General features: G+C 37.9%; 3 protein-coding genes and 2 long non-coding RNA genes across 16 annotated transcripts; 4 read left to right on the forward strand and 1 right to left on the reverse strand.

Moving 5' to 3' along the window:
* The first annotated feature begins 5,034 nt into the window (after window positions 1-5,034).
* On the forward strand, window positions 5,035-88,160 carry TSPAN5 (tetraspanin 5). Of its 2 annotated transcripts, XM_023927020.2 has the most exons (8): window positions 5,035-5,698; window positions 63,836-63,886; window positions 74,868-75,014; window positions 76,840-77,010; window positions 78,873-78,998; window positions 82,073-82,120; window positions 82,263-82,379; window positions 82,923-88,160. In XM_023927020.2, exons 1-8 carry the CDS (start codon window positions 5,618-5,620, stop codon window positions 82,986-82,988), a joined length of 807 nt encoding a protein of 268 aa, XP_023782788.1. In that variant the 5' UTR covers window positions 5,035-5,617; the 3' UTR covers window positions 82,989-88,160. The 2 variants fall into 2 exon arrangements, with proteins under 2 accessions (XP_023782788.1, XP_086744549.1); XM_086888423.1 differs by lacking the exon at window positions 63,836-63,886 and having other exon boundaries at window positions 5,099-5,698.
* Window positions 88,161-91,339: 3,179 nt separating this feature from the next.
* RAP1GDS1 (Rap1 GTPase-GDP dissociation stimulator 1) lies at window positions 91,340-181,570 on the reverse strand. 10 transcript variants are annotated; one of them, XM_086888414.1, is made up of 15 exons: window positions 181,218-181,570; window positions 149,448-149,555; window positions 134,770-134,892; window positions 129,686-129,811; window positions 117,086-117,232; window positions 109,170-109,298; window positions 106,747-106,872; window positions 104,058-104,201; window positions 103,675-103,806; window positions 103,136-103,270; window positions 101,580-101,705; window positions 100,468-100,607; window positions 97,463-97,589; window positions 96,072-96,200; window positions 91,340-92,007 (listed from the first exon to the last, which is right to left on the reverse strand). In XM_086888414.1, the coding sequence occupies exons 1-15, from the start codon at window positions 181,219-181,221 to the stop codon at window positions 91,880-91,882; spliced, it is 1,824 nt and encodes a 607-aa protein (XP_086744540.1). In that variant the 5' UTR covers window positions 181,222-181,570; the 3' UTR covers window positions 91,340-91,879. The 10 variants fall into 10 exon arrangements, with proteins under 10 accessions (XP_086744540.1, XP_086744543.1, XP_086744547.1 ...); XM_086888417.1 differs by having other exon boundaries at window positions 134,709-134,892; window positions 181,218-181,541; XM_086888421.1 differs by having other exon boundaries at window positions 134,713-134,892; window positions 149,448-149,558; window positions 181,218-181,530.
* On the forward strand, window positions 94,479-98,357 carry LOC147653100 (uncharacterized). Its single transcript, XR_015286708.1, has 3 exons — window positions 94,479-94,589; window positions 94,740-94,925; window positions 98,002-98,357. It is a non-coding gene; the product is annotated as an uncharacterized LOC147653100 (long non-coding RNA).
* Window positions 122,538-141,156, forward strand: LOC147653101 (uncharacterized). Its single transcript, XM_086888425.1, has 11 exons — window positions 122,538-122,584; window positions 122,730-123,018; window positions 128,128-128,243; window positions 130,994-131,165; window positions 131,992-132,758; window positions 133,982-134,102; window positions 137,806-137,908; window positions 138,256-138,335; window positions 138,411-138,535; window positions 140,008-140,070; window positions 140,421-141,156. Exons 5-9 carry the CDS (start codon window positions 132,742-132,744, stop codon window positions 138,459-138,461), a joined length of 372 nt encoding a protein of 123 aa, XP_086744551.1. The 5' UTR covers window positions 122,538-122,584; window positions 122,730-123,018; window positions 128,128-128,243; window positions 130,994-131,165; window positions 131,992-132,741; the 3' UTR covers window positions 138,462-138,535; window positions 140,008-140,070; window positions 140,421-141,156.
* Window positions 181,571-186,097: 4,527 nt separating the features above from the next.
* Window positions 186,098-274,297, forward strand: LOC147653102 (uncharacterized). Of its 2 annotated transcripts, XR_015286710.1 has the most exons (5): window positions 186,098-186,373; window positions 212,622-212,738; window positions 212,825-212,919; window positions 265,055-265,282; window positions 271,923-274,297. It is a non-coding gene; the product is annotated as an uncharacterized LOC147653102 (long non-coding RNA). The 2 variants fall into 2 exon arrangements; XR_015286709.1 differs by lacking the exons at window positions 212,622-212,738; window positions 212,825-212,919; window positions 265,055-265,282; window positions 271,923-274,297 and adding exons at window positions 187,249-187,505; window positions 188,003-193,828.
* Window positions 274,298-288,358: the final 14,061 nt, after the last annotated feature.

Raw genomic sequence — 288,358 nt, forward strand, 5'->3', positions numbered from 1 at the left:
TTTGGATCAAAAAGCAATGAAAAAAATGTTGCTTGGATTTGAAATGAGAACTTTTTGCACAGTCGGCTTTTTCCACTCTGTTCTCAGCAAGACAATTTAAGTTCCTACCTGCACAGAGGTCTGGGGGCTGAACTCCTGACCGAGCTGGCCAAACAGGTGTTCCAATGCCTTTTAGCTCAATTGTTGGCTAGGCCTTGGTGGAAAACTCCTCTAGAAGCTGGGCTCTGAGATGAATTTCTCTGCTAGCCTCCCTTCCTACCACTCTGGCAGCAACTTAAAGCCTACAACAGCCAGATTTGCAGTTGTGCACTTTCTCATCCCACCACCTTCCACTCCCTGACCTTCTGACAAGTTTACAAGATGTTCCTGGAAGGAGGTGCCAGAATGATTCCTGAGGGATTGTTCTTGCACTAAATTCTGACCCAGGCTCCCAGGAGAAACAAAAATCTTCACAGGGGAGGATGGAAGCAGCTCAGGTGGTTTAGGCCTGAATAAAGGAAACCCTTGAAAGGAAACACTCTCATAGAAATTACTTAGAATGGTTGATTTGCAGAAAATCTTACCACCATTAAAAAGAGACTCAGAGGAAATAGTCACTCTCCTGAGTGGTATTACAGAGCAAACACTGTAAGTTAAACCTCTGAGTTGAGTTTGTCTTATATAACAAAGAATGACTAAAAGCAACTCAGAGGGCCTTGAAAAACCTAATGGACCTTAAGAAGATCATATGGTGTTCTGTTATAGAATAAATACCGATTGTCCTCCTGGACAAGCATTATTATCTATGATGATGATGATGATGATGATGATGATTATTATTATTATCTCGGACAATAATTTGTCAAGAATTATACCTGAACTTTCGGGTACACACCTGAAGCAATAATCCATTTTTGGGAAGTGAGAAGCTTCCAAATTTGCAGAGTTTGTCCAGTGCTTTTAGCAGTAGAAAGTGAAAAAGATAAATTTGGCACTTACTGGAGTCTAAGTTTATATCCATTTTAATGACCATGGTCCAGTAGCAACACTAGTGGAAGGGGAGGTGACTACCCACACTAACTGCAGTTATCCCTAATTTAGGACTGCAAATCTGTGTGTCTTTTTGTGGAATAATGCATATGTTTCATCTCATTAAACCCTGTCACTGTCGTGTCCATAAAATGGTTGTAAGAACCACCTGATAATTAATATCCTTTAGAGTTTGGTTGTATGAGTGCTTGGAACCACACCTGCAGCCACTGCGTGACAGTGAGCTATGGACCAGGTATGTTACACTTTTCCTGCTTCAGTGTTGTACCGACTTGTCCGGGGATAATCCCTGATAAGAGCTCTATAAAAAACTCCAGTACAGGGGCTTGCTGAGGCACAGCACCCACTACAGAAACAGAGCTGTGTTGTTTGTGATGTTCGCCCCAAGCAGCACCGTGGTACAGCCCCAGCCCCGGCCGCTCCTTTGCCCCTGCCCGCAGAGCTGTGGGCAGGAAGCGTGCCACCACTCCCACCCCTTCCTCTCAAGGAAGGAGCAGAGGCAGCAGCTTGAGGTGCCTGACACAAAGGAAAATAAAGGTTCAGATACACATTGTCTTGAGAAAATAAAATCAGACATGATGCAAACTGGTTGTTGGTTGTTATTTGGTATGCCTTAGCTTCAGTTTCTGGCCTCTAACCCTGTAGATGTATAGACACGCTTCATGCCTTGTGAGTCATACTAACAACATTGTTGTTATCACATTATAATGATGTTGGGTTGGTCCTGTGAGATGATATTATTAGCCAGTATTGAGAGCTAAGTTCCATATGAAAAAGCAGCTCAATAATCACCAGTGTTACCCATAACAGTAATTAGTCAGTACTTGCACTTGTTATTCTTGAGGGAAGCTGAAGTTATGTTCGTATCTGGGGCAGAGCATGTACTTCCACCAAGGCAAATACAACTTGTATCACTGCTTGAGTGATGAAGTTGAGTGATGAAATTCTTATCTCAGAATTCCTTCTAAACCTAAACAATGTCCCCTGATCAGCACTAACACTTTTGCTAAGCAGAAAACAAAGTGGTTTTATGGTTGCAAAACTAGAAAATGAACACAAATGACATTATGAGCTAGTATATTATTTCGATTTTAAAATATTCTGAGGTAGATAATACATCTGACTCTATAAATCTTTTCTGTCAGAAAGCTCTAGTTTTCCCATGCAAAAAGATTGCTATCCTATGAATTCCCACTGAAATGGAGTGTCTAGGAAATAACTAGACATAGACTGAACTTTTCTTAGACCACAGCTCTTTATCTCAGTGCACGTGGCATGAGGTGAGATTGGCAATGGGATAACTCCCACAGCTATGGCCTTCACTGTGCTGCTCTGCCACTTCTCTTCTCGAAGCCACTCCTGCTTGCATTTCTTTTTCCCTGGAAAATGTCAAAGAATTCATAGATCAAAAAACAGGAGCTGACACAAAGACAGAGATACTGGATCTAAGGAATGACTGATTTGAGGAATTGGGTTGAGGACTCTTTACTTGGTGGGAAGTAAGAATTTCAGAGTCCGCAACTATACCTCTTTTAAGATATAAACTTCTCAAACTTGCCACACTTATTAATATTAGAGTTGGCCAATCTTTAGTCAGAAGAAGTCCATTTATATCTTCATCTTAGAGATGGGAAGTAGATTTAGTCATTCAGATGGGACTTTTTCTCAATGTCAGTAGCAGATCAAAGCATTCCTGGTGTTACAAAGAGCTGTGCTGCTAGAACCAGCTTTGTCATTGAAATGCCGCCCATTAGTACTCCTGTGCCTTGTCAGATGAATTATGAACTGATGGAATTTGAATAACTGTCTTGCCCTTCTGCAAGAAAAGGTAATATTGCTCTTGCTTAGTATTGCCTCAGGCTTTTGTGCCAAAACATCACAGTGGAATTCAGTGTTGACTGGTAACTAACAGTGAATTTAAAGTGCTGTCACAGTCATCTTGCTCAGCTTCCAGGCCTAGGTGGCCAAAGCATGTAAGGAGCAATCCACAAGAGACGGCACAAAGCCGAAGGATGGGGATTTTTTTTTTAAATTCCTGTTTGTTTAAGACAGGAGGCAAAACATGTTTGCAAAGCAGAGAGGCTGCTGCAGGTGCAGAAGGCTCTGCTACAGCTGGCATTCTGAAAGATCAATTACCTACACCAAAGCTGTTCTGCTGCCTTTGCTATCTGCTTGCTTATTAGACACAAAGTGAATTAAAAAGAGCAGGGTTCAATGCCCTCTTCAAGTGTGCAATCTAGCACTTAAAACCAGGCATCCTGAAGCTGATCAGATGATGGGACTATGTGAAACGCTTTTGGCTCTAAAAGGATGCTTGGCAATCATAATACTATGCTCAACTGAGAAAGCAAGTGAACTGATGTAATATGATGCTATAAATGATGTAGGTTGCATTTCTTTTTGAGTTGTTGGGAATTAATGGATTGATAGGTAAAACATCTGATATTGTTACTGAATTTGTCATAATAAATACTACTCTATAGTATTTTGCTCCTGCCTGTGAAGAATTAAAATGCTAAAGGGTACCAACACATGATGTTAGGAGAATATTATGACAGTAATATTATAAATGTTTGTACAGGTTGTCACCAATATTTGAAGCCATTTCTAAAAACAGCACCTTAATATAATACATTATTACCATACCCTACTGTAAGTGATGTGCCTTTATGCACCGCTACAGAACATTTACTTTACTAATTTTTCACCCTTTTCTACCCTCTTCTCATGGACAGTCTTGCAAAGACTGTTAATAATAGACACAGGGATGACATTCATGTGATAAACTCTACAGTCATGGTTAAAGTATATAGATGTGTTGCATTAACTTCTCATTTACCAAAAACATCACTTATGTTCATGGATCCATTTCAGCACATGCTTTTTCTTCTCATCATCTACCAAGATGCGACAGACAAATATTTCTCTTTGCTCTCAAAAAAGACTCACAACAAGGCCCCATAACTGATATGATGTGATCTTGCATCAAGACTGCCTTCTGTAGTTCTATCAGTGTCATGCTTCTGAAGTGTGTTACTTTGCAATCCTGTAGAGATGGGAAATGCATTTTATTATAAAGAAATCTTCCATCTATTGAATCATAAGTTATACTTGCAGAATCATATAAACACAGAATCAATTAGGTTGGAAAAAGACCTCCAAGAATGAGTCGAACTTTAATCAATCCCAACCTTGTCAACCAGATCATGGCACTAGGTGCCACATACAGTCTTTCCTTAAACACCTCTGGGGGCTTTGACTCCACCACCTCCTTGGGCAGCCCATTCCAATGTTTAACAACCCTTTTTGTGAAGGAATGTCCAACCTAAACCTCCCCTGGCACATTTTGAGGCCATTTCCCCTCATCCTGTCTCACCTGGCACAACATCCTTTCAGGGAGCTGTGGAGAGTGACAGTCACCCTTGTGCCTCCTTTTCTCCAGCCTCTCTCTTAGAGCTGGACCAGAAAGCCTTGATCCACTGAAATGACGACATCCTTCCACAAAGAAAACCTATTAACTATGCTGTTAATGCCAGACCATCTGAATGCCACTCTGAATCCCAAACAGCATACGAATACAGCTAAGCCACAAACTTTATAGCTGACAGGTTCAACATAAACTCGGGGTATGTTAAAATATTAACCCTAGCAATCATTGTAAAATGGTTCTTCATGTGTTCCTGCGCGTGTGGCGCATACGAGATCATGTGGGAGGCGATCTGACGGCGCCCATTGAGAACAACCTGCACGGTGCAATTACGGTCTTGCTCCTCCTCATTACCGCAGCCAGCCTAGAACCGGTGCTGCCCTCCTGGCAGCTCTCCCGCTGCGGAGCGGTGTTCTCCGTGCTGGGCAGGCCCGGTCCTCGCTGTCTCAGCGTTCTCCGGCCTGTGTCACCGCGGGCCGCCGGAGGAGAGGGACGGACAGACGGACGGAGAGACAGCAGGCTGGAGGGACGGCGCGCTGGAGCCCTCAGCCTGGCACGCCCGGCCCGGGCGGAGCCTCAGGGCCGCTCCCGCCCCGCCCCCTCGCCGGCGGCTCCCGCGCGGTCGGATTGGCGGGGAGCGGTGCCAATCACGCCGCGGGGCGGGGCGGGGCGAGCGCGGCGGCCCTTGGCGCTGAGGGGGCGCGCGGCTCCGGCCTCTGCCCGGGCCGATCCTGCCCTGGCGGCGCCTTACCCGGCGGCCGCTCCGCTCCTTGTCGTTCTCTCCTGCCTCCCGCTGCGAGCAGCCGGGGCCTCCTCCATGCGGGAGAAGAGGAGGAGGAGGAGGAGGTGGGAGCTGCTCGCCGGCCATCCCCGGCGCCCGGCAAGTCGGAGCCGACCCGCCGCCGCGCCGCTCCTGCCGCATCTCCCCGCGGCGCGGAGCCGGCCCTGAGCTCTGCCCGCCTCGCCGCCCCCGGACCCCTCCTCATAGTCTTGCCGCCACCGTCCTTCTATTCTTCCCAGACCCCTCCTCCTAGTCTTCCTTCTTTTTGTTTGTTTTTGTTTTTTTGGTTTTTTTTTTAAATTCTCCTCCTTACCCCCCCACCCCCCCCGCCTTTGGTTCTCACCCTGGCTGCGAGAAAAGCGTCTTCATGAGCGCAGAGGATGTCCGGAAAGCACTACAAGGGGCCTGAAGTCAGTTGTTGCATCAAATATTTTATCTTCGGCTTCAATGTCATTTTCTGGGTAAGTGGGGCCGGTTTCGTGTCTTCCTCTGCTTCCTCCTCCTCCTCCTCTTCTTCCCCCCTCTCCCCGGCCGCCGCTGCTCCCGGGCTGGGCACGGCCAGGAGCGACGGGGACGTGTGACAGCCCGGTGTGAGGCCGCGGGGGGATTTTAGACGAAGTGCGGGTGCGAGGCCAGAGGTGCCGCAGCCTCCGACCCGACCGCCCGGGTCAGCCCTTCCCCGGGCAAGTTGTGGTGCTGCATTCCTCCACCTCTCGAGGGTGCCGATTCTCTTCCCTTCCGGCCCTCCTAATTGCTTTTGTTGTTAGTATGAAGCAGATTTCGTGCCTTCTTCCCCGCTCCCCGTCTTTTCCTTTTTTCCTCTTCCCTCCTTCCTTCCCCCACCTCTGCTTTGTGGTGAGAGAGGAAGGGAGCAACCAGGCACCCAGGCCTGGAGAACGAATTGATCTGCATGTTTTCATGCTGTCATCCCTGTTAGATGCAAATAATAGAAAGAACCACAGCTCAGGTTCTCTGAACAGTGCTGTTTAATGATTTCACAGTGATGAAGTTATGTATGGCACAGGTTTATTATGATTAGCTGTTAATGCATAGTAGTAGTAGCAATAATAGGATGGAGGAGGGGGGAAACGGTATTTCCACCCGTCCCTAAAGTGCAAGCCCGTGGGAAGCCTGTTTGGGCATTTGTTGGGATTCCTGGCAGTGCTGCTTGATCTGCCTGTACAGTATCTTGTTGCACCATTCCCCACCGGCTGTGGAGTAGGCAGAACTGTACAGTGAAATGTAACCTCCCTGTAACAGTACTTCTAGCATCTTCTCAATGTGCTGGATTTGAAAGAGAAGCAACTGTTTTTGGATATTCATGCCAAATTTCATAACCACGGGGGGTGGTTAGGGGGGGCCGAGCATTCTCATACACGTGTGAGTGATGAGGTCTTCTCACTGCACAGAATGCTAAAGTCAGGTGAATTACAGTTCCCCTTTTTGTATGAGATATTCCACAGAGTAGTGAGAAACATGCACAAACCCAGTTTCACAGAATATTCTGAGTTGGAAGGACTCACCAGGATCATCGAGTCCAGCTCCAGATCAAACCCAGGTAGTGTGGATGTGTTTTTGAGGGCCTTTGGAAGCAAGTTAAAATACATACCTGGTATAGTGGCTTGTTTGGACTAGAAAGGAGAATTGGGGTAAAAAAACCCCAAACACCACCTTGAAGGTTATGGATGAAGGTAGGAAAGAACAGAGGAGAGAAACCTTTTGAGAAATGCTGAGTTTCTGATTGTTCCCTTGGGGAGAACAGAGGATTCACGGATAGAACTTTGGGATTCACGGATAGCAGGTATCCATAGCTAACCTCAGATCTGTGTTCCTGGAAAATAAACATGTCTGAAAAAGATGTTTTGAAAGGATGGGAGTTTTGGTTAAGTCCAGTTTTATACTGTATTACCTTTTCTTAAACAAGAAGATATGCTGTCAGAGTGAAGCTGACTGTGGCTTTATGTCAGTGTTTACTTGGCCCCAGATCGACCCCTGCAGATGAACGGTAGCAAGCTTTGTAGTATTCTGACCCTACAGAACTGTTGTGATTGAACTCTTGGCTCGGTTTTTGGTGGTTGAGTTTGCTACGGTTCTTTGCCCTTGTCTCTTTCTTTGTTTTGATTCTGCTGGACATGTGTTGCTGTGAACATGGATATTTTTCAGTAGGGAGCAAGTAGCATGAGGAACACTTGTGTGCTGTGTCCTTGGATTTAGGGGGGTATATTATGGTGGATATATATAACCATTTAACTCACTCTTTCAGACACTGTCAGTGTCTCAGAAGCTGTATATCCTGTAATTTCCTTCATTTTATTCACTGGAGGTGAATGTGTGGACGGTGCAAGCAGGGAAGTGGTTATGTTTTAGGTTTTCTGTAACTAGTCTTTTTCTTACTCCTGTGTTCCTGAGGCTGATGCAGTGTAACTTCTGCAGGATGGCAGGTGTGCCTGTGTTGTAACTAAATGGGCCAAAGCCTTTACACTGCTTGAATGCTGATCTGAAAGCCTGAAAAAATAGAATTGTGTATTGCCCACTCTGCCACTTACTTGATGTGAGGCCCTTGCAGATTTCCTCTTTTGCAAAGCACTAATTGTCTCATTTGTGGTCCTGGCTAAACTTCTTGAAATTCATGAAGACCAAGCACTTTGAGAGTTTAGTCATTTCTTTAGAATATTGTAATCTCTTCAAGAGAAAGCCTGCATTTATTACCATGTCTCTCATGATTGGGAGTGAAAACAAAGGCAGATGCTCTTGTTGAATACATGTTAATGTTGTTTTTACTGATGTAATAGCGAACTCTTCAATAACTGGGCCAGAAAAGCTGTAAATGAAAATTGCAAATTCAGTTGCTTGTTTACAGAAAGCGATAATCAAAAATAGCCACTAATGTAGTCATTGTAAATAGATTGAAATGATGAAGAGCTTGTCATATTAACCCCATGACACTTTACAGGATCTTGCAAACAGGGAACATACCTTGTTAGGCCTTCTATCTGAGCATTATTATATAGTGGTTTTAACACAATCTTTTAAAACATTAATGTAAACAAAAAAAATACCTCTATTCTGCATCATAAAACAATGGACTAAAAATAAAGAGAACTGAGTTGGAAGAGTAATGATTTTGACAAGAAAATTGTCAGTGCTTTGAATAGAGGAATATTATAGATCTGCTGAAATTATGCAGGGAATGATTATACTTGGTACTTAAACTGGAGTTATTACAAAAAAATTGAGGCTTTAAATACAGAATAGGGGCAAAAAAGCCCAGCCAAACCTTTTTGTCTTTTTTGTTTTGTGCTGGTCAGGTATTTAACGCCTTAATAACCACAGCAGAATTATTAGGATAATGAATATGGGAAAGTTGCACTCCAATGTTGTGTATGTAGTTGTGACTAAAGGTGAGTGACAGTAAGCTTTTTAGGAGGTAGTTCTTAGGCTCGCACCACCCCAGGTAATGTATTCTTGCCTAAATATGTGTTTCATTCTGTTGCAGAAGACAACATTATCTGCTGAGTCTCTGCATTATTAATGTTCTAGATATATTTGCAGGCTTAATTTCTTTTGGCAATTCAGTGTTAAAGTTGGTAAATACTCTGGAAATGTTTGTTCAGAAAAGGTTATTTTATGAGACTGCTATGCTGTTGTGGATGAAAAAAGCTCCTTTCTGATTTGACTGATTGGGCAGTCACTGAAGTAATATTTAGGAGCAGGGAACTAATAGGCACAAATGCATCTAAGTCTAAAGCTGAGGTCAGTGTAGTGTTTCCCTTTGCTGTGCTGCCGGTTGTGCATCGGGGCACACACACCTGTGCTTTAGCTCCGCTTCCGTTCTGCCAGTGCTAAAGCACCACATGCTGTGTGTGCCACCTTTCCTGGCTGGCAGCTGCTGCAGTAGACACTGCTTTTTCATGAGCCTTCCTGCTCTTGTCTCAGTAAAGCATAAAGCTGTAATCTGAGGTAACAGAGAACACTTTTCTGTACTCCAAGCAAGCAAACAAACAACGCCTCCTTCCCCTTTCAGCTTCCATGTAGAATGATGTCAAAGGTATGGTGCAAAAGGTCAAAGTATGCTGCTGTGCTTCACAAAAGACAAGAACTATTTCCCCCTCTTTCCCCCTTACTTTGGGAAGACAGTTTTAGGCTGACTTTTAGTTCCAAGATATGTTTTTAATTGTTCTCTGTGCTTTTTTATATTTGATGGAAACGGTGGATGTATGCTATTATTAAGATCTAAATTCCAATCCACACTTGATTCCACTGACCCTGATCTAACTGGAAAGATGTATAAAAAGCACTGACACCTCAGAAACTTTTGCTTTAGCTGGTGATTCACTCTAAGTTATGAGCTATGCTGCAGTTATGATGCATCAGCATATTACGAGTCGTAACTTGTGTTTTAATTTGCTTGGCATCTGCTGTATTTGATGGCAACCATATGGGAATCTAGATAGTCTTCTGAATTACAGAAAGATAGCAGAAAGAAAATAAGGTTATGTAAGTGTGTTACAGGAAAAGTATTGGACAAGTGCACTGACCTTTAAAGGACAACCAATAGATTGCTTATTAAATTTTGTATGTTGTTGATAGCTTGTTTTTCAAAGGGGGTGAGGGTAATTCTCTGATGTCAGCTGGTTTTCAGATATCCACAAGGAAGTTTTGATTTTATAGTTTTTCCCTTGCCACAGTGTTTTAAAAAAAACCCAAACAAATCAATGTGAAGCTTGTTCCATGCAATTTTGAAATGCATTCTGTGGCATTTGATCTTTAAAATTTGCATTGGGAGGATGTCCTTGCAGCGGAAGTATTCTGTGAATTTCCCACCCCTCCCCCTTTTATGATCAAATTACTTTTTTATTTCACATTTCTTCATAGCACAGATGAAGCATAGCTAAGCATTCTACCAGTGATCCTGCCAGAAACAGAACAATGCTTGTTTAGGGCAAGTACTCCACTGGTTTGTGATGGTGAAAGGCAGGGTATATGTATTGATGAAATAGATGCATTATTGTGAGATCGGCATTCTTGAATTCCTCAGTGTCCCTTTCAGCAGATGTAGGCTCAGTCTTTCAAAGGCATATAAAAATTTAGTAACTGCTGACTCTGGGGGACTTGTTTCAGATCTGTAGAGGTCATTCTCAGAATAAAAATTTTTCTTGGCTTGTGTTCTCTCACAACTTTGTGGTAGGCTATATCATTGGTAATATAAAAAGAAATAGCTGAGGAATATGGGAAAAATTATTTCCTTTCTCATAAATATTTCTTTTGCCAAAATTGAGTGTTTATAAATGTGATACTGTTTTAAGTTATTTGATGTTTCTAGTTTATTAAAGATTGAAGAAGCATAAGGGAACTAGAACTATAGAAAACCCATTGTGATTGTGTGACTTCTCTTGTTTGATGTCACCGTGCTTCAAGAGAATACTATTGGAACTATCATGTGCAGCTTACATACTTAAAGTGTTAAAGATGAATTTGGTAAATATATTTACCAGTTTTCTACCTTGATTGAATTGTCACAGTACATTTTTTCTGGTGGCATATCTATCTCAAAGTATGAAGAGTCAAATTTCAGTGTCCCAGTCAGAGAAAAGCTGGTCCATGTGAATGGCATCCAGAGCACAGGCAGCTCCAACTGAACACTTCTACAAGTGAAATGTGGATATTTGCGTATGTGAAGTTAGCACTGGTCCTAATCCCATTGCCCTTGTTGCATGTTGATAATATTTCCATATTAAAGGCAACAGATTCATGTTTTGCAACACTGAATTTGAAGGCAGATGTGCTACCTTAATTCTAGTAAGGCAGCCTTTGCACTGTGAACTTTTTGGTGTATGTATGTATTCAACTGCAGTGTATGATGTAATAGGCATGTAGGGAAGGCATGAGCTGTTCCAGGGAAGAAAGCTTTTCTTTTTCCAGATGGGAACACAGAAGACATGCTCTTGTAAACAAACAAAAAAATTACATACAAGGTACAGTTGATATAGGATAATTTTCAGATGGAAAATGTGGGAAAGTAAGTTTTTTCTGGAGAAGGGTGGTGGGGCTCAGAGTGGTGGTTTTCTTTTTTTTTTTTTTTTTTTTTCTTTTTGTGGAGAGTAGTAAGAAAAATCCTCTGAAGTGGACAGGAGTTTGAAAGTATGTATGTAATCTGTTATTTAAGAATGCTTTCTAAAACCTAATTCTATAGATTACAATAATCCTGATGTACTTCTTAGCTAACTTTAATTTATTCTTTATTCCTCAGACTCTGTAAGATGCAAGTAAATGATTAGTAGAGGATGAGAAACTTGAGCTTTCAGTTAGTGAAATATCACTTCCTTTTCTTTTGAGTCCCGTTCTTACAAATAGACATTTTGAAGTCTGTGTTGAGAAATAAATATAAACTGGTTTTGCACAAGGTCTGCTACAAGTTATAAATTTGGAACAAGAAACATGTGTTGTTAAGTGCTGGGGCTAATTGCATTAGCAGTTCATACTCCAGTAACCAAAAGCAGTAACCTGTGAAGATTCACTGTGGGCATGTAGAATGTAATGTTTTGCTTTCAGTAAAAACTGGAGGTAAGAGAAAATATTTTTGACCCCAAAAAATCACTTGACCTAATTCTAACAGTTAGGAAATTCTGGTCTTAAACTATAGTTCTGTAGTGGAGCCTTGTTTTGCCCAAAATATGCAGTATGCTTCTCAAATGCATGGCTGGTAGCCTGTCAACAGGACTGTAATTGTTTTATTGATGTAGACAGGAGAGCAGGGAGCTGAACAGCTTGTGAAGTAACCCAGCTCTGTTAGAGATGACCCAGAAGTCACTGTCAGCATTAGCCATAAAAATTTCTTCCAGTATGGTAGTATTTTAAAATTTTTCATATCTGACTTTTTAATTAGCTTGAATTTTATAGCGACTTTGTACTTGTGTACAGTTTGTCTGTTTCTCATTAAAAATTAGCTAATATTGTTAAAATGCAATAAAGAATTAAAACCAAGAAGCAGCTTATCCAATTTTTAATGAATGTACTGAATTGCACTTCATGACAGTTTTACGGTACAAAATCAATACATTGCTTTCTTATTTACATTACTTACATTCCTTTACTTATCTTTAAGTAAAGATATTTCTTTACTTAAATCAGTAAAGAATAATCTGTTTCATTGTGCTGTCATATTAAATTTGGAAAACATCCCAATTTTTTAGATTGTGCTACTGCTTCTGCCACAAAACATCCTACGTTGTGAGGTAAGGCCCCAAAAAACACTTGCTGGATGAGACTTCTGAAAAGGTTTATGGTTTTTCATGTACTCTGAGTTAGATGTACAGGAGAGGTATTGTTGTCAAGAGGTCAAAACAACAAAAAACTTTATTGGTAACTTCAGAAAATTGGAGAATATTGGTAAAAGTTTAAAGCAGCATTCATTCAACATAAAACAGTTCACAAAGCCCATTTAACTCAGCTACTCCAGGCCTGTCTGATTTTAAGTTACTCAAAACTGAGAAGAGAGTTAGAAGAAGAAGAAAGAAGAAGAAAGACAGAAAAGATTGAAAAGACCAAGAATAACTACCCCTCCTGGTTCCACCAGTGTTCAGCTGAGAGGAATTCCAAGAGGAGTTAGGGTCAATACCTGTGCTTGCCTCATGCTTCAGTTTAGTACCCTTTGGCTTTCCTGGGCCCTTCCCTCAGTTTGGACTTAAAGGTCATCTAGCCCCTCTGGGGCTTGACTGGGGCTCCAGGGCTGGAGTGTGGAGCACTTCCTGTGGTGTGGCGGGGGCTGGTGAGCATCTTGTGGCTGGGATACAGGCCCAGAGGGGGATGTGTGTGTGTGCAGAGTGGGGCATCGCCTCTCCAGAGCAAGACCTACCTGTTCTCCCACACATGCACCCAAAATACTTTGAGCCAGCAGTCCTTCCAGTCTTTCACATGTAGTTCTCTGTGGATACAGATTTTCCCTGATTTCAGCAGTATTTTTTACAGGTGTAAGGGTCGGTGTGGGTGGAAGTCACTGTTGGCACAGTGCTCACTGTAGCTGCTTCTGTAACATACACAGAGACCTAGAGCAGTTCAGGCTTCTCTGCTGGCATTTAAAAATGTCACTAGCACACTGAGGCTTGCAGTCAGGGGTGCTTGATTTGGTATCAAACTCTGACTCAGTGTGATCTCATATAACCTCCAGATGGCCTGACTTGCAGAGATGCAAAAAACAGTCAGATCCTACTCCTTTAGCTTCATAAATTAAATGAGCCTGTAGCAGTATTTATTTTAATACACATCAGTCTCTACATCAGATTCTTCAACTAATGTTTCAGCTTTCAAGTCACTTTCCTCTGGACAGCATTTAGAATAAGTATTTCATCACACACAGAGGATCTTATGAATGAACTGTCAATTTTCCACAGAACTGGGAAAAATCAATATGCCTCTTCCAGGCCTTGAAAATCCCTCTGCTGCTAGTGAAGACTCTGTTACATCAAATCATATTGAAAACCATTTCAAGCAATGTTCCTGATGTGTGGTGACAAAAGAGCTTTTTTCCTTTTGTGGCAAAGGGAAGAAATATTATGAAAACACTTTGTGTACCTATTCTGTACCTGTTGCCTCCTGGTTTTCCCAACAGCAAAACTTCTTACAGGGAAAAATACCCAAAGAACTATAGGAATTTTTGCTTAAACAGGTTTTCTTTAATAAGCAAATAATGTTATTTCTAAAAGTATTTGGTCCTTCTTTGTGGTATTGAATTAAAAAAAAGCATTTAAAGAAGACTAGATGTCGTTAGACATGTGCAATATTTTGGATTCATAGAGACTTCTGTTCTGCTCACTTCGTAAATGTGATATTGATGAGTTATATATAACCTGAGTGTGTCTGCTGTCATTGCCCTAGCTGATTACTGTTAGAGGGTACTGAGTATGGAATAAGTGATACTGCAAGGATGCTTGCAGTACCTTGGCCTGTGGGGTGTTTCCTAGTGTTAGTGGATTACATTTGATGAGAGTCCAGCTTAATTTTTGTTGATTTAGGGGCTAATCTTACATGATGTGGAACATCATTTTTTGTCAGGATTTTCTCTGTGTCAAGAGGGCAGGTTCTTTCAGTTGAGCTCTGGTGCCCCAAGCGAAGGTGCAGCAGTGCTGTGTGTGGGATGTCACCCCAAGCAGACCCACCTGGTGCCTGTCGTTTTGTCTGAGCCTGCAGCACAGGTTCTCCCTGTTGGATACCTTTGCTTTGCTTACCCATGTAGGGCATATACTTACCCGTGTGAGGCTGGGTTCTCTGTGCTTCCTTCTCACTGAACTGCGTATCTTCTGCTACATTCTGTTTTCCAGTGGGCTGTCATTTAAAGATTTTGTGATTTAAAAAGCTTGAAGGGAGTTCCCTGTATGTGCTGTAAATGGTTTTTATGTAGGAGCAGAGACCCTGAGGAAAAAAAGTTCCCAGATAATGTACGTCAAGGGTTTTGTTGCTTTGTGTTGTGCTTCAATTAACTATGTCACCTTGTGGAAGATGTCTCTGCAGTGCCATGTGATTGGAGTGTTTCAGACTGGAGCACAGAATTTGGAAATGGTGGCATTTCAAAGCAGTGGGTCCTCCCAGGTAATGAGAAGGGTTGCCAAGTATCCCGGGCACCTCTCAGTTCGAAGTATACTGGGCTGTTGTACTGTGCACAGAGCAAGGGTTTCAGATTTTTTGATTTTAATTTTTCCCATTTAAATTTAAAACCAGAAAGATTACCTGTTCCATGTGGGTAAAAGATAGCATTTTGTAGAAATTGTCTTCCTGACTGTCAATGCCTGGAGGCTGGTTCATGTGGGTATATGTCTAAATGAATGTGTGTGAATTCAGTCAGTCCAACAATAATTAAATATATAATTAAAAAAGAAGAGGTAAGACTTGTAAAATTAAAATTCCTCTTTTTCAAGAAGTTATCCAATTAATTTCTAGATGAAAATTCATCCATCTGGCTTGTGAAGACTATAAAAAATATATATATATAACTATAAAATATGAATGATTGCAGTTAAAAAGTAACTAACATACAGTGTTTAATGAATATTGCTTGATATCACAACCATGCTCTTGTTTCTTTTTCATTCTATGGCCATTAAGGGTGCCTAACTCAATTTTTTTAACTCAATTTTTTCTTTCATCTCTGAATGTCTAGGAGGACTTGTTTCTATTGCAGGGCCACTTTCCTCTTTGATTGTGGGAACCTTTCAGGATTGGTTTTCATGTGTTGTGGTGGAAGCCCAGCCCTCCGACAGGCTCCCTCCTTGGAGATCTGTCCCCTAAGATAAGACAAAACTACTTAGTCATGGTGACTAAGCTGTGGACCCCTTCCAGGACCCCATGTTATCTCCTGTGGACCTGATTTGCTCTGAACCTGAGGGAATTGCAGGCTGTCAGTGGCAGATCTGTTCCCAAGGGAAAGTTTCTTGAGAGATCTTGCACTCAAGGACAAAATTTGTAAATCATCTTGCTTTCTCAAAACAGTTCAGCATAACTGTAGATAGCATGTTTTTCTCTCGTCCCAGCAATGGGACAAGAGGTGGTGTTCCCTTACCCAATCATGTTAACCCTGTAGCATAAGACCCTATAAAAGCTGAGAAGTTTGGAGAATAAAAGCCCTTTTTCCTAGCAACTGATGGTGTGTTTGCTGTGAACCCACACTGATACATCGTGTCCAACAGCGACAATCTCCCTGTTAACTTCTGGTGATTTTATCCCAGTCTCAGACCATTGGTCCCTTTCCCAATTCTTCCTTTCCCTATAAAAACCCCAGCTTTTGCCCAGTTCTGTGGAAGATCATCACTGGCTCCCTTCATTGAAGCCTCCCAATAAAGGTCCCCGTGGAATGCTACACGGTCTCCCGTCTACGCGTTGGCTGGTGTAACCCATGAGCAGAGCTGGGCTGATCTGAGCTGATCACTAGAGCTGAAATCACTTCTAAAAGAGCTGATCACGTGAAGCCTCAGACTGCTCCTAAGGGTTACCCCTTGCTGGAAACTGCCTGAGACTTCCTGGATCACTATTCCTTCTCAGGACCTCTATCCATGATAGTTTGTGGCAGAGCTGGGGGTTGGACAGGCCCCCAAGTCCCAGCCTCAACAATGTGTGGCCTAGCAAATTCTGGTGTCAAAATGAGAGCAGGAGGCTGCAAACAGCTGAGGCTGGCACAAGGCTGCAGAGCCAAATCTGCTAATGCAGCTTCAGTGGACTGACAGCAGTCAGTTACCAGATATGACTGAGAACTTTCCCATCTGGGTCAATTTCTATCGATTTGCTGTTTGGCTCCAAGAATGAAGTGTGGGAAGATGGTGGGACTGGCTCCTTCTTTCCCTGCATAGATCAACTTAAAATGATTGTACAAGCATGGCCTGTTTCAGCTCTAAGTAAAGTGGTTTTGTAGTATGGAGTACACAGAGGTGTAGGACATAGTGCTGGGTCAATAGTTAGCTCACTCCAGTGAGCACTGTTACATAAGTGCTACCTCTCTGGTGCACTTTGATCTTCACTGTTTTGGAAGAGTTATAGTGATTATCTGTTTACTCCTGCTTGCTCAGTGATGTTAGAGAAACAAAAAGCAGTGATTCTCTTCCAAGGTTATTGTAATGGGAACTTAACTTGAACTTAAGTGGACAGCTCCATCATTTACCTCCCTGGTTTCTTTTTCTTCCCATAAATGTTATTCCACTTTGCCTCTCCCTCTAGTAGCACTAAACCTTTGTTGGAGTGGCCTCCTAGATGGGGTGGCAAATGACCTCTCTGCGATGTTTGTCATGATTATCCATTCCCAAGTAGTGTAGTTTCTGCTGCCTTGTTACATACAAAGGGTTTTATGCATTTAGTGCTGGAGATACATTTGTTTATGTATAACACTATGCATGCATATACATATATATACACACACATACCTTTAAATCCATAATACGTACACAAAATAACACAGTACTTAAAAATTAATTCTAATTTGCTAGAGCAGAAGTTTATTAACTTAGGTACCTAAAAGCAGGACTCAAGGGGACTGGAGTCATCTAACTGCTGTTGTATGCAGAGTATAACTATTGCTTCCTCTGACTGTTCTACTGCTCTGCTCCTGCTGGGAGCTCTGGCATGGTCACAAGTAGTGTTCCCTCTTCAGCTGTGTGGGGCTGGGTGTGGTTTGAAAACATTACTTTCTTTTTGTATTCTTTGTTTTGAAGATAGGCAAAACCACTGCCTCAGTAGTCTAAAGGTTTGCGGTGATATTTGAATCAATATTTTATTCTGCAGAAACTTTTTCATGCAAATAAGTGTGTGTTTGACTCAGGAACATAAGTCAATTATATTTTTACATAGTTTATATCCTCGTTGGCTTCTGCTTTCCTACGTTTTTTCCTAAACCACTTCCATACCTGTGGAAGAGGAAGCAGCTCCTGAGCGGATGCAGCTAATAACTTTGCCTATTAAAGAAAACCAGTCCAAATCCTGATGAGATTGACACTCAAAGGTTTGCAGCACTGTAGCAGGTGAATGAATTTTGACTCCTATCTGGCCATTTTAGTTGTTTTTGAGTACTTTTCTCTGCCCCATAGATTCATGATTCTATCAGCTGCCTGCAGTGGGGCTGACATCTGACAGAGGGAAAAGGACAGCTGTAGGCTACAGTAGCTTTTGTCTTCAACTTCCCCATCCCAGAAATAGGGATGTGTGTAAGATTTCTAGTGAGCTCTCTATCATCTGGTATTTCATATATTGTTTTAGATGTCATGCCTAATAAATGACAGTGATGAAGTAGTCCACTTACTTGTGGTTTTCTTGTCAATAGCAGCTCACCACTATCTAGAGAAATTACCATGCCTTTTGTAAATATCCTATTCTTGTTGGTTTTGCCCTCCTTTCAGTTTGTGCTCTACTCCAGCTTGAAGAGGCAGTTCTCTCTGCTCCATTCTCTGAGGAAGCCCTTTCTGTGACTCTCCATGTGTCTGTGTCTGTTCTTACACCTGGAATAAAAAGGTCACAGGAGCCTCTGCATGTTGCGAGAGGCAGTTTGTAGACTCTGTTACTGGAGTCCAGCCACATGACCACTGGAAAGTGGGAAGGAGAAGTAAAACCCCACCTCTGGTGGGTTTTTGTACCATTTTCTAAGGTACTTGCTCCTATATGACAAACATCTTTGTTCCATAAACATGTGTACACCTTTCAGGGTAATCTGTGAGCATCTCCCTGTGAAACAGCAAACCTCATGTTGGTGCAGGACTTCCCAAATAACATCTTTGGGAGATAATCCTTCTCTAGTTATTGTGTCAAATTGTAAATCTGGTGAATATCAAAGCTATTCACACAGCTCTGGCTCTGATGTGAAGAATTTCACATTTCATAACAATTCATAAAAAATTGCTGCAAGACTGAGCCATGTAGAATCAAGTGAGGTAGAATGGATGAGGCTATTTTAGATTGGCATGATCATAGAGATTTGAGGGATGTGCAATGTCTCCTGTTTGCACCGCATGGAAGGCCTGTTGCTGTTGAAGCACAGGATCTCAGTGATGTTTTGAGGCTGGAGAACAGGACTGATATTTAAATAGGCTGGTGGTTGTTGCTGCTGTATGAGTTAGAAACATACAGTAAAGTCCTAAGTATTTTATGATGAGACTTTGTGGGGCTCCTTTTTTGTATCTTTGGTGGTGTATCAGAACTCCAGTGAGTATTGCTATTTAAATGTTCTTAGTGTACTAGGGTCAGATTTTCATTTATGCTAAAAGGCTACCTGTTCCTACCTGCCACTGTAACATGTCCTTAAAATGACTGCAGGTCATATTTATGGAGCAGGGTAGAACACTTCTGATGTAGTGGTGTTATTGAAATCGTTTAAGTGAGCAGTATTAGACTCCTAGCTTGAGGAGTTGGAAGGACTTTATAAGATGGAAGGATGGACTTTGCATTGTGGGATGTGATTGTATTTCTGTATAAATGATGGCTAGAAGAGAAACCTGTAATTTTTCACAGAACAAGGAGGAAAGGAATACACACATTTGTTCATAAAGCAGAAAGTGTTTAAGAATGTAAGCTTATAAAAGTGAGAGGGTAGCCATATTTTGTCTGAAAAAAGACCTGCCTTGTTTCTTCTCTTTCTTTCTGGGAAGATACTTTTCTGCTTGTTGTTATCAAAGGGCCACTCTTGCCATTATTTCACTCGGTTTTGTTAGTAGAACTTCAGTTCAAAAACTTTCTGCTGTGGAAAATACAAACACAAAGGCAAACCAAAACAAACATCCATAAAATTGTTTCAGAATTCACAGAAAACAAACCATGGATCAATTATTCAGTGCCTTCCCTCTCCTCATCCACTTCCTGATGTGTTATTAATTTTGCATGAGCCCCCTGCTTAGCCCTTCATGCACTTAGAGTATAGAGCGCAAAGGCTTTCAGCTCAGTAAATGACTGGGCACTTACTACGACCCTCTGCACAAGAGCAGATCCTGTTGACTTCAGTAGGAATCACTTGTTGGCAGCTGCATAATTGTTTTTCAAACAATGTAGGTTTAAAAAAAACAAACAAAAAAAGGGAGGATGTGTGAGAAAGCCCAAAGAGGTTCCCCAAATGAAACACTGAAAAGTCATTCAAAGGAGCTGGAGCAATTACTTCAGTTGCCTAAGAAGTTAAGACCTGGCAAAAAGGGTGATAGAGTGCTCTAACCAAAAGCTCTGGCAGAGAACAGTCAAGTGTACCAGACATCCATTACATGATAACTTCCCTGCAGTAACAGGAGCTCTATGAGACTCTAATCCTTGGAGTGCTGAGAGAACTTTTAGCTGATGAAGGACACAGAGGTCATTCTCAGCAAGCAATTGTGACTGTTCTCTCTAACTGCAGAGTAGTGGTGTGCTTGTAGGAAATAGCTTTACATGTGCTGAAATATGTGCAGAAAACAGTGGTTTCTGCAGTCTATCTGCCTTGCTACCAGTCTGGGCAGCAAGCTGGTCACTGCTGTCATTTTTTTATAAGTAGTGATTCCTAGCCCTTGTTGCCCTGCTTTCACCAGGCATGTACATAATAACAGCAACTTCATGATACATCTGTGTCCCAGGGAGCTGCTAATGCCCAGCTCTAAAGCACCACTACTGATGTGCTCTACCAACAACGGCATAAGAAAGCTCCACATTTTATTAGAGGTATCTGAACTTTAACGACAGCTTAGGCTAAAGATAATGGCTTCCATATGAAATATATTCTGTTACTGCTAATGCTGTCTTATCAAGTAAGTTAGTGTGTCAGACAGTAGAATTTCTGTAAACAAAGCATAAAAGAAGGTGTGTGTATATAAATCATGCCTGAAAATCAATTTACAGATGAATGGGGACTGAACATCTAGGTCTAGTTTTGTTTATACTTTGGTGATTGATAGAGAAAAAATAAAAAGTCTAAGTGCAGAACTTGATGAATATTACATTTATTTCTTACTATTGGATTGTTTCAGCACTTTGTGATAAAGCAATATGAGCAGGTAGTTTTAGCTGGTGCTAGTACCAGTGGTTTCAATACTGTTAAAAGTAAACAACAAGAGCCACCTTTCTTTTTGCCCTTAAGGAACACTTTAAAGAAATATGAAACTGATTCTTATTGATGGTTTAGGAAAAAAAAAAAAGTTAACAATTCCTGATTTTAGATCCGTCAGACCACCAAGTGAGATGAAGAACTTTGATCTATTGCACTGAATCCTTAGTCTGCTACATTGTCACATACCTTTACATGAACCATTAACCTCCAGAGCCAAAAACTGTTCCAAGATTTTGGAGGAGAGTGCTGAGCTTTGCCTTTTGACCAGATTCAATGCAAGGGAGTTCTCTAGGGGAAAGAATCTTGTTCTTATTTTTCCCTTTAGTGTGTGAAGAAACAATATACCAATGGATCTACAGTTCTTATTAAACAAGTTGAAGTGTTAATGATAAAGAAGTGAAAAAAAATGTTTCTTTAAAAATCCTGTAATCTGGATTTCTGTTACTTTTGTGTGGATTAACAATTTAATTACCAAGAACAGGTTTGTTTGTTTGTTTGTTTGTTTTAAAATGTGTTTGGCTGTGTTTTGTGTGGTGTGAAAGATGTGATAAAAGGGCATTTCTCAATAATCTTTAATTTCTGCCTGGGGTACCGTGCAGTCCAAAGGTAGTTTGGAGTTTTGATGGTTTTATCCCAGGGGGGGTATTTGAAGATGGTGTCATTGCCAGCTAAACCAGCTTAAAGCCTGTGTAAGATATGGCTTCATGGATCAACCGGGAGGCTGGTGAAGAGTGACATGGAAGGAGAACAACTTCCCTTGGGGAGGATGTGACTAGGAGAACCATTTTGCTGCTGAAACACCAGACTGGTTTACCTGCTTTGACTTAAAGCTCTATGGGGTTGTTTTTTTGGTGAGTAGTGCCCATGTCAAACACGAACCCTGCAATTAGTATTTGGCATAATTATTAACTTCTGTGGACAGATCCAGTCTGAAAAAAAAGTCTACTGTACTCTGAGCAATGCCCCCTTGGAATATTTCAGCTTAATTAGCTCAAGTCTGTGGACACAGTCTGTGTCACATTGTCTGTTGTCCTTTCCATATTGTTTTCAAAGCCTGATACCTTTGATCAACCCCAGGCTGAGTTAGGAAAGCCTAAGGCATGAAAGGAATGCTGAAATCTGCAGAGCTAGAGTTACTACAGAAGTTATGGGAACTAAACCATTAATACTGGTCTGATATGACCCAGTAGGAGTTTGTCTGGAGTGGTATTTCTTACTGTACTTTGCTGAAAGGTAATAAAGGTGAGGTTTTTTCTTTCTCCCTTGAACTTTTGGGATGAATATGTCTAGTGAAAATTTTTCTTTGCCTTAACCTGAGATAATGCCAGCAGTTTGTACTTCACGGTCTGTAAACTGTTACAAAATTGCAAAATGGATTCTCAATGTTCACAATGAGAGTAGGGTGAGGCTCATGTATTTGTTGTTTGTGCAATGTTCCTAACAAATTATAATAATCAGTAAAGTAACTGGAAGCAAAAGGAGTAAATCCTCCTAAGTTTCAAAGGTTTTTTTGAAGTAATTTTGTGAGTTTATTAAAGGTAGCTCTGAAATTTTCAAGAAATTGTGTTACTTTAATAAAATAAAGAGCATTAAAACATTGTTTTAAGTTCAGACACATTCACTGTTAATCAGTTCCCTTAATATGGGTGTTTGGCATTTAAAATAAAAGTGAATGTTCTTGGATTTGGATAGGGCGCAAGAATGAAAACTTACACAGAAAGTTGTTTTGAAGCTCTAATGGGTGATGTACTGTGAGATCTTCTAGTCTTTTCTCTCTGACATGTAATATTATGCTTGGCTGGAGCATTTTCTCATATAGAAAATAACTAAAATAAGGTGTCACTGCCAAGGAGGACCTCAACCTTTTTAGATATGCAACTAAGAGGCCATACCTGTGATCATGTTGGATCAGGCAATAGGTCTGTTTAAGGTAAGTATCATCAGAAAGTGGCCAGTGGTAGAGAGCTGTTGAGAAGTGTAAGAAGCAAGGTAGGTACACACTGATACATCTTAGGGAATGTGCTCTCAATCCCCAGCCTTTCAGACCCAGAACTAATATCTTTGTACTTGGTATCCCTATATGATATTTTCTTTGTGAATTTATCTGGTTGACTGTTGAATCTCTAATTTTCTGAAGTGAGTGACATCCAGTTGTTAGCTGTACCTTTTTTCCATTAGTATTAGCTTGCTTTGGGAGAGGTGGAGTTCCAACAGGCATCTAATAAAGCATTCTGTAGCTTGGAGTCGATTAACTTTCATGTTCATCTGCTTAGCTTCTGTGAAACCACAATGAAAATCCTGCATCTGAAGAATGTAGCTTGAAACACCTTTTATCTGTTTCCTGCTGTACCCTGCCCCTGGCTTTTGCACATAATACCATCAAGAAACAAATTTTGGACACCTTCCTTTTCAGTGGTTCACATGGTTGAATTACAAATGTAGGAGGCGTGTAAAGTCAAGTGAGTGTACCAGTCCAAGGCAACTACAGCTGGATGTCACAGATGAAAAAGCTTTCTGCTGCGAAGAGGAGCTTTAACTTTCCAGATGGTGACCTAGTTGGATCTCCTCAGAGCTCCTCCAGTTACAATGAAATAACCATTTTCAGCCCAGGCCATGTTTAACAGTAAGACATACAGTTGGCAGTTTTTTATGTAGGATTGCAATTCCTTGAAGTTCTGTCCTTTTTCATCCTCTCTTTCCCATGCTTCACAAAAGGAAGAAACATGTAAGCCTAAACTCCCAGAATCCTTATCTAATTTTGCCATTGATTGCAGTGCATTTTTATCAAGTAACAAAATAGTGTACAAAATATGAGAGTTTTGTGATGGGTGGGTGAATCTGAAGGGTGTTCTCAGGCAGACACCAGGCTATGCCTTCCTTTGGTTACTATTTTGGAAGATTCCAGTAATTGGCTGCAACATAAAAGATCAAATGTAGCACTCACCTGTTATTTTGGAAGAAAAGATGTAAAGTTCCTTTCTTGTCTGGGCCCAAAGAAAGCTCCTAAGCAAATGTGTGGCTTATTGGCAGTGGTGCCTAGGCTGTCTGTGAAGCAGAGATCAGTATTGTGCTGAGAGTAGAACCCTGAGGGGTTGCAAAAAGTAAATGACTGGCCTGGCAGAAGAGTGGAGTTGTTGGTGCTGTATAAGTGTGACATCTGGAAGGTTGTGTTGTAGTCCAAGAAAATTTTTCTTTTGTTAATCAAGGTGAGTTTATAAAAGTCATCTATCTTTATACCACAGCATGGGACATCTGGTAAATGAAATGTGAGACTTTTCTTGTTCATTTGCATAGTAGTCCTGGGAAGGAAAGAAGAATGTGTTGTGGATGATGACTAGTATTGACTGGCTGACAAAGAGAGAGGCAAGAGTGCAACATAAACTTGATGGCATGATCAGATCCTTTAAAGCTAAGTGGCCATAGAGAGACTGACTTCAGATTTGAGCTAGTTTACTAGGCTTGAGAATGAGAAAAAAACAGCTTACAGAGTTCTAAGACTTTTTTGTTTTACTAAAAAATAATGAGTGCTTCTGAATTCCTTTGTAAATTCTTATTCCCAGGGCTCAGGTCTATGATCCGATCCCCTTGGGAACTGGATTTCCAGGTAAAGAACTTAGTCTTGTTGCTGTAGGAAAGCTTAAACAAAACAAAAAAAGAAAATAGCCCTGAGAAAAGTTTGGTAGCTGTTCATCTTGAAATCTATTTTATTTGCTGCATGGGGATCTATTTTGGAAGTACTTCAATGAAAAGTTGGATAATGGAACAAAGCACTTCAAGGCTTAGCATTTAAATGTGTATTACTTAGGTTGATTGTTTTGGTTTTCTTAAGCTTTTCGGTGTGTATTCTTTTGGGGGGGGAGGTGGGTGGTTTTGGAGTTTTGTTTGGTTATATATATATATGTGAAGTACTTGTATTAATTCCTGTTTTCTTGGCAACAAAGAATTGTTCCCTCTCTGCTCCATCCTTGTTGCTCACTATAACTGTGTTCTGCATTGTGCCTTGATCTTGCATATGGTAGATTCTACTGAATGAGAAAAACCCATCTTGCAAATTCAATTTAATGCTGTAGGCTAGCTCTACTTCCAAAAGTTTAATTGGTAGAAAAGTGTGGATTTTCCTAGCATTAATAAAATTGAGTGTGGGCAGTGTATGTTAGCATGTTTTTATTTATATATATATATATATATATGTGTGTGTGTGTATGTGTGTATATATACACACACATACATATATACAGGTATGCTTGTGTGCATGTATATGTATATATTTTAACTCCTTTTCCTGTTTCTGTTTTTTTGCTTCTGCTCCATACCAATACTGCTGAAGCTTGTGTAAGAGGACAGCTTTTGCTCTTGCCAGCCAGAATCTGTTTTTGCAGTGAGGGGTCCCTGCTGGGGAAGCCTTTCTTTTCCTGCTCTTTCTTCTCTCCACAGGGCAGCAGGCATAAGGACTGCCCTCCCGTCTGCTCTGCTGACAGCCGTGCCTTCTCTGCTCCAACTGCAGCAGCTGCTGCTCCTCAGCCTGACTGAGAGAGCATAAATTAAAATACAAAGGTCTCCTGTGGCCACTCTTGGCTGGCAGTGCAATGGCAGATCAGACCTTCCTACATCATCTTCACTTGACTTTCTTCTTTTTCTCAAGAATTTCCTCTGCATTTGTCTCAGTCACAGTCTTTTGCCACTGAGCTGAATAGAAGTAGTAATCCAGTAACTCTAAATGTTTTATGTGCTTGTGTCACTGGAGCAGTTTGCAGAGAAAAGAATCAGAGATGTGGGTTTCACCAAAAGCTCAAGTCTTTCTGCTTTTCATGCTGTCTGGAGGAGATGGACTGTTTGTGTGCTTTTCATGGCTGCTGAAGATCCCAGGCTAATTCCTGTTCTCATCTCCCCATGAAGTCAGTGGGAGTGTTAGAAACAGCAGAACCATTGTGCTGCCATTGTGTCTGTGTGACTGAGGGCACAGCAGTGAGCACGAGTGTTTTCTCCAATGGGCTTTTACTGTTTTGCAACCTGCTGTCTTACAATGCTCATATTGGGGGTCTCAGCCCCAGAGGGTGGAGAGGGAGCTACTTAGTGGTGGGATGGAATGCCATGCCACAAAACTGGCTATGTGAAATTCCTGACCCAGCTGTGTTTCATTTATTTTATTTTGTGAGGGAGTTGTTTTGGGTTGGCTTTTTTTTGCCCTGTGCTTGTCTGACATAAATGTTTTTTGGCTCAATGTGCTTAAATATGAGGACTGTTCCTTGTAGGTGGTAAGTGGTGAGGATGATGGCTATTTTAAATCGTTTCATTAAAGTAACTTTATCTGCTTCCCCTGCTTTTTCCTGCCTTAGACCCTGCAGGCTGGTTTGGCTTCTTGGGCATTTGGCTTATGCCAATGGCTTTGAATATTGTTTTTATAGAGTGCTCACATTTTTGCTAGTCCTCTTATCTGTCTTATCTGTTTCAGTCAAAATCTGAATTCCAACACCTTTATGGGAAAAAAAAAATAAACAAACTAATATTTTAAGTGTTTTTTTATTTTTTTAAACCTTTCTTGAATTTTTTTTTTCTATTTTTTTTTCCCGACCATGGAATGCAATGTTAAACTTGCATCCTCTTGTGTTGTAGCTTCTATTATGTTGGATTTGTCTTCAGGGCATTGTCAGGATTGGAAGGCAGCCCTAAAGAAAGGCATTTCAATGGTTCATTTTCAGTCCCTGGAAATCATATAAGAAATTAGAAGCTGTGCTTTTTTATTTCCATTTGTATAATTGTCAGCTAGTCCTCAATGCAAGTTTATTTGGGTCCTCTGGTCATTTTATCCACTGTTCTCTGGATTATGGATGTACAGGTTCTCCATGATTTGTGCAATGACTCAATTGTTTTTGTTTAATGTAAATATATTTTGGCTTTAAATGTAAGTCTCTACAACAGTGAATGTTACAGGCTAAATGCTATTTTGTCATACTTAATAATATTCTGCATTGTGAAAGCCTAAAAGCAAAATATGCCTAAGCCTAGAAACTTTCTATCCACAGTCATATTACATTTAAAATGTCTTGATTTCTATAATTGACTTCATGCATTTGGAGGGAAGGAAGTATCAGGACTTGCTCATGCTGTTCCTTTTATCATGCTGGTTAGGCAAATGAAAGCTACTGTGGTGGTGGGGCAAGAGGACAACATTGTGCAAGTGGACCGTTAAATGAAAGCAAAATGCTCAGGTGATGAAAAATGTGTGTGTCCTCTTTCTTCAGTAAGTTCCATGCTAGTAGCAGGTGCAGTTGAAGAGCTGGCATCCTGTATCTCCTTGTCACATACAGCAGCATGAGTGGGGGACAGCAAGTGGCTGTGCAGCACCCACACTGAGGTGCAGTGGCAGAGCACTTCTGTAGCTGGTAACTCTCTCCTGTAATTCCATCCCAGCTGGCACAAACAATATCTGGTCTGGGATGTGAACTTAGCAGCCAGGGCTTGCATTGGGTAAACTGGGCTCTGTTCACTGAGCTTCTGGAGAGCTGTTGTAACAGCAGGTTGGTTCTTCCATTCTTTTTTTTCCCCTTTTTTACAGTGAGCTTTCTATGGGGGGAGAATGAGAAGTATTCTGTGCATTGATTTGCTGTTTGTGTGCTTAATTCTGATCAGTTCAAGAATATTTTGGTACAAAGAGTTCAGGGTGTGGTGAGATTACCCAAGAAATTTGCTAAGGACATATGAAGTTAATTGCAGGGATTTTACTGTTCCTGTCAGATGATGGTGCTCACTTTCTTTTTATTGGTTCTGAAATGGTATCATCCTTGAATACGTTTTTGTGAGTCACTGTCACTTGACTTGCTTGTGGGTTCAGAAGATTGATTTTTGTGTCAAGCTCCTCCTTGTCCTTTCCTGGCTGACTAAATGAATAACATTTTTCTGAACTTTTGGCATATCTTTGTATTTGTGTTATCCTTTAAGGGGGAGGAAGAGAACCGAAAAGCATATCTATATCCTCTTTTTATTTAATCCCATTACTAAAAAATGAAGACATGAAGAGCTTACAGGGGCTCTTTTGGTGTTTGTGCTGTTCTCTTCTGCAGGCAGGAAAATAAGCAAATGGGAGCAGTAGCTGAAGTACTTGGTAGACTGTAATTGTCTGCAATTGCACTGTGATTTGCAAAGATTGTAGAAGCAATATAAGTAGCATTGGTGGTGATTTCCTTTTTTCAGGCAATGTTCTTTCCACCCCCAGTTATAACCAGTGCCCTTTAATTACAGCTCCCTGTCTAATGTGAGCTGAAGAGGCTCAGTGTCAGAGAGGGAGGGTGGAGCTACAGTGTAGAATTCATTGGCCTGGCACTGGTGTGATTCAGCTGACAGCTTTTATGCTTGCTGGCATGGCCCTTTCACAACATAAGATACTTTGTTCGTTTGTTAGTATTGTGCTGGGTGATTGCAATGCTTTCAAACAGGCTGATCATGAGATTTTGAGTTTTTTGACACTTGGTTGGGGTTGACTGCCCTGGCCTATGTACAGGCCATACAGTACCCACTCTTGTGGGTACTGTAATGGTATAAATAACTGTGCTCGTTCTGACCAAGTATATTCTTGAAATGTCATTTCAAGTGTAACAGTGAAGAACACATTAGTAAGAAAGAATGAGGCATGCAGCTGTTGGGTTGTTTTCTTTTTTTGACACTGACCTGCTTAATCTTCCCAGGACCTTCCATTTTTTCATGGGAGCTTGGGAAACAACTGCTGATGGATTACCTTGAGGACATTGAAAAGTATTGTTCAAAAGGGTAGTTTGTTCTGTTCTGTTTCCTCTGCTTCCTACAGCAGTGAGGCTTGGCCTGGTTTCTGTGTTAAGAAGCCAATTACTCTGGCTGGGTCTCTTACAGGCTATAGACAAACACAGTGAAAACTTGCCCAGGATTTGGTAAGGTTTTGGACTGAAATAGTAGGCTTTGTTTTGGTGTGGCTTGCTGTTGTCAGTGCTTTGGTCAAAATTGGGTAGGCTATGCAAATAGCTGGCTGGTTACAATACGCTTGCATTAAGAATATTTATTTTGGCATTAAAACTACATGTATGTTCATGCTATAAGTAAAGTCCTTTCATGCTGATCTTGCATTTGTTCCTAAAAGGCACTGTACCTCAGAGGTGCCTGTGGAAAAACAGAAATCATTTAGTTTTCGAGCAGTTACTGAAAAACTAATCCTGTACTCCAGAATATAATGAGTTGTGAATTCTTTGCTCCATTGAGTGAAATATGACTGGTGTGACCTACTTAATTTGCATATTTAACATAGTGGATACTTTTTTGTTAGTGGGGTTGGCTTTCTTTTTTTTTTGGCCTGTTTCCTAGGAACCAAATGCCCTGGTATATTAGAGAACAGCTATTGTATGAAGACTGCTGCTTGTCTGAGCATTGTTCTTTTGTAGGTGGAAGGCTTTAAAGAGGAAGGAGCTGGAATTTTGAAAACATCTTTATTAACCAAAATAGCACAAGGATGTGTTTCAGACTGCTGTGCTACTCCTCCATATATTTGTGTTTTTCTCAGTAGGAGTGTCGGTGTTGGTTTATCTAGTGAAGTGATTGTATATGTTCCCATTGAGGGCATACCAAAAGAAAGTGAATGAGTAACTAATAAATGGATGTTCCTGTCATCCTTACTGTAGATGTATATTTCTGAATGTGTTTTATATTGAATTATCTAGAATGGAAACAGTAATGCAGAATTTGGCATTAGAATAGACTTCAGGAAGTAGTATTTTTGTTAATGGAGTAGGTAAAGAGAAGGGTGGGAACACCTTTTAAATGTAAAAATTGTCTCAGATTTGTTTTGTTGCTGACTTTATTTTTTAGCCCAATGTTTATTGTTGCAACATTAAAAAAATAGGTGTGGTTATTACCGTGTTAAATTTGGAGCTGTGATGGTGGAATGGTATTAGGATTGGTAATGCTGAATGTTACTAAGTGGTGAACAAAAACTCTCTCTGCTTGAATTGTTTGGTGAACTAACAAGTGGTTAGGAGAGTGTTTTGGTAGTGTGTGACAAATAAAGCTGAGTTCTTAGCTTAGAAAGTGCTGCACCGTTCCCCTTTGGTCTTTCTATGTTGACTTCAAAAACTCAGGTAAGGGCCAGTGCTCAGTGGTGCAGGTAACTTACAGCTGCATCTCTGGGAATCTGTAACTTTGCTGCTTCCAGACTACTTGAACTGAGTGTGTAGCATGCGGTGCCAGTCTCCATACACACAGCACTGGTGCCTGAGTTGTGTGCTGCAAGGGCTTGGTGCTTGTTATTCTGATAATTTTCTCTCCTCTTAATCCACAGCATGTTGAGAAGGGAATAGTGGCAGGATGAGAGAAGTCCATGAAGCTCGGTAATTCCTTGCCAGGGTTGTATTTTGTGCTGCTTTTATTCAGCCCCTTGCTGAGGGAAGGACAGGTAGCTGACAGCAACAGCATGTCATCATGAGCTGCCTAGAAAGGGAAGCAAAATAAGGAGATGTGCTGGTGAATGGAGCTTGTTTGTTTGCAAGTGCTTGAGGGTTTGAGATTCATCAGGTAATTTTGTCCATATTTGCCAGTAGTAGGGATATAATGTATATTTTTTGCATTCTCTAAGGGTTAGAACTGTCAGAAAGCTAAATATCCTTTAATAATAATCTGCAGTTAAGGCCCCTGCTTAAGTGTGTTATTTTTTCTTTTCGTAATTAAAAAATTGAAGTTTTCAAAGTAAGACTTCAATGCAAGAATGGGGGGTGAAAGGAGAGTGAAGCAGAGTTGAAACCATGTCCCAAAGTGCCACATCTACCCTATATTTTGTGGTCAATTCCTACAATAGAGCATGTTTTTGTGAAGGGAAAGTAATGAGGAGTTTTCTTATGAGAGGTCTTTTTGGGGCTAGGGGGAGGTTCATATTCTGCAAATGGATCAGATGATCTTCTCCCCAGGTGGTCATCATGTAGCTTATTCAGTAGTTTTGCCCAGTGGTAAGAAGGTAGGTGACTGACGTTGCTCTGGATGTTCAATACCAGCATCAACTGCTGTTCATGAGTACCCGTTCCTGCTTGTGCTTGGTCAAAAAGATGACTGACAGCAGTCAGTAATAGAAGCAATAGAAGATTTTACTGAGTTTTTTCAGATTTTTTTCATTACATTTTAATGAAAGTTCTAGTCTTCAAACTCTACACATGCCAGCTTTTTTGACTTGAGAGTACGTTATGGCACTGTACCTCTTCACTAGTTACCAGTAAATTTGATCAAAGTAAACCTAAATCTGAAGACACAAACATTGTTTAACAAACTCTTCAAGTAACTGATTCAAGTTCTTGTGAAAGCAGCTGTAAGTGATGTTATTTGGACCTCCTGCAAGAGCTGTGTACCAGTGGAACTGCTGATTTTCTTATCTGACTTCATGTGTGTAAAGTAAGACTTTCTCAACAGATAGACTTAATAATATGCAAGCAATTTCAGGTTTCAAAACATAAAAGAGCCCTAGTTCTCACACAGTTAAGGCATCTAAAGTAGATTTTCACCTCTTAGGTGTAGAGAGAGGGAGAGAAAAACAAAGCATATCTAGGTGTCATAGATCTCTTGAAGTAGTAACTGAGCTGTCCCTTTGTGTGATACATACTCAGCATGTGAATGAATAAACGATTTAATGAGAGGTTACTGGTTAGCTTACTCTGTTCCCTCAGTGATGGTGGGACAGTTCTTAGGGAAAACTCTGTGCCTGACTATTCAGTTAGTAACACTCATGGATGCAGCAACTAAAACTGCACAAAATGGAGAGGCCAAGCATCTAGGAGGGAAGATCTTGTAATTTCAGCTGGAATTAAAGCATGTGAGCAGTCACCATGCAAATTTTGCAACATGCCATGTTAATGCCATGAGAATCTTTGTTCTATGAGTACATTAGTGAAGACTGTTATAAGCTGTTTTCTTGAAAAATTCTAAACGCCCTTCCTAAACCCAGTGCTTACTTTTGTTGCCTTTCTTGTGCTCACTTTTTGAGAGAAGGGGGAAGGAGGTTCTGGTGAGCCAAATGGCAATTGCAAATAGGGCTGTAACTTCTCTCTCTGCATTAAGTGTTCCCATCTATTTTATCTTTAATACTTCTCTTGTTTCACTTAGTGTAGTTTTTCTGGATAGTACATGTCATGTGCATTTATTGCTGCTCTTAGAGCACTTACATGTAAATATAAAAACTCTGAACTGTGGTCTATTTGAGGTATTTGTGTGAAGCAGTATTTGAGTATACACAAATGCAAAGTGAAGGCACACTCTGCTGTGGAACAACTAAATGTGCCACTTAGGCCAAGATCTCAAGTGTTGTAGAAAATACATGTGGAAATGTTTTAAGAGTTCATTACATAACTAGGGCATCTGATTATTGTTATTCAAATCTCTCTCACAATAAAAGCCAAAAACTTGTAGAGGAGTTGTCCTTGTATGTTCGCATCATCCCACTGTTCCTTAGTGCTGTGTAAATCTCAAAGCAGCACTGATGCAGTGTTAGGGTGCTTCACTCTCATCAGAAAGTTATTTCATTTCATTTCACTATTTTTCGTTATATTTAATGATATGAGCATAGGAAATTTTCCATCTTTTTTCATTTTAGTAAGGAAATTCAGATTTGCAAATCTGGGGTGGATGTGTACATAAGGAAGCAGTCACTCCAAATATCATTCTGCCTCATTGGTTATATTGCAGGATGATTTCCCTGGGCTTTCCCTTCTGTTTGTTACCTACTGTAGATTGATAAGGAGAACCAAAATGGACTTCTGTGGGCTCCTTCCCTGAGCTCTATTTGTAGCCTGCAACCACAAGGACCATGAAGAAGCCAGCTGGACACTTAGAAAGGTAGGAATGGATATTGGAACATAATCACACTGAGTTTCTTAAATCTGCGAAGATTACTCACCACTGCTAAAATTAGCTTTTGCCCAAGGTTTTGGAAACCAGGTGACCAGCTAAAAGAGCAATGTCAAGCACTGGCTACATCTGTCCCAGGTTGATGTCAGCTGGCACTGGTGATGTGGGAATGTATTCTCACAACAGCTGTAGTGTTACTGGGGTCCCTTGGTGTGAATTCCATGTGGCTGTGCCTGCTGGGAAAGATCACTTTCCTTACTGGGGTTCATTCTATGGTGTTGAAGGACATAGTGGTGAGAGGAGAAGCAGAAGGTAAGGACTCTGCTCTAGTGTGCTTGTTCTTACTGTTTTCTTCAGCAATGGTGACTCACACGTATATCAAAACTTCAGTTCTGCTAAGTGCTGTGAATGCAAAATTCATGCTTAAGTTTTACATCTTGGTCATTGTCAAGTATGTTCTAGTGGCTACAGAAGAGATCAGCAAGAGAATAGCAAGGTGCAAATGACACATCTGCTGGTTTAATTCAACGTATTTGATTATTAGGATTCTTAGGTTCCAAATCTTTGTATAGTAATAATACTGCTTTTTCCTGATGCTTCCAGTTACATTCAGTAACTTCTTGCAGAACAAAATAGAAAATCCTATCTGCTTTAATCATGCTTAGTTTGTTTTGAGGAGCATCCTTTCAGAAAAATTCTGGTGAGTTTTAGCTCTGTGTTATATGAAGTGACTGTGTTGGTGGCAGATTCTCCATCTGCTGGCAGGCAACACTGTTAATTGTACTGGTGTCACTGTTGGTTTGACAACTCTCTCAGCTGAAATGGTGAAATTATATAGGTTGCAAACGTATTGTTCTTATGTCTTACTTTGTTTCCTTTGAAAATGACATAATTCGTAGTTCCAGTTTAGAGAACAGCTAAAGAAAATTGAGGAGGAAGGAAGCAACCTCTGTGCCAGGGTGGAGGAGGAATGAGTATTGGAGGGAAGATCTGAGGCTTAAGAACTGTTGCTGATAAAAGGTTACTTGCATAGGCACAGACCAAACCCTGCCAGAAAGCACATGAATATGTGCCCACATATTCCTGGAAAAGAAATCGGGATCAACTATAAGAGAATATCATGGAGGTTCTCTGTGGTGTTGTCAGTTTTTTGCTTGCAGGCTAAATGCAGTGCTTGCAGTGAATTTGAAATAGTGGGAACTTAGAGATTTCTTTTGCCTGCAGGTGTCAAACATCAAGAAGTTATCACAGGTTTATTGATGATTGTTTTTAATGGGAATATTAATCTGTTATGCTTTGGTTGCTTTATAGCAACCTGTTGTTCAGGCTTGTCCTCACTTTTCTTTTTCCTCCTCTCCATTTAATGCAAGTTGCTCGCTGTAGGACTACATAATCATTTTCACTCTCAAGTAAATTGCTGTATATTAGTAGTTATGCAGCAAGCTTTATTTTATTCCTTGCTTCATTCCAGTGTATCATCAGTTCTTATACCATGTAAACCCCCGCATTTCAGCATTGTTTTGCAACCTGCTTTGACCTTTTTTAAATGCAACTGGCATATTTACCTTACACCTTTGAAATAGAGTTGAGTAATTAACCTGCAGAATAGCAAGTGTGATTTGGGTTATTTAGACCTGAAATTTTTAGGGTATCTTTTTTTAGGATTACTCTAGTGTATGATTTTTCTTTTTCTTTTGCTTGCACAGTGACTAGTGCATGCATACTGTATGGGATAGACAGGAAGGTTCTCTTACTTTTAGACCAGATTCTCCTCAAAATAATTGCAGGGAAGAGGGAATTGGTGTTTTGAATTTGCTGAAGTGTAGATGACTTTATTGACACATAGCCTTGATTGTGAATTAAGTGCATGAACATTTGAACATTGCCAAGAGTGAGGTTGTGTGGCTGCTGTGCTGCCCTTTCACTTTTATTGGCTCTTGGTGGCACCCCAGCCTACTGGTGGGGGCAGACAATCTTTGTGTTCTGCCTGCACTGTGAACCTGTAGTGGTTGGTGTTCATCTGTGTTCACTCATTCTCTTCTAGTGCTTCCTTAATTAGCTGAGAATGCTGCATTCCTGCCTTTTTCCTATGGAGATACTTTTCCTGCAAGGAAATTAAATGAAATGCAGCCCTATGCTCCTGAAGTAGCAGATGGAAACCTTTTTGTTGCAGAGGTACTTTTGTTGTTAGTTGATCCATGAACTTGAGTTTCTCTTCAGATATGATTAGGTGTACTCCTGTTGCTGTCAGTAGACACTCTTAGCTGCTCATGCTTTCAGCAGAGCTCAAGGAAAGAAGCAGCACTGCTGGGAAGAGTGATGTGAAGCAACTTGTTTTTCATATTCAAGAGCATCAGAGCTACCTGCATATGAAAAGGCTTTTACAGTGAATGGGTTTTTCTCATCAGCTGGAGTGAGACTTTATCTTAACATTTTCTCCAAGAAAATGTTCTGAGTTTGCTAGAAGTTGCTTTATTGTGTGATATGTATTGGCACTGGTATTATTGAAAGCCCAGTTTACATGACAGTATAATAGTAAATTTAGGTGCTTTTAAAACACTTCACAAGAGCTGATTCAACACTATAATTCAGCACTATAATTTTTTTCTTGGGTTGTGTTTCAAATAAATTATTTTCTACCTCCTTTATATAATCTGTAGGGAAACAAAGCAGTTTAAAGATCAGCAAATAGGAGCTCATCAAAATACATCTATAGTAGCTAGTGATAAATAATCTTTTTAACAATGGATTTCTTGCTGAATCTAAGTATTGTTCCCTGGTATTCAATTACTTGAGCTGAGTATATATACCTTGTTCATATACTAGAAATATTGTGTGCTTCAGTCCTGTGCTTATTGATCAAGTTGGAGTGTCTGTATCAGCCAACAGATGATTACTCCCAAAAAACAGCCAACAAAGCTCCAAACGACGGAGCTTTTAATACAGGAGTCACGCAGCAACCATTTCCTATTGTCTTGAGTGGAGCTGCCCCAAGCTGGCAATCCTCAGACTTGCAGCTGGTTTGTTGTATTGTGCCAACGTTGGCTGGACAGAGGCAGCAGGCAGGGAAATAGGCTTTCCCAAGGGGAGGTAAATTTAAAATACTTCAGAAATTATGCATTTCCAGAAAGGGGTTAATATGGGGAAACTTAGTAAAGGTGTTTGAAAAAAGTGTGCCAGTTTGCAGATGATCTTGTCTCTGGGTTTTTGTGTGTGGAGGATTTTGCCTTGAAACTGGGCAGATCATGGCAGGTGGAATTATTTTAGCCCTTAGGTTACAGAACTGTAAAATATTTGAAATATCTGCTTAGTACAGTTCTTATGATGTTACACTGTGGAGCAGTGCTGGGTGTGTAGTTATTCCCGCTGTCCACCCCTCTAGCTTCAATACTATTGAAGGAGTCATAAACACTTAATATATAATCACTTTGGATGATAAAACCCTGCCTGGTTAATTCGCCTTTAGGTATTTTGAAGAGCTCTAACCAGAGAATACTGAAGGTTGAGGAGGATTTAAAAAACTTTTTCCACAACTTTTGCCTTTCACTTTTCTCACTATTTGTGTGGTGAAGCCAAACACAAGCTTATTTGGATTTGGAAGGACAGAAAGAATTTATGGAGATTTGTCAGAAGCATCTTTTAACAGAGTAGATTTTCTGATAAGAAGCATACATATTTGTATGTTTTATATATTATTTTTATATTCTGATTTATTTATATGACATTTTGTGGGTGAAGTTTATATATTTTATTTTTTGAGGATTTTTATTTTGTTTTACATACTCTGATAAGGAGTTTCTCTCATTTTTTTCTGGTGTTCTGGTTTGTGTTACTGTTATTACTTAGAGAGGTTGGTTAGTAGCTGTGGGGGAAACAAGCATAATTGTTTTACATAATTCTTTTAGTTATTTAGGAGCGTTTTAACATTCTGTGTTTTGTTAAGGTTTATGATATAATACATTTATTACACTACTATTTCTACAAGCTATATGGTGCAAAACTAATAGATTGTTACACTAATAAGCAGTTAAAAGGAGTTACTAATTGTATTATATCTAAATATTTATGCTAATACAGAAATGTGAAAGCCAATATTATACGGTCATTTTTAACAGAACCCACAAGCTTATCAGCACCACCTGTGTGGCCACACAAAGTGCTGTGTAGCTCTCAGACCTGAAGCTGGTGACTTGTGACAGTAATTCTCCCCAGTACTGGCTAGCATGTGTGCATCTGTACAAAATACCTTTTGTAAATCTTACTTAGAGGCTGCAGTCTTTGACTGTTGTTTCTTCTCATTTAGATAGTTCTGGTGCATTGTACATCTTTTGTTTAATGCCTTGTAGCCAATTTTCTGAGGCTTAAATTTGCAGGACTTGTTATCAGTTCTAACATGTTAGTGGTTCAAGTATAGTGCCAAATAAACAGTTTGTTCAATTTTTAATTAGGATTATTTTATATCTGACAGTTTTTTGTAATTGCCAGTCATTCTACAGTTTTAAAAAAAATGAAATCAGATTACTTTGGTTGTCCAATTCCTGTTACTGCTCCTTCTGTGAGCACTTAGAAAGAGAAGCAGCCCACTTCAGCTAATTGTACTGTAACTGTCCTAGTGTCTATGACAAATTGTATTAACTCTTCTGTACTTAATGGAAAAAATGAAGTGGAAATAGACTTGATGCAAAAGGCTGGCTTTATTTGGGAGAATTTTAAACTTTCTCTTGTTTTCAGCAGCACTGTTAAGTTGAAGTTCAAATGCTTAGTTGTTTTGGAGGTCCCTTGAGTTGAGAGCCTTGACAGGTATTGGTTAAGGATTCTGTTTCATGTTTTATAGTGTATTGCTTCTGGAGAGCTCAGCTGGGTCTTCCATGCAATTCCTCAACTCAGCAGCTAATTTAGTTTTGTCTTATTTTGAGTTTGTTGTGTTTTATTTGTTTGGGTTTTTTGTTATTTTTTGTTATACTGATATCTCAGAACAGCAAGTCTTATTTGTGACTAAGCAGCATAATTTATGACTACTTGGAACCAATTTTTGAGGGGGAGGAGGAATGTATTGAGTTTTGCGAAGTCCTGGTCCTATACCATGGTCTGACTGAAAGATGGCAGTGCTGTGGGACAATTCTTGGATCACCAGTCTTCAAACTTTTGCTAACCTCTTCTCAAGAGCACAGGGAGGAGTAAGGTGCTAAATGTGTTATCCCTTCCACCTTCCTCTGTAATAATTCTGAAGCCCTTTGGCCCACATCTACAATATTTATTGGAAGGAAAAGGAACCTTTGATCCTATGCAAAAAACTTATCTGAAGAGATGGAGTAGGAACCTGCTGCAGAGGACCCTGTTTTATTGACAGGAACTCTTTGAGCAGTTGAAGTTCTGAGCTGTCCTCTTCCTGAACTTGAAAGAGGAGGGAAAAATAAAAAAGCTAAGAATAACTGAAATATCCCTTAATATTCATATCCTAGCTCTGTTGCCAAAGGAAAGCTGCAGCAAAGCAAGAGGCTAAGCTGTGTATGATGAGGTAGTGCAACCCCTGAGTTACCCTAGAGTTGTTAGCTGAGCATGGGGGGAGGCTTGGCTTTCCAAAGGAACTACCAGCAGAGCACAACTTGATATTTGGCTCTGACATATTCCCAGAGATATGAATAGGCTTCTTATGTTGCAGCACGTAAGCAGGATTAGAATGTGAGTCTACTACAGCAGTTGGTGAAAACAGCATATGTTTAATTTTATGAAGACTTAAAGACAGATGGTGTCCCATAGAATAATTATATAACAGCCAAAATTCCCTTAACAAATCTTTTTATAATAGTTGTGATAATCACTCATGAATAGCCAGTCATTTCAGTATTTTTCTGTTACATAAATAGTACAGGGATCTAGTTTAGCCTCTCTTAAACTCCTGGGTGAATTTGTTCTTTAGTCTGGGTTATTTTTTTCACTTGTCATTTCTAGTCTTCCCTTGTTTTTGACAAAAGGCCCAAGCGATGTGCACTTCTGTCCAATCAAGTGAAATAAATCTGAAAATGTCACCTCTCTACAGCTGTCTCTCTTAGGCTTTTTCCTTTGCCTTCATGGACTCCCTGTTTTTTACTCCTCCCAGTCTCTGTCCAAAGAGATTAAAGTTCCCATAAGAAATTGGTTACTGCATGTTCCCCTGTAGTCAGCCTTGGAGCAATGGAATATAGAATTAAGATCTGTTTTCTGGGAACTGCTGGCTTTCATCCAAGATTTTATACCCATTTCTTCAGCTGTTATCTTGGATGTTTCTTGCATGACTCTTGGGTGGACTGGAAAGTTGTGCAGACTGCTGGAAAAGAGTTGTTGAAAATGGGTATGAGCTGGGCAACTACTTCTGAAGCATCAGTGTCATAACAGCCTTTGAAGCACCAGTGGCCCTGATTGATCTGACACCAATATGAACTGCCTGCTAGCAAAGGACAGTTGCCTTTTGATGAGGATTTTAAGGAATGGATTTAACCATGTCCTTTCTTAACTCTTTAAGTCTAAGCCTTTTCAGTATTCAGTAGCTCATAACCCATCTGCTTTCTGTATCCAAAGGGCAGTTTGCCAACTCCTTGTAAGCCACAGGTCACTCCTTGACTGTCATCATCTTGGGGGAAGGGATAGAGAAAAGCTTTTTTCCAGCTCACTGACTGTATCATGTTTGTACCAATTTCTACTTTTTCTGGCAAAGGTAGCATGCAGGGCAGGGATTCAGATACAGGTCATGTTAAATAGGCTGGCCAAGGTTAAGGAGATGTTAAACTTGTGATGGACAGAATTCTGCTAACACACCATTTTAGTTGATGCCAACGAAAAGTAGAAGCATATATTGAGCACTGGCCAGTTTGTCTGCACAATGTGCTTCTTATTTATAGGCCTCTTTGTATGAAGCTATATTCCTGCTTTCCCCAAAGAAAGCCTTGGTAGCTTCCTTGCTGGCCGTGGACCTTTAGCAATCCTAACAGATGAGGATTTGAAGAAGTAATTATAGGAAATACAGCAGTAGAAGTACTTCAGTAAATGCCACGGCTGTTTCTCAGATGGAGAAGTACTAATAGTGATTTCCTTTGGGACACCATGCTTTTTTCTCAGTGGTAGATGCAAGTCTGGACCTTGACAATTGATCAGATTCAGCCCATGGCTCAGACAAATTGAGAAATTAAACAGGACAATGTCTTTAGCATCCTAAACAAGTTTCCAAGCAGCTAGACTCCCAATTACTCCGTGGTGATGACTTTCATGATTATCCATCCAAGAAATCCAGTGATTCCTTGGTCTGGATGTTGTTAGAACCGTTGCAGGATAGTTAAATGTCTTATCTTCCAGGTCTAATGTGGTTTTTGCTTTAAGACTTTTAAAATGTTCTTTCACATTATGTGTTTGCATTATACCGAACATGTTATTTGGTGTGGGATATCCCTTGGGTCAGTTGGGGTCAGCTGTCCCAGCTATTTCCTCTCAACTCCATGGCACTCCAGCCTCCTTGCTGGTGGGGTGGGATGAGGAATAGGAAAGACCTTGACTGTTCAAATGCTGCTCAGCAGGAATGGAAACATCACTGTGTTATCAACACTGTTTCCAGCCCAAATCCAAAATATAGTCCATAGCAACTACTGTGAAGACAATGAACTCCATCCCAGCCAAAACCAGCATGCTGATGGAAATGGGGACTGCGTGTGAAAGAAGGGAGTTAGGGGATAAAGCAGTGAAATGTTGCAAATAAGGGTTATTGCTAATATTGGTGTTTCTTATGTGGTCCTTAAAAATGACTATATTCGTTTTTTTATTTTGGGGGGAATGGCTAATGGGAGTTATAATTTAATGTTGATATGCTGGTGAATGTGGCAGTTGCCAGCATTTTGCCATAGAATATTCTCTCTGATTTCTCCAGTTGGTGCAGCTTCTTTGCCTCTTTTTAGCAATAGGAGTCAGATCTTAAAGGAAAAAAGGTCTGTGCTACTACAACGCAAACTGCACTAATATTTTATCTGTTCGAGACCACAGTATTATGTGGAAGGTACAAGCTTCATGAGAAAAAGCTTGTAAGCAGCAGTTAGTTGGTATGTGATTTACACAGCATGAAAATCCATTGAACTATTTTAGGCCTTTTGTGCCCATGATTCTAAAGTGGATCTGTTGTCTGTCACAGTCGGAGGACAGAGGCACTTACATCCTCAGCAAGATGCTAGTTTGGAGGAGTAAAGTTTAGCTCCTTTTCCAACCTGGGGATAAAGAAAGGTAGGATTGTCAGATTTCTCCAAGTGATTTGCAGCATGTATGAAGTCTTTTATGCGACTTTAAACAATAACACTGAGAGTGTTGAGGTGTAGAGGATTATTATCCTTGGTGTCTACTGCCAGATCTGGAGTCTACATTAGTCTCTTCAGTTTGCTGTTTTTGTTTCACTAACAAAATCTTTTAATACATTCAACTTGTTCTTGTCCTAGAAGAAAAAGCTTTCAGCTCAAAAGCAAAGAATGTACTCATTGAAGACATGGGACATGGGGTGAGACATGGCAACATAATTACAATGACAGCTTGTCAGTTAGTCTGTAGTAGCTTTGGTTACATCTTATTTTTACAAGTTTTTCTTGTTGTCCCAGTATTTGCCTTTCTGGAAATTTTAACACCACCTTGTGCCCTGTTTCTTGAATCTCGGATAAAAAGAAAGATTGGAAGTCAGATCAGCTTCTCATATTGATACTTGAAAACAGAAAACTGCTAATAGTTTGTTTTGATTGAGGTCTTTAAGGAAAGCTTATTGAGAGGTTGAGAACAAATCATCCCAGTGTGCAGAGTACCAAGAATAGACAAAAAAAGACAGTCAGAGGCAAAGAGTGTGCAGATATCCTTGGGCACTAGAGCTGCCATCCAGCAGGCCAAAGCCTGGTTGCAGTTCAGACTGTCTTGGGACATGAAAAATCGCTAAAAAGGGCCTCTACAAATATACCAGTAGCAAAAGAAATTTATTTGAAAAGACAAGTGTGTTGTTGAATAGGGAGACAGCTTAATAATGGATCATACAGGGAAGGCTTAAGTACTCATTGTTTTTGGCTCAAAAAAATGATAGATCGGGGACTTAGCAGAGAAGCTGATGTGTTCTACTGTCCTCCTATTAGAGCTTTACTTGATATCTCATCTGACTCATCTTTGATTAAATATCAGCCTATTGCTGTTTCTGTTGTGGACAGAGAGTACAGGTTATTCCTTTTTCCTTATGCAGTGGTTAGAGTCTATTACCAGTTTGCTGTCCTTTGTGTTGTAAATAAGGATTCTAAGCCTGTTGGAGGTTTTTAGGCCAACAGTTACTTCTTTGCTTTGTTAGGTACTCAAAGCAATCCATGTTTTTGTAAAAGTTGAGTGCCTAAAACTAGATGTAACATCCAGCTAAGCTTTACAGGGAGTAAATAGAACATAAGGATTACTGTCTGTATTTTGCAGGATATATGGCTTCAATTTTAAGCTCTTGTATGGACTAGGGTTTTTTGTAGTTGCTCGCTCTTGTTGACTCAACTTAGAATAGACCGTAGCTCTTTAAAACACTTGCTATTATAAACTTCAATTTTTTAAATGGTGCATACTCAATAAGGGAGTAGCGTGTGACTGGATTTGCCAGAGAAGCACATAGTTATTGTGACTGAAATTACAACAGTGCTTCGGTGTTGCTGTTGGAGGAAGGAAAAGGATGGGAAGCGGGGGATCATCCTGAGAAGTCTGCAAGCTCTGTGTGTGTATGTATATATAGTTGGGATCTTGAAGTCTAGGCAGAATTTACTTGCACTGAGAGTCTTAACAAGCATCAGCCATTTGAATAATCCTGTATTAGATGCTTTCTGGGAGGAGCTGCCACACACTGCTCTCTGCGCTGCACTTCTGCACTTGGCTGTGTCAGCTTCTGGGTAGGTCCTTGTATGTTGCCTCTGCTGAATGGATGGTTTCATTCTGTCTAGATCTCTGGACTCAGTTAAAATAAAGGTGAGGTCTCATTCTGCCTGCTCTAGGAAGACAGATTAAATGTGCTGTTTCCTTTTATCCTGCTGGTAAGAAAAATATTGAATGATACAAGACAAGCACCTGGAAATTAGTTGTCATGTCCTTCCATTTTGGTGGGGTTGGTAATTATTTGCTTACTTAGCCTGTCCTCCCCATTCTCACTGTCATGTCCTGGTAGATTCACTAACACTACTTACCCAAACTTGATAATAAGAGTCTCTTAATTCAAATTCCTTCAAAATGCTGAAGACTAGTCAGTTTTGTTGCAGGTAGTGGGACCCAGAGCAGGCACCAGAGAACTTGTGGATGGATAATGCTGTTAAAATAAGGGTTTTACTTTGTACATTGACATTAATCAAAATAATTTCTACAGTACAATGCACAGCTGCAGTGTCAGTGTCCTCTGGGAAACATTTTTGATCTAAATGCAGTGGGTGTCATTAAGAGCATTTGAAGTGCACAGGGGGAAGTGCAGTCTTGTGGCATGAAATAATAATAGTCTTCCCAACACAGAATCACAGAATGGTTTGTGTTGGAAGGAACCTTAAAGAGCATTTAGTTCCACCCCCCCCACTCCGCCATGGGTAGGGACACCATTTGTCAGGTTTTACTTTCTAAAGAACACAGAGACAATTAACAGACTATTTTTAATTGTAATAATAATAATAATAATAATAATAATAATAATAATAATTTTTTTTTTTTGGTAGTTGTTTGACCTTCTCTGAATGGAGGAGGGGAAGAAACTTCTATTCATTTTTTATTTGCTTCAGAGTCATTATTAATTTTGGAACTTAGTAAATATCTGAGTTAATGGTTACTCAGTTGCTTTTCCAAGTGGAGCTGGGCTTGGCAGAATTTTGCCTTGGTACATGGCAAATATGGCAAAGCTGGTCATCAGGGCCCTGTGTTTTCATTCTGTACACTGTAAAGCAGCAACAGCAGCTTGAAATACTTTTCCCACTGATTTTTTAAAATATTTTAAAGGATGCTGTTATGAGACCTCACCTGGAGTATTGCACCCAGCTCTGAGGTCCTCAGTACAGGAAGGACACAGAGCTGTTGGAGTGAGTCCAAGAGGAGGCCATGAATGTGGATCAGAGGAATGGAGCTCCAGAGCTCTGTCTGGGGAAGGGGCAAATTCTGGGGAGAACTTCCAGTACCTAAAGAGAACCCACAGGAAAGCTGGGGGCAAATGTTTTAGGAGGTCCTGTTGTGATAAAACAAAGGGTAATATTTTCAAACTGAAGAGGGTCAATTTGAATTAGATGTAAGGAAGAAGTATTTTTCGAGAGTATGGTAAAACACTGAAACTGGTTCTACGATTTAAGGAGATGCTACCTTGTGAAGCTTTCAAGCTTTTAAGAATTCCGTGTTATTTCTCTGATATGCTGTTGTGGTTTAACCTCAGCCACCAACTGAGTGCCTCACAGTCGCTCACTCGCTTTGACTACTCTGCCAGTTTTGATGTAGAGTTTACTTTGTCTTGTCATTGCTGACAGTCTGTGGGAAGAAATAAAAGTATTTGAATGAGCAGAGTCAACATTTTGGATGAAAACATGAATCTCCTAGAAGTCCTTCTATTTGTAAGTGTAACTTACTTTTTTCTTATTGAATGAAACAAAAACCCGTATCCCAACAAAAATTAAAAAATATGCAAAAGCAACCCAGCCTTCAACACAGAGAGTCCAAGAACATTCTAATTTGAAATACCTTTGGGACTGCACAGCAAGTATTTAGTTGAAAGGCCATTAAATTAGTAGTAGTCACTTAAAGTTGGTGATTCATGTGAAAAACTCTAGATAGATCTGTTTTGCAGTCTTCGTTGCTAATAACACTGTCAGGAAACGTTAAAGAATGAACATTTTGTCACTGAGCAGTAAACTTATGTCATGTTTCAGCGCATGGGATGGTTATTACATGGGGTTTGGATTTTTTTGTTTCTCTGGAGAAGTTGATTAAAGCTGGTTGTTGCCTAAAGGCATGTTGGAACAAGTTTCTGTTCTTGTTTCTTAGGGTTTCTGTTTGTTTTTAAAATAATCTAATGCAATGAATGCAATCTGTAGTGCAAATGAAATGGAAGAAATCTGCTGTCCCAAAACAGAGGTTTTGTTCCAAGCCTCATTTCATAGGGGAATTTCTCTTCTTCTGGGAATTGGGTGGGTGTGCAAAACAGTTGAGGAATTTTGGAACAGACAAAATTAGCAGGTAGCTGGTACTGCCCACAGAGAGAAATGTTATCACAATTTTGGTTTAATTTTCTTTTGTTTTCACATTGTTGTTAGTATCTTTTCATTGACTTGCCTGGGGTCCATCTGTGATTTTGACCCCTACCAGCCTGGTGTTTCCTGAATTATATTTGTGATGTCCAAGAGAGGCAAAAAATATCACAAGGGGCAGGTTTCATTCTGGTCAGCACTTCGTCATTCTGGCAAGGGCAAGGCCATGCAGCTTGTAGCAAACAAGCTTAGTGCCCTTGCTCTCTTAGGATCCTCTGTGGCATTATTAGACTTAATTATGTTGATCCCAAATGCACTTTAATTAGGACAGGCAAGGAGAAAATGAACTAGACAGCACAAGTTGCAGGAACCTCCTCTATCCTGCTTTTTATATTCTTTGCTTTATTTTTCTTTTCTTCCTTCTTTGACTCTTGGGCTTTTAATGGAATAAAAAAAGTGTTTGGCTTTGTCACACAAGGTAATTGCATCTTTTAAAGTATAGCTGCCTGCTGTGACTAAAAGGTACCAAAACAGCCTTTAATACCCTGGTGCAGATGAAAGTTTGTCAGGTGGGAATGGCTGATAAACCTGCTCTTAGATTTCTTTTCGACTGGAGTTCAGGACAGGCCACTAGAAAAGATGGGTTTCTGCATTTTGCTTGTCTCCTCTGGGACTTTACTAGATATTTTTATCAAATGTCTATACGGCCAGCCCTTTACACCTACATTTATCTCCCTTTTCCCTCCCTTCCCTTTCTTTAGACTTTAAATCTATCAAATAGTGGATTTGTAACCCACTGTAATAATGTATGGCCAAAACCAGTGACTGTTGGCAGTAGTGCTTAAATGAAACCTTTGCTAAATGTATTTTCACATGCTGTGTTCTTTCTTGTGTGTTCAGTACATTAAAGTGGAAGTGAACCAGCAACAATCTGTCATGATCCCCCAAATTCAGTCTCATTTAATTGAACAATAAGAAACCTTTTTTTTTTCATCAGTTTCATCAACACTTTACCCTTCCTGAGCCTGAGAAACTACTGGGGTTTTTTGCTTATATAACAGAGATAGCATTGTACTCAACCATCAGCTTTGAGACAGGCCTTGTCCTGAAGATTTCAGTCTATCTGGAGGACACAAATCATGATAGGAAAAACTGAGGCATGGAAGGGACGTGACCTGTGTTGGGTCTTGCTGCAGGTCAGTGGCAAAACCATGGTGAGAACTTGTGTGCTGTGGCTGCTGTCTCATTGCTGGGTCAGCCCCTGGTCACTGTGGGCAGCCACTTCCCAGGCACCCCTGATAATCAACTTGTAATGTGTGTACTGCAGGTCAAGCTGCTCCTGAACTCTGGTGGTGGTGCTGTCATCTGTTCTTTCAGTTCATTGTCTGATTTATTGCTTCAGGTCTCTCGCACTCCTGTTTCTAAAATTCTTCATTAATTCCAAGACTAGTTTGGAATGAGAAAATGTTAATTTCTAGAAGTATCTTATGCCAGATTATAATAAGCAGGTCATTAAGCTGTCACGGTCTATCGTGTCTGTGGGACTTGAGACCTTTAATCAGCAGATTATTGACACTACATGGCAAACAGTCTGGTATGTAAATAAAAGTTCATGACCTTTGGAATTGCTAATAGAAGGTCCCCATTCAGGTTACTACTGCTAAAAAAGAAGAAAGGTCTATATATGTTTTTGATGTTGTTTTTATTGTAAGGCTAGTGAAAGGTAAAGAGCGTAGTGCCTTGTAGTTCAGGCCCAAGGCTTTTTTATCAGCAACTGTAACATTGCACTGCTGCTAATGTTTGATTTTGCTAAGCATCCAAGAGTTTCCATATGTTGTGTTGTAATCCTCTTTTTGGTGATTTTGTCTTCTGAAGTTATTTCAAGTTCCTTTGTCATAATATGGATTTAAGCAATATGAGTGTAATTTTAGGCATTTGTTTTAGGCATTTGTTTTATGGTAGTAAACGCTGATGCCTTTTTTTATGTACAGTATAAGCACTGTCCAGAAGTTGCCATTTAACTCCATGTGTCTTTGTATGTGTAAGACTGATTAGCTCTCAGTTTGTAATGTGTTAGATGGTCTTAAACAGAGAAAAAACAGAAAACAGAATCTTCCTCTATACATCAAGACAAAATGCATTTTGGTTACCAGCCCTCTCCCAATTAAAGGTGTGAGAGCATCTAAACTAAAGACATTTCAGAGCCCTTCTCTAAAAACAGCTATGTGGTCGCCCCTGTCCCAAGCTCAGTGCTCTGAGCCCAAGGTGGATTGTGATAAGCACACCAGAGCTGGAAGGAGTTCCTGGGTTCTGTGTGAAGTGCAACAGCATTTGCTGCAGAATGCAAGTACAGATGGCCACAGTTACTTTAGCTCCCCTGGAATTTCCACTGCAATCTCTTGTCCTTATACAGTTGCCCTTTTCATACATATGTGTTTCATACTACAATACAAATTAAAACTAATGTTTGAAAATAATAGTTCTCAAAAAGAACCTGCAGCCTTAGTCCTGGGTGTCTGTAACTGACTATGGAAAATGAATAAACTCCACAGAACTGAGCATGCTCCTTTGTGCTAAATAAATTCTCTTACTGAGGAAAAAAAATCACAAGAAATTGATAATAGCTGAAAGTTCATTCTTCTCATATTCTTTAAACTTGCTGCAATTTTACTGCCTGTGTTACTCTTATTTTGGAGGGAAATATGTTTATAGTTAATTGGCCTAATCTCCAGTTAGCTGAATTTGGTATACAGATCAAATTTTAATAATGAAAAGCATTACTGATTAAAAAAAATAGATACAACTTGTGGATATTGCATAAAGCATTCTAAATGTTAAATTGAACATGGGACTACAAAAAAAGGCTTGCTTTTAGTTCTTCATTCAGCCAAACATACCAATTAGTTGCTGAACTCTTTGTCTCAGAGGTTTTGTCTTTCATATAAGTTTTACAGGAATCTTAATTGAAAATTTGTAAAAAGGCTTGTCAAAGTAACCAATTTCAGTGATAGAATAAAAACAATGATATAGAATGAAATATATTAAATATTGTGTTAGATTTCTCAGGAGAAATACTAAACTTGTTAGGTAGTTACTTTTTTTTCTATGACTTCTAAAATACAGTAAAAGAGCTCATTGCCCTTACTCGAGGCTGGTTTCTTTTTTCTTTGTCTCTGCTACAATGGTATCAGTCTCTATCTATTGCTCCCAATCACTCTTCGATTTTTAAAAAACATACTATACAATTTCACTGAAGCATGCTCTATTTTTTGTAATTTGATGTAAGAATATACAGTATTCACTCAGTAATAATTCAGTGGAGAATTCCCCTTGCTGACTGAATAAACACTTCTTGATCTTTATTATTGTGCAAGTTGCAGCTTTGCTTTTGTGGAATGGAATTGAACAATTGAGAGGAAAAGTCAATGGAAATGCATTTATCTGTGCTGCAGGACACATGGCTTGTTCAAAGAGGACTCACTGAAAAGTAGATCAGATGTGTAAAAAACTGCTGACTTTGAGTTCATACACATGCTTCTAGCAAAGCTCTTGTTCTTGCATAAATGGAGAGGTGACGGGGACATGAGGTTGTTTCTGTAGAAACATTTTTTTGGCAGCTCTTTTGCAGTAGAAAAATACAGGTGATGACAACTCTTGGGATGAAAGAAATTTTACTTCCATAGGGCGTTTTTTTTCCTTTGCAAAATCAGTCGCAATGGCTTCATGCAAAAGTATTAAAGAATAGGTGTCTGTCTAGAATTTGACTGATAAAAATGATATGTTTTAGTTAATAGGTGTTCCTCAATGCCTTTTCTTGAAGACAAAACAGGGATAGATGGAGTACAGTTTAGAATATATCACCTTTGATAAGAAGTCAGTGTTACTGGATTGTTATCTTTTTACAGTGACTCAAAAGAGTTTCTAAGGTGCACTTTCAGGTTAAAAAATCTAAAGTGAAAATTTTCATGCAAGGATGCATTTAAAAAGAAAAAATCTAAATCATGAGGTGGACTGTGCTGCACTGATTACTTAGACTACTGAAGTGCACCATCTCTGAAAATGCAGCACAGCCAAGATACTGCTTTGGGACTGGCAGATGTCCTGCAGGACTTGGGGCAGATCACTGAGCGCAGCTCACCTCCTCAGCTTTTACAAACAGATCCTGTATTTTTCAGGGTTCCTTTATTAAGTTTTCAGTTTTGTTGTGCAAGTTATGGCAGGGTGGTATGTTAATTTTCATTATGAAGTTAGGTTTTTGTAAATGAAGACTTACCTGGATGCTTACCATGCAGCTCACCATACTGTGCATTGTATGTGCTGAGAATAGCAGGAGTTTTTGTGTAATTCCAAGGGGATTTCTTCACATGGGCAATTTTCAGCATCATTGAACACAGGAATAAAAATCTCAATTTGTAAGATTGCAGAACAATTATTAGGAAGGACTCAGAGCTACACACTAAAGAAAAGAAAGGAAAAACAGGAAGGGTAGAAGAGTCTGAGATCCAGGTAGTATATTTGTTAGTGTCTGATTATGTTTTGTCTTTTAAAGCCAGAAGAATATTCTGATCAATCTGAAAAATATTATTATTATTATAAAAATGTATCAAAATTGTGATTTTGCATTTACTAGTATCTCTCATTACCCTAGAAGACTGGCAGAGATCTTTTGTCCAAAGTTCTGAATGCCTTCTTGTGGCCAGTATACACGTGCATGTATTTGGGGTGGTTTTATCAGCTGTCTTACTGCCTTCCTTGTGTGCACCTGCAGTAGTGGGGTGGCTGGATTACTCAGAAAGCCCTCGGTGACAGGATTTGGAAGAGTGAATTAAGTAGAAAGTATAAGTCAGAGCTTAAGCTAAGCTCTTAATTGCACTGCTTCTGTCAGTGGAGATTGGCCCACAGAGTAGTCGTCTCCTTACTTTGTGCAAACCTCCAGTCCTATCACTCCTGGTTTATGAGAAGGCTGCATAGAAATATAGGAAAGTACCCAAAAAAGATTCCTGTGCATAGGATAGAGTATCAGGCAGCTTAGGGTCTTTGGTTTTGCTGCCAGTTATTGCTGATTCATGTGGCAGAAATAGGAAGGATATGTTTGTGTTACACTGCTTAGTGAGATTTGTTGATAAAGTAATTGATATATTTTATAAGCATGTCTGAATACCTTAGGACTCGAACTGGATGAAGTTATTTCATATTTACAGGGAGCCAAGAATTGAGGGAATCCTTAAATTGATGAAAAGAATGGAATCTATATTTGTGGAACTTTTTTTTTCTTCTCCAGGAAATCTGTGATCTATAAGATGCCTTAATTTTGCAAGGGGATAACCATTTAAAAAAATAAACTGTGGGAGAATACAAAAATACAAGCAGCTATTCTCAAATGAAGAGGTAAAACAATTTCATTTGTGAAACTGATTGCATGCAATTTTAAGGAACAGAAAATCTGGTAAAGCTGGTGGACACTCATTAATTTTTTTCTTTCTAAAATAAAAATACGTTTTGAGAGGACATGGAGCAGGTGGCTTCAAAGACAGTGGTACTATTTTTAGCCTTCTAATTCTGTGATGAGAATTACTGACAGTAGAATTAAGAAGAGTTTACCGGTTTCCCATTATGCTTTTTTGGTACACTTCTCAGTTTTTACTACAAATTTGGTAATAAATTGCTCTCTTAAGTCAGGCACTGTGGACATCAATAGTTATTATGGAGAGAATTTTCAAAAGCTTCTAGTAATTCTTGTACACTGTTAAAGTCAAAAGGGAAACTAGAGGGAATTGTGCCACAGTTTGGTGTATTTGTATATACTGATTGCTGTGCATCTTTTGCCTGGAGAACTAAAACAGTGTAATTTCTGCAAACATTAAAAAAAAAAAAATTAGTTGTATTTCATGCCTTTAGATGGATAATAGATGCAGTGTCTTACGGGGACAGACAGCTCAGCCAGCAGCCAAATCTAATCTCTCTTAGTCACTGGAAGGCTGTGGAGTGTGGGCTTTCTCCTGCTGCTGCTTCTTTCTCAGCTCCAGCCTCCACACGGCCTCATGGCTGATCAGAAGCTCTTTGTTTGTGCAGAAATGTCCTTGTTGGTTGAGAGTGCAGGGGCTTGTACATGTTACAGATTGGGGCTGGTAAGTTCTTGTAGCACAGCTTCAAAAATCCGTATCTTGCAGGAATTGTGTAGGAGAGGCAGGAGTAGGAGCTCCAAGCAAGTTGGTGATAGACCACACTGACAGTGTAGAAAACTATGGATGGATTGTTGTCCTGCATTGTTACATAAAAATCATATATATTGACTGCAATGACAGGCAGAGCAGCAACCCCATTGCTTAATTTGGGCCATATCATTCCAACTCATAAAGGGTTTTTCCTTCTGCCCTGCCTGAGGCAAGAGCTGGTAGTGCTAATTACCGGATTAAGTGAAGGAGAGACAAAAAGTAATCGGTGGTGTCTCTCCGTCTTCACACACTCTTTTCCTCTTGCTCTCTCTTTTTAATGCCCTAAGGGTGCCTGCTGTAGAGTCTAATTGCTTGATTTGGTGCATCCAGAGAGAGGATGTGACACGCCACCCTGCACTTGTTTGTGCTCTGCCCATTTGGCAGTGACAGAAACCAAGCAGAGGTCATGTGAGGGCAGCCAGAAGAGCGCGGCCGTGCCGGGAACGCAGTTCCACTACACTGGGCTCCTTTCATGCCTTCTGTGGGAATAGGGGTCAGCGCTGTACCAAATGTCATGGAATTAAGTGGTGATTTTATGCAGACGCATCTAAATGGGGGCTGACTGAGGAGTCCCACCCCATGCTGGAAACAGTGTGCTGTGCTTCCAGGGTAGGTGGCTAGGGCTAACCATGGGTGGTTGAATAAATGAGTGACTTTGGAGCAAAGCAATTACGAGCCTGATGCTAGAAAACCTTCTTCCTTACTGTTTGTGTGACACAAGCCTGATGATTTACTAGGGAGACCAGGAGTTTTGCAGTCACAGAAGGAGCTGTTGAAGACATGTTCCTTGATAAAAAATACCCTGTCATTCTAAGGAGTTAGGGAGCTGTAATCTTTTATGCTTCTGTTTGTGTGTTTGCATTTAAGTCTACTCTGGCCTGCCTTGTCTCCCTAGCATTGTTTAGGTTGACATGTAGTTAATGAAGGTGCAGTTTTATGCTGACATGCCCAGCTACTTATGAAGGGTTACAGGTCCATTTACAATAATCCTGAGAACCCAGTTTCATTGGTGTTGATGGGGTGCAGTAGTAGGATATAGATGGGGTCCTATGGGAGTTATAATCCATATGCTGTAACTCCTACAGTTGGGCACTGCCAGTGGCAATGTGACACTTGGAAGACGTGTCCACAAACATTAAGTGGGCTACAGCTGTACTGGTGGTGCTGGCCATGTTACATCTTTGCAGAGATAATGGATGTGAAGGAAATTTACAGAAAGCAGTTGTAATCTTTCTGAGAATGTTGTATTAAATGTCAAGTGTTTTCTCTTTCTGTATTCCATCAACTTGCTAGCTCACATATTGATGCATGCAATTTCAAGGCCGTCTTCTGTGTTTCCAGTGAAAAAAAAGTCAGCTTATAGCACATATTTTCTTAGTCTTTAAGTATATGATACTGTGTTTGGATTGTTAGATTTCATGCCATCTGTATGTCCCATATGTTCAGCCCTCCTACTGTTCCAATTTGTTTGCGGTCAGAAAGGATTCTTGCTGACAGCTCCACAGTCGTGGTCACAGCTGGTACAGCTGTGCGTTGTTGAAGACCTCTTCTCTTTCCCTGTCTCTGGGTAGCCCAATGCAGGGTTATTTGCAGCAGGACCAGATTTAAAGGTCTTTGTTTCCTGATGTTTCAGCTCAAATAAATATCTAAAAGTATGCAAATACAGTTAAAGGAAAACAATTCATGCTTTGAAAGGTTTCTAATGTCCTTGTAGTGGATGAACAACAGAACAGGTTAATGGGGAAATTTTCTAGGCTGAATTGTTTTGAAATGGAAGAGAAGGCAGGCAGAACATTCTCGACTTTCCTGGACATGTTTGTCAATGTACAAATAGTTTCAGTTGCTTCAAAGAGGATCAGTGAATGGGATTACTGAAAAACAGGAAAAATGTTTGATACTGCTTTTCCTTGCTCAGTTAAACTTTATTTAGTTCTGTTTGCATTTACTTCTCAAATTTAGAATCAGCTTCCAGATATACTTGCTCTTAAACAAAAGCAAGGCTGAAAAGCAGGAGAAGCTCTCTTAAGAGCGGTTTCCTTTCCGAACACTTCTCTGGGAAAAGAAGCCTTTCAAGCTGAATCTTTTCCTGTTGCTTTTTTTTGTCAGTTAGTGGCTGAAAAGTAAAACTTCTGATATTCTTAACTTCGGGTAAAACTTAGGCATTATTTTTCAGATAAGGGGAAAAAAAACCCAAATAAGTTGTTCTTCTGTGTAGTGTTGTGCTTGCACTTTTGTGTTGCAAAATGTTTATTTTCTCTTCTAGCATGGATTGAAGTTGCAGTGTAGGCAGAGAGGTGTCAAGATTGATTTAGCAATTTGGTGCTGTGCATGTTCTCCTTTATGCTCAAGTTTTTACCCTTCCTCTACCAGGGTGCCCTCTTGACACTGGTGTTTTTAGCAGGAATTAGTTGTCTCCAGTTAGCAGCTGAGATTCATCTTCTCTGCTGTATAAATGCATCACTGGAATTATCTGTTAGCTAATATATGGGATTATCTGTAGTGTGGAGTTGTCCTTTTTTGGAACTTGAAGACTTTTAAGCGAAGTTGAGGAAATGTCCTGGCTGGTGCTTTTGCCCTTGTTTTTATCACAGGTTTGCTAGAACACACGTTTCTTGATCTCTTTCTATCCTTGACTGTATTATTGGTGCTGAGAAACCTTCTATCAGGGTGGTCAGGAGGCTTTCTGAGCCCTTCTGTCTGACAGAGGTCTGCTTGCCGTAGCACATTGCTGTTGTGTAATGTGCCCAAAGCATCACTATTCCAACAAGATTCTGTGGGATTTTACAGACAGTGTTCTAGAAAATCTTGTTATCTTCCAATTGATCAAGCCAAGTGTAGTGGATTTTGCTTGGAGGACAGGAGTTGAGAGTCTGTGGATTGTGGATGTCTCTTTTGAGATTCTGTGCAGAGTGACTTTTCCGTGGGAAACAGCTGAAGTTTGGAAATGAGTTTTACTGCTGGCACTCAGTAGTAAAAAATAAATAATTTCTTTTATTCACTTTTCTAACAATGTCCAGCTGGGCATGGAAACTTACCCAGTATTCATATTTTTATAATTAAATGGTTGCTTTGTGCTGCTCACCTGGTGCCTTGAAACTCTTCTGGGGCTGAGCAGAAAGAAAGAAACTTTTCCTATGAGGAGTAGCAGTTGCTGGACTCAGTTGAAGTGATGGGAGAGTGCATGAAATCAAACCAAATCCAGTCCTCTGTGCACAGTTGTTGGGGATTTTATTTGTTGGAATGTTGTTTTGAAAAAGTGGTAGGCAAAGACTGACTGACTGCAAGAGCACAGCTTTGCAGCACAAGGGTCTTAGTCACTTGCTTTTTATAGCTTTTCTCTTAGGGAGCCATCTGCATGTACTACAATTACATTTCCAGATCCCTCAAAGATGTTTTCTTGTTTTACTGCTAGGTGTCGGAATCAGCTATTAGTGTTTGTGCAAAGTAGAGGTTTGTGCAAACAGGAAGCTGGTGGATTCATTGGGAACTACATAGTTTATGGAAATAATGTAATTCAAAGTGGCAGTAAAACTGGGAATAAAAGTTTGCACTTGCAAGCAGATGAGTATTTTATATGATGTAGGTGATACTGTTCATACTGTTGGCTAAGTTGTAATTATATAAGAAGAGGCTCTGTCATAGTGAACTGGAAATCTTCCAGTGTAGTTCTGTTTTTTCAATGCATTTATTCTTAAAGCAAGTTTAATCCTCAAATTAAATTGCAGTGGTAGTGTTGCATTTGTATCTTCAGCACAAGTCCAGCAAAGGTGTCAGCAGCAAAGCCATCCCAGGCTGCCATGTCGCATAAAACAGACGTGATCTGAAGGGGCATCTTAACAAAAGTGAAGATGATTTTGTCTGCATGTTTAGTCAAGCCCCCAACACCTTGTTTGAGAATGACAAATAATAGAGGTGCTTTTGCTGCTACCAAAAGGTGGAACTTTTGCCTAGGAACAAAACCCTCAGGAAAACAGCACTGTGACCATTTGTTGCTGCCTGTTTGTTCCTTGTTGCTTGTGTTTGAAAAGAAATTACTTTGCCCCTGCGAAGTGTGCTATTGCAGAAAGGACATTATTATGTCAATTATTATTTATTATTTATTAATAGAACATATTATTATGTCAATCCCTGCATATTTTACTTTTATTGGAAATTAGAAAGATATAAGTATAGATACTAAGCATGGGTTAATACTGACATAATTAAAAATATAGCTTGATTTGGTAAACAGTCTTGTTTAATGTACATGCAGTAACCTCTAGAATTAGTAAGAAGCAACACACTGCAAAGCAAAATGCAGAGCTGAATTACCTTCTGGAAAAGAATTTTTCAAAGCTTTGTTCAGCAGACCTCCAGTGTCTCCAGAAGCTGCACTCAGTGGTCTGAGAAATAGAACTATTTCTAATACATAATCTGGATTTTTTAGTTCTGGGCAGTTAGTGTAACACACAGGAAATGTTGATATTGGGTAAAAGTACTCCATTTGAGACATTTCCCTGTCTAGCAATGACTGCAAAGTACAAAGCGATGAGGAATTTTTGTCAGTATTCACGCAACATGTGTCTTGTAATTTAGCTTTGTGCATCTGGATTGCTGATAGCAATTGGGCATGGGTATTAGAAAATAATTTTGATACCTGCCTATTTAGCATTTGGCGTTTTTTCCTCCTACATCTCTCTGAAAAACCAAGTTTTGCATAGGTGTGACTTTTGAGGTTCTGTTCTTGTTTATGTTGACAAAGTACTGCTGGCCTCTGTACATCTTGCTGCACCTTTGTTAAATGAAGTGTTTGTAGGCTGTCAACTCTTGATAAACCTACCACAGCCCTTCTGCCGTCTGCTTCTCTCCTGCATTGTCCCACACTCAGTGTTATAGTTGTTGGAAGTTGATTTATTTCATGTATTAACATATGCCATACATTTGGGCATTTGCTGCTAGAGAATTTATAACTCTGAATTAGATATGATCAGGGGAGAAGTGTGATAAGCTGTACAAGCACATCGTATCAGGGTCAGGATTTTGGATATGTGAACTTGGCTTCTGGCATGTTACTAAATTGCACTGACTCACTTCCTACCTTTTCAACATATGTTTTCATCATATATGTGGTAGCAGTTTCTTTATAAAAGGTTTTGAACATCTTATTGTGGGAGACTCTAGAAGGAGAACCAGGAATGAGCATTTGGTGCAGGGAAGAGGCAATAAAGGTGTTGAAAAAGTTGCTAGGAAAAGTTCTCTGTGCATTTGCATTTTGGGGGTGTGTTCACCATTTGCTTGATGCCCAGTCTTTTCTGTGCTGCTTGTTTTGTTTTTTTTTTTTTTTTAAGTAGAAGGAGAGCAAGGTTAGATTGTTTGGCTCAAGTTTTTCTGTAATGCTGGTGGTGTTCACAATCCTGCCTCTCTGTCCAGACTACTTCAGTCTTCTCACTCCTCCCTCATCCTCCACTTGCATTTGCTTCTCTGCAATGTGAAGAGAACAAATCTTTGAATCTTCTATGAAATCTCTGAGAACAAATCTCCTATGAAACAACCTGGGATGTGTCAGCTTGTGTAGCTGGGGTAGAAGATTTTGGGATTCCCTCTCTATAACCTAAAAGCAGAGCTAGGAGCTGAGACTGCTTTCCCAAAAGGAAATGCTGAGCATTCAGAGTATCCTGCTGCGTTGACAAGCAAACCTGTTTGTGTTTCCTGGCTCTGCACTCTTGATGTTCTCAGCTGTTCAATCAATTGTGTAGGCAATGTAATTGCCCATTTGTTACCAGGGAAAAAGACTAGCTCAGATTGTTTCTGTTTGCAGTATCGAGTGCCTGAATCAGATGTTACAGCTTTACTGCTTGCAACTGAAATAAGTGAGCACTTGTGTATCACTTTCCTAATGACACTTAATGTATTCTGGTTTTTTGTGGGTGTGGTGTTATTTTTCAAAATTTTAGTAGAGCAGTGGCTTCAGAAAAAGAACATGACGACTCATGGTGGAGATGCACCTAAACAGTCTGAAGCTCAGGTAGAGGGGTTTGGGATGAGTAAGGTTGGCACAGCAGCAGGAAGAAGACAGAACAGTTCTAGCTGCCCTCAGGGGCTGGAAGCTGCTAACCCTGGGCAACAGAGCAGACCTGGAAAATGACCCATTTGTGGTTTTGCTTCCAGACCTTTTTCCCTCACCCTGCCTTGAAGCAAAACATGCTTCCTTTGCCCCTATACCTCTTCTTACACCTGATTTATATGCCAGAATGAGAAGACTTTTATGTCTTTGCATTGTCAAACTGCCTAAGAGAAATGATGAGTGTAATGATAGAGGATGTCAAACTAAGGTTTAGGGCTTTTCCCCAGTTATTTTATTTTACACTTTTCTACTGTGCATGTTTGCATTTTAAGCCCATAATGTTTATATATGCTGCTACAGCACAAGTTACATAATTTTTAGAAGGTTTTGCAAATAGAAACTGATTTCAGTCAAGGGTGCTGCAGTGGAGAGGACTGAGCTAGAGATGGGGTGGTATTGATGAGAACAAGGCTGGATAGGAAAAGCAAAAGGCCATGTAGCACTTACTGTAGCTCAGAAGCAAAGGCAGGGCAGAGATCCTTGGAAAGGTGTGTACAGCAGAATTTCTCAGTCTTTCTACAAAGTCTTTTGGGATCAAGGAGAGCAGAGAAAAAGTGTGGTGCAAAAAATTCCACTAGAGAGTAGAAAGATGAGAAAGGATGGGATCTATGTGAGATGAATGTACCAAAGTGTCTGTGAATGGAGATGTCTTGTTACTTCAACTCTAGGCTTTTTGAATGTGTGTTTGGTAGTGGTGGTATTTACCTTAGTGGTCTTTGTATGGGGAAAAAAAGGTACTAGGAAATGAGCTAGATCTCACAGAAATACAAATATTACACTCCCAAAAACTTTTTTTGAAGAATTTTACAAAGTGACTGGTATGTTAAAGTTTTGTATCCTTTAAAATAAATCTGCTCCAAGGGGAGTATTTTCTTTAGGCATCAGGACCTGAGTTTGAAGAGTCTCAGTGTGCATTTGAAAAGAGTTAAATTTATTTTGTCTAGGCTTGAGGGGAGTTGTTCAAAAGTTGGAGCAGGGGAAATAGGGCATAATTCATCCTTCTTTGTGTATTTTCCAGAATATCAATTTCTATGGACAAGAGGAGAGGGACTTCAGTCTTAAGGGACGCTTGCTCCAAGCTGATTGGCAGTGCATACAATTGCACTGCCAGAAAGCAATAAAATAAATACCTAGAGCAACAGTAACAGAAACCAGATGTCTTGCTTTAACAATTAAAGAACTGGAAAAGACAGTAAGAAACTCATGGCAATTGACTCTGCATTGTGAGGAGTGTATAGATCTTGCTTTCTTGTCAGACAAAATGGAAACCCCCATACTGGTTAAAACAAAATATACATTAACAGCCATAGTGTCTTGGTCTGAAAACTGGGGTCTGAAAACTGTGTGCTTAATTTTTCATTAGAAAACATCATGCAAAGGATCCTGCAAGATGTGGCAGGCAGTTTTTCTCATTGTGTTCTCAGGTCTGTTTTTCCCCTTTGGATAAGTCAAATCAGTCAAGTCCCTGATTTAACTAAGAAAAATGTGTGGAAACTGGGAATTTTTTTTTTTTTTTAATTCCACATGTGTGGGTTTTGTGTCGGGAGAGAAAAGATTTTACCAAGACAGTTATCTGTGAAATATAGTTTGATGTTTTTTAGAGACTGAACATAAAATGGAAATAGGTTTGACATCTTGTATTCTATGTCTGAATGTCGCCATGAACTAAAATGGTAATTAGTCACCTACGCAGCATCTTCATCAGCACCTTCATTCACTGACTGTAGTACGTGGAGTTTTCTTGCTGCTGATCTCAAGGCAAACAAGAAATGGGCTTTAGAGGAAAGCATTTTTTGTAAGCATTAGCATAGATGTGTATATATAGGTGTGCTTTGAGCAGTTTGCCTCTCCTTTCATCAGCACATGTTTTTAGCCACTTGAAAATGAAATGCTTTAACAATTTATGTTGAGAATGGAAAAGTCATTGAAACTGGGGCATATGGAAAAAAGAAATAAGAGCAGACTTCTGGTACTTCTCTTCCATGTGATAGTGGTCCAGGTGAAAGCTGTAGAGTTGAGAGGATGTCCTGTCTGTTCTGCTTGAGAGAATGCTAAGTGACATTTTAAGGAGAGTGCACATCACTGGCTTGGAGGAGAGAAGAAAACTGTGTGAAACTTCGTTTTGATTGCTACTTTGGTGCTCTTTCTCTGCCACAGCTACTTAAAAACAAACATGTGACAAAACCAACAAATAAATCCCTTTTTGACACTGACAAAAGCGGACACACGCATGACACTCATTTTTTGCTCTGGCTTCAAAAAGCAAAAGGACTTATTTGACATAAAATACTTTAAATAAGCAGTGAGTATTGCAGCTAAAATAACTTTGAGTCTGAGCACAGACTACTGCAGAGGAAGTTCTTTGGGAAAAATTGTCCATTTGGGGTTTTGGAGTTCATTTAGGAGCTTGTCAGCACTGCTTTATACATATACAAAGCTCAGGAGCCATGTGTTTTCCTGACTGTATTTCAGGGTGTGAAATGCTGTACTTCATGTTGTCCTGATCACCGCTGTGCTGTTGGTAAAATACTGTACCTCGTGTTCTATGCTGTGCTGCTTGAGTCACAGCAGGAAGTCTTGCTCAGTGAATAACCTACAGCATACTGGTGTGGAGGAAACACAGAAGTGCCCATGGGAATCCTGGTAGTCTCCATGCTAACACCGTGCACAAAATTTTCTTCTGGCACCTCAGAGGAAGGGCAGGTGGGAGTTTTTCACACTTCCAAAATACAGGACTTAAACACGCAGCCCCCTGCTTCCCTGACCCAACAAACCAGAAAAGCTCTAGCCAGAAAGCTCTGCTTCTGAACTTCAGCAGTTTTGGCAGGGTTTGGCTGGTGTTTGTGTTGTCACAAGGAAGGTGAAATTAGGTGCCTGCACAAGACTTCCACCTCTCACAAGTGTTTAATGTAACCACACTTGAAGGCACATTGGTTTATGCGCATGGCGCATTAACCAACCTCTTACTGCTTGGCCTGCTGCTGTTGTCCTTTCAGTTGAAAACTGGTGCCAAGTTATTTAAGAATGTCAGCTGAGATGAAAAAATTCCCTATGTTTAGTAATTGCTGGTCACTCTATGTAAGTGCCTCTCAAAGATTTTCTGAGCTTTTTGTTAGTGCTTTTTGTTAGTGTTTTCCCCAATAGCCTTTAAATGCAATACTGTGCTGTGTGATGCTGCATCCCTACCAAAAAAGAATAATTTTCCTCCATGCAGGCAAGACTGAGAATAAAATACAGCTCAAAATGCTCAATTCACTTTGGAAAACAGCATGTGAATTTCACAAGCAGAGTAACAGCACAAATACTGCTACACCTTCTATTTTTAAATACATTTAGTTGTTATAGAAGAGAAACATGAAAATATTTGGGTTTTGTTTGTGAGTAGAAAACTTATGGCTGGGAAAATACTGCTATGCAAGTTGGTTGTGGGTTTTTTTGTTTTATTTTTGGTTTGGTTTTTTTTTTTTTTCAGGCTAATGCTCCAGAGAAATGTTTTAATATTCTCCTGAAAATTTTTTTATAAAAAAGGAAATCAAGATTTTACATGCTCTGCAGCAGCAACCATTTATAGTTTGGCCAGATGGTCTTATTAGATGTCTATGGAGAATTGAGGCTTTTTCTCTGTAAAGCGTTTTGTTGATAATGAGGTAAACTTCCACCTTTTTATTGCTCATTGGAATTGCTTCCAAATAATTTTAGGCTGTGCAGGAGTTTCTTTCATAATTGTCAAGAAAATCCAAAGTTAATCCTGGTGAGAGGTGTAAGCCTTCTCATGAACATCTGTTTTCTGCCGGTGGGGGGTACGGAGAGCAGTCTGTGTGCTTTATCCCCGTAGCAGGCTGTGTTTGTGCAATGGTGGGCCTTTCCTAGGGCATCGCTGTAGGGGCTTTGGTCAGTGGTCTGTCTACCTCTGTATTGTGTCTCAAGCAGTGCAAGTAAAGTTCCTCCAAGTCAAGAGGCAATTAACCAACAAAACATGCATGCAGCAATCGTCTCCTGATTTCAGTCTCCCAATGAGTGTCAGTGTAAAAACTTTCTGAGCCAGAAGCTGCATCAGAATCACATTTCAATAGCTATGGGCCAAATGTTAATTATCTATTTTTTTTTTTCTGAATGCCATTAAGCTTTTGATTTCCACAGCATCCTGTGATAGAGTTCGTGATTCCATTCTGAATCTTTTTTCTCCTAATGGATCTTGCTCGTTGTTCCTCATCTGCTCTTCTTCATCTTCTCAAAAAAATCATTTCTAGTTTAGGGTATGGAGAGGACTGAGCGGATATGAGAGGGCATGTAATTCTTGTATCCTTTTGAAAAGTCTGAAACCTGAGTTTTCTGGGTTTTTTCTTGACAGAAGCTAGACAACCTTGTTTTTTAGGTGCTTTAGTTTAGCACAGTATGGTCTGATCATGCAGTCTGTAAATGGGGATGAGCTCGGCCTGGCTGGAGACCTGTGTAGTTTACTCTAAGTCACCTTTTGCAACTCATGAGGTAATCTTATCCTTAAGTCTCAAGTTCTGGTGAAGGATCAGGATGCTTGACTGGATTAAATTTATGTAAAGTCAGTGAAGCCAGGCCAGACCTGCAGCTGATACATATGAATGTGAAGTTGCATTCATATGCACTGGTCAAATACTTCCATTCTAGTTTTCCATGCTTGTGCTGTTCGAAACCATATTAACCTGTTCACAGAACAATGTTTTGTGACCCTTTACAGATAACAATTTGCCACTTCCAAATGTAATTTATGGATTTTTATAATATGTAGCTTCCCTCCTCCTCATTCCTCTTTCTTCAACTGTGACGCCTTTGACTGTGTAAGAAAGAAGGAAAGGTGTCTGTTACTGCAAAAGAGAGCTGCATTTGTCTGAGAGAGATTTGGAAACTTGAACAGCATTATCTCAAGTTTCAAATAATGACTGCAGTCAGAAAGATTACACACAATTTTTGGCAAGCTTTATAAACATAAAAAAGGCAGTCTTGATACAGGTAAGATGACCTTTTTTGGCTTTTTTTGTGGTGTATCACAAGAAGCTGTACTGACTTTCTCAAATCCACATACTTTGTAAGTATTTGTACTTTATAAATAATGAAGTCTGAAATAAGACTTTCTTGACCAGCAGTCCTTCTTTCCATCTAAGAAAAATTTCCATTTATCTTTTTTAAATTGCAGCCAAGCCTGCAAGTTTCATTTGAAGAATGCTGACCGTTGTTTAAATTTACAGTCATGACTCAAGTCAAAAAGGAAAAGTTTAATTCCCAGTATGCATGGTCCTTTGGGTAGCTGGCACAGAACAATTGGAGAAGAAAGTTACAGAAATGCAGGGGGTGTTTGGGAACTTCAGGGCATGTAGCAAGTATATTCTGCTTGATAATGGGTTGTGCTTTACAGATATCCTTTGTAATACAAAGCTGAAATTGCCCCTTCAAAAAAAGTGCATCTAAGGAAGGAGTCTTTGTTTGAAACTGTTGAAATCATTTCTGGGAAGGGTTTTAAAGTTTGTATTCCTGCCTCCACCCACTTTTCAACAGAAAAACACTTTTGTTCTGTTTGCAAAAGACAAATTATTAGGTTTCTTCACTGTTTATGCAGATCTTAAAAGAAAGGGTATTTATGTGCCAAAATAAATCTGTATGCTGCAGTGTGGAGAAGTGAAAAAGAAAACCAGTTTTATGTTTGAGCAACATTTTATTATATGCCCTGAAACTACAGTGAAAATAGTTTTCTTTGTAGTTGGCACTTTCAAAATCAAATATGCAAGTTGGACAGATGGACATTTAGACGTGTGCTCAGATGTCTACTAAATGTTTTTTAAACATTTTATGTGATTGATATGGTTTCATGCCAAATACACAGTAATCATGTTGGGAGATGGAGTGCTTATTCTGCCTGTTTTGCTTGTTTTACTGATGATTAGTGTAGCTTTTGTATGGAATCCCTGTAGATTTGGAGGGAAATGATGCATTTGAAATTATTCAGTGGGATGGAGGACACAGGGATATAACAAAATCAAAGATTGCGTTCTCTTTTTCACCATGGGGGAAAGACTATCTCTTGAATTTGGTGCTTTTGAGCCCCTTGGAGGAGAAAGGGAATGAAACTTCCCTTATGAAACATTATCAGAAAAGTTATGTTAAGTCAAATGTTAGCTGCAGGGCTTTTAAAAATTCTTAGTCTTTCAGACCGGTATTATTTTTATTATTTTTTCCCCCTCAGAAATTATGGGTTAGTTTATGTGAACAGCATTGCTAAAACTGATAATAATGTGTAATTAAGATTTAAAAAAAATTTCTTTCTTATTGGGAGAATGCTGCCAGGGCAATTGCTTTGTGCAGGCAGTGGTGATGCAATAGTCAAATAGCAAACAAAAGTGTTGTTTAAGTGTGGAGTTTGCTTTGAGTCCTACAAACTCAAAAAGAACCTTTCTTGTTTGGTACTGATAAAGTAACACCTATTGCATCTACTGTTCCTTTGTGGGACATCCCTGAGTTGTGCAAGTTTTAAATTCTTAAAGTAGTCAAACTGTAAAATAAACCAGATACATATTGTAAAACTCTCACTGAGCTCCTCTCAGTCCTGATAAAATTATTATCCAGCAGAGGAGTCAATATGTATCTTTAAAAAAAAACAACAGACAAAAACCACCACAAATTTCTAATTCCTGCTCTTTTTTTTTTTTTTCATTTTCCTTTAGTTCCTTGGCATAGCATTTCTTGGGATTGGATTGTGGGCATGGAATGAAAAGGTAAGTTGAACATAGCACCAAACTTTGTTTTTCCTCTTTATCTCTCTTCTTCTGATGAAATACTGAAACAGTAATATGTTGCATATTTTGTGTTCACACACAGTTTCTACTGAAGTAAAATCAAGCCTCTCTGTCAAATAAAACCTTAGCTTGGGTCACTTAGAGGAACATCGTTGGAATCTTCCCAAGAATACCTTGGCAAGAAATGGTGGCTGACACTTGCCCATAAAATAACCATTTCAATCCTTGCACACTCAGACTGCAGCTCAGATACCAGAACACCCTGCTGGGGCAGTATGGGCAGGGTGTCCCCAGGAATGAAGGGGGAGCCTACATGTCTTAGAAGGCAGCTTCCTGAAAATACCCAACCAGGCTTTTCTTTAACATAGCATGTTAATTGCTGTTCCTCTTAAGAAAACAAAGCCAAAAAACTGAAAATCAAGATGAGCCCTGAAAACCAAGGGAAACCTGAGGCAGAATAACTGTTGCTTTTTCTTGTGCAAATTAAACTGGCCACTAGGACATCCTTTGTTGCAAGACTCTAAAATCAGCTTTGAAATGGGAAGTGTGTGTGGGGTGAGCAGGCAGGGAAAGAGAAAACATTTCTGAACCAGAGCCTAATTTTTATTTTGCTTGCTGTAGAAATTGGGAAGAAGTTAAATTGTCATGGCATAATTTACAAAACAAGTCAGTATGTCTTGGGTTACTGGATGAAGAGTCTGGCTTTCTAAAAACACAACAGCTGAAATTAAAGCCAGTGTTTCCTTTTCTTCTTTGTTGAAAAGATTGAAAATAATAAAATCTGTCTGTTAACAATGATGCTGTGTTATTCAGTTACATAATTGGTTTTTCTTCTTTTGATGGAAAACACTGAGTAAGTTAGAAATTGATCTTCACTTAAGGCATAATAACTGGTGCTTGCAGCAGAACAAATAACACATTTGGAAGCTCTGGAGTTCTGGCTCTAAAAAAATTCAGGACAAATTTTGAGTTGTTGACTTATATTCTAATTGCTCTGTGTGCCTTGGATATGGATCATTACAAACAGTAATGAGGTATTAACTAATGCACACTGTATACACCTATATATGTATGTGCATATTGACATACCATATGATTCTGATATTGGATAGCTCAGATAGGCTTAGAAAGAGGTGCTGTGACTTTTTTATTCAGCAAAGATGTAAAAACATATTTTATTTAATACTCTGAACATACTCTCAGAACTTGTAGCTATGTCTAAGCCTTAGAGAACTGCATTGTTTAGGAGTGGCTTTACACAAGACATTTGAACATTGTTGTTGTATCATTACAGTAGGTAACACAAATGATTCCTCTTTAGTGTGAATGAGCAGATAAAGGGAAAACAGCTATAGTTTTTATAGTGTTTTAGTCTTTGATGTCTAAAGTATGCCAGTCTTAACAGCTAGAAGGTGTTCTGGTGGAATCCTGGTTTGTTAGGATTTACATATTTTCTGTATGGGAAAGCTTGTACCCTTTCCTAGGGAAAATGCATTCAATTCATAATTGTTAATAGCCAGAAGCCAAAGCTCTTGTTTTTACTTGCGATTTGGACGTCTGTTATCAAATCATCTTAAACCACTTTTAATCAGATTCTCAAAGTAGGAGAAAATGCCATGTTGTTTTAAGATGAGCAAATAAGACCACCACAGCTTAATATGCATTGACTCAGGCTCCATATGTAGTAGGTTTTTAGATTTTTTTAAAAAAATTAACAAGTAAAATAAAATACTGTTTATTGGTTTAAATGATGGGTTTTTCCTTGAGAAATTATCATATTTCCCCAACTTCTTTAGCTGTTTTATTTTGCAGTGCGTAGTATGGAGTGTTTTAATTCATGGTTGTGACAATCAAAATGGTGTATTAGGTATAGGTGAACTTGTGTCAAACCAGTTTGAGTCCTTTATTTCACTCAGCTCTTTAGAGGACAGGCAGTGGCCAAAAGCTGCTGTCAGCAGGATCAAGTTCCATGTACTCATAGGCTCTGTGTTATTTAGCTCAGAGCAGACCAGTTAGATCCCAGACAGAGTTATTCTTACTGCTCATGAGGAATTGAAGATGGAAGCCAGGGGCTTGAGAGATCTGTAAAATAACTGAAAAGCACTTCTCTAGCTAGGCTGCTGCTTGCCTAAGGCTGGGATGGATACCCCTTAAGCATTATGGGCTGTTGTAATGGTACACTGTATGACAATGAAGCAGTTTGTTAGAGAAGGACCTGGGATTCCTGGTGTACACAAAGTCTAACAGTGAGCCAGCACCATGACCTTGTGACAAACAGGGCAAATGAGTCCTGGGCTGTACTAGGAGTGTTGCCAGCAAGTTGAAGGAGGGAATTCTTTCCCTCTGTTTCAGCACTGGTGAGGGCGCACCTAGGCCAGTTCTGGACTCCCCAGTCCAAGAGGGATGCTGACATACTGGAGAATTCAGCAAAGGGCTGAATAGGTGATTAAGGTGCTTGAGCTTCTCTCCTGCGAGGAAAGGCTGAGAGAGCTAAGATTGTTTAGTCTAGAGAAGAGCAGGCTCAGGGAATCTTCATGTATGGAAATACCTGAGGGAAGAACTCAGAGAATGGAGCCGGGCTGTTTTCAGTAGTGCCCAGTGACAAAGGCAGTAGACACAAAATGAAACACAGGCGGTGTTTTCCCCTGAACATCAGTGAACACATTATTTTTATAATGTGAAGGTGACCAAGTACTGGCATAGTTTGCTCAGAGATGATTTGAATGAAGTCTCTGTCTGGAGATTTTTCCAAAGCAATCATGATATGGTTCTACATGGCCAGATGACGTCAGCTGTTCTGTGAAGATTTGGTGCTGCCCCAATGAACTTGAGTTTATCAAACTTGAACTTGACACTGCTTGTGTAATGTGTAAATTTGTAAGGGTTTTTTGCAGGAGTAGGTCTTCAGGATTCCTACTGTAAACTTCATTTGGTGGTGGGGAGGATTTTGATTAACTTCTGTTTTGCATTGTGCAGCTTTCTATTCAGCTGTGTGGTTTTATAGCTTGGCCATCAACTTGTATATACTTTTGTTGCTTCACAGAATCTTTTAAAGGTAAAAAGATAGTGTTCCAGGCCACATTAAAATTGTAGGATGTAAAAAAATATTTCAGACTTCACAGGAGTCCTATTCACTGCTAGTTAAAACCAGTTTGGGACAGATTTGTGGACTTGGTGCCTAGTTTCTCTTTTTTTTGCTAAGTTGGCTTGAATTCTCCCCTTTAAACTTTCTTGTGAGAAAGAAAAGCACAATATCCAGTCTTGTGGCCTTCCTTACTGCCTTTGCAGGGAGGCAAAAGAGCTCATTTGTCAAGTAGGCAATAGAATTGGCTTGACAGCCAGTCAGCCAGCCCTAAACAAAAGCTGGGCAATTAGCATTCTGAGCCATGAACCTGAAAGAGAGCTGGGGGTGGGGTGGGGGGCAGTAAACTCTGGGGATGAATAAAGCTATCTATACATGGTGGGACTGTATAGCTCACAGTCTCCCAGTGTTTTGAGGCATGCCAGGCTTGAGCTTGTACCAATAAATAGTTCATCCATGGCAGCCGATTTCCACCCTCCTCCCTGCAACAGTGACATGAACATTGTTAACATACAGAGTCTGTGCAAAACCTCAGCAGCTTACTTACAGCACTTTTGCTCAGCAGCAGGGGATAATGATTGTATTTCACTGTTTTTCTTAACCACTTCAAGTCATGTCTTCTGTTGACTCTTTAAAAATAAACCAGAATTGTACAAAATGTCTGTTTCCCTCCTTGGTTGTATATATTAGATATTGTGGTCTTAAGGCCATTTGTTCTGTGATACCAATGGGTGCTTGGGAAAATAAGCTTCCTGGCCACTTGAAGGAGATTTATGTTCAAGAGTAGTGAGCCTAAGTGATGAATTGCTGTTAATGTCTTCTTATAAGATCTTATAAGATTGTTGATGGAGAGGGACTTTTTAGGAGGAATGCACTGTGGTTCTGAGGTAAACTCTTAAGTAAGAGGTAGCAAAAGTCAGAGGTAGTAAAGTAGGGAAGAAATCTTTCAAATTTTGTTGATTAGATTTAGTTTGTGTATAAAGTTGACTGAAGTGAAGAGGGAGAAGTAGAAGAAGCTGACAATGTGCATGAGTTTGGCTCCTCAGCTTTTCCAGTCAAATCAGCATAATGAGTTGCTTCAGCTCAGAAGTCAAGTTGTGTGTAGTTTGGAGTGCCAGTATGGTACCTCTGGGTGCCAGCATTGTATTCTTAGTGAGCAGGAGCTCTAAATCTGAATCTCAAGTTTTAAGATAGACTTTCACTTGTCTAAGGTGATTTAGGTCTGCTTTGGTGTTCTCAGACAAGCTAAACTCTGTACATGGAAACAGTCATAATTTGTCAGATCAAATCTGTCTCTTCTTGCCCTGAAGTGAAGTCTAAAGTTTTTTTCAAGAAAAAATTCTCACTTCTCTTATTGTCCCAGTGAGTGGTGGACACCAGGAAGGAGTGATAGACTAGTCACTCCATAATTGTAGTGCATACATGTCTATCACACAGTTCTTCTAAAAATTCTTGTCAACAAGGAAACTGCACATATCTTATGTTCCTTACAGGCTGAAGGATACCCAAAGCCTATATCTTGCCTCTAAGACAGGGCTGTGTGTGGCTTTTATAGGACTGGAGAAGAGAGGAGGGGATCCACTGTTACACTTCATTTGAATCTCAGTGCATAAAGATGCATAGTCTAAACAGGCAGGCTCTTAAATGATGTGCTAGTTCCAATATTTGATAGTCATTAATCCTGAAAAGTCTAAAAATCCATATCTTGTATGTATTTATGCCAGTTATTCACCTATTGAACTCTACTTTGTTCGGACAAGAAAGCTAGACTAGTTTTCCTCCTCCGTCAGACACTTGAAAAATCAAGTTCTGCTGCTATTACTGCTTGCTGTAGGAAATGCAAAACCAACAAAAATCAAGGAAATAAGATTTGTAAACATCCCCCACCTAGTTTCTTGCTTGCAGAGACAAAATTCTGGAGTCAAATTGATTTGGCATGTTTCAATGAGTATTGTTCTGTTCCCTATGTTCATTCCGATGCACAGCATGCAAGAACTCCATGGTGTTATGACTAACGAAGCAGAGAGACATTTTTCTGTTTTAAAATCATGCATTTGAAAATACTTTTATTTACCATCACCCCCCAGATGTTACTGTTTGCCAGTGATACTAAGTCCTGCAGACAAGCCTGTGAAAAGGCTAAATCTCTGTTTGCAAAAATGGATGTTTCAGAAGGTCTTGTATTGATGTATCTTTTTCTGGTCTTCTGTATTTCTTGGGTGTATGGTGTGGGGCGGGGTTTGGTTTGTTTGGTTTTTGGTTTTTCCTCCCAGTAATGAGTTATTGCAGCAGAGAAGTTTCTTTTTTTCACCATCTTGGAGGAAATGGAAGGTAAAAAATAGCGGCCTTCTCCCATTCTCCTGTAGAGTCCCCTTCTTTTACATATGCATCCTGTGGGCCAAATTTCATATATACTTATTGTATCACCTCTTTGTTTCTTAGGCTAATGATTCTCCTAAGTTATCTCTGACTCTTTATGCCTTGATTTTTCATTACTGCGTCAGCTTTTCAAAATTGCTGCTGCCTGGAGTGTTTTCAGTTGGAGCCATACTCTCTTGTCCTGCAGTTTGCTACTGTGCCTGTTACAGCAGCAGCTGTTTAGCAACAGATCATCTGGAAATGTCACTACTTTGTTAGTGCACTTGTGACTCCCTTAGGAACCCAGGAAAGCATCAGAATTCTGTAGGTATGACAACACTGGGTCGCTGCTCCAGCTGAGATGTGTGTCTCGCTCTGGGATGAGCCTATGAGGGCTGTTACTACTAAATGCAGGCAGTGGGGACCAACAGGAGGGGAAGTGGTGCTGAAGATCCAGCTTGCACACTGCAAATATTGAAAGGTTTGAGTTACTTTCTGCCTAGTTCCAGAGTGATCTCATGGACCAAACGCCTGCTAGTGGATGGAGCAAGAGTTGTGTTCCAGGAGCACATCTTCATTTTTAAGTAATCCAGTCTGTGTCCTCTGAGAGTGTTCCTGGTGTGAACTGAAGCACAGCTTGTGTATGATCACTTCAAAAGGACTGCTGGATCTGACCTGAAATATTAATCTAGATGTGCATCCAAGGCAGAAGCTGGAGTCAGGGGTCTGTCTCTGGAAAGTAGTACAAGCTGTTTTGATGATGTTAAAGAGTACAAGATGGAGAATGGGTGAGGTGTGCACCCTTACTGCTTTTGTATGTAGCTGTTGCTTCCTTATTCTTTATTGATGGGAAAAAGGCAAACCATTGTGCAGCTATAAATGTATCATCAGGATGTAACATCAGATATAACATCAAGAGGGGCATTCACAAGCTCCTGTGTTCAAGACCACCATTTTTCCTTTACCTTGTTCTCCCTTGAGCTATACATGAGATCCTGCTTATAGTGTGGAGGGCTCTGGCTGTGAGGAAACCATGGCAGCAGAGGACCTGTCAGGCATCTCTCAGGCTTTTTTCCTACCTGTGCTCACATACCAGGAGGAGAAGACTCTGGTTCTGTAGGAGTTTTTGTTGGGCTTGGCTTGCTTGTCTCACATTTCTTGGTGGGTGGCATGCACCCTTGTGTTGAAGAAAAGAGCCAAGTCCTAACCATTTCATTTGACTTCCCCTGAATTTGGGGTGGGGTAGAAATGTGGGGTCAGTCTTTCCTCTTCCATCCATGCATCATTGTATCCTAATGACTGAAATACATGTCACAAATAAAGGAACTTTTTTCACAGCTTTACTGTTAGTTATTTTAGTTCACTTATGGATGATTTTGTTGTTTCACTACACCAAATAAATTTTGGCTTGTGTTGGATTAAAATATGAAATAGCGACTCATGGGCTGCTATATACAACAGGCTGTGGAGGGTGGAGGAACAGAGCAAACAGATGAGCTGGAGATCAGCCAGGGAGCATGTCCTGCTGGCTCTCCTTGTGGGACTACAGCAGAGCCCTGGGTTCACACCATAGTGAGAAGTAAATTACTTGAGTATGTAGCTTTGTACAAACAAAGCATTTCCTGCCTAATACAGATTACACAAATGCCTAAACTGCTGAGAAGGTGATGTGCATGTACCTCAAAACTAGCCATACTTCAAAATGAAAGTGCGTCTAGAGGAAAAAATTGCTCCTGCTTTTAAAGTATCAGAGTACTCACAACGATTTAACACTTGTGGTTGTAGAGGGCAACTGCAGTAGTGTTGCTGAGGAGAAATGCCTTGCATTTGTAGAAAGCCTTACTTTAAAGTATTTACAGGTGGTTTGTTTAGGTCTTGCACTGATGTATGAGAAAAGTGGACAGTTGCCATCTATTCCATGACTGACTGCTCAGCCTGAGGATTTAGAGCACATTGTGGAGGGTGCAGTGTTAGACTATGAGAGTACACATCCTCTGCTCAAGCACCTCTGGAATTATTTCCTTCTGCTTTTGGCTAAAGATGGGTTGAAGACAGAATTGGTCACTACCAGATGTTTGTACCTCTGTGTCAAACTTTTCCCAGGAGTAGCTGTTGCAGCCAAAAAAATATTTGATATTGTGGTAGTAGTTGTAGCAGGCATTATAGAAACTTGTAGTGAATAGGAAGTTTCCTAGAGGACTGTACATTTAGATCGTCTTAACAACATAAAGTGAGATATTATTCCCCAGTTGTTGCCCTGCTGCTTGAAGCAAAATATGCTTTTCTTCAAGGTATTGCACTGCTGCATCTTCAGAGAGCTTATTTGTGTCCAGAGTACAAGACTGGAAAATTGTATTCTAAGCAGTAAGTGGTAATTTTCTATCAGACTACCTCTGTGTATCTCGAGCTGTGATCACAGAGCATTGTCTGTGTTTCTCATTCCCACTGCTAGCTATTGTTTTATTGACAAAGCCTCTCTGAAGACTGTGTATCCTCAGATGTCTCTCCAGAACGCTGATAACTTGCAGTTCATATGCAGAGAGCATACAGAGTACAAATGAGAATTAAGCAGTATGTGCTTTGCATTGTTAAGATGTGTTATTTGGGTTTTATCCAAGCTAGGCTTATGATTGCCATATGTGGACTAGCAACAGATGCACATAAAGGTGCTTTCCAAGGACAGCAAACAATGGCAGATAAAGCCTGTGTTGATCTATGCAGTTTGTGTTGGATCATAGCTACCCTGAGGAGTGGCCAGCCAACATGTGGCATTACAGGCTGCCTGGCAGTTCTAGAAAATCAAGTAAAGGGTAAAAGGGCAGGATTGGAAAAACAGTATAAAACTGGTCAATAAATTTTGTTGCCGTCAGATTTAATGTGACTGTGACAAAAGCAAAGCAGTATGTTTGTTACTACCACTTTTGTATTATAACTGTCTTCTCTAACAGTATTATCCACAAATGTGAGCTGAATTTTACTTGGATTTCTTTTAATTTGGATTTTACTACTTTCATATGGAAAGAAGTTGATTTAGCGTAGCAATTTGCTTTGAGTTTTTTTTGTTGATTTATTTGGTTTTGTTTGCTTTGTTTTTAAAGAAATGCAAAGTGTCTTATGAAGAGAGACTTAAATCTTTTTTGGATTTTGGATTCTTAAATCTTTTTTGGATATTTTTTTTAAAGTAAATCCAAGTAATAACAAAGGCAACATCCTTTCTCCAGTGACTAAATTTTTTTCACTCCACTACACCACAGTCCATTAATTCCAAAATCAGCTAATATTAAAAGAAAAGAGTAGTAATGTTTGTTAGAGCAGAATCTGTTCTCATCTTATGGTAGCTATATAAGAACAGGGGAAAGGACTTTAAAACTTTGTGAAGAAATAATTTTAGTAGTTGTTTTTCCCCTTGAGGCAGAGCTCATGCCTCTTAACTTGTGTAGGGCCGAGGCCTTGATTTTTTCAAAGATTTTGTGTTGTTGGATTATCCTGTTTATATTGCTTGTTATTCTTAGCCAGAAAGTTAGCTTGGATTTATTTTCTGTGACAAATGTAATGAAAGAAAAGTAGCAGAAAGACTTTTGCACAAGTTGATAGAGTGTTAATGACAGGTAAATCTTCATTTCATCTTGGTGTGTATCATCTCTTCATTGAGTTGGTACCAGAAAAAGGGATGGGGCAACTGCTCCACTTTTATAGCAGTGCTGGCTTTGAGTTGTGTTACATTGTTCCTTACATCTTTTTGCTTTTTTAATGAATGACAGTAAGGCTAGTACTGTATGTGATGTAGGAGGAAAGTGATGAATGTGATTTTTTTTTTTTTCATTCCTCTCAGGCAATAGTCTTCTCTAGTAGGAGGAAAAAGAATATACTTAGATAATGTTATTCATGCTGTTGGATTATTGTTTGTGTTCTAGGATTAGATTGGAGTCAGATTTTTCTCTGGATTTCAGCCTTTCCTAAGGCTCCTTGATGTGTGTATTGGTGAAATTCACGTGTATATTTTATTTACTCTGTCCTTGTCTGCAGAATTAAGAACTTTGAGTACTGTCTTCATTTATTACTTGCTCAAGTTTTGCTTGGGAAACTATGAAAGTGGTTGCAGGCTACATGAAGTAATGTGTTAGAGATACTGGTTACATGGCAATTGGTATGTTTTGAGTGGTTCAGAATGAGTGTATGTGTGTCACAAGTCTAAAGCCACAGTTGTGAACAGTTATCATTAACAATGTTACTTAAAACTTCTGGAAATGAGGTTATGGTAGCTTCTCTCTAAATTATTGCTGTTTTGGGACTATTTCAAAGAAACAAAGGGGTATGAACAGGAAGAATAAAAAGGATGAAGCATAGAGGTTTGCAAATAAGGAGCTGTAGATGTAGAGATCTATGTTGCTGTTTCCCAAGCCATCCTCTATCATGCAGGAGTTAGAGGAAGCAGTAGTCCAAAGCACTCAGCCTGGGTTCAGGCTTCTGTGAGGAAACACAGCAGTGTGCTTTTCATTGACCTACAGCACTGGGGAGGGGAATGAAGAAATAGTGACACTTCAGCATTTTTTTTCTGCCAAAAAGCCTTAGGAAACTGTAATTGTTCCTGTGCAAACTCACTGGATATGGTAAACTTTGTACTTGCTTCTTGATGCAACCCATCTGTTCAACATCAGCCAAACTCTGCCTAAAATGTGTTCAAAAAATTAAAATAGTTCCTCAAGATTACTGGTGTTGCAACCCAAGCTTTGCTTCTAAGGCAAAAATGGCATTACAAGCAGACTGTGCTGACTGCCATATCTAAAACACAGCATATGTGGTTTAACATATGATAGGTCTACCCTAAGTTAGTATAAACTGTGCCCCAAGACAAGTTCTTAAATTGTCTTTCAGCCTACTAAGAGACTTTGATATTTTCAAATTTTTCTGGCTCACTAAGCAGTCAGTAGCCATACTTAATTTCTAGAATGAGGTTTTAGCACTGTAGGTGCCTGAAGTTGAATTGGCCAGATATGTAGTTTGTCAAAATTTGTTGAAAAGTTTTTTGTTGCAAGATGCTGCAACCTAAGAGCTCACTTCTAATTTCTGACAATTGCTATAAATAATGAGAGTAAATGCTAAATTCAAGGTGGTTTTATTGTTTTTAACAGTCTTTTTCTATATAACATTCAACTGTGTGTTTACATAGACAATGTATATGATACGTAAAATGCATCTCAGCATGGGTAATAGGAATGTGTTAAGTTTTGTTCAAATATCTGTTCTGAGTTTCTGGCAGACTACTTATTATATCTAAATAAGCAGAAAATGCCCTGTGGGTTTCTCACAGAGAATTCTTCAAGAACACTTTGTTGCTCATTCACATGTTGATTCAGAAATATTGCACATAATTGCACTTTTTATCTCTTTGGGGATACAAAGATTTTCTTGTGTTTTCTTGCTGTACTGCAGAACATTTATTTTGCTGTAGTCTTCTTCCTTTTTAAGAAGAAAAATGCAGGCAGAATTTATATAACAGAAACATTGCCTTTTTCTCAGGGAGTGCTGTCCAATATCTCCTCCATCACTGACCTCGGAGGCTTTGATCCTGTTTGGCTCTTCCTAGTGGTAGGAGGAGTTATGTTCATTTTGGGATTTGCAGGATGCATTGGAGCTTTACGAGAGAACACTTTTCTTCTCAAATTTGTAAGTAGCTTTTGCAACTGTGACATTCCTCATTTATGTAGCATGCCATGTTGTCTGTTCTGTTTGACTGTGTTAAGCTTTTAAAATGTATTTTAGAGAGGAAGGTGTTACCCAGTGTCAGAGTACCATGAAATCACTTAGCTTTTAACATATTACAGCTCTTCAGTCTCTGGTGCTTACTGGCTGTGCTTTTTTAAAGCTCAAAACTATTGGTGGCAAGAGCCATAACATGGAAGTACTGATTTTCATATGGACGTAGCCTAACATTTTGCTTCCCTGTCACAAAAAGAGAGAAATTTCTTGTGAGAATCTGCATGTTGAACTTGGAGTCCATAACAAACTGCCTGTGAAATGTGAGGGATGTAGATGCAGCAGTGAATGTGACCCATGTGACTTTTGCTGTGCCAGGACCCCTCAGGGTACAGAGGGGATAGGACTGTTACAATATCCTCAGTCTGGCTGATACCCTCAGTCCCTGCCATTCAGCTTAAATGGAAGAGGCTTCACTGCTTTCAGTGCTGGGGCCTGAGAAGGAGAAGGGGGGAGGAGAGTCCAGGATGTGGAAAGAAAATGGAAGTTTTCTTGAACTCTGGGCTGGATTGTTGGTTAGGGAAGGAGCATCTGGTATACAAATGCACCTCAGTATGCAGAACTTCTTTAGCTAAGTAGCCAGGTTCTGTATTTTGAAAGACTTCCTCCTGTGACTTTTGAAAATGAGGGTATAAGTATCATGTTCACTTTTAAATAAACAGAAGATTTATAATAAAGAGAATTCTTTCCTCCATTTCCAGAGATGGGCACAGCCTGTGCACACAGTTGTGTCTTCATAACCATTAACTGTTAATATATACATGAAAAAGCTTCCAGTGAAATAAGTGCCTCCAAGTGACACATTTGGCTCCCACAGTAATGTTGTATAAGGGGAGGAGGCAATTGAGAGTCACAGTTCTTGAGGCATTTATAAAGCAGCTTGTAACACTTTTTTTTTTTTTGCTTCTTCCTAGCTTCTCTTAGCTTGCCTAAAATGAACCCATCTGCTGTACCAGAAATAGCTTCCCATACAGCAGCTGCAGGAGAAATTAAAAATGTATCTGAACACACACAGAGAGCATATTAAAATGAAACTCAAAGGCACAGTTGCAAAGGGGATGGACTTCCAATATACCAGGACCCCTGTGTGGCTTAAAACAGTGTAGATTCAGTGGAAATACTTAGAGAAAGTGGCAGATCATTAGTAATGCCTTTGGCATCCATTGCATTTGCATTAATCATAGCAGCCTCATTTAATTTTAACGTGGATGTGAGTCATTTCATAGACATTCCGCTCCGACTTAGTCATTAATTAATTTCTGCTGTTACCAGTTTCTGCTTTGGCTGCTTAGGTGGGGCTTTGCCAGTGAGAGGATCTAAAGCAAAAGTCATGTAGACAGCATTTTACTAGCACTATTGGTTGTTTATGCCTGCTAAAATGTAAGTGCCTGTGTAGAAATTTAGGATTGGTTTTCAAGGGCCCTACACGTGGTGGTGACTAGCTGTGTATTGAAATTTACAGTGAATTCTCTTGAATCTCTTTGAAAATTTCAGTGAAATGTCCAAGGTTTCAATAATTGTTACCATTTTTGTTATTTGTTAGAATAGAATTAAGGTTTCTGTGCTACAGCTCAAATAAAAATGGTGTGTTTTTAATGTGAAATTTCCTATGTGCCAAAAGGGCTTGAACTTGCACTGAAACAGATAAAGCCTTATCACTGGATATAATTGTGAGCTTTGAAAAAGATTTGGTCATAAAGGAAAATAATTTTAGCCTTTTTTATTTTCTTTATAGTTCTCTGTATTTCTTGGAATTATTTTCTTCTTGGAGCTCACTGCTGGTGTTCTAGCATTTGTTTTCAAAGACTGGATAAAGGACCAGCTGTATTTCTTTATAAACAACAACATCAGAGCATACCGAGATGACATTGATTTACAAAACCTCATAGACTTCACACAGGAATATGTAAGTTGGACTAAGCTTATTTTTTTGTAAAGCTTACTTTTGAGAAATACCTCCTCTTATTTTTAACTTTCCATCTGTTCTATTTTTCAAGGAGCAACAGAAATATTCTAGCATGTAGTGCTTTTGAATATATTTATATTTGTTTTTACAGAACTTCTGCAAGCATACAGTACCTGTGTAAAGTGGCTTTATTGATGTATGACTGAGTAAAACAAGATGAAGAGTTGGGACTTCTTGAAGACTTAGAGATAGTGTGTCAAATGCACCAAGTTAAAATAATTTGTTGTAAAAGCAATCATGTCTGTTTAAGAAATTACTCCTTTTCTTAGCTTCATTTGGTCCTAAGATGAATGTTGGTGTAATTTTAGCAACATTAGAAGTGCTACACTACACTGCAGAGTGGCAGAGGTATTTAGTTGGTCCAAATGAAACTACAATGTTATTTCTTCTGAATTAGACTTAATAGAATTAGCCTAATGAAGTGGGCCACTTGTAGAGTTCTTATAGGACTTCTCTAAGTGATGCCACATCTGCACTTGGGAGGGAAGGGTGAAACCAGTGGTGCAATTGTTTGTGCAGTTTAAACTCTGTAATTTCTCAGTGTGTGTGAAGAAGTCTTGTACTGACTTTTGCACAAGGTGTGCCAGTACCTTCCCTCTCTAGTACTCAGTTCTGGCCTGTGTTGATGAAGTCCTCTATGAATCTGGCACTGTGTGGCTAACAAGGCTAAGTGTTGGTTGAATTCATGTTTACTAATTTTTGTACATTCTGCAATTAAATTAATTTCAATGCTTGATTTGCTTCTCTAAACCTGGAGGAAGAATGGTAAGTAACAGGATGTGGATCCTTGCACTGTTTTGAGTCTTTTGCAAGAAGGTCACAGGTCACTACAAACTGAAAGTACTGGTCCACTTGTATGCAGCCGAAGTCTACAGTCCAGTTTGCAGCTTCTTGAAGCTCTCTCCTAACTGGATTCGCACTCAGCAGATAAGTCAGGGGCAGCATGAGTTCTGAGAACGAATTACTTCTTCAACCATGGTAGAGATAGTGCATGAAGACAGCACATGAGGTATTTCAGAGAGAACTGCTACATCTAGAAAGAGAGAACGGCTATTCCAGTGCTTTTAAAAATGTGGTTGGTTTGTTGTGGTTTTTTTTTAAAGTTGACATAGATGGGTTCATTATTCTAGCTCCTTAAAGGCTGTAAACCAACAGTGCTTCACTGGTCTCCAGTCCATTCTTTGTATATTCAGCAAAACACATCAATTCTTCATGTGTTCAACATGTTTTGCCAGAGACTAAGCCTGACTTTGGCAGATTTACTCACTGAAAGATTCAATAAAGGTGTTAATTGTGCAATGTGTGATGCTCAGGGAGCAGTGTGTTCACACTGTCCGATGTACAGCCTGCAGCCAGGCAAAGTACCCCCAAACTGGCAAAAGGAGTAGCTATACTGGTGTATCCTTGGAGTTTGTTTATTTGAAAATCCAGGGCTTGTTAGACTGGACAGAATATTTATTGTACTCTTGGCTCTACTGTTCCTCAGGCCTGAGCTTGTAGGCCTGTGGTATTGTGTAGGCTTATCAGCTCACCCACAGGTTTCTCTCCAGAGAGCAGCATAGCAATGTGTGAACGTAACTTTAATCACATGATAACTTTGGAACAGCTTACACATTTGGAATGGTATTTTTAAAAAATTACAAAAATCCCCAACCTAACAAAAAAAAACCAGTTTCAATGAAAACAGTGGGAGTCTCAGATTTTGTTTTGAAAGCTAGAGGGAAACTGGCAGCAATGGTGCGTGTTACTAATGCTGAGATTTTCATTCTGAAATTTAAGAAGCTCTTCTTTTTTTGTTCTAGTGGCAGTGCTGTGGGGCTTTTGGAGCCGATGACTGGAACCTTAATATTTACTTCAATTGTACAGATTCCAATGCGAGTCGAGAGCGCTGTGGTGTGCCATTCTCTTGCTGTACTAAAGACCCTGCTGTAAGTGACAGTCTAGAGGGTAGGATGGGTCTGCTGTTCCAATTGTAAATAACTCTTCAAGATTTTCCTTTTTTATTTCTGGAAATTTAGCCTAATTATTAACTTCTCACTGACCTGTATTTTTTTTTGTTCTTGCAGCTTAGCTTAACCACTAACTTCTGCAGTCAGCAAAACTCAAAAGATAACTTAAGTCTTCACTGTTTGTGGCTTTTATTAGAAAGAGAGAACTATGGGCTTGGCTGAACATGCATATTAATTTTAGCAAGTATAAAATGAGAAGCACTTAATGAGTTGAAGGATGTGAGCTTTCACTTGAAATTCATCAGAACAGGAACCCTTAAGATCAGACACTTTAGAGGAGGTATTATTCATTATTTAATGCAGTGTCCTGAGGCTGCAGCCAGTTTGACCTAGTTTGTGCCAGGTACAGTAGTAATGAATGACAGTCTGTACCTTGAGGAACTGACATGTTTGCATTAGAATCTTGAGTTGGGTATGGGTATCTTTACATACTCATTTTTTTACCTTCAAAATTACTCCCTGTCCTACAGTCACCTGAAATCATACTTGAAAGGTCAGAAATTGTTTGTGGGAGCAGCTTTTTTGGTAAATTTTCATGCCTTTAAAAATATTTATAGTTCTGGATCATCAAGTGGAAAGTGTTGGAGCCATGCATTGCTAATATGGATATAATAAAGAAGAGTAAAGTGAAAATATGGATATAATAAAGAAGAGTAAAGTGGAAAGTGTAGGGACTCTACACTTTGCTTTTCACTTTACATTTTACTCATAGTGAAAGGCTTGGAACAGGGATGGGTATGTGCATGGAAACTGTTACGTGCCTAGCACTGTATACATTTGACTTCATATAGCTTGAAAGAAGCTGGCTTTGAGTGCTTGTGTTATCTAGCAATTTAGCTGTGCCTTTTTTTCCACCTGGAATGACTTATAGTTCCTTGAATGTATTAGTCTAGCACAGACTGAAGTTGCCAAAAGGCACCTCAGGTGCTTCCTGCCTGACTAATGCAATGCAGTCAGTGCTCCTGGCATCCAGTTGCTGCTGCTCTGCCCCTCTCCTGATAAGGCACGACCACTTGCACGGGCTGGTTCTGGTTCCTCAGTAGTGAACATGTCTTCACAGTAGTTTGAATTTGTCTCACAAACATAGCTGAAAATATTTCAATGGGATATTAAAACAAAATGTAGGTTAGTCTCATGCATTACCTTATGCTTAGGATTCCCTCTTCCCTCTGTTTGCCTATCTACCCACCCACCCACACAGAGGTCATCGCAACCCAGTTTTAAAAATATAGTTGTTATAAAACCAAACCAGTGACAGCAGTACAAGATAATCCTATAAATACATAATCCATCCTTAAGTTCTCTCTTTCTCTCTGTTGTGAAAATGGCTATGTAGTTAGGGTGTGATGCAGCAAGCAGAAATTTACAGGTAAGTCTCATTCACTGTAAGGAAGCAGCAACCTTAACGGCCTCTAAAAACTGAAAACATTAGAAGTCATGCATACATGTAAAATAATTGTGACCAAGCTGTGATTGGTTCAATTACAGTGATAAACACAGGTTTATTCTGTGGGAAAGCAAATTTGTCTTTTTTAGAATTAGGTTTCAGTGTTGGACTGATGCAAACAGTTATGTGGATGCCTTATTGTTTTTAGTTTAGCTTGAATCAGGAACTGGTAAGTTTAAGGCAGGCTAAAATAAGTTTCTTGAAACAAATTTTGATTACTGTAGTTCATTTTGATGTAGTCAAGGAGGTTGAAGTGTTCCAAATACCTGTACAGGCAAGTCTAGAAAACTTTTTTATATCCATTGCATTTTTTGTACCTTCCTTTGGTTAACAAATTCCAAGGCTAAAAAGGCAGATGACATTAATGATGAAGCAAGTAGGCATTTAATACAAGGAAGAAAACTTAAAATCCCTCTGTCAGAATCTTAGGTACTTTTACAACCTTTCCTTGTAGTCTGTGGCACTTAGATCCTGGAACAGAAGCATTCATCTCATTGGGAGATACAAGTTACATGAATTTTGAATGTCTGTTAGGGGAATCCACTTTGGGCAGCTGACGGAATGTGACTTGTTGGACTTCCTGCAAAGTGAGGAAACAGAGGAGCTTTCCATGCTGATAGGAGATACTGTTTTCCATATGACTGCTTTTTAAAATCCATTTCACTGCTTGCCTTTCGCACTTCCCACAGTTTGATTAAATTGTGGTGTTTGGTACACGTAGATAAGATTGGCTGATTTTCTCACTTTCTTGAGTAGTCCTTCTTCTGCTTATTGTCTTTATATGATAAGCCAGTAACTTAATATTTTGCTGCCATTGTGGCTGATGCCAAAAGTTTCATGCTTCTTTTTATTACCATGAAATAAAGTAAAAATAGAGCTTCAGCTGCCAATGACAAGGATTTGTTCACTAGAGAAAGTCTGCCAGAGCCTATCTTATTACCTGTGCTTTGGGAGTACTAAAGGAAAGGGAGTAGGAAAAAACCCTCCTTTCCCATTGGTATCAAGCTCCTATAAGAAAGAACAGGCAGTAAGAACAGATTACCCCATCTATTCTTTTTTCTTTCAGGTTTTTGGAAAGGAACTGTACATAGTTCTAGAGACATTCTCAGAAAGAGCTTGCAGCTTCTGCAACCGAACTGCCCCATGTCACCTCTTCATTCTGTACAGACTGAACCATGAAAATGGCAACAGTACTCTTGGCATACTTTTTAGTACAGACAAAAACCTTATCAGCAGAATGTTCTTTCATTTATCACAGATGTTTCCCAGTTCCTTTACTTTACTAAATGCTTGCATCTGGAACATGGAGGGCTGGTTTTCCCAGTTTGCTAACTTGAGAGATAAAAATTTTTTTGACCATGTACTCTTGTTTGCTGCAAATAATTAATAGCACAGAGAGAAGGAGGAAGGATTTTTTTATTAAAGCAATATGCTAACCAAAGTTTGGGTGATTGTTTTATTACATACAGGATCAACTCCAGGATGCTGGGAGAAGGTATTGGGGAGACATTTTACTGATTGCCTCTCTCCTCTCTCTCTCCTCTAGGAAGATGTTATTAATACCCAGTGTGGCTACGATGCAAGGCAAAAACCAGTAAGCTGCTTTTTTTTTTTTTTTTTCCCCCCTTCTTAATATAGTATGTTAAGGATCTGAATCCCTATTGGAAGAGGATATTATTTTACTGATGGTGTAGTTGAATGTAATTATCTGTTTTCTTCCCTCTTCTCCTTGGCAGGAAGTTGATCAGCAGATTGTTATCTATACTAAAGGCTGCGTCCCTCAGTTTGAGAAATGGTTGCAGGACAACCTTACCATAGTTGCTGGTATATTCATTGGGATAGCATTACTGCAGGTAAACATCATGTTCCCTGGAATGAGTTGCACAGAGGAATAATTGATAAAGTGAATATATGAGGGGGGGGAAATATGAGAGTAGTAAATGCAGTGCCAGTTGTGTCTGTTTGTGGGTTTTAGCAGTGAGAACTAAATGTATGAGACCTTGTTTTAAGGAATATTTAATTTTTATCTACAGGGATGCATTTTTTTCTTTTCAACTCTCAGCAGATTGAAACTAACACTGTTAGATAAAGCTTATATAGAGACTATCAAGCCTGTACAGACCTGCTGTTTCCAGTGGTGCTTAAATGAACAGTGGAGAGCCTTTATGGTTGCTTTGAAACAAGACTAGAACAGTTAATTAACTGGAACCCGGTGCCACCATAAAATTACTGGGGTTACAGGAGTTCTGCAATATTCTTACTTCCAAAACTTAGTGTTAATTTAATTTCTACCTCTGTTGTTTATTTAATATCTAAGCTCTTTATAATCAAAGGAGTTTGCCTGTGTGAAAAGAGTTGTCCAATGCTCCAAATGAATAAATTGTTGTCTCTTCCAGATATTTGGGATATGCTTAGCCCAGAATTTGGTTAGTGACATTGAGGCTGTCAGAGCCAGCTGGTAAAACTGCTGAAGTAACCACAACAAGACACTGGACAACTGAAACCCTCTGAAACCTCCAGTGTGTCACTCCGACACCAAGCTGTATGGACATGGGTGACAGGGAAGCCTTCTCTCCTGAGCAGTCTCAAGTCTAAGTTCCTGATATTGCAGTGAACTTGTGTTTCTTTGGGGTGGGGGAGAGAAGAGTGGGCTGTTGAAAATCTGCTGCTCACTGACAATTTTTTCTTTTAAACCACCACTTTGAAAGCTGTTGAGCCGTGAATCTCTACTGTATTCTTGATTTTGAGTAACAAGTGGACACTTTTTTAAATTGGTGTGTTCAGTGAGACAGAGTTGCGTTGTTGTAGTCTGTGGATATGCTGTTTATTCTTCATGTCATGAGCTCTTTGATAGCTGCCAAATATTCCTGAGATGGTCTATCTCCTCACCACTCTGTAAAGGAACAATCTTCTTGTTTTCACAGCTAAACATAGCTACAGGCCTAAACCCATGAAGCAGGAAGCAACTTTCTATGCATCTATTGTACAGTAAAAGAAATTGTTTTTAAAACAAGGGAATTTTTTTTTATGCAAGCTTCCAACTATCTCCCTATAGTACATTGAGGTTGGAATCAGCAGAAGGGAGAATTGCTTAATTTTGTCAAGATCTTTCTTCCTTCTCCACCCTTGTGTGAAGGGAAAGGAGTTTTGTATTTGACAAAAAGGGTTACTGCCATACCTTTGGATATCAGTCTCTTAAGGCAAGGATGGGATATGACTGTATAAATGTATGAAAGCAGTGTAGATGTTGGGTCCAAGTGAAGAATAATATTCAAAGAATGAATTATATATTAACTTAAAAAAAGTCAAAACTTATGTATCTGATATGGCAAAATCTTTTGTTTCTCTGAAATTTAGTGTAACCTAATGTATTTAGGGATCTCACTAATATTAATGCTTTGACATACTTGTGCGAAGCTTGTTTCTTTGGTCTGTTCCTAGTTGGGGCTTTGGTCTTTCTTTTTTTCCCTTTTTCTTTTCTTTAATTCTTTTTACCTGCATGAGCTGTGGAATAAGAATCTGTGACACTCCAGTGCTTTAAATATGTGCATATGTTTTAATTCAGTCTAATCCAAACTTATTTATTGATAAATGCATGTGATTATGGAAAGATCATATCCCATTCTCTTGGAAGTTGGAGAGAACAGTTTTTGCCAGAGTAAATGCTTACCTCCAGTGACCTAATCTCCATGCTATGGAGATGTGTCTCCCTTTCTTGCTCTAAAGGCAACAAGAGCTTTCTTGAAGCGACGGAGTAAAAGTCTTTAAATAGAAGCATTTATTAGATCAGTTAAGACAGACCCTTTTGAATTGGACACAAGAAAGCTGAATGTGGAAAAAAGCACAAACAGTAGAAGACGACTTCAATCAGGCTCCATCCAGCTTAGCACTTTTGATTTGTTCTTCTTCGCTAATAATAGAGAACCTAAAGACCTGACCATGGCTTGGTTAATTTATTGCACTTTGTATAAATTTACCATGTTTTATGACCCTTCTCAGTATCTCCATACCAGTCCTGAAAGCTGTGGTCCTGCTTTGGTCAGACAGTGGCAAAGGGTGTGTAGCACCTCAGTAAGGACGTAACATCTTTCTGAGCTGAGTTTCCTGAAACAGGAGGTATATGGAGTAGAGGAGAGGAACACATTGCTTTCAGAGCTCTCCTGTTTTGGGGGATGGATAGAAGGCTGATCTGATGACTTGTCAAGGCCCTTTCTGGTCCTGTGACTCTTAAACAAATGAACATATGTACCCTTGCACATTATGCCTTTCTGTGCTTTAGTTGGCTGTGGTTTTTCTCACCTCTGGAGGCTGGTGATGGGTACACCAGTGCTTCACAGATGCCTCAGACAGACCCGTTGTCCTCCCATCTTGGAGCATTACCTCATCCTCTTCTGGTTAACTCCCACTGACTGGCTCTGAATCAGGCAGCCTCCATATCCTTTGGTATCTGCTGTTAAAGGCTAGCCATGACTCAGAGTATTTTTAAAGCCTTTCAAAGTAATTATAACTCATTGTCCTTAATAAAGTTGGTTCCACCTCAGCACAGTGTTATGTTTTTCTTAGCCACTCCTTGACTTGAGGAGTTACTGGTTGTTTTCCCCTAGAGGGACATACCATTTTGCATGATAGTAGCAGGACAGACAGATCATCAGCACCGGTGTTGCTGCACTGAGACAAAATGGTGCAGGGAGGAATCAGGGGAGTGGGGTTGAGGAAATAACCCCTCCACCAAAGAGCCTTGATGGTGATCCTAGGCTTTGGTTTGGAGGGAAAACAAAAAGCCTAATTACAGAAACATTCCTTGTTGCCACTGATCTTGAATACTGCTGTTGCTGCTCTGAGCTTCTGAAGATAGCTTCTTTCTTCTACTTGAATCTCTGCAGTTGTACTGTATTGGCCTTCTGTCTTGTCATGCTGTTCTCTGAGTTCCAGTCTGCTGGCTGTGCTGTTGGCAGTGGCAGACTGATAGGAGGGTAAATGCTCCAGGCTGAGCAATTCTTGTTCTCACAACTTGCACGTCTACACACAAATGTGCAACACTTCTGAATCCCGGAATGACTGACTGTTCTTAAAAAAACCACTAAATAACTTACTTTTCTAGAGCTTGTCTTTTTTGCTGTGGATGTTGATCCTTCTCCCTCCCATGTTCCCAAGAGATACTTATTTACTCATTTTTGCATTGTTTTGATGGATGTGCACTGAATGTTTAGGATTAGCTGTCTGTTACACATTTAAGTCCCACTTTTTTGTCTACAGATCAGGTAAGATGTCCTAGAAATGTCCCATCAACAGCTACTCAGCAGCTTAGGTGTCCAGTTTGGAAAGCTTGTGGGAGGCCTTGGAAATCAATGTATTATTGTCAGAGCCTCCCAAATATAAGCAAACTTGCTCCCAGGAAACTTAGAAAAGTTCACATGAACTGCAACTAAAGCACAACTGCTGGCTACATGGGCTTAGTGTCTAAAGCAATAAGATGTGGTAGGCACTAGGATTCCATGGCAATTTCTAGCCTGCCTGATGTGGTGGTGGGGTAGGTGTGAGTTCAGAGATCAGTCTAATTATCTTTAATATTCAGTAGTTGTTCAGAAATTTGTTGTCAGGCTTGTGGAGTGGGAAACGGCTCTGTTTACTGAGTAGTGGCATTACTAACGAGGACTCTGGTAGTTCAGCAGCAGCAGCACTGGCTTTAAAGCTATTTCCATATATCCCATTGAGCCCTGCCAGAGGGCATCACAGTCCTTGCTCCTCTGCTTTCTAAATACCCTCTGTATTCACAGGCCTTTCTGTTGTTTGGGTTTGGTTTTTTTTTTATTTTTATTAATAGCCTAATGGACAAATGTTTGATTAATCTCTTTGTGTCTGTTTTGGTAGCAGTAGGATCTCTTTGCTTAAAATCCATAATTTTGATTGTGCCCCTTAGAATTTGAAGCTGTGGGGGTGCTTGCTCAAGTGTACTCTGTCCCAAAAGCCTTCTTCTCTCCCCTTTGAGAGGGATGCTCATTGTAGTTCTGGTGTGTAAATAGTGTTTGAAATGTAAATAGTAGCATGCAGATTAAATGATTCTTGCACATGACTGCTTTTCCCCCTGAAAGTGTTTATTATGGAGATGAAAGGTGTCTGCCAGGAGAGTTTGCTGGTGAGTTCTGAGTGGCTGTCTGGGCTGGGCAAGGGACAGCAAGATGGAGCAGCAGGAGCGTGTCAGCTGTCCATGCTCGCGTGTCTACCCAGTGAGTGGGTGACACCTGAGGAAGGTGAAGCCCTGGCCATCCCTTTGGGCCCTGGTTAGTGGCAGGGCCTCCCTTGCCTTTTCCCTTTGCTGCTTGACATTAGAACAGCATTAGACTATAAAGTGGAGAGTTAGGTGGCAGAATCTCCTACCAGTTATGGGAGGTGGCCATCACTTGTGGCAGGACTAAATATGGTGCTATAAGAACTGACCTGGACATCAATCTGTGTTTTCAGTACTTTAGAGATGCCCTTGTTAAAATTGGTCTTGATTAACATGGTTGGTTATGAGAGAAACTATTGGCTGAATTTTTGATTCTGTTTCCCTTCTTGTGTATGTATTTTGGGTGCATTGAAATAGCAGTTTTGCAAAGGACTGTCCTTGGAAGGACAGTAGACCTCAAAAGGTGTCATGCACTGCTGAATGTCCCAGTTCCTACCATTTTTGTTTTTTCTCTGCATCTTTTTCAGATACCTGTAACAGGTGATGAAACTGTGTAAAACAAATGAACTAATACTACCCCGATCCATTAGCTACCAAATTTGCCCCTTGAAAAAAAGAAATAAAAGAAATCTGTCACCCTTAACATGCAGTATACAAAGAAGTGTTGTACTACTAGTGTGCAAGAGGCAGCACTGCTAGCTGTCTTTTGTGTTTTGGCAATTTAAGTGTGTTAATAAAAAGCTCCATCTATATGTGTGTTCATGTTCACGCTCTGTACGTAATAGAGATGGACCTTGAGCTCTGGGGAGATTGGGATGTGGGTTTGTGACTCAGAGCCATTTCTGATACTTATATTCCAGATAAGTTCCAGCTGAGTCTTTCTCTCGTTCATCTGAAGGTGTACAGCGAGGTGTCAATATTTACCCTTTGTGTATCATTCCTTTTTATACGAATGTATTCTCTTGTGTTCCTTTTTTATCAGTTGTAAAATTGATTGTAAAAGCCAACTACACTTACCGATTGAAAGTATTGCTATAACAGAACTGCATGCCCAGTAGAGTTTGACTTGAGCTTTAGTTTTCTGATTTCAGACTGGTTCCCTTCAGTCTAGGAGAAAAGCATAGATGAGGTGCATAATGTATTACTTGTCATCTTTAGCATTAGACTGTGGTATTGTATCACATGCTGATCTCAATGGATGTAACTGGAGTCTACTTAGGAAGTTAATGCAACTTCCTGGTAATTCATTTTAAGCTATTGAAAATGGTCTTGGTCATGCTACTTGTGTTCTTGGGTTTTTGTTTTTTAATAGAGGCATTTTTTAGGAATGTTTTAATACACTTATGATGGACAATACAATAGTTTTAATAGTTGTGCAGTATTCTGTATTTACTTGAAGTAAATCATTTTATATGCAATTTGTTAGATAATTACAATTTTATAAATAAAATTGTGTGAAATATGATGTTGCGAATGTGTATGTACTCTTGATGTAGCACTTAATATTAACAAGAGAAAGATACATTCATGGAAAGCTCCTCCAGGAAAAGATCCCTACCTCCTTTTCTCCAAACCAACAGGAAAAGTAAATCCCCATCTCTCATATGTGTTGTAGGATACTGTGTTCTGATTAAATCACAAAGCATGCTTATGTCACCAGTGGCTGCCCTTAGGTTAATAATAAGCTAAGACATGAAGAGCATGCCCCCACATGAAAAGATCCTTTATTTGTTGTCAGCTGTTGTTGAAGTCTCTGCCTAATGAACATGCTCTGCTTCTTTCCAACAGGTTGCTGATGTTCCTCAGGCTGCAGTGGCTGTGCAGATTCTCCCCAGAATTATTCTGGTGACCCTCGTGTGTTGAGAAGTTGCTGCTTTACATGACTTAGGCAAATGAAATTCCCACCTTCCTTTTTAAAAGTTTAAATAAGTGCAGCATGTCCTTAAACAGAAGTAGTGAGAACTGGCTTACATTATTGTGCAGGTAAAAATGGGTAATGATGACTTGTGCTACTATGGATAGAGGAGGACACAAACTTTATTTTTAAAGTATTTCAAAGCCTCTAGGTTTTGTACACAAAATAGTACTGTGATCAGTTTAAAAGCATATCTATATCCAAACTGAATTCTAATGCCTTTTGCGTATTTCAGGCATATGACATTTATCTGTATATATGGAAATGATTTGACAAAATAAGAGTCTAAATTGGGGACACACAAACAGAGGTATGACCAAAAGTTGACAAAAGAGAAGAAAAGCCAAGGACATTGCCTAATAGATGTGACAGACTTGGATAGGCATTTTCATGATGGAGATTGAGACTAAGAGTGGCTACCTGCTATCTGTCAAACTCTTAACAGACTTGTACACTGATTCTTGAAGTTGAGGCTAGTTACCATTTTGAAACAAATGACATTTTTTAATGGGTGCTGTGGATGCAAGGCCAGTATTGTTGGGGTTTGTGCCTTACCCAGAGTGAAGGTTCTCCTTGTAATAAGGACACTGAAATGTAAAAACACTTGTGTTCACTTTCCTGACAGTGCTGTGCTGGGCCTTGCAAAGTCTGTAGATGATGAGTGTGACACTCGAGGGAGGTGCTGCCTGCCCTGTGGTGTGGCTGTAGGGATCGTTCTGGCTTGGCTTTGGTGGCACTAGGACAAAGACAAGGGCCTATGTCTGGCATTGCTGTCATAGAAACAGTCTGAGCAGCATATGTCAAGCTTTGCTTACATGTAATCTAGCTAGTAAACATCTAATTGGAATTACTGTCAGCGGTCCCACTTCACTTGACTTCAGTGCAGTGAGTAGTGAAATGCATGTGATAGTAATGTCCTTAGATCCCATTTGTTTTTAAAGGTGCTCAGAGGAGAAATGATTTACAGCTACACAGAAGTGACCTGCAGGCTGCAGCATGCCTCAGGACAGCACAGCATTTCTGTGGCTAGACAGTCTTTTCAATTACCTCCTTCTACTGTGACATACACCCGTCTTTGCCCTTACGTGTGCTTTCCTTCCTAGGCTCAGCACAGATTTTATCTAGGAATGTATGTCATTTGATATTCCATGCAGGGAAACCATTGGACTTGCTTGCTGGGACAGTAGTATGCCTGATAAACATTTAGTGGTGAGAATAGAGCTAATGCTTAACCACAGCTGTTTGGTTAGACAACCAAATGGGAATGCTGTCAATATCACAACCAGTTTGTGTGAGCACTTGCAGTTTATACCAACTGCATTGGTAAAATGCAGTCATGAGGACATGAGGATCAGTCAAAAAATACTAGTCCCTTTTAGAATCAGGTAGGTTGTTGTAACTGACATTTCTAACAATAACATAACTAACAATGTTATTTCAGGTTCTGTTTAAGTCAATAGAAAGAGTTTCTGTGCCTGAGAAAATTTGGGCTTGTGAGGGCCTGTGAGCTGTGATTGTAAACATGCTGGTTATGTTCAGCAGAAGTGCAGAGGTTCCGTGTTATTTGGAGCCTGATGTCACGAGTTCCTGGTCCATGCTGACACCTCTACACTCTCAGTGGCTTTATTGCACTAGTACTAGCAAATGTCTTTTTGTGTGTTTTGTTCTGTTGGTTTTGGGGTTTTTTTGCTGTTGTGCAGTTTGGTATTGGAGGCTTTTTCTGCATGTTTCTGACACTCGCTTAAATAGATGTGAAATCTCTTCAGAGTGAAAACTGTAGCATCTGCAGTGTTTTGGTATGATCTGAAGAGCTTAAGCTGACTATTGAAGTCAAGTTTCTTTTCATACTCAGCTTGTGTAAACAATCCCTTTACCCTCATGACTGGCATCTTCCCATCACAGTATCTGAGGGATAGGCAGTGGTCTCATGGAGCTGGGGAGTGAATTTATGAAGGTCAAAAGCAGTGGTCTGCAATTACCTGGCATGGGATCTCATAGGTGCTTGGACTTTGGGTTTGCTGCCTCTGCTGGTAAGAAAAGGAACTTCAAACTTCTGAGGCTGCCATTTCAGCACTAAGAATGCTGAATTCACTTTAAAATGTTACAGATCTTATGACTTTCATACATGGGGGGTTTTATCAAGCTAGACAATGGTATCACACAGTTCAAAATAGCATTTGCAGGCTTGCTGGAAACCATTATCCCAACTAGCTCCTTGTTTTGCCAAAGGGCTGTCTCCTGGTTTGCTAGCTGGCATGTTATAGATCTATGAAAGAGCAGTTGTGAGACAGGATGCTGAGACTGGCAGTTTTCCATCTCTCTTACCTAGGAAAGGAGAAAAAGGAAGTCTCTTGCATCTTGCATTTCTCACCTGATGGGCTTCTGTTGAACAGCTGCTGCAAGACAGACCTTTAAAAATCCATCTCCAAAAACCCTCTGATAAATAAACAAGCAATCCCAAGCAAGCCCAGGAGCACTCATACGCACATGGCTTTATAGGGTAAGGATTGTATCATGCACTGCTGCTAAAATGCATGATTGTTACGCCACACAGTGCCTCTGTGTGAGCACACACAGTGGAAGTGGTTGGAATAGCTTCCTTTGTATCTGCTCAGCCGAAAGGCAGCAATTGTGTTGGGCCAGAGCCAGGAGCAAAAAGAACTCACCAGTGCATGGTGGTGCAGTGGCGACTTCTGCGTGGGATTAGAAAAAAAGGACAAACCACAGGATAAAGTGAGAGCACTGAAATTTTTATTTGTTACCTCTAGGTACCACGAATTTGACATTAATAGGCAAGACCAGTGAATGAGCAGCAGTACATTGCATTCAAACCTGAATCTCCAAAGCACCAGAAATTGAGCTAGATTTACTTCTTAATCCTATAGTCAGCACACTAGTCTGGACTTGCTGCATCTTGTATTGTCCCTAATTTAGTAGTACATTTTTATGCAGTTAGGGGGCATGAGGAAAGAGTCAGTTGTGTAGTACCACTTCTACATCATCATAGGACTACAACATGCACATTCTACTATGTGGCCCAAGCAACAAGAATACAAGTAGAACAGTTACGGGTGGAGACAGTTTCATGTTAACACCACCTATGAATTTGTAGAAACCTTTTTGGATGGGTACCTACATCAGTTCATCAATTTGTGTGGGAACGTTACACGCATGCACAAGTGATACAGTGGAAAACATAGCAGGAGCGGCAGCAGGACGGAGGACAAAAGTGAAATCTGTGATGGGATGCACTGGAAACAAGACCTTCCTCAGCTTTCTACAGCAAGTCTCTGCTCTGTTAGCGAGGCCTGCTGGGCAACAGTTTTGTTCTCATGGCTGCGGAGTTTTGATATGACTTCTAGAAACGCCATGCTCTGCACTTCCTTTTGAAGAGGTTCTGAAAAAGGAAATATTAAAAGAAACAGTGCTTTGTATGAGACAGGCAGAAGAAAACTGTGAGAAACTTTTCTACTAAACCCTGTACACACAAGCACGCAGCTGTACATATGCATAATCTGGTTACTGTTTACTTTTTTGAACTGCTTTTGAGGATGGAGAGACAACTTTTCAGGGCCTCCAGCACACAGAAACTCCATGGATTTCAGATAATGATCAGTGATGAAGCTGGCTGCATAGCAGTTAAGAATATCCACCTGGATTACCTTCTGAAACATGCTTAGGAAGTATTTTTACTGAAAACAGTTTTTTGGTTTATCCTTTAAACTAGCCTGACCAAGTAAGTTGGCTGTGACAGGCTCACTGAATAATTTGTGTGTGTCAACTTTTACTGGTTGTGTGGGGGTGTGAGATGGGTCCTTAATGGATGTGTCACCAATTGGGCACTGTTTGCTGTCCCTCTACTGCTCAGCTCTGAAGTTAATGCAAACACAACACGCAGAGCATTGCCCAGTGCTGTGCATATGGATGCAGTGTTTAAGTTCTACTCAAAACTAGGAGACACTGTCTGATGAATCTGATCCTGGATTGCATGTTACTTACTTTTTGTATTGGGAGAGGTTGGAATCAACTCATAAAATTGAGCAATTTTGTAAGAGATTCAATGAGTTTTCTCAAAGCCCTGCACTCTGGACATTTCAGTTTTGATCCAAGATGACTGGTTTTGTTTCATGCCTCACTAGTGAAATCCCACAACAAATACATATAATTTTGCTTTCCACATGTTGCTGGGGGCCTAATCTCTGAATTTCCCAGGAGAAAACCCAACCATGTGTTTCAGACAGCTATGCTTTTTGCTGTATTTACTTTTTTTTTTTTTAAAAAAGAAAGTTTTAGCATTTGTTCCCATCCCTACCTACTTTCTTGAGATTCACGTATTTTTAGTTCTCATGCAGTTTAACCCCTACCATGTAAGAGCTCGAGCCTGTCATGCTGCTGTGCACCTGGGAATGTGTATGTACAGACTGATGTCAGTAAAGCTTTTGGGGTGTTTGTGCTATGTATGCACTTCCTGCTTTCTCCTGAGATATCAGCATGTTTAAGCAGACCTTTCACTGTGCTTTACCATGGCTGCTAACATCCAGTTTCATGGAGACTTGCTTACAGAAGACTGTGCTAGCTAAGAATGCTCTGTTTTGGATGATTCTTCCATTTTCCACTGTCCTCATTTTTCTTTCCCTATCCATTCACTCTGTCGCAAGAGGAACTTCCAGATGGAAAGATTCACATGAAAATAGATATCTGTTAACTGCTTAACAGAATATGAAGTTCAACAAGGGCAAATGCAGAGTTCTTCACCTGGAAGAGTAACTTCAGGCATCAGCACAGGCTGGGGACTGATCTGGGGAAAGCAGCTCTGTGAAGAAGGACCTGGGTGTCCTGGTAGATGAAAGCTGTCAGTGAGCCAACAGTGTGTCCTTGTAGCCAAGAAGGCCATTGGTATCCTGAGGTGGATAGGAAGAACATGGACAGCAGGTCAGGGGACCCTCTGCTCAGTCCTGATAAAGCAACATCTGGAGTGCTTTTGTCCAGTTCTGGGCTCCTCAGTACAAGACATGGAGCTCCTGGAGTGCATCCAGTGGAGGGCAGCAAAGATGATTAAGGGATTGAAACATCTCTCAGAAGGAAAGGCTGAGGGAGCTGGGCCTGTTCAGCCTTGAGAAGAGATGATGACAGAGAAGGAAACTCATCAGTGTGAGTGAAGGGAGGGTGTGAAGAGGACAGACCCAGTCTCTCCTCAGTGATGCCCAGCAATAGGGCAAGAGGCAACAGGCAGAAACTGATGCACAGAGAGTTCCACCTGAACATGAGGAAGAACTTCTTCACTGTGCAGGTGACTGAGCACTGGAACAGATTGCCCAGAGAGACTGTGGAGTCTCCCTCACTGGAACTTTTTGGATAGAATTGTGTGCCATGTGATCTAGGGATGGCTCTGCTTGAGCAGGGAGGTTGGACCACTGTGGTCCCTTCCACCTTGACCATTCTGTCAACAGAGATGCTGGCAGCATCAAGTTAAATGTGATGCCAGATACCCCATAACAAAGCATAGTACCAACAGGAGTCACTGGAGAATTAAACTAAACCAATAATTAAACCAGTGGAACTGCTTCTAGTCTTTATCCAACTATACTGGGGTCAGTTACTTTAAAAATAACTACACAGATCTATTATTTTATTCTGTAGAATAACACAAGCACGTGGCTCACAATGTAGGGATGGTAATGAAAAGAGTTTAGAGGCAGCAGAGCTCTAAGAGATGTACTTCAGTTTTTTCCCATGTAAAGAGCAATCAGCCTCTTGATCCTCCTCTCCTTGGCTAAAATAGTAACACCCCCCACCCCCACCCCACAACTTAAAAGTTTAATAACAGGGTTGCTCAGTTGTTACTCTTGTGTCCTTACTGATTTTACACAGGTCTGTCATCATGAAGCAGGGCAGAACACTGGGTCAGTCAAATGCTGGGTCCTAACTTCACAGCTGCATAATGCAGTGACATGCTGCTGTCTGTTCTCTGGGAGCAGGGTAAGGAGCCTTACACCTAGCCAAGGCTTACAGTGCAGTGGCAGACTGAACTCTGCTGCTTGGATAACGCTAAAATACCCCTCTAAGAGAAGACTGGTCTGTACTCTGGTGGACAAGAGAGACAGGTATTTGACTTTAAATAACTGTCAGTCTTGCAGGTGACAAGATTCAGGAAGGGAAAACCAACTGTCAGGCAAATTTTCTGAAGATTACTATTTTAATTGGAAGTGATGGAAATAAAGATCAAGACAACGAGGCTGACTCTGAACCTTTGGCAAAAGGCTTCTGCTCTGAAATGCATGGATAGTCCCAAGCATGAAATGGCTCAAGAAGGCTGTGAGTAACAATTAAGTTTACATCTCTTAACATTAAAGTGAGTGCTTACTGAGAGCTGAGGTTTGTTATCAAATTTTGAGCAAAATCTTTGCACACTGAGATGTGTATACTCTCTAAAATCAAGTATTTGTTCCTATAAGATGGCAGGAATACAATATTCTCTTGCATGGATGTACAGGTCTCCAAAAATACACTTGCAGTAGGCATGGTGAACTGTGTTTAAGTAAAAAAGCATCTTTGTTTACAGAGACAGCACACATTTAACTGTGGTAACTTTTAATCTATTAATTGAATTGCCATAAACTAATCTCTAGAGAACTTTTATGTTTCACACTTGGCAAGCTGTGCAGACTTTCCACTCTTCTGTTATTATTCAAGTTCTTTGTCATCTTAGTTGTCTGTAAATGCCTAAACCTTTATGGAATGAAGTTTTTTCTCCCTCCACAGATTCAATCTTTCTTAAAGAACTGAATGAAAGAAATGCAGCAACTTCTTGAAACCTTGAATGAAATTTCCCCATGACACCTTGCGCTTTTTTTTGTGGTTTTTGTTTGTTTGCCCACACACAGGTGGGAAGTTGCAATATCAAACCACAGCCTGCTCAAACAGCCTGACCTTTAGCAGAGGGGAAGCTCAGAGAGAGATAAGAGTTTACAGTGTCCAGCACTGATGTGTTAGTGCACATTGTGCCTGGTGGGCTGAGCATATGAGGGTTTTTAAGGGAAAGAGTCCTCCTACTGACATAAATGTAAAGATCTTTCCTAAAGCACCATCACACATCAATTACAGGGAACTTGCAGCTAGAAATGAAAATGAAGTTCTTGTGATCTGTGTATTTACAAAGGCAGCTTGATATTGTACAGCTTTAAATGCTTTTCATTTCTTTCCTGTCAAAGTTTGAGCTAGTTGCATTCAACAGAAGCCAGGTTCAAGTTTTGCAGTTAATATCCAAAACTGAGTTAGCAGCTTCATCCCTGACACTATAGATAGACACTAGAGAGTCACAGTAAACTGAACCTTTGTGTCTATACCCATTGTGGACAGAGAACCAGTCACAGTGTGTTTGCACATGCTCTGTGTTCAGCTGTAGGGGAGAACTATATTGCATACATAAATCTTGGGAAGCAGCCTCTCCTGAATACTCACCAGATCCTATAAGAGCACAGATCAGCACCATGGAGTTATATTTTATTTCTGGAGCACTCCTGTCGTCTGAGAGCAGTCTGTGTAGAATCTGAACAAGCTGAGCATTTTCAAGATCCTTTTCAGCAGTGACTGAAATACAAGTGAAAATTTTTAAGTCTGGAAGTGCCACTTGCTTTGACGCTTCCATGTGTTATCCCTTTCCTGAAACATGATCTCTCACCAGAGTGAAAGTGAGGCTGTGGTACATAACTCATTGGTATAAAACTCAAGCATGTATTTGATGGTATGATAACAAGAATCACAGCTCTTGCTATAAAAATGCGAGGTTGTCTAACTGGTTGAAAGGACAGTCACAGAGTTTAATGATGAAATCCAGTGCAGTAAGCTGATGGAAAAGCCATGAGGTTTTCTAGCTATTTAGGCCAACACCTGGAATATTTCAGCTTTCAAGACTTCCTTCCATTGCCTGAATTTGCTTTTGGAAATTCTGAGTAAATATAGATTGTGTAGTTCTTGATTCCATGGTAGAGGGAGCTGAGGGTCCATTATAAAGCCTGTGGAAAACTTTTCAAGATCTCTATTTGAGTTACTGTCTCTGTAGCTTTCTAAGATACATGTACTGAATTTGGGCTCAACCTTTAAATGCCTGAAGACAAGACAAAGAGATTCATGTGAACAGGAACATCTTTCCTTTTATTAAAAACAATTCCTTGATGTACTGGCAATACTTGAACAGAGCATTCCTGCAGTAAACAATGGATGAAATCGAGAACAAAAATATTTAAGGTTGCTTGTTTAGTTCCTTAGTTAGTAAGTAAGCAAATAGGATAAACAAAACCTCTGTTTAGCATTTATTTTCCTGTTTGAAAACCTGAGGTGTACTACAAATGCAGGTCAAGACATGTAATCATGTCTGCCTTCATATGGCAATTCTTGCACTTATTCTGGGTAATTTAATGAAGATATGTTGGGGGTGTTACCCACCTCCGTGTATTCTCTAATTCTTACTTATCAAAGGTGAAGTGTCCACTTGCCTATTAAGCTTTCTCAAAAGCAGATTAACATTCTAGTGTAGGAATGTGGTCAGATCATATAGTCTCTAGTTTAAGGTATGTTTGCTTTCTGGGTTTTACCCCAAATCTGAAAGTTAAGCTGGAGGGCTGTTCTAGATCACACCACCACCTACCAGAATGATGGAGTAGATCCCATGAAACCAGCGCTCTCGAACTTCCTGCATAACATGATGGCTTGCCTGTGTCCATGAACCACCACAGAAATGCTGAAAAGCAGGTGGAAGGAGGAGGCTATTCTACATTGCATTCTCCCTCTATGGCTTCTCTTGGGCACAGACTGGAAAGGAAACAGGTGGAGTGAACTGCTGGGATACTCACCTAACTCTAGAGCCGCTATCAATGCCAGTGCAACGAGAGCTTCATTTTGCATTATTACATGTTCGCTGGTTGCCATGGTTACTAGATGCTTGATGCCGCCGCTCTGTACAATGGTCCTAATTACATCCTAAAATAAATAACGCAGAAATGAAAAAATTCCATACAAACTGTATTAAATAAGGGAACTGTCAGGGATGCTGTGTTATCTTTGCGTAAGGGTACTCGGCTTTAAGCACATAGAATCACTTTACACATCAATGTACACACATGCAGGCCTCCATATTATCTGTTACTGCTCTGCAATTTTAAGGTACAGGGTGTTAAACCAAGGCAGGTAACCCCATAACTAAGTTAAGACACATATAATAAACTCTTTCCGGGTTATATGGTATAACTCAAATTCTCACACTGTGTCATCAATCATCAAATATTTAGGGGTTCAAAGTATCTAACAATATATATACTTAGGGTAAAGAAAACACACAAACATAGTTATAATAAAGCTATTAAATGCTTCATCTCTCTCTACAAATTTTCAGAGTTTATTCAAAATGTTCAGAGAGGTGAGATCACAAATATTACACCATACTAAGTAACAGAAATGGTGTACTTGAAAAGCTATTGACTGGAAAATGAGCAGTGGTGTCTTACTATGGAATTTTTCTTCAAATACAAAGCAGGTATGGAAAAGGTAGGTATGGGACACCAATGGGTTGGTTTCTGTTAAAATGAACTGTTGTACTGCTGCCCAATATTGAGAAACTTAAAATGTCATTCAACTGGGTTAAATGTATCTAAAGCAGATCAAAAATACACAGCTGGGATTCTGTTTTCAAGTCCAGAGTTTGATCCAATTTATGTGACAAGAGATAAATAAAGATTTCTGGTCTCTACAGGTATTTGTTAGTTAAAATTTCAAAAGTGATCGTGCACGTTTTCACCATCTTATATCCCAAATATACTTGCAAAATCTTTGCCTGAAAAATCAGGTAACTTGGCATGCTGAAAGGAAACTGCTTGAGGAAATGTGGATTGGGTTTTATTATTTTTCATTTGTCCTGTAAGTGCACAAAGGTTTGAAGAAGCATTTATTTCTTGAAACAAGACTACGATTAAAATTTTTCATCTAGATCTTAAATTTTCGTTTGAAACACATCCCTGCTTCTTACACCAGCTACAAGCCAAAACCAATAACCTGACATATGTGCTGAAAATTAATTATTTTTTCAGTCCTTGCATAGGCTTTGCAGTAGCGTTGTTTATGCAAGGAAACAGACACAATATAATCATAATCCTTAAAACGAAATATTTTTAGATAATCATACTGAATATATTAGCAGCCCAAATTACAGCCTAATGACCCAGGAATATCACATTTAAAACCCTTTTTTCTTCTTAAATGACATAATATATGCAAGCATTTAAGTATTTTTACTTAAAATTTTCACTTATCTTTACTTACTTATTTCTGTACGTGAAATGATATATTTTATTATTTGTGATTCTCTGCTGGAACTCCAAGGTAGTTTTCAGACTGACACAATCTGGGAACTAAGTTCTATTGGAATTGGTGTGGAATTTTGGCTATATAAGTCTTATATAAGATAAGAACCAATCAGCATCTTTGACATGAAAATTTTTTATATAGTAGGTGAGCATCACCCTTTAAAAGGCAGTACCGAATAGATGGATAGCCATCAGGTTTGGTGCTAGTGGGCTGAAATCACAGGTACCTACTCCAGTTTTTTAGAATGACTAAAACTGACTGTTGCCTTTGTAAATATTACTCCAAAGCATTTAAAATTACAAGCCAAATTCAAACCTGATGTTAAGAGCCATACAGCTGTACTCATATTCAAACCTAGAGGGCAGCAAAAGCTTAATAAACCCCACCCTCTCAGCTGTTACCCTCTTCACGTCAAATTTCCTCTGAGTACATGCACCCCACAAAAATTAATTCACCTGTAATAATGCTGTTAATTTCTGCCTTAATATCTATTTGATGTCATCAGTCATGTCTCCATATTTAGAACTGAATTCTGTGTCCTACGGGAATATTTATTAAGTCTCACATCTGTGGTGGTGTTTGCCATCCATGCATGCATACTGGGGACTGTGGGGAGGAGGGCAAAAAAAGTGAGAACCAGAAAAATGAACCCTGATCAGTTTTAGAGGCCGAACATAAAATGGAGAGTGGGCATTAGACAGAGATGATAATACTAGAAATCAGCAAAGATTTAAATCCCTGTAAGGGCTGTTGATTTTTTCTTGGAGATGCTCAGTACACATCAGGCCCCTACTGTATTTTTCCCTTCATAAATGCCATGGATGAATGAAGAAGTCACTGTTACAGTCTGAGCTCTCCAAATCACACTTGCTATTTAAGCTCAGTAATGCAGCCTGTGTTAATATCAGTGAACATGTTAAAGGAAGTCTGACCCTGAAATAGCCTGTCTCCAGAGGAGATGTGTTTGTCCTTTATAAGGCTGCTTTGTCTAATACTCAGCTGCACAAGAATGGTGGATTTGAGACTGCTTAGGTAAAGATATTCCATGGATATGAACGTGATGGGAGGAGCAGATGAATTTTTCCTAATGTTATACCTTTTGCCATATACAAGCAATTTTTGTTAGAATTTGGAATAAATTATCATTTCTAATGATCCATCTGAATCTTAAAACTCTGAAACATGCTGTGTGAAGAGTAGGGAGACAGACTATTTCTGGATCTCAGTTTTATATAAATATATAGCAAGATCCTAACAACTGAGTTCACTGATTCTTCTTATATAGCATCATTAAAACATAGAGAATACAGCAAGCTGAACTTCTGCAGAATACATTAAAAATAAAAGTGAGTCAAGCCTTGGGCAGAAGAGATGTAACACACGAATACCCAAGCTGGCTCACTAGAGAAGGATTGCAAGCCGGAGGGTTGGTTACCAGCAACAAGTGCACGGGTAAGTCTTGGTTCTAACAAGCCGATCTTTTCCTCCACTAACTTACTTTTGATTTGCTGTGTCGTATAAGTGCAGAAAGTAGTCTGTTGGACTCTCCCATCACACCTGCGTGATCCTTGGCTTCACACCACTCCACCAATCGTTCCACCAGTTTTACGTTTTTGCCCAGCTGTTCAGCTGCTTCTGCTACATGAGCCGGAGCCAACAACACAACAAAAAGGTTGTCACTTTTTTTAAGCAAGTGCTAGAAAAACAAGCTGAAAGTTATTAACTTGGAGGAGTTAGAAGAACTTCACTAGCCTGCACTACTAGTGGGAAAAGTCTAGGTTGCATTGAAGCAAGTAAAGCCAGCCAAATGAAATTAAAAGAAAAAATAAATCCAGAGAAACATTAATAATCCAGTCTTTGAAACAACTTATCAGCCCAGTTAATGAAGCTTGTGCACTGATTAAGAGCAGGGAAAATACAGGTGATATCATGCCCCCCTGCTGAGCTGTAAGCCAGCTCAAGAATTAAAAACCAGGAGGGACTGCTGCCAGAAGGGAGCACTGTGGTCAGTTAGATCAGGTTTGATAGACTGTAAGTCACTATGTTTCTTTAAAAAAATTCTATTTCACATCCAATTGCTTTACTAGAACTTAAATGGATCTTTTGAAAAAAATAAATACATAGCTAATTTACCTCATGAACTATTTCTGGTTTTTAGCAGATTTCTGATTTTATAAATCCTCTTTCTGGAATAAGTTGGTAACAAAAGGTGAGTTTTCTTTTTGGAATTGCAGTCTGTCAATTAATAGAGTATTATCCTGTTCCAAGGACTGAGGTACAGCCAGGGAATACAGCAATTGAACAGCAAAACAGGAGTGGTAGCTCAAAACACTCACGCCTCAATACACACTTCTAATGTGACAGTGTAAAGAAGTTCAAAAGTAAATAAGCATTTGACACCTATTTTGAGTCCCTGGTAGTCAGTTTAGGAGTTCTGAAAAAAAAAATCAACCCATATTCCTCTCCTTTTGCATATGTATTAGATTTATTCCATGATTTCAGGAATGAAATTTAGAAAAACTCTGCTTCTCTCTTTTAAGAATCTTGGCAGCATATCACAGACTGAACCAAAGAGAACCACTTTATACATAGAGAACAGTTTATTTTTACCTTGTGCATCTATTAACATTCTTAATGTTCCCAGCAGCTTGAACTGAACGGGGGGCATCTCCGATCTGAGAAATTTCAATACAGCTTCTGCAACGCCAGCTGATAGCATCTTAGCCTTATTTACAACTGCATGAATAAAGAACAGGGATTGATCTCAAAAACATTTCTGGAAGATGCAGTTTATTTCAGAGGTGGTCTTGAAGCAAATTTTCAGATGTGGTTTGAAAAAGAGGTTGTGAACACAGACTTCAGGTACATTGTGTGCTGGTGATACTGTGTTTTGGAAAAATGTCACGGTTCCTATGAAAATAAGTGTTTTTTCCTAGCACGCACATCTAACTTTATGTGTTCAGCTTGAGCACCACCTAAGGGGTAGACTCCTCCCTTTGGTCTAGGAAAGGCATCTTCCACAAAATGCATCAGGCAGAAGCCCAGGCTAGTACTTGCAACCCCAAAGGTTGTATGAGGACATTTCTCTGTGTCCCAACCACACTTCTGTTTCTCACAGGCAAAGGAACTAAATAATCTAATTAGCAGAATAACCTCTTACCCAGTTCCAATACTTCATACAAACAACACTGTGGCCTGACATGGCTGGAGTCTGTAGTCTTTTGTTGCCTTCTTCCCCTCTCCAGCCTCTCTCTTTCATCCCTTCCACTAGTCCATGTTCTCCACTTTCACAGAGCTTTTTGAAATGCATTTAAGGTGCAAACCTTGCCCAGTAGTGTACTTGGAAAAAAGAATTTATTAGGTATTTGATCATCAGAGCTCATCACTGAGGTCAGTTATTACTTGGAACACTGCTAAACCTCAGTGGGTTTAGTAATGTATGCATGATCATCTCTAAAATTTATGATTTGTCAAAACCAAAAATAGTCAAATAAAATTAAATGGATGAGAGACTTATTTTTGGCTTGGCATAGGAAACCATACACAAGTGTTACGGATTTGCTTTGTTGTTTCGTGCGCGTGCTCTACCTTTATGCTTGGGTAATCAAAACTCATACAAATTAAGTTACTAAGAATGACAAAATTAGCATTCAGCTTACTGCCAAAAAACAGTAACTAACTGCAATAGGCTGGCCATTCTGTCAGTCTACCTCCAGCTCTAATTTGGCAATTTTCAAAGTCTTAAGATGCAGTGTTTTAAAAAAGTAGGCACTGTTCTGTGGTGAGGACCCTCAGCTATGAGACAGATTGCAAATGAAGCAAGCAAAACCAAAAAATAAATATGCAGTGCTCTGGACAAAAAGGGTTGAGAAATCATATTCAAGGCCTCCTCAGCTCCTTGCCAATTACAAGGCTGCCCTTTCCTTGGTGGGGGCTACTGTGGGATCAGTGGCAAGGGACAGCCACTATGCCCATGATGTATTCAGAACTGCTTGTCTCAACTGCTGTGCAGCAGACACAAAAGCAGTGATGGGCCAGAATGAAAAGCAGCAGTCTGACCTGCCTCTAGGACTGCCAGTCAGTGCTCCCACCCCCATTCCCTGGGGGGTACAGTGGGAGAACAGAATTTCACCTTCATGTAGTTAGCAATGCAAAGAGAGGCTTACCAGGAATAGCCAGGTTTCTGAGAGCACTCAGTGCAGCGTGCTGCACAGTTACGTTTCCATCCTCCACATGTCTGTCTAGCAGATCCATCAGCTTTTGAACTATGCCATTATCCACCATATGGATGCAGTTTCCGTCTGCGAGATGTAACAAGTTACTTGTGAAGAGAAGATTATTACTAAGATTTTTACAATAGCTTCTTATGAAGAGATGGATTATTTCCTTGCTCCTTTTTAGATTTCATTGTTGAGAATTTGACCACCATCATCTGTGAGAACTGCAGTGCTCATGACAAGCTTACAAGAGTGACAGAAGAAATACTGAATAAGGCAGAAATCCCCTATACCTCTCTAGACATGCAAAATAATATTTTTAAAGTAGGCTTAATGGTTTTGAGGACTGTAAAGTTTAAAACTAGTGATGTTGCTGTTTAACTTAACAACAGCTTTACTACAACACAGTTCTTGGTTGTAGCTCTACAGACAGAGCATGATAGAGGGCCACACATAAATTTACATAAGCTATTATAGCATGTTCTTACCATTTCTGGCAAAATTTGCAATAGCCAGTGCTCCTGCAAGCTGTAGCTGATGACTATTGGAAGGAATCCATGAAAGTACTCTTTGGAACACACTGCCTTTTCCTCCTTCAAATAACTTCTGCATGGATTCATCTGGGTAAAAAGCACAGACAGCAAACCAGAGTGTTTGTTAGGGAAACTGTATTTGTGAAGCTCTACTGGTTGCACTACAATTAATCCAGACCTTCAACGACAGACAAAATCTGATCTGTTAAATGTTTACCTGGTAGGTAGCAGGTCATCCAGGTTATTTAGAAAATCAATAAATCGTGAAATTTGGCAGCTAAACAGCACTACAAGTATCTGCTGTTGCTTTGCAAAACATAGTGAGAGCCCATACTTACCTCCAAGCAGTAACAGAACCATAAGATCAGAAGCTGTTTTAAGCTCTGCAATATCATCCTCTTTGTCACTGTCCACAGTCTTCTGGACGATCTCAAGTAAGCACTCCACCAAACCTGCTTCAACCAGCTGCAGTTTAATGACATCTGGAAAACAGCATGGATAACAGGAGCCAGAATTAGGATTTTAAATGCATCTATCATACACACATATGTAAGATGGACTATAAGAAACAGTGACGTCAGTGTTTTCACTGACAACTTGTGTACGTAAAACCGCAAGTTCCTTATCTGAAATTCTTATGGCCAACTTCTATTACTATTTATCTAACAGGCTGTCCCTAGTTCTGGACTGCCTTTAAAGAACAGTCATAAGCTGAAGGTGTATGGAGCTCTTCACTTCTAAAAATAAGGATATTTCTCTACAGCAAATTTCTGGCACCTCAGTCATGGCACAGCAGATTCATAAGGACTGTGCAGTGTTCATGCTTTCCAAAGAGAGTCTATCTGCCCTTTGTTGAAAGAGCTGCAGAAGGAGTGCAGAAAGGGCAAATCCAAAAGGCTGGGTTGGTAGAGAGGTTTGTTCTGGAAACCGATGAAGTAAAACTCATTTCTTAGTTGTTATTAAAAACAAGGCTTGAGAAGGTAATTTTTTTTTCAGGTGACATAAAATCTGTGAACAATGTTTTTTGTCTTGTTTCTAAAATAAAAAAATATTTAACAGATATTTCCCTTGGAATCTCCTTTACATGCCTAAACTCCCATTCTGTTAAAAGGAAATGGCAGGTGATTCTGGTAGTTTTTTGCATGTTGATTTTGAAAAATAGCCACAAAGCTCTGCAGAAGTGTGCAGAAAAAAGTCGATTTCTGTCAGTTTTCTACATGAAACAGTATTTTAACAAAAAGGTGTTTAACCCAAGTTAAAATATTTTTAGGCCAGGGGTTTGTAAATACTTTTTCATACAGTTTACAAGCCACACTTGGGAGAGGCAAGTGTGTTCTACCTCTGGTGAAGGATGTGTCTGACTCTCAGTTTCCTGGTGTCACTAGGCTTTTTTCCTCAGTGAAATTCATTGTTCCTCTAAGAGCGGCTGACCTACTCATGAACTTTGTAAATGAAATGCAAAATCTGCAACTGAGATTTTTTTTTTTAAATAGGCACTTTTGCACTGAGGGGTTTTAAAAACAGAGAATTCCTGTAGATAGAGAATACTGGTCGCAGATGTTCTGTGATTTGAAATTGAAATAGCTACACCAGCATGCTTAATCAACGAGTAAATTGGAAAAAAAACCTTAAAACACCAGCATGCTTAATCAACAAGTATATTAGGAAAAAAACCTTAAAACACCCCAACCACCAAAATCTGCAAATACTTGAAGTGTTTTTCCCTTCTGACCTATTGCTAATTATCTACAATCAAAACACCAAAACAGTACCAGGGAAGTAAACTCATTTAATTATGCCTTGAATCAGCAGTGGAAATGTTTTTCTGACTACCTCTCAACATCTGAGCACCTGAGTTAGGGTCAGCAGCAGTGAATTTCTCTAATCTTATTGCAAATAAAAAACATACTCTTAGGAAAAAGTAAGCATTTTGAACTGACATATGTCAAATACACAAGAAGTTCAATGCTGTTTTGGGTTAATCTCTGAGGATGGAACTATCTTAGAGCAAATTGTAAATTATTACATATTAAACTATATCTTTTGGAAAAAATGTGTATTTTTAAAACTGAAAAATGGAATTGATTTTCCATGCCACTTAAAATAAAAGTCAAAATAACTTTTTTAATTGAAGTGAAAGTTTATCCTGAATTATACTTTGTAAAACAGACACACAGCGTGTGTATGCACAACAGAGTAGAACGAAACATAAATCTGAGTTTTCAGTTCTTTCTAACAATCTATTCAATTAAAAAAAGCTTTAATGCTGAGGTGGTTAAAACAAGGTTAGAGAGCAAACAAATACTGTGATGTCTTCCTTACACAGAACTGCTTCCCACATCAGTCCAGCTCCACCTGTTAACTCATTATTTCCATTAAAAGCAAATGATACACTGTACAAACTACCTCCGTCTCATCCTTTGTTTCTCTGGGAGGAACATCCCAGACCTGTGATCACAGGTGCACATCAATTCCTGCTCAGTCTTGAGCAGTGAGTCAAACTCCCAGGGACTGCTTGGGGCTATGTAAGATACACCACCAAACACTCTAATTAAATTTATATGATCTCTCAATGAACAGTAAGGGTAGACTGTCCAGCCCTTAGCTCTGCAATTGACTTGCCCCTAGCAAAAATAATGTTATAGGAAATGGAACTGCAGTGGCTCTGTGATTCCAGGAAATGTTCTGGTGCTCCAATGCTCTCTATGTTTGCAGACAAATGTTGTGAAGCTCTCTAAAAAGCAGCTTTTGATACTCCCACTGTGGGCACAGGGCAATAAAAAATAACACAATCATATACAGAGTGAATCAGCAATGGAATTAGCAATGTGCTGGCTCTTGTCATGTGCTCAACAATTAAGACCTATCCACTTTTTATGGAACTACAATCACAAGGATAAGCTGTGGTGGCTTCGGAAAGAGGCAGCCCATTACTCTGTGTGTAGTGCCTGAAAAGGACATTGGTATACTGAAATAAAAAATACACATAAGAGAATGAGTAAAAGAGTAAGAAAAAAAAATTCTCACCATTTTCTGCCAGGGGGGCCAAAACTTCAAAAATCATCTCTTTTTTATCATGCTCTATTTGCTTCTTGAACAGTTTCACAAGCTCTTCAGCAATGTTTGTGTAGGCAAACTGCTCCTTACTCGACTCTGTGAAGCAAAAAGAGAAATTCAGTATAAAGTAAACAAACCACATCAAAAGGTAGAATTACTTTTTCTCTTTGTTACTAGGTTTATTCAGTAAGATGACTAACTGCTCTTTATAGACAAGAGCAATAGACTCATGCTTGTCACAAAATGAAAAGATAAATGCCTAACGCTTTGAATGTGCTGACCTGAATTAGTTATGGTTAAGGCTGTTAAAAACATATATGATTCAAAGCTGCTGTGTCTGGCTTTGCCCAACAAAATGTAAGGTAGCTATAGAAACAGTAATAGTACAAAAATAATTAGTCCTTGATTTCCCTCAACAGAAAGAGGAGCAAGTTATATACTGCATTTTCTATGGGAGAGATGAAGATTTGCACAAATGCTTTAATATTTAAATGGTTTCACGATGGTGACATTTCTTTTGAAATCTGTGTGTGGCTGTTGCTGGGCCATCTCATACTGCACAGATACATCATAAAGCAGTTTTACAGATGGGCGAGATTCCTACCAGATTAGCCAGCAGATCTTCAAATGTAAATTCAACAAAAGCATCTCTTATTCCATTGCCCGTATCATATTCCTCCTCACTGGCAGTATTACAAGGGATGCAGGTGGTAGGGCTGGTGTTCTGCATTCTCCAGTTGCCACCTCCTGAGGGCCATCTGTAGTTAGAAAACCTTCCAGCACCTTTGCTATTGCTTTGACGGATGCTTAGGGATTTACTTTACTGTAGAATTGCCCCCAAGGACTTGGGAAAAGCATGAACTGCAGTCCTAGACACTTTTGTGCACATCTCATTATTATTTTCTCTCACTATGCATGGTTGCATAGTATATTCTATGTGGATTTTTGATCTTTCCAGTATTTTAGCAGATCCATCACTGGTTTGTGCCCTGCTTTGAAACAGAATTAGAGTCATATAATGCTTTTCAAGGGATCTGTGCAATGCTGTTGTCTCATAAGTGATGAAAAATAACAACCTCACAAAAAAAAAATCCCTGAAGTTACAAGGCAAAAATAAAATAATACAGTTACAATGTGATTGACTATTGCTTAAGGGAGAATAAAGTATCACAAAGTAAATTAATTTTGTGCCAGTGTGTATGAACTGGAAGGGAAGCAGCTGCTGTAAAGTTTCTTTCCCATGGTTCTCATTACTCAACAAGACAGAACTGGATCTTTCCAAAAAGGGAAATTAAATTCTCAACGAGTTCTCTCTTTATTATATCTAGTATCATTATGGTTTTGATTGTATTTAAGCACTAGAACTTTCAGTGTATGACTCTTATACTTTCTGCTGTGCAGACACAGTACATAGCACCCATCTTGAAGACCTCTGATTTGTTAATTTCTTTAGTGCTACCTTGAGGCTTTTCCTGTTGTTGACTTGTTAAGAATTGTCTGCTGGAAATAAATGTATTATGTGTATGATCGGACTAAACTAGGTAACATGGTATTTTCTCTGGCCTTGAAAGCTGTGAACTCAGGCCACCAAATACTACAAACTCAGAGATATATTTTTCATATTTTGAACTGCTGAATGTTTTTAGATGATATTGTAAGTGCTATGTATTATTTACTCCAGTGCTAAAAACACCCCAACTCATAAAACTAGAAGGTCACCAAATAGGTTAGCAAAAGAACAACAATACAAACCACAGATGTTAATAAAACACAGGCCTTAACAACCCATTGATTTACACATGGTTGAATTCCAGTGAAAACTGATCTGCTTGCAAAGACATTGGATCAAAGCAGGGCCACAGAGTTCAATTTAAATGAAGTTGTAACTAAAATTAAGATTTATTCATGATTTATACATGGAGGTATTTAGACTAGAATATGTTAAAATTCTGCACCTAAAATAATACTGTATATGCAGATTAGCAAACTGTGCCTGTCTCAGTTTCATTCAGAGATTTTCATGAGCCAAATTTAATTTTGCTAAAACTTTGTGGAGCTATACCAGGATACAATATTTATATTATCAATAAAAAATTCACATTAAGTAGCAGTGCTATGGAAATACTGTTAGGATGATTTAAAATGTGCTTAGTTGCACTGAAGCACAGTAACATAAAACATAAGGTTGAATTAAGTACCCAAATAAATTTCATTTACTGAAGGGGGGGGGCAGAGAAGAGACAACTATATATTCTAGAGAATATAAGCAAAAATTTCTTGTCTATTACTGTTGAATGTACCAAAAAGACTTGAATGAGCTTTTGTTAGTCTTTAACTAAGACTTAACATTATGAAAACTAGATGTAAATTTGAGATTAGTATCGTGGACTTACCGAGTTCTGCTAAATTGCCAAATGCAACAAGGCACATTTCTGTCAGAGCTGCATTTTGGCAATGAATACCCAACAATTTCACTAACGTAGGAATAACACCCATATTGATAAGCTGTGACTGCAAGGTATCTACATAAAAAGAGAGTACAACAGTGAGTTAGCATTTCTCTTCATAGTACTGTTCTTTTAACCAAAAAAGCATTTTTCATACTAAGCAACTACTAGGCAAAGCAGCATTAAAACGTCTGTCTCCTCTACTCTTCTAACTAGGATTTGGTCCTGATTTGAGATATGAACTCATAATTCTCCTTGTCTTTGGCAATAGAATATATTCCCAGAAATATTCCTACCTGATCTGGTCATAGGTTATAGTGAATTATGCAGCTACTGACAATTTTGTGGTTATCAGGTTCCTAATAAATGTCAAGTTTTATTCTGGACTCACTGAGACTAGCTGACTGAAATTGACCTGAACTAGGTCAGTGAAACAATGATTTATCTGAGAGCTTTTTCTATATACTCTTTTTTAAATTAAAGATCAAAACTGGAAAATTAAAATTAGAATGAATATAAACTGGCACTGAAATAAACATGAGAAGTTTATAAACACAGGAAGTCACAATGTAGATTATGAAGAGCTTGAGAAAAAAGAAAGTTTAATAAAGACAAAAAATGGAAGGTTTAAGAAAAGTCCTTAGAAGCCATTCTGATAATTTCTTGCATAGGATGAAAGTTTATAGTATTTACAAGTAAGAAAAGTATTGCTCCTAGGTGTCTGCAAATAGAAAGGTGCTTTGATGGTTAGGTAGAAACATGATTGGTTTAAAAGATTATTTATAACAGTATTTCCTCTTACACGTTTTACCTATAACACAGCAAAGAAGAAAAACATTGTTTCACAGTTGAATAGAATGAAGCAGACATAAACACAGCAGATGTTATTTAGTAATTTTCCTAAGCATCTTTTTTCCTTTGTTTCTAAAGCACTTCAACTATGTTTAAATGTTACAGACTCAAAAGACAAGGATCCAAAGCTCAGTGAAGTCAAGAGAACTGTATTACTTCATTTAGCTTTTGGTCAAGCCCTACTGGGGAATTATGGAGTGGGGTTTCTGTTTTGTTTTTTCATTTGCTTATTTGGTTTTTTTAGTGTGGTTTTCTTGTTAAGGAATTCATTCTAGGCAACTGAAATCAGTTGGAGTTCTTTTATCTGTGGCATCAGAGCCATAAAAAATTTCAGATTTTTACAGGGAGATAAAACCATAAGACATCTGAAGTGTAGCAAATTTAGAATCATCTCACGGTCTCAAAAAACTCTTTGCCCTCAAAATTCTGCCAAGTGTGTTTGAAATTTTCACATAATGAAAATTATGATATGATTCCAGAATGTTTAGCTCATTGGTACTTTGATACTAATTATGAATTTGTTATACCAAGTAAGTAAATGGCATAGTTACTACAGGTTATTGGGGATGAGCAGGAATCCTTATGGCTTGACATCTTTAATAAAACTGTATTACTTACCAGTAACTGAATTTCCTTTTTTGGGGGGAGGGATTAACTCTTCCACAGATTCATGGTCTTTAGTGAAATTTATGAGAACGCCATGTCAGACACCAAAGAGCTGTTGAAGTTGTCAAATTTCAGGTAAGTACAAATTGTACTAGCGCATGCATTGAATGCCATTTTACCTCTGGCAGATGTGTCAGTCACTATTACACTCTCCTACTTCATTCCAAACTGACTGGAAAAATCTGTCTTTCAATAGGAAAACTGGGGAGAGAGGGAGATGGAATGGTTCTACAGAAAAAAAATTCTGGGAATAGGAGAACTCAAGTTACTGGTAAATAATCTGGTTTTGTCCTCGGTTTGTGATTGTCCCATGCAAACATTTAAAAATTTGGAAGGAAAACTGGTCATCATGGAGAGTGGGAGAAAAAAGACACAAATGCCATAAAAAATCATTTGGAAAGAAATTGTTTTGTTATTAGACTATACCTTTAGCCATTCTAAAAATTACTTTATCCAACTGTAAGGGATAAAGAGACAATCTCTATGGACTTCATTCCAACATCAGAAGTGTAAACTCTCCATTTTGAGCAGGTTTTTTTTTTTCCTGCTGTCTCTCTTTTAATAAAAAACATATAAAAAGCATGGAGAGAAACCTCCATAATCTTTGAAAGGAAATAGGAATCTTAAGAGCCAGATAGAAAGATATATGGTTGAGAGCACAGAGTGCACTGACTAAAGGACCTCTAGAATTTCCAAACTAAAAAAAAAAAAAAAAGAAAAAAAAGCCATATACTAAGAAGAAGAATTGTATTGGGTCAAAAGTCAGGCATTATACCAGACTCCATACCAGTCTGATTTTCCCAGAGTAGAAGGATGGCACCTGAGTACAGGAAATATCTACAGTAGTAAGAATGGCATTGCAAGAATTGACAATAAGGTAAACATTGCTTTAACAGCAATAGGTGCTAATTTAAAATTTGTTTATTTTCTCTTTATAAATAAAAGGGCAACCCTGCGAGTCACAAAGCTGCACAGGAAGCAAGACCTTTGAAAATAAAAGCCTGCCAGCAGCTATTTGCCATGCTTATACTTAAGCCTGGGCTTACCATACAAATTCTGGACCTGACATTTACATCTGTCATCATCACCAACAGCAGGCTCTTTCTGTAGCGAAGTCTACTAAGCATTTTAAGAGAAAAGTATCGGGCATCTCACTGGTATGGAGACCTACAGCAATATTTAGTTCTGATATTTCTGAACCTAAGTGGTTCAGTCTTAGCTGGAGGGACTGCCAGCAATTAGTTCTCTCTCTGCCCTAGGAAAACCTCATATTGGGTAACTTAGACTAACTGCATGTCTTGGCCTTTCACTGCAGGAAGTGTTAATGCCCTACTAGAGCAGGAGACAGTTTTGGGGAAACATGCATCCATCCTACAATCAGTTGCCTGACACAGGACTAAAGCGAGCCGTGACACCCGGCAACGCTGTGTTTCAGGATGAAACAGCACTTCTATCACTTCCTAAGCAGAACTTTATGCACAGCGAGCAGGAAGCATGAAGAACTGAATGCCTCTTCTGAATCTGTGACTTAAAATCACAATTTACACTGCTATCACAAGTTGCACTATGCCTGTGTGTTCTTTTAGGGTGAAAAGCACTGACAGTGATGCTGTACAGATGCATATACAGGTAGATCAAAGGCAATCAATACATGCGCCAGCACAAAGAATTACCTACCTAAAACTTGAATTTCAATGGCTCCATGTCCTTCGGTGACACACATGGAAACTCCAAAGAGTAAGATCTGAGGAGAATATCCCAAATTGAGAACTTTATTGGGGGCATTTTAGTTAAAAATGCTGATTTAGGCTAATTCATGATTTTGAAAAGAATTTTAGAAAACAACTCATCATTTGTGTCCCATCAATTACTGTGATTATAATGCTGAAGTAGTTTTGTAAAAATTGATGGCATATTTTTATACCCTAGAGAAACCTGCTTGCAATCCCCACAGCTACGTTAAATCATGACAGAACATAAAAGTGATTGTATTGATTATCTCACTATAGTAAGGAACATACTTTTTATCATACTTTAGGTTACTTTGCAATTAAGTGTTTTGAGGTCTCAAAAGCATGCTAGGCATCTCTAGCTGTGATGTAAATGAAACAAAACCCATGACAAGCATGAAAATTAGAAAAGGTAAGTCTTAGGACGAAGCACTACTAAAATATTGCTGTTAGACCATAATAATGGTGCCATAAATCTCCCTTTCATTTCTTGTATATTTACATAGCTTCTGCAGATGGTCAACACTGCACATCAGACCCCAACATTCATTCCAGTTGCTAAGAGTTTTGTGAGAATAAGAAAGGCTCAGCAGTCGTATGAGATAGCATCAGGATGTCACATTTTACAAAAGTGCTGAAGGAAAGACAATCTTGACAGACTGAAGTTTGCTATGAAATGAAATGAGGCAGCAGTGTATAAACATAATTATTTTTATCAACATATATACGCTTATATATATAAATGTATGTATACTTTCACATGCATACTGTATCCAGTTAACTTCTGATCTCTGATTTGACTATCTAATAAGCCAATTGGCCTAGTTTTTCCATAATTTCTGCATTTCTTTAAAAAGCATTCATGGTCCGTTTTAGAGATCTCAAGAGACAATTCGTTACCTTATGGACTGATCCCATTAACTTGCAAATAGTATTGGCTCACACGATTATGGGATCTGCAGAATAACCACTCATATTTCTAACTCTTTTATGTGTTTGCATATGATTGTTAGGTTTATTAGATTAGTTATTAGTTTTCCCCTCTTTATCCAAGCCTGCTTTGCTTCTTGCTCTCAAGCAGATTAATGGCTGCACAGAAGCTAGTAACTGAAAGCAGGGATGAGTTATTTGTGTATTACCCAATTGAATTTGGGTAATAAAATACAGTTATGACAAGAGGGTTGAGCTAACCTGGGCTGAAGGCAAAGGGATGTTTTCCATCAGAAAAAAAAAAACCCTCTCATTTCTAGCAGTGCAATTAAATATCAACACTTTTTTTTTTTAAGCTTAAAAGAACTGCAAGAAATGCCGAGGTTTGAGTTTGTTGTATTAACAATTGTAGTTACTAATGAAATGATAAGATACCAAGGAAGCAAAGAAAGAGAAACAGTAAGCAAAAATAATTCCTGAACACAAGCAGATGACACAAGAACCTTGTAAAAGGAAGCCTATTTTTAAAGCTTAGACAATACTGTTATATGATTGGAGTTACAATTGCAAGATGAGTGTCCAGAATCAGGATGAGATACAAGAATGCTCCATTAATTTGCTCTGTTTAGGAAAAGGAAGTCTTACTTGTAGCTGCTCCTTAGTTGCCTTTTTTGTAAAATTCATGTATGATAAATCCCTTCAAATACTCAAGACCAAGTCTTTCATGTTAAAAAAAATATAAGGCAATCAATAGTTACTAATAATGAAGTAGTAGCTATTGGAAAAAGAGGGCAATTAGCTGACGGAGAATGACAAACTGGAATCAAATATAACATTTTATTACTCTTTTGCTCATAAAATGCTGATGATTAGAAAATATTAGGGTGTTCACAGATAATTAGATGCAACTAAGAACCAGCTGTGCTGTAATGGTCCTTATTTGGATAGCTGGTACAAATTAAGAGTGCAAGTGATTAAGAGCAGTTAAAGAAATCTTCCAAGCCCCCACCTGTAACTTTTTAACACAGCATGCCAAGCTGGAAAAGATTATAGAAACATGAAAAGAGAATGCAGAAGTGCTGTTTCAAAGACTGAAACACTTCCTTCTTGCCTAATATTTTTTATTTTTGTCCAATTGGTTTCCATAACTACGGATAAAGAAATCTGTGACTCTAGGCTGCAATTCCATACTGCTCATCCTTCAGCAAAACCAATGCAGTGTTTTATCTTCTTTGTAAGTAGCTGGGATCAAACCTTTGCAAGTAAATCCCAAAAATGGTATTCACTAAGCTTTAAGCACAATTAACTGTCAGGGTAATCTCAGTTTTGATGTTTAACAGGTCAGCAAAGAACTGCATTTAGTCGGAATATTATTCACTTGCTGCTGCAATGCATGGAAGTAAGTGGGTGTCTCAGGCTCCTAGTTGACATTGACTGCTGTCCTGAAAATTTACAATGGCCCACAGGTGATATTTTTAGATCAGCTCACAATTGTGGTCCAGTTGTACTCACAACTCTTAAAACTGGCAAGACAGGTGAACTACCTGTTTCTCCATTTACATGCTACCGTTATGGTCACTGAATTTTCTTCTAAAAATTTAGTCCTCTAAATCATTCCTTTTTAAAAATACTGATTTTGCATATTATTAGGGGTTTGATTCAATCATTGTCCTCGTCAGTGATCAAATTCACAATGGAACTAGAGGACACAAATCTTACACAGCCTACCCATGAATGCTGGGCCAAACATGAGCTCGGTTCCTACAAAAGGGACCCTTCCTCATGAAGACAACCAAGTCTGTGGGGTAAGGTGGAGGTTTGGTAAACCCCCAGCACTCCTCCCTGATGTGATGGTAAAACATGGGGCTGGTGAGCACCTTGATCCAAGAGCTTGGAATACTCCTGCATTTCTCACTTCTGACACTGCTTCAGTGGCTGCCGTGAATAGTGTGTGTGAGATGAAAGATGTCCTTTAGCAGAGGGGAGAGCAGCTAGTGAATCCTCCTGGCTGTCACTGAACCACACAACTGCTTTATTGATTGCATCAGAACAAGCTATCTTACTAGATGGAATGAGTCATTTATTCAATGTTCCTAACAGTTAAGCTGTTCAGAAGCTGCTTGTTTGGGAGATTTATCTCATAATTAGTTTTCCTAGAGAAGATCTGCTGAGAGCTTGGTCACTGAAGCAAAACTGATAAAAGTATCTCTACACATCACTTTCGGATTTGTCTGTCTTGAGCTACCAAGTATACTGTATGCTCATTAGTCTTAATTAATACAGAGCATTCTTGTAGCTTAGAGGTGCGAATATCTATTTGCTCCAAATATTGTAACAAAGAAAATACTGACTTAACACTATGAAATGTAATAAATGTGATACTCATGCAAAGTGGTCAAGCAAAACAGTTCCTGGAAACTATAAGAAATGAAGGAACTAGAAAGTTGATATTTGGAGAAGATGGAATAAATACTGTAAACAAGAATTTTTAGATAATAGAAAGAAAAGAGGACGAAAAAAAACCAGTGTAAGAACGAGCGAAAGAGATGAGACATGTACAACAGTTATATTTGGAGCTGGATGAGTAACACAAAGAGCTGAGATCTCCAGAGAGATAGCACAGAAAACACACATGGAAACAATGCTAGAAGAGATGATAAAGCAGATTAAAAATGTATACAATAAAACCTATGGACCATCCTGAGAAGTAGAAAAGTTTTGGGGAGATAGCATTGGGAAGTGAGTTACAGCAAGTGCTGTCTTTCAGGAAATGGTGAGTAACTAATAAAGAAGATATTTCTTCCTAAGATGAGACCTGCAGTTCAGGAAATGGGCATGACTGAAGACAATGTAGTTACTAACTGTATTTCTAATCTGTGCCATTGCAAATCAGGAGAAGAGCCTCTCTGTAGCCTTCCTAATGTATTCCAATTTTCTTCACATTTTGAAAACTTGGAAATGTGTGAATGCTGTAAATACATTTTGGCACATTAAAACACTTGTGTGCAGAAGCAAGCTAGGTACTATTTTGTACAACTAATGTAGAATGCTTACTCTCAGTGGTCAAGGGTTTCTTATTTAATATACTCTCATGGTTTTGTCCCAGTCTCTAAACATTTCCAATTAATGAGACAATGAACATAAACTTATAATTTGTAGACACGGAACAGCATTGAACATACCTATAAATGATTCCCCATTTATTTAAGAACAATGTAACATATGGTTTTATATACATTTCACAGGGAGAAAAATTATTTACTGTTTGGCATACATACCCTTAAATAATTAACAACACTGCATGTCTGCACCCAATTAGTCTTATGATGTTATTTGATACTAATGAGAAAGAGAGGACTTAATGTAACCTTCTTATTAACTTCTGTAAATCTTTACATCTTTATGCTTTGCTTTTAGACAAGTAAATTCCAGATATTGATCTTAAAACTTTACACAATCTATGTTATATGGAATTGTATCAGGAATATATTTAATATTTTTGGGAACATAATTTTACTGATCCAGAAAATTGTATATGTGAATTGAGGTCCCTGATCTCTTCAGAATAACTTAGTGTTAAGCATCCACAATGTAAACCTACAGATGATTTTAACTTTTTTATCTTTTTTTTTTGTTGGGGTTGTTCTCCTGGTAGACATAAAGCAAATTTTCGGTGTTCTTTACCATTCTCATTGCTATAGTTCATCAGCATGCCACAAAAGACAGTCAAGAGCTTCTCACTGGCTGGATCTGTTTTACTGCACAGTGACCTTAAATGGTCTACTACAATATGTGCACCACCTGCATGGTCAACTGCGTTCCTGCCCTCATCTGTAAAACAAAGAGTTACGTTAAAAAAAAATGAAACCAAACCCCACCTTCGAATCCCAAACGTAACAGTATCATACAAAATGAAGCTTTTAAACAGTGAAGTCATTTCACCAGTGTTGTCAAATTCATCTAGAGAGATGAAGGCCAACATTTTGTGCAACAGAGCTAGGAAAGTGAAAACACCTACAACAAAAATGATTAACCACCTGGCACTAATACCTTTGTAAAGAAGTTCAGTGATTGAGGCAGAGCTGCTGGAGCTGATAAATAACATTCTGAAGATGCACTGAGTTTTGCCAGAGGGAGGTTCTGAGCACTTGCCATAGCTTAGTCCATATACAGATAAATTACTCTTGCTGTTTTGCAGATCAAGAAATTGAAATACAGAAAAAAAATTGCTTGGATTATTTAAAAACAGAAAGGAGAATAAAATGGACAAAGCAGACGGAGGTGCTAGTTCCCAGTGGCAACTGTTCATGCACTCACTCTGCCACACAGCATGTTCTTTTTACTTCTATAGCTGAAAATTAGTACCACTATTAGATACTTTTTGTATGGCTAGAAGAAAAATTTACTCTTCATCTATAAAAGACTACAACATTCTGAAGGGTTGTAAATAACATACCATAATCTTTGTATGGAACTCTTCCTATGTAACAAATCAGATTTGATGCAACAGTGTAGGACTAAAGGAAAAATAGGCCTTCTATTACAGTAATCATCAATACTGCTTCCTTTCCCAGCAGTAAGCAATAAGCAATAGACAACATTCAATAAACTGAATTCCAGGGCTTCCAAAAGAAGAGATTTCCATGTGATCTACCACTGGAATCAGCTGGGAAATCTGGACTAAAACCTTCAGGGGAAGGAGGAGGGAATCACTAAAGTTTTGAATATAACAAAAAACCCCAACCATCTCCTCAATTTCTTCATGGCCCCAAAGCAGATCTCCTCTTTTCCTTGTTATTCACCACTCTACCCTCCCTCCTCTCTCTCCCCATCATATGTGCAGGTCAAGCTACCAAGTTTTCATCATTCTGCAGTGTATTCAGCACGAAAGCCAAGGCTGTACACATTTACAATATGATCTTCCACTGTAAAATGTTCCAGAGCTCAGCAAAAAGAAGCTTCTACATCTTCCAATTCTTATTAATACTATTAGCAAACTATATATACCACTTATACTGTATATAAAAACCAGGTTTCCAAGTATTGCATATAGGGACTTCAGAAAATCTGCCAAATGGAGCTGAAGGAAGGGTAATTCTTGGCAGTTCTTAAAAAAGTAGTAGGCGTTTTACAGAAAAAATTCACTGCCATGACTGTTTCCAGTTTGGATAGGATCAGGGTATCAGAAACCTGTGTTTTGCTGAAGACATGTCTATTTAATTTTGAAAAAGGAGGAATTGGAATCTATTAAAGTCAAGGTAGGACTCTGTGTCAAGGAACAACTATGAAAAAAAGGACAAACAGAAAATAAATTTCTCAGATCCTTGATGTCATAACGAACGTAGCTCTAATGCTGAAACAAAAGGAAGTCCTACATCAAAATACAGTGAAGCAATATAGTCAGGTGTTCAGACTCAGTGCTTACATCTACCAAATTAGAAGAGAATAAAATGTATTTTGAGTTGGAATATTCAAGCATTCTATTTTATGTATCATCTTCTGGTATTTTTTACTAGGAAATCTATGCAAATACATGATTTTGTATTTAACTCATCTGTTCTGTGAGTAGAAACAGGTGTGAAAAATGAATCACTGATTCTGGATCAGACGGACTGACTGTGGTCCTCAAATTACTATAATGCAACTTAAATAAACAAACAAAGATGATAATGTCAGATAAGAATCACATGTCAAGCTCAACCCTGTGTCCTGATGTTGATGAAATTAATGTAAAATATGTAAGAAAAGTATAATAGAAAGGTAGAGTTAGGTAAGTGTTTGGAAGCAAGTGTTAAAACACCAAGAAAAATAGTTACAAGCTAAGTTCCTTACCTGGACAGAATTTGGCAGAGCTCTACTGAAAATGACTGTGTGATAATATTATCTCTCATTTGTTAAAAACTGCTGTACAGTCTCTCACTTCAAATACATGACAAAACTCTTACCCACACAAGGTTTTTGTTAGGTAAACAAGGTAAACAGATAACCAGATTCTGCTGTACAGACAGAGAAAGTGAAGCAGGAAGATTCAGAAACAAATCTCAGTCCAAGAACTGTCCGTCTTTATGTTATACTCAAATGTTAGGTACAAATGAATCTCAGAAGGTGGCAGGCTGTAAGAGCCAGCCTTTGACAGGACTACATACGCTGGTAGACTTGTAAAGGAGATGCTGTAACTGAGTTCGGTGCGCTCCCTCTTTCCCATGCTTTCCCTCTTCCCTTTGTGGCTGCTTCTCTGCCCCAGGCAGCTGGGTGAGGAACAGACCTGGGTGAGTGCTATAATTAGGATCTCCTGGTGCTGCCTTCTTTGCCCAAGACGATTAACTCAGCTCATTAGGGCAGGGCCACAAAGAATCCTGTGCCAGATGTAGGAGGAAAACCCTGAAGGTCCTGCCTACCCACTGCCAGCACTGCTGTGACACTCCGCTGCATCCCCAAGCAGAAGGCGTACTCCCGACTGAGAATGCTTCGTGTGCGTTTCACCAACTCGGTTTTCTCTACTCCTCTGTCGCTAAGGAACAGATTTTGCACACAAGAATACTCATCAAACTCCAAATCATTTACAGTCAAAACAAGCCCACAGCATGTTGATGTGTCTTGTTCTCAGTCCAACTATTACCTTGCAGTTCAGCAGCTCTATGAACTCCCACACTTAACGTGCTTCCAAGCCTCCCAGAAGCTGTGCTGATTTTTTTTCCTGTGACCTTTTTAAATAAACATTTGCCATTCCTAAGAGAACAGTGGTTGAACAGTTTAATGAGAGCATTCACATTTCTGCTTAAAAATGCTTCACTGCAGCTCACAAAGGGCAATGCTGTTGTATAGCTTTTTTTGAAGTACATGTAATACTGTCTAAATATGCCAAATGAGAACCCAAGAAACCTGATGGATTTTTTCCCTGTAAAATGTACAATAAGATTACAGAATGAGTTATTACTTCACAATTTTCTTCAGTCCAATTCAACACATATGTCTCTAAGAATTAGTACAGTCCCTTTTCCTATCCTGAGTTGCTCAAATGAGTTTTATGCAAAAGAAGGGTTTTAAGTGGATTATCAAATTACTGTGACTGTTCACATTCCCTCTATGAACAGTCTTGTCAAATCCTAGTGTTGCTCAACTTTGCCAAAGTCAACAACAAAACTTTTTTAATGTGCAGGATTGTTAGATCTTTACAATGTAGCACTTAGAGTAGTTTCAATTTGCTTTTCCCAAGCCGTTTGCATCACTTTCCTGTAAGTTTTTGTACCTAATTCACCAAGCCCTAAAACAAATCCTGAAGTCACAAAATACACAAAAATACACAAAATACAAGAAAACAAAAAACAAGAAAACATCTAAGTCAGGAAATAAGGGCTGTGCCGTAATAGACAGAGATATCGGAAAATATTTAGGCGTAAAAAATATGCCCATTTATCAGATGATCAGCTAGAAAACAATTTGACAGTATTTCTTAAAAAAACAATTTTAGGCTTTAAGTACCAGATTTATACTTAGAAATGTTCTAGTTTTGTCTTGAAACTGGATACCTGAATTATCCTTTCCCCAGTTCATATTCTGCAAGAGTTTATTGGTGTAAATGGTTGTATTGGTATAAACGGTGCAAGTCAGGGAGAGAAAGGATCATCTGCATGTTCAAGGTCCAATTTGCATAAACCAAATTGCCAAGACAGCAAATTTGGGTGACATGGGAAAAATATAGTATTTATTTTAAAATTGTTTTTACTTGTGTAATGGTCAAGTCGTTTAAGTGACATACTGCCATTTTACTTTAATTTCTTCATCATTATTGCATTTGGCTACAATTCTGCATTTTTTTACCAAAATATTGCTTAGATTAGACGCTAGTACTTTACAGGTAACTCCTTCTTGTTTTTCTTAATTAAAATAGATGAACTAATCTACATAGCCCAAGCAACAGAGGGGGACTGTTCTTTCTACGTGTTCTATTTTAACCTGTTTTTTAAATTAGGTCCTCTTTGTGCCTTTTGTGGTGAGGCACTTACTTGCTCCTGCTGCTTATTCTTTCACCAGAAAAAAAATATTCAAAAAGCAATGGCAAACCCTGAGCTAGTGTAAATGACCTTATCTATGTAGACACCAGGAAAAATACTGCTGCTTACATGAACTGGGACTTTACCTTTTCTGTCTGAATACTGGAAGATTAAATCTTTCCATGCAATGCTGTCATTCAGTTTTAACACTTGACTCTTCTTTTTATCCTCAGTCTGATTTGTGTATGCTTTTTAGTCACTGCCCCTGTCAGGTCTCTGATGGCATGACTACAGACCATAACCCTGTTATGCATCATATAGTAGCATTTCATTAATTTTATTTTTCAAGGAAAGTAAGTTTCATGTGATTATACTGCACTACTATTGTTTGCTGTTTTTTCCATGTTTTCTGTGCACTTGACTAAAAGGGACATTACACAGCAAATACTGTAGTTTAAGATTCATGTTTTGATAATTGAAAGATAATTTTCGGGACTGTTCAGTCTTGTACTGAAACTTCCCTTTCCTTTATTAATTCCTTTAGGAATTATAAGGCTGATTAGCAGAATTACAGTTTTATTTGCTTACTGGTTAAAATCAATCAATATAATCTTAAAAGCTTTGCTTTATAAAGAAAAAACAATCTTGAATTAGTTATGCTTGCTTCAGAGATAAACAGAATTGTCCTGTAGTCAGTCCATCTTAAAATTCCAGCAGTTATCCTTAGCCATAAGGGTAAGCATTGAGGGTACTGTTTCGTAAGTTATTCCTTTAGAAAAATTGCTAAAATAATAAATATGTAAACAGTAAACTAGAAACAGTAAACTAGGAGAACACTATCTTTTAATATAGCCCCTTCGAGGACTGAAAATAGGTAGAGTTGATCTTTTTGGATAAAACTGTTGCCAGCAATTTTTTTTGGCTAATGACAACTGATACAGCAGTGTATTGGCCCTATTATGCAACTAGTTTATTCTAACAAGCAAATACAATTTTTAAATGTATCCAAATAGAGATCTAGGGATATTTTTGGTAGACTCTTCATAGTATGTTTAGACTCTTCATAGTATGTTTGGTGTGTGGACCACAGGATATCAATGTCAAAAAGCCCTAATCTCTTTTGTGATTTCTTTTGTCTACAGAGTCAGGAGCTTGGCAGAACATTTGATGGGAAAGGTTAAGTGTGCAGGTATTGCAATCTCCCTAACGCCGTGCTGAGGTAGCAAACAAATGCAAGCCGGATTCAAGGCCACAATTTAATTTCAATAACATTTGCTTATTAGTCCTATTTATCTTATATTAATACACGAAAAATAATGTGTTTCTGGTTTCAGACAAAAGAACAGCGATGAATTTACTGCTCATGACTTCAATACTTAGCTTCCAGTCAAATGCTACTAGTTGATTCGAGATTCTAATATAGGAGAAGAAATGTTTTTATCAGCAACAAGACATACAACACTACTAGACTCAGTACTGGCAAGTAATTTGTTCTGGATTCCAAGGATACTTCAGTGTGTAATTAAAATCTAGTAATTACTACTACAAACTGAATGCTGTTTGAAATTGAAGAAGCCAGCTTAGAGAAGAAGAGAATGTTCTACTTAGATACACTAAAGAAAGGTAAAGGTCCTCAAAGTTGAATGTTTTTCCTTTGCCTTCTGTTTCATATGCAATATGCTTACAGCAGACTCTTCAGTTGATTTTATAACTCTATGAAACTCCTTAGTAATTCCATTGCAGTCAAACAAATTACTCTAGGTTTATGAAAGTGTAAGGCAGAACTGAAGCCAGCTCAGTATTTCATACAGCATGAAATAAATCATGGAACCCAATTACAGAGTAAAACAGCAGGCAGTTTTTCTACACTGGTAAATAGCATTTATAGCATCTCATGCTAGTAACAGAATAGACCTGCACACCACAATTAATTTAGAATTCCTGCTCCCAGGCCTGCAGTGCAATGCTGTCTCTTGGCTTCACACTCTCCAAAAGGAAGGGTGTGAAGTGAGCATGGCATGGTCACAGTCTGGTGCAGAACAGAGGTGTGCTGCTGGCTGCTGCTGAAAGGAGCCCAAATGAGCTGTGGGTCTCCACCAAAGCAGCCAGAGGAGCAGTCCCATAAGATGTGAAACCCATGGGGATTTGGAGTATATTGGGAAAATCCCAAGAAGGAAAATGTGTAACAAAACCTGAAGAATTCACCATAAACCATATTTTCGGATTCCACCAGGGTACTTTTCTTTTCCTGCTAGAAAAAGAAAGACAATTATTCCAATAATTGAAAAAGTAATAAGGGGACCTGGGATCTATAAACAACTGAGGCAAGTCCTGTGTTTGGGGTCAGCGCTATTTGTTCCAATCATGAAGCCTAGGAGGAACCTAGCCTGAGAACTCATGGGTTTTGCATCACCTCTCAAATGTGTTTTCTGATGATCTAGAAAGATTTCCTCATCATTCTGATTCAATTCAGGCCAGCTGTAAAATAAAAAGTTAGACTAATATTGTTTAACAGCTTCCTAAGAACATTCATGATTAATTGCTAGTAAGAACTCAGTATTACTGAGGAAGTATATGTGTGTATATATACATACACTCTAGTTTCTAGCTGATGCAATACTTGTGTGCAGAGCCTTGGAGAAAAACCTGCACTGTCAAGGACTTCTAAAGTAAAAATGCTATAGTTTTCTAAGACTGTGGCATCCCTCAGAGAGGACAGATCTAAAGGTAAAGCACTATTACTGTACAATCAAAACCTTGAATCTGAATTCTCTTCAAGCAAAACAGTCAGTTTTCAAGCGACAATTTAAAGACTTGGTCTTGATTTCACGGTATTTCTCGGGAAACAGCTTAGTAGGCGGCATTTGCATTTGGTAGGATCCAGTACAATGATAAGTGAAAAATAGTGGTAAGATGCTGCCTAGCTGCATGAATCAGGGTGACCTTCATAAAAATGATTAGCCAGTAGTGTACCATTATCAAGATCAGTTGTGTTCTAGGATTCTGCTGGTTTTCCATATGGTAATGAAAAAGGTTATGCTGTTTTTTGAACAAAATTGAATTTGACTTCTTTCCAGTATGCTTTATTTTAAAGTATCTGATTTTCTCCTGTAGATCTGAAATGAATAGTTTCTCCTGAGAGAACACAACTGTACAATTGAGCTGTTTCTTATTTTTGTGCTTAGCCTTTCTTGGCAGATCCCTGCAACAGATCTGTACATTCTTATAAGATAGGCAGCTGAGTTTACAGAATTTATAGCATGTATAAGATCTTTTTAACAAAAAGTGATAAAATGTTCATGTTCTGGAGTTGAGGCTGAGATGAAGAGGGATCTGGTTTTATGTGAAAGGCCACATAGCTGAAAATTCAGCTAGGAGTCTTGCCATCAATTTGTATTGATGTAAGACTGCATAGATAACAAAGACATGTACAGATTGAGAAAAGAAAAAAGGACCCAATAAATCTCCTGCTGAGAAAGGTAGATAAGCAGCTGTCAGAGGAGAGCCTTTACAGAATAAGCTGGCATTTTAGCTTCTTCACAGCTCTGTAAGATCCTTATATACCAAATATGGTTGCTAAGAACATCTACCCAAGCTGGTGGTTCCATGAAGAAACAAGGCTGTGGTACAAAAAGAAGTAACTTGTGGATTACACAAGGAGGTCTCTAAGCACTACCATTAATTTGTATATTAGGGAAGGGAAGAATGGAAAATTTTTCACTTCTGCTACAAGCTATATGGAGAGCTTACTTCCCTTTGCTAGCTTTCAGAATATGTGAATACTCCAAACAGAAAGAAGGAATTATTTTCTAATGGGTAAAAGCCTAACTAATCTCAACTGAAGTCAATCAGAATGCCTCCCTCCACTTTGCATGGCTTCTGAATCAGGTTCTAAACATGTCAGCCTTTCACTTCCTCTTAGAATTACCACTTTCATAGCATAAGTATGGCAGCCTCTATCATGTGCACAATGCTATATAAAAACACAGGAAAGCAGTTTGTCCATCAGTTCAGAACTGAAGTATTTGACAAGTTACCTGTGGAAAGATTGCTGAGATTAAGATAGCACGTGCATCACAAACTTCATGATAAAAATATTGTGAGGCTGTTATTTGCTAAGAAAATAATACAAATTTAATATAGCATCATCATTCATTAAAATTCTTGATAAAATTTATTAGATTGGCCTGATCTTTCATCTAGACAAACTGCACTGGTGTGGGGAGTGTCAGAGTAGGAAAGAGAGCTGGCTACAGACAGGTTTTGTCTTTCTCCCACATTTTCTTGTTGGTCTTGCAAGAAAGCAAGGCCTAAGTTGAAAACTGTAGTCTCAATTTCTCTGTTGCCCATGCACTTGATCAGCCACATGAGACCAGTCACCAGACTCTTCCCAGTCTACTGTGAAAAAAGCCACCAGAGAGAGCCGAGGGTGTACTAATCAACAGAATCTTCATTACGTGATCACGAGGTGCAATTTGGATAATGCTTTTCTTTAACTTAATATCCCAAAGGCCAGAGCTGATTGGAGCAAATAATTCTTAGGCTTTTTCTACAGCAGAATTAGCCATTCTGCACTGACTTAAGACATTGTTTTTGCAGCAAGAACCATTATTAAACATAACCTTTTCCAAATAATGGAGATGAGATATTTACGTTATACGAGGAGCCAAGGTGCAGGGAGAACTTAGAAGAGTTTGGGAGGTATCCCTTCTTTGTAACATCTGTACCCCTGTCATGCCCCCTAAAGAACAAACTTACTAAAGAAAGAGCGCCAGGAAAAACAACAGGAGGGGATGGACAGACAGACAGTAGAACGGTACCTATAGCTTGACTCATGGATGAAGAGTGGTGAAGCAGCTAGGATAGTTGTTATGCTCTGATTGGACAATTCCTAAGAATGGATCTTTGATTATAAGCAAAACCACATAACTGGTGGTCAAAAATTAAGAATGGGCTAGGAGCTTTGTACCTAATAATACAGCTCTGATAAAATTCTGCCCATGAATGAGGCCAAAGACTCTGTTGTTTGGGGATCTGGAAGTACAAGAAGCTGTACTTGGTACAGGCTGTAGATACAGTGGCAGAGAAAGCAGGAGAGGGAAGAGGAGACATCATATCTCCACTTCTTTACATTGCATTTTCTGCTTTGATGAAAATTTGGGGGCTGAGGTGTATGTGGCATTTACTAGATAAAGTGTGTAGAACAATTACAGGCTGTACAGGAATGTGCAATAACGTACCTGTTTTTAACTGTACAGCTGCACTGAACAATCTGCATACACTTGCTTCTGACAGTCTGCAATTCATTACTTCTGACTTAAAATCTTTTTATCTGCCTCAATTGTTTCTTGCATCTCTGCATATAAGAGGGAGGCTGGGAGATCAGAAACCTCATTAGTACTAACAAAGCGTCCTTCTACCCTGCTTTGCAATTATATTTGCCTGTATTCTTCATGTTCAGCAATTCACATAACATAGATTTCTTCAAAACAAATACTTGAAAAGGATGCTCTCAAGGCTGCTTGGTATAAGTTTGACCTATTTTTTTCCCTTTAACTCCATGCAATGCATTTAATTCTCAGTATTTTCTTCCATGTTCAAATAGGAAATTAAGTAGTGTTTTTGAGGGCTAATACAGATGAGCACCCAGACAATAACATGTCTATCTCAAACCTAATGGACAAGAAAAGTTTATCAGTAAGTTAACAGGTTTTCATTTCATGTTTTCTGTGAGGAAATGAATCTGTTCAGTGAGGTCTTTGGCCAAGTGTAATTCCCCTTTAACCTGTGCAAGGTACTAAATCTCTTTCAGCACTGGGACTTAGTCATGAACTACCTTTCCATAGCAGCTGTGTTCCAGGAGTAGCCACTCCTGAATTTATGGGGAAATGGTCTTGCCTTCATGCAGCAGCTCTGGGATCTGTGAACACTGAGGAACCACTGCCATTTTCCTTTGGAAAAACAATTCAGGCAATCCTTCACCTCTTCATGGTCAGTTTTAAGGGGCTTGCCCTGCAGAAGCAGCTGTTTGTCCCACAGCTTTTATCCTGCACCATGCCAACTTCTCTCAGAAACAGAGACCTGATGAACTCATTTCGGCACAAGATATCACTAAACGAAGTGATGCATGCTTGCTGGGATGAAAAACAGGACAACTGGACTTTCAATATAAAGAAATATTGCTATGAGCCATCCAATATGGGCTTTATTGTATAGGCTTAGCCTAACAATGATTTAGGACTTAGAGACATTCCTCATTGATGCATGTTACAGTTACATGGGCAGTAGAAGTGCAAAAAAAGTTCATGTATTTGGAAAAATATAGTTACTGATGTATTTCAAGTTCTTATACAAATCACAATTACCAGAAGGGTAACAGATGCTTTTGTCTCAATTGGAAATATAAATACAATTGATATGTAGCATTTTTAATTAAGAGCTACCAGCTTCCACATCTTGTCTTTGTTAAACATTATATCTCCTTGTTAGGGAAAACCAATAGTAAAAAACTGAAATATTTTAAATTTTCTAGTAATAAGCATAGTGAAATTATTTGTCCTAAATAGGAATTTAGGCTAGAGTGCATAACTATTTAATAATTATACATTAAGTTAACAGAAAATGTCAGATAGGGTGGATGTGACAACTAAGCCAACTCAAATCCAATATGCTAACCTTGATTTTTGTCACATTTTATTACACTTTACTCATTAATTTTATTCAAATACACAGGGAAGGTAGTGACTGTCCTCCCACAGGAGCATGACAACACATGGCACACAGAACACATCACTGCCTACTGTAGATTTTCTCAGTGCCAGCTTTGCTCCACAGAAGGACAACACAAGGTGAGTAATACAGTTTTCTGTATAGCATAAATTCTGCACTGTAAAAGCCAGCAGTAGTTCACAAAACCTCACACTACAAAACCATTTCTGTGTGTCCTTATTGTATTTCATGAAAAAATGTGGGATGAAAAATAATGACATGAGCAGTTACACAGATTTTGCTTATATGAAATAAACCACTCTCAGTCCACCTGAGAGTGGCCTTGATCTCATACATAATCCTGAAACAGAATATAGTAAATAAATTATGTTATAGGAAGCTTAACAGCTTCTACATGAAGTTTCCATGGGGAAGCAGTTGTTCAGTTGATTGGTCACCTTAAAAAAAATCCTAAATGAAAGAATTATACATTAACATCCTCAAGCAGTAGTTGTCTGTAACTGGAAATGCCAATATATGATCAACTTCCCTGAGGTCAAAGGCAAGGTAATTTAAAACAACATAAAATGTAAATTTTTGAACTCAGATGAAAAAAAGTAGCAAGTAGAAAGGCTACAGTCATTATTCATACAGCAGAACTTTTGGTAAATGCAACACAGTATGCAGAAAATTTCTCACCATTTAAAATAAGTCATAAATTCTCAGGATAACAAAATGATTTTACAATTTCATCTCACATCCCATCTGCAGACATCCATAATTCCTTCATGTGCAACATGTTCCTGGTGTCTCTGCTTCTGCACCATATTTATTGGGACACTGGCTTTTTTCAAAATTTTGAAGTAAGGGATAATGAGGCTGCATTTTCAAAACACTGCAGCTGCTGGTTTGGTTTTGCAGATGACACACCCAGGCATGTAATCAGCACATGCAATCATAATTGCATTTCAAAATTCAATTGCATCTCATTGTAAAATTTATTGTGCACATAAAAAGCAAAAAAACCTCACCTATATCCCCACCCCCCCCCTCAACCCTTGACTACCAAAAATACTAATATGTAATCATGGAGCAACTGATTGGCCACATAGGAATTTTGAGAATCAGCAACATAACTCAGGCATCATTTCAGCCACATATGCAGCTCTGCACAGATTTGAGACTGGTTAGAATGTGAGTGTTCCCTTCTGACTCTGTTCCATTCCAACACATTCTGTTTGAGGAAAAATTAACTGTTCAGTGCCTCTGCATATGTAGCAACTTCTCCTTGAAAACCTAGTTCATTATGTTTGAAAATAAAACCAAAAATACTAAACCCAGAATCAGAAAACCTTTCTGTTCTTATATCCAGCTGTATCACAATATTGAAAATGTGTTTTCATCTGTCACAAAAGCATTATGAAAGTGTGATGTTCAATTTTTTCATCCAGTCACCAGAATCATGGGGCATATTAAAACCAAGAAAAGAGGAAAATGACCCTGGGGCACACAATATACAGAACACAGAAACACTCCCCTTCCACAAGAGCAAGTGCAAAATACAGCAGATTTCAACACTCACGGCTATCGTAGCATATATTGCCCAGGGCACGTCCTGTTTGAAGCAATACTTCCTGGTCTTTGCAGTTTAACAGCTGCACCAAGGGAGGGATCAACCCAGCATCCACACAGGGGTTCCGCATGAATTCTGCAAATAAAGCAAAACCTGTTAATGCCAGGCCAGCTATTCCCAGTTTCATCAATTCCAGTTACACTGGCCTGGCAACTGGGCCTTTTGTGTGCCCCAACCCATGCAGAGACAAACTGTAAATTCTCATGCACACTTCTAGAGAATAAACCCAAGTCAGGATTTGGGCTTAATTCTTTGCATTATTTGCTAATTTAGAAGGAATTAAGGATATTTAATTGACTTCCATGGAAACTAATTTAACATAGCTCAGACTAAGCATATTTTTAGCATCACAAAGAAGTGCTGAAAAGAACAGTGAATTCACAACAAATTCAACGTAAACTAGAATTATTAATAACACAAAAGATGACTCAAAACTAGTATTCTAGAGCAGCATTTTTTACTCTCTAGTGCCTTAATTAGAATTCCAGAAAAGTTTTTGCTTTAACAGAATAAAAAAACCCAACCAAAAACCCCCCCAGAATAATCTCAGTAACAGGCTTTTATTTGGAATGTGAAGAAAAGAACAGAAAAAGAGAATGAGAAATACAAGTGTTTATGTGAGCCCAAAGAGCTTTCCACAATCTAAAGGATGCCCACCGTGGGAGGAAAGGTAGAGGACCCATCCACTGCTAAGCTCTCTGCCCTTCCTTCCTGCAATACCACAGAGAACCAGAGAATTATTTTATATCTGTGCAAGTCATAGGGAACTATCCTGGTGTCAGAGACATAAAGGGCTGTCCTCCAGAAGGAGATACAACCAGCAGGCACTGTGCTGCATATTTTAAAAAGGTGATTTATAGGAGGAACCACCTGGTAACACCAGTGTTATTTCACAGTTTACTACAGAGCACCCTTTAGAGATGTAGTATTGTAAGGGAAATGGTCAGTATGTTTTTGATTTGTTCTGAACTGCAGTTTATCACAGAATCACAGAGTGGGTAAGATTGAAAGAGGCTGCAATGGCTCATCTGGTCCAACCTTCCTGCTTAAGCAGGGTCATCCTAGAGCACAGGGCATAGGATGGTTCTTGGATATCTGCAGTGAAAGAGACTCCACAACCTCTCTGGGTAATCTGTTGCACTGTTCTGTCACCCATACAATAAAGAAGTTTTTCCTCATACATTGGTAAGGTCCTCTCACTGTTGTCTCTTCTCAAGGCTGAACAGGCCCAGCTCCCTCAGCCTTTCATTGTTACAGATACTGCAGCTCCCTCTCACCTTTGTGGCCTCTGCTGGACCTGCTCCAGGAGCTCCAGGTCTCTCTTGTGAGCCAGAATGGGATACAGTAATCAGGATGCTGCCTCCCCAGGGCTGAGTAGAGGGGCAAGTTTTGTCTCTTCCTGACCCTAAACAATACTGGATCTTTCAGAGTAAGTTTACCTTTGTGTTACTTGCTCATTTATGATGCAGAATGAACCAGAGTCTACAATCCCCCTAAGAACAGATAAGAAAATTTTTCTGATTCTGGATCAACAGAACTCCTCATGCCAATAACTCAAAGATTTCACACAATGCTTGAAGTATGAATACAGCTTCTCAAATACTCCTTTTGTTGCACCTATTACAATGTTCTTTGATGTTTTGGTAGCTACAAAATCTATTCTCTTTTGTATTTAATCCAGCAGTGTTATTTTAGCTAAAGAATTGTCAGAGGTAAGCAATTCTCATGTGATGATATAACCCTGATACATCAACACGCAGATTAAGAAGAATCAGCAATATTTATACACTTGCACAGTTCCAAGAGAAGATAGTTGTGAGCACAGTTAACCCACCTTCCTAAGGTACTGTAACATTTTAGAACTGTGGCTAGATGCTATAGTGTGATAGATGGTGAACAAAACAAATATCAGATACATCTGATCTTGAAAACCGGTCTTTCCATGTCCTTGTAACATTCAGTATATTTCTTTACCGCCCAATTTTGACTTCATTGCAGTGTTTCTTTATTAGATGTATTTAGTTTCTTTCTCTGTCTTCCCTGTCCTCTCAGCATCTTCCTCTCAATTGCCTGTAAAAACTCTTCCCTGTTCCTCAGCTATCCATTCAGCACTTTCCTTTACACCCATTAACTTACCATAGTCTTTACTTCATCAAACTCAGGTAGTTTTCTTTTCTCCTAGTCTGTATCAGGAAATGAAACTTATTCTCTCCTAACAGACTGAGAGGTCTTAGTCTGTTCTGCTGTTTGTTTAGGTTCTTCCTCGTGTGGTGAAAAGGAGTAAGAAACCCTTCCTTCCACCCTCCCTCCATTTGCAATGAGCATAAGCTTTTTCAGCAACAAAATCACTGGTCAATACACTGAGCAAACTTGTATTTATCCAGGTCATGTAAGAGCAAGAAGTAAAAGAAGTGGTGCCATATGTATCAAAACAGATCTATGAAACAGGAACTAAGATGTAACTGCAACAACTTTTGCAGCTGATACTACACAGAAGTAATAGAAGAATGAGAAAGTAATTGAGAACAGAGTCCTTAAAAGGTTTCCACCTGGGAAAAGGTTTCCGTCCTGGGAGAGGAATGAAGCAGATCCCTTGAAGGAAATAGCAAAGAATTGCTTAAGAAGTTAGGAAGAGAACCCCTGAGGACAGAGTAACATAAACCAAAAGAAGGACAAGATTTTGAAAATGAAATGTAATTGTGTTGTAGTATTATGGACTGTGAAGATGATGTTCCCTCACTCCTGCACTTGGCAAAGAAGACAAGACTAAAAATCTTGGAAAAGAGTTTAAAAGGTCCACAGTGGAGGGAGAAACTCCATGTAACAAGTCCATCTGAGCCTTCATGCTCACAGTTGAAAGGCAAATGGCTGTAGCTGGAGAAACATGAGTGACTGAAGGGAGTTTAAAATAGGAGAAACAAATATGAGCTCAAGCTGGGAGGAGGAAGAGTCATGTGAGCAGAAGAGGTGAAACAGCAGAGCATGAAGAGGTGAAAAGACGAAACATGGCCAAGCCACCAAGGCAAGTAGAGAGATTTGGTGTGATCAGATGTGTGTGTGCATATGATCAGATGAGGGGAATGTAAGAGGAAAATGAGAAGTGAGAAAGGAAAAGATGCTCTTGTATCAGTAGCATCTAAAATCACAATATCTGCTCCCAGTTCTGGCAGCACTGCATGGCATGTCCACTCAGGGAATGGGTTCAATGCTTACTATCCACTGAATGTTAATAACACAAATTTCTCAATGTACCCTGAAGTTTGTTGAAAAGATGTACAATGTAAGCATTAAACTCTTGTATTTTTATGCAATAAAACAAAGAAAACAACAGAATTCAAATGAGATATTCCCTGCTATCATGCTTAAACAACGATTTTAACAGGATTAGAATCTAATGAGAAACACCCAGCTGATCTCAGCTTTGAAAGCACTGGGACCTTAAATACCTTCTGAATACCTTCTCTTTAACCTTGGCTGACAGAGGTCCCAGATGCACTTGCTAATGACTCTGAGGAAAAGACAAAAGCTATTTTGTATGATGAACCAGGTAAAATGACAGCTTTTCTGAGAGTGAACATAAAGCATCATTTTAAAAACCGTCAGGAAAAAGGACACATTAAAAATTATTCAGACATTTCATATGTGATTTCAGATACTGGCTAAAATGCTTTGTAAGGAAATCTTTGAGGAAACAATACAGTAATCAGTTTAGCTATTGTGAACATTGATTTTATTCTTAACTTTTCCCTTCTTGGGTAGGAGCTAAAAGGACCAACTGTGAGGACACATGGTTCACAGTGTTGTTCTAAAAATACTTATTATTCATTCATTAAGTACAGAAAACAAAACATGATATATTTGCCTAAATCTCTATCATTCTGAAAAGTTTCTAAATTTAAATTTCTATGTACACATCTTTTATTGGCTGTTTATCTAAATAATTTTAACACTTAAAAATGAAACATATCTCTTTTCTTTTCTCATTAGTGTTATTTCTGAATAAACATAAATAGCTCAGTCTTAAAACCAGTAAATTATGTGGAGGTCACCAGGGGGGTATCAGTAAGAAGCTGTAGTTTGTGATTCCTCAGAAAAGGTGGAAATGGGATGTGAAAGAAGTCAGCAAGAATGTAGCCCTTTCCCTCAAGGGGCATCAGCATGAGAGTTTACAAAGGGAGAGGGATAAGGCTGCCAGGACAGCAGTTAAGAAACATTCTACTTTTCTCCTTCTGGCCTGTGGGCAAGGAATGTCCAAAATGGAATCTGTGCCTCTACAGCTGTGACAGCAGCAAGTCCAGGAGAGAAAAGTCAGCCACAAATGTTCTCTGCCCTCATCACAGGGTCTGCCCACAGCATCTGCTTGCAGGTATGAAGCCATTCTTCTGGGCTCAAGCTATACAGGTATTGGGTAAGCATTAAGATAATCCCATCTAAAGAAAAATTTAAATAGTTTTTTGATTACCTCTGATGTTATATACTGTAGGTATATAATACATACCAAAATGGACCTGATTCTTATTTGGGACTTTGGGCTCTTACTCTAACACATATACTGCTCTTTAGGTAGGACTAATAGGTTTTAGTGTGGTATCATAATGGTTACAATCTTAGGACAAATCTCAGACCAAAGAAATGATCCCTTAACCACCTGTATAGATGCTACTGCTGTAACCATGGGCCCTACGCATAACTGGCTGCATACATTGTGCACGTCTCTTTTTCTACATGCTTTTCATATAGAAATCTATTTCATCAGTGGTGGGCTATTTCTGCCCAGTAAATTACATTACTGTCTTAAAAACTAAACGGAATGAAAATAAGAGTAAAAGAAATTCCCAATTCCAGCAGCCAACTGCTGTTCTGACTGTATTAAAAAGTAGAGAAAAAAATCAGATGAAACAAAAAGAGTGAAGGGAGGGACATGAAAGGTGTCTAATCTATAAAATGAAAACATAAATGAAGTAAAACATACTGACAAGTGAGGTGAAAAACTGAAGATGTTCCAGCAGAAAAGTTCTTGTAGAAAACCTCACCATTTCTGGCTACTTCTGCTATGATGTTAGCTACTTTTGCTGTGCAGGACGATTGTGGCGTCAACAGACTTGCAAACACCTGAAGAACTCCACTTTTCTGGATTTTTTCACTTGTCTCCATATCTGAAAAACACAACACACAAAAATGACTTGTGCATCAAATTGCTTTGGGGAAGAACAGAAAGCAAAGCAGAAGGGAAGTCTCCTCAAAAGTAATTATGATAGTCATTATTTCCCATATAAGAAGCCAACTGTTAGTTCAGTAACCATACTTATTTTATCTGATGTACTCATAGAACTTAATGGTTTGCCATTTCTAATCAATTGACCTTTATAAGGTGACTGTTACATAAATATATACAGATACATACTCATGCCTACATGGGGAAAGTAGTGGAGAGACAGTAAGACTAAAGGTCATAAAGTGATATGCAGCAGATAAAGATATTATGCGAAAGTCAAGGAATGACACTTTGAAGAGATGAATTATTAGAAATGTTCAGAGAATGATGGGGAAAGTTCTTACGGTTTAGGGTACAGCTTAATGCAGTGTAGGAATCAGAAACTGGAGAAGAGGGAGAGCTAAGATGATCCTGGTTGTAAACTCCTTTTAAACTCAATTAAATATCTTCTATGTTACTCAGTTACTGAGTAGCTCCAGTACAGACTCAGTAGAATGGAAAGGAAAAAACAGTGAGTTTCCTGGAGTAGATATCAAAGATTTTTGACAAAAGCTTTCCCCTTTCTGTGTGTAGTAAGAGGAATTGTGCAGCTGCTCCCTAACAGGCCCCACCTAACATTGCTGGCCAACAGCAATGCTTTGTAGCAAACTGAAAACCAACATTGATTCAACTGCCATCAAAGACAAGGTACTACATGCTATGATGCATTTTGCTAACGCTTTCAAAAATGGAGTATTTGAGATGAATATTAGTGTGATACACAGTACAACTAGATGGCAGCTATCATTTCAGAAAGCAGCATGGCTTCTTAAGCCATTTATAAGGGAAGTTATTTGCATTCTTCAGAGTTTACTGTGAGATGCTCCAATTGATGACTTCTGCAAAGCAAAACAAATCCATCCGAATGCAGTTTGCAACCACTCTTTGGCTGTGTTTCACCCATAAATTGATAATAACATACCATCCTCTCTTCTCTCCCTCCTTCCCTTCCCCACCCTCAGGGCTGCAATTGAATTTCATTTGTGGCAGCCCCAGGACCACTCTGCTGCCTCTGAGAGTGAGAGAGATCCACTTAAGCTGCCCCTGAACAGAAGCCAGCACAAACCTGGCAGAGGTGACCCCATGGGTTTTGTGGCTCACAGAGTGTACGTACATGCTTCACTGTCTGGGAGCTGGTTATGTCTACATGACAGAACACAGGCTAAAAACAGAGAACTTCAAGTCTGGATTGGAGTTATTCCTCCCATTTCTGTATATAATTCCAATTTGGGATGTTGGTGTTTGGCCAGGACCGCTCAGCTAGAATATGTCAATGATGACATCTGACTGCCAACAGATTAGGCATCAGTAAAGAGTAATCTCAACATCTCATGCATAATATAAGTGCAAATTATTAATAACCTGCTATCTAGTTAGCTGCAGTTTTTGAAATACACTGACAAAACCTCTCAAAATATACAATGTAAAGGAGCTTATGGCTTTGAAAGATTTTATAAACTCTGACATATCACATACAGTTAGTAGTAATGTTTTCCAGTGGATATAGACACACCTGATGAAAGTCTGAATTTAGACAAAATCATGTCAGGACTAAAGACTAGTCCAGACATCCTAGATGTGTATTAAGGAAGATCTTCTCTCTCCCTTAAGTTCAAAACTCAAAGTACAGAATGCAAAATATGGATATATGTGAATCTGTATTAACAGGCAGGAGACATTAATGGATTTTCTCCTGTCATGCTGCTGAGATATACAGTATCCAGTTGTATTTTTTTGGTCTGCAGTTTGATGGACTCATTACTGTGCAAAGCATAAATTACATAAGTAGAACTAAATATATCCTGCAAGAAGTGGGAAAATAAAATTAAATGCTTCTCTAGGCAAGTTGTGTGCAGCAGATACACCCTGATTTATTAAGAAAAGCAAGTGAGCACCAATAAAAGCACAGCCCTGACAGACCTCTCAGAGACTGGGAAATCAGCTACCTGGGATCACACAGATGAGAACCAACCAGTGATTTGTTCTTACTCTGAAGAAGTAGAGGAAGCACACCAGCACATACCCATCCCTTCAAACCAAAATCCTAACGTTTCTTATTAGTCAGTTGGGTATCAATGTCAAACTTTTGCTTGTCATAAAAGATGACTAAAATTTGACCAGCAGTGAGTGCAGAACACCCCTACCTCTACTCTACCCTGGGTGACTGCTGAGACATCATTATTTTGGGGAAAAGCACATTACTCTGGCATCAGGCAGAAGAATTACTACTGTCGGCCCACAGTGCTCTCTGAGGCATTTTTGCCAGGAATTGCCTTAGGTGTAAAAAATGCCACAGGGTGCTTCAGCTTGTCTACTCCAAGTCTAAGTAAGCACTTCTATTCCTCTGCAGAACACATACAATTTAAACCTGGTGTAATACACAAATTAATTCAGTTTCAAAATAGAAAGAGGAGAGTATGACACAAAATCTTTGCAAGTAGTTTATAGTAGTTCCTCCATATAAGGCATCCTAAAAGAATGTGCCAGGAAAATTACTCTTCCATCCTCATGCACATTACTCTGTTTTTTATCTGAAAAAAAAAAAAAATCCATTTTTTCTAGGGATTCTCTGTTCATCATATTAAAGTTATAATGAAGAAGGAAAAAAAAAAGAATGTGCTGTAATATACAAATTAATTTTGTAAGTCACATGTAATTAGCAGACATTTTTGTTATAGGAAACCAATCTTTCTGGAGTTTTGAAATGCTTAAACAAGGAAGGGCAATTTAATTGGAACAAGATGTCTTATTTATAAACCTAAATGCCTTGTTAAATATGGCATTTTTGCTCAGTATTTTTTATATTCTTTTAAAGGAGGAAGACAACAGGCAAATGATGTACTGGGCTGCCCTGCAAAGTCCAAAGATCTTCAAGCACCCTTTACTTGTCTGCAGAGTCAACTGTACACTCAGTTCAGGTACTAAGTGTTAAAATGCATGTCTGTAGAAGAGAATACCAAGCTGTAAGTCTTGAAGATGATTTCAGCACAGCTGCAGGTATATAAGCATTTCTTACATTGCCCAAATGGGACAATTGCTTCACTTACAAAACATGAGTGAACAGCCTTGTGTGTGACTCTCCTTTTGCTCAGCTTCACATAACACACATCCTGTATAAATACATAAAACATACAGGGACATAGGAACAGAAATGAAGGGAAGTGTGTGTGGTGTTATTCTTTGGAGCTGACAATAGATTGTTACGTTTACATAGTAGTATTTTCACTATGATTGTAAAAACCATCAGCTGTTTTTGATTCTGCAGAACCTGAGACTGGAAGACCACACACCAGTAATGTCAAAGGGCTGGTACCCCCACCACTTCCTGGCTCTAGGAGAAATAAGGTAGGGTTTGCTGAGAATTAGAAACTGCTTTAGCATAGGCAACCCTCAACTCCTGCCTTTATTTATTCTCTTCAGAGGCTGGAGAAAGCCTGCCTGGCTTCCTGTCTCTCCGTCTGTATGCACTAAAGAGGTAGTCTTCATTATGGATATCAATATTCTGCATGCTAGTTTCATTCTGGGCTTCCTAGTAAATTATTAGGGTAAGTTATTTTGGAAACTTATTTCAGTTGTCATTTTTAAATTGCTATTTCAATTGTAGTTGGAGCATGTAAACTCAAAAAATTTCTCCAGGAGCAAGAAAGACCTAGGCAAATCTCTACCACATATTCTCCTCCTCTGCTTTCTATACTGGCCAAAAGGGAAACTACAGGCAACATTCCTTTTGCAGAACTGCATCCCTTTAAAATCCAGTACATTTGAGTCTGAAAGAAACCTAGCAATGTAGACAGCCTGACATTAGGGTACCATATCTCATAATCACTTTGCTCTCTGTGGTGATCTGTGTTTCAAATGCTTTCTTTCAAAGGCTGATTTTCAGTCTGCTTACATCAGCCCACCACTAGAGCTGTCCCATCTTAAAGCAAAGAAACTGTAGGACTGTAATAATGCTGCATTAAAAGCAGCACTTTTGTACAGTCTAATACAGTACAACTGGAGGGAAAAAACCCTCTAAGGTTAAGCCTGCTGCTTTAGATGCCTCCTTGTATCTCTTGATATCAAGACAAAGGGTATGTCAGATCACGTAGTGTCAAAATCTTATTAATGTCATAGCTGAGTGATTAAAATGTCAATATGCTTGCTTTTTGTGGTTTCTGCAGTGCCTGAAGTCAGAATAGTTAAGGGTGTGGGCAGGAAAATCTTTAATGCCACAGATCAGAGCTGAAGAGCTGAGCACCGTGGCTATCAGACTGGTTAATTAGTACCAGAAATCACAGGAAAAAATCTAATGTGTTTCAAATTAAAATTCTACACTCTCTTCACTGTCAGCTCTCTTTCCTCTGAATTTCACTTCCCTCTGTTCACTCTTTTCTCCTCTCTGTATTATTTTGTATACCTTGAAGTGAAACAAAAGGCAGAAAGAGGGAAGGGAAAGACAAGGCATATCTCTCAGCAGTGCCTTGCTAGCAGAAGAAAGCTGTAGACTCGCCATTCCTTATCTCCTCTGAACCATGAGTTGAAGTTACACTATTATTAGTAACCCTACAGTCATGGTGGCTAGCACTGCAATGATTCCCATGTTGTGGAGATTCACACCACAGAATTATAAATAAACAGCTTTGTGAGGGTCCTCTTTATTAAGCAAACTGTGTTTGCCACGTATTCTTCTGAAAAATGCATGTCTTTCTAGCTGCAAAGATTTTTTATAAACCTACTGGAACTACCGCAGAAACTTACCTTGGCTTGATAATGTTCCTCCTACATGTACTCTCATCAGAAAAAGAAAGATGAACACATGAATAAATAATGATGAACCACATATATCATGAAAGGAACCTTCCATCTGTTCTTTCAGAAGGCAGAAGGGAAGAGAAAGAAAGGGAACAAGGGGTATCTTTTGAACTGGCACATGCTCCTAACCACCACAGTAAGAAGGTTCATATGACCAAGTGTAATTACTGATGCTCTCTCCATATACAGCCTCCTTCAAGAAACATTGTCCCTCTCTCCACAGCCTCCCACTGTATTTTTCAAGCCACAAAGTGAAGATTTTAGTCTGGCTGCAAAAACACAAAAAGTGAGTTGTAAAGAACCTCAGAAGAACAAATTATATGCTCTCATGAAACAAAGAATGCACCACTGAAAAGGAGGTTTTGCTTAACAAACCTTAACCAAAGAGTCTGTTCCAATTATCAAGAGTTATTTTAACAGGGGAAAGTAAGTCCTTTAATAATAATAATTTATGTATAAAAATAACTGTAGACATTTGATTTCTTTTTGGCATGACCCTCCTGATGTGGGGAAATCCCTAAATCTGCCTGTACACTTATTCTTGAAATTAGACACCTATCAGGCAAGGAGGGAGGATTCTCCCTTAGCTGTACTAACGCTTCTATCATGGTGTTTGCTCTGTTTTGTCTCTGTCAGCAGCTACAGGGCAACTTCAACTCCTATTTTTAACGAAGAAAGAGACAGTACACAGATGTTTGTAATTAAAATCTCAGCTCTAACAAGGAAGGAAGGACAGATGGAGAGACAGATTTATCAATCAACTAGCTGCATGAGTCCCGATGATTAAATTCACCAAAAGCCACATACAAAGCAAAAAAGTGAATTTCAGGACGAGATTCTACCAATTGAAGAGCCTTTTGCAGTACTAATGAAGTAAAAAATACGTGATATCTTTGTCTTCAATGAAGAAAAATGCACTTCCCTGAATAGGTTACAGCACAAGGCAGAATATTAAAGTTAGGCAGCTTGGCACCCTGAGTTTCTGAACTGGATTCAGTATTGAGCCCTGGCACATAGCTGATGGATTTATCCGAGCTGTTCCCCCTTTCTGACTCACCCTCTCCAGGATGTAACCACTTCAGTAGCAAGGTTGCTGAAAGAGTTTGATGTCAGTGCCAAGTTTGTTGTCTGGCATCTTAGTAGGAATGTCATACACTCACATCTTCGTGTTTTGTATTCAGTGGACATTTCCCCCTGCCTCCTCTCTTACTTGTACTGACTGAACTTAGTAAAGGTCTCAGGGTAAAAGGGTATTCTCATGCTTTAGTTCATCAAAATATAAAACAAATGCTAGTCCTGTGGAGTAAAATCCCTTCCCCAAATTTGATTTATTTTATTAACATCAAATTAAATTTGAAAGCTGATCATTTTATATGCAGGAAATGCTTCATGTTCCTATTAAGCAACTTCTTAAGAGTGCTCTTAAGTGAGCTGAAATGCCTGCTGTGAAATTCCACCCTTTGCTTATTGAAAGAGTATGTCTACACACAAAGGAATTTTTCATCTGCTGGTATTTTTAGTGAGCTGTGCTATCAGAGTAGCTTAAAGAAAACCGAATCTAAATGAGATCACATTTTTAAGTTATAAGGGACTGGGGAAGAGCTAAGAATGAAACTGCAGACCTGAAATTGTGAATTACATGATCTCTAAATATAATTTTTTTGGTAAAGGGTAGGCGTTTTCCTCTGCATTTCTGAAATGCAATACAGAAGCAAAAAGAAAAGCCCTGCTTTTTGAAAATGCAATACAGAGGCAATCTAAAAAAAAATGATGTGTCAATTCCATTATCTGGAACTGCTATTCAATGATGCCTTCTGCAAAGGAAAAAAATATAATAGTTAATCTTTATTTGGCACATTGTGTATTCAATGAATAGCACTTGGAATTTAACACTTGGATAAACATTTAACTATCTGGCACTAACTAAATACATCACTATTAAGGGGAATTTATGTAAAGTATAATCCCACTAAGCAGCAGTGATTACCATGCAGTATCATTAGGGTAAGCCAGTTTACTGGGAGACAGTCCAATAAAAAGCAGTCACCTTGATTTAGTAAAGTGATACTGTAAAAATATATTATATATAGCTGTTAATGAGGAAACATTTCTGGATTATGTGTGTACAACATCATGACAAGGCAACAGCCCAAGAGCTAAAATGAAAAAAAAGAGCTAAGATGAAAATCCTTCTTCAGCAAAAAAGAAGAACACTTTATAACACATTATTTGAGCCAAAACTCCCTCTTAAAAAATACTCATCAGGATCCCAAACTTTTAGCAGGGCATTTGACTAGAAATCTTTGCAGGTAAGCTTAATGGCTTGATTGGCTGAGCTGGCCCAATTAAATTTGAACCCCTGCCTCTGTTACAATAGATTATCTGTGTCAGAAGCAGGCTAGAACTTCTTGCTGGTCTGAGATGTGGGATTTTGGTTTGACTGCTTCCTACCAACCACTCAGCACGTACATTTAGCTTGTTTTGTTTATTTGGTTTTTTTCAAAAAATTTTTCTTTATATCTGTTTCTCCCTTCTATCATTTCTCTTCTTCCTCTAAAATAAAAATTTTATGTTCCACTGTATTCCTTGTTACTCATCCATTTAGTTTCAATTCTTCATTTTTCATTTCTACTCCCTCTCCCTCCCTTGGCTTGAACAGACATTAAATGTATTATGCCCGCTCCACTGAATTCCAAAGAAGCTGAATCAAGGTTTAGTAGTAGCTAAACAGTTCATGTCTTCAATATGTAAAGAAAGCAAGTCCTACAAGGTACTATGATGCCTTAGTGCTGCTCTTAATATTTTTGTAGTTTCCAAGACAAACCAGGAATAAAGTCCTAAAATCTTTGTCATAGGCTAAGGACACCACCTACCTAAAGAATACTTTAATCTCAGCAAATAACTATAAATTTCAGTAGACAGTTAGCAATGATACTGCTTAGTTTTCATTTTATTAGAGGAGGACGTTCTAGCTTTCACCTGCATATTTCCTCTTCATGGATAACACCATAAATGTCTGCTGCTTGTTCGAATGTTCAGGCTGAGACATTTACATGTCAGGACTAACATGCAGGTCTGTGCCTGCTGGGTCTGAGTATATATCCATGGGTGGCCTCCTTCTCCTTCCAAGATCACAGGTGGGAGACATAGAGCAGGGATCACTGGAGGGCACACCCGAGGAGCATCAAAAATCCTCCTGGAAGGGAGACTGCTGCTAAGAAAGCGAGATGCTAAAGATCAAAGAGGAATGAGAAAGCAGGGGAATGCTATTTGTCAGTGAACTTAATTCTACTAGTTAGCAGTTGTTTTAATAGGCCACTAATCCAATTAGTACCACTGCCTACCCCCCTTGGTTGTGCTAAGCTCTCTTGATGCGCTTATGCACTGCCTTGTCACAGTTGCATGTTTGTAAAGTGTGCTAAATCTGCAGGGATGCTGAAAGCTCTTTTTAAATTTATACAAAACAACTGCTCAGAAGCTAGAGGATCAGAATAGGGCCTATAGACAGTTATTGTTTTAAGCTTTAAACTGTGTAAGCATTAACAATCAGGAAAGCATTGTTCGTTGGCCACAATCTGCATGAAACAACAGTTGCATCATTTCACTCTTATTCTGCTCATACAATTTCTTCAAAACAGAGAAAGGTTAGTGTGCTGATGTTTAAGAATATGTCTGCTTGAGCAAGCTCTGAAATGTGGGGGTTTTCTCCATGTTCCATTCATAGAAAGGGAATGGAGAAAGCTTAAGAGGTCCAGCCAACAGGAAAAATGAAAGTGATTTCAGTTGTTTGTGCCTTAGAATAACTGCTACGACAAAAGGTTCTACAACTTAATTTTTTCTATGTTTGGAGCAGGAGGATAGATAGTTTCATGCTAATGTGAGAGGACTGTGGAAACAAAAGATGAAATGACTGTTTCTTAATCCTCTGTGTGCTAAAGAGGGTTCACTGAAATCAGACAGGACTTAGTGTTACAAGTTAAGCAGACAGCTGCCTACCTGACTCTGCAATGAACACACAAAAGTACATACACAGAACTATCAAGAGTGTCCAAAAAAAAAGGTAAATAGATAAAAATAGGTAAATCTTCATTTTTTTTCTTTTACAAATTAAAGGTATTAATAGCAACAATAATACATTTTAAAATTTCAAGGGTTTGGTTTTTTTTTTTCAGTTAAGCCCTGAATTACAGAATTATATCATTCTTAATTCTTCATGATTTTTCTGCTCCAGTGGAGGAATGGTTCCGTCTTCTATGGCCAGTGAAGATCAGAAAAAGGAACATCAAATATAGGAAGCACAAGTACTAACTAAATTCAACAACAATTGGAAACCACGGCTATGAAGAACAGAATAAAATGAACTTCCAACTGAAATATGACCTCTTTGTAAACATATGGTTGTGAGAACTAGAAATCAACCAAAATAATTAAAGAGAGGAAACTAGATGCCTGTTAAAGCAGGTGCCTACCAAAGTTTTAGGGCATTCAATGAAAAGTTTCACCACTGACAAATGAATGTGAAGAATCTGCCTTTTCTCCAGATAGCCAAGATTTTCCTAAGCACTCCAGATGCTAACACATCCTCCTCTGGGGTGCCATCAAATAGGAACAAACACATTTCAGAAAACCCTCTGCTGACTCCCAAGAGAAAACCTGAACAGGAAGCTTTAGGTAGGAGGGATGAGCCCATGGTCCCTACACCAGAAGGCTGGAACAGCAGGAAGTGATGGCAAAAGCTCACTAGAAATTGCTCAGGTAGTTTGTAACTATGTTACTTTCCCTGATACAACACAGCCGGTATATTCTAAACAAAGCATGGCTCCAGCATACACATTTTGAGGCAATGCAAAATACTTTTACCAAACTGTGTGCGTTATGGGAAGAAAAATGGCACTTTAAAGTAGCCATTGATTAATGCTGAGATTTCAAGCATGAATTTAAAATTTTCATGTGTCATGTGATGATTCCTTGAGTTACCAAGGTATCAGCAAAGCTCAACAAGTAGAAAATAGAGCATCTTAGTCAGCCACATTCTTAAAGGTAAACTGCATTATTTCAAATACTTCCAATGTTTCTAAATCCTTTTCAAAACTGGGGCCTTGCCCTCTCACATAAGCTTATCTTTATTGTTGTGATTTTGCTTAACCATTTTTTCACACAAACATGTAAACTCATATTCTTAGTCTCCTAAAAAGTGTATGTAAAAAAATATTTGAAATGCATGTGCCAGTCCTTGCATTTCAGCTACATGTCAGGCATTTTCAGAGCCAGGTGCTGAAAGCTGGGATTAGTGGGCATTTTCAGCCTCTTACGCTGAGTACAGCAGAGCCAAAAATAACATTCTCAGCAGACTTTTCAGATTTCTCATTTATCAAAACTGGGTTATTTATGTCTGCTGTAACTTCTTGTACCTGAAACACAGCATGTCTGGACTAGCACTAACTTTTTTTTGTTGTTGCTGCAATAATTATGTCCCAGAGAGTCTGCTGTTTAAGAAACCTCTATTTCCTTCTTGCTTGCTTTCTCTCAGGCAGTCCCCTTTCTTGTGAACATTTATTTAGGGATCTTAGGATAAAAGCACTTTTTTGATAAGCATAGTATTTATGAAATGGCTCTTAACAAATATAAATGTGTATATGTTGAGTGAAAATAATGGCCGACATTATTTTCTCTTGTAATTCCTTATACAGGACAATTGTATAATTGTTCCCAATATCTGATAGTAGCATATACCCACCTTTTTCTTTGGGTGTGAGATACAAAATAAAGCAATTATACTTCACTCACTTCATTCCAGAAATGTAAGCATATGATCTTTCAAATTACTTTTCTTCTGTACATGTCTTATTCATACTTTTGAGGAGATTTGTGCCTTTTCTGATTGTTATGATCATTTTACACTCCATGTCACTGTAAAGAGTCTGCTTCCAGATCAGCAAAATTCTTTCTAGACAATAACACATCAATCTGTGTTTCAACAGAATGAATCCAGATTATATGGAGCAGACAATGGAGTAACTTGCTTTAATGTACAGTTGTTAAAAGAAAACACATGGAACACATGACTTTCACCTCTTGATTGAATGTAAGCCAGTAATTCATTTAGTGCATGGCTGGCTCTGTTTTTTTGCTGCTAATAATGCTTATGGATCATGTATCGCAGCCTTTCCTTAAAAATCTGAATTATTGGAAGTTTAGCAGATGGTGAGTGCTTGCAGGTGGTCAGAGATCAAATATTTGTGTTTTTCTTTCAGGAGCAAGACAGACAGAATCTCAGCTTATGTGAATGAGGTACATCTGCCGAGGTGAAAGGAGCTCTTACACTACCTGTGAATCTTGACTAATGTTACTGCAACTTTACGGCTGTCAAGCCCCCAGATATGCTAGTTCATTGGGAATGCTGAAGGAACTCCACACAAAATGAGATATGTCATTATTCTAAATAATGCATTTCTAATGCATGTTTATTTCCTACTCTTCCGTCATTGTTGCCTCTTTCATCTTAACCTCCTCAGTTTTCTCTAGTGCCACAAGCTAGACCATATATGACTGGCTTCAGACAAAAGTGCTGGTGACAGACAAGAACTCAAGTATCTGCATAAATAGGAATATATGTATTTCCAAACAAGGAAATACATGTATTTCCTTCTCCTAAGGAAGCCATCTGTGCAGGATTTTCAGACCCAGGTCTCAGATGTGAAGAGCTATGCAAGTTTCTCCTAGACAAACTGTAGTTAAAACAATTTGAATTTGGCTTGCCAAATATTTACCAGCAGTTAGCTCACTTCAGCTGAGTATTTGACTCACCCTTCTGTAGTATAGCATATGTGTGTGTGCATGAACCTTAATTTGACTGGTGTGACAAATGGCAGAATAGCTCCTTAAGTCAGGCAGGAGGTATCATGTTCCAGGGCATTACACCTGTCTAGGATTATCAACAGATAACTTTTGAGAAGGAGAGTGAAAAACAAAAGAAAACACAGCAGATTACATAGAAAGAAATTAAAAATTATGATATTCATCGTAACTTTGTAATCTCTTTCTCTACAGTAGAAAATATGAGAAGAAAGTAATGTTTTAACATAATGAAAACATAAATATTGTATGCAAAATAAATGGAACTATAAGTTTCACTGTACTCTTAGAGACGAGGGAATTTAACATTCTGCAGCAGCCACAAACCTATGCTGCATGCAGATACCAATTAAAAGCAGTGTAATGGTCACTAAAAGATTCATGTGTACATGCAGTATGCAAAGCTGAAGCTGTCCTTTACTGAAAATATCAATTTGTTATAGCATCACTGGGTTTAACTACTGATTTTGGCTGGCAGTAGATGGGAGTGGGTTGCATTAGCATATTAGTAATGTACTAAATTTTATCTAAGACAAAATAGTATTTTTATCTTCAAGTCTTAAAGCAGTGAATAAAACTAACTTCTGTGATTTATAATGCTACCATGAACTCCCAACAAAATCACAGTCCTATAAAATTTTCTTAAAACGAACTTTTCCTTGCATGGCTTTTTTTCTTTCACATTAATATGATGATTTACTTAACTATAATATAAATGTATACTTCATTAATTTAATCATACACATGGAAATATAATAAAAGAGAGCAGAATAACTATTTGCAAAATATTATTTGCAATATTTTGGCATTACAATTAATGTGTACTTTTATATAAACAATTTGATTTCTCATTATTATTGTGTAATAATTTATACACAGGCACAAAGGTACAGTGTGTCTCTCATAACTAGCTATCATATATATGATAATATGCACTATAATTAAAAATCAATCAGTCAAGTCTGTATTAAGATGTTAACTGAATGGATGAATGCTGAGAAAGCATTTAGAAAGCTGATTCAGTATCAATTTGTTGAATCAATCTACTAGATGCAATTTACCTTAATCTCTGAAGTCTTTTAAATATACTGGTGTTCTCATAAAATTATCTCAAGCCAGAAGTCTATTCCCCAAATCATCAGATGACCTTGAGAACTAAAGCCTATTGTCCAAAGAGATTTGGCAAAACTTAGATATGGAAGCGTCCAGCTCCCTTGAAACAGCATTGATACACAGATTCCTAAGTTACCAGCAGCCTGTTTAAAAAACCTGTCCTATCTGATCCATCTAATTTTCAGTGCATTATTTCAGCTGCCCTCAGTCTTGGGCAAATGTAAATATGTAGAGATATGTATCACAGGGCAGCTCAGCAGGGCCATATTCATGTCACTGACTTACACAGAAAGAGCATGGGAAATTGTGGAGAGAATAAATTTTCTACAACTAACCCAAATAGAGAAGTGAAAATCCTAATAGTCTGTTTATCTGATCTGACAGCTACAAATCTAGAAAAGAAAAGATTTTGGAAGGAAGAGCAAAGCCCTAGACTGAGACAGAAGAGAGTCATTTGGTTGCAAGGAAGGATCAGTAAGTTTGCTGTACGTTAGTAAAATTATTTCACAACTGCCAGACTTGTTCTCTGACACAGCTGTGTGACCTTCATAGGCAAAACAGCAAACTGTTATTTACGCAAATAAGTTGTCACTTTTCATATGATCTTCTTTGTAGTACTTATTGTTTAAGTAGTAGGCTAAAAAGCAGTGGAAATAAATCAAATTGGAAGTTGGATTAAAGTATTGGATAAACCCTATAATTAAATTCAGCACCTTCCCAAGAATGGTTGATCTAAACCATAAAGATTTCATTACTTTCTGGATGATAATCTCCTTCTCAAATAGTGAGAATTAAAACCAGACTACTATTAAATGCAGATGCTGTTGTAATCCAATTTTTACTTGAACTGGATGGTGCTTATATTCAGTTGTGGAAAACCTCATCAAATGTTTTACACAAGTAATCCAAAAGGCTTTAATTTGTAGAATACCATCACATGAAAAAAAACCAAGACTTGAGTGTATTGATATTTCCAAAGGACTCTTTTTTTAAATAAAAAAAAATAATCATTGCTTATACCTATCCTGAGAAGTTTTTCAACCTGAAATTGTACACATATTTTTCTTCTGCCACAATCTGAAGCACTAAGAAAATTAAACTGAGAAAAGTAAGTTTCAACTTATAAACTGTCATCTTCATTTACCTTACCCTTCTGTGTACTGGGAGTGGGATAAGCATTCTTAAGGTTTTGATGAAAATGACATCTTGTTCCATTCTTATGTCATTTTTGTTACATTCTACATATCCAACTTGGACCATCTTTGGATATCCAGCCTAGTTCTGCTAATTGAAACTCCTGGAATTAAGAAATCTGTGATCGGGAATGTGAGGAGAAAGACATTACAAATGGGAAACTATGCTCTTTCAACCAGAATTAGCAAGCAGCTCCCTTATCCTTTTCTTCATCTTATCAGGCTTACTTCTCCATCTCTTCTTTTTTTTCTTGAATGATCAATTTAAAAAGTAAGTGCTCTACTTCATCTCAGAAAAAGAAATGGACTACAGCTGTTCCAAGTATTCAGGTATTTACCTGTCACTGTCTCCATTGCTACTGGAATGTTGAAGACATACGGGTTAAAAACCCCCAAAACTCAACAGAGCTAATCTAGCTCTACTGCTTGAGTCAGTCTTTCTGCCCCATTTTAATTCACGGATCTCATATGATTTAAAATTTGAAAGGTCCATACAACTTACTGTTTTGTGCCAGAGCTTGAAGCAGACAATCCAAGCATCCCTCCAAGCTATCTGCTGTGCTATCAGTGGATGTTATCTTCAGCTTTTTCAGGGCTTCACTTAAATTATCTGCTTGATAAACACAAAAGAAAGAGATCAGTGTCCTCATCAATTTGGTAACAGCATTATAGTCTTGAATGTAAATAGTTAGTGTAAAGTAAACAGTTCCCATATCAATGAAGAAGACATGCATGGTCTGTGTTCCGAGGATACAAAAAGCCAGGAGTCAAAGGTTATAGATTAAAAGAAACTTTTCAAATTTATATATACTTATATATATATCATTTTGCATCTGAGAACAGGACACAGCAGGTGCTTTAGGAAATGCCACTGAACAGCAATTTATCCGTCAGTATTTTCTCAGCCTCACTGGTACAGAAAACCAGCAGCCGTTTCTTTGCTTCTCCTTTTGTGTGTGGGAATAAAATAGAATAGAAATAAGCATATCTTGATCTTTTTCATCAATAGAGGCAAAGTAATTGAAAATGCCAATTTCTGCATGCTGTGTAGGCTTCCATCTTGACTATTCACAGATGCGTAGTGCTAAGCTTAGAGCATTTTAAGAATTATGCTGCTTTCCACTGCAATGTTACAAGCATCATTGTTTATATGAATTGTGTTAACTCTTTAAGTTCAACTGATCCATAAAAACAGATGGCATCTTCTTGAAGCAAGAAAGTTCTGCTGTGGATTTCAGATAATTAACTCTTCCCTCTTTAAAAAAAATCAAACCACCACCACCCAAATGCAAATGAGATTACATCATTCTCAAAAGACATCTATTTGCCCGGTAAAGGTTGGGGTAGTATGACTGTTACGATTCTAAGTATTCTATACCTTCATGAGCAAGGTTTAAGTGCTGGCAGCTACAGCCTGAGCTTCTGGTAAGCCCACTGATGACTAACCTCACTCTGAATGGCCTATTCTTTTAAAAATGAGTGCTGATTCAGTTTCCATGCCAACTCTGACAGCAAGCAGAAAGTGTTACTCAAAACAAATAATGTTAAATAATGTCTCACTGTCTCTTGTTCCCAGTGGCTGATCAAGAGCCTTGACCCAAGCCCAACACAGCCATAGGTGCAGTTTCTTTTCAATGCATCACTGGTATCTTCTGAGCCAGTGCTGCATCAGAGCTTCCCACCAGCGTAGGAAGCCTCCTTGACAGGTGAGCTGACACCTGCTGTGCTTTGCCTCCTCTTCACTTGCCTACGTATGGGAAGGTGCAAAGGAAAAGAGTGAAGACCCAGCAGGCATCCCATGAAGAGGGTGGAATCTCACTCCTGGAGCTGCTTTGCTTCTCAGCCAAAGCTGTGGCTTTTGTTCCACATCCAATTTTTATTAGCATATGCTTTTGTAGTTCATTCTTACTTACAGATAAAGGTGAGATACTTTTTTAAGTGCTCAGTATTTATATATGAAATTGCTTATATGTTTCTATGATCAGGGAGTCATTTTGTCTATTCAGTAATGAACACATTCTTAGCACCATTATAGCCAGGAGTGTCAGTACTCCTAAATTCAGACAGCCAGCAGCACACTGGCAACTCTGCAAAAGCCTTTTGGGTAACCACACTTGGCTGTGGCTTCTCAAGATCTTAAAAACCTTCCTCCCTACTACCTCCTCACTATGCTGAACTGTCATCCCCTGAAACAAGCTATCAGGGGAAAAAAACCCTAAATTTTATTTCCCCTCATACTCACATTACTCTCTAGCAGGCTTACTGCAGCACTCTACTTGAATCACATTTAGCCAACAGTAAAGCTGAACACGCACTGCAAAGTCTCATTGCTTAAACACACTATTCAGAATATACTACTAGAATTTCTCAAAAAACACAGGTGTAGTGTACTCAATGACCAAGCCCAATACTACAATTAAACATTGTACACTTCACCTCCTCTTATACCTTCTTCACTGGCCTCCTTCTCATATTCTTCTCTTCAGTTTTCTGCTAACATAGCACTGATTCTCTTCCTTCCTTACAGACATCTCATCTCCTTGTACAGTCACACACTTAACTTTGAAGTTATAGCAACATTTACAATAAGAAGACTCTATATATATATATTCACTATATATATGAAAAGCAAGGGTTCCTACAGTCTGGGGCATAAGAAAATGCAAAGATAAGAAATTCACTGTCACACCAGATTTTTCAGATTATTGACAGAGAGCACACACAGATTTTATTTCTCTCTTACAGCCTCTTCTACTTCACTTGTGATCAATAAATCACCAGATCCCACTTATTATTTGATTTTTCTGTGTAGAGATGAGTGCTTTATATAAAATACTTATTATTTCTTTCACTCCATGCCACATTAGAACATTCAATAGTTGAAAGTCTCACAAATCTATTTTCCTACCACCCCTTTCTGCTTAGTGCCATGTAAAGTTTCTCTGGGGAAAGTCCACTATTTTAATACTACACAGTTACAGATGATATGCAAAATTAGGCACCTGGGAAAAACTGTTCAAGTGTGACTATCCAAATATTTCATTTTCTAGAAGAACTCAATTTTTCATGGTACTAAGCACATGCAAATCCCATTGACGTACATGGACGTTTAACTGAAGCTTTAGAGACACTTCAAGTACTTGTGACAATGGTACTTGGGGCCATACTACTATAAAATATCTTATGAAGCAATGTTGCACTGTGTGCCAAACTACCCTTCCACCAGGTATACTTGGATGCTGTATTTTTAAAGTAACATAACAGTAGAGATTAGTTTAGAAACCATATGCATAAAGCATGCTTCCAAAATAAATTACAATAATCCTTGATTTTCTAATAAGCCTACAACTCTAAACTTCTTGCAGCTTGACACTTAATGCCTCTGTACTAAAGAAAACATAATAGGAATACTGTAGAAACAACAGATCTCTTGACACAATGTCACAAGGCCAAGAGCACAGACAGAAGGAACCATCCTTCAAGAAAAAAATGTATTTGTTTACTTTGGTTCTTTCTGTCCTAGTCTGTCTCCATTCTGAACTCAGTTGATACCTTGAAAGAGACAGTTACTTTTGAAACCCAAGAATCTTGGACGTGTGTGAACAGATCTTCAATAGATTCAGAGGTTCTGTTATCTTTTTAATACGTTTTGTTCTTTCGCTGTCCTGAAAAAAGTAAATTGTTATAGTCTGAGATGACACTGACAGGGATATTCAGGAAGAAGTGCTGTAGTGTTCTAGAGAGCTCTCGCCATATAATCACACAAGGCTTACTGACTCCCGCTGTTCCACAGCTGCCCTAAACCCATTGTTCAGGGAAGAAGCTTCAAATGCTTCTTTACCAAGTACAAAACCCCTGTTGTTTTCTTGTGATCATCTTCTGCTCACTTTGGTGTCACCTCCTCTCCTCCTATAGAAGCTGTTTCCAATAGGCCTGTTGCTGCATAGGCTGATCAGATTCTCAGCAATAAAACCCCATCAAATGAAAGCAAGATAAGGGATCTTTCTGGCTGAGTATCAGAGATAGGTGAGCTGGTACATTGTCTCAACATGCAAGTCATGTGAAACTCACATTAGGAAGATCCAAGGGCACGAGATTAGGACGGTAGAGGTAGAAATTGGCTAGTAATGTTCCCTGTGGTACAGCTGGTCAGCAGTGTGGCATCACGTTGTGAATATGTGTGGCATGAAGCCTGACGTTCAACAGAAGTATCAATTATTTTGTTGACGACCCTAAGCACAGGGCATCTCTCATATTTGGCTTACTGTACTGCTTTCAGAAAAGTTAGTCATCTCATTTGGACAAAAAACTCTGAATCCCACACACCTTAATCCTAATGTTACAAACTGGTAAATTAGCAAGTGGAGTCTGCCAAGAGCTGTCAGACCTGTCTGGCCCATTCCACCTACGGTTACATTTTTTTCCCCCAGTAACTACTCCTGCACAAACAATCATAAAAAATGAGGTGGTTTAAATACTTTGATTGCCCACATTAGTTTTGGTAGCACAGTATTACTACTATCTCTTGCAGCCTTTTGCTATCTCTTGTGCAGGCATTTTTATGGAGAAAATTAGTCAGAAACTAACATTAGTGAATGTTTTAATATTCCATTTCACTTCACTGTAGTCTTTTTTCTAGGAGCTTTTCTGTGACTCATTCCTACTTGCAGTCACTGAATTGTTTTATACAAAAGAACTGTTCTTTCATCTCGTAAAAATCTGGTAGTTGATCAACTTTGTTTAGGGTCAGAGCCACAGAAATATTGGTTAGACTGCAAGAAGTTTGAAAAGGTAGCCAATAGTCTTTCTATTAATTCTAACTATTCTAGTAATGAAGCTTCTGAGTTAAGAAACAACTTGTCAATTTTGCTTTGGGTCCACTGCATCTTTACCCAAATCACAGGTAAAGCCCTATTCCAAGACTGATACTTAATAAAGTATTTAAAATGTCTTAGCTGAGTACTTAGATGGTCAGCTTTGGTCTAGACTGTTTGTTTTTCATATATCTTATAACATTTTATGCAGTATAGATATTTTCCTCTACAAAATTAGGATTTTGAACATATCATTAAGCTTAATTGTATCTTTTGATTGACACTTCACAGATGTAGATGTGTTGTTATTAGACTATTGCAATATACATGCAACTTAACAGATAAGAAATTAAAAATGAATAGATATTGAAATGGGACATACTGAAACATGCTGATCAGATTAAAAAAAGAAATTTGAGCAGTTCTACTATTACAGGAACTGTGGATGTATTAACATCAGAGCCTTTTGAGTCTGTTCCACTGCCTCTCAGGAAACACTGAGACATCAAAGTAAGAAGGAATGGTGCCTTTTATGGATCTCCTTGCGTTATAATAGCATAAATCTCTTAAAAATATAAGTGTGTACATGCACATAGGCTAGACTGCAGAAACTACTTCATTTTCTTGTACAGACTTGAACTTACTAGAATTTCAGTCCAAACTAACCCATCGGGGCAATCCACCCCAGGCTCACCACAGTCATTTTTGATGAGAAGTGTATTCTGATGTGATATTATTTGAGAACCAGACACAAAGATCAGACACATAATCCATTTGGGTGAGATTTATATATTTGGCCTGAATTACTTTTTGTAGCAGAAAGCCGAGCAGCTGGTGAGATCTGTAGCACAACTTTGGTCTTTAATAACCCCACATGCCACTTCCCCAAAGAAAACAGAAGACTGGTGCAAAATTATGAGAGCCCTTTAGCTCCCAGGACATTGAATAAGCTGGCATAATTGTACAGCATGGGTTCTTTTTGAACCTATATAAACTGAGACACATCCTCTGGGATAACTTTTCAGAAGATACCTAGTCCCAATACAAATATTCATATCGACATGCAAAATACTTTAAATACAGTTACTGAAGACAGGAGAATCTTGCTCTCACGTTCAGCCCATTGCCAAAAAACAGTGCATCCCCTCAATGCCTCAAGTGCTCCCAAGCCTACAGTATTTTCTGCCAAACCACCCAAACCCATCATTAGAGACAACCCTTTGCTCCTGGCCCATCCACTAAATTTTTAAACCTGGTATCTAATCAGGAAGTACCTATATGCTGTCAGAGGGCAACCAGTGAAGAATCAGATTAGTAATGCCAGAAGACCTGGTGCAGGTTCTGGAGAAGACCAACATCTTAATCAGGAAACAACTTTGTTTTAAAACCAGAAGCCCGGTTTTAAACACAGAAGTCCTACCATGTTCATTGAGGTGGGTTAATGCTTTTTTCCTAACAAATTTTCTAGTTCCAGGGATATAATGATGGATCATTAACAGCAGGGCTGCTTCTGCAATCTGTTTTTTACTTAGGTACATTTGCTCTACTTTTCTAGCATAGTAACTAATTTTAATGAGAGTGTCTATTTTTGACAGCAGTTCAGCTGCTTCATTCTTAAACACTTTCTGAATCTTAGATATATGCCATCTGGTCTTAGAGACTTGTTACTCTTTCATTTATCCACTTGCTTCTGCATCTGTTGTTCTGACATGGAGCTTCATTTTTATTACCTGAAAATACTGATGCACCAAGACTCACTGCCACCTGAGCACTAACCTACCTAATGAGTCTTTGTAATTATCAGCCTATACACACTAACATCTACTTAGTCAATCTGTATTCAAAATCCAGATAGAAACCTAAAAAAAGTGGCATCAACTAGCAGTCAGTACGCTTTGAATCTCTTGCCAATGTAAGTTTTCTGTTTGCTTTTTTCCCCCCTCTTGGAGGACATTTGATATCTGTAAAAATAATTTCATGTATTATTTTTACTATAGCTGCAGATAAACAATAGATTCTAATATAAAAAACATTTTCACTATGCCAAGCTATACAGATCTGTAGCTGCTGTAATTGGTTTCTGCACATTAATGATCCCCTATTACTTAAATCATGACTTGCAAAGGCTAGACTGTAAGAATAACATTTCCAAAGATTTTGCAGAACCTTAGGAGATTTTTTTTCTCTTTCCTAGGAAAACATGGTACAGATTTAGGCATCTTTATACTTCAAAATTAAACACTGCAACTCTGGAATTATCTTAAGGTCTAAAGAAACTGATCAAACTTCAGTGAAATCAAGATAACTCTATTGCTTTACAAAATGCCCTGAAAGATTTTGCTTGAAACCAGTCCTAGAAGAAGAATGAAACACATTTTTTTTTATTTAATAGAAAATTGCTTGATAAAAGGAGTCTGTAGTGGATAAAATTCATTTTAAAAAAGCTAATGATAGAAAAAGTAATTATTTCAAATAATTGTGTTCTCAGTTTATGGAAACATGTTTTCTGGAACTCTATTACTAGCAGTAGTTGAAAAAGAAATCAAGATGGCTACCATTTTGTAAAGAATTAAAATTTAATTTAATTAAAAAATTTATTGACAAGACTGCATTTGCAGTATTTTCATATATATTTGCATTGTATTTTCATATAGCTTTTTTTCTCCAGGTGCCTGATCTTCACTGAGTCATATTATCAAAATGGTTTTAAACACACCAAGTTCCAGAATTAAATCAACCCACAAATACTTCACCATGTAAAATATTTACCATACAATACAGTGCATGCCAAGATGTACACATGAAGAATACTATTTTATCCAAGGAACACCTCTCTCTTTCAGGACAAATGTTCTGTCAAAGAACAGCTCGATGTCTTTTAATATCCTACTTCTTGGCAAGTGTTTCTCCTTTTATTTACCAGGTACTACTAAAAGATGAAGGATCATTTCTCACTGGCAATTCTTAAGTTACTATCATTACATTATGTCATCATGCTTCAAAGATATGAACGTGCTTGCTTTCAGGAGGTATTTATAAAGTACTAGGGAAACAATGCATTGTGTAAGTGAATGGGAGAACTGCAAATATAGGGTGTGGGAAGTGGGGTTTTCAAAAGGAGATTTTTCAGGTTCCAGAATTATTGCACACTTTGGATTCTTCAGGAGTCTTCAAATGCAGGTACAGATTACACTCAGCACTTCTATAAAGCAGACCACAGCACATCATGGGGAGGTATCAAGAAAGCATCAGGTATCACATGGGACAGGAGGGCATCCAGTTCTTTGGAGGGAACATTCAACTGTAAATGCTTCTCTCTATGTGCCCACTCCTCAGTTTATGACATGACTTCAAAGTACTGCAACATAAAAGGTAAGGGAAGGTCTCCTCCACCAGACTATTCCAGATTACTGCCCACTCTATGCACAGAATGAAAAAACAATTAGTGGGGGAAAAACAACAGGACCAAAACAGTATCTTAAATGACTGCTGTTACTTCAGACAACGGTCCAAACCTGTTTCTTGTTCATGCTAAAGCAAAAACTCATCAAGCAAGCTTAAATGGACAATCTAAAGCAGACAGTTAGAATAGAATATAGTTCTTCCCGAAGAGTAAGAAAATGACTGAAAGAGGATCTTGGGAAAAAAGGAGTAGCCTTAATACTAATCCAATCTATCATTCCCTACAGTACTGTATTACATATAACCATATGGAACAGTACAGAAGAGACGAGCTACATGTGTGCATGTGTCTATGTACATGCACACACACATGCAGCTAGCAGGGCTTGCATCTCTCTACTGGCTCTTTTTCAATTTATTTTATGTAGCTTATTATGTTCTTTTGTCTTCCTTCTTTTCCTTTTCTGCTCCTCCAGATGATTTCTGCCTGGAGCACTTTTAATCTAGCAAGCAAGAGTCACTTTGTCAAGTCACGACAGCAAGCACAGAGAACAGGTGCTAGAAAACAAACAGAAGAAAATTAAACTACTGAAAGAGTACAGTCTAGAAACAGCACGTTTAAAACCAAATGTATCAAGCTTTTTCAGCTTTATCTTTTCTTTGAGATGATCTTTGCCTACACCACCGTGTCTAACCTTTTCTGACTGTACCTGCTCTAAAAGTCTTCATCCTAATGTGACTCAAGTTAGCGGACTACAAATGCCAACCTAGACATTACATAAACAAATAAGAGGAAAACACTTTCCTAAGGAGCTTTTTAATTTTTCATTAAATCATTTCCCTTACTATATTAAAACACCAATTTCTTTTGTGGCATAATTTAACGAGGCTGCCAATCCTCTGTACTTTTTCCCAAGTTCTATACAAAATATGGCTTATTAATCAACAAAATAACACACAGGTAATGCTACAAGTTAGTCTGAGAGGACTTTTGTAGGTTGTTATGTGGGACAACAATTTAGAGTTGAAGTATACATTCCTAATTAATTTAATCAGCTTACTCTACTGTTAAGCTTTTTTGACAAACAAGTTAAAATTACTTTTTTTTTTCCTTACTGAACCTAAAAATAAAACAAACAAACAGAAACCGGGTAACACAAACATGAGGATATAAAGTTCCAGAACTAAGAAAAAATCTTTGACTTCAACAAACTCCAGTTCTGGTCTTTGTCCTACCCTCTGCAATTAAGTATATATCAACTGTACAAGTACATGGTGTCATAACTATAGTTATACCCGTTTGAGTTACTGAACAACAAGGATCTGATTCTGTATAAAGCCCTCAGGCACATCTTTCACCAGCAAAAGTGAGAATTTTGTCTGGGTAAGATACCCAGGTTCAAAATTGGTACTGCCAGCTCTAATTGTATGTCACATCAGTGTTCTTCTGTCAGATGTTATGAAATACTCATCTCTGACTACACAGCTGTTTTCTACTATCATGAATTCCCTGAAAACCTTAAATATGGAAAGGAAGCACCTGATAGGAACAGGATAAACCATGAGTCCACAGAGTGATACAGATTTAATTTCTTTTTTTTTTTTTTAAAGCTGTCTGCTTTGAAGATCAAAGAATCATGGGCTCTTTAGTGCTGGAGAAGACCTCCAAGATCATTGACTCTACCCTTTGACTGAACACCACCATGTCCACTAAACCATATTGAAAATGCCATACCCACTCATGTTTTGAACGCTTCTGGGAATGGTGACTTTATCACTTCTTTGGAGAGCCTTTTCTGGTTTTCAGTGAAGAATTTTTTCCTAATAGCCAAGCTGAGCTTCCCCAGCACTGAGGTGATTTCCTCTTGTCCCAGTTACCTGGGAGAAGAGGCCAATGTCCCCCTTGCTACAACCTCCTATCAGGGAGCTGTAGAGAGTGATATGGTCTTCTCTTAATCATTCTTTTCTCCAGACTGAACAGCCTCAGGTTCCTCAGCTTCTCCCTGCAGGATTAATCGTTATCCTGTGATTACCAGAGACAATGGAGATTTCTCAGTTTTCAGGTATTTCTTACTGACATTAAACAAACCCATGGTGATGCCAGAAAAGGAGGAGTCACATACATTTGCATGGTCTTAATATGTTTACCAGAATCCTTACATGGAAATCTGACATCACTTATCAGCGGTTACATAAGAAATCAAGTCTCTTAAGTATTTTTTGTTCTTTTTATTAAATACATTATTTAAGTCTGTGTTAGAAAGCCTGTTTCTAAGTTCTTCTTTTAATACGACCACAAATTGTGTATATAAAAACACCTCATTGAAAAACAGTAAAAGGTAGTAATACCTAAATTACCACACATCTCATAACTCTCTTCTTATCTACCTCACAGAAATGACAACCTCCAAAGCAGTCTTCATCTTTGCATTAAGGGAAGGTATATGTGTAATTTTGCGTAGTATGAAAGTACATCAAGCTTTCTGACACATCCTCTACAAGCGTTTCAAAAATAGTAAGTTAAGATACAAAATCTCAGCCCTTGTCCTGTTGGCTGTTAATAAAATTCCATCTGGTCACTTAGGAGCTGTGCCAACATTACCACACAAAGAGCTTTTAAGCTGTTTGAATGTTCAAGAGTCATTTGACAGCTTTTTTATTTACCTTTTTTTTTGTCAAATATGCACCTAATAGCATACAGATGGCTAGGTTCTAACAAGTTTACTTGTATGCAATCTTGAAACTAACCTTGAAAGTAAACTGCTGAGGTTCTGCTTTGGGGTGTTGCTTGGGTTATACATTTTTTCCTAACATTTAGGATTGTTCAGTCTACTGCTACTTCAAGTTCCTTATTAGGCAAATAGAAAGCGAAAGTGAAAACTGGTTTTTCTGAAACTGCAAACATAGTAAGAATCTGCTCAACCTGCTCAGAGCCAACAGAATGGGAGTAGGGGACAGGGAGCTGAAGTCTCAGTAGACAGCAAGTTAAAGAAATGTTCACTGGCAAAAATCTTCAAAGGGAAAGGAATCCCAAGAACCAGTCTTGGCAATGAGAGAGACTTCAGCAGCAGATGGAGACTATTCTCAGTGTATATTATCCGTATATCTCTTAGTGCCAAAATCAGTTCTAGATTTATTCTCTTGACATTGTGATAAAATATGTGTATTTAATACATAAAAATAAATTTCACACTTTAATTCATATTCAAATTTGCATTGGAAAATCAAAATTGCCCCCCAAAAAAACCAAACCCACTCCCCATTTAAAAAAATAAAAAAAAAATCTTCTGAGTGACCTGATCCAGCTTCAAAGTTACCCATCTTGGCACAGGAGGCTGTATTAGGTGATGCCATCAATGACTTCATTTTCTGTGTGAAGCTATTAATCCGTGTGATGAGGCTGTGTAAACCATCAACACCTAACAGCGAGTTTGCTTGGCCTCCTCTATTGCCTTCCACAATCATTGCCATAGCCAAATTATCAGGGAGGTTTCAAAATGTTGCAAGTCTTGCAGGGGTGATGTTGGTCCTCCACTTTTGCATAACACTGAGCCAAAAGGGACAGGTGAAGCAAGACTGAATGGTCCACCAGACTCTCAGCTGGAGGATCAACTGTCTGGGATGCAAGAAATCCAGTCAGACAAGAATGCTATTTCAGTTACAACTAGTTGTTTTCTCCTCATTCATATCCCTCAACATCTTTTAACTGAATCAAGTCTAAAATCTTGAAGTTAAGGGAATCGGTTTTTATCTTAAATCTCTGTAGGACAGGCACTCACTATATACAGGTAAGGGTCTGATTCTGTCACTGTTTATTGATGGGTAACTGAGTAGTCTTATACATATGCATAAACTATAAGGTCCTGACATGCAGTGAGATAATAAAGGGAATAAACCTGAAAAAACACAGTATTTTTACTGTTGTTTTAACTAAATTGTGGGCAATTCAATCAAATGAAGTTTTGGAAAGGATCTGAGTAGAAAGATCTTGTCTTTGGCATTCTCTTTCAGTTCTTTACTTTGGACTTAATTAAAACCAGCTACTCCAATCTTCAAAGCTATAACATATGATTAGAACCCAAAGAGCAATCTACTACAGAAAATAAAATGGATCTGAGCAGTGGAAAATAGAGACTAATTTAGGAAAAGCTGTGAAGATTTAAGGAAAGACTATTATAGATCCAATAACAGAACATAATGATGTTTCCATACACATAGTCTGTGTGCTGTATTTTTGTTTAGTGCTACATTTTTAAAGGTAACTCGGCACCTTAAATGAAGATGTAATTGAAACAAAATTTATGGAATCTGCTTTTGTACTCCTGGTGTGAGATCTAATATTTTTATAAGTTAATAACTTGAATTTCCTAGTCCTTTTCTGGGCAAAGAAACGGTCTTGTTTGTTGGGTCTTCAAGCAGCTCATTTTAAATTCAAGGTTGATCAGAACACTCTAGCAACCTGCTTTCTCCTGGTCCAGCTATCAACTTGAGTTTCTCTGTGGCATCTGCTACCACAGTGTCTTGGTGCTGAAACAGCCCTCTTTGCTCTGATGTCCGACACGGAACAGATACCAGATATTGAAAAGCCTGGGGGCTCACACAACAGTCCAGTGAAATCTCAACAAGGAAAGTAGCATTTACCCTGATATAATTATAAAGGTCATTTTGTATTCTTTTACATTTAATGTAGAAAAACAAATATAAAACAAATTAAGAAAGGTAGCAATTAAATTAGCTTAGCAGCTCCTAATTAAAAAGACATAAGGCATTCTGTTATGCAACCACACTCATGCAAGTTCCATTTTCCTTCTTGACAAGATACATATCCTAAACCAGCTGATCTACTACACTCATCCCTGCAGCTATCTTTTTATGGAAACATACAGTTTTCCCCCAGTTCTCTATCCCAGCAGAAGGCTGAATTGCAGCCTCTGCATCTTGTCAGACTGGGGGATTTAACAATGATGTTCCAAAGGGTACATATTCCTTAGATACAGAGTCTTAATGGTGATTCATGCTGTTCTCAGAGGACTTAAAAATTTGCGTTTAAATTGGTTTTATTTATTTTTCCCCAAAACTACCCAAAAAGTCCCTACTTTTAATTACAAGCTGCATGATAATTACAAACCATGCATGAAAGTTTTTAACTCTGAAAATATACTGTTTGAATGTGATGAGTGTGTACAAGTAAGTTCCTAATGGAAGTGACCTGCCATTTGTGTTATTATTAGGTTTTCAGTGAAAGTTTCTTAGAAACAGCTTAGTTGCCTCTAAACCCTTTCATCTACAACTGTCTTACAATTAAATACTCTTATGGTTGTAAGTACTTGTTTAGCTGTATTATTCTACCTAATGTTACTTTCATCAAAGCGTTTTTGTCCCAAGAATATCTGAGCGGGAAAGACTATCAAATAAAAATGCACCTTGCCACCTAAACACAGTACTGTTAAGCCCTGTAATTTAAAAATTCCCTTTGACCACAGAGGGGCCAAATAGATATGTGACAGTCTTCTCATGCCTTGGAGAAAAAGGCTTTTAGTATTCTCTAATGTTAGTGAAGGACACAGAGGAAATTAAGTCAATTTTGGAAATCCTTGCTTCTTGGCTGGTGAAATGCCACCAATCCTTCAATTTAGCAGTTCAGCAAAAATTACTAAAATGGCCTGAAATCAACAATATGCACTTTGTAGGCAGATTGTGGTGCCCACATATCACCAATTGAAGGCTACATTGTCAGCATCATTCGTCTATAAGCCTTTAGGGCCAAAATGTACTCTGGAGTTTTTAGTTTGCTTTTATAGATATCATGTGTGGCTTTAAACCTGGTATTACTAAGATTAGCAGACATCTGTGGTTAATCCCTCTAGTGATAAATAGTTGCCTATTAGTGCAGCTATTTGTTTTCACCTCGGAATGCACAGGATGCAGAGCACTGATAAAAACACTGCAGTGATAGGATCGGTTCAGATCCTCTCTAAAGGAAAAGGATTCAACATGTGCCTTCACATAAGATTGACATAAAACTGCAGAATCAGATGGCAAAACTAAAGTGGTGCACAAACTGCTCAATATAACCCTATTTTAAATAAAGATTTCCAAAACCCCAATAGAATTCTGCACTGCTGTAGTTACAAGTGATCATTAGCCTCTGCACAGCCTTTAAGAGCTTTATTTAGTAAAATTCATACAAGAGGGACAATGCAGTAAACATGATCCTGATGTTCTGAGGCAGCACATTACGGTATATGGGCACAGCTGGGTAAATCACAATCTGAATGTTACAGTCCTCAAGTATTACTTCAAAAACCTGTGATGAATATTTGAATGAGTGAGATGATGCAATAGGTATGCACTGAAAATATGGTTTTGGAGAAAAAAAATCTGACAGTACAAATCAGGGGGAAAAATCTCCAAAAGAAAGGGCTTCTTTCTGTCTTAAATCTCAGGACTCTTAAGTAAACTATTAATCTCCCATTCAATCAACTGTGCTTGGGCAACATCCCAAACAACAAGTGAATTCTCCCAAGAGATATATATTTACACGAAGCTCAATAAAAAAGGCAAGCAAGACTTCTTTTCTTTTCAAAAAGAAGTATATCTTTTAAAGACAAAAAAAATTCTGCAAAATGCCACTCACTAGATTAAACTGCAAGTAATTTGCTTCCCCCACAAGCAGGATCTGACTGTGTGCAAAGTGGAGGAGTGCTTTGCTTTCACTGCTTAATAACCATCTCTCAGACTAGGTAAAGAGTCATATTGACAGAAACTGAAAGGGGTCAGGTTCTGCACACAATCTGCAGGTCTCAAGGATGAAGGGCAGATGGGAAGTACAAACAAGTCCTTGGGATACATTTCACAAGGGATGCAAGGATCTGTGTCAACTCGATACGGTCACACACGCTATGTCCCCAGCTCAAAATGTCCACTGTACTCTCAGAGATGTTTATCCCTCTGATGACCATGAAGATCTTGACTGATCCTTAAATCACAGGGGGGGAAAAAAATCAAGTTTATATGCAGAGAAGACTGTAGGAAGCCTGCCTCCCATGGATTCTTTACCAGACACTAGATTCTGGAGAAATGTTACCGTCTTTCAAGTTCCACAAGCATTTAGTTTAAGCCCAAATGCAGAACTCTCTTAGTTCTCTCGGGCAGCTTATTAACCAAATTCATATATTACTATTGGTATCTCTGAGGGTATGGCTCTTCTAGACCCTGCTTCCAACATGCCCTATATTAAAGAATCCAATACAAAGCACATGGCAAAAATGTGAAAATGCCTTTTACAAATTAGTGTGAACATAAAAATGAACCAAATGCTATCCTCTACCTGAAAGGATTTCAATAAAATTTCTCCAAAACATACTCATGTCAGATTTTTGTATTTTTCATGTGAGGACTGAAACACCTCTTACTTCTACTTTTGAGACGTATTTTATATTGGATGGGGCTTGAGCAACCTATTCTAGTGAAAAGTGTCCCTGCCCATGGCAGAGGGCTTGGAACTAGATAACCTTTGATGTCCCTTCCAAAGCAACCAATTCTATAATTCTAAATTAAACAGTCATTGCCTAAAACAAATGATTAGTCACGGGAAAAAAGTGTTGGAACTTCACCTTTAAAAAATATGCCTTATCTAACACTCTATGAATACATATCACTATTGGGTGTTACATCCTGGTCAGTTTGAGGGTACAGCTTCAATTTCAGGCAGAGGAAAAGCTTGGACTCCTGGAGCGCCCTCCTGCATAAACGTGTGCCTGTCCCAAGGAAGGCAAAGTTGGTAACCCACTTGTGCCTCCTCCTACATTTGCATTTGAAAAGAAAAAGGTTTCAAACTTCCTTAGAAAACATGCAGGCATCCAGCTCTAAGAAAAAATTTCAAGCCCTGGGCTTAAGGCAGAAATCATGCTGATCAGAAAATGGCATGCATATTAATTAAGGGTGATTTCCTGCTGAGCTTGGTAGTTCATCCTATTCTGGACTCTCCGAGCACTTTTTATTTACACAGCCAGAACTCTTGGCTCAGGTTTCTGAACGCCACATTGGAAACCAGCACCTAAAATTCAGAGCATATGCAAAATGCAGTCTGCCCCTAACCAGGCATCTATAGAGAATCCTGCAGTATTCCAGGATATTCATGGTATTTATTTTATACAGACTCTTAGGAGGACTGAGCTACTGATCAGCTGCCAGTCCTTTTTCCAATAGGAACGAAAGAAGCAGTGATACTTCAAAGAACAGAAGTCAAAACCCAGCACTGTTTTTGAGGCAATTCCTGACCAGCCCCTGCATGTAAATAAGGATGTTGCAGCCTTTGGCATAACTGAGTGCACTTATTTATGGACTGGTAAATAATCAAGAGGCACTAAATATCTGTGCAATGGTCTGTCAATGAAACTTCAACAGTGCCCTAGGCCATCCTCCACTTGCATCTTGCACCAGCATTAAGGAACAGCACAGTCCTTTCTGTATCCTTTTTTTATTTATAGTGTTTATACCAAGGAAATTCCTCTTGTTCAGCAGATACAACTCCCACAGATGCCAGCCACAAAAGGACCACAGTTGAGGAAACAATCTCTCCAAGTAAGTTTTGTGATTGTTTTCTTTCTCCTAAAACTTTTTGTTCACTCATGTAATTCCTTTGAAAGTGGAAGAAAGGGGAAAAAAAGAAAACAATAGCTCAGAAGTTGTCACACATTATGGGGTAAAGCTTAGAGACATTTCATGGAGTAAATGTGTGGATCATGCACAAGCCAAAAGGTGTCAATTTTAACTACTGTAGATATGCTGATATTTTAATGAAATGAATAAAAGAAAAGGATGTTTCTGTATCAGCAGGCACAGAGCAAAGCAGCTTTGTTGCTGGACATACCCTATTTACTCCCAGAAGCTGCATATAAGAATAAAAATTTGAAAGTACATTATCAGGTGAAATATTCTTCCTCTCCATTTTATTAACACATAAAAGCATCATATAGAATGTTATTGAATGTTATTAACTAATACAGTAAGCAATTGATCCTTAAAGCAGTATTTATCAGGAAAAATGTTAGTTCAGCTATAAGAACAAGATACAAAAAGTGTATTTCTCCTTCCTCAGGTCCCTTTGAACCAAACAGCTGGGCACAATGAATATTAGTTTGGTTACTGTTGATAATTTCAAATCTGCTATAAATCCAGCACAAGGACACACTTAGCTCCTTCTGTATCTCATCTAGGTATCAGACCTTCTCAGACTAAGCACTCTTCAACTCTGCATCAGCACTTCCATGTGTAACCAGAGCCAGAGTCCTCCACAGAAATGGGTACAGAAAGCTCAGAGAGAGGGAACTAAAAACTACTAGTGCTGAAAAATCTAAAATATCCCAGGACACACATCGACTCACCACCATCCTGGAGTTTGTTTTCTGTGATAATCTCCTGCAAAACAGTCCAGTTATGTCCCACTAGAGAAGTATTAAATGGCTCTGTCAAAAGGAACTATCTTCTGATCTGGTTGAGCAGAACTTTTGATTGTCCTACAGATCAACACCATAGGTGCTCTATAAGGATAAAAACTGGAAGATGTTACCAAGTAACTTTACAAGGATAGATTAATCTATCTTGGAAAAACTTCCTTTTCCTCCAGGTTGCCAAAAATTTATTACCGAAGCTGAAAAAATAAATTAGTACTCTTACACAAGTAAAACCACAACTTGTTGGGATAAATGAACCTAATTTGGGTAGTCTTTTACCTCTCTAATTAATACAGATACGGCCGATGACAGACAAACTGCAGGTATGACTAAAGCGTGGGACTCGGGAGAGCTTGTAAGTACTGCTCTGTTCATCATGTTTCACGTCAGAGAAGGCTCAAGGTATGCACTCTCCCCTGCTCAGCTGCAAAGGAATATGGTCACATCACAGGAAGAGCACTGAAAGCTGTACTAAAATCCAAAAAGATTACATCAACAACATGTAGACAGGGTGGGAGCTCACTAGGGCTTTCATAGAATGACTGGGAGATCTGGACCCTTTGGTTTCCCATTAAATGCTGCTGCAAGTCAATCTGAATGCATTTCTCATCAGCTAAATAAGTAATGTGGCACAGAAAGAGCTGAAATCCAATTTAGGCTACACTTGATAATCTGTCTTTCATCCCCAGTGTGATTCTGCAGAATTAAGTCTGTTGGGTGTGTACAGACAAAGGTTTGCCATCCTCTATCCACCTGCATTAACTTGCAGTAACTTGTGTTTACTCGTAACTGTGGTCAGTACAAGGCACAGTTACTTGTAGTAATCAGCCAACACTCCTAGGCAATTTTTCAAGTATACAGAGTTTAACTATCCTTAATAAAGAAATAGTTTTTGTATTTTGTAGATAATAAATAATTAAACTTTAATTTCCGGGAGTCACAATCATGGAGGGTTCATCATTGCTTTACTATTACCAAGAAGTCCAACATAAATCTGACAGCCCTATTCAGACTGGCTGAACAGCAGATTTGAGTATGCACTTTGTGCTTGACACTATTATAGCCTAGAGGCAGATACACATTTGTAATCTTTGCAAACAACACTGAATTTAGAGGAACAGCTGACATACCAAAGGGGAGTCCAGAGGCACTCTCCAGCAACCTGGGGACAGGATCAACAGAAGCCTCCTCAAGTTCAACAGGGTTAAGTGTCAAGTTCTGCAGCTATGGCAGAATAACCCCAAGCACCAGTGTAGGTTGGGAACACACTGTTGTAAAGATCCAGAGGTTACAGGGGATGCCAAATAAAACATGAGGCAGCAGCATGTTCCCAAAGTAAACAAAGCAAACTGTAGATTGGCTGCATTAGCAGCGTGACCAGCACATCGAGGCTCTGCTTGATGCTTGCAAGGATTTGTGTCTCCCACAATTCTATGTCTGGTTCCTTATGTCCCAGATGAAGGACACTGAAAAACAGGGCAGAACTATCAAAATGGTCATATTCCCACAACTCATGATGTGTAAGAGCTCGGGGGCCTCTTTAGTCTGGCAAAGAGGAGGCTAAGGGGAAAGCCTGGAACTGCCTGCAGGGATGTTACAGAAACTACAGAGGCTTCAAGCAGTAGCTGCACAAAGTCATAGCTGACCTGGTTCAACCACCTCAAAATCCTTCCAAATTATGGTTCCAAATTCTATTTCTTCTATGATACCATGAACCTGTTTCAAATTTCATCTCAAAATACCTTCACTCTTTCTACAACAGTGTCTCCAAGAAGGACACGCAGGTAGACCCAAGATTTGCTGTGTCACAAATGTAACTGCTTGGTTCTATAAAAATTAGCAGAGCACAGATTAGAAAATTCCTCATCTGACTATTCCTACTATCTAACTTACATTTAATAGAACTTTTTCTTTTCTTTCCAAACAGGTTTTGCTCTACAAAACAGGTAGCAGTTTGGGGCTCATGAAGAAAAGGGTCTCAAACACAAGTAAAAAGTACTCCTTTTACATCTAAAATTATTTCATTTCACTTGCTAACAGTATGTTAATTTTTAGTGTAACATTTTTATTATGATTCATTTATTATATTTACTCAACAGTGTATGCAGTTTTGGTACTGCTGGAACTCCCATATATATGAAGACAGACTGTGATTGTGAAATACCATGCAAGGTAAGTCTTACTACTAGGAAAAAGCAACTTGGTGACTATGATGTAAAATTAGCTTGACTTGGCAAATCCTTCATATTGCTCCAGAATGGTCTAACCACAGTTTTGAAGAACAGGGAAGACGGACTCCCTTTCACTGCAGTCTTCAGTTGTAAAGACAAAATAAAAGGAGTTTGAATGAAGCTTGATTTCTGTTACAATATTTTAATATTGAGAAGAGATTATTAACTATTTTTATCTTTGAAGAGAAAAAGAATGCATTAAAAATGTGAATCTGGGTTTCAAAAAAGAAACCCTCAGAATTTGTGAGATGACAGTATACACGACACAAATGGAACATAAGTACAGCAGAGGCTATAGAACAGTTTACTAGTACAGCTGCAGAAGTATATTAACTCTCCACATTCCTATTAAAGCCAGCAGTTAGGAACCTCACAGCTTATTAATTGTTAGAAGGTGATGCATATATAATGAAATAGCATCTAGAAACTTTGTATTTTGAAGTGAATAAGGAGTTTTGGTCTGAACACAGGCCTTTGAAAATGCCGAGTTAACCTCTAGCTGTCATTGTGACACATTTTGCACAATCTCTATTGAACTCTCTATTACTTATGCAATGTCACACCAGAAAAATCACATTTTAGGAACAAATGTTTTCACATGTATCAAACCAATATTTCTTTTGCATGGCCTTCCTTTCATTTGTTATGTTACTTGTTTACTTTCACCTTTCAGAGTTCAAGGTAAAAATCTGGTTTTCACTTAATTTCTGTTTCCCCACCTGGGTCAATCACAACCCTTTGCAATATATTAACTAAATCCTGCAAGAGAACAGGAGTAGAAAGGAGGACAACTTTTTTACAATCCAGTATCTTGGTCTTGTTGTTTCCCCTTTTTTTAAAGAAACAAATTTAAATTTAAGTTTGGTTTTACTTACCTGCTTCACTTTTTACACTATTAAACAATATTTTCACTCTTACAATTAAAAGGTTATTTAGATGAATTAATGTTTATAGATACCTCTTCAGAGGACATTTTTTTTTAAGACAGAGCTGAGTTCTCTTATATTATCAGCAACAGTTTGTCATCCTTTGCTGGTATGTCTACATTTTCTCTCTAAGACACGAGAATTCTGTCTCATCTTCATCTGAAAGCATGATACACTGAACTGGCTTGTCATTTGAGAATACAACTAATTTCCCCGTGCCACAAATTCTCCAGCGTACCAAACATCTGCAACTTTTTCTGGCTTCCACAGATGTGAGTCACTGCAAAAAAAGACCCTCTGTCTACCCCTGTAGATTATAAAGCTATTAATTCTATGAAACCATGAGGAATATTTAAACATGAAACTTAGACAAGCCATCTCAAATCTGAAGGCACTATGAGCATCATTTTATTATGCATCACCTAATTACCTATTATCTTATGGTCATATATGCTCAGGCAGAATAATATATCAAGCTAAAATTTGGGCCCAAATACCATCTTAAATCAAATCTGCAGCCTCCTTATGCACAATACAGGGCAATGGGGAACTGAGGCTATAATCTGACTTCACTGAGGTTTCAGCAGCAAAGCTGGTTTCAACAGATTACCTTTTCTAAATGCTCTGCAACCAGGTCATTTAAGGCATTGCAATACAGCCAGCGTCACTTAAGCCTACAGCACACACGTAAACCTGTCATTTGATAGTTTTCTGTATTCAGTTTAAAGAAGTCGTGTCTCAGCACTGAATATAAGTTTTACTTTCATTAAATTAATGCCTCAGTGCCTCTTTATAAGCTGTGTTGAGCATGCAGATCTTTCATGTCAAAGCAACCACACTTTTTTCTCTGATGGTTTTACATTATCCTTAGATTACATTAGATGAAGCAGCAGAAACATCTAGATTGAAAATATTCAGATGATATGCTGAATTCTGGGAACAAGTTAGTTCCTCAGATACAGAGCAGAACAGTATGCTCACCTAAACAAGCAGAACTGGGCTTCTGGACTTGAACAGAGCCTTGGAAAATTAGAATGCAACCAAAGTCCAACACACGCTACATGAGCAAAGCCTGAATGGTTCCAAATCTGTTACATAAACACAACACCACAGTGGACTTCAAAGTCTCATTCTGGTTGTTCTTTGAGAGGCTGACAAGTGAGTGTTAAAACAAATGTGCTTAAAACATAAATATTTTCATTCCAAATTGTGACCAAACTCAGAAGAGGCCTTTTTGTCATAAATCTGCTTTTGCAAGAAGTCAGGGAGCTAAAAGAAATTAAAAAAATCAGGGGCTTGCAAGAATTTATGAGTTTTCAAGTTTGATATCTTCTCCTTGATCTGATTTACATCTCTGCCCCAAAAAAGTCTAATCTTAATCTGGAAACAGGCTCCTCAGCATATTTTGGATCCTAAAAAATATAATTCTGGTGATGGGAAAAAAATAATAGGCTCATCTACATATTTTTTAAAAAATATAAAGGGTCAAGCAGAAAAGCCTTGTGTTTCAAAAAACCTGCCAAAACTAAGTCATTTTTTAAATATGCCTATTGACCAGCTTTCCAAAATCCAGCAAATTCTTTATGCACAGCCAAAGATGCTGTTTTGTTGATAATGACTTCTGATTTCAGAAATAAAGCAGTTGAAATAGTTGCTAGGTATGCTCACATCCAAGAGATACCTCACTGTTGTGATCACTGAAGTACAGAAAACTGTTCAGAAGTGGAGGAGCTAAAAGTAGGCTAAAAACAATCCAGTAGTCCACAACTGCTGCTTTTTATCAGAAAGCCTATTTTAATATCAATTTAAAGAAGAAAAAAGAAAATATAAACCAGGCCATCCTTTGCTTAACTGAAGTGCTGCATTATCTAGGGCATTTCTCTCTCCAGCCATCTGTTTTGAGCTGGGTGCATGCACTGAACTCAAATTTTATGTTTACAAGAGAACTCTACCAGTTTCTTCCATAGACTATGTGAGAAGTCTCAAATTCTACCTTATTCCCAACAGCAGAAAAAAGAACTGTGATACCTTGTAAAGAGAGAAGTTGTGACCTTCATAAAGATAAGCAAACATTTCAGATCTTATCTGGGATGAAGTTGCATTCCAAAGAAAACTATACTGAATTGCTTTTTGTTTGTTTCCACCATTCTTGCCTTCAGAGAAGTGTCCAAACTAATGCATGTGCGATTAGAAGCATAACATGTAAAAGTCTTGCAAAAAGAAATTCCCAACATTTTCTGGGAATATCAGAAAGTGTCTAAAGCTATCACCTAATGGCTACAAAGTGAATTTCATTCTGAAAATGCAGTAATTCCTTTTTCTCTATGCTGTTACAAGATAGAACAAAGGTCACTGTATGTAAATTAATAGCTTGTGGCACTGTGCTTACTGTTCCTTTTACAAGAGGATGTTCTAACATGATGATCTCCATGTAAAATTGGTTTCTTCTTTGATATAACAAATTATACAAACTACATACTTCCACCAATTTTAAAGAAAAAACAAGTTTACCAAATTGTTTTCTCTATCATCAAAAGAGCTCTTTCTTCATTTAGCAAGTTCCTTCAGGGGCTATGTATCAGTATAGCACCATATCTAGGAATAGAAGACATGTTAAAAGTGCTTCTGATTGTCAAAATCAGCCCAATGTCTGCCTTCCTCCCCTACCTGCACAAACTGGGGAGCCAATATTACTATGCCATGAAAGGGTGGAGTGACCCATGCCATTTTACATGCTTTCACCAAAACAGGACAGTTTAAGCTGTAGCACAGCCAAGCCAAAAAAGCAGGAGCCCAATGACTTCAGTGGTACTCCGTGTGGGCTTTGTGGGGGTATAGGAATGCTGGAGAAATAGCATTTACACAAATAGGGCTCAATTCCGTACAGTTCCTTTCCTACAAACACATTCTTTCATATATTGTCACCTATTGTAAGTTAGGCAGAACTGAAGCGTGGTTTTAAGCTGGTTGTAAATTACTTGATATTTAACCAAAGAGAAGAACATTAAAAAAACCCCAAAACACTTCAAAGCTCTTGAAATTACAAAACTGAGCACCCGTTTTTCAATTCTTTCCCTAACAAAGATGGTGAAAAGGGTATATATGGTAAAAGAAGCTGTCATGCATTTGTCTAATAAAGAAAGAACCTGATGTGAGATGGGAGAGAAGATGGAAAAGAATAGGTAGCTGGAAGAAGATGTAGAAAACTGGGCAAAAAAATTGCCCAGAAGTCTGAAGGAACAGGGAGCTGTGAAGAGTGTATGTAAAAAATGAGTATTAGGCAAACTAGAAAAAACTGAATAAATACATTGCATCAGACAGAGATATGTGGGCTTTGCCTGGAAAGTGTACACTGTGTTTTGGGCACTACTGCACACAAATGTATTGACTAATATCTTTGATTCAACTGAGGCACTGTCTTGCTGTAAATGGGTGATGGGATTTTCATTGCAAAAGCTTAGAAAAACAAAGAGCCAAACCCTCTTGCCCCCCAAAACCCGCTCAATTCCTGCCAGCAACTCCTTATGTACATGTTCCTCCTCTTTCTCTCAATCACCAATGCTTCCCTGCTTTTCCTGTAATTCCATATGGCAGGAGCCAGCGTGAATATATATTTTCCCTGAGCTTCACAGAGAAATGGGTAAGAAAGCCTGACAAGCTTTGCAGGATGAGAGCAAATTTGTATTTGTATAAAGTGTATTAGTGGATTTCTAATTTAATTTGACTGTACCAGACATTTTTACAACTAATGTGTTCACAGACTGGTTTTCTGTTCTGGTTGTCCTTTTTTTCCTCCCACAGAACAACACCCTGATACTAAATCAGTTCAACACAAGCCAGGAAGAGGAAGAAGGGAAAATTGTGGCTCTCAGCCACTTGAGGGAGAAGGAAGAAAAGAGAGAACAGTAAGTATGAAAATGCCACGTAACTGCTACACTGCTGCTGCCACTCCTCTCCATGGTCACATTCACTCACTGCATTTTCTCTTAACTTGCTCACTGGAGTTCACACAGCGTGTCTTGGGTATTTAAACAACAAAGTTCTACCATGACCAGTGATGTCCAAAGCACACACTGAATGACTGCTGAAGGAAGTGGTCAGATACAGAAGATGCTATCACCAGTACAGCAGACTCAGAAGACTGACTTCAGTCAGTCCTCCACCAAAGTCCCAGGAGGGGTAACTTAAACATCCTGTGGACAGGGAAGATTTAGATAAGAAAGATGTGTACAATTTGGTTTTAAAACCCTTTTCTCTTCCCATGCTTTGTTCCTGCTATCAAGATAAAACAGCATTTTGATTTAAGGAATCGTTCCAAGGCCTTCATGTAGCAAAAGTAGCTCTTTGGCAGTGTGGAACTCAAGCTCTGCCTGCAGGGTACTGGGTGCTGCTGACAGTGAACATGATGGGATTTCTCCACAGGAAAGGAATATGGGAACAAACTTAGTAAGGCTAAAGCAAGGAGACGGGATGCTACTGGTTCTGTAAATAGTGGCATGTACTCGTAAGGTTGCATTTAAGGCTAGGAAAGTTAAAACAGTCTAATTAAAGTCATTGGACTGTCATATCCAATGACTTGATATCCAACATCAAAGACAGAAAGCATTTATAAATCTGCTCCCAAGAGGAGTTCCCAACTGCTGGAGAGCAAGGCACCCTCAGCAACAGGCAGAGCTCCCCAGCCAAACACTTCACTCACCCTAGAGATTACAAAGGCTTGCAGATGTCCATGTTGCCTGATTTTGATATTTATGTAAAAGACCTAGGCTAGCAGCATTTTCAGTTTCCATTCATAGAATTAATCCATATGGTATAATTTTAGTTCCTATCCTGGGTATAATTAAGGGCAAAAGGGAACAGATTTTGTCACGTGCCGAGTGTAAGAGCTCTCCTCCGAGTTTAGACCTCCAATGTACAGAAGACAGGATGAGAGAAAGTTGAGTACTCTGCTGTACACGGTGTTCTTTCTGGACTGATGTGTTCTAGAGGTAAAGGCAATTACTGAAAGGTAAAGAAGGCAGAAAGGACAGGGTTTTCAACTGCAGGTTTTGTGCCTTGATGCTCCATGCTGACATAAATGTACAGGTAGCTGACAGTGGAAATAAGAACTCAAGACTACCAGGAGATGCTGAGCTGTCACCTCCTCAGGTCTCCCAAACACAGGTCTGTACCCCACAGGCTCACTGGCAGCCCTGACAAATTTCTAAAGGGTTTTATTCAATCCTCAACACATCCTCCATTCTATAATGCTTAGTTGCTTTCCTCCTTCAATCCCAGTCTTCTCATCTCCATCTCTCTGTCCAGTCTTATTCCCAAATACATTTGCAGAGCATAGACAGGACTCTGAAAAAAAAGCTGCTATTCACCATGTGAATTTAAGTATTTGATTAACTGGATTTAATCATATACTGAAAAGACCTGTCAACTGATAGCAAGGGTCAACAAAAAATTTGAATGATACATAAATTTTGTGTATGTCTTCAAAATCATTGTGTCCGTCAGGCTGGTAAGTACCAGTGGATGGAACCGACGGCTGAATTCAAGCACTGATTAACTTTCATAAACCTCCCTGAGTTATCACTAACACAATGAATAGTTCAGTGTTTTGATAAAAGCTCAGAACTGACAAATGCCTCAGATGTTCCTGTAGTACACAACTAGGAGGCAGTGAGTTTTTAAGAGTTGTTAGATGTGAAGGAAATGGGAGCTACTGTTGAAGTGGATCACTAAAAGAATTTCCTTTGCAAAAGTGTGAATTAAAAAAAAAACTTATTTCCCCTGATTTTTAAATGAGTAAATGCGATTTTTATAATACATTTGTCTGACCTAGAAATAATGAAAACATTCCATTTATTTTAAACTGCAAATTTTAACACAACTTTATACATGCATCCACACTGTCAATTTATCCATATTATAATTTCAGCTACTTCAGACATACACACGTTTTTTCCCTGACACTTATCATAATTTGTGTAGCTATATCTGAAAGTTCTTCAGGTCAGAGATATTTCTAAGACACATGCCTTGCCTGTGCACATTTACACTTGGACAGTTTAGGCATGCTGTAATTATTTGCAAGTCCCAAAGCATCATGCACTAAATTCTGTCCTCCACTCTCGTGGTCTCCACCTGGAGATAAAATGAACAGCAGTTATCTGGTTTATAGATTTGACAAATTCTTCTGGGCACCTGCCAACTCTGTAATCTACTTGAGCTATATCTTAAGAACCACATGAGATCACCAGGGTTTCTGCACAACTTCAAAGCTCCCTAAGCCAGAGCCATGCAGCTCTCAGGCTGAACAAACGTCGCCAGGCTCTGTGCACAGCTTTGAGGCTCCCTGAACCACAGCCACTTGTTCCAGAGGGTTTTACAAATTCTATTAGGCATATCTGGAGCACACACAAATTCTAATACACATCAGCTATGTTTTTGCACTAAAAGGAACTTCAACATTCAGAAATACATGGCTTTTAACTACCATTTTACTCTGCCAAAACAAATTTCCTTTGGTTGCCATTATAATAAAATCTGTAGATAGAAACAGAAATTTTCTATACCATATTTAACAAAAAGAGGTCCTGAGAGACTGTCCTTGCAGCGAAAGCCGCTACTTATAAAATCCCTTAGTAGGAAAAGCTCCTTGTCTAATTAAAATTCAAACCACCATTAGAAAAACTTCTCCATTAGCTGCAGAACACATATTAACATTTCAAGTCACCTAATTTCCAGAAGCTTAGATGTAGTTCCTAATCTATTTTAATCTGGAAACAAGTTAGCATTGAAATTTAATGCCTTCAACACTATCAAGACAGCAGGAATGCTCATTTTCTCCAGCACAGCAGTGAACAGACCCAGGTGGACCAGTCAGCAGTGAAAAGTGGGTTTTCTCTTACATAAGTAACTAGGTCACTGTCTAATGTCACTTTATCCTAAAACATGAACTTCATCCTGTGACAGAGTTAAGAAGGGATAGCAATCAACCTCCTTGACAGATGCCTTGACAGAGGAATCTCCATAGCCTTCTTTCCTGTCAAACAGCAATGACATTATTTTCCCTTTTTTTTGAATAAATACTTGTTTATGCTAATCTTCTTTTTATTTTACATATTTATATATAATTAAATATTGAGAACTTCCAGAAATAATTCAACTTTACTTGAGAAAGATGGAAAACTATAATGAGTCTTCTCAAGGACTGTCAGGAGCATACAGTTCATACTATATTAAAAAAAAAAGTAATAATTATCTGATTTTATTTACATTATCCTAGCTATTTCCCTTATATTTTGGGGAGGGATATAGAGTAGAACTCGTTCTTCCCCCTGTTTCTGTCCTCTGTTGTTCCATTCATCCATCTTTAGTTCTAGTATTTCTCTCCCTTCGTGCATTTCCCTTAAGGGATTTTTGTTCCCTTCTATTCTTGTCTTGGTAGCTTTCTCATTTCCATTATCACTGCTTTTGTTTCCTTCAGGTTTCAGCTGTTCTTCTGCCCTTTCCTCTTTCAGTTTGATGCTACGAAAGCCAGACGTTCCTCACAGGCTTCTGAAACTAACTCATCTTCTGTTCTCAGGAAATATACTTGTGAATGAAGCCTTTAACCTCAAGCTAAAGACAAAAATGGTTGGTTTCAGACTCACATAGTAACAGAAGATCACAAATACTGGCCTGAGCATGGGAACAGTTATTCATTGAGGAAGGTCACTCAGAAGTAACCTAACCTTTCTGCCTGCTTTAAAAGCACACTTCAAGATATATTATTGAAGCAAGAGATGCAGCCTAAAAGCAGTTTCTTCTCTCTTTATGTTTTAAAGAGAAGACTTTTATCAAAAGCAGCCTCATTTTTTCAAAAATGCTAACAACCCTTTATACTGGCTTAAACTGGTGTAGTCTGGCTGGCTAGAACTAATATGCTGGTGGTGTTAAAAGTCTGATTGTTTTAGCAAAAACTTTAAGAGAATGACAAATTATCTGTTTGTGCAATTGACGTAACTCTTGTCAGATTTGCATTTCATGTAAGAAAACTAGCAAAAGAGCTCAAGATGGAAGATTTTTCCCCATTAATTTTCATTTGTCTCATCTGAAGCTACTGATTATATTTTTTTGATCACAAGCAGGTTGGTTTACTCTATCTTCCCAAAAGTAATACTGGACACAGCCACGCCTGAAGCTTTACATCCTCCTGTCTCCTCTATTTCATGAACCACCATCGTGAAGACAGGCAATGGTTTGTTGCACCCTGCTCTGTGGTTCAGTTTGAATTCGGTGTTTCACAACCACCAGGCTGGTTGCATGTGCCAATGCTTCAGGGAAAATGGAAGAGAAAATTGAGTATATCTGGGAGGAGAGCAGTAATACAAATCTTTGTTCTGACAACTAAATGGACAGTACTAAAACAAATCCATCTACATTACAGACTGGGAATCTTACATATTTTGTCACTGAGCCTTTAACACTAGGTATTGTAAAGAGAGCCTAGCAGGCTGCTTACGCAGTTTGTTGTCCAACTAAACACGCAAGTCTGAGCAGAGGCTGCCTTCCATTTCCTGCTAACAAGACCAGGACTCTCAAAATGGAAGAACATTTTTATGAACTTTCACTATTACATACTGTAACTAACACTTCAAACAGAGTGATAAGTGCCGTGAAAACAACTGTATCCTGTATTTGTATTCTGCATACAAACTCTCATGTGGTGTTTTTCAATCTTTTGGGCTCAATGGATTACTGCTGAGTGGTTAAATTGTAACAAAGTTCCTAAGTTAAATTTTTTTATTTAATATTTTATTTAATTAATTTACACCTGAGGAATAATTGCAGCCTGCATACAATAACCACCATCAGTCACTCTAAAATGGAAAGATTTTCTTGGATACAGTGTGATTGCAGGATTTTACCAGTTGTGTTTTTCGAGGTTAAAAACAAGAACTGACTGAGGAAAGGGACCGTTCATAGTGAAACTAAAGCATTACATTAGTAACTGAAAAGTAAAAGCCTTGCAAGTTTTTTTAATAACAAAAGAAATAAAGTAGTGGTGGTGCACACATCACCTAAAAGTATTTGAAGTTCTCTGCCAGCTCTACTTAAGGCCACCTATCACTCAAAGCCAGAAGCTGAATAGTGTTCGCACTCTAACTCAGACACAGCTTTACAAACCTTAAATGCAAACATCAGAAGTTACAATTTTGGAAAGAACCAGCGTTAGTGAGAGGGAAGAGCAACCCCTCAGGAGGAAACAACTGCCGTGGTAATATCTTCAGAGGAACACACACATGGAAACAGTGTAGAAGAAGACAAATTTCTATACAGTAGAGATAGGGAAGATCCACATATCCGTAACAAGTATTTTTAACTACAGAAATATTTTGATTTGACTTAGAATATATCTTCTTGGGCTTCCATGTTATATCTTTAGTATACAAACCAGTTAGTACTATGCCAACCTTCATAAATACCGAAAAGACCGTATATTTAAATGCAAGATATCACTTAGCATTCTCTGCCACAAACACTTGTTTGTTGAGCACAATCTCTGGAAAGATATAAAAGCCATCGGAAGAACAAGTTCATCCTTGGTTTAATTCTAAGGATTTTCAGCTTTTATGCTATGTGTTACCGAAAAGAAAGCTATAACCTGAATGAGGGAACCTACTGCATTGACTGTATAAGCTTAAACATAGATCTTAAGACAGGAAAAGTCATTACAGTTGTCAGCCAAGGTGAAACTGATTTCAATCTTTGCCACTCACAAGAACTGCTGCAGAGGCCACTTACAGTTTGCTTTGATTTTAGACACACTGGAATCAGACCCCGATATGTGAAGAACAGAAAAAGCCCCCCAAAAAAACACCCTTCCTCAGCATTTTCACAAGAAATCTCTCTAGGCAATTATGGACAGGTGCTGACAGAGTCTACAGGCAAGTTATTTCAGTCTTCCTGAAAATAATTATAACTAGTCTTACTTTGGCAGCAAGATTTTGTAGCAGATTCTCAAGCTGTTTACAAACTTGCCTGCAACTGAAGTGTAGTTTCCTCTAAAAAGGAGTTATGTGCTCATTCTGCACCAGCTTTTCTGAGCAGGTTTTAGCTGATGCCCTGAAGTTACTATTTTTGGAAGCCAAAATAGCTAGACTTTGACCAGAATGATGAGATTAATAGTCGTACTTTTTGAATGGGGGCAGGAAGCACAGGCAAATTAAATTTTGGTGTTTTGCCCTTTCAACCCTCACGAGAAAGAGATCTTTACTACATTATTGGAGTTTAACTTAACTCTGATGAAATCTGACAGTTATTCCTCACGTCTCACCCTGGCAGCTTCTAGTTTGTGTGATTCTCTGAAGCTTTTCCACTGCTTTAAAGGAGTTAAATAAGTATTTAACCTCATCTCACAACCAGAAAAACTGAGGCGCAGCAACAGCTTCCTTCCATGGAAACTTCTAGTTAAAAGTGAAAGATGCATGTGATCTGCAAAGAAACTACTGATATACCTAAGGCCACAGGAAGTGCTGATGTCAAATACCCGAGCCCAATTCAGGAGCTGCCTTAGCCTGCTTGTGAGCCATAGTTCCTCACCCTCTGGACCTGCAACCTTGATCCCATCATCACGTCTGGCATACTGGCTGGGTCTTCGGCAGCTCAACGTGGGCACACCTCCTACCCATCCCTAGGATCTACAATACAGCCAGATTTCTGGAAAATCTGTTTTTATGCTGGCTGCTTCATACAGGGAGAGCTGTAGCTTTGTGCAAGAGGATGAAGAAGGCAAGAGAAATTCCTGAGCAGCTCTGTTAAGAAAACCCAAATACCACGCTTTCCTGGCCTCGTGTGGCATTTGTTGGGCACTCCACACAAGTGTCAATCGGCCTGAAACTACTTAATTTATAACCTTAGTACAAAAAAGGGAGAGGTGACATGGCTGCATTTCTAGGCACGATGAACGCTCTAAAAGACGGAGAAATCCGAGGACCCTTGCCTTCCTCAAACAATGAGCAGAGATTACAAAACAGTCTAAACGTGCTACTCCAACTTAGCTCCATTATGCAAACACTACCTGGGAAAGCGTCCTGGGGGTGCCTTACATAACTCCTCGCTCCGAGCCCCCCTTGGCAGCCGGGCAGCTGTTCCTGCCCCCAAGCCCGGCCGCAGCCCCGGCTCCGCCGCTGCCGTGCGGGAGCTCCCGGGCCGGGCGCAGCCGGCGGGCGGCGGCAGCCGCGGAAACTTTGCGCCGCAGGGGCCGGGCAGCGGCCGCGGCAGCGCCGCCGGAACCGGGGGGGGCTCGGCGGAGCCCGGAGCCCCCGCCCTGGCACCGCTAGGGAGGCGGCCGATGGCAAAGTTGCGCCGGCCACCTCTTCCCGCCCGCCGGAGCCGAGCGGGCGGCGGCCTCCCGGGGCGGAGGGGCGGCGGCAGGGGCTGCACAGCACGGGGCTGGGGCGACTTACCCATGGTGCCGCCGCGGCCTCCTCCGGCTCCTGCTGCTGCCGCTGCTGCCGCTCCTGCAGCCGCCGCCTCTCCGCCGGCGCGGAGGGAGGCGCGGGAGGCGTGTGCGCGGAGCGGGGCGCGGCGCGGAGCCTGCGTGCGGCGGGCTATGAGTCAGGGCAGCACATCCGGGCACGGCCGGCAGACACCCCGCCCGACAGCCCGACAGCCCGCCCGCCCGGCCGCACCGAGCCGCCGCCGAGCGCCGCCGGGGAAGGGCGGGAGCCGCGCAGCGAGAGAGGAGGCGGCGCGGGGCCGGCGGCAGCGCCCCCGGCTGGGGAGGAGGCGGCGGCGGGGCGGGTCCGCTCGCAGCTCCGGCTGCCGCCCCTCGGGCCTCCTTTGTTACACGGGCTGGGGCGGGGCCGCCCGCCGGCTCCCGGGGGCGGCTGCCGGGGACGGAGAGAGCGCGGGTGCGGCACGGTGCTCCCCGCACATCCCCTTGCACATCCCCTTGCACGTCCCCTTGCACGTCCCCTTGCACGTCCCCTTGCATTTCCCCTTGCACGTCCCCTTGCACGTCCCCTTGCACATCCCCTTGCACATCCCCTTGCACATCCCCTTGCACACCCCCTTGCACGTCCCCTTGCACGTCCCCTTGCACACCCCCTTGCACATCCCCTTGCACATCCCCTTGCACGTCCCCTTGCACGTCCCCTTGCACACCCCCTTGCACATCCCCTTGCACACCCCCTTGCACGTCCCCTTGCACGTCCCCTTGCACGTCCCCTTGCACACCCCCTTGCACATCCCCTTGCACGTCCCCTTGCACATCCCCTTGCACATCCCCTTGCACATCCCCTTGCACGTCCCCGCCGTGCGCCGTTCCTCGGTCCGCGGGGAACGCGGGGTGGTTTAAACACGGCGCTCGCCGTTTTTTTGTTCATATTTAATGATACGTGCTAAAAGAAAAAGCGTTTTCCAAGAAGGAGGGGATTATGCTGGATGGATAAGGATTGGTTTTGTTTGGTTGGTTGGGTTTTTTTAGGTGGTCTGTGTGAGGAAAAGGATCAGCGGAGGAAGCGGCAAGTGATGTTCAAGTGCTGCACGTTTTGCTGAAATAACTTGACAGGTTTCATACCCGAAACTGAAAAAAGGCACGAGGTAGTTCTGTGTGGAAGGCATTTTTAACAAGGAAACGAATGTCTGTGTTCAGTGGTCCCGATACCTTCCTGCCCTCGAGTGTTCAGTATCTGTAAAGTGTAGAACAATAAGGAACTCTTTGCTGTTACAGTGCTCATAGCGTTTTCAGTGGGAAACATTTGAGGGGCAAGGAGATGTTGAATTGAGTAGCTTTTGTGGCATTTTCCAAAATCTTCCCATGGTTACGCATTCATGGTTTTACCTGAGTAAATCCTAAAGTATGGTTAAATAGAGTAGGACCGCAGAGCATGATACAAGGGGTTTGCTTGCTGTGTAAAAATGGATAGGCCAAGGACAATTCTGATGAGTGATGCAAAAAAAGAAGTTGTAGTTGAATCATCCCCCACAGTGGCTTCACAAATGACACCAGTAGTCCCTCTCACCAGCAGTCAGCAGCTGCCAGGGATTTCCTCTCTGGAACACGTCCCAGGAGCTTTCATGCCTGTAAAAGGGCAGTGTGATGTGACAAGCAAAGAATAATTCATCAGTCTTTCTGCAGAGTACAGACTGAACATGTTGGGGTTTATCCATTTACTTTGGTGTAGCACTATTATTCAGCACCTCTTTTCTTAGGCAATAGCGGAATTTTGTAGTTGACTTCAGCAGGGTTAACCGCTGTCCCAGTATGCAGAACTTGACACTGAAGATATGTAATTTTATGATCAACTGATGCTGAAAATTAGTATGTTTTATAATTCTAGACAACACAACCAGTTTTGTTACTGTTTTCATTGCACTGAGACTGCAGAAAATTCAAACCAGAACATGTTGAGTTTTTAACTGCAGGGTTTATCTAATTCAGTACTTAAAAAAACCCACAGGGTTTCTTAAATGAGTCTAAGTGGTGAAAAGCTGTATTTTTCCCTTCTTTCCTCTATTTTTAAACCTTGTCTGAAATTTATCTTTGTTCTATGTTTTTACCTCCTTATTTCTTTCACTCAGCAATAAATTTTGCTTTTACTTAATAACTGTGTCCCAAATGTATCCTCTGTTTGTCTGGGGGGAAAGGCATTGAAGCTCTCTTCTTACTGATCTGTCTTTGAGGGATCATGGAAGAGATATTCCACATATTATTTCATGTGGGATAAATCCCACCTGGGATAAATTGGAGAAACAGTAAAATGCTCAAGTTTCTCTAGTTTACTTACATGTCCTAAATGAAATGCACACATGTTCCTTTTCAAGACCCAGAAAGGTAGGACCATTGCCTGCTCCAAGAAAGGATTTTGAGGGCAGTGACTTCTAAAGAGTTCTGCCTTCAAAACACTGCCAGAAAGAGACTGTAGAATGTCTTTGATTATAATTAGTTTCAGTGGATCGAAAAGAACAATGCAAAACTTAGGAGACGTTTTGTTCTTTTGACTGAATACTTGTTAATTCTAGAACAGAAGGAGAAAGCTCCAAACAATCTGATGACTTGATTTTTGTCAATCCCTTAATTAGGTACAAGATTACAACAGGAAAAAAGGGGTGTTGTTAAAAAAAACAACTCCAAATCAAGTCCTGCCATTCTTACAGTTGAATGCAAGATCTGGCATGTATGGCTGCACATGGAATAGTTCAAAAGGGAGAGGAATCTTCATAAGAAGAATGCCCATCCCCAAGAGACTATACAGAAGAGTTTTTGGCCCTTAGGCTTAGATAACATATGCCTAGAAGATTATACACAAAATCTGTGTGGCTTTTTTTTTTTTTTTTTCCTTATCAGCACCTGCAAAGAGTGGCACAGTGATACCTGTGAGAGTATCTCATTAGAAACAACAAAACTGGGATGCTTCTGAGGTATTCATGAAGGAAAAAATTAATTAAAACACAGGTTTTTGAGAAAAAGAGGCAACTAAAAGCAATGTATTGAGTTACTGGTGAGGTTTGCAATAGAAATTGGGAAGGAACCTGTACAAGCGTATTTTGTGGATTTCAGAAGATGTTTCATTTCAGCAGTGGGGGAAAGACTGAAAAATTTCTTGATAAAAATATCCTTTAGAACAGCTTATCACTGCTTTTTTTCTGCACTTATAACACAGCTGTGAAAATTGAATTGTAGACTACAGAAATTAGGAAGTTATTAATAAGTGCTTTCTCTGCACGCACAAACATTGACTGAGTCTGATGTCCTGCAAGGAAATGGAAAATTTTCTTTGACCAAGTGACCTTCCAGAGCTTACCACTCCATGAATTTTCTTTCTCAGATCTTTCATCAATTTCAAATTCTCAGCACATCTCCTTGAAAATCTTCTCGCATATGTTATATCATTTAATTTGGCACAAAGGTGCATGTAAGGAATATATTTTAACTTGCCTCTGTACGATGCTAGAAGGCTACATGAGCACCAGGAGCATTCTGGGATACTCAAATACATTAGGAAATATGATATGGTACTATAATTTAGTGGAAGTCACATCATCTGATGGGAATGGGCTGTCACAACTTGGTCAGTAATGAAGGTCAAAGAAAGCAAACATGAGTAGCGCTTTACAGGCACAGGCAACCTTTTGAATCCTGGCACCTTGAGAAATCTCATTTCGTATTAAACTAGAGAAGAAATGATGCAGGGCTATCTGTGAGCTTGCACATGGAGAATAGGACAAGCTACTTCTTGAGACCTTCCAGTGGTGAATGGGGAGAAAATAAAAGGGTGCAGAGGGAAGAGTGTTGCCAAGGGATGACTGGCAACTGGCTGGCAACCTTCGCCCTGAAGGTAAGCTGCCTCTCATGGTCCGTGGGATAGGAGCAGTTATTGGCTGAGAAAAGAGTACCTTAACTTTTCCTATGATAAGGTGTTATGGTGTTCATGTTCCCATTATCTGCTGTGTCAGTATTCATGATAAAGACTTTTTGATAAATTGAAATTAGAAAAAGGTACCCAACCTAAGGTACCCTCCCTATCCGTGAGTGCAACTTAAATACAGGAATGACTGATCTTGGAAAATGAATGAATGAGAAACGAATTGGGTTTTTAATCCCAAACTGTCAAAACCCCAAAGCTTAAATAGGTCTGAAAAAAAATTGAAAATCTGTGTGTGAGTTTGTATGCATTGTGTGTCGTGTTGCAAGACTGCAGTAACCCTTTCTGGCCTAAAAATCTGAGGCCTTTTCAATAACCAGCCTTCATGTGCACTGGGAACAGTAAAAATGGCATATGATGTTTGGTACATTCACAACACATGAAGTTACAGTAGGTGTAGGCTTGACTCATACTTTAGAGCTGAAAGAGATTTCCTGCGTAGTCAAAAAGGAATTTCTTCCTCCTTGCCCCATAATTTAACTGGACAGTTGTATTATGTTTTGTTTTCCTGTTAAGGTTTTATATTTGTTATGGCTTTTTCTATGAACCTCAAGAAGAGATGGGAGAGCAGCTGGAGGAGAAAATTGATCTAAGATTATTCCGTCTATTTGAAATCAGTTTGAATGACCTAGTCGTAAGATCTGGGCTTGGGAAGGACTTTGCTTCCAGGTGAGATTGATAGGGGCCTTGCCAATATTTGCCTTTCCCTTCACTATGGAGGAGGTTTGCCAGCTGGACTCCTGTCTGTAACTCTCACCTAACCAGCTGTCTTGGGTAGGAGAATTTGGGCAGGTGGTTGCTGTTCCTTGGTGATGGGACACAGCTAGATCTGACTAAAACCCAACAGGGCTCAGGTGAGGAAAGTCAGGCTTGTTATGAAACACCTGGGTTAAATTGTTGGCCCGGTGGCCTCAGCTGGCATTGTGCTTGTAGAAGTTATTCATGATAGCTCTGAGACTAAAAGTTGAGCAGGATGAAGGGGAGTTTATATTCCCCCTCAAGGCTGACAAGAACTTGACTTCCCTCAGTAAATTTAAATACCATAAAATGAAAGGGATTAAAATATTCACAGGGTTTGTCTGCAGAGATCTTCAGCTTCTCTGGGGATAAGAATAAGTATATTCTTCCCCATATGGGCTAACTATCATCTCCTAATTTTAATAATTTTCCTACTTAAATCAGAGATGTGTGAGGTAAATTGGAAAAATCCCTTTTATTGATTTGCACTGCTGTTTCTGAGTAAGTGCTAATACACCATCATGTTCTTGTGTAAAGGCTTATTTGGGGGTTGTTAGATGTACAAAGCAATTATACAGTGCTCTTGTGTCCCTTTAGTACTTCTTCATTTGTAAGTAAATGTTTTTGGACTTAACCTAGTGAAGGGAATACATTTGCAGCAGAGTTTGCTATGCTGCATTTTATTTTACTAGTATGAAGCATTTTATACTTAAATATTACTTAGTATGACATAAACAATACTCCTCCATTAGGATAATTATGCCCTATTTGTTTCTCTGATTCTGTTAATTTCTCTAATGTAAGGTAATTAAAAGTAAGCTCTGTAGTAATTTTTAATTTGTGAAAACTACTTCAGACATGGTAATACCAGTGGAAATAATTTGAATTCTACCTGACCAATAATAATTATAATAGCAAAGCTATTGTTAGGTAATGCTGTTGTGTTCAACCCTTAGTGATGCCTAAACCACAAAATTACAATACAAGGAAAAGCCCATTTTAAAGTAGAAAAAATCTGGCTTGAAACATCACCTTTATACTTCTTAGGTGGTATAGGCAAGTTATTTTAGTCTGTGATTTTATGGCCATGAGCATACCCATTCAACAATTGATGGGTAACAAGCAATCTGTTGTTTACTACCTGTTTTTTGCTAGAACCAAATAGCCAAAACCCTCAAAAGTCCAAGAAAAATCCCACTATCCCTCAGTGCCAGAGAAAATACTGCAGTGCTTTAATACCATCAGTAAACTTTCAGAGTTTGCATAAGACATTACAGAAGTTTATATGTCAGGGTTTTTTTTTTATTTAAATCTTTCTGCTACTTTTCAGCACTGCAATTCAGAGAGCTTGGGGGCTTCCTTGCTGCTCTTCCTTTATTTTGGCTCCATTTGTTTTGTCCCTGTCAAGAAATGATTTTGCCACATGCGATGAGTGAACTAATTCTGATTGAAATTAGCAAATGAACAACGTATTTGTCAGATGACTCTCTTCAGAGGAATTTGCAGCTCTGAGGCAGTGATATGCCTCATCCCACAACATCATTGGTAGTGTTAATCTGGCAAAGGGAAGATCCAACTGCCTGGACTGTATCCTTTTAAAGCCTGTCTTCAGCTGAGGCAGATAAAATATAAACTCTGTAGTTTATTTCATGTTTGGTTTCTCAGTATCAGAATTCAGGTTATATATCTTAAAGTAGTAAAAATTGCTTAGGATGTTCATATGTGGAGGACCTTGTATGTTTTGTGGCTCCTTAACTGTAAAACTGGCTTGAGATTTCATTGAATTTCATAAAAATTCATAAAAACTTTCACTCAATATGTACATTTATCTACCTATCTTCATATATATTTAATGTATATGTATATATACATGCACACAAATATGCATTTGTAATAGCTATTTCTGGGGTATCCTAAAAGTATAAATTGCATATGAACAGAAAAAAAGGGTTTTTCTTGCATCTGTGGGAGCCTGAAATAATAACTTTGAATACCACAGACAAAATCCTTAGGCTTATGTTTTCCCATGCTACAGAATTAGTCATTTTCCCAAATAAGTTACAATCTTGACATTCCTGTTGAAGACAGCATTTTGCTGCAGCTGCACGCCTTCCTCCTTTCTGTTTTTTATGGGCTTTTTTTTTTTTTTCTTTTTTGTCTTTCTATGTCTTGAGCTGCTGCAAGTCATATTTCTCTGACTGCATTACAGAATGTAAATAATTTGTTGCATACTGTTTGTTCTGGGTCTCAGAGGTAAAGCCCCCTCTACAACCAGGTAACTCTGAGTACAGGATGTAATCGAAGCAACTTTTTGAGTTGTCATTTTTCCTGGGCAAGTTCTCAAAATTCATAATGTATTTGAGATGCTGCAAGAAACTTAGCCTGAAATAACATCTGTCATTTCTATAGCTGAAATCATGCAGTTGGGCAAATCTGAGAAGACTGAATTTTCAGATAGATGCTGAGTTCTGGTCTGAGCTGCTCATTATCAAGTTTCTTTTTGTTTTAAATTTCCTTAGACCATACTGCTGAAGAAGTTGGGGTGGGGAAAGCACCTTAAGCTGTGAAAGTGATTAATGTGTATCAGCAAAGGCAGGGGACGTGTCTGTGTGTGTGTAAAACATGCATGATGGAGAAACTATAACAGTAAAGTGCTGCTTTAGGCAATGAAGATGCTGCTCTCCATGAAGGGTTGGGCAGGTGCCTCAGATTGTGAATTTTGAATTTATTTTTTAATGTTGAAATCTATGTACCAACAATGGTATTGCCAATAAGCCCACAACCATTATAGCATTAAGAATAAACTGCAGCATTTCTGAAAAAAACCCCAGCGTCTTCCAAAACTAGAATTAGGGAAAATCTGCACCTAGGCACCAGCAGTGAGGCCATTATCTCCTCTGAATATTTTAGCAAGTGCTTAGCAAGCTTGCCTGTTCACTGAGGCTGAGAATTTCAGAATGGCAATTCTGAGACACTCAAATGCCCACAAGAGCTACTCTCAAGATGTTGAAGCATTTCGCTCTGTCACTGCTTGAAAAGTTAAATCTAGATACTTGATTCTGCAGATTTCTTGGGATTTGCATCAGCAGAGGGCTTTATATCTCAAAATGCTGGTATCAGTTTCTCCTTCCTTAATGCCCTTTGATTTTCCTCAAAAAGGGTATTAATCTATGTATACATATGTAGTAGCAGGACATCTCAAAAGTTTTCAGATGTGCTAAACCAGCTTCACTGAGCCAGGTTTATCACTTCTTGTTTGCCTTTCTAAGGTTTGGTCCATGTTAAAAACTAAACATAAGAATATTCTAGTGTCAAAAAATATTTTTACTTTCCCCAGTGGGGCTAGAAAGACAAAAACAGTATCATTAAAAATCATGCCTATGGGAGCAGGTTCAGTTGCCTCTACGTCGCTCAGGTTGTACATAAGGTTTTGTCTTACTTGGAAAAGATGGCAATTTCAATACAACAAGCTGAAGAATAATACAGGGCATCAGGATTGCTGATGAATGTGAAAAAAGGGTTGCTCAGTCTAGAATCTTTAAGATGATACTTGAAAGGGCTGTGAGGATGGTTGAGTTTGATGGATGATGATTCCAAGCATATGACAGTGGCTTGATAGCTGATGCAGCAGTTGGACTATGAAGGGACTAGAGAGTAAAACAGACCATGAAGAGTTTACAATTGTAGTGTAAACTTAGACTCGAGATCAAGAAAAAATATTATTGTCTCTTATACTCCGAGTTGTGGGAGAAAGATGATCTGATGCATCAGGAGAAAAGAGTGCAATAGAGAGACTAAAAGTATCTGTAAAATATATTTACAAAGTAAGATGGAAAAGGATTTGTGGTCAGTAGTAGTGTTCTGACATGTAGGGAAAGCTGCTAATCTAGAAGACATCCAGGCTATAGCAGCATTTAGAAAGGATCAGATTACAGACAGAAGTGAATGCCTGTGCAATTAGAAATGCAGGGACTCTTTAATATTTCCATTCATCCCTTCATTGTTTCCTGGACAAGCTACCAAAACAAAATAGAAAAATAATTAAATTACAATTGATTCAAATCTATACTGTTGAATCATTTAAAGATTATTTTCATAGGTGTTGTAGGCCAAAGTCTGGGTTACTTGTGTGGAAGCCTTAAAATTGACATACTATATATAAGAAGGTACAAGAATAGAAAGTTTCATTGTTCTGGTCATTACTGAGGAGAATATTGGGAGACACATGTGAGACTGTGACAGGTTCTTATTCTGATTCCATGTGAAGGACCTTAGATCTTGTTTTCCAGGAACTGTACGGTTGTGTTTGGGATCACTCCTAGGCAGCACTGAGCATGACCCTTTAAAGGTGTAAATGTAGGCTATGTATTGAATAGGTACATGTGTCTTCCCAGTCACATTAGCTTTGTTTCTAAAAACTGCTAGATACATCCTTTTCCTAATAACAGGTATTAATATACTGGTTTTGCTCATCAGGCTTTCTAATTTGAAAGCTTGGAGCTGATTCAAAGCTGCCCTATTTTAGTGCTGTGTATCTCTGATAGCATATTTTTCCCACCACCAGTGTTAATTTAGCCTGTCAGGGTTTGTGACACACTGCAAGACCGCACAGGTACTTGTCATGCCTGAAAACTTTATCCTGAGCACTGCAGGTGGGGGTGGAAGTGGCAACAAAGGTAATTACCACGTATCTTGATCTTCAGGCAATGGAGATTGTGGTTAGGAGTGATTTCCCTCGCGGGAGAAGGGGAGGTAGGAATCAGCAGTGCTGACTCTGTGCTCTCTGAATGGTTTTTGGCATGGTGAGGAGAGCTGCAGCACCACAGGACCTGCAATCTGCAAGAGGAAATACAGCCCCCAGCAACGAGGGGGGACACGCTGATGCTGCAGGGGAGGTGATGGGAGGGAGAGCCTATAAAGAAGGAGATTAAAAAATGGAAGTTTTAGAAGAGGTTATTTTATAACCTCTATTTTAGCCTTACAAAGAAAATTTTTATTTAAATGGCAGTTTCCAGTGCTATCTACTATTGCCTTTCCTAGCTCTGTGTCACAGCCCTGAGCTCCCAATCACCTCAAATGGTACTGTGGTTTGCCTGTTGATTGTTACTGCATAAAACGTCTCTTATTTGATCTTAGTCTGCATTCAGGAACCCCCATGTATGTACCCACATCTTAATATTTTTAGTTATAAGGAACTCTGGAGTTGAAACAAAAACACAGTTGTCAACAACAGGCTGAGAGGCCTTTGAAAAATTAGCTTTGAAGTCTTAAACTTCTTGCTATAGGGCTGACTACAGCTGCATTTCCTGCACTTCTTGATGATGGCAAGAACTGCAAGAATGTTTAAGTGAAATAAGGGGTTTCAAGTAATCTAATTGCTGCTTTGTATTGCTGAATTTTGAATTTATAGATGTTATGTTTGAGGTTATGCCCTTTTTTTTTGTGTATGAAGCTAGTAACTACCCAAACTTTAAATTTTAAATCAGCTTAAGATCTCTTAATTAATAGCTCCTAAAACTATTTTTTTCCCACAGGCTTAGAAAATAAATGAAAAATTATCAGGAAAATAATTTAAAAAGAATAAAAAGTCATGAACCAATGTAGTTAAAATGGCTATTTGCTTCTCTGTTTACCTTGATGCATTTGTCCTGTATGAGTCTTTAATGACTGTTTTATTAGAGGAAGTTTTCTAAGCTCCTGTGAATGTTATCGTAAGTGGAGGCCCCAGTGAGACTGCTGCTTAGTGAAAGCATATTTCCCTCCTCTCTCTGGTTTGCTTTAGTGATGATGAGTTTCTGGAGCTTTCAGAGCTCTTGCCAGAAAGATAAGGCTATCATGTCTTTGCTGTTGTTGTTCATTATAGTCACTGCTGCTTGGTGGTGTGCCAGGAATAGTTCAGGGATTAGCTGGAGCAGGGCCTGTGGGTACACCTGTGTATTATGATAATATTGTGAACAGAGTGGACTTGGATGTGTAATTCACAAGTACATTCAAGTGAAGTATGTGCAAATAAAATGTGCAAATCTCACCTGCAAATTATATGGAGATGTAGGTCTGAGAAGACTGAAAACCTCTGTTGCTAAGTGCTTAGAATTGCATAGTTGGAGAGCTGTGCCTGCCTCATTGTGAAGAGAGAGACAACCTCATCTTTTTGTTCCCTTTTCTCCTGCCCACCTGGCCCCTTGTACTGTCTTGTATACACTGTACCCTTCCTAGTTCTCCTCCTCTGCAGAGACTGTAGGGCAGTGTTTGCAGGAAGCCTCTTCTCTTTATGCCTGCCTGACTCCAGCTGACCTCTGTGTCTCCTCAGGGGCTAGCAATGAGACCTGAGCAGCAGCTGTGTGCTCTGACAACATCAAATCTCGCCCAAATCTAAGCTGAGCCTCCCAGAGCCCACATGGGCTCATGCTCAGCCTCCTGCGGCATCCAAGGCTATCAAAATTCAGCATTACAAACGGCTTATCTACATAAAGTATCTGGAAGTGAGGGCAAACAATACCAGTGAATGGCGTAGCGATGGCTTATTACCCTGATAAATTGGAAGGCTTGCAAGTAAAAAAGTCCTCGGGTAATTTTACAGGAGGGAACAAACATAAATAGCTGGAGCCTTCAATAACTGGAACTTCTGCCTCGGAGTTTCAATGGAATATTTCATCCACTTTCCCCTATACCTTACTCTACAAAACTAGAATCATGATTTATTAAGATGGTTGTCAGAGAGTGTAAAATAAGTAAATAAAATAATGTACTGCAGTTCCTTGTAGGCTTTTGGACCCCTAGGTCTTTATTCTGACTGAAAAATTGTGCTGTTCTTGAGGCTGCTTGTTTTAATGGATTTTTTGTTGTTGTTGTTGTGCAGGGCAGATAGGATACAATCACTTCAAAATGAACAAAAAAAGTCATAGATAATATTTTAGTGGAAGTTTAGCATTTCCAAAGCTTCAAACTTCAGGGAGCTGAAACTGCCTGTCCAACAGCCAAGCTCTTTTCCTCGGGGTCAGGCTTTTGTTCGCAAAGAAGATGAGTCAAACCCTGCTACAGAACTCTGAGCTCTAGGAATTCTGCTGTCGTGGACTTTTTTGCAGAGCTTTTTATTTCCCAGGCAAAAACTCATTTGCATTATGGTATTATTATGTGTTTTCCTTTGATCTCCTACTTTGGATTTCTAAGATTGAGTGCTATTTTTTTTACTTGCAAATTTGCATTGCCCCAGGATATGAGAGGTTTGTTTGAACTCATTTAATTGGCCAGTGAAGTGAAAAATGATTGTTTTCTGTATTGAAAATGAGCTCAAATAACCCCTTCACAGAGTCCTTATAACCTACTGTAACTTTCCATGCATTTTTACTGACTCAGATTTATCTTGTCTGGAAGGAGAATCTTCTAATCTTTCCCATGTTTGCAGCCATGATTTTTGGGTTTACAAGACATCATCATAAAAATATAGAAAAATCAAAAGATAATTAGCCATGCTTTCCAGTGTTCTTATTTCATTGAAAAAGATACAATTCCAATTAAATCAAAGGAAGATAATCTGAATAGATATGGTATGCCTAAGAATAAAATGGAGTTTGCTTTTTAAGCTTGCTTTCATGCTGGTTAATATTGTAATTCTGAAGAAGTTACCTTTTATTTACACTGAGGCTATATGTTATATGGTGCTTTTGGACAAGAAGAAAAAAAATCCCTTTTTTATTCTTTGAAATGCCTGAATGCCAGAATCTAACCTGTAGTGTATAAAACCTCCATGACTGATCTTAAAAAAGAGGATGCTTTATTAAGATATTTTTGTTAGCATTCATGACATCTTAAAATTGCTTGTTGATTTTTAGAATCTTAGGAGGAAACTAGAAATGTATAAATTAAACTTGACATTTTGTACTGAAATTATAAATACATTGAACTATGGACTCTTTCTTCTATCAACTTTATCAACACTTGTAGGTTCCCCTACATTCTGTTCTGTCTTGCCCCACTGCAAAACCCTTGCCTGTGGCATTTTGCTCTGTTCACAGTTGCCAAGCCCTGTAGCCAGAGGCTGCACATGTCCTTTGAGTCCTATTTAAGAGGATTTTGTCTCTGCCTTGCAGGTGGGAGGGCGTTATCTTGAGATTGAGGAAAAGATGGCAATTTGCTTGGCTGCCATGCTGTTCAGAATCATTAGCTTCAGCTTTTCTTTTTCTTCCCACTCTTTCTCCACTCTGAACTTAAACCATGTACCAGAAAGAAGCTTGGTTTTATTTATTTAGTTAGTTTTTTAAGTAATCTTCAGGTATAGCTGGTCTGTATGATCCTAACTGGTTTAACCAATGTACTCAGGGAAGGCTGAAAGCATAGATTTGCTGTTGGATCTTGTAGCAGTTCTTTAAATGGAGTTACTGCAGATTGTAATTGCTAAGTGAGAGGAGCCTTATAATGACAGAGGTGGCTATGTGCATTATGGCATGCCTGCTATCTTGTTTTTTTTTGTAACTGCTATGCCTTTGAGTTTGTGCTTTGTTGTTGAAAATAATAGTTAATCTTCCTTCTCTTCAGTGCAGTTGCTGAATTATAGTGGTTTTGTTCAGTGGGGTAAGAACTGTGATAATCTTTCACCATGTAGGCTTAAATTTCTGTAAGGCGTGTTGAATGAGCAAAATGGTGATGAACAAGTCTGAGGAAAAAACTTATTCTTAACTCCTGAAATATGTAGGGAACTTATGCTATTTCACCGTGTAGAGTAGAGCTAAATTAAGATGAGAAGGATGGCCAATGTTTATTATTCTAATTTTTGCCTTCTAAAACTTGTCAAAGTAATGCCTGCGTATGTGTTTGGTCAGCTGTAGGGCTCTTGGTGGTCTTGACTGTATTCTCCTAGCGAGGTGTGGCTGCAGCCTGGCTGCCCTGCCAAGGCACACATCAAAGAGATTATTTTTGAGGGGTTTGCAAAGCGCTCAGCAGAGCTTCTCTACAGCAGAATTAACTTGTCATGCTTGGGCTTTCTAAAGTGAAATTCCAGACTGAAACTGAGACTGTCACTTGCGTCTCATCACAGATAGTGCAAGAAAATAATTACAAAGGGAAAAGAGCAGACAGACTGCGTTCCAGGCATTTTATGCTGTCTGTCTCTATTTTAGGGTGAATGTGCACCACAGATAGAAGTATCCAGACAGGGAGGGATGTATGCAATACCCTGTCTCCTTTTAATTTTCTTTGGAAGAAAAAAATCCAGGCCTATAGATTCAAGTTATCAAATGACCATCTTTCATGTTCTGCTTCTCAGAGTTTATCGAAGAAGAAATAATCCAGAAAGCATGCACAAGGATTGTTGTGGGTTTGCTGGTTTTTTTTCTGCACATGATTTATATTTCAAACAATCTAAAATAAATGATTATGAAAGATATAAAGGAAGTTAGTCCTCAAGCTGTTCTAAGGATGGCCTCCTTGCAAATAGAGCCTGTAAGCTATCCTATATATCCAGAAACAGATTCAGCAAACTTTTTGCGTGCAATTCATGCAAAAAATGAAACTTCTTTCATTTTAATAAGAGATTTATGTACTGCTGCAAGCGTCTTTAACACCATAGGTAATATGTTTCAGTTAAATGTATCTGTTTGTGTTCTCACTTCCTTTGGTGTTCTGAATCTATTGAGTCTTAATCTGAACATATTATTTTAATTTTTTTCTCTTTTTATGTAGGTGCTGTATTTTTCCCCAGTGTACCACATAAAGTACTCTATTAAAATCTAGAGTTGGACATAAATAAGACATCAAATATGACTTAAAATTGATAAAAAAACAGGAAAGTACTGATTGCTTTCATATTTGCCCTTTGTTAAAGGGGAAAAAGGATAAAAGAGCTACCACAGGATACCAGTTCAATGCAAGCTCCTGGTGTGGACAGGCTACATTCACACCCTTGTGAGTTCTGGGATAGCTTCTCTTTGCAGGCAAACCCTCAGATCAGTTGGCAGGAATGATGTCTCGTCAATGTACATGTGCGTATCTTGATTAAGGGTACACGTTGTTGGAGCTGACAGGAATGTCAGGCTCTTTAGATTCCCAGAAATTTTCTAAGCCTGACAGATATGAGGCTGGTGTTGGCTGAATCCATTGAGATAATTTTTCACAAAGGATGAGTCATTCTTCTTCCTATACGAATTAGTACCTCTTCCAGCATCTGATTTTACCATTCCTCTGCGAGATGATTTTTTTCTTAAATGATTTACAATTCAGAGACAGAGCTGTATATATTATACTACCTAGCAAACACTTAAATGCAAGAGTGTGCCATACTTTTGAGACATACAGAGAATTTTTTCATTTAGAAAAATCCACTAAAGTCTTACTGAGTGTTACCAAGGACATATATTGAGATGCAAATACATCTGTTGGAAGAAAGTCTGTTATTTTTCTGGGCAGAGACAGAATAAATATCAAAGCATGACTAAACCTTGGAAAATGTTAAGTGTTCTGTAGCTGAGGGAAAGGGTGTTTGTCCTGATCCTTCTAATTGCTTCATTTAAGTTTTATCTTACCCAAACCTTAAAGAGCAGATCCAAATATTGTGTGATGCTAGGATTTTAGTAAATAAAGATATTTTTTTTCCCTTTCAATATAAAACTGGCATACTGATAAAACCCTGAGTGTAGAAACAATTTTATAAGGAAGTGATACTTTAAACATATATAACTAGCAGTAGCTGTCATCTTTATGCAGATACTAGTGTGTCAGTAAAATAGGTATTATTTAACTGTATCAATTGCATGTTAGGATGTAAACCCACTTTTCTTTCTCAGACTTGATTCAAGTAGTCATTTAGGTCAGATTTGCACTACAAAGTTTTGCTGGCATAGCTGTTGTTACTTTTACTGAATGGTCAATAGCCACTGATTTCCTTTAATCTTTTATTCATAATAATCCTTTCCTTTGTATACAGTTGTCAATGAAGTAGCCTTTCAAGTAAAAGACCCTGGAAGTCTGAGATCTACCTGCTGGAGTGGGAGTAGATACTAATGAGCTTGGTGAGACTTGTGCCTCATGAGAGATTGTCAGGGAAATTAAATGGACTGGGCATGAGGCTTTTCTAGGCACAGGCTGAGCATAATTACAGCCCTCAGACAGCACTGAGGAAATGCATTGGCTACTGCATCTTGGATTGAGAAGGAAAGAGATCTAAAAGATATCAAGCTCTCTGGTACTGATGATAATGGAGACGATTTCCATAATACTTGGGCAGTAATTGCTGAAATTGAGTGTTTTGGTAGGAACAATAGTTGTAAGCTAGAGTTGTGTAACTGTTCAGTTGTGTCAGTACTGGGTACAGTTTAATATTTACTAGTTCAGTGTAAATTTTCTGCCAACATTTATTTTGATTACAGGCATTAGAACGGGATGTTGCCCTGGCACAGAGAGAATCCTTCTGTATGTGTGTTTTTGTATCTCTTTTGCTGCATCTGGTCCTTAATTAAAGCAGCACAAAAATATGTGTGGACAAGCCAGATGAAAAATAAGTATAAATAAACATCAACAAAAAAAAGTAGTTTCATAATGCAACTTGATGTTCTTCCTGAGCCTACTTTCATTAACCTGATCCATGAGCAGCAAAGGGTTAAACAAGCAGAAAGTGGCACAACCCGACCATTTTAGTCTTTTCAGTCTTTCTACTTTGGTGAAACAAGAGAAACAATGGGCTCTGTTTTGTGCTTCTTTCAGTCTAGCCTCTAATCAAGGGTCTACATTTTCTTTTGCAATGGATAACATGAGGCTTAAGAGACTTCAGTTAAGAGGGACGTGCGCATTAATCCAGGGCTTTATCTCCTCTTAGGTTGTCAAATATACAGATCCTTAATAATACCTCCTCTTTAGCATCTCACTGATGTCTTGATCTGTTGCCAGCATGAAAATTCAAGCTGCAACTTGTCTCTTAGTGGTTAGATCTTATTTAGGATCTCTACATAGCTATGATTGCCCAGAATTGTTCAGGAAAGACAAATTCAAATTTGCTGTAGAGGAAAATGGGGTCCACATATTAAAAGTGCAGTATAACCTGTGCTGTTGCAAATAGATGGCAGTTGTCCAACACTCTTAATTTATCAACATCAGAAAGGTGAGATACTCAGTTTTTGGATGCTTTGGAGTTTGTAGGAATCATAGGTAATTGGAATTCAATTAGTTCCTTCCAATGTCTGATAACTTGTGGCTCTGATCCAAACAAGAGCTAGTCCTTAGACTAGTGCAATTTTTCTTTCTGTCTGGGCATGCTTAGTTCAATGTTGTGTGGTTGTGGTGCGTGGGGTTTTGTTATTGTTTGCTTTAAGATTTATCTGACACTAAACAGAAATGCTGCTCTGCAGATGAGCAGTCTCTGCTTTGTGCCAGACAGGAGGCAGCCCTACAGGTGCCTTAGCAGCAGCACCACAGCCCAGGCACGATGCAGAGCTTATGGAGTGACTTCTACCATTCTCCAGCTACCAGCAGAGAGGGAATTGGCAGGTAAAGAAGGTGTGGATGTAACCCATTCACTTTGGGCTGCTGGCTTTGCATGCCAATGCCCTCCACAGCCAGCCTGCTGCTCAGGTGCTGTGTTAGTGACACACAGAAGGCAGGTATTTGGGAGGTAGATGGACTTGTCCACTTGAACAGTGATGGCCCTTGCTAACCCTGTCCCTGTTGCTCAGTAATTTCTAAGGGTCATAACATATGAAACAATGAAAGTGCTACCCAAGGCATTCAACCTACACAGAGACACTATAATTTCCTCCGTTAGATGAAGGTTGAATTTTGGTGTGTTGGTGTCAAAGTAAGAGAGTTTCCAGGAAGAGAGTTATTGAGGTGATGTTCCCAGTAAGCCCAAACAGAACTGTTAGAGATGCTGAATGCACTGAAAGGCAAAAGAAAAAAAAAATATATAGAAAAGCTAAAAGGAGTTCAAGAAATGAGACAGAAAACTAGAGAGTTTGAAAAATGAATTAAAATATTCTTTCCCAGTCTCTTCTGGGATACCTCCAATGCTTTGTCAGGGGAGATAAAAAGTCTGTTGACCCTGCAATTTAGAGTGTCTGGGTGAATGTGGAAGCCAAATCACAGAGCTCTCTGTCTGTAAGAGCAAGACAGATTGATGAGGTGCTCAGTGACCTGGCTGTCATGGCCAAGAAAGTTGTCCAGGAAATGAAGGAGACATGGAAGCTGCTGGTCAGCTTGGAAAATGCTGAGATAAGATGCTGTAAGTAGTGCAGGAACTAAATAATTAGCTTGCAAACAAAGAAAATGATTTTGGACTGCCTTCTGCATAAGATGTGCTGAACATCCAAAGGGCTTAGGTAAGCAAGGGTGTAAAATAAGGGCAGACTGGGAAAATATCCTATGTGCAGAAGGCTGAGCCAAGAAATTGGATTGCCTCAGTTTAAATGACTTTATCTTTGAAGAGAGAACTCCTTGTGATGATTATTTTACTGTAATGGACGAAAAGAGGAATTTTGATAGGCAACTTAAGTGAGCCACCTCTGAGGATGCTGCAGAGTTTACCCGCAGGAAAAGAAATCTCATTATCCAAAGCTCAAACAAGCCTGTAATATGCACCTTAGAACTACTCATCCATCACTGTTGGCCAAGAGACAGTTGAGAACTAGAAAGAAAGAAAAAAGAAATTTTATTTGAACTGTTAAAGGTATGAAATGATATTTGTTCCTTACCTAGACAAAACCCTGTGAGGCATTCTAGAGTAAATTGGTAGCTTGCCAATTTCTTGTTCGTTGGAATTTAAAGCTAAAGATGAAAAGCCCCAGCGTAAGACAAAGCAAATTCTAGTGAGAATAAAAAAGCAGAGTGTTTTGTCTGTGTGAATACTGATGTGATATGGCCTTGCTCGAGAAGGTCTGAAAGTCAGTGTTCTCTGGTATCTGGGCTAGAAGGATATTTTATAAAACACTTGGAAATTCTGCCATAAGGAGTCAAAAATATTGTAACGCTACCTCAGGTGTTCTGTTGTTTAAATTCTTAATTGTGAGATTCTGATTTACAAACATTGGATTCTGAGTAGGTAAAAAAAGAGATTAAAATATCAACCATTCTAGTTCTTTCCTCAAGTCAGCAGAGAAATAAAAGGATGTGAATCTGTTACTGTTTCTATTGATGACATGCTCAACTGTCAACAGTGCTCCAGACTATAATCTCTTGCACAGTCTGCTCAACTGCTGAGAGTAGCAAAAAAATAGTGTAACTTTGCAAATAAAAAAAGCCCAGGCTAATTCAGGTGTTGATTATTGAAACATAGAGACTGAAGAATGTTGCAGAGTTGGCTGAGAGACAAAGCTTGAAACCTTGTCCAGGTTTCACCTGGTCTCTTACCAGGCAACTGAGATGTATGAATATGACTTCCCTATTAATCAGATTTTTAAAAAGACCTGATTAGCTTGGTTGCAGTGATGGGTCTAAGGTGACTGCAGGCTTTTGCACTGCACCTGATATTTAAAGCCTTTGATACAGCATAGAGCCCCAAGGAACTTAAGAACGTGGTAAGAAATTAGCTTGGAAAGAACCAGACGTATGCGCTTTCATTCCATAATTGTTCCGCTGAATGCATGCCAGCCCAGCAAAACACCTTCTCTAGAGTTCAGTTTCCATTTGGGAGCAGGCTAAAGACTGCTTTCAGTTCTCCAATGAGATGGTAGTGTTAGCTTGCACAGGGAAGTGCTGGAAGCTTGGTCTGTTCTGGTGATTTGGAGAAAGAAGGAAGCATGTGGGGGAGGAAGCTGGAAGGTGCTGCAGAGTGTGAGGACTCCCTGATTCATTGTGTGTAATGTCAACGCCGAGAGAGCCTTTGGGTACTTGAGATAATTCAGCAGCTAAAGCTGCCCATGCAAGCTCTGGGTTGATATCATTAGCACAGGCATTGTACACTGCTGACAGGGTGCCTGTCAGTGTCTGTGGTTTTAGGGCAAGCAGCAAGTAACATTTGATGAATTGTGACGCAATATGCATGTTTTATATGCTAACCTTTCCATTTCCAGAGGTCTTGCAAAAGGCCCAGTGAATCTAAGCAGAATGTACTTTGCTAACTGAGTTACTGGTGAGCTAGGATTGCAAAGCAGGGGAAGAAACTGCATTATGTGGGAGCGGGCACTTGGAAGCAATTGTGGACTTCATTCAAGATGAGTTCAAGTGCATGGACATCCTTCCTAAAAGCTAAATGGAAGAGACAGTCAGATCATGTTATTGAATAAGATGGCTAAAACCTCAAAAGTCTTTGCCTGGGATCCTCTGTCATGAATGCTGTTGTGGGAGGAATGGAAACTTAGTTAGAGATGAAGAAAGCAGACTCCAGGACAGGTGAGCTGCAGCTGTGGTTGTCCATAGTAGGTGAGGCAGAGAAGGTAACCAGAAAACAGAAAAAGTAAACAAGAAGTAGAGAAGAAATAACATCAATGCATATTTAATCACTGGGACACTAATCTCCTCCCCTTGTTTAAAATTGCTCTATTTTGTGCTTGTATTTGAAAAGTTTTGATAGGTTTGGTTTTTTTTAAATATATATAATGAAGTGGAACTAAGTTGGATATGTTTCTGAAGATGTCTGAGAAATCAGTATGTTTTGGTGATAACTAAATAACTGAAACAAATCCAACAGCTGAAGGTATGATTTGAGATCAAAATTAGGAGTACCCAGAAAAACTTTTATCATATTAAGTCAGCCACCCAGCAAAACATTTGTATTTTGTAAAAAAAAATATCAATAATTCAGAAAATATTTGTAAAAGTTTGTCCTCTTGTCAGAGGAAATGTTTACATAATATATTTTGTCAAGTATAACAGCATAAGTGCACAATGTTGCTTAGTATTTTGGGAATGATCTTTACTTCTGTAAGGTGCTGATTTGATTTAGCAGACACTACTTAGATGCCATTCTTGAACTGTCTTTATAAGTGTGTTTGAAACAAAATAAATATTCCTTTCCCATCTCATCAGTAACTTTCAGGCATGTAGACTGAATCTTAAATTGTGTGTCACTGCTGTGTCTTTGTTTACAAAGCAAGTATTTTAGCAGCATATATAGACCTTAGCTAAGGTCTTTCATTCCCTGAGGAATCTACATTTTTAGAGGTGTTAATATGGTGTGTCCTCATTTCCACATATTTTTTTGCACATATATTAGTGGAATAACAGCATGTATTATTTGGCAAGAGTTGAAAGACAAAATGAGGATTTACACTTTATTTTCCAGCTGAAGGAAAGGATGGAATTAAATAAATGCAGACAGGGCAAAATCTAGGAGCTCAAAAGGACAAAGACAGCCTTTTGCCATTCCACTGGGTTCACCCTCATGCTGTTTCTACCTTCCTGCCAGCTCTAACAGACTGTTCTGCCCTTAGCTGTGCATGTGGCTGCTAGCTGGAGCACATTGAAAGATTTTTGACCCTCACAAGCCCTCATCCACAGTGATCAGGCAAGTTGTGCTGACTTGCTGTTCCTTCCCTGTTACTTTTCCAGAAAAGTAATTTCTAATGTAACTTTTGCCTGTACTTGAGGGGTGAATTACCAAATGATGCTATACATTCACAAATGGGAATGAGAAGCTCATTTACAAATGAGGCGGGGGCTCTTGCACAGGAGAAGGCCTCTCCTAAAATGCTGAAAAGGTCTCCTAAAGTGCTGTTTGGGTATTAGGGGGAGGGAGGGGTAAGTTATGGAATGCAGCTGTAGAGCCTGTAGTGCCTGCTGTGTAAAATGTCTACATTGCTTTCCTCTGAGCTCACAATACAGCTGGCATGCTATCAAATATCCCAAAGGGGATTAGCAGTGGGATTTTAGTAAAAGCCTCTCTGTAAAATAGCTAGTGCTTTTTTAAAAATGAGAATGCATCCAACACTAAGTAGAGGGGAAGAACCCAACAAAACCCCAATTGTTCAAGTCCTATTGCAGTTATGTACATGGCTTTGCAGAACAAAGAACAAATACTGGGTTTTGCTGATGCAAGTGCTGCTTCTAGAGATGGCTCACAGCTCTCCATCCTACTCCTACTCCAATTAGTTTTTTCACTTTTGTGGTCTTAGTTTTCAATTTTTTTTGTTCTTCTTTTTCCTCTTGTAATCACTTTTTGCTTAGCTTTGGACCCTCCCTTTTCCCTTCACCCCTGACATGTTGATCTAACTTCTACAGGCTTTGAGAAATATATATCCATGAAGTCCTTTTGCCTTGACCCCTTGCTGCCTGCTGCTGGAAGTGCACTTCCACATGGCATCTGTACATTCCACCTGGCTTTATGGTTACCATGGAAACAGGCCACAGGCTGCATAAAGCCCCTGATGAGACAAGGAGGAAGGGATAAGCCTTTTAGTTCCTAAAATAGAATAATAAGTGTAGGACTGAGAACAAATATCTCTCCAATTGTCCAGGACACACACAGAACTCAAGTATGAATTCTGGTGGTGCTGTAGAGTTTGATGGTTATTTAATACGATCTTGGTCTCTTTTGCATTTGTGCAGGCTTGTGCAAGGATCTCTTTTGGCTTGGTGAGCAAGATTGAATTCAGCTTGCTTCAGGTCTGAGACAAAATCCATTTTTTCCTTTGAAAGTCAGTGATCCTAAGTATCCTGCAGCCTTAGAGTGTGGGTGATTGTTTTCAGCTGGGTGATGTGAATGTTGAGCACAGGTATTCTGCACTGGTGGCAATTTATAGAAGTGGTATGAGTGACCACATAAAGTGTGAATTGAAGACCCAGGCTGAGGAAAGCTGCAGCCTGGCAAACCTGCAGCTGGGGAATGTAACAGCATCTCAGATATCCAAGCTCAGGCTCAGCAATCTGTGCTGTTCTGAATGTGGGTGGGATCTTGGGTGGCACTGAAGCGATACCTCTGCGTGCCCAGAACACTGAGGAGCTGGAAGCTTGAGTCATTTTCCTTCTGTCTCTTGTCTTGCTCTCGGGTTCGTGCTTCCCCAGTGGTAGGAAGCTACTGGGAAAAGGCCCCTTTGGATTTATTAAAGGCTCAGTTTGGTAACTTCGAGATTTACCAGGAGGTAGATCAAGTTAGTTGTTTAACTTATTTAGCCCAGGATTTTGTAGGTGCCAATTTAGCAGGTTTAATGAACAAAATGCTCTACTTACTTCACTGATTTCTTGATGGAAGGTGATAAAGGGTGTCCTGGGGTGAGATGCCCCATATACACCCACATGGTGTGTTACAGGCAGCCATGGGCAAGCACAGCTTGCTCTGAAAGCCAGCCAGAAGTTACGTGAGAGTACCACTACAGTCCTGAGCTAAGGCTGATGCTGGAACTTTGGGAGGGCTAGTTAGTGCAGGGCTGTTGTGATGCTTACTGCAGCCACATGGCTTTGGCAAAATAAGGACAGAACTGCTGAGTCTGCTGGTTTGTCTTGCTGACAGTGTGTGATGCTGCTTTTTTCCCCAAGCCAGGCAGCTGTTCACTGGCAACTGGAGTAAGAACACTGTGCTCTCAGTTCCCACCGGCTGCTGAGCAGCTGTCAAGCTGACTTCTGTTAAGGCTTCTGATGGTGTCTGAATCAGGAATGGCTTTGGATCCTGTGACCTGTTATTTGTAACTGCTGGTGCTAAATCCTGATCTTGTTCATAGCTATGAGTATGGAATTGTACATTGATTTCATCATGCTTGCTTTTCACCTTATGGCATTAGGAATGAGAAAAGACTGACTTTCCCTTCCTCCCTATGCTATTCAACCTTACTGAAACCTTCAATATTTTACTTGTGTAGCCACCATGGCATACTTCAGTGGGTCTTACTCAACCTAATAAAACTCATTAGTATGTATATATATATAACTCATTGGTTTTCCAGAATCGTTTTATTTTTCTTTTGGAATGACTATGGTTCTAACGGAATAAAGAAAAATTCCAGCATCCTGAATACAGTGATTATTAAAACCTACCATTTTAATATATTTTAATGTATTTTATTTATTTTGTAAGACTCTGTAACTTCACTTGAAAGAGAAGTTTCTCAGCTATCAAGTGAAAAAAATGCCACCAATTTTTTAAGAAAGGAAAGTTTGCAGGTGACACATTTATATTGTCAACGTTTGCTTTCCTGGTACCTAATGAAAACAATAGAATGTACTAAATTCAATTAGCTGTGTAGATTATATTGTTTAAGCAGCTTTATTTGAGAAGGGTGGACTTGTGGCAGTCTTGGATGCCAATAAGCATTTTTTTTTTCCTAATATGATTCCATTTTCAGTACTCCTTATGAGAGACTCCATGGTTTATGGTAATGGATTTTTATTTCTAGCAATGCTCATGTGATAAGAGAATAGCAAAACCCCCTGTAATTCTTTTTGACATGCATAGTTGAATACAAAGAGCATAGATATATAGATGCACACATTGTATCTGTTAATGGAAAAAACTAAGTGGTCAAAGGCAACCTCCAAAGCATTTTATATGTAACAACCACCACCCTTTGGAGAGAATTACAATATGTAATGTGTTTAAATCACATGGTATGGAAGCTGAGAACATCTCCTGAACCACAGCTTGAATAGGATAGGATGCTTTTTGTTTTTAACATCTTTTTTTTCATAGAATCATAGATAGGAAAACAACCTTTAAAACAAGCAAACAGTGAAAATTCAAACCCCATTTCTTTAGCTTTTTCCTCCCCACTCTAGATATTTAATATTCAGCTTCAGCAAGTAACACAACATGGTACCTCTCACATCCTCTACAGCATGTCTTAGATGTTGTGCAATTGTTATTAACATATTGTGGAAGTATGAAGTGCAAATCTGGGTCTGCACTCATCAAAGCAACTTGCTAATTTTAAAAATTGTTCTGGTGATGGAACTGGCATTTCTCCATTTGTATTTTTCATGTGCATGAACAGTACTTAATTGCACAGAGAATTTAATCCTGAGCTTGATGTTTAGGATAGAACTGAAGTATATATATATATATATATATAAATAACGATAAATAGAAAACATGCATGAAAAATTAAAATACAGTATTGGAACTAGGGAAAACAGTTGGAACAAGTACGTGTCTATACCAAACTTGTCCTCAACCAGACCAGCATCTCATTTTCTCCAGAAAAACACTATTTATGCAATTTACCCATTCAGTAACCCAATAGGTAACATTAGTTTCAGCTGCAATGGGAAAAGAAAATGAATCAACAAAACCTCGCAGCAGATTGGAAGAAGGTAAAGTGAGCAGAGTGAGGACTGAGCAGCAGAAAGAATTCTGGTGGAAAGCTATGGCTAGATATTTTCACATGACAAGCTTGAAAAATGAAACAGATGCCGAATTTGCAGCAGGATGTAGGAAGAAATGCTAGGGTAAGGAGAATCATCTCTTGGGAATATTCCCAACAAAAGAAAAACCCCAAAACAAAACAAAAAACCGCCAACAATATCTGGTCCAGGATTAGAAATCTGGACTATTTCATCTGCATCATCTTAAAATATTTAGAATTTATTCTCATGGTGATATGAGGCTCTTCAGCTTCACTGATAACTGTTCTTTGTGTAATGAGCCTTTTTTCCTGTTTCCCTCCTCCCCTTTTTTTTTAAAACTTTACGTGTAAATGTACTCATCTCTCACTGCTACATTGTCTTTAACCAGAATCTTTGTCTAGTGCAATTCAGAGTATATTAAATTCAGACTCTACATGATCTTATGTGCATCAGAAATAGTAGTACAGCATTACTAAAGCACCTTTTCACACTGCTTGGGCACCTCTTTAAAATATATTCAGTGCTTTATTTTTTAAATTGTTATTTTAAAATTATTTATTTACATGACTTTATTTCTACAAGTTTCATTAAAAAATCTTAACTAGGAAACTTTCCTTCATATCTAATGGCTCTGTCTCTGATACTGAATTGGAAGCCTGGGACTTCTCATGTAAACCAGCCAAAATACAACTATTTTTTATTTCTTTATTTTTCTATTTTGGCAAACTTTACATCTGTTAGTTTCATGCCATGAAATTTGTTTTCTATGGAGATGTCTGTGTGAACTGTATAATTTTCAGTGGAGACAAAAAACGCTTCTATTTTTATTGGCTTACAGTCTTTATGAAATATTTATATCACAGGAGTTTCTTTCCAGCCTCAGGTGGATACATATGGCTACATCCACCTCAAATGAGGGTGATACCAGGAAAAGAGAGGAGCAGAAGTCTGCAGTTTCTGTTGCACAAAGCCTTCTCCAGAAATGATTAGAGAAGCAGAGGTTTCCATACCCTGAATGCACAGGGGCTGCTGGCTGTCCTGGGTCAGAGGCAGGTCACTGGCTGAACGCTGATCCACGTCTGATGCATCTTTCGTGTCAGAGCTCCATTGGCATTTCACAGATGTAACCCGAATAAAAATCATGGATACTTCACCTAAAGGGCAAGGATATCACTTATAAGGGAAGAGATATATAATAAGAGATACAACAATAATAATATATATATATGGGAAGAGATTCATTATTAATTTCTATTTGTAGCAGCTTTTTAGAGTGATCCTTACTGTGTGTAATTCTGGAACAGATGTTGATGGAGCGTGATTTCTTCATGTGGGTGCAGTATGGATATGTTTATTCTTGGAGTTGCAGTAGCCCAAAGATACTATTTATAAATCCTTTTTTCTTTTTTTTTCCCTGAAAACACTGGAAAGGGCAAAGCTTTCTGCTGTGTCATATTTGCAACGGTGAAGTGGGCAGAATTCAGTTTACCCACGTACCCTGAGAAAAACTGGGGAAATGCGCCATCTGTAGCCACCTCCGTGCAGTTCTTTTCCTGAGGTTGTGTGCTGCTTTTTCAGTCCTTTCTACAAATCTGTGGTTGAAAACTTTGGCAAGAAATTCTACCTCTTCATACCAATGAAGGGCAATGAATATTTTTTAACCTTTGTATGTTGCCTTTCTTTTTTTTTTTTTACAAAAAACCCCCTCCAGCCTAATGGTAAGGAAAAATAATTATATGGAGAATGAAATCCCTCTGAGTTTAAATTTAGTGTCAAAGGAGAAAATGTGTTCCTTTGTTCATCTTCCCATATTTCTCCATGGCTTGAAAAGATCTCCCAGGGTGTGATATCAAATGTCTTTAGGAAATAATCTGTGCATTTGAATGGCAGACCTTGTGCAAAGAAAGAGCTCATCCATCTGGTGCTGGGGTGCAAGCAGAAAGAGGGCATGTTTGACTAGAGCACTGCATTTTGTGGGAGCAGAAAATGTAACGTGGTCAGCATTTATCACTTCAGACTTTCTGGGAAACAAAGATGGAAACAGCACACATAATAACAATAATAATAATAATATCATCATCCACAACAATAATAGTAATACTACTACTACTAACCATTAGAAATAATTGTTCCAGGTGATACTTTAGCCTCTTTTGAGCCTTGTTGAATAGTGATAATCATAACTATATATTCTTTTTTTGATATTTTTCACTTTTACTGCTGTTGAGAAATAAAGTAACAACTAAATTGAAACTTCTACAGTAGTTCTCACTGTTACCCCAGACAGTAATATGAGCACAACAAAACCTCTGCTGAAAATAAATTTGCAGTTAGGCATTGCTTTATTCACAGAGAAACAGATTCAATCATAGAATTACTCTCAAAATTTTGTTTTTTGATCTAATGCTTTCTACTTAAGGTACTGTATGTGATCATAGTGATCCCATGTTAACCTGTTTAAGTTCCCTTGCAACTTCAGGGGTAAATAATTGTGAAGAGCTGGAGATGAAAAGTCTGAAACCTTGTACTTAGGATGGCAACAGTCATCAGCACTCTTATAACAGATTTGATTAGGATATCCTCTTCTTTGAAGTAAGTTTGCCAACAATGGAAAAAATGTAGGAAGGCACCATTTGTTACAATTATTATTTATCTCATGTACCCTGTTTCCCTTAGTTTCTTCTTTTATTTTGCTGTAGTAAGACTCTTATAATGTATCCCCTGAAGACAAATGTTATCTGATGATCACAAATCAGTTTTGCATTTGTTGTTTTTCATGGCTGTCGTATTTCCTAAATTATTTTTTTTGCTACTTATCTGAAGTTACAGATTTTGCTGTAGCTAAAAATGTCCTTGTAGCCCAATGAACTGACAAGAGAAGAATTTCTAAAAAAGTTGTGCATTACTTTTCTTAAATCCTTGTCTCTGAAAGAGAAGTGAATGCAAGTGATGCTGAGAGACCTTCCCAAGGTACTCAGATTTTTACCACTTTATTTTACACATACCTCTTAAAAAATAGTACTAACAATATAACAAAGAACTTATACCCTAATTGTTTTAATGCAACTCACTTATAAAACTACCGACTTGAGTAACTAAGGAATGCAATTTATTATAATTTGGTTAATAACAGGAGAAGACATGAGGATGTGCATGACACACATTTTTAAAAGATTTTTCTAACAGAAACAAGAAGTAATATTGATTTAATTAATCTATTCTATGAACATGTTGAGAAAGGCTTTGGTGTCACCAAATGAGTTTGAAGAAATTAAAGTTCTATGTATTAATGTTTAGTAATTGTCAACAAAATAGAAAACAATATGAGAAAAAAATCCTGACTTTACTGTGTAAGGGAGTCTCAAGTCTCACATGCAGAAAGTGTATTTTAAAATTTAAATATGTACAAAGAAGGACATCAAGGATGATCGCCGATCTGAAAGGACATTTTTAAAAGGATTCATTAGATAGATTAGGTTTACTTGTTTTGAAAATGGATTCTGGCTGCTGTGTGATGTTTTCTTCTCTCCTGCCTTGGAGCCTGACCTGCCTATGGCAATTTTGTGATATCTCAAGGCTGAGGGCTCCAGGTTGGTGCCACATGGACTGTGGGTATTTTGGCTGGGACTTGTGAAGTGGGGATCAGGTGAAAAAAATCAGAACAGGATGTGCAGTCTGTGGAAAGATATTAATTTTAACTTCTTCGCTCTCCTTCATCCTTGTGCCACAAAGTTCTGCAGTTGCAGTCCTGTTACTGGAAAACCAGAATAATTTATGTTGGAAAAGACCTTTAATGTCACTGAATCCACACTGTGAAGTCCACCACTAAACCATGTCCCTAAGTGCCATATCTACATGTCTTTTAAGTACCTTTAGGGATGCTGCAGAAGTCTGATCTTCCTCATGCTTTCTTAAGTACTCCTAAGCTTGGTATGGAGGTTTTTTGACTCTTTTTTTGTCCCTTGCTGCTAGCAAGGATAAATGCATGGGAACAGCATCTCTTGCTACTGGGAGCTGAGCAGGGATACTGTTTGCCTCAGGCAGTAGTTCTTATTACTCTCAAAGAAGAATGATACTTATAACTTGAAATGGAACCCACTTTAGATGTATAATTAAGTTCTTCTGACAAGAAGAAAATTGTAAATTCAGCTTTTGGAACTTTAATATGTAGGGTGAACATTATAGAACAAGAGCATAACATGACTCTGAAGTAATATCAGTGCCCACAGCTACAAAATACATAAAACAATGCAACTACAGAAAGAATTAGGCTCTAAAGCATGGAGCTAAGTGGCAATGAAAAAATCCATGTTACAATTGTTGTATTTCATGTATTTTCTTACTGTGCAATCATCTAAGACAAGCTGACTGCTATCCACATTCCTAAGTGGGAAAAGGTGATAAAGCTGTTTGCATTAAATTTTGTGCTAGAATGATAAAATCTGTCATAACGTATGAGAAACAACGATGAGAATAAAGATATTGTATTTTTTTTCCTGAATCCTCCTCAGTCTTAAATTACAATGGAAAAAGAATAAATAGCTCCTCCCTTTAATCCCTTCATAAGAAAGAGAGTAATAGGTTAAAAAAATATGTATGTAAAAGAAGTGTCTTGTTTCATATCTGTAATAAAGTCAAGCAATATGTTGACTTTTGATGCTGCTTTCTAAGCTACATAAGGGCTGTTGCAGAAAAATCTTGAAGTTCTAGCATGTAATATAAGATTTCAATATGTGACACCTGTTGAATCATAGACATTCTTAAAGTATTTAAATAATTTTTTTCATAATTTGATCCTTTTAGGAAAGTAATGACTTAGAAAGTAACGAGCTGTGATAGCTCTTGTGTTTTCAGGATGTTAATATCTTGTATTAATTTTTATTAGTCTCAAAAGTGTCAGACATCACACTAATGCTTGGAAACTTTAGTATTAAAAATACAAGTTCCAAATCTGAAACATTTTGCAAAGAAACCTATCAGTGATTTCTTTCCTATTTAAAACCTTTATCTCCTCATAATTCTTGACATTTTCATCTTTAAAGTGTATCAGTGTAGGTCAGGGTAGTGATATATATGAATGTCTTTTTCAAATGTATTTGGATTTGATTGTGTGAATCCTGCTACTAGAGCAGTTGGCAGGTCTATATCAATCTGTGGCAAAAGCGAATTTTCAAAGTTTTAAAATTTTTAGGTTGTTAAATCACTTTTAGAGCTGGTATGCTGTAAATCTGCTGTCAAATCTACACCAAAAAAAAAAAAGATTCTCATATTATAAAAGGACTTTCACAGTTTAACAGTTCTACTTTAAAGCCATTCTGAGACATGACAGATGCATCTGTAAACTCTGGGTTATAACTCTCGAGTTCTGTTGTAAGATAGATTTTTACAGTAGTGTAATAATAAACCCTGTTCTTTAGTGCTTTTGTCACATCATCTCAAATTACAGATTAAGGGTCCCTTTGAAGGCCCTCAACAGCTACTGTTCACTGTTCTTTATCACAGATGATTCTGAAGTAACAACGTCATCTGTAGATTGTCATAAATACTAAGGGGATGCTTGAGTAGCAATAATTGCATACAGTGAATTATAGTTCGTAATTAAACCAAATATAGGAGAGAATAATGAATTCCTTCTTTCTGGTTACTCTTTTTCCCTGTAATTACTCTTCCAAGAAGTGCATTAGGGGGCAGCAGAGCCACGTGGAGACCAAAGTCACAACTGCATTCCACTTTTTTGTTAGGAATTGTTTTCTGCAGATGCTGTTGCCCAAATACAAGGCATCGTGTTTTCCCAACACTGAATAGGCAAAATGAATAGTCTGTGAGCAATCAAATGTATAATCAGAGAAATTCTCATTATGGCTGAGCAGAGCTTGCACAGTGCCAAGGCCTTTTCTGACTCGCTTATCACTCTCTGGGGACACGAGAAGTTGGGAAGGGACACAGCTGGGAGAGCTGACCCAAACTGACCAAAGGGATATCCCACTCCATTGGCATCATGCTCGAGGAATGCAGCTTGGGGACATTTGGGCTGGTGGCATTCATCTTCCCAAGTCCCTGTTACATGGGATGGGGGCCTGCTCTCCCAGGGATGGCTGAACTCCTGCCTACCCATGGGAATTTCACGTTTGGCTTTGCTCATGTGCGTGAATGTTGCTCTCCCTACTAAACTGCCTTCATCTCAACCCATGAGTTTTCTCACTTTTCCAGTTCTCTCCCCTGTCCTGCTGCTGGGGGAGTCGGTGAGTGGCTCTGTGCTACTTAGGTGACCCCGGGGTTAAACCAATGGAATACTGGAAATATGGTTGGGAATGTGAGAATTTCAATCTACAGTAAGCTTTCCAACTCTAGGTTAGGACACTTTCGGGTAGTGTTTTATCCACCTGTATGCTTCATCCGTTAGGAAAGGAGATACAAAATATAAAGGGAACTCAAAGAATGCACAATTTAATTTTTATTGCAAATTTGTGTTTCTATTGCATAATTTATTCAAAAAGGTTTTTTTAAATCTAGATTTAACAGAAGATGTTGAAAGACAGCTTGTCATAAGAATTAAAACACCAACGTTGACCGTTCCATCACTGTTAAAAATCTAAGAACTGGATTATTTTCTTCTGTTTTCTGGCGTATGTAAGTACACAATAAATTCAGAACTTTTTGGTGGGGAGTTCTGTATGAATGCAAATTATTTTGTAAATATTATATTATTGTTATAGAAGAAACACTGCCCAACACTGGTACCGTGCAGTTGAAAAAATCTGTAAGAAGAGTGGGAAACTTCTGTTGGATCTGTGTTCCTAGAGACTGTAAGGTATCTTCATCTTGATTTTTCACCATGGCAGCTTTCAGTTGATTTATTTTTGAGAATGATGGTATTTAAGGATGTTTGGGTACTTCTGAGATAGTTATCCTACATAAAAGGATAAAAAAATAGTAAAGCTTTTTAAAGATTTTTAGTTTACCTACAATATTTATATCTTGATTTTTAAATTTTTTTTTGAGAAAGAGTTTTGAGGACAAAGAGGAGGTCTGTTTCTGTCTCTCTAGGGAAATAATGAACACCTTCATGGGAAAAGATGGTCACCTTTCAAGACTCTAATTATTAGTTTCTATTTATGGAATTGACTTATAATCAGACCAAAATGTTTGAGTGGATCACTTCTTTTCTAAGTCCTTACTGTAGACTATCTCACCAGTCATTGCCTTTTCTCTGCTACTGTTTTTTCTTATGAGTAAGTTACAGAAACATTGCAGCTTAGTTTGGATGTGTCTGTGTTTCTTGATCAGTTTCTTTGTTTCTGTATTTTATAATTTCTTGGCACTTCAGATTCATTGCCCTGTTTCAGTCAGATTTCAGATAGAAATGCTGGTCTAGTTTAAGATTTTACCTTAAAGAGGAATAACTAAGGGTAGAAGGGAAAACATTTAAAAGATTCAATATAGTCTATTCATATGTTCAACCTTTTGTTCTGTATCTGTTGGTTTTAATAATTTTTTTTATTTTTCTTGATATGTTTCTGATTCTACTGTGGGTAGAGCTAATCATGCCTGAGTCTTGTCATCTTCTCTTAGAATTAGATAATTTTTCATTATTTTCAAGGACTTGTTTGCAAGGTTATATTTATAAGTAGAAAACATGCTGAAGATGTATGTTTTTCTTAAAAAGTCTTACAGAATCAATGGGCTCAGGTAACACTTTCTGTGAAAACGTTTATGAGCAATAATAGCAATCAAGTGTGTCAGAACACACAGAACTAAAGTGTTAGGATCCTAAGGAGAGAAAGAGCTTTCAAATAGTCTGAAGCCAGTTCTGATTTCTGAGGGTTTTGTCAGTGTTTTCTTGTAAGCAAAGCACCCTGTTTTATATTTTTGTTTACCATAAACTTGCTTAAATAAAAGTAGTAAGTAAACTTTAATAATTTAAGGAATTTTCGGAGTTAAAATATAATAGGATAACAAGAAACAACATGAAAAGCAGATGCAATAAATAAGCTTGTAAGTGGATCATAAACTATTCTGAATGTTTTTAAAGCACTTTTAACAGCAGTTTTGGCAGTTTTGTCCCTGTAGAAGTGACAGTATCTAACTTTGGGTTGAAACTTTATTTTTATTTTACATAAGCATTATTTCTAGGCCAGGGCTCCATCATTGTGGCTTCAGAGTCTTAATCTACCTAAGAGTTCCGAAGCTGCTGCTTTTTTTCTTACTGTGAATATATATTTTTGATAAGTCATGAATTCCCAAAGCACATTTTTACTGTCAAACAAATGCAGGCCTAAGTCCAGCAAAGCACTTAGATGTTAATAGTTAAATACAGAGTTAGCTGTTGTGTTTGATGGCACTAGGACTGGCTCACATGCTTTAAGCCATGAACACACAGAAGTGCTTTAGTGGATTGGTGCCCACATGCAATGCCAAGGAAGAGCAAAGAATTTGCATTGTGTTTCTGGGCTAAGCCCTCTGGTACAGAGAAATATCTGCAAAGCCTTCACTTAAAAAACAGTAAAACTAAAATCCTATTTTTAAATAGGCAAAATATTTGCGACACGACATATGCACTCCATAAATATCACAGAATTTGTTTAAAAAAGCCCCAGCAAAACAGCTGTTCATTTTCAGTTGCTCTTATGGGAACATTACTGTGCTTTGATGAGATTGGCAGTTGCTTTGAAAATGTGGTAGGACTGATGTATCAGGCTGGGACCAGGGAGCTCTGCAGATCTAAGGCTATGGGCTATGCTTGCCCATAAAATATGGTTTGGAAAAAGAGCTGGAGGGATTGAATAATTCTGTGGCATAATGTGAGAAAGTAGAGCGTGTGAACAAAGCAGCAGCATTAAAAGGTCTGTGCTGAGAGGCCCTGCCTTAGTTTGAGCGTTATAACCTTCGATGGCATGATTGTGTTAGGAGTTTATGATTTACTGTGCTGGGGAAGACGAACAACATGCAAATGAGGTTATTTTGACTGGTGTTTTATTAAAAGAAGTATTAACACCCAAACCAGTGTTAATAGACAATTGCTATGCTAGAGGTTACTGAGGTGGCTGTAAAGGCTACATGATCACTGTATATCGGTAATATATCCGCACACATCTTCAGGCAATGGGATCTCAGGTCTTACTCTGGCTGTTTCATCAATAAACTTAAAGTTCCTGGTAGTATTTGAGAATGTGAAAAATACATCCTTTTAAAACAGCATGTATAATCAGCCTAAATCTACTTTACAAGGTTGGGTATTGAAACTAAAAGGTACTGCTGGAGTCTGACACTGATACATCGGCTAATGCTGGCAACATGCTGGGAACTACCTGTGTGCTGTAGCACTGGAAGGCAGTCCATTAGTGCCTGAATTAATGCACTCAGGGACTTCTAATTCTTCACAGAATCCATTTCCATATTTAATTACGGGAAAGTCAGGGAAAAAAGTTACAAAGCACCTTCTTCATCCATTTCATTGTCAACGGGAGTGGCGATTAGTAATTCTTCTTCAAGTTATATTGCAGGGTTCACTTAAAATAATGCAGCTCCTTGCTGAGTTTGCTCCAATTAAACCATATTTTATTTGCTAATGACTTACCAAGTTGACAATGACCTTGAAGTTGGTATTGTCAATGCCTCTTGGCATAAAGAGCTGGATGATTTACAGTTATTAAAAGTGCATCAATATATTCTTCAGTCTTTGTCAGTATTTTTAGAAAGATTTTTAATTCCATTACAGATAGGAAACTTTACCTGAATATTGTACAGGTTAGTAAGTTAAATAGCAGTCAATTTATATTGTTTTTACTGAAGATTTTAAAGATGTATATATCTAAAACCACACTTCTTACATTTTTGAGTTTACAAAAGTGTACTGAGATGCACCATCTTTAAAGCTGAGTAGCTTTAATAACTAGAAATGCAATTTATTACTGTTACATTTCTGTTGGTCATAACTCACATAAATATTTTTTCAGATATTTAAATACTGAATTTCAGTATTTACACTTATTATGGTCATTACACTTTATTATGGTCAAATTTATTTCACTGTGGCATCATTGTATTGGTACTGTATCAATGTAGCTTTATCACTAGTATTTCACTGCTAGTGTCATTGAGCAGAGCAAGATATTCTTTATGACTTCTTCTTGGCAATTTAAAATGAAGGTGAATAGTAAAATTACATTTATATAGAGTAGAAATGCTTAGAACATCATAGTTACAACCAAGTAATGTGTGTGTATTTAAAAGAGATTTCCAGTGGACTATCTTGAACATTTTAGATCAAATAGAATTTTGCAGAAATGAGTGCACTAATTAACCATTTTGTCACTAAAAGTATCGCTGAACCAATTTCCTGTTTTTTTGTCACGTTTGTCCTTTTGGAAGCTGATGTTGCATGTTCTCTTAATCCAGATGCATACATACTCACTCTACCACTCTACCAATTCATGAATATTATTTGCAGGGAGCTATCACTAGTTCTTCACATTTTCATATTACATCATATCTGTCTTTAAGGAGGGGGTGGAAAGAACCTTAATGACTTTAGAAAGAAGTTGATGTCATTACTTTAAAAAATAATCATAAATTTTGTGTTCTGATTTGATGCATTTAAATTGGATGACATTTTACTTGTTAAGAACATTATTTCATATGCAAAAATATGATTTACTCTATGCCATTTAAAAAGAAGAGATCAAACTACTGTCTTACCTCAAGCAGATCTTTTTAACAATATAATCTTTTTCTTTTACTTTCAAGAATTGAGTTACTACACCGTAAAATTTAACTTTAATGGAGTTATCATTATGTGCAAAACTGTAACTGAGAAATCACATGATCTAATTGATGTAACCTGTTTCTTTCTTAACGCTGAAACTGCTCTCAGTTTCTGCATCATGCCTAGAAAAATATCATCGAGGCTTTGGACTGCTCAATCTAGAGATTGTGAGGTATCTAGGATTTTTTGTATGGTTAAATGTTAAATAAGAGAGTGTAAATATATAAATATGTGTGTATATATGGCATCCTAGGGAGTAGCAAGAACAGATTTCTGTCTAAGTCACTCAATTATACACATAAACTCAAGTATACAAATGATTGTCCCTTTCTGTTAAAAATGTCTTTTAAAATATATTTTTCAATTACATTGTAAGTAGAGGAAATGTAGAGTGAGAATGTGCTGGGCATTCTTCTGTAGGTATTAGAATATGGCTAGAAATGCCTGTTATCTGACTGGATGACATATTTACATGGCAAGGGAATATTTTTATTAGGAAACATGCTCATTTGAATTAGTGGGGGATTCAAATAAATAAATTTCCTTAAGAATTCATAGTGTGACTAGTGTTTTAAAAGTAGACATGACTGCTAATGTTCAGCATTTCAGTTTTTAATCAGAAAAATCCTTGTTCTTCAGTGCAGTCAGCTGTGATATTTGAAATTGCTTATAATTTCCAATTCTTTTTTCAGTCATGTAAGGTCTGTAATAGGGTACATATACAAAAAAACAGGATATGAATAAAATGAGAGAATGAATGCTTTTTTCCCTGTATGTTTTTATTTTTTTTAATTTAGATTTGCAAAGCATAGAAGGCTTTTTACCTTGTGGAAACAAATACTATGGTATTAGATATGTTTAATGTATTTAAGATATGTTTCTAAATGCACTACTTTTGTTCTGTATAAAGCTCATTTACTTTTCAAGCACTGCCCCTAGAAGAGAAAAGCAGATAGTTCAGATATTGTGAGTCTATAGACAAATTTCATACTAAAATGGCAATGTGCATGTTTTAATCTCCATAGCAGGGCCGTATACTTTTACAGTTTATTGTTAGTAATTTAATCTCATTCCTTTAGACATGCTAATGACTTCTCTTTTTTCAAAGCTGATGCCCCTCTGGGTGGGATTCAGGCTGGTGTTCATTTCACGTTTATAGCTGCCAGAGCAGTTAGCTCTAACTGATGTGAGGATGCTCTCTGCCCAACATTTTCCCTGTTAATAGAGGAGGTGCTGGAAATCAGGGCTCTCCAACTCTTGGAGACACCCACCAGTGTGGTTAGAATGTACTTTTCCTGCAATGGGAATGGTTCTCTTCCATTAATAATAATATTGTGCTCTTCCCCTATTAGTATTGTAATCAAATGTAAGTAATTCCACAGAATTAACCGTATAAAAAATTCAATATGTTTATCCTTATTATAGACTTCAAAATAAATTATATTTCTACAGGATCTAATCTGTCACAATTAAAACTAATTTTGAAGAGAACATTTTGTACATAGCTGAACAACAATATTTCTTGTTTCACCATGCATTAAACTAGTAATAAACAGTGCCTTATAGAACCACTTGATGGTGCTGTCACCCTTTTACTCCAAAAATTCAGTTTAACTCTCATGCTTCCTTTACAATAATGATCATCTTAAGTTTCTTTAAATTGTGAAGGAGGAGGAATTGTATAAGCAAGGACATTATTTTTGGTTTTCTTTCTTTTCCTCTTCTTTTTTTTTTTTTTTTTCTTACAAGGAAAAGGTGACATGTTAAGAAAGAAATCTGTAAGCCTGTGGGTTCAGAAATGGAAATACTGGAAATAGAGATGCTACAGATCTATAAAAGGGAATCTAAAGTGAGGAAGACACTAGCTGTTATTTTCAGGATCCTGAAGTCATTTATGCATAATGAAAAAAAATATAACTGAGTTGTTTTTCTGAAATGGGGCTGACTTCAATGCTAAAATGATTAAATTATAAAAATGTGCTGATCTGGGGTACACGTTCTGTTACTGGTAGCAAAGGGTTTTTGATTTTTTTCCCCAAAAATAATAGAAAGATGATATTCTTTGATAGCCACTCTTATTCCCAGCATGTAACTGGGAATGTTGTCCCTGTAGTCAATGTAAAAGATTTGTTTTAAATCACCTAAAACTTGCTGTGAATCATTTTGATGGATTTAGAATTAGTGAGTGAAATTTCAGATATATATTGTATTTACAGAACTAGTTGTTTTCTGATGCTTAAAGGCACACTCTGTCTACAGGCCACTGAATTTCAAATATATCTGTAGATTTGAACATGGAGCTGTAAAGCTCGTAATGGAGGGAAGGGAAGTATTTGTACAGATCTTTGTGATGGGGTCAAGGTAGATGTGTTCTATCAAGTCCATTTTATTCACCTATTTCCAGCCCATGACTACTATTAAATGAATTCATGTTGGAAACCAGAAATTTAGGCTGCAGCTCAGGGAGGGGAAAGTGTGACACAAACATATACGGGAACAAAATGACAATATATGAACATAAAATTTGTACATTTTTTATATACCTTACTATAAAATGAACTGTTTCTGCTGCCCTAGCTTCCATAACATCTGTTGAAGGGGCCACAGCTGGATGTGTTTGACAGCTGGAAATCCACAATGCAGATGTGTGCAGAAAGTGTAATTGGGCAAAGCAAATGAGTGGTCCATTGAGCGGGTTTGCCGTGCTGAGGTCTGACTGCTTGGTGTGGACAATGATAACCTGAATTTTTGTTACTCTTGACATCTTTGTGCATTCTGATCCATATAGTTTGAAGCTAAATTATTAGTCAGTGCTGACTTTTCTATGACAATCACCACTGCATCTCTGGGAGAGATTGTGCTCTGCTCAATGTGTTGTGTATGACTTAAGAAGCAGCTCTGAATAAGAATTAAAATGAGTAATCTGACTGGATTAAATAAGATGACATTTTAAAAAAAGTTTTGTTTCTAAAGTGAGATAATGCTGTCTGGAATCACAAGCTGCTTCCCTGCTGGAGAACCACTGTAGTTGTAAATCCTCAAAGCCCTCTTAGCTAATAACTGGAGTTACTGTTCTCAGTGGTTTCAGCATTACCACAATGCTGTTAGTGAAATAAACTTCGTAGTATTAGAGAATTATTAGCTTACCAATTGCTATTTGTTTGTGGAGAACACTGAGACTGGGGTGAGAACACTGAGATTGAGGGTGGAGATGCATGAGTTAGAAAATTGGGGGAAAACCTGCTTGAAGACCTTTGGAAGGGAATACGATTAAACTACAATGTAGTTTATATTGTAATTATGGTATTACTAGCAAAGAAATGCCCTAACAAACAGCTCTATGAATAAGTTTCACTACAAGCATGTAAGTGTTATTTATACAATAATTTTGGCTGGCAGCTATTATATAGTTTAGCAGTGCTTTGTAGATAGGCCACAAACATGGCCAAGAAATTCTATGACAAATTAAGTTATTCCTTCCTGTTTCTCTGTTACTTATTCTGCCCTGAAATATAAGGGATGTATTTCAATCATTTAACTGGAAAATGGTGTGACTTTAAGCCTCAAGGTGGGCCAGGTCCAGGCAATACAATGTAATTTAGTAAATAACAATAAGCCAGGGTATTTTATTTTTTATCTATTCATTCAAAAATTATATATTTATACTTAAGTACAATTTTTTTTTTTGTTCTTATTTGCATTGTACTGATTATATGTTGATTGTCTTCTGCTTTTTAGCCTTTTGGTTTGCAGCAGTCAGGCTCATTTGTCGTTCCTGAGCTCTTATACTTCATGAAGACTTTCTTTTCATATAGGCAGACATTTCTCTTTATTTCACTGGAAATCTAATCCTTACAGTTATTAATTTTGCTGTGGTTTCAGAGCAGTGAACACATTTTTAAAGGTTTCCTTTACTGAAAGCCAATTTACTTTATACTTGATGGCATGTAAAAAATATGATCTTCCAGTAACTTACTTGAGCTTTTGACTCATCTGGGTTGGTCTTCTGCCACACTTGATAGCCTTTTTGCACATCAGAATGTGCTCAGAGGAGAGTGTTCCTGAATAACAATCAGCTCTCCCGAGCCCCTCGGCCATTCAGCCCTATGGGACAGAGCCAGGGACACATCCCTGAGTGAGTCAGGGCTGGGAAGGGTGCCCTGCTGGGCTTGTTGCTGATGAAAAAGGACAAATTCTTAAGGGATGTGAAGGTCAAAGTGATGGTGGAATTTAAGATACTGAGAGAAACAGGGAAGGCAAATAGTAAAATTAATCCTCATTTAACTAATCCTTTATTTAGCTCCTTCTCTTGACTGCCAAATGGGTCATTTTTAAATAGGATGTAAGGAAGTATTTTTTCTCACTGAGCTTATAGCTTTGTGTTAAGAGGAAGGCATCTCATTTATGTCTGTAACTTCCTGTAGAGGTGCTCATTAAGGGCTCCAGACTATATATTTCTACTGCTGTATGAGTGGTCATTAAGAAACTAGAAAATGTGTGTATGACCATTGCTTCCTCCTCCGTGTGTCTTACAAGTAGAAACGGCCAGCTCAAATTTCTTTTAGAAGCAACAATGACAGAAAAAGACTTGCAGTTTCAGCTTGTTCATCCTATTCTTAAACTAAAAGTAAAAAAGGAGGTTAGTGTGAAAAGTTTGGGACAAACAAGATTTTAGAATCTCATTCAGTGACTGCTGCTTGGTTTAAGCAGCACCACGATCAATAGGCTGCCTGGTGTTGGTGGCGTTTGCAGGTAAGCAATGCTCCTGGGTTTATTATAAATGGCACTTTGGCATAAATCCCAAGCATTGACAGATTTCATTTGTGCGATTCTGACCTTCAATGCCTCACTTGTCTATTCCTCTGATAGGGTCTTAAACCTTGTTGGAGCTTTTTAAACATGCAATGTTAATTAAATGTTGATGTTCATGCCTGAGCAGTTTCTACACGTATTTCACAGGCCTGGGTCTGTGGAACTTTTGAATAAAATTAAAAAGAAAGATTACTTATATCTGTATATTTAACCAAGCAGCTGATTTGGCATAAGTTTTCAGGCTGCAACTCTAAATTCATTAGAAACTGGAAAGAGAAATTTAAAAAATAAACTTCAGATTGCATTATCTATAGGCTGGTTGGTCTTAATTTGCTGTGCAAACATCTGTCATGGTTTAAATCCTTTCCAGTGTCTTGGCCAGATTTATTTGAATGTCATTTGAAGTGGTCATAAAAACTACTTGAGTATTTAAAGTGATTTTCTTTGAAGATTTTTTCCCTAAAATTAGTAATAGAAGGACTCTCTAGAGAATTGCTTCTACCAAGAGAGTTTTAAAAATTTGTGATGTAACTAGACCTGTTTTAGCTAATTACAGTGCTAAATTTCATAATTAGAGTTAGAGGAGCATAACTCACTGAAAGCTTTGTTTGACATGTGTTAGGATAACAGATGAAAAATTGTATGCTTTCTTTTCTTTAAGCTTTATTTTTCTCTATTGAGTGGTTGTTGGAATCATCCTGTGATAATAATTACATGATTTTTCCGTTTTTGGAACAAGGCTGGTGTTGCTGTTTTGGGTTTACTGCATAATAGTACAACAATATTGTGGGGCCCCTCCCTTCAGCGAGTAATCTTGGCTTTCATTAGTTATTGCAAAGAGCAGCTGTTTGTAATAGAATAGGCTTCCACTAAATGTATTTAGATAAGCATTTAAAAATGAAGACCCATAAATCTTTCCTTTAACTTTCTAAAGGGAAGCTACACTGCATTACAAAAAAGTCAACAGCAAGAAAAAATGAGGCAAGAAAAAATATGACCTCTTCATCCCACAGTAATAGAATTATAGGAAGAAAAGGAGGCAATGGCACTTTAGCTTTTTCTACTACTTGAAAACTAATTTATACTCAGATTCCAGGTGCAGGGCTTTTATTAGAGAATGAAAAAAACCCCGCAATTTATACTGAAAATGAAAAAACCTCCAGCTAGTTAAGAATGAAAATCCATAAGCTTCCCCCCCTGCCTTTCCTACTTTGGTGTAAATCCTGTGAAATAATTTAAGAGCATAAGCTTTTCATATTTAGAAATGGTGAGGCTGGAACAGGTTGTCTGGAGAGGTTGTGAAGTCTCCAGGATATCTAAGAACTGTCTGGATGCAATCCTGTGCAATGTGCTCTGGGATGACCCTGCCTGAGGTGGGAGGTTGGACCAGGTGATCCAACATCACCCACCCACTGTGGCTCCTTCCAGCCTTACCCACTGCGTGATTCTGTATTTTTCACACCCTTCTGGAATACAGCAAAATAGTAATCAAATGACTCGTGACTCCTCTCAGGATTCATCAAGGTTTGATTAATATACATGAAAAATAGATTCAGAATAAATCACCTGTACTGTTGTTTTGCTTTGTTTTAAACTGAACAAATGAAATATTTGAGAGGGTTTACCTTGCTTGGCAGAATTTTGGAGCCTTTATGCATACATGCAGGGAGAACACTTGAGCTACAGGCAACTGCTTTTGCTTCTCTATACTCATTTTCTTATGTAAAAATACTTTATAATAAAATCGCGTATTTGTATTTTTAGAGATTGCAGTTAGAAAATGAAAAAAAAAAAATCAATACTTCACTACACCCACCTGTATTTTCAATTTTGACTGAATTTTCCATGCCTCCAGCAAAATGCGTTTCAGGAATAAAACTTGTCATTGTACATTCTTAGTTTTTATACTTTCACCTAGTGTGACTGTAGAGGATTGTAAGGTAAATTGGACAGATACTACCAGCTTACAATGAGAAGTGATAGAACACCAAGCATTGTTTTTGGAAATTGAACACTAGAAGTAACCAACACGGTTTCATTAAATGAGTAACTGCTATTACTGGTGCAAAAGAGAAATGTTGATAGTTTTGAGAAAAACCTGCAAGAAACTTTTCACATGCATAAAATTAATTTTCTTAAAATTCAATTAACTTTATCTATGGGACTTGTGAATTTTGAAAACCTGTGTATGTGGATGTAAAGCTGAGGAAAAATCCCTATTTCTGGCACACAAACCTTGTGACTAAAGGTTAATATAGCTAAGATTATTATATTGCTACGCAGAAAATCCTGAAAGTACTTGTATTAATATGGCGTGAACTTGCAAAAGCTGTCTGATGAGATCTCTTGAAATGACAAGGATGTATTTCAAATATACACTGGGAACTAGGGTTTCTTATCTGGAATATTCTCAGGTGATAATTGATGAGGAAGTTCCTACCTTGTCTCACTAAACAAAAGAAAAAGGACTGAACAGTGACGTAAATGGGTAAACAGCACTGGTGGGAGGCAGCTGTTCTCCTGGCATGTGATCAGATGTGAGCCATGCTAAGGGCTTTAAGGGACTGAAGTGTTGGATTTTACCTTCTTGGCTCTTTTATGCCTCATTCTTTAACTCCTAGTAAGGTAGTTCAGTGTTTCTTGGGTGTTTAAATCTGCCTCTGACATAAGAGGAAAACAAGGAATGATGTAAAGGGATACACAGAAGCCTAGAACTCCTTTTACTAAGGAAGAAGTAATGCAGAAAACTAGATAGTTTTGGGAGAGAGGGGAAACCTGGTCTCTGTAGGCAGGAATTGATAAAAAATGAGGTGTCTTTTACCACATGCTAAGAGAGGAAGAGAATGTGGCTTTTATTTCCCTATCTTGTTTTAAAGTTCAATAAAAAATTGATGAATAAATGTCGCCTCATGTTTTCAAATTACACAAGATGTCTGATTACAATATTCTTTTCAGGTTTCTGTTACGTGCTAAGGCATACAAATTTATTATAAAAAAAATTATGAGGAAAAGATGTGTTAAGTGGGAATTAAAGCCAAGAGTACATCCTGGTAATTGAAGCTGATGAACAGTGTGTTGTAATTACCTTAAAGAGATCTCTTCATGGTATGGAAAGCACAACTGACCAGCTAAAACCCAGCTTTTTGTCCTTAGCTGGAATGAGACCCTCAGTTCAAATGAGTGTGTGGGAAATAGTCATGGGAACACTTAGCTGAGCTCAACCATGTGCTCTGGGGTAGAATGCAGGAACTGGAAACCTCATTCTTGGAACCAAACTTAACCCTGAGCTTTGGGATTGGATTTGCTGGTGCCCAGGACAGATTGCATGCTAATATAGGCTTTTTGTATTCTAAAGGCATTCCTAGCACTTTGCTGTAGATCCATAGATTTATGCTAAGACTTGAGCTTACAGTGCAGCCCATTAATCACAGCAGTTCTTTTCAGTCTTTCTTTTCTCAAAACTTTAATATCAACAAGTCTACAAGTTCTTAGTCAAATTTGGTTAAGACTGACTAATAGGTTGAAAATTATCAAGAAGGGATGAATTGACTCCCTGAACCTGAATGCATATCCATTTTTTCCTCTGAAAACCAGGCTGCAAATTGCTGTTTTTAATCATCAGTTCATTCTAATTTAGATTCACAAATGTTTAAATATGCAGCTGTAATTGTCTATTTGTCATAGTGTCCCATCTGGAAAAGACAAGGATTTCCAAAGTTACCTTACTGAGGTTTTGATGTCTTAAAATATTTGGATTTGCTTTTTTTTTTTCTTTAAACTGGGCTTGAATTAGGATTTCCAGAGGTTACAGTGTTTAGTTTTGCTGTAATGTCTGTATAATGACTTTCAGGTGCTGTTTTTTGTTTTTTTTTATTTAAATATGGTCAATATAAAATTTCCCCCTATTGTTTTTTGATGAATAAATTTCTAAAAGTATCTTAATGAGTGAAAAACAAAAGGAGGCAGTGCAGTTTACAGGATTTCCCTGATTTTAGAATGTGATTTCTGCCAGCTAAAACTTTGCATGGTAACTTTGTTTCATTGTGAACTGCTTTTCTCCCCCTGTTTCCCTACTCCCAAAGGATTCTTAAGGGAAAACAATGATAAAATTTTATAAGAAAATGTTTCTTTTAGATAAAGCAAATGAAAAATAGTAGTACAGTTGGGGACATACAGGAGTCTTGCTGAAAGTGCTGGGGAAAAAAATCTCAAAAATTATGGACAGACTTACAAATTTCATTTTGCTTGTATTTTAAGTGAAAGGAAAATAAAGTCAGGCAAACACAAACTAAAGAACACTTTACAGTGATTTCTGTCCTTTCATTTTCTTTCTTTGTCTAGCTCTCTGTGCTCACAAGAACATCCTGAAAAGCAGATGTATTTAAAAAAAGCAGACAAGAAATACTTTCTTTAATACATCTACAGTAAAAAAAAAAAAGGTAAAAATATTTTGACTTTTTTTTATTTTGAAAGAATGGTTTATGCATGTACTTTTATATATTTTGCAGTTCTAAAAATATATAAACAAAAACCATGTGAAAGGTTGAGAAAAGAGAGGCATCCAAATCCAAGCTGGCCATGCCAGAGAATTTCCATGTGGAGTCTGGCAAAATAAATGTTGAGATAAATATATATGTATATACATATATATATATATACACATACAGAGAATGTAAATGCAACTTAAATAGACAACTAATGTTGGCATTTTACAAGGTATAATTGATTCCTCTGCAATACAGGGAAGTAATCATTATGCAATGGGAAAATTATGTACATGTTTATTGTGAGAACTTAAATCAGTCTGTAAACATTTTGTTGATCCCAATGTATTTGTAGCCAATTTTTTTGTGTTGCTAAAAATGTGTTTAATATAAAGTACTATCACCTTAGAATTGATGAAATGGCTTGTAAATTAAGAAGCATGTGTAGGCTGTTTCCCTTCTAAGAAGTAGGAAAGAAAGCAAGGGGTTTATACTATCTCAGAAAAAAAGAGGAGTTGAACCAAAACTGAAGCATTCACCTGGATACATTAAAAAACATGATACCATCCCATTTTGTAGTGAAAAGTTCACAGAATTGTCCTTTTTGAAGAACAATTGAGTTCTTTTTTCATTTGTAATAGTATCAGTATGATACTTTATCTCAAGGAAATTAGGCTTTTGAGGGCACTTATTGTAATAACTTTCACTGAGCAAAAGCAAAATAATATTTTCTTGAATAATTTCAGAGAAAGGACTGGAGACCCAGACCTCAGTTGTTGGTCCTACTGATACGGTAAAAATAAAAATGTCTACAACTTGGAGAAATGCTGCAAGTTTCTCATTTCTTCATTAATACAGATGTCTTTATTGGTAACTTCATTCAAAATTCTTTGAATAATGCCAAGGAACAGCAATCTTCAGGCTGTATCTGTGTAAAAAATGTGTCATTGTTGTGAAAAAGGGAAAATGATATTTAAGTATTAGGATGTTTACATAGAAGTTTAACTTGCAATGAATGTGGAATAATTCTTGTGAGCTACAAAGAGCAAACTTTCCCTGCAGTATGGTGTCACCCCTAGCACATTTCAAGTAGAAGATGTGGAGGTTAATCAGAGCCAGTTTAGAGGAAAATTATGAGTAATGAGACATTTAGAGAAGGTTCCTAGAGAGAAAAAAATGAATGAGCTGTATTCATTACTGTAAAGAATAAAGGGGGACTTATTAGTAATTATCTTACTAGTAGTAATCTTCAGCTATACCAAAGTTTTCTGAAAAAGAGGCAGGAATTAATAATGTGATTTCTAAATCCATCTATAATCAAGATTAGAAGAGAAAAGCTTTGGCCTAGCACTGGTTCATGCGCCTTTTGAAAGAGTTCTTACTTGTAAATTTGATCAGCTTCCTTCCTCCATGCAGATTTTGGCTGGTTTTTTTTAGACTCAAGTTTCTGAAAGGTTCTGAATAGATTCTTTTATTCTTTGAGGAAAGGCAGGTGGGATACAATAAAAACTTGCCAGTACACTTGCCATTTCATTATTGTGTTTCAACCACGTAGAAATGTCTTCTCTGTGTGGACTGTAAATTTTAAAAGCTATTGTATACTTTGTCAGTTGTAATTACACGTTTAAAGGAAAGTGGATATAACAGAGAAAAATAAAGCACAGGTTAATGTGTGCCTAACAACCAGATTTAACTGGAATTGTAAGTTTTTCTCACTAATAAATTGCAGGTCCTCACATGGCAAGTGAGTTAAGTGACAAACACAGCAGTTCTCTTCAGAGTATTCTGTGCACATACTATTGCGATGATGTTAACACTTGTGTTTCTTTTTAAATGTTAAAGGACATTTTTCTAGACTGTGGCAGCTTTTATTTGCCAGTGAAATTGTGAATAAGCCCATGAATACAAAATTACTGTTTTTGCAAAACTTCACCTATGTTTGATACCCTTTGCTCCCAGAGGTTTCTTTTGTTCCTCCCCCCCCCCATTATCTAATTACTTTTAGTTTGCTTTTATAGAATACATCAGCAAAATCACCTGTCATATATTCATCATATAGAGTTAGTTTTACCTGATATGTAACATTACTAGCTTCTTGCAAAATAAAATTCTCAAGTTCATGTATATTGCAGTTGCTGGATCTTGAAGATCTTCTGTTGCCTCAGGCAAAATTCTGAGGTTGCTTAATCATTTCTCTTCTGGGAACAATAGTAAATCATCTGTGAATTTAAATCTGTTTGAAAAGGTAACTTACACTGGAGTCACTCTTGGCATATATTAGGCAAAACTGTAATTTATACCCTCAGAGTAGGCATAAATTTCCTTATATTTACTAGAAGTCATTGCATATATGCAAGGTAAGTTTTTGAGTGTCACCAACTCATTAGTTTTATATGGATGTAAAAACAAGCTCAACACATAGACCAGATTTACAACTATGTCCAATTCTGCTAAAAGAGTTGAAATGGCTGTTTTTTGTTTTTATTCTGGGGGTTAAAGGTTGTTCAGTTTTAGCTTTTGTTTATCAAAACTTTTAGAATTTCTACTAGGTTATGACCTAGACAAACACTACATGGCACCTATCAAGCCATAACTTTTATTTGTAGCCTAGGATAAGGATGTAACGATTATTTTTACTTATCAAGTACATTATTTTTTTTCTAAAATGCCAGATTCTCCCCTCCACTTAGGAATGTAGTGAACTGTGTAAAATAAAAGTGCTGGGATCTTGATGTTCAGTTTATATTTCAGAGAGTGGGTGTCTAATGAGGTTACTGGGTCTATTAAAGATCATTCAACAGATGAGCATGGCAAAAAATAAAATGTTGCTTTCTAGTAAGGATGTCTTCTGCCTTTTTATAAGACCAGATATTTATGCAGTGTATTACTGGTTTAATGTTACTATGGGATTGTATTTTAATATACAATTACCTGGTATAGCTGCTAAAAAATCTTTCCCAGTGGATGATTTGCAGCCCTTGGTAAATTTGTACTTCCTATCTACTGTTAGTAGAGTTACATCCAAAATTAAATGGGTAGACTCTCGTGTGGTGTTTAGAATAGAAATTAATTGATTCTGAAAGCAAGAGAGCCACTTCTCCCCGAAAGCTCTTGCATAAAAATACTTCTGGTTTTAGCTTTATGAATAATTTTATTAATTCTCTGTACTTCTGGACAGTGCTGTGACTTTGCTTTGTTGCAGTTGGTTATTAACAAAATCCTGGTGAATCCTGGCAGATGGCAATGTGCTCTGCAGGTTTCACCCCACACTAGCTCAAAGTCATAACATTTTTCACTACAAGCTGGTTTTGGTGTGGTGTGTGTTTTTTGTTTGTTTTGGTTGCTGGGTTTTTTTTCCTCCCCCCTACTCCCTCTTCCTTTATCTCTAGAGAACTTCACTCTCTGGTAACTCTTCCTGCCATTTGCTCACTGCTTGAATTGATGAATGGCTGGATATACAGCAATATTTTGTCACAAGTATCTGGCTTTTGTGGTGCCATAACCTTCATGTAGAAATTGACAGAATGAGTCAAATCCTCACTTGCTTCTGTAGTAACCGCTATTTAAAAAAAAAAAAAAAATCCATTAACTTGAGGTCTGTGTGAATAGAGTTCACTGCAAGAAGTTCTTTCATAAACTACTGTTAGATTGTAGTGTTTAGAAAGGATGAATAGCTGTAGGGTTTTGCAACTAGTAGCTGTTTCCTTTAAGGTTTTTGGTTTTACTGCTAGTGTCAGAGGTCATGTTTATATGAATATTGGAAACTTTTATTTCTCTGGGTATAACAGCAGTGAGTCTTTCACAAGATCTTTACTGAGCTTTTCAGGTTATCTCATGTTGTCTAAAATAAAATAATAGAAGCTTTTTTTTCTTAAATAGGAGAAAACAACATTAAAGTAAGTGTGTGTGTGTGTACTAAGTGGTGTGACAGAGATATCCTAGTAAGACTAATGATTACCTGAAATACTTGTCTGTGCTTTTGAAGCTTAACCCTTTTGCTCATCAATCAGTCAGCAGAGGCAGGTAGTGACCATTAGGTGGATTCATTAGCACCCTGCAGCCTTCTTGTACAGGGTGACCCACATCTGTCTTCATTAGAAGTTTGCCACTTGCCAGTAGTGAACAGATGGGTCATTATAGCCTACATTGCCCTCTGGGCATACCTGGAGGACAGACAAAGTCGTCCAGTACAGGACACACATGTATGTTTGCTTCATAGAAGCAGGGCAAGGTATTTATGATAAGTCTAATAACATTAAGCTTTTTCTTTAGACAAGCTAGCTTATACTTAGTGGAGTTATTTGTATTATTATTTATTCTGTCTGATACCAGCTTGGAGAACATGAAAGGGCTAAAACAGAGACTTGCATTATTCATGACCATCTCTTAAAAAATATTATGGAGTATAACATACTGCTGAACTGTTAATCAGTATTTTCATTTGAACTCCAGGTGTGATTTCAGCATCTCATTTTCTTTTTCTGGAACCAGAATATTTTCTGTACAGACTAAATGAAGTGGTTTTTTTTTTGGAAGGAATTCTATGAGCTAAGGCTGAAGATAAAATACATTCATAATCCTGTTGCCAAGAGAGGAAAGTAAAAGCCTTGTTTCCTTATTGCTTCATGCTGTTTACACTGCATGAGCTTAAATCCTGTTCTAACACCATGGTTAAAGACATTTTTGAAAAAAATCCACATTCGATGTGTAAATTATTTACTATGGGTCGCCTTCTTTCAAAATTTTGGCACAGTTAAACATGTATTTTCAGTGTTAGCAACATTATAATTGACATTCCACTTCAGTGTCTTATGGAGAAGATTCCTTATACTGTGTTTAAGTAAAACACTCTTAAATGTGAGGCAGACTGATTACAGCTGGAAAGCCTGATCATGCTTTTCCCCTGGAATGCTCTCCTAAATGAAATAGGAACTACATTTACTGGTGAAAAAAGGCTCCCTTTTCCACTAGAAGAAAAGTGTTGCTGTGTTAAAAGAAATACTTTATCTCTCCCCTACTGGACAAACCTTATCTTCCACTTAATCATATTTACGATAAAGGGAATTTAATTGTTAGCATAGCGTTTTGTTTCTTTAGCTCTTTGTAATAAGTTGTTTTCTAGTGGGCAGTCGTTTGCTGTATTTAAATAATGAGTATATTGTAGTTTAGAATTGATACTAATTTTGTACAGTTTATTCTTGTGTTAAAGTAATATTCTTTCATAAACAATATTTCTCTTATTAAACTTTTCTGAAAAATTGTTTTTGTAAGAAAATGTTCATCCCATGTTGCTGTGTGTGAATTTCTGCTTTCTTTTTGTGGCACTCAGAATTTAAAGGCAAAGGTATTTTTGGACACTGTTCCTGTTGTAACAGAGACCATTCCCCTTAGGAAGGTATGACAGTGTGACACTGTTCTACAGTTAAATTTTATACAAGAATAAGAATCGACTATTTTTTTAATATTTTAAAAAAAAATCATGTGGTCATCTTTGGTTTAAAAACCAGAAACCATTTCTGTTGATTAGATTTTAAAATAAAAGAGATGCTATATATTTAGTGGAAAATACTGTTAGTGAGGTTGTCATAAGTAATATACTTGAATCAAAAAACGGCTCTTGAAATTTGATGTATAACAAATGAATTGGACACCAAACAAAGACATGCTTTCTTCTTGCAGAAGAGATGAGTGATGCCTCTTGGTGCTTGGAAGGGAGCATTAATAGCTTCTTGTGAGAAGTGCAATATCTTGCTGCTGTAGCTGTTTTCTACGAAGTTTATTTCATGTGTATGTTATGCACAATAAAAAGGTGGCAGAAGCTTGTTGCTGTAACTTAAGGAAAACATGAAAATTTATTCATCCTTTCAGATTTTGAGAAATAGCATCCTGTGTTAGCATGTTCTATGTATTTATGATCTCTGATTACCCAGCAGTAAAGATGACATTCAGCATCCATCTGGCATACTTGCACGTATTTACCCTGTTTGCAAAAGCTGTTAAAATGATCTGAGAGGCTCTGATTTAGGATGATGCAGGTAACCTCAATACGGCCGTGTTGTATGTGTAGTTGGTGATACAATCTTTAATTACACAATGACACTATGTTTTCCAGAGAATCTTGCCTTAGGGTACACAGAATAGATAGTGTTCTTTGAGTGAAGTGCTTTTGCTTTATTTCCTTTTTATCTTCCTTTATCTGTGTGAACTCCATGCTATATATGGCACATTCTCTTTACTGTGTTCTGAAATGCAGGTGATTAATTTCCTTTCTAGTATTCCTCTGATGCTTGTTGTAGAGGTTTCTTAACCTCCTTTACAAGCATAAAATGTGTCATCTTTCAATGACTCCTGGTTATGTTAATTTTCATTGCTTCTGTCCTCTGTTCTTTTTTTGGTAACTAGCATCAGATCTTTCATTCTTACACCCGTCCTTTGTGCATCTCTGATTCTCTGTTCCATCATTAAAAGCTACTTTTTTACCCCTCTAACAGCCAGCTTTCCTGGTAATAGTTGGAAATTACATGAATAATTTTCATTCTGCTTTTTAATTTTGAATATGTGAAAAGGAAAATAGTCTCTTGAAATTTTATCATGATTAAAACCATTGACTCTGTTATGATGTGGTAATACTGCTGGAAAGAATGGCAATGTTTTAGTACTGTGTTGACGACATGAACACTTTTATATTTAGAATGGCAATTCATAGGGAATAGTGGAATGATAAATACATTTCAGTGGCTTCACAATTGCATGTACCAATGCAGAATTACATTTCAGTGTTAAAGACACTGAATAATTACATATTCTGTGTAGCTATCTGTATATGACAAACATATAAAAAAAGCGCACTGATTTTAAATAATGCTGCTTTGCAGATCTTTCATCATCTTTTTTCCAATGGGTTAACTTTTAGAATTTCAACAGGTGGCTTGTTAGGACAGCTATTTATTGGAAGTGGAGGCATGTGAACTAGCACTCATAAATTCTAGAGCATGTTAGTTCATCATGAGCATTAGTACTTGGCAATTACTGGTGCTGATCTGTGCAGTGTGAATTTGTTATATTGTGGGAACATATATATATATATGATGGTATAAAATTACACTATAACAAAAATACCTCTAAGGTGTGAGGAAGCAATCTGATGTTAACAGTTCTGAAGCTGTTGTGTGCCTGCATAGATCCTGGTGGAGATACAGGAATGTCTCTGAAACTCCAGGGAAGAAAATGGGGAGTTCCGCTAGAGCCATAGGAAGAGAGGTACAACAAAGCAATTCAGTTATAATCCTTTGCTGGGTGGCTTGATTAAACATTAGAAAAATTGTGGGAGGAAATAATTTTCTTAAGTGGAACCTTTCAGAGTTGGTGTTACTTCAAAATGGATTCATTTTCATGCCTGATGTTTATAGCTTAAATGCAGATCGACAAATTTGACCCTTTTAAAAAGATTGCTGTAATTTAGCATCATTAACTATTTTCAGCATGATATTAATTAGAATATGCAAGTTAGTTGAGCTTTCTGGAGATTAAATTAATTTAATGGAGACAGTATTGATACAAGGTAATACTTGTATAATATTATTTGATGTTATTTCTTAAGAAAAGATTGTTTTTTTGTATGAAGAGATCATTAATAGAAGTAGCTTTTAATATCTACAGCTATGTTGTAATTTGTGTCAACGCACCTCAAAAGAATGGAATATCAGAGGCTGAGAAAAATTTGGGATATGTAATGCTAACATAGCAAATTTTTGTCACTTCTAAACTTTTAGTGTGATTTGAGAGGCAGGGATGTTTCGACCAATTTGTCTTTAAGAATTACATCTTTTAGTACTTACCAGCTGCTGGAGTGACCCTCCAAAGAACACAGACATAACTTTTGTTGTTCTTGGGCAGGGCAGATAGCTGACAGAAATTACACTTTCAGCTCTAGAAGTATTTTAGTGTGACACACATTAATATGGCAAAAGCATGGGAAGTTCTCAAGAGAGTTGACGGTTTAAGTTGTGTTTTTTAAGGCCCTGAGAAACTACTCAGCTGTTTAGAACTTGGAATTCATACAAGCATTCTAAATTCTTCATCCAATCCTTATTGACTCAGTAGGAAGAATTTAATTACTTAATGGAATTTACACTACTTTGTTTTTATTTGGTAATGATGTGTGTCTTAACCACAAACAGAACAAATCACTTGAATATTCTAACAGCATAAGACTTTCAAAGTGCATTTGTAAGCATATGGTTTATAAAGATTAGTATAATACCTGGAAAAAAATTAGGAATAATCTGTCTCATTCAATGTGAAATATAGATTGAATGAGAGAAAGCTCTGGGAGAACCCCCTGTTTTCAGAAAATTGAAAATCAATTTGGAAAATTTGGAAAATCAGCATTGAGCAAAGACACTTTCAACTTGAGCTTTTTCCTATTAAGTGTGTAAAATAAATGTAAAGGGATAAGGATGTAACGACAGAGTGAAGCTGAACCTCGGAAAGGCAGGGAGGAAAAATGTTGTTTTAACATTTGTCTTCTTGTTTCTCAAAAGTGAAGTTAACTTTCCCTTAGATGAGTCTGCTTTGTCCATGGTGGTGATTGCTGAGTAGTCGCCCTGACTTTATCTTGGTCTAAAAAGTTTTTGTTTCCTTCTCCTGTCCCTTTAAACAAAAATAAATGTTCAGCTTAGGAAAATCAGTAGTTTTCTACTGATAGTTTAGTTGGTTCAGTTCAAAATTATGTATATAAAGACTGCTGAACCTGTAAACTGAGTTCATGGAAAGAATGGTGCTCTTCAATTATATTCTGTGCTGTTTCCTACCCAAGAGACTTTCCTCCATGCAGATCCTCCACAGGAGTTTGTCTGTGTTCCCTGTGCATGGTTACTGACAAGTAGGCTGAAGCTCAGGAAACTGTAGGTGAAAGAAGCCAAAACCAGTCATTATGTTGTCTTGCTTAGGATGTAGCTGTATGCCAATCTGTTAGGGTTCCTGTTTCTTCAGTCAAATAGGGATGAAAAGGCTTTCCAGTATAAGGGAGGTTATTAAGAATGATTTTAATATCCATGTGCAGCATTCCATATTTTTATATTAATGATGGTATAAATATAAAACAGATTTTTCTGCGAGACAAAATAAATATATTTTAATTCATGGCTGTAGTAGTTCAGTGTTTTTATACTTCCAAAGTATTCAATGACCCTTTTGTCAGGGGGAAAAAAAATTCATTCAAGTTAAAGCACTAATGTCACTCTGATTTGTATTTCCAGTACTGGTTGTAATTCTGTCCATAGTTGTGTGAATCACAAACAAAATTTGCAGTTTTTAATGTTTTACTTGTCCTACAACATAGAATAAAAGTAGTTTCTGAACTCTCACAAAGTCTATAGCTGATAGCAAGTGTAATTATGGGCTTAAATAGCCTTAAATTTGTTTGTCTGATATGTGTTCCCATTCCCCCTTGGCTCCAGAATAATCTGATGTTAGTATAAGTATTTTCTTTCAACATAAATGATTCAATAGGACAGCTTGTATTGGAGTGATAGCAATTTAATGAAAGGGTAAACATGGGAATGACTGATTGATTTTAATCATCAAAATTAATTCTACTATCTTTTTATGGCAGAGTTACTCAGAACAAAATTAATTATTGCCCACTATTGTGATTAGCTTGTAGGCAGCAGTATTTCTGTGTTCTTTGTAACAAAACCCTGTTCTAACATGAACATATCTTAATAGATTGAGCAAAAACTTTGTAAGAACTTTTGCTGCTAGTCAAATTCACAACATTTGGTTGAAGGTTATCTTTTCCTAGATATAAAAGAATTTTTCTTGTACTCTTGCAGTTTATCGAACAGTTGTAGTTTAGTTTTGCACTGAAGGGTTTTTTTTTATCTCTTTAATCCAGGTACACAATTTTAAGGACAGCATCTTTCATTTCACTATCTCAGGTCAATTCCACACTTGTTTTTCTATCATCTTTAGCCATATGACATCTTTATACTTGACTTGCTTGATCTAATACTGTTTGATTTAAAAAAAAAAAAGGCTGTATTTTGACCATTTAGGACAGATTTTTTTTTTCCAGAAAAGCAAAATCCATGGTAACTCAGGTTAATGTAATTGATGATACAATTGCACGAAGAAGTCTTGCAGATGTAAAATCCCTGTAGTTGTGTAAGTTGAAAAGAATATACTATGAATTAGGCAATCAGTTACCAGTTACAGGCCACAAAAACCCATTTGAGTGTTGTGTTCTAGTATGAATCTTTCCTATTATTAAACATATAATACATATTTTTAAACATAAAAGTAATTTAGGAAAATTTTGAGTTGGTATAAGATTCAGATCAGAAATACATTAAACAACTAACATTTCCCTAAGACTGTACTTAAGAAAATTGATTTTACTTTTCTTATGAGAGGAAATATTCTTATGAGATGAAACACCTCTGAGAAGACAATGATGGTCTCAGTAAACTCAAGAGGTAGAGATGATAGCAGCAAAGTTTCAGGAATGTCTTAATGTGCCAATACTTTGACAGTGTGAAAGACAGACACTTGTTGTCAAATGTGAAATCATTTTGGAGTAATTAATTCTATCAGCAATGCACAATTTTTTTCCCCTATAAATTACCTCACAAAATACAACTTGGAATGGCAGGACTTAGTAATATCACGTGCATATCATAGCATGAGGTGTTTAGAAAGATCATCCTTTTATGTGATGTTCAAATACAGAGATCTATTGCTAATTTATTTTCTTACATTTATATTCTAACAAAACAAGCTGCATTCTTCTGAAGGACTACCATGTGTCACAGGTTTGGATCTAGTTTTCTCCAAAGTAAAACAGATTTATATGAGCTGTATGTAGTCTTTGATACAAATCTTGCATGAGCAAAAATTTCCAATTAGAATTGTACATTGGAATTGTGTAGTATGTTTCTGTCTATGCTACAAGCAATATAATTCATTGGAGTGTTTTGAACTACACACAGCTTAGATCTTTCTGCTAAGACTTGGTTTTGCAGTAAAGTGTTCAAACAGGGGAGTCAAACCACAAGCTGAAAAACTGTAATACGTAAAATTTAACTGTGGTTTTGGGGTTATATTTGTAAATAATGAAATACGAAAGGGGTTTACTCAGTAACACATTTAAAGCCTTTTGGATGTTGTGGATGTGGTTATTGCCTCTGGCAAAGGTACTGATCCCCTTTAGAGAGTCAAGTGAATACATGAGTATGAATTACACTTTCACTCTACTGGCCAGTTTGTTTCTCACATACAACTTAGTAGTGGCCTGCAGATGGGAGGGCAAGTGGTTGAATGATTCTCTAAAATAAATTTATATGAAACCCTATTTTTTTGCCAGTATGTTTGACAGTGATTATTCACTCAGCCCAATCATTACCCTGTGAAGATATCCTAATGATGACATCCCTGTAGTATCGAAAATGAGTTTAAAAGAAATGTGTATTTGGTATATGTCAGGACAGCAGTATTTGGATCTTCATCTCCTCAATGTTTGCCTTTATCTCCTCAATGTTTGCCTTTTTTTTGAAAAGCAAGATTTTTTGTACTCCTGGTTCTGCTGATTATCAAAGACCTTTAAAAAAATTTGTCTTTGAAACGAAAGTAAAAAGACAAAAGTATGTGGGAATTTGGAAGGTGTTTTTTTTTTTCCCAAATGAGCAGCATGGTTTTAAGAATTGTTTAGTGAAAGAATACAATTTTAAGAATTGTACTTAGTGAAAAAAAAGAGCTAACCAGTGAGAGGAAAGGTAAGTACTGATTCAGCAAACATGTCTACACTTTTGTTCCCAACTGTATATTTTTGCTGTTTTGTAAAATTGATGAGTTTAAAGGCAGAACCATTCAGTTTTGACATTTCTTGTCATTTAAAGTAAAACATTTTACTCACAATGGTATGAAATCTAGGCTTTTCTGTGAAGTTTAAAGGATAATTTATGTGTATGTGTAATGCTAGACAAGACATGACAAAAGCATGGTGATGAACCAGGCATGTTACTTGTTCTTTTTGAAATAACACGTTCTTAGACTACTCTTCAGGTTTCTTGCTTTCATGCTTTTGTCGCATACTCTTTTTGTTCTTTGTCACAACTTCCCTCCTACTTCAAAATTATGATACTTTTAAAATTATTCTTCACTATTTCCATCAGGTTTCATAGAATTTTAAAACATATTGCAACCTGTTACTTTATAAATCGTCTTCTACTGAAGGGAAGCATTTAAGAACATGATTAATTTTAAGCATTTTAACATTCTGTTGCCATGTCTGTTACTGAGAGAAAATTATCTTCTGTCTATAGTCAAAGATGAATAGCCTATTTTTTTTTGTAGATATATAAACTAAAGTTGATACTTCTTCTGCCCTAAAAGAATCATGCTCATTCACCATTGTTGCTATTTTAATATTTAAATCTAATTTGATTCGAATATAGAACACAAAGACATGGTTTAACAGGGCAAAATGTGACCATGTGTAAGCACTTCTCATTGATACATTATTCTTTATTGCATTACTTTGTGGAGGGATGGATACACAAAGGATGAGTAATTATATTTCAGAATGCTATTTCACTCTGTTGTTATTAATATGCATATACAAGAAGAAATTGTTAAAAGATTATTGTTGTTTTTTTGAATTGTCTGTGGAGCAAATACTGCCAAATGTGCTTTAAATAATATAGAAAATTGCCTTGTGATATATAAAAGTATTCCTTAAATCTCCTTTTTAATTCATCATATCTACTTCAGCCACTTGTGTTTTGTTAAAAAAAACACTTTAAATTAGGCTATCTCCTACATTATACATTCTTATATAATTATGAAAATATTTAACCCTCTCTATGCTTGATAGTCTTTGAGCATGATGCTTGGTTGTGTTATTTCTCATTTTCAACTAAATATTGTAAATTGCAGAAATGAGTGTTCAGGTTTTAGGATTTGTGTTGCAGGGCCTTGATCAGTAAATAGCATCTGCATTTACTGAGTTAATAGTTATGCTTATCTGGGATTACACATGAGACCATGTCTGTTGGAAGAGGAAAATTATTTTTGTTAGAACAGTGGGTATAAAGTAGGTACATGTATGAAGAGATATGAGAGAGGGAACAAATGTTTCTGGGAGCTTGAGTGCTTCTTCAGGCAATTAAATAAATATTTTTCCAGGATGGTCACATTAGGAAGGACTTTTGTACATATAAAATCAACTAATTTCTCCAGTAGATTCTCCAGGTACTTTGTGTGAATTTTGTGGCCTTAACAGGATGCTGAACCAATTGAGCACATGGCCCATTGAAATTAATAGGATTAGATGTAAAGCAAAGCACTACAAAGGCCTCCTTGGGCCAGGACTTCATGATATGTATGTTAATGTTTGTCAATGCTCTACTTCTAACTTTTATCAATCACACTTCTGGGTTTATTTTTTTTGTGAATGATGTTGCCTTGGGAAGCAGAATCACGTCGTTCCTGGTTGTGTCAGGAACGTACTTGCATCCACTATTTGATGAGGATGAGTTAGATAATCTTATCTAGCTTAGAATTGGAAATAAACTGTAGGAAAAGAATGAATTTGGGACTGTTTAATACATAACATACACCTGTGTCCATGGCAACCCACGCACTTATCCTCTCTGTGTCCATTTTGGAACTGTTTAGAAGGGACAGTTGTCTTTGCCATGCTTTCATCAAACTAAAAATTAATCCAGTTATTGAAATCTACCATGGAAAAAGAAGAAAGTCTCTGCAAAGTAGGAACTATAAAAAGAAGTTGGCAGGTTTAATCCCTCCTGAAGCTGTAATCTTGCAAACTGCTGGTAGGCTGCTATTAAGCTATTCATAGTCTGCAGTACTCCTGGAGAGTACTTAATTAAATATAGTCTTTTATGGCCACCAATACACCAGTATAGTGTGCTGCTGGTTCTGTCCTTTACCTGCTCTTTCAATTTCCATGCACCTGAAATGCATTGAGATTGGTTAACATCATTTGCTTGAATTAGAAAAGAAGTAAAATAAATTCTTCAGAAAGTGTTTAAAGATGTACTTCCATAAAGTTATTTTTGTTTCAATGACAGGGATAAATTTTATTGTTTATGTGTCTAATTGACTGTAAAGTCTACATAACAGTGTGAGGATCTTTTAGCAATCTGAAAATATGAATTTACATTTTTTGTGTTTTGTAAGTAGCTGATGCTTTATGGAACTTCATATTTCCAGGAAACAGGGAACATGACTCTATGACTCTCACTCATCTTTTACAGTACTCTCCAAGATTCCTTTTCTTTGAAAGAAAAAAAAAAAAAAAAAAAAAAAAAATCAAATACATCTTCTCTGATAGTCTAGAACTTAGAGGAAATGGGAAAAAAAGTAAAAAACTTAATAGTGACTTTTTATATAGGTTTTAGATAGCAACATTAGTAAACACTAAAATAATTTACAAGCTGTTTATACCTAGTTAAAAACAGTTTTCATATTTATTTATTTTTAGAAGGCCCTAAAACTGAATGATAAAATCTGCTTTGTGTATTGTCCTCTAAAAATGAATCCCTTGCACGATATTCAAACTTTAATAATAAAAAAAATTTTATTTTTATCAACACTGAAAATTTAATCATATTGTATTCCTGTGTTGCATCTCCCAGTGCTGAACATCTGCCTTCAGGAGCTGTGAAATAAACATCCAAATGATCTAACTGTAAGGGTTATGATTAGATTGATCACAGTCAAATGTGTGCATCAGTCCTAAAACAGCATTTCTTTTCTAAGATCTTTTCCAGAGAGAGCCAAATCCAGATAATTGAAGTTGGGATCGCAGCTGCTCAGAAATGCCTTGAAGCTTTGTCTTCTCTTTTTGAGAAATTCTTTTGTAAGGTTTCTGGTATCTTTATCTTAGAATTACTTTAATTAGAAACCTCAACAGGAATGGTTATGAAAGTGAGTGATGTAATAAAAATTTTAATTATAATTAGTATTTATTTGAAAGTACTGTCAAGACATTTTTTTTAAGGCAGTGGAGAAATAACTTTCTGGATACCACTTTATGAAGCTAGAAACACTATTTAATTAGGTAACAGTATAAACAGAAGCACTCTAGAGAATATTCTCTGAATTACTGGTATAGTTAATGAAAATGTGAAACATAGATCTACAGAAGTCTGATTTTAGAATGCTTCTTGATTTAATCAGGCATTCTAAATCCTGTGGCAGATAAATAAGGGACTAAAAAAAGTCAAAATAAATTATCAGAAGGGAAGCCAAGGCTGACTAAGGGTTTTAAAGGAGAATGAGAGAAGTTTCTCCAGTGAGCAAATATTCTGGATGCATAAACTAGCTTGATATGAGTGTCAGTCTTCGAGAGATAGGGGGTAAAACAAAGACAGGGTGATAGTGATGAAGTGAGATTGGAAGGAAAATACACAAAAAGAAGTCAGGAAAAAAATTTGTCTTGATTTACTGAAAAACAAGAAGAAAATGAGGGATGAAAACCAAACAAAGTTACCTTAAATAGCAGTTTTATATTTAATCATGAATGGGAAAGTGTAGGAATGTGCTAATAATGATGTTCTCTATAATTAAGTGGAATCTAAAGGATTGTTCAATTTTTTTTGGCCATTTGGAATTTTGGCTTCATTGTTAATGAACACCAAATACCAAACACTGGTTTGGGGTTTTTATGTGCCTGTTTGGGAAGACTCGAAGCATTCTGGTTGTGTAACATGCAAAATGGGATTAAGTACAGTTCTGAAAAGACTAAGCCTTCTAAGCACTGTTACTAATTTTTTTTTTTCAAATTAACAATATCTTTGTTTTATTAAAAATATCAGTTTAATAACTTGAACTTCATTACGTTATCAAGTTGTGGATGTGAGTAAAAAGCTCAAGTGCTATATCCAGACAGGACAGAAAATATATAGCATTTTGAGTGATTTAGTAACTGGATTGCTTTTAGCTCTGTTCTCTCTGTAAACATATCTTGCCCAAGCAGTTAAGTGGCTTCTATTCAAAAGCTAGAACATTTTAAATATATTGTCAGAATTATAGCCTTCATACTGAATCACTAAGAGAACCACTTTGGAGCTCTACTGAAACCAATGCACACCACGTGCCCCAGTTAATGAGGCTTGGTGAGTTATTGTAAGTAATTCTGGGTTGCTGACCAAAATTGTTAATTAAGACTGTAGATGCATAACACAGAGACCCAGCTCAGTCTTTTCTATGACACCTCTGCCTCAAAATAGGTTATGGATGTTTTCATTTCTTAAAGTAGCCTGTTATACTCTGAAAAGAAAAAAAATTCTTATAGTTAACAGTAATAAATTTCCCATTTTTTTGTTTCTGTTTAAGCATTTTCTTAGTGTATATTGCATTTGCATTCTGTTTCCTGTTTTTTACAGAACAGTTTTTCTGTTGAAAAGCGCACAACACACCACTTTGGCCTAATAGATCAGAAAACAAACTGAATAAAATTATAGTCATTAAAGTACTGGTTTGAAAAGTAACAATTACAATTTTGTTTCATGTTTCAAAATCAATACACAAAGTAAATTTTTGCTCATTTTTATAAACATTTTATTTAATGCTCGCATACTTTCTACAGTTTAGTAGTAAAGATTGTAATTTCAAGGGTGATTATGAAGAGACAGCACAGTGGATAAAAAGTTGTTTTTAGGCAACTAGTGTGTTGGTAGCTGAAATGGATAGAACATAATGAATAATTGGGGTGTCATACCCTAAATATGGCATGACATGCTGCTCTTGGACTTGTTCCTGGAATGTGCTGAGGAGGAGGAGGAGGAGTGCTTGTTCTCTCTGGTCCAGAGAAATTGGTAGGAGATTTGTTGTAGTAAATTAGGGAACTCAGAGAAGAGAGCCTGCTAAGGGAAAGCAGTCATCTGATTTCCTCTGGAAGTCACAAGTGCAGAGAAACTAGAGGTGCTGAATGAAATTCCTGTTAAAGAAAACGAAGTTGGAGATGGACAGGAGTTTAGGGGTCCTGATGAGAAAATTTGCTGAGAGGTTCACACAGAAAACCTTAATACAAATGTCCCCAGCTGAAGCATCTGCAGGTAGAGCTAGAATGGAAAAGAAGCCCCAACTGATGGGGCTGTAACAGGAGATGTGTTCAGGGTAAATACAGAACTAAAACCGACCTACATCACGAGATGTGCTAAAAGTGGTGTGTTTACCACCTTGACATGGAGCAAGGATTGAAAAGCAGCATCTTTATTAAACAAAAGACAGGCCATTCCTTTCAGGTATTTTCCTTGATTTCCCTTCTCTTTGTTTCTGAAAAGATGAGTCCCCATGAAAGAAATACCTTCATTTCAGGCTGAATTATGCATGTAGACTATTATTATTTTTTTTTCTTCTGCTCTTCCTATCACTTTTCACTTGAGAACAAGTATTCCACCAGGCTGGTGTGCTGTGCCTTGGGAATGTTCTGGGTTCACAGCTGCGTGCTTTATGGGCACAGAAGTGCACAGTTCATTATCTACTTTACATTTCTTATTTTGTATTAGACCTGTATCCCTGCCCCCTTCAAGGGAAGCAGTCCCATTTAAACATTTAAACTATCTGCTTGAGGTTTAAAATTTTGTTAGGTATGGTTAATGAAAATTTCCATTGTGTAGCATTTATGATTCTGGTAACTCCTTGGGACTATGGTGCTTTGAAAACACATGGTGTATAAAAACTAAAACAATAATAAAGCCAAGTGCATTGGAGGTTTTTTGCTTGCTAAGGTATTTAGCTATAGGAATGTTTTGCATGATTTCATGTGGGATTTTAAAATTCATTTTATGAGATAAATTACTCCATTAACTTTACAATAGGTAGCTATTATTTTATGCTCATCTAATGCTGTGATACCATATGGCAGTGGAGATCTGTGAGCCTCTAAATGCTTTACATTTATTTTTGTCATTTTGTAGTAAATTGTATTTCTGGAAAGAAGTGCTTTTTATGTAGCTGCTATGATGGTATTTGGATATTGTCATTACTTTCCAACTTGGTTTTTGAAAAATCCGTGCTCAGTTTGTGTTTGGGAAATTGTGTGTGTTAACCCTGCAATGCAACAATAGTGTCTGTTCTCCCAGGCAGCCAGTGTTTCATGAGCAAGAAATGTCCTTAGGGCTATTGGTGGCTTAATTTTTTATACATGCTAGCTTTGGGATAGAAATGATAGAAGGTTGCCTTTTACGCTTTTCTTCCTTCTTAAAGTAGCGTTTTTGGTGATGGGCCTCTGCAAAAATGTAATTTTTATATGTATTGAGAATTAAAAAACACAAGCTCTGGATTTGATTATTTCTATAAAATTAATTCATGTCAAAGGTCTTTTTTAGTTTAAATATGTTCGAGACAAATTTTGTTTTACAAAGTTGGCTTATGAGCTGTGGAAGTTAACTTGTCAGATTTGGAATGTGATTTATTTATTTTATACTTGAAGGGATAATTCTTATAGAAACATGGGTCTTTAAAGCCTTCTGTATTATTTTAGTAAAAAATATACTTTATTGTGACTGACACATTCCATCAAGAGTGTCCCAAAAGACCCTTGCTGTCTTTACAGTGCAGCCCTCAGAAAATTAACTTGCTGTCTCGATGGTCAGCCATGAATGCCAGCTTTATGATTCTCATCTATACCTGCTGTTTAAAAGTTAACCTGAGTAGCATAAAATGTTCTGTGTCATGCTGATTAATTGAAGGGTAGCAACTGATGAAGTCACTGCACTGAAGTCAGAAATTCCACACCTTCTGTGTTGCCTGACAAAAAATTTTTGAGAAATGGTGTGATACAGTAGCTTTCAACTGGCCAATTATTCTTGTATGTACAAAAGATTGGATGGATTTTTGATAAAATTAGAATTTAGGTAGTTCTAATCTAATTAGGTATATGAGAAAATAAAAAAGTAATTTTCATTATTGCAATAAAACTACACTAAAAATCCCCATCCCATGCTTTATGCTCATATCAGTGATCATGAGTGTGTAAGCTGTTAGCTTTAAATCATCTTTTTTCTATATCAAGTTGAGAAGCCAAGTCCTGGAGCATGGACTCATTGAGGGTAATAAGGAAGAAATGTTCATTACTGGCTATGGTAGCTGTGAAAACTGGGATCATTCTTTACAAATGGACTGATAAAAAAAATAAATAGTCAATTAAATCTCACTTTTTTCAGTGTTTTTAAAATGTTCAGGCATAATATTTTTATTTTTGGACAATACTCACTCTGAAATCTGATTTTGCTCTCTATGTGTTTATAAAGAATCTTTTGATCTGAATATCAGTACATGAAAAGGAAGTGAAAAATAATGATCTATTTCTGTACTTAAGCACACACTAGTCTTTCTGAAAAAGAATCTGCTTCAACATTATAGCATTGAGATTTTGGCATCTGCCTCTAGCATCCAGCTGCTAAAGTTCCTCACATCTTGCTGTTTAGGAAGTCAATTTATTTTTTACAGAACTTATGTTATACAGATAAATTTGAGACTATCATGAAATAAGACATAGTAATCAATTTCAACTCAGCAGTTGCCTGCTATTAATTGCCATTTACACACATTTAAATGCAAAGCTCATGATAGTGCCAATTCATAAAATGTTAAAGATATTTTTAACGTGGAGGAAAGTTTTGAACTCTGTATGTGGCAATAAGAATTTGCATTCCTGCTCAGGTAGGCATCTTACAGTGCTTTAAAGATTTCCCCTCAACACAGGCTCATTATTGTGTTTTTGAAATCTGACTGAGAAGATATTTCTGGATTTGTAGATAGTGTGTATATTTAATACAAAATATAGAGCAACAAGTTGTAATAAAATAAGGTAACTTGACCAAGACATGATTTTTAACTTATGTTTGTCCTTAGATAACATTAGCTGAAAATAATAATGATAGCTTTTGTGGCTTTTTGAGTTCCTTGTGCTACCATCATCCACAGAAGGTCCAACCACTTCCTACCTGCATAATCTTATATTTGGAGATGTCATTGAGACTTACTCATATATTTATGTAGTTAACATCTATTCTGGAATTATTCCACCTATTATGGAATACTTGTGCATTTTGTTTGCACAAAAAAGAATTTCAGGAAACATGATAAACGGAAAGCCCCAACTCTTTAATTGCTTGTTATCAAGGTAAGACATTATATATATGAATATATATGTATGCTCCCAGACAGAGAATTAACAAATAATAATGTTGCCAAGGTAAAGCATTGTAGGATAAAGCCTTTGCAGGTAAGACAGTCTGAACCTGTTACCTTTTCACTGTAATTGGTCTGAGGATGAGTCCAATTGCAAGTGAACTCAGGAAAATTATTTTGATCAAAGAAGCAAAATTCCAGCACTTGGACTCTATAATCTGTCTGGCATTTATATATTGACATTTATTGCCACTCAGCAGCAGATCAGTACAGACCTAGGATTCAGAACAAATTAATGGTATCAACTAGTATTGACTTTACTTATGTCACTTTCAATAAGCAGAAAATTTCAGGTTTTTAACTGTGACCTAATAAAACTTTCCTTTTATTTTTCCCCCCTTTTTTCTCTTGACTGTCTTGACTGTCCTTTCTCTTGGACAAGTGCTCTAGAAAGAGATGAGATGCTACCTCTTTCTAAAAAGCCAAGTTCCAGGTGCTGCCCCTGGGTGGGGTGATCCTCTTAGATCAAAAGAATATATCCAAAAACTCAGGTACAATCTATATTCTGTGTGGTTGCATATAGCTTTTGAATTTAATCAATTTGTTCTTGTTTATTTATTTTTAGATGAACAAGGTCATGTGAGGGTAAATTGATGTATTTCCATTATCTTCTGTAGATGCAAATCTAATTAGCGTCTTCACAAGCCTCCTGTAAATTTTTGTTGTTTGCAAATTGCATCTTGAGGGAAATCTCTTACTTATTAATCCTCCCTTGTTACTACATGCTGCAATGAATTAAACAAATAGGCCTAGTCTTGAATTATTTTCAAAAAGCTTCTAAACAATGGTTCACGTAAAATTTACTGTAAAATGCATTATTATTATTTGAATCTGGAGAGTTTGTCTTTATTTACTGTTTTGCAGCAAGGGCTTGCAAAGGCTTCAATGGTTTTATATCTGCTGTTACTTTTTTAAAATTAATTTTGGTAATTTTTAACTTGAAGCCTCAGAAATCCCATCCAATTTTGATATCTGAATATCAAAAGACAACAATTTCTCAAATGAATAAAATTGCATTCACGTTCAAATGGCTTTAAGCAGTTGAATGAAGCAACAAAGGTGCTGTCTGGATACTGCATGTACCAATGAAATTATACAGCTTTACTTAGGCTGGGATCAGTACCCTGAGCACTGTTAGGACTAAAAAGTCACAATGGCTGCTCCTGCCTAGTCACGGTTGAAAGCTGATGAAAGACTCATCAGGCAAGTTTGTAGCGTTTTTTTAATTACTAAAATGCATTTCAGCAGATTAGATGAACAATGCTGGGTATTCAGGTATATTTCTACCATGAAATTAAGAAAGAAGTGGTGTGTTCAAGAATCACTCTTTGGAAGCTTTCATGCTCTGGAAATTATTTGTAGTTGTCTGTTCTTTAGATCCATCCTCTGCCATCCTCTGCCAGTTTTTTAATGATCTTGGGGATCCTGGACCTCCAACACCCTTCTCATAAAAGCAGGGTTTCTCCTCAATTTTTTTTCTTCTCTTTGCAAGAGCTATTTTTCCTTATAATGTGATGTATTGCAAGATCTGAAGTAGCTCAGATGGATCTGTAGGGCCAGCTGATAAGTCAATTTTTCTTTATAAGCACAGACCAATTTTTAAGCATCTCAAGTAGGAATTTTTTAAAGAGGTGAGGCCATATTTTGAATGTGTGGGAGATCAGAGGAAAGGGACTAAAATGACGATGATTTATCTGATTTTGTAGGTTAAAGGCTACATGAAAGTAACTATTGTTATTCTAAATTATGTCAATACTGCCTTGAATTAAAAAAAAAGAGAACTGTAGGTCCTCATAAGAGGATGAAGTTTGCTGTGTGACTTTAAAATTTGGGTGATTCTAAAACCCTGGGTATTTAAAAAACTTTAAAAATTTTCACATTTTACAGATGCCCTGACAGTAGAGCAATAGGAGTGTATTTGGTGTGGTGATGCTTTGCCTTTCACTCAGACTTTTTTACATATATTAAATTGCTGCAGCAGCACTTCCTTTTCCAATTGGAGTCCCAATAACAGGAACCTTCCCTATAACTTAAATTCATGCATGTAGAGATTTTTGTAACCAAAACTATGATGTCTGTGTTTCCTTTTTACCATTAAGTTCACTGAAAAAGAAACATTTTCTCTGTAAATATTTTCAAGAAGCACATCATTCTACAATTTTTGCATATACATAAATGTACTTTCTTATATACATGTGTGTATGTATACATTAAGGGTGCATCTAGTTTAAATATAAACTACTCTTCAATACATTTGCTATGGAAGAACCAATTTTGTTTCTAAGCCATCAAAAGGTTAAGATAATTTTGGAGCTTGTAATTTCACAATGTTTTAGATGGAAGGCAAGGCTTACTAGGTGTCTTTATATTTTGTTTTAAAAAACATTCCTAAATAGCTTTATTGCTAATTTTAAAGGAAGATTGTTTATCACCAGTGTAGAAGACTGAAAAAATTGTGGTTTTGAGGAAAGCCTGACAGAACCTTAAATATAGCCAGAGCTAGTAGGTGTCACCATAAAAAAAAGGTGATTGAGAAGAATGGCTAAAAATAGATGAGCCATTTTAGTCATTTGCCTTTGAAAGCAGTTTAATAATTCCATGCTGAGTCCCCTTTCAACAAATTTAATGAAAATCAGCATGATGTTGTGGCAGTTCCTATTGGATTCTTTTACCATCTTCTCATGTTTCATGGTGTGAGAGATTAAAATAGCATCTAATAAACTACATTAGCATCTCTACATTCCTCATCTGAGTCACAATTGCATACAATTCCTCCTCCTCTGGGGGGTGCCCCTGTGTTTCAGTTCATTGTCACTATGCCTAGGAACTAAGAATTGCTAAACAGCAATTTTGTGGCTTTATTCCCTATTCATTATGATTGTCAGTGTGGAGCTACTCTGAGGCATTCTGAGCAGGAAGTAATGATTTGATTTGCAGCCTACTGTGAAAATTTATTGATTTGAATGGACCTTCCTGAAATTCTGCTCAATGAGCAGGAGAAAAATAGGTGCCTGTATCAATGTTGTTGTCTGTTGGTTTCCATAGATATGGAAGACAAAGCAATATTTTAGACTGAGAAAACATTCTTAACCAAATATGAATCACTGAGAAGTATTTTCCCTCCTTTTATGTTTTTTCCTCTTTGCATTTAGGATCAAGAACCCAAAGTGTTTATTACAGTATTTGAGGAACTATGCATTTTCAAAGGAGTTTTGTACGTAAGCTCAGCTGCTGGGGACTTTCTAAAACTTAATTATTTTTACACTTTGTGGTTTCCAGTAAGTTTGCAGAGTATAATAATAAAAAAAAGGCACGAATAATGGTGACTGAATTTTTTGAAATTATTTTAAAGGTAGTGTTTGTGGTTCCTTTTGAAGTCTCAGTATGTTGTTGGGCCCCTGGGAGAGACTTCAGTTCCTCTTGGACTCAAGGCACAATGTCTGTACAGCGCTCTCATGTTCTCAGTACTTTTAAGTTTGAGAACTCCTGTACCTAGTTGAAAAAATAAAGATTTTGGCTGTAGAGGAAGGTGATTTAGTTGAATATTTAAGCTCCCTGTGTAAAAAGCACATAGACAATATATTTTTAAATTAGATGTTCCTTCTCTAGCAAATAACACAAGTTTTAAACTAACCAGAAACTTCTACCCTTATTACCTTGACCAGTAGAGATGTCTGGAAGGAAAATAGACTTGTTGCCTTCCAACAGCAACACAGACAATTAAAAAAAAACAATTCTGTACTGTTTACTTAAGTACAAGAAGTCCACTTTCTTGATTTATGTATTTTACATTTCATTTCATGATTCCTGCCCAGCAATATTTTGGTCATATTTTCCAGCAGGTCTCAAAGCCTTCCTGGTCCTTACACTGAGACTCTGATTTCTCAAAAATCCTGTCCTGCACTTTCAACCCGATTTCCAAAATATTCTCAAGTCCTGAAGGCCTCTGTGTTAACTGCTCTGTTAATTTTGCTGAGTTTGGGACTGATGGAACAGATGTTTCATGGCAATCTCTTGCAACCAATGGGTTTTTACGGACTCTTTAGCTGAGCTAAAGCTTTTCCTTACTACAATATGTACATAAAATAACATTAATTAACTGCATTTCCCTTACTTTTCTACATTCTATCAGTCTCCAGTTTCTTTCTCTTCTCCTCTGTCCCAGCACAGCCCTCTTTCTTACCTGTGGTGTCATTGTCATTAATTTTTGCAAGCATGAAGGTCTATGGGAAAGACTGTGGAAAAGACTGGACATTTTAAGTTTAATAAGCTCATTAATTCCAGTTTACTTTCATGAAACATGGATTTTTGGGGGCTGATGCTGCTTTGTAAAATAGATACAATTTTTTTTAAATTGCAAATTCAGTAAAATAAATTCCTGTTAGTTGGTGCTACAGTGTAGGATTTGCAAATGCATTTACTACAGTAAAAATCCATGAATAGCCACTGCTTCTGTATAATTTACCTTTAATATCCAATCAAAATAGAAGTTTTGTTTGTGGAAAAAAAGTTATATCTTTGCCCCTTAGACATTAGAGAAAATGATTAATACCTCCCTACAAAATTTCCTGGTTCATATATACCAGTTGTCCCATATTTGAGAAATACTGTCTTGATTAATACTGTTAAAATGAACGTGAAAATGTATGGAACTGGGCAAAAAACTATAAACTGTAAAATATTTTATAAAGCTGAATCATGGTTTTATGGAAAAAAAATTATTTGAACTTGAGAACAAAATAAACCAGTTTTTCCCCCCTCCCCAGGAGTTGTTGAGGATAAGAAAGAGGACGGAGGGATAGCAAAGATTTAAAAAAACTAAAAGCTAAATGTCATAGGTGTCTTTGTTTTCTTAGGGTATGCAGATGGCTTTGTTTCAATTATGGTCTTATTGATTTTTTTCTTTACTTGATTGGGTTTTTCTTGTTTAATAAGAGTTTGCATGTCCATTGTTGAAATCAGATGTACTTTTTAGTTCAAGCAAGAAGGAGTTTGCTAGAATTAGTGTGGAATTGGCTGTGTTTTCAGTGAACAGCGACCATGTGCGAGACAACTGTGATTTAATGGTTGCCAAGTATAAGCTGAACAAAACAAAAAGGCAAAGATGGTGAAGCTCACAACAAGTTTTATTGGCAGTTGTAATTATCAACTGTCTTTTGTATTAGGGTAATGCTGAAACTTCTACTGACTTCAGAAGGTAATAAGGATTTTTTCCTTAACAAAACCATCAGCTTTTCTGAGGATTTTACATTTCTTTCTAATCCAAGTAAAACTATATTTATTACATCATATAAATAGCTTTGAAATACCACAGATGCAGATTTATTCCCAGGTGGATGTTCATATAACACAATTTCAGAGGGAAGCTGCCAAGGACTCGCTGCAGCCCCTCGGTCCCCATCACCCTTCACTGCTCGGGATGGGGAGACTGTGGAGGACATGGGAGTGAAGGACTGAAATTGAGCCTGGGTAAAAAAGGGAGTTGAGGAAAATAATTGCTGCAGCTTGGTCTTTATTTCTCACTACCGAGGTCTATTTTAATATGCAATACATTAAATTAATTTTCCACATACCAAGTCTACTTTGCTTGTGACAGTCACTGGCAAATGATCTCTCCCTGACTTTATCTCAACCCATGAGGTGTTCTCTTTTTGTTTTGTTTTGATCTTTTTTTCTCCCTCTGTCCTGTTGAGGAAGGGGGAATGTGAGAGCAGCTGGGTGGGTGTCTGGCAGCTGGCCAGCATCAGCCCTCCACATGAAGTTATTGCTGAAGGCAATCCTTAACTGCAGAGAGCTGCATTCTGTTGTCTCTAAACTTAAGATGAATTGTAATTCACCAAATTATCAGACCTTAAAATATTGTTTTATCACTTCCAGAATCTTTTTTGTAATATCTGTTAAACCTGCTAACAACTGCTGGTACCTAAATACATTAACATTTTTTGAATGTCCAAATTCTGAATTTTGACTAGTTCTGATCCTGTGTGTTTTAAAATTGTATTTTAAAACCTGTTGAAGTCAATGGAAGTCATTGCACTGATTTAAATAATTTTCATGTCAGTGTCTGAGATATTTACTTTCTGTTGCATAAGAAACTTTCACAAGTACTTTCCAAACCACATTATTTGCTATGATTCCCTGAATAACTACTTTATAAACTAATTTTAGTTTTTGGATCAATATAGTAGTAAATTTATTGTATTCATAATTATTAATTCTCAGTAGGTATTCATTATAGATAAATAATTAATACAATTATTAATAATAATAATAATTACTTTGACCTAAGAAGTTTCATTATAGACTTTTAAATTTTTACAGAAGTTAATGTTTTTTCTTGGAAACTGAAATTAACAACCAAGTTTTTTCCACTATCTCAAACCTGCTGATATCGGTACATTTATATTTTGTTATACACCTATAAACCAGTCAGAATTCCTTCTACCTGAACCTGCATCTAAATCCTGATTTTTGACTGTTCAATAAATCACATTATAAAATGTCTTGCCTAAGAAATGGGAGGAAAAGGTCAAAATAATATAATGTACTCCTCAGTTTAAAAGCTCACAATGCAAGTGAATAATTGTTTTAGTTTTATAATTTGGTTTGCTGCAAAAAAAAGGAATAATTGAAGAGTTTACACAATGTACTATCAATACAAGAAAAATAAAAAGAAAATCTTTGCACATAGGTAACTAGAAAAAGAGATAAAGTAGGTATAAAAAGAGACTTTTTTTGGCAATAGTTATCTTAAAAATAGGGGTGTATCTTTGAATCAGAAATGTCAGTTTTCCAATGAAGTCATAACATTTGAATAAATGTACATAGTGAGCTGTAAAAGCACCTTAGAATTCCTTTTATAGGACCATGCAAAGGCTAACTAATTTTTTTTGTTGCATGAAAGAGATCTAGTCCTTCTAATACATTTGCTTTTGGCCTCTGCATTTTCACTGTGTATGTTATGACTCAAAATATTCTAAAGTAGCTTCTTTTTGAGTACCACTTTTCATAGCTTGCATTTTATTTAGTTAAATTAATTATAAATTTGATAATTAATATTAATTGAATTAAATTTTTATTTCTTTTTCTTCGTCTCATTTCAATGCACTTTGAACAGTAAAGTTTACAAAGACTGATAATTGGAACACTTCTCCCTGTTCACAGGCCCATGCCCAGATATTGGTGCTGATTCCTTCTAAAAATAGAGATGCACAATATCTAATGTCTTAGAAGAAATAAATAACAACAAATAACATAATGTAACTCTGTGATATGATGTTTCAGGGCTTTTAGCAGAATACTGTTAAGAAGAATTAGGGTAGATGTGTATTTTGATGATATATGACTTACATAAAGAATTTTCAAAAACTAGCATATGATATTTATTAAATTAAGGAAGCCAAACTGTACCGAAGACTTTCTCATTTTAAAAAAGTGCATATATCAGCTGCCAGCCCATGTGTACCAGTCCTTTAATCTGTATAATGACATTCAGAGTTCTATTAAATTGTGTTATGGTTCTATAACTTACATAGGAATTGAGCCACTGAGATATAGCTTTTTCTTGCACCTTTGAAATATTAAAATATTACTTGTATAGATTTTGAAATTAAGTAGCCATTCTTTGATGGACTCTGAATGGTTATGAGAATTGACAATATTTGTACTTTTTACTTACATGTCCTAAATATTATACCCAGTTTTTTTTCCCATTTCTTTTTGATGTATGGGGCTATAGATTCACAATGAGTGTGATAGAGACGTTCAAAAATTATGCAATAAATAATGCAAAAGACAATTTAGTTTCATCCCTCTAAAGACATGGTAAAATTCAGAAGTAACTTTTTAGTAAGGCAGTTCCTCAATAATATTAATGAATGGTACACTCCTGTGTAAGGTACCTCATCTTTTTATGTCTTATATAGACATTAGTAAAATTGCATTATATTCTGAATCAAATTGAATTACAATTACATGACAGTCCTTATGCATTTAGATATTTGAAATTGATTTGAAAACTACATGGGAATATAATTATATTTCTAAAGGATCTTTCACTGAAGAATTTCTGTCCCTTAGTAATTGTTGTACATCATGAATATTCCAATCAAACTATTGTGGCTATTGCCCAGTGGAAATGGACAGCAAAATCAAAATATGGAAGGTAACTAGGACCTATCAGCCATGTATGGCATGAACAGAAAACTCTTTTTTGTTATAAAAATTATGAAATATTAGGTGATTGGTGTTGAGATGAATAAATATGATAGCATCTCTTGGATTTGTCAACTTTCAGCTCTGCTATGTATGAAACAAAAAATTAGAATAAAATGTAGAAACAATTGGGACTGAGATAAAAGAGCCATTTAATTTATGTGCTTTGATGCTTTCTTGACTTGGTCCTCCTGGCATGTGGTGTGTTTACAGATGGTTCAAAGCCAGTGCACCAAAAAGCAGGGCATAGGGACTAAGGATGCTTCATTTTTTTATTGTAATATAGTCACTTAGAAGCTCGTCACATCATCTGTATGGTCTGTGCACAGAGTCCTTGGCAGGGAGCATTCCATTTCCATTGTCAAAGACTGTTAGTCATCTGGCTTTTCAAGTTCTAGGGAAATGGGAAATGTTGTGTTAGTGTCCAACCTTTTTTAAGGACTGTGAAGGTTGCAAAAATGGCAGACTCTGAGGATGGTGCGTTGAAGTTGTGGGACTCAAAATACAGATCAAGAACCTTTAATCTCATTTTACATAGCATTGTTGGCCATATACTGTAAGTGTGCATCTCTGAAGCTTTCCTCTGTAAAAGCATTAAAGTTGTCTTAGTTTATGTAATCTTAGCCCCAGTTCCACTATAGTGGAGCAAATTAACTGCTTTACATGAGGTTGGGTTTCACTTGTACTTATTTATCCCCCATTTATTTATGGTGTCAATATTATTACTTCATATTGGTTTTGACATCACACTCACTATCCCATTTCAAAAGCTTACACTGTTAGCTCTTTTCCCAAGATGCTGCTTTGCTTACTTTTTATGGAAAGTGAACAAATCTGTTCATTGGGGTGACGATTGAAGCCTGTGTGTCACAGTCTCCAAAGCTGGTGCTGAAATTTCCAGGCTTAACGTTACTGGAATTTGTTTGAGCTGAAGCTTACAGACCCTGCCTTAAAAAGTCTCTTATCTCAAAAGACCACTCGGCCAGCACATCAGTTGGAACTTATGTAGGTAGGGAGAAGGTGCTTTGCATAAAAACTAAATAAACTGTGCCTACTTGTACCTGAATGGTCACTAAAAACTGTATTTTGGACACTGTAGAGCAGTGTTAAGAAACACAACGTGAGATCAGCTCCATGCCAGAATGATTTTCTATGACTTGTAGAAGAATGCAACATCAGATTTTTCTCTGGCAACCAGTAATGTCTTAAACACAGAACACTGAGTATAAAGGAAAGGAAGTGGACAGTGAGAATTGTATGAGTTTATCAGTTTAGCTCTTAACTGGTTTGTATTTTGTTAAAGCTTTTAAAACTAAACAGAACACATCAAGTGGGATAAAACACTTTCCTAGAAGCATTGCTCTGGTACTGACTCTTCCAGACTTGTTGTATATGAACTCAAGAGAGAAGGAATTGCTTGGTTCCTTCTTCTGGAACACAGGAATTCCTGCCTGAATAGTAAATTTGGGTCTGGGAATGATTTGCACTTGATGGGAAAACTCAAACCACAATTCTGAAGCTGGTGACATTAGTTGAAAATATGGTTTCTAAATGTACTCTGTGGATTATTACATACTTGTGACACTGAGAGATGCTTTTTAAAATTTTTTTAAAATATTTTTTTCCCCCCCCCGGGAAGGAAGTCTGAATGAATGTCTGAGGTGGAACTGAAAAATGGATCCCCAGTTTGCACCAGCTGCCTTTCTTTTGCTTCTCAGGACTTTTTCAGGCCATCATTTCCTTCCACAGCCTGTGGAGAGAGAGCATGGGTAGTATAAACTCAAAGTAACTATAATTACAATGGCAGCATCACACAGGAAGAGAAGATCTAAGTGCTTCTAGCTCTGTTCATTCGAAGCCAGGAGCCTTTATATTGGCAGAACATCCAGATGGCACCTTGACAGATAAAAGAATAGCTTTAACATTAGAGGTTTGTATGGGACAAAAGCATTTATACTTGCTTGAAAAGATAAAAAATAATTTCTCCCAAAGCTCTGCACATCTTCTAATACAAAGCATTATGTGCCAGTAGTTTGAGTGGACAGAAGTACTTTCACTTGAAGTGAAGGAGACTGGCTTGTTTGCTATTACATACCTTTTGTTGCACCTCCATAATTAGCATACAAATAGAATTTCAAACACTTGAAAAAATTAACAAACATGATGATGATTAACATGATGCATATAGCAGATATTTCTGTATTATGCTTTGTTAGGTGTGTTTGAATTTCTCCGTGAGTTAAGATTGTTGGCTTGATTGTTGATTGTTTGTTAAGTGGAATACCTGGTTTAATAAAGTCCTTTTGTAATAGTTCTCCTCAGAGAATGAATTTTCTGTTCATCTCTCTTGTAAGCTGGGTAGAGTTGGTGAAGGAAAAATTAAGGTAAGTCAGTTGCAGTTGAGAACATCAATGTCTTTCAATCAAGTGATTTGTTTTTGTCTCATTGTTAACCCAGTTTGTTAACAAAGAAACATTACTCAGGCAATTACTGCTCTTGTATTCTCCCTGACTTTATTTCCTCCAAACAATATACAATTTTGAATAACGATGGGAAAAAATACAACTTCAAGATAAGAGAGTTTCCAAGCTTTTATTTTGGTATTTCTGGTTTTCTTTTTGTTTTTGTTTTAGCCTTGGAAAATCTCATACCCCCATGAGACAAATTCCTAAGCAGGGAAAAAAAAATCACAGGTGCAAGCCAGATTTGTTCAAATATTAAAATTCTTTTTTGTACTAGGGGAAAAACACATCATGCTTATCCAAAACTACAAGTTAGAAGCAAGGTAGTTTTTTTTTTTTTTTTTTCCCTTCCTTCCCTTTAAAGCAAATGTGTGATTGAGCTAACTCTGAATGGAAGTCAGAAAAGTGCAGATTTTTAGATACTTATGACTTTGCAAATAAGGTGGTGAATAAAGCTTTAATTCTGGCTGTATTTTAGTAACTATTTCATCCAGTCTGGCCCAGCACAATATTTCTAATTGGTTTAAAGGCAATTTTCAAGTGACAGGTTAAGAAAAGGAAACTTAGGATATAGTTTATTGAGTGACTGCTATGCAACATTTATGTCTATCAGTTTCTTGCTTCCTGGAGCAGTGAAAAACTAAAAACAAGTCTAGTAACCTTTATGATTAGATTGTTCTACACCCAGTATGACATCCTCCTGATGAACACGTGGTTTCAGCTTTTATGATGATTTCCTCCTGTATCTGTAATGTTTCACTTAGTGAAACATGAACGATGCAAATGACAAGGAATTTAAAGCCATTGACTTTCCAATATACCAGTAACATAATGGCAATTTCTTTGCTTTATTTGTATAACAGGCATTTTCATTTATCACAGATGAGATTGTGACTTAAGATCTCATCTGCTTGGAAATGAGTTTGATATATAAAGAATTATTTATATAGCAAATGAGGGGAGAAGTTGTGAAGGTTGAAAGGGATGAAAACTGCACAGTCCACTCTTTTCTCTGTATTTCATCTTACATACAACTTGGTGAAATGTAGGAAAGAAGATTCTGAAACAAATGTCTCTGAGAATGAGCAAACCAACTCAAGAAAAGCACCCAACAAACAAGCAAGCAAGCAAACAAAGCTCCTGGGAAATAGAAACCACAGAAAAAAAATATTTTTTGAAATGCCTAAAGCTGTGCTTTATTCTCTTACATATCCTATTTCCCTGTGATGGTAATATTTAAGGAAAAACTCACAGAGAAGGTTTGATTAGATCTGTTATAAACTGAAAGCACAGAAATTTCCAGAAGCAAAACTGATTATATTCTTTAAAATGAACTCTGTCTGGATAACTTTCAAATTTAATATGCTCTGTCAGTTGCTGTGCCCAAAACGCAAGAATAAAAATTACACTCCATGAGGAGTGAACTTGGTTTTGCAATACATGGAATATATGTAATTTACCTCTAACCTTTTTTTAAAATGTGGTATTGATTAATATTTTTTAAACTTCTCTATTGAACTTATTAATGTAATTGGTAGCAAAACCCCCCCAACTTAGAAATCCTCCCATAATTTGTTCTAAGGTAATAATGGTGAAATATCATGATGGAGCACAGCAATTAATGGGCTGCTTTTTTTTAAGTTATGCTGTTGGCTGGTGTATTCTGAACTAAGAAATTTTAAATTCTCATACACAGACGTTAACATGGAGTTTTAGAGGAGGTAGTGAAAACGTTTCATTTATCCATTTAAAGAATATTTAGTATGTAAATAAATATTTCCCTCTTTTTGCCAGCCTGCTGCAACCGATGTTTGTTTGCAGGGAAATGCTATTTACAAAACCTGGGGTTCTATGCCTGTTGCTTTGCTATACATCTGTACTCTGGGATGAGGGCCTTGGTTATATCATATGGCATTCAACTGGGAATCTGCTTACTATCCTCCACTTCTTGGTGCATATTTCAGCTCTTGGCAGGAAAAAGAGGTGGCACTTTGTGGAGAGTGAAATTGTGTGGAGCAGTAGGCACAAGGGAATCTGGAGTGCCATTAACAGGCACTCCTAATGAGACCAGGAGTTCAGATAAAAGAGTGTCAGGCCAGGCAGTAAATTACCTTTTCTCTAAAGTTCTAATCTTGCAACTGATCTAGGAAATGGCCACATACACCTCTAGAAACAAGTCACATTTGCAGCTTAAAACACATATGTATATATAGACTTCGTAAAAGCTCCCAAAACTGTTATGTTTTGCCTTGAGCAGGGCAAGCATTATAAATCTGGGTGTTGAAAACACGGATTTTTTGCAGATCAAAAAAAAAAAATCCATACAAAATTTTTACAATGGAAAGCATCCATTTTTAACATGTATTTTATTATATATTTTACTTCTGAGGGTTCTTTGGTTTCTTTAGATGCTTCCCTTCCCATGATATTTTTAAGTCAGAAATGGAGAATATTTCTTTTTGCTGCAGTCGTCTTTTTAGCAGAAATTTCTCCTTATGTCTTGTCTTCTATCAGCTCTTGTTTTTTCTCTAGTAGTCTCTTTGAATTGGTTGTAGCACTCTGTCCTGCTTTTGAGAGTGTAGTTGTTAAATTTGTCTAGGGTGATTCTGAGAGGGTTTAAGCTGATCTTGGTCTTACTTTTTACTGGAGAGTGTGTATTATGTAATTGGCTGCATCAACTGAAAACTCATTTTCATGTTTTATTTCCATCTAATTTCCAATTTATTAGACTCTCCATGATCTTGTGATTGCTAGCACTAGTGAAAAGCTAGAAAAAATTATGATCAGGGAGCAATGTGGAGGAAAGAACAGCTTTCTTTATACCAGTAATATAGGCAGCCTTCCCCATGGATAACGCTTCAGGAATTGCTCAATGTAAAATGTGATCAGTGCTGCTGCTGTCATGGAAGGATGCTTTATGTAGCTGCTCTTTTGCAGAAGAGCAAGAGGTGGAGAGAAGGCACCTCTGGAGATCATCTAGTGAAACCCTCCTCTGTTCAAACTTGGGTCATCTACATCAACTACATCAGGTTGTGCAGAGCCATCTACATTTGTGTGTTAAGTATGCCCAAGGATGGAGACTTCTCAACTGCTTTGGGCAGCCTGTGTTTGACCACTCTCACACAAAGGAAAAAACCCAACCCAAAGTGGAAAGCAAAACAGCCAAGCAAAAACACCCCTGAAAAACCAAACACCTCTTCCCCCCTCCTCCCCGGTTTCTTCTATTTGAATGGAATTTCCTGTGTTTTAACATAGGTTTATTGCCTTCTTTCTGTCACTTTATATCAGTGAAAAGGGTCTGGCACTATTTCTTTACTCCCCACATCAGTTATGTATACACGGTGAGAAGTTCCCCTAGAGTCTTTTGTGTTCTAGGCTGAACACCCCCAGCTCTCAGCCTCTCCTTGGATGACAGGTGCCAGTCAGCCCCAGTCTCCACTGGTCCCAAGTGCAGGACTTTGCATGTCCTGTTGTTGAGCTACAAGTGGTTCCTGTCGGATCTTTTCCTCAGCCAGTCCTGGTTCCTCTGAGCAGCAGCGTGGATGCCAGGTACATCAACTGCTCCCTGCATCGTGTTATCTGCAGACTTGCTGAAGGTGCACTCTGTCCCATCCTCTGGGTTGTTAATGCAGGAAGTTAAGTGCTGGTGGCCTGGTATTTATCCTGAGGAACCCCACTGGTGACTGTCCACCCGTCAGTTTTCAGCCTGGCAGTTCAGCCAGCTTTCAGTCCTCCGTGATCAATGCGCTCATAGATGTGAAAGCACTATGTCCTCTCTTACTGTAAAAAAGGAAGCCTGGCAGTGCACAGGTGTGCAAAGAGGCAAGTCCCTCACTGGGATCCATTTAGTTATATGAACATTGCACATTTCATGTGAAAATATTGATGGGAATTTCCTTTGCCTTGCAGGTTTTTTTGAGGAGTAGTGCAATTGGCGTGCCCTTTAGGTTTTGTGTCCTTTTATTATTTCTCTGATTGATCTCTGTCATTAAATGCTCAGATGCTGAAATATCTGAACTGTGAGACAACTGCCATCTAGTCAGAGAAGGATTATGTCATTTCAGAGAACATCTGCTCTCAGAAAGGAGGTCTATAGACAGAGAATTATTGTACAAACAGTAAATTTAGAATTTGTTCCTGTGGATTTAGTAAAAATACATAGTTTCCCATGTGAGAGTACATTAAGCTGATAACTGTTATAGCTTCTGTGACATGCAGGGTGGAGAAGAATAGACAGCTTTTCTTCCTTGAAGCTGTAAAGAGGTTCTGCAACTGAAGAGTCCAGATTAAACATGCTTAATGTGTTTTATTCCCTTTTTTAGTTGCTCAAAATTGTTGTCTTCAAGATCATAGCAGTGGTTGCTGTGGAAGCTGCAATGTCAGAAACATGGAATTATGCCTTTGTGTAGAGTGGGGGTCAATGCAAACTTAAAGGGGGGGCAGGTTCATCTTGTGAAATGAACACAACTCCTAAAGAAGAATGAAATCGACTGTTTAGCTAAATGCCATGAAATCAATAGAGGAAGTATATTTACCTTTGAATTGCATGGAAGTTTTACAGCTTTTAAAAAGGCATACTCAGAAAAATAAGGATGATCTTAATGCCAGTCTTTCACAACATGCTTGTGGTGGCTGTGCCAGGAGAAAGAGCATTGGGCCACTGTAATTTGGGCCAGACATGCTTTGAAGATTTATCTTTACAAATGGGGGGATGTGTGTGTGTGTGTGTACCTTCCTGTCCCTGTACACAGGTGTGTTTCAGGAAGCATGTGAGTTGCTGCTTCAATTAAGTAATTAGTCTGAAGCATGAATGTGTCACCCCTTAAAATCTTGCCAGCAATAGCACTTAAATCTGGCATTTTTTTAATAGACACTGCATGTAGAGTAGGAAAGAAGCTGTTGCTACCTGCCAGTATTACTAGGTTACTCTGACACCAGGTAGAAGCATGTCAGAATGATCAAGCTTGTTTTCCTGCTTTCTTTGTTTCAACAGTGTACATCAAGGCATAAACTCTGTCTATTGCAAGTGTAAATGTGCAGATCTGACTGTGCTAACTCATTCTGGGTCCCAGGTTAGCTGCTTTATTAGGCATAAGAGGGAAAGAAACACACTTACTCATCAGGTCTATGGCTCTTTGTCTCATCTGTCAAACCTTATTGTCTTCTAGGTCACTGCAAAATATGTTTCTGTCATGGGCTTGTCCTTCACCATGGTTCAAGATGCACAATTCTGTTCTGTTCCTAGGAATTTCCTTTTGCCTGTAATTGATTACTTTGAACTCTGCCTCAAGGGAGAAATTTACCAAGTTGCCTCATCTCTTAGTGTTTGGAGCCACCACACTCCTATAATAAAATGAGACCAGAGAGATGCCTATAAAAAGCTTCTGACTTTTCTCTATTATTTAGTCATATCACTTGCCTGAGACTGCTTAAATGGAAGTCTGTGGCTCTCTAGAGTCATCCTTGAAAGTGGTCCTCCATGCTTTTCCTCCCATCTTGCCAGTTAATATTTGAAAATTCTTTTGACAAGCTTAAATGTGGATTTGGTTTATAAGACTCAGAGCCTGGAAATGCATGGTAAGAAGCAAATATTGGTCTAGAGTGTTATTTTTGATTACACCTTTCCTGGTATCACAAAAGAGGAACTTGAAACTGCTCTTATACTTTAATGACTGGTCATCTTCTCACAGTTTATTGATGCTAGTTAGGCCAAGTTTAGCTTATTCCAGGATAATGAGCATTTTATATTTGTCTGCTTCTCTGGGAAGATCCTACTTTTTATGCTTGTTACAGTAATTGTTTAGAAAAATGGGAGTGTGTGCTTAGCAGATGTCATCACAAAAATGATACCAAGTAAGGCTTGTGAATTTTCCATCATAGCTTTGAAAATGATTTTACATGAATGATTTGAAAGTCATTGCATTATTAATCTATTATGAGAAGTATTTTATCTTTTGTTCTGTACATGTCTTGTGCAGCACAGAATATGTGGCAGATACAGAGTGGAACAGATAATAAGAAGTACTGCACCACACCAAAGTCTCCCTTTGTTACAGAGAAAAAAAATATTGAATCTTCAGCAAAATGTGTTTGAGACAGTCCTAGAATAAATTACTTTGGGTAACAGAATTTATCTTAAAAATTAATTGAACATATCACACTGAGGTAGCTTTGTCCACGTTTTCTGTTTTTTTCAATGACTACAAGCAGCAACTTTGATATAAAAGTCAGTATTCTGTGAAAACTAATTATTTTTTCTTGTTGCTGGTTGGATTGTAATAATGTTCACCCAGAAACATTGAAAAGTTTTTATAACAGTTCAGTTCTTTGATTATTACAATTCTGTGCATCCAAAAGTTTTTACTAGGATTTTCAGTGAGCCAATTAGAATTGGCCTTTTGTTAAGGAAAATTCTTTTTGCACTAAAGTGTAGTCCTATTTTAAATCACACTGATTTCCTTTTTCTGCTATTCTGTATTTGTAGTACTGGAAAGGAAAAAAATAAACCCCATTCGGCTTGGGGTGGTTTTAACCCCTGCTATTGACTAAGTACCACACTGCTGCTCCCTCATGCCCCTGCAGTGGGATGGGGGAACAAACTGGAAGAGGTAAAAGTGGATAAAGCCATGGGTTGTAATATAGACAGTTTGATAGATAAAGCAAAACCACATGCATGAGCAAACAAAGCAAGGAATTAATTCTCCACTTTTCATGGGCAGGCAGGTGTTCACCCATCCCCAGGAAAGCAGGGCTCCATCATGTGTGACAGTTACTGGGGAAGACAAAATGCTCTTTCTCTGAATGTGCCCCCTTCTTTTTTCTTCCTCCCTCTTTATATGTTGACCTTGACATTCTATAGTGTGGAATATTTCGTATATCCTTAGGGTATATGGCAACTGTTATGTTCTCTGTAATACAAACCCACTTTTAATGGCTGTTAATTTGATATTTCTGTAGTGCCCATGCTAAGAGAGTGGAACCAATGTAAAACTAACCAGTAGCCAAATATTAAAAAAAATATTTACTCTTTAAAGTCAGGTTTTAGTGCAAAGTTTATTAAAGGAATATGAATGATACAAAATGAAGCCAGAAAGAATGCATAATTCCATAACTCAGACTTTGATATTTTGGCATGAAATGAAACTGGAAAAATCAGTGTTGCAATTGCAAAAAAGGAGACTGGGGGTGTTAACAGAAAAGCTTTATCTCTGTAACTTGCACTTACTCTAAAATGCTGTACTAAAATTTCTAGGAATAATAACATCTTTCTGATAAAATGTTTTCCTTTAGATGGCTTAAGGGTTTTGGTTTAGTTTTTGTGTGTTCTGTGTCAACGTGCTCCCTCTACTTCTTTCGTATGCTTTCCTCAACTTAAAAAAGTGTTACTCTCAAAAAACATTGCTGCTGTGAATATTGGCAGCCAGATAGACAAAGACTCCTAGCCCCTCACTTGGTACGGGATACAGCTAAAATTCACTTCTTTCTAGAGGAAAAATCAACAAAGCAGAGAGGTTTTATGAATTTCTAGGCACAGAAATAACTTCCATTGGAGTGCTTATTAGACATCAAATAAGTCAACCATGAAACATGAAGCTATAGGAAACAGAGTATCATTAGTTCTGTTGCTTATGGAACAATTTGTCTTTATAATATACTGAAATAATTTGTCCATGAAGTATTAAAATATGAAATTGAAGAATATAAATTAGGGAAAACAGAAGAGAGGGAAAATTAGTCAAAATCACATGCAAACAGAACATATATGTAAGAATTATGTTTATTTTCAAAAAGTTTTATTTGTTTTTGAATTATTACTTATTTCTGTCTTTCAGTATAAAAATACTGCAATGAAAATTAATCTCTCGTTATGGGCCTGTTTTCCAAATGCATGAAGTCCATAAATATTTCATTTTAAGTTTCGTGTGTTTAGGTATTCTCAACAGTTCTTTTTGATGTATAACAATGATCTGCTCCCATTTCCAGTATCACATCCACTGAATACCCTCAACACTTCCTGTTGCACTGCAGTTTGGAAATATTTCAAGGACACAACATTTTGAGGTGAATCCGCTGACCATCCCTAGTTTCTTCATTTTGGTTCAGAGCACAGCGCATGATCAGAGTGCTGGAATATTTTGCATGCTTTTTGAAGGAAACCCTGAACTGCAAGTGTTCTCCAGGCAACAATGAATAATCTGTTCACAGTCCTGGGTAAGAACAAGTTATATAATTGTGCTAAGCCTTAAAAAGAAGGTCCTTGTTTATGGCACTTCAGCAATTGCTTTTCCTATTAGAAAGGTCTCTGAAACATTTCTGCAATCTTAAGCATCAAGGTTGGTCCATTATTATCTTACCTGTGCTTAGACAGTTGCATAAGAAAAGTAATAGAATTTTTTTTTTTTCTAAGGCTGTAAAAAATAGCAGAAAATATTTTGTGTTGTTTAAATGTTCAATAAGTGATAGAAAAAGGTTGCTTTGACATGTTTCTTACCAGTGGATTAAAATATAGAGGGGGAAATGAACAGTTTTTATTGCCCCTTGAAAGAATGTTTTCACTGTGGACATGTGGACAGGTTCCATGTCTTGCTGCTTTTAACAGGAGCAGTGGTTTTTTAGTCATAACTGTAGGAGTCTGCTCAGTAAAAGTCATGTGAACTCAACCCAGATAAATGACTTTGTAAGTTCCTTGAGTTGAGGATATTATAAGAAGCCATGGCCTTCCTGTCTTGAGTTCTAGGCTGATCCAGAGAGACTTGGCTGCGTAGAGAAGGTGTTGGTGGCTGGTTTGAAGGAGCAGAGGGTGTAGGATAAGGGTCAAGGACACTCAGCTGGATGTGGGCTCTAGGAAAGGCAGCAAATTATTGTGAAGTTACCTAAAGAGGAATGTAGAAACTTGGTGTGTGTCAGGCAACTGTTGGGCTCCTTAAGAGAAGATGAGGAACCTGTGAGAGGATAGGGATAAGAAAGAGACAGGGAATTATCAGTACAGGTGAAGGAGGATCTAGTTTTCAGGCTCAGCTCACCAGCTGTGCTGCTTGAGTCAAGGACTAACTGTTTTCTCTTCTGAGATCAAGGCCCCAGCAGAATTTTAATGCATTGGGATCTACACATGCAAGTCTGATGCTGCAGCAAACTGCAGTGGAGGAGGAAGAGCTTTTAAATTCAGCCCAATGCTCTCTCTCCCAGCTGTTGACTAAGAAGATAAGGCTACAGAATTACCAATAACTAAAGAGTGCAGAAATATCGCTGCACAGTTAACGCTAGGTCAGATTGTTGACAGTGGCTCAGAAGGCAGATTTGCATGTAAAACATGACAGAACTGTCACTGCAGATGCTCTTGTTCATTGGAAATCCCTCATTCAGATATTGACTCGGTCCTTTTCTATTTACTTGCTAAAGTCTAATTAGACAGCAGCATGGAATGATATGGCTGTAGTTTATTCTGTTAGTACATTGTTCAAAGCACGTACAAACAAAATAAAGTAGAACGTTAAGAATGAAAAGGAAAATAAACTTTATATTTGGGAAGATACTTTACCAGATGAAATTACCTGTTTCTTTTAGATGAGGAAGCTTTTATCTACCTCTCCCAGATTTCTAAATTTTAGGAATCTGTAGTGTTAAGTAAACAAAATATGGTTAAGGAGTGTGATGCTAATCTTGTAAGAACAGGTTGTCCCCAGAGTAATCTAAAAGCGATCAGTGGAGGATAAAACATTTTGAAATAATGGAGCTTTTGAGTGTAGTAACGTTATCAGGAATTCTAAGAGTCTCTGGCTGTTAGAGCAAAGCACCAGCAATGTATTGTAGAATGAACCACTCCAACAGGACAAATAAAGCTGGAGTTTCATAACAAGATTATTATTGTAGTCTATTGTTGAGTATTTATGAAGGTAATTCTGAGCTTACTTAAGCTCTTCAAAGTGCATTAGAACTTCTAAAATAGCTGCAATGTAAACAATCTGCTTAAAAATGTTGAATCATTTCAATACTTTGAAAATACTATGGAAATGGCAGAGCAGTGTTATTTACCTGGTACACGTATTGAGCACGTTTTAGGCTGGAAAAGGATTGTGTTTTGTCTCTGTGGTATTACAGAAATCACCGCAATTTTCAGATCATAAACTAGCATATAGACTCTTAAGAGCTATTTCTTGAGCTTTAGAAAATGTGTTTTGCTAGACTCTTGGATTTTGTTTTCACTTAGAATCTGCTTGAAGGACCTAAAAACTTGGCTGACCACCCATTTGTGTGGAAATAAGCGGTGCTGAGAAAGGGTTATTCTTGACCATGAGTGCTGTCAGAAGTGTAATGGAGCAGAGTTTCTCCCACAGTGCTCCAAAGATCTCAGCTGACATCTTCCTTTTGCATCACATTAGTTCTGAGGAGAATTTTAAGGTTTTTCTGAGTAATGTAGGAAAAATGTAAAGAAGGAGTAAAGGCCTTCCACAAATATTATCATAGAAAAATTTATATTGGAAGGGACCTCCTGTTCCCACCTCTGACTCCAAGCAGAGCTGCCTTCACAGCTGCACAGTCTTTTTTCTCATGCAGCTAACCTTCATTTCTATAAGGGTATACTCTTGATAAAAAGTACTTTATTTTCTGTCCACCTAGCCAAATCCACTGCCAGGGTGAGAATCCCTGTTTTCAGTCATTCATGGAGATGTTGTGAGTCTGACTTTAAGATATGACTCTAAGAATAATCTAAGAAAGATATCATTGTAGAGAGGAGTGAAGAAATGTTTAGATAAAAATGGAAGGGCTCCAATTAGGCAGAGAGGTGTTAGGAAATGCACAAGAGTTTGTGGGTATAATTGAGGGAAATTCTCTAAGGCGAAACAAGGTCAAAATTATGAGGGTTTTGTTAAAGTGAGTGGAATAACATCACAGGAATAACTTTTACAATGCATTTTTCAGTAAGCTTTTCCCTATTATCCCATTCTTTAGAGAGCAGTGGCTGTTAAGGTGTCTATTAAAATACAGTGTCACTTTAAAATTAGGTTAGAGGATATTATCTAAAAAACACAAGATTTACTTGTGTAAGTGAAAAAAATACAGATAAAATCAAACATGATTACAGGGTAAATGCAAGTTACAGAGACATTTTAAATACAATCAGGTAAGTATTTTGAACAAAACAGTCATATGTAATAGGGATACTTTTTATCTGAAGGTTGTATTGTGCAAGTATTCTGTATTAATTTAACATTAAGCATGTCACTTTTTCCTGGCTTTCTGCTTCTTAATGAAATAGTTTTAGACCCATTAGCATGGCACTGATGTGGCATAGCTACTACAGGTGTTCACTTTTTAGGTATTAAAATGAATGTACTGTGCCATATCATGTAGATTTTCAGCATGCATTATATATATGCATCTCTATAGCATTTTCCTTTTGAAGTGCTCTGCAGGAAAAACAGGGATGGAAAATCTGAATTTAACTGCTGGAAGTTTTAAATTTTACATCTAGAATAAGGTGATCTAATCTGATTTAAGTCTGTTATGAAAGAAATAAAAAGATTAGCATCACCAATTCCAATGTTTTTTATACCAGACAAAAGTTGACAGACTCTCAGTACAGCAATGTTTTTATCTTGCTTGCCCCTTTTACATAAAGTACTAACAATTTCCTCAGTGTGGCTATTATGTGCTTATGGTGTTTTTCTCTTTTTTTCCCTTGTCTTCCTTTTACTTGTTTATATATGAGTATTTTATTTTTTTCTCGTCATTTTACATACTCTGCAGTATACTGGATAAGTATATCTGTGCTGTTCTTTTAGGCTGGTCTCAAGTTTATCATCCCTAAATGCCAAATGCCTCTGCTGTTTTTTGGGAAGATGTCTACTCTGGCAATATTTGAAAGACAAAGAAATGGAAAGAGCAATATATCAAAGGGCAGCTGCTGCTTCCACTAATTCAGGGCAGTTCTTTTGTTGGGTGTTTTTTTTAAAGCTGCTGCTGGGTGTTGCTGCTCCTGCTGTCTGCCGCTGCAGGCACCAGCAAGCAAAACTCTAGTTGCTTTTGCTGTTGCTGGGTTGGAATGCTCCAAAGTGTCTTAGGATACAGTCTCAGTATGTCTGAACAGCTTTGAGACTGTTTTAAGCTTGAAGATATTGATCTGCAGCTGTGCTGAGATCTAGATAATAATTCTAGCCAAATCAATTTTAAGTTGGCTTTCTTTTTTTTCCTTTTTGTTGCTAATTTTTTTCGAGGGGAGGTGTTACTAAGAGAAGTAAATTGCAAACTTTGAACTGACAGATACTTCTGGTATGTACAGCTGCTGCTGTGGCCCCTGCCAAAGTGCTTTTAAAATCTGCTACCTTCAGTAATGATAACTTGGCACATTTGTTGGCAATGAATTCCCTCCACGTTCCCCAGTGAAATATAATTCATGGTGTTAAGGGTGGTGGTTGAGCTCAAGTGAAAGACTAATTTAAAGTCTTGAGTTGGTAATGTAATAATGGCAGTGGACATGACATTCTTTGAGTTTCTAGATTCTGGGTGAGAGTTATTCTGAGTACTACTAAAAAAGAAGGCTGCATCATTGCTTATGAAAAGTCTCACTGATGATGGGATATTTATTCAGCATTAGTCTCACTGATAAGGGGATAATTATTCCTTCTTCAGAAACTTCAGTTAGCAACTATGATATTAAGAATTCCATCTGGAAAGGAAAGGTTGTTTTCCAGTTATGAAGGTAGTAGTAACTTATGAAAATATAATTGTGAAATGTAGTCAACAGCAAAGACCCCAATAAGGAACAAAAGTTGTATTCATAAAATGATGTAAGATTAATTTTTTCTATTGAATTTGTTAGCTCTTTCCGTACATCTGCATGTTTTTCAAAAGCAATTCTTAGCGAAAACAATTCATATGAAAGGAAATTAAAAAATCCCCACATTTGTCTGTAATATAGGAATTGAAGGGAAGCAGTGCTTGGGAGGTATTCCTGTTTAGTTTTTTTAATGTGGTTGGATAATAATGATCATAACAGTTATCACTGAGTGTATTAAAAAGACACCATAAAGCCCAAAGATTAAGATTTCATCTCTAACAGCTTTTGTGTTATACTGAAGTTGTAAACATTTTTCCTTAAGGCTTTGAAGGTGTCAGTGGAAACAATTTATTTTTTAAATTAAAAGGAGCAGAGAAGGGGATAATTAAGGAGTCCAGGAAAGAAAATGAAGACCCTACATTTCACCAAACTGAAACCAAATAATATCTATTACAGAGCAGGTTTTGGGGCCTCAACTAATTTTATTCAATCAACTTTAAAATTATCCATGGGATGGTTTTCAAAATTGCTGAAGAGACTTTAAAAAACAGCATCAGAATGAGACAAATCATGGAATACCAGCATAGTGTGAATGTGTAGTACCTGTTTTTCCAAGGGGAATCTTCAGAGCGTTACTACTTATCAGTAAATCTAATTTTAATACCTTCTCAAATATTCCTAAAGTAATAGGGCAGTCATTCTTAAGAGCATAAAGATGTTTGCTAATGCATTAATAATGAGGGTTAAACAGGAGGAAGTTACTGTGCCTGACATTAAAATACTGACATTTACCTGCAATTAGTGTTGCTGCAGTACTTATGGCCCAGCTGATGTTCAGCAGCAGGATCTCAACAGCAGTGTTAGTTTCTTGTCTGTGGCAAGGATCAATATTTGAATGCTGAACTTCATGATTTAATTTTATTTTTGAAAGGTAGAAAATGGGAAAGATTTCCTTGGTTTATCCTGATCTTAGGAAGACATTAAAATAGTTCTATTGTTATTCCCAGAGAGACACTGAAGAAACATATATTAGATATGCATGATACAAATTAGAAACACAAATGCCTAAAATAGACAAGTAGTAGTGCTGTTGTTTCTTGCTGAAACGAAAGGATTATTTTTGGGATAATCTTCTGAAATTTGCAGCCCAGGTTTTCCCCTGTGCCGCTTTTCCTCAGATATTTCTCTTTCAGCATGTTTTTGTCCAAGAATACCTTCATTTCCTTTCTGGCAGGATGGAGATGAAGCCAGTTCAAGAACTGCCTCTTACAGTTTTCAGCTGCTAAGAACTCAAACTGCTGTTCAGCAGTAGCTGTTAGCACAAAGTCCTTCATACTGAAATATCTGGCCAGTGTTATGCCTTTCATTATAGTCATGGCAAAATAGAAAGTGCTGTCATTGTGGTTATAATTTAAATAACATAAGCATTTATACTTCTATAGGATGTTTCTTAGGTTTATTCAGATATCAGTAATTTTTTTTGAAGTTTGATGGCTGGCTACTCTTCCATCAGCTTCAAAGTCTTCTAGACACCTTGGTCTCATTAAGAAATTTAAAGTAACATTGTAGTTTGAAAAATTCTACCTTGTGATAGGTGTCCCATTGGAATCAAACAAAATGAATGCTGAGGAGCCTATGCTGCATGACACTTCCTACCAAATATTTCATTCATATCTCACCTCAATATACAATTAATTCTGTATAAGGTGGTATCTGGAGACCTAAACAACAAAACCAGTGTAGATAAACTGTTGTTTATTGATTGTGTTTTAAAAATGTTTTACAAATATATAAAAATTAAAGGGGAAGAAATTAGAAGTCACAAATGTTATTCAAATTCTTGAGCCATTTTCTTATGTGTATTACCTTTCTCCTCATGGCTCTACTGAAAGGAATAATCTCATTCCTTAATATACATCCTGAATTGTAGAGATCTTGATCTGTTTCTGAAGTACAGCCCTGTTATTTAGTCTTCTACAAGTGGAATTATTACCAGTCTATAAAAATAGCTGTATTTTGTATGGTATGTTGTGAATGTCAGTAGACCTTTAGATGTAAATCCTTTTATTCCAGGAAACAGTACTCATGTTTTGGACTGACTTGGAGCTGCTGGCACCTCCTGCTGCTCTGAGAAGGAGGAGATGGGCCTGGAAGATGTTGTGTATCCATGGTCTGGCTCTCCAGCTGTGCATCCTGACCCCAGCCTAGAACCAGGCAGGAGAAGTAAATGCACCAGCTCTATTTATTGTTTATGTAGTGGGAAAGCCAATAGACCCTTGTTACAATATTTGTTGTTAGCTAGAAGGTTCCAAAGAAAGCATCTAAAATAAGAGAGGGGAAAAAGTAAGATTTTCTATATTTTTAGCAAAAAGTCTTTCAGAATTAAATTTTACTATTGGAATTGCAAGTAATGATCCTACTCTTACCTCCTTCCCTGATCTACAGCCAGATCTCATGCTTTTTCTACATTTTCCAGCTATTGGTTAGTCCACTGAAGGTTAGCTATTTAATTGCACTGTGTTTTATTTCTGATACAATTTCAACATAAGACTGTGATTTATTTTTTTACTCAAATTAAAAGTAATGGGGCAAAACAGATATGAAAAGACATTATCCAGCTCCAGTGGCTTAAAAAATTAGTTTTTCTCCAACATATTACAAGACAATTGTGAAATATAGGTATGCAGGTTCATGTATTAGTAATGGACATATGCATGAGCTTATTTTTAATTTGCTTTCCTATTTCAGCACATTCTTTATGAAAGAAAATTCTAAAGGTGCATCATTAACAGCTTGCCAATCAGAGTCCTTACAGGCTTTTGTAGTTATGCTAAGCAGGATTTGCTTATGGTAAAAGACCACAGAAATCTTACCTTGATGCAGTGATTATTGCTGAAGGGTTTTCTCAAGTTTACATCTTACAACTACTTATTCAAATATTTCCAAACACTGCACTACCTCAAACCTGTATTAGAGCTGTCTCATTAAAAGAATTGGCTTAACTCCTATTTTTAGTTTGATATTGGTCAATTAAACCAGACTTTTAAAATGCTGTAGAAGGGAACTCAGAAAAGTCTTTAACTTTGGAGCATAAACTTCACAAGTGTTGCTTATCCATTTTTTAAAAATAAAGTACTGCTGTTCTAACTGCCATCCAAAATCTCCCTAAGTTCAATGATTTCTGAAAATATTCAACCCTTAATGAGTTTTTGTCTTGGTGGACAATAGCAACTCCACTTGTAAAACAGAAAAAGTCTATTCTGCAAATGAAGCTATTTGCACAACACCTGGATAGGAATGAACATTTTTGAATAAATGAGCCAGAGTTTTTGAATCTCATCTCAATTTATAGGCCATGCAACCTAAAGGAATTAATACTGGGAGGACAGATCAAGGAATGAGAATATACAAGTGATCAGGATAATTGTTAGCATCAATCTGCTAGTAAATTATAATTTCAGCTTATTAGAATTATTTTATAATAAAAAATATCATTTTTCCCCTTTGCATCTTAACAAGGATTTCCATTGTTAGAAGACACTTTGCAACTGTTGGTGCTCCAGATATTAATTTTTTATCCTAACTCCTCCTAATTTGCATTCAAAAGATGATTACTGTAGATGTTGTGAGTGTAATAAGCATTGCAGAAGGTTAGTCTGTTCTGAACTGTTGCAGTTCTTAGAAAGCTTAATTACCTTAGTAACCTTAAAATTGCAGGAAATGTTATTATGTTAAGATATTTCTTATGATAATTTGCTCTGCACAACATCTTCAACACTGATGGTCAGCAAATTTGAAATTGTGTTTCAGATACAATTTTTTCATAAAATGCTATTCACCTTCGATGAAAGGAAGTGTTAAAACATCAGCCCAAGGAAATAACATCCAGTGAAATTGGTACAAAAACATCAAATACTTTTTTCTGGTCTCATAATTATTGAACAGATATGAGATGAGGTCTTAAAATCATATTGCAAACAGCTTATTCACAGGAAGGCAAACTAATTTATAAATGGGATGTTGTTTGGAGGTTTACACTGGTAAAGGACAACATAAACCCTGAATATTCTGGATTGTGAGTTCTTGATATATTTTGTATTGCTTCAGAATAAAAGCTTCTAGAAATATTTTGATGCCTTTTCTGTAAAATTAAGCTTGTAATCAGATGAAAAACATCAGACAAGGCAATAGCAAAATGTTATGCTCTGGTATTTCTTTTTTCCTCCAAATTCAGGAACAAATAGGTACAAAAGAATAAAATACACGTAAACCTGCTGTGATGTGTACCATGGAATAACCTGGTATTATTTTTTTAAGATACTTTCAACTGCAAAAAACTCTAAGAGACAACAAATATCAGGAGAAAAAAACCAATAAAACATTCATTTTGTAAGCAGCGTTATTTTTTATTTCCTGAGAAAACTAAATAAATGGTGAGCTGCTTTGGTTACTTCTGATGTCTGTCTAAGTAACTACAAGTTTATAAAATGATACTTAAGTGACATTTGGGATTTGATTTCTAGTAGGAAGCATATGTTATCTAATGAATAAGGTAAATTCCTGTTATTGATGAGTGAACTTTGGAGTGGGTCCTCAGGTTGAACATATGTGAGTTTTCTTCCTTCTCTTTTTCCTTTATTGTTGGAATATACTGGGAACACTTTAAAATGAGATTATAAATATATTTTTGATTATTTTCATATTTCTATTGTTCCTTAACTGTATAGAGACTTCGAAAATGAGATAAACCAGTTTTGCTAGAAGGCAGTGAAAGGCATATGGCAGCTTCCCTAGCTGGACAGCTGCATTCTTTCTCTTTCTTAGTTATTTAAAAAAAAATCTGAATATGAAACTTTCAAACTACTTATGTAAATCAGAGATAATTTTTTGGGTTATGGTGGAGTTTCTCTTTTTGGGGAAGTTTAACTTCTAGGAGGACAGACATTCATTGATGCTGAGGTGTGTGACAGTGCTAAGTGTGGAAAACTTCCATGAATGATGAGTGGTATGTTGGATATACTTGTTAAAGGCAGAAAAGTAGCTGTCTGAATTCAAGCACTGATATGTTTTCGCAAAGCTTTGTCTTTAAGAGGTTTCAGAAGAAATGAATCTGTTTACAGTTGGTGTCCTCTGGCTCAGAAAGTAACCTTTGTTAGTTCATCCTGGTATTCCTTACTAAATGTATCTATTTATTTTTTTTAGTTATATGTTCTGTTTTAGCTGTGATGAAACTTCATGAATGTTTCACAGTGAAGTAATCTTTCCTGAGTGTCTTGGTGTACTCCTATTCTGGCTGCAGGTGTCTGAGGTTTTGATTATTCAGGTCAGAAAGCTGGCTAGGGAAGGCCACTTTGTACTTACTTCCTTCCACTTTGTACAATTGGCTTAACATTCCTTGGAAAACAGTGAAGATGGTATAATCGCCCTCAAACATGTCCCAAAAAAGACATTTCCAGGGTTACATAGAAGCAGAAAAATACTTCCATGCCCTGCCTTTTATACAAACACTTTATTTCTTGTTCTTTCTGATATTACTTCACCACAGCTGACTACTTGCAAGGTATTAAATTCTGACCCTACCCTACAGTTTCCTTAAATTAGTAGGGGCCCTTTTTCAAATTACTTTCAACCATCCTCTTCTTGGGTAGCTATGTTCGCACATGATGAAAATATTTTTTTCCATAATTTTGTGAGACATTCTGGTACCTTGTTGCAAGTAATTTTGTTTAGGATTTTATGTTGCTGAATTAAAATTTAATTTAGCTTTATTTGAATATATCATCTAAAGAGTTTTCTTTTTCCAAGTAAAGAGTTAGTATTCCTTGTAAATTTTCCTCTGGTTATTAATCTACTTGTGTTAACTCTGTTAAAATATTTCTCTGTATAACTTTGAAAGAATCATTGATTCCATGTGTTCTTTTGTAAAATTGTTTTGCTTATGCTCTCAGGGACTGAACTATGTGATATTGATGGTGATCTTCACTGGACTCATTAGCTCCATGTCTTGACAGTGCCTGCAATTTGTTTCCATCTCCTTTAGGATACATTCAGCCCTATGAAAAGGCTTAATTCTATGTTCTGAAGTTCATGGGAAAATCAAAGCATGAATGGTGATAATTCTTTAATTCTTCCTCATTTTAAACTCAGGAAAAGACCATCTGCAGTAGATGAGTAGCTGCATTTCAAATGGAAATTTAGGTAAATATGGGTGTTGTAAACGTTAAGATTGGAAATGTTTTGTCCTGATGCTTCTAGTGATGCCCTGTCATCTGCAGTAATTCCTGTAAGTAGTGCAATTGGAGCTATTAATGGTGAAATTTGTTCGAAATTATGATTAAAACTGGAAGCTTGTGACCCTGCATAATCTTTTTTATAATTGTATTTTCATGTCCTTTGTTTTAATCATCTGTTATTCAATATCTGAATGTACATTCAAAGCTATACTGCATTCAGTACTCAAAAGCAAATTCTTTACTTTTTTAATCCCTTAAGGAGGCCTTATTACTGAATTTATATGAGACAATAATTCTCTTATGTCTGCATTTGTGGTGAACAAATCCCTGTGTTTCTCCATCATATGTTATTTGTGAGTACAAGATTGCTCTGTGGGGATCTCTGCAGTGCATTTGATGTTTTTACAGAAGCCCTCAATGTCAACATTTCATTTTTCTCCAGGCTTCTGGGATCTGGAGGTTTCCAAATCTTTGTTAGATAGGTTATCAAATACTCCTGTGTTGAAATTCATTTCCATTGATATGTGGGTATACTGGTGGCTTGGAACTCTGTTAATGTTCACTTTGTCTTTCTTCTGACTTAGGAGCAGAAGAAAGTCTGACTCCATGGTAGATTTTAATCACTGAAATAATGTAAGGTTGGACTTACCTGGCATTACCAGATTTTGTCTTGAAAGGTTTGCACGAGGTTAACAAAGGATCATCTTTTCAGATTGGTTTGAACTAACCTCATATTTATGCCCTGCTGGGCTGTGCAATCCCATTGACTAGGATAAAGAGAAGACAAAATGGAAAAAACCCAAATATGTGTCCCTTCCCAAATGTAGTATCTATCATTAATTCCTTTTTTTTTTTTTTTATTTATTTGGCTTCTAAATCATTGCATGAGTGATGACTGAAGCTACCAACAGTAAGTCAGGAGTCACTCCTCTCCTTGTGCTTGTCTTCATTTCAACATTAGCATTATCTTTTGAAACAAATGGCCACTCCCTAGTGTGGTAGTGTGGTTGTTCATTATATCCATATAAAAACATCTGCACGTTGCTCTTCCATATACTTGTAAGAGATACAATGCTATGTTTTTGACACATAATCTTTATTTAGTTGGAGGTGTACATAGGGCAGATTTAGTGTGGACCACCAAGATTTGGTGGTGTGTGTTTGTGGGGCTTTGTCTGTTGTGGATTTTTTTGTGTGGTTGGTTTGTTTGTTTTACCAGAGAATGTTGCTGTAGCTTGCTTTCCACTGGCCATGTGATGCCCTGGGGACACCTGTGTAACGTGGAGTTTGTTTTCAGGGATGCACTGTCCAGGTTCTAGCACTACTTATCTTTCTAACTTTGACAAGAATATAATCTGTTAGTGCTATTAAGAAAGTGGAGAATTACCTCAGCCACAATATGTGGCTTTTGGAATATGCTTAAAGCTTGCAACTAAGATGGTTTTATTATTTTCAGAAATAGCTTTCCTCAATTCGTCTTCTCAGTTTTCCACTTTTCAATTCAGAAAGGAACATCCACCAGTTTGCTTGTTGGGGGCTCCACTGGGGACTCAAAGTCCTTTGTGTGTCTATTTTTTAAGGATGGAATCACAAAGGTAGATTGTATAATACAGTTTGTTTTATAAACCCTTTAATTTTTTTAAGTGATAAGCAAAGTTTTCAACACAATGTAATTAAAAAATAGGTGGGCGTTTTAGAAAGGCATCTGTGTATTCAGTGGATCTCAGCAGTCGTCCTGCTGCATATGGCTGTGAATTTCACTGGGTGGCTCTGCTCCGCAATCTTTAGCTAAAGGGCAAAGTTTTGAGTTCCATTTGAGTAGAGTAATAAAGTTGGAGGTAATCTTTAATGGGAACTACACCACTAATGAAATAAACTTCTGGGAGGAGGTTATTGCTGATCTTTCATTGCATCGTGTTATTCAACAGCTCTGTATTAGTTGGTATTGTCCATTATTCTGGAATCTTTTTTACTTCATGATAAGATGAACACTTCCCTCTCTAAAGAAGCCAGTAAAACTCAAAACTTGGGTTTAGTTCACAGCATGCAGAATATTTGTCAAGGGTTTATATGTATTTCAAGTTAATCTACATAATCTAAATAATTTTTGACAAGTCAAAAATTGTATTCACTACAAGCAGAGAAAATGGCACTTTATAAAATCATAACATCACAGCATAGTATGAGGAGAGCTTATAGTTGTACAGCAAATAATTTTATTTCTTTGTAAATGAAATTCACAGTACACTATCTCTTTTTGAACTGTGTTTTCCACTCAAGTTATTTTGTAAGGATTAAATTAAATTCATTCCAGAGTACATGCTTTCAGAGATTGTAACAGTTCCTGGTTGTTTGAAATATACCATGACTTTTGTAGCAGTGAAAGAAAAAGTTCAAAAGACAGTTTTCCACCTCATTGCTTCTTTTCACAGAAGTACTCATACATCAAGTGCAGGATTTTATCGAATACAAATTGAAGCGAATGTATGTCAGAATGAAAATTGCAAAATCATCGAGTGGTGCTGTGCTTTGCTCTTTGCAAGTGGGGAGAAATGTTGTCACCACTGTGATCACTGAGAACTCAGGCAGAAGGCTTGTGAGATTTGAGTAACAGCTGTATTTAAAGTAATATGAATGAATAGTCCTTCCTCTACAAAAATCCTTTCCAGTGTATGAGTTTTACTTTCTTCAGAAGTAGCAGACTCAGTTGTGACAACTTGTCTGCCTTTCACAGGAAAAATGAGAAGCCTTGGGAAGATGCAAATCTCCAGCTCTCTATTCCTAGAGATGACCAGGTGAACACATTTGTTTTGTGTCATTGCTAACAGAAGTGAAAATAAATATAAACACTGTTGTAGGCCATCTAAGCAAACTTAGATGTAGTGGGTTTCTGTTTCCTTCTCTTATGTAACATACTTCAGAGAGTAATAGGATCTTCTAATCTGAATTTCATTTTAGTGCTTTCAAGAGCTATCTCACATTCTAAGCAGCATAGGATCCCATTATTGTATTAACTGATTGGTTGGTTGAGGGCACAGGACTTGAGATGTCTGCATGAATTTTCCCATCATTTTGAAGACATCTGTTCCTGTGTAGAGTGGAGGGAATATCAGAATGAATCATCAGTCATTCCTATCTGAAAGTACAGAACAGAGCTCAGGAAAGTGTTTGAAAAGGTACTCAAACCAACTATAAAGCACTTTAATCTTTGTTTCTAAAAGTAGTGTGGACCATTAAAAAACCCAAACCTTTCAAAATGCTTTTATGAAGCTCAGTAAACAGTCTTTTGGAGGAAAAGACAAAAGATCCATGCTGTGAGTACTTTTGCTATTATAATTTTATTTTCAAAAAAGTAAAAATCCAAAATTGTGCGTATGTATGTGCATATTTTTAGTTTGAAACTTAACTTCATTTTGCTAAACTCCAATAGGAAAAGATTAGAGACAAAAAGTTTTTGAATCTCAGAGCCTTTAATCCTGGCAGAAATAAGCCCTGTCTTTAACAGATCCCGGAGAAACTCGAATTTTAAACTGAAATTTCTTGTGTATATGTATCTGAAGGTGACTTCTTTTTTACTTTCCATGTGATATTTATTGCAGTGGTTGATGGAAGGAGTAAGGGATTTTATTCCTGGAAAGGCACAGAATTAATGAAATATCTGATATGCTTTTAAATTTTGAGGCCTCTCCTTCTTGAGCATGAGGCAACTCTTCACTCAAAATAGTCTCCTGACAATTGATGTAGTCATTGGATTCTCATCAAATTTAGGCAAATGTTACCTAATTTTTTAGAATGTAGTGTTGAAGTGGCTGCATGATCACAGGATTTCTTAATCTTTGATTCTCTGAGGGTTTTAATGCTCTTCTAAAAATTGTCTTTCATTTGGCAAATAATTTCTGGCAAACTTATATAACAGATTTTCCTTTTCCTACAATGGATAAAAGTGTATGAAGCAGTAACAAATAATATTAGTGGTGTTTAGCAGAGTTATTTTTCAAAAGGTTTTTAATATTGTTTGGTACACAAACCTAACACCTCCTAGGCCCTAAAATGGTATGTAGGAATAGCACTTGAACACTTAAAACCCATTGAATACATGTGGTATTTTATGTAATTTGCCACTAGTTTGAGTGGTGTGTCAGTGGTGTTGGGCCAGTTAAGCCTTCCTTATCTTCTTCCTTTCCACTTTTCCTTTTCCCTCTTTGTCTATGAATATTAGAAAATTTAGAACAAAAAATCTCTTTTATTATCATATTGGACATCAGTTACTTCCAAATAAGTGATCTGTAAGGTCTACAATGTTTGTCTCAGTCTCACAATCTGTTTTTCTTGCATATTTCTCTTGCCCTACATATTTAGAGGGACATGGAGGCAATTGCCCTTGAGAATGTCTCAGAAAATTCTCATTTCAGGACTGACCTCTTTTTCCTTGTATGGAAAATAATATTTAATTTGGCTTAAAAAGTTCCTGCTGAATGGAACTGATCTCTTTCTTCAGGTGATCACTGATTCTGCTGGGGAGATTTAGCTTATCACATATGGTGATCTCTGTAAAACCTTGTAGGAAACAGTGTGGCTGTGGCTTCAGCTTTTCTGGCTGCTCTGGCTATAGAAGGACTGGAAACCACACAGCAACTTCAGTTCCAGATCCCACTGTTGCTTCAAATTCCTTTGTCATTGCAGCTCAGCACTGATGACTTCTTTTCACACCACAGAAGGCTTTCCTGGTCTTCTTTTGCATTCAGCCATGCCTATTAATAATTTTTCTCTTTTAATTTTTCTAGAGATCTCAGTCATCTTAATGGTCAAGACTATCACTTAAAAAATTTTGTGGTTCCTTTGGATCTAGTTTCAATTCACAGGAGCAGCTTGAGAGTGATAAATTCCAGCTGCTATAAATAAAAGACAACTTAAAGCCCATTATAACACCAGAACTCTTGTTTTGGAATTCCTAGTCTGTATGAGAAGCTTCCAGTGTTTCTTTTCCCAATCAGTGTTGCATGGATCCAAAGGTTAATTTTATCAGCCTTTGCTATGCACCCAGATTGTATATTTGTAACTGCAATTTCTTGTAATAGCATTCAGTTGGAGAAATCAGCAAGCCTTTTACATCACAATAAAACATCACTATTTATCCTAAGTAATTATTCAAATGTTTACAATGTTAGATAGCTCTCCTCATATCAATCCCATGACAATTCAATGTTACTTTACAATAGTGCAGGAATATTAGTTTTTGTTTCTTGCATGAATTTAGCATTTAAATGCACAGCATTCTTTATCCCGTGGTCAATTATTTTTCCTAATTCTATATAATTAAGCAAAACATATGTGATGATTGTTCTCTTTAAACAATTCTACACATTTTTTATTCCAGTGGAAACAGGATTTTTTTTCCTTAGAGAAAAGTTTCTTACACATTGATATAACTTTGTAATGCTCATCTATTTCTTTGAAAAACATCTTTTAATCTAACATCAGGCAAAAACTCAGAGCAGCTTTTGAGCTGTTGAAAAGCATGACTATAAATCTACAAGAGCATAATTTGCAGAAGCCTTCTTCTTTATCAAGAGAACAAAAGAAAAAATGAATTAGGAAAATATATTCTCAGAAATTGCAAATGTTATGCATGGAAGACTTAGATGCATTTTCCTTTTTGTTGGTTAGTGATGCTATTTACAAGAATAAGAATAAAAAGAATCAGAAAGGTTAGTTGTGCCTCTTTATTCATGTACTCCTAGCTGATTACATGAAATGACAGAATAAAGAGAACAATTTCCCTCCTCTAAGGAGCTCTTCTTGTTTTTTTAACAAGATTAATGACAGATATGCTATCAGCTAAGTCATTAAAGTTTCTTTCAGAAGGGTGGAGAAACCAAACAAAACTATGAGCATCTAAGAAAGATAATTCCATATTTAATTTGGAAAAAAAAGTTACATCAGTGAACAGCTTCCAATCAACTGGAGTTAAAATACCTCAACAGAACTAAGTTGTTGACATGCTTTTTCTGAAAGTATGTTTGCAATGATTTTCTTACTAAATTAGGCTAATTAAGCAGGAGAAAATGTACACTTAATTTATGTGCAAGGCAATGCACAATTTGTGTGTAATTTCTAATGAATATAAAGTATGACTGGTTAAGTTACACATTTCAGTCATCAACACTATGATATATATTATATAACATAGTATATGTTATAGATCTACGCCATATGTAATTATATGTAACACTATATTCTGCAAGAATTTTGTTGATAAAGTACTAAGTCTGCTTTTTAGATACTCACCCTCACCTGTCTTTACAGTGGAGTTGCTGATTCCTTTCAAAAGGTTATTTCCATTTTTGTTGGAATGAAATAAAAAAGACATCTAACTGTAGAAAATCGTATTTCCATTTTCAGAAAGATATTTATTTTTTATGTGTATAAAACTCAGGGAGGGGTAGGTTTCGAACAAAAGAAGAATTTAGAAGCCTTTTCTTATTGTCTTTGGGTAACAATTTAGGAAGTCTGAAAGCATTTGTGTCAAAGCTCTGATATATGTAGTACTATTTGGTATTTTCATATGAACATAAAATTTATATTTCATGTCTTCTCTGCTTTTTCCATTGTTCTATCATATCACACACGGTCTCTAAGTTTCCCATGTGACATTGAAAATTAATGAGCAATTAAATGAACAACGTGATATTGTGCGTCATTCATTATTTTCCATAATTAACTCCTGACCAGGAAATCACAGTAGAAAAAACTGATAGCTTGCTGGCTCTATTGACATTCCCTGTTGTTCCCTCATTCTGGAATTGTTTCCACATATGACACTTTAATATTTCTACTACACTTATTTTTGAATCTTGAAATGTACATGAATTAAAATATTGTAATTTTGCCCTACAAATTTTCTCAACTTTTAAGTTTTTTTCCCAAACATACAGATTCTCTGGGTTTATGCTGATGTGGATTGGAAATTAGACCTTGGCATTACCTTGGTCCTGGTATTACCCCTCTTTCAAAATCCAGTTTAGTTTTGTTCTTGTGAATTCACAGTCTGTCAGTAGTTTCTGAGCTGTTCTTCTCTGAACTTTCTATCATACTGAATAAACTTTTTCACTACCTGGATTTCAACTCTTCATAAATTTTATAAACAGCTAAGATGGATTTCTTTCACCTTTTCTTACTTTGTTTCTCTGTTGTTAGTCATGTGACTTCGTGTCAGTTATGCTGTGTCAAAGAAAATATTGTAATTATTTGTGTCCTATACTAATCAACATATTTAGCATAGAAGTCTTTGCCTTGAAAATTCTGTACTGTTACACATAGATAAGATAGTGTCTGTGGGTTTCCTATTCTGTTTTCCATCCTTGCTGAGACTAATGGTGAAAGTATTTAGAAGTCAATGTTAGAAAAAACATCAAAATCCATTTGCATTGGCAGATCAAATAAGGAGTTCATTAAATGTGCTGCCTTTCTTCCTCTAATCAAATTGCTGCTGCAGAAAGACTTGATGCTCTCTGTGGTCTGAGAAAAGCAAGATGGCACTATTTGAAATGAATTTATATGTGAGATCAAAGCTAAGAAACAAAGAATATATAGAAGTAATTTTTATTTTCTTTAGATAAAAATAACATTGGGAAGGAAATAAATAATGACACATTAGAAGGAAATATAGGAGTTACGAACTTGTGTTTCCATAATGTATTGAAAAGATATTGTGACTTACTGAACAGACAGAAATGTTAACATCATTTAAAATCAGAAAGATGTTTCTCAAGTGGCACTAAAAGTCTGAGAAGCTTTGACTTAAAAAAAAATGAAAGAAACTCTTAAAATAGTTCCCCATGTTTTAAAGCTTATTTTCTTTACATAATCCATATCAGATTGTCATTTCACTATGCAGAAAATAAATCATATACATATATATTACCTCTGATTAATAAAGAGCATTTTGAATCTAGCAGGAAATTTTCTTTGTTTAACAGGATTAGATTGATCCTTTGTGACTGGATTCCAAAATTACTAAATAAATTTGCAATAGAAAATGTTTCTGTTTAAGACTAATTTTATTGATGTGAAATGCAGTAAAATCAATAGAAAGATTTTCCCAACTTTGGAAAATCATAACCATAATTATTTTTTGTCATGGCATTAGATTTCACGCGACAGTGTCACAGACAACAGTGTTTCCTGGGATTATTTTTTTGTTTCTGATTCCAGTATCTGTGTTAATGTAGGTCCTGTTCTTAGGAAAAACTCCACTGGGCTGATGAAAAATTTCAGGTGATTTATCTTGATTTCAATAAGTTTTTTCAGGGATCCTTTATATTTACTGTCACACTTATGTCTTTAGTCAGAATGTGTCTCACTTTAGTGCTTTTTTTTTCACCTTTTGTGGGTTTCTTTGGTCCTGTCCCTGCCCCTTTCCATGTTTATATCTTTGTGTGATGAGGTATAGGAGCCCCTATTAACCCATCTAAGGAAGCCAGCAAAGTTCATAGCATGTGATCATGTCACAATTTAACTCTCTCTTTCTTATATTAAACCCTTCAGGCTTTGGCATTGTAATTATTTTTCAGTCCTTCAACTATTCTTCAACCTGTCCCCTGAACCTTCTCCAAGCTGCTATCAGCATCTGTTGAATTCCAGAGTCCAGAATGAAGGAATCTAGCTAGGGAGAATTCCCATGTCTAACATGAATGCAACAGGACTTCTGTAGCCCTGATTCACCTTTGTCTGCTACACATTCCTAGGGGTCTTCCATGTAATTCCCAGGTTGTCCAAAATGAACAGCTGTAGAGCACATACTTACACTCTTTAAAATCTGCCAAGAGAGTCCAAGCTCTGTGAACTTAACAGTGAGACTCCATTGATCTGAAGTGTTGTCAGGTAAAACAGAAAGCTGGGAAGGAATAACATCTAAGTATGGTCAGAGAACACTGATTCTGCTTTCATTTTAAAAGCAGTGTTGGAAGTTATTTTTTTTTTTTTTAAGGAGTCTTCCTTTAATAAGAAGAACATTTACTTTGAGTAGAATTAAACTGTTATCAAGGACAGAATTATGGAACAGAGATGACAGTATCCTAAACACCTCAAATTTTAATTCTAGTCTTCACTTTTAAAATAATGAGCAAGCACATACTGTGAACTTCTTGACAGATAAGACCTATTTCTAACTTTGCTGCTGAAGGAAACCTAATTTAAGTGGATGTATGTTTTATTCCAGTAATGATTCTTTAACATCAACAGCTGTGAAGGAAATAAGAAAATCTGATGTTACCTTGGAATCTTTTCAGGTGTGTGTGTGTGTATGTATGAAAATTATATAGCATACAAACCTGAGACTGAGATTGGTGGTAGTGAGGGGGGAAAACACTCTGATTTAATAACAAAGAATAACAAATAAGAAAATACTACTTTTTTTTTTTTTCTGTGTGAGAGTGACGTCATGGCAAATATCAAATAAACATTGTATTTCATGTCCAAAGAAGATAGCTTTTCTGAATCTCTAAATAGTTTGGTTATCTCTTCCTGATAGCAGATTATTTTCTTGGAAAGCTCTAAAAGCCTGTTTTGTTTCCTTCTGGTATTTTCCTTTGCTTTATTAATAAAAGAGGAAATCCACCTGTGTCAAATAATAGGCTGTGAAGACAGTCACATCTGTAAGAACCACTGAGAGCATGAGGGTGCTTGATTTACCCAAAACTTCATAAAGGAGCAGAAAATCATACCAGATCAAAACTTACTTTTGTAGGAGCTTTGCTTTCACTTCACCTGCTAATTTTCTGTAAAGCTAGAGCACTGATGTGTTCTTAAAAACGTGCAGCGTAATAATTGATCAAAAGTGATACAAATGTCTTTTGACTCCTTAATCTCACAGTGACTATTTCTGAATAATTTAGTTGCCTTCTATATGTTGGGTTTTTTCAGTGCTAAATACAGCCTGGCATATTATTTTTTCTACTTTAAAGATTGCTCTAACTGTTCCTTAGTATTTTGTTAATTGTAATGATGTATGGAGTCATGGTGTGCCAGACTTACCAAAATTCCTGAGGCCTATTGTCTTCAACAGAGAAAAGTTTTACTATGTGAGGGATAAAGTGCTGGAATTTAGTTTGTTAGCTGTTGGATGCTGAAGTATCTTAATTTTTATATGAATTTGGGATATACCTAATTATCCTGTTTGTCTATTCTTTTAATTTGAGGATGACAACACAAAATTTGTTTACCTGACTCTGAGAGTCTAAAATTTATTTTAGTTTGATTTTGTTGTTTGTTGTTTTTAAGTGTTGCTGGAAGTGACTGTCATCCCATTCTTGGAAACTAGATGTACACAAAACACTGTGAGAATAATAAGGCATCATTGCTATTTCCTAAATCTGCTGCATTTCACTGACTAAAAACCAAAAAAAGTATCCTTATCCCATGAAAGTGAAAAAAAAATAGAAAGAAGGAAGAAAATATAGTGACTGTTGCAGGAAGAACATTCAACTCTCTTATGACAATTAAAGATATATTTAATAGGAAAAAATAAAATGCATAAAAAGGCCACTGCTAAAGCATGGAAGACATGATTTTCCTTGAAAATAGATACAGACATCAAATAAGTGCTAAAATGATAAGCTGATATATTTAAGAATAAACTATTGAAGATACTTCCTGTTGAAGACATTAATTTCCCCCAGTAATTTTTTTCTCATAATATTTCCTGGAATGAATTTAGCCTTTTTTTGTAGTAGAGGTAATATTATGGTTTGATACTTTTGTGCAATAACGTTCACTACTTTTCTGAAGTACAGTTCTTAAATCACCATGCATGCAAACAATTGTGCTGTAATAAAAGCTCTGTCACAGTGCCTTAAATAGTCTCAAATTTCATATTATGAATTATAAATGTTTAGCTATTATTAATTGAAAATATTTAACCATCTGTGTTTACTGTATGAATATAGCAACATTTTTGCATGTGGACAAAACAATTCTACCTGCCTGAAGAATTATTATTTTAATTCTTGTAGGTGGATTTGGACTAGTTTGCATCAACTATTTTTGCAGTAATGTCCCTTCTCTTTACCTGCAGGCTTATCTCTTATGCACTTCTAGACATTTGTGTTTAGATAGCTCTATAAGGTCAGCCACGTTCCTTAATGATAACAGAACAGATAAATGGTTTCAGCTAGAAATATGCAAGAGACATCCTTAAACATGCTGTTAGACAGTGTTGGTTAAAAGGTGGAAGCAACTCAGTTGGCCCTTGATTTAGATGAAGATGTGGAATGAAAAGAACCCGGAAGAAAATATCCAGGTTGGTTCTAAATGGATATAAAGTCATTGTCTGTATTTGTAGAATCTTCATTTGAAAATAGTCAATTGTTGTTTGAAAAGCTCCTTTTTAAAGAGAAAAAGTTGTGAAATAATAAGTAGTTTGTGAAATATTGATTGCTTTTGCCCGAAACAATGGCAAAGAATGCCAATCAAACTGATCTGCTATGTCATGTATGAAAAGGGGGGTTGCTTCATCCATGTTGTGATTTAGGAATGGTTTAGTGCTTCCACTGAGACTCTCCAAACCATCCTTGCTTACTCCTCCTCCTGCTGTGGCAGGCTGGAAAGGAGAACTGGAGGCACAGAAGATGAAAATCATGGCTTGAGATTAGAACAGTTTAAATGATTCACACATTGTTACTCGGAACCAGCATTACCCCCCTGCTCCTTTCCAGTACCTTGCAGGAAAGCTGGAGAGGGAGTCTGTCAGGAACTGCAGGTGTAGGACAAGGAGAAATGGGTGCAAATTTTAGGTTAGATGTTAGGAAGAAATTCTTTACTGTGAGGGTGTTGAGGCACAGGTTGCCCAGGGAGGCTGTGATACCCCAGCACTGGAAGTGTTCAAGGCAAGGCTGGACGGGGCTCTGAGCAACCTGGTCCCAGAGGCAAGTGTCCCTGCCCATGGCAGGGCAGGTAGGGACTAGATGATCTTTAAAGTCCATTCCAATCTCTAAACATGCTATGACTCCATGATTTTTCAGGAGAACTGCCAGGATTACTATAATATAAAAAAGGAAGCTCTGTGAGAATAATGTTTGGCCTAAAGGACTGAGTATTTACATACTGTGAGTAGATGAAATAAACAGGTTTTTCTGAAAAGTTTGAGCAGTTTATCCACAACATTTTATGAAATAAATTTACTTTTGCATGTGCCAAACTCTAGTTCTGATAGACTGTTTTTCAGGAAAGGAAATAGTCTGGATTCTATCTCCAACTACGTCTACGAATTCAAGGCAC

Source organism: Cyanistes caeruleus, chromosome 5 (assembly GCF_971803275.1).
Source record: "Cyanistes caeruleus chromosome 5, bCyaCae1.hap1.1, whole genome shotgun sequence".
Taxonomy (NCBI): domain Eukaryota; kingdom Metazoa; phylum Chordata; class Aves; order Passeriformes; family Paridae; genus Cyanistes; species Cyanistes caeruleus.

Bases quoted from the DNA above. Each gene is read 5' to 3' on its own strand.
- TSPAN5 (XM_023927020.2), top strand. From the start codon at position 5,618: ATGTCCGGAAAGCACTACAAGGGGCCTGAAGTCAGTTGTTGCATCAAA. The intron at 5,699-63,835 runs GTAAGTGGGGCC...ATTTTCCTTTAG, and splicing joins GCTTCAATGTCATTTTCTGG to TTCCTTGGCATAGCATTTCT. The intron at 82,121-82,262 runs GTAAGCTGCTTT...TCTCCTTGGCAG, and splicing joins ACGATGCAAGGCAAAAACCA to GAAGTTGATCAGCAGATTGT.
- LOC147653101 (XM_086888425.1), top strand. The intron at 134,103-137,805 runs GTATGAAGCCAT...ATTCTTTTAAAG, and splicing joins CCCACAGCATCTGCTTGCAG to GAGGAAGACAACAGGCAAAT. The intron at 138,336-138,410 runs GTAGGGTTTGCT...TATTCTCTTCAG, and splicing joins CTGGCTCTAGGAGAAATAAG to AGGCTGGAGAAAGCCTGCCT.
- RAP1GDS1 (XM_086888413.1), bottom strand. The intron at 101,706-103,135 runs GTAAGCCTCTCT...TTATTCATGCAG, and splicing joins CAGAAACCTGGCTATTCCTG to TTGTAAATAAGGCTAAGATG. The intron at 96,201-97,462 runs GTGAGTATCCCA...CTTGTATTTCAG, and splicing joins GATAGCGGCTCTAGAGTTAG to TCACTGCTGAAAAGGATCTT.